Source organism: Zonotrichia leucophrys, chromosome 3 (genome assembly GCF_028769735.1).
Source record: "Zonotrichia leucophrys gambelii isolate GWCS_2022_RI chromosome 3, RI_Zleu_2.0, whole genome shotgun sequence".
Lineage (NCBI taxonomy): Eukaryota > Metazoa > Chordata > Aves > Passeriformes > Passerellidae > Zonotrichia > Zonotrichia leucophrys.
This window is the reverse complement of record NC_088172.1, coordinates 75,687,539-75,974,831: the sequence shown is the minus strand read 5'-3', so window position 1 is coordinate 75,974,831 and position 287,293 is coordinate 75,687,539. Positions and strand designations below refer to the sequence as shown.

Below are 287,293 nucleotides of genomic sequence, written 5' to 3'. Positions count from 1 at the left end.
TGTCTAAAAAGAGATGCTGCTTGAGGAGACAGAGAAATGTGTTTCTTCAACCCATTCAGCAAAGTTACTAAGGAAATCACTCAAGGCTTTGATGTTACTGCTATGGCCTGAGGTGCATGTGGCAGTTTCTGGGCTCCTGGTACCACTGATATTTCATGAAAGAAAATGAAATCTTGCTAATTCAATGAGTATTATTTTGGTCAGGTTTGGTCCACTTCACTGCACATCATGTCATCCTATTCCATTAACTTTTTTTCACTTCATTTTAGAATTTTTTTTTAAATTTTGATTGCCATTTATTTCATCATAATTCCTCTCCTGTGTGTTCTGTTCACTTCATTCCCTGATTTCAAGACTTTATTTCCTTTTATGAAATGAAGAATTTTCATTTCATGAAAGGAAGTGAAATCTTGCTATTTCTATAAGTATTATTTCTGCAAGTTTCAGTATATTTCACTGCACTTCATGTCATCCCAGTCCATTTAATTATTTTAATTACATGCAATATTTTTCTTTTTAATTTTTTAATTGCATTTCATTTCATTTCATCATAACCTTCTCCTCTGTCTGTTCATTTAGTTTTGTTCCCCAGTTCTGAGATTTCAGTGAACATAATTTCAGCAATATTTAGGACTTTTAACTGCACTTCATGACAGTCCATTCCATTTAAATGTTTTCACTTCATTTCAAAATTTTCTTTTTTTCTTTTTGATTGCATTTCATTGTAATTTCTGTCCTATGTGTTTGGTTCAATTTGTTCCCTGATTTTGAGATGTCATTTTGACTTCCTTTCATGAAATGAAGGCTCTTCATTTCATGAAAGGAAATCAAATCTCAAACTCAGGGAACAAACTGAAATGAACAGACTGGACAGGACATATGTTAGAAGGAAATGCAACTAACAAAGGAAATGAAATCTTGTAAATTCAATGAGTATCACTGTGGCCAGTTTTGGTCTGTTTCACTGCACTTCATGTCATCATCATTTAATTGTTTTAATTTAATTTCAGAATTTTTGGGTGTTTTTCAACTGCAATTTCTTTCATCATAATACATCTCCTGTGTGTTCATTTCACTTTGTTCCCTGATTTCGAGATTTCATTGAGTATCATTTGGGTAATTTATGGTCCTTTCATTTCAACTCATGTCATCCCATTCCATTTAAATATTTTTACTTAATTTCTTTTTTTTTAATTGGAATTTATTTCATCATAATCCCTCCTCTGTCTGTTCATCTCACTTCATTCCCTGATTTCGAGACTTCAATTTTTTTCATGAATCATAACTGGGGCGGGGAACTACCCCTCTTTTCATGGTTCTGGGGGCTGTGGCATTAAGCTGCAATGTTTCATCTGACTCTCTGAGATCACCACCAGCCTCTGACCTGCCCTGCCTCTCCTGCAGCCTATCTCCTACCTGAGCACACCAGGCTCACTGGTCCTCACCAGCCCATGTCGTGCCACCCGAAGCAGGGACATGCTTGTTGTGCCCTGCTCTCTCTTCTGCAGCAGCAGTCTTTCCACTGCTGCTGGCTGAGCGGTTTTTAATTATCCTCCTTGGACTTTTGTACACCATAATCAACAGTTAATTGCAAACAATCAGACAAATTGGTGATCTAGGGAAATAGGGAAGACAGAGGGGAGCAGGGACTAAAGCAGGAACTGACTCCAGCGATGGGCATGGCTGATGGCAAACAGCTGTTTGGAGTAGAGGGGGCTCAGTGGAAGAGGAGCTGCCATGAAAGCCAAAGCATCTCTTCTTTCCTCCGTCCCTGAAGCATCTTCACTTCACAATTCACTTCTGGCACATCACCTCCCTTGTAAGACAATACAGCTTGGTTCTGCTGGCAGCATTGTTAGGTCTCACTAGTCTGTGGAAAAAAACAACACACTGGAGGATGGCAAACAAGGAGACTTAAAAGTCACAGCACCAAACCTTATAGAGTTTGAGAAGTGTTTGGACAATGCTTTCAGGCACATGGTGTGACTCTTGGGGCTGTCCTGTGCGGGGCCCGGAGCTGGACTTCAGTAACACTTGTGGGTCCCTTCCCACTCAGGATAGTCTGTGATTGTATTACAAGCCAGCAGCAAGGCCCCTATTTTCCCTGTAGTTATCCAGAGGTTCCCTACATCTCGGAAGAGTCCTGCGGGCTGAGGTGAGCTCCAGGAAGGTGAAGGCCTTGAAGAGGAGGCCCCAACAAGCAGCACAATCCCAGCCACAGAACACGAGAGACGAGCACACCAATGAGCCAAGCACAGGAAAGAGCTCCTGGGCCTAAAGATGGTATTTTACCCTCCGTGCACAAGGGTTGCCATGTTTTATGTTATTTACAGTTCCACACCACCATTAGCAGCAAAAGGCGACCGAGGGGTTTGCGTCCATTCAATTTGCAGCACTTTCCGGTTGCCATATTCTTGGGCGGGGTGGGTTATTTCTTCTTTTAATTAGTGAGGGAGCGCTCTCTTACTGTAAAAGAACGGCGGCTTTTTCGGAGGACGGCGGCTCGGTGCCCTGAGGGCGGCCTGCGGGCCCGGCGCTGTCCCGCCCTTGGCCCGGCGGGCAGGGCGGCGGCGGGAGGGGAGCGGCGCCGGCCGGCCGGCAGGGGGCAGCACTGCCCGTCCCCGGCCGCGCTCCGGGCGCTCCCGAATGCCGGCCCCGCTCCCGCTCCCTGCCCTTGCGCTGCTCTCCCTGAAATATTAATTAAGGGAAGGGGAAAGGGGGGAAAAAAAAAAAACAAACCAAACCCAACCTTTTACAATGCGCCACTATATTAAACTTACAGCGCTATAAATCGGCGCCGTAAAACTGTAACTCAGGGGCTGGGTGTTAGACAAACCTGACACGGTGCTGGGGGAACGGCAGAGATCTTAACAAACTGCACCATATACAAGTTTCTGCAATGTACATAAAACTTACTATTTTGTACCTCTATTAGCTGGTTTTTACAATGTTTTCAGGGACCAAAAAATAAAAATGGCAAGCAATGGCAACAAGCAAATCAATTCAGAGAAATAAAGTTGACGTGAGCTTGCATCCAAGAAGTGAGTGACGGCTCAGCCTGTTTTATTTGTTTGTTTGTCTATCTTAGGTGGTTTGAGAAATCTGGGTTAATTTAAAAATATTTTCCTTCCAGTTTCTTTCATTGCTTTGTTTCCCGCAGGTCAGGATAGACACTGCTAGATAATGAAGGCACGGTAAAATTGGTTATTCTTGAATATATTTACAGTCTGATCTCCAGATTTCGTCACCTCAAATGAAAATCAGCTGATTTGATCCCTGCTGCTTTTTTATGGTCAAAGATGATCTCAAGGGGTGTATTCTCCTCATCTCTCACCCACTCCCCCAGTGGAAAAAAAGTTCTCCTGGTTTGTCCATTTGTTTTGACCTTCAAAGTCTTCTCTCCTGTCTTTCTCCTCTTCACTAGAGGAACCCTGACAAGAACTTTTGAGACCATAAATAGTCATGTCATTGTAAAGCAGTAACATGGGCCATGGCTCTCCTTCCCTGGGAAAGGTGAGTGAGGGTGTGCAGCTTGTTAGCCTCCTTTTTGAGAGAGGGAAGGGAGAGCTGCACTTCATTTTGAAGTTTCATGCAACATCACAAATCAGGTTCCTTGGCAAAGAGGGGAAGCAAGCACCAAATATGCTGAAGTAAGTACCTTGAGTGAAGAGAATCCTTTAATGTGAGCACAGTGTAGGTAATGCAGTATGTATTTACCGCAGAAAAACTGTAAAGAGCACAGCATTGATTTCTTGGTTTTTCTTTTTCAGGTTGATTTCACGAGGCTTGGTCTGTTGGGAGGATTTTCTGAGATGCATCTGAATAGCTCATAGCTGGATGGCTCCAGCTCTGACCCCCCGACCTGAGTGAGGTTTGCCACTCACCAGATTCCTGGAATGACACAGGGCTCTGGCTGGAGTCAGGCCAGGACATTAGATGAAACTGCTTTTGTGGCACTTCTGCATTTAATACCTAGAGGACAGATTTCCCGCTGTATCTCTCTGCAGAATTTGACTCTGTTGACCATAAAACTCTTCATGTCCCTGCTGAGGAGGGGCTTTGCAGTCTGGTTCAGTGGAACATACTCAGTTATTAGAGATGAAAACATATGCCACTACTACTAATGTCTGGATGTGGTGCTGTCCCACTAAGACCTATGCTTTTCCGCTTTTTTGCTGACCCAGTTGAACACAAAGTCATTGTGGTGTGGGAGACATTGCTGAAGCCCAGAACACTTCAATAGTTCATGCTGGTTGTGCCATTCCTTTCTCTCGTGTTTTAAGATAATACATAGTCAAGTTCAAAGTCTCAATCCTTGAGAACCTTAGTAGTCTGGATCAAAGTATCTAAAAAAGTAACCTTATTAGCACCATCTGATTTATATGAAAGTCTTGCCCTTTTCCATTGCAGCAAAAGGAAAGAAGTGGCCCTCTGATACCCTCCTCCAGTAGTTTTAAGCATTGCCCAGTGTCTCTCTGAAATGTGGGAAAAAAATAATCTCAGCTGAGACTAGCACTTCTCTTACTGAGATTACCAGCATGTGCAGATTCCCTTGCACTTCACATGAACGGGGAATGAATGTTCACTGCCTCTGGAACCTGTGTCCCTCCAGATAAGCACGGGGCAGCACAGTGTTTCACCAAGAGAATGCCGACTGGCTCCTCAGAACGATGCCAGGAGCACCTGACTATCTGTGCAGTCTGTAATGTCCCTCCCTCAGCCTTTCCATGCACACACATTCCCCACATACATAATGCTTATCTTTAATTTTCTGTCTGCCCAAACCATACAATTTCTAAAGAGGGTTAAAAATATCGAATTAATTCAGAAGACAGAGGTGAAAAGGATAATTCTGAGATATTCACAGGGTTGGTAGTAGTAACAAGAAAGACAGTTTCTGTCTTTTTTTGATACTGAAGTTAATTGCAGGCATCTAGGGTTTAAAGACCTTGTGTTATTGATGGGGGTGTGTTAGCAAAAGGAGGGACTCTAACATTAAACTGAAATTTAGCATGTACAGTAGGTTGTCAGGAGAAAAAATAAGAACAAAGGAGACTGCAATTATCTTTTATTATTATCTTTTAATTCCCCCCCATTTTCCTTCTGCATGCTCTCTCTCTGTCAGCCTTCTCTCTTTCAATAATTACAATAATCAACTTACAATGATAACAGAAATAATCTCCTGCAAGATAACTAAACAAACCACATGTTATCTGTACTGAACTGTGCTTACTTACAGTAGGTACATCACTTATGGAAAAGCCAATAAAATTTTAATTAAAAAAGCGTGTATGTTGTCAGTTAAGATGCAAAGAAGGTGTGCAAACACATTCGAAGTGGTCCATAAATTTCTTGGTATTTGATAGAACAGGGAGGAGGGCAAACCCACCCCAAAGGGAACAAAACAAAACTGAAGCCCACCAGGTTTGAGGAGCTCTATTTATGTTGTTCTATACAGAGCACTGATTGCTTGGGAATTCAAAAGCAGGGGGAGGGGAGAATCCTCCCTTGAGCAACGATCACATCCACCCACCTCCACCAGCGCTGGGAGCAAGTGAGCAAAAGTTAATTAAAGATTTTGCATCTCCCCACTGCAGCTGTATTGATAGCTCTGGATCCTGAGATAAACTGCAGCTCTCCCACACTGTATTGCTGATGTGCCTCCTACCTTGCCCTGGAGCAGCACCTCAGGGGATCAGATGTTTGGTTTCCCTGGTGTGCTTGGGGCTTGGCCTTTCTGCTAGGACTGGAACTAGGAGCACTGATGAAGGCCAGCCCATAGGTAGGTGCAGGTCTCAGAGGAGCAGGGCTGTAGGTAATTACCCACTCATGAGTCACCGTGGCCTCAGAGGATTCCAGTCCTCTGTTAGTTGTTTGCTCTAAGCATAGGAAGACTGTTTCACATAAAGGCTACTTGGCATAGAAGAATTCTGCACAGGTACTGTGAATGGGAAACAGTTCTCAGGTGACTAAAGCAGAAGGTTTGCTGAAGCCAATTATGACATGAAGAAAGTCCTCAACACCACTCAATGCCCTGAGTTTGTCCTGCTCCTCGGAGTCTTTCTTTTTGTGGGTCTGGTGTGAATGCTGGCGTGGTCTTTTCATGACCTGTGTGCTCCTATGGCAAACTGGGAATGGTGGCTTCAGGGGTCCCTTTGAAGACAGAAGTGCATGTCCTTCACCCAGATTTTTTCTCTGAGCTCTTGCTGCAGGGCATGTCCAGGAGGAAATCTCAGCAGTGATATCATCAGCATGGATCAGCAGTTGTGCTTTGCACTGTTCTCACCAGGTGAGTGAGCAACCACTCCTGGGATTGCATTTAGGGCAGAGAAGGCCTATTTCATATAGCATGATATGTGAGGATGCCCCAAGGGAGTGTCTCAAATTTCTTCCTCTTGGTTCAACCCTCAGCCTCAGCTGGAATGGGCAGATATTGCTTGCACAGGCTGCCCAGGAGAGTCCTTGCATTTAGAGAAAAGCAAGGCTAGGAGGTGGAACCTCCTGGACCTATTTCCTCGGGGAGCACATTGCTGTGGTACACCCACTCTTGCAGGACACTGAGTTTTGAGGCTGTTACAGAGAGACAGTGCTTACATTTAAAGAGATCTATGGGCTGTACCTAATTACAGAACCACAGCAGCCTGGCAAGTCAGGACAGCTAGAACCCACCTCCTTTTAGGCTGGAGAATAAGACAAAGGTACTAAAAATGCATGACCAGGGTTAGAGAGATAAGGTCAGTATGAAGGCCAAGGTTAAAACATCAGACTTACATATTCCCAGAGCTGTGCTTAACATGAGTCTCAGCCAAAGAAATTGATGTTAATGACATACTAACCCCTTTCATCTGAAGATCTCAAAATGTTTTATGTCCCGATTTGCTTTCTCTATGCAGCTCTATTGAAGGCAATTGGTCTTTCTCAGGGGAAAAGTGCAGGCTGTTCCATGCTGCACTGTCTGTATTACCTTCAGGGCCCCACAGAGTGGAGATGGTGGGGTTACTACCACACTCACTGGGGATGAGCTGGGTGATTGTGCTGCAGGAAAGCAGATGCCATTGAGGGAAGGTGTAGGAAGATGGCTGGGTATGGATTGAAATTATTTAGTGTAAGAGGTGACTCATGTGACAGGATGGAAGTTGCACCTGGTTTAAGGGGTATCAGGATGCAGTGGGATCCATACAGGGAAGGGACAGCAGGAAATGAGGCTGATGGATTTGCCCTCTTTGGGGAGGGCTGGACAGACAAGCTGGTCAAGAGGAAAACCAAAGCTCTCCCTTGTTGATTTCCTTCAAAGAGAACATTTTTCAAATCACAGCTCTGTGCAAGGCAATGAAGCAGACGCAGAGGCAGGATGGGCAGGATGAGGACAGCCCAGGGTCCCACAGAGCAGCCCATGAGAGGTCTGTGGGCTGGTGTGCCACACTGCATATGGCCAGGTGCTGAGCAGGCTGAGCAGAGCTCCCTGGCACCAGCATGGGTAAGGGTCCCCGGAGAGCTGACAAAAGCAAAGTGGGTTTGGCTTTCTTAAATCTTGTGTCTAGGGGCTTAAATACTGTGGAGGAGCTAAACCATGGCAGAGACTGAGGGAGAGGATTAAAAATGACACATGAACTATAACATCTGTGGCATCACAGAGCCTGGAGGGGAGACTGAGGGGTCATGACTAGTACCCTAATGAGCCACAACCATGGGCCAGAAGGTCTCTGTCTCATTAGTGTTTCTCTAATGATGAAGCAAGGCACCCTCTGGCATCCAGAAAGTCATGGCTGTTAGCCACAAGTAGACAATTGTAAACTGCTCAGAACAATCTCCCAAAATCAAAATGGAGAGACGTACAAGACTGAAGCAACTGCTGAGTGGCAAAGCAGGGAGGAGGATGGTGCTGCCAGGTGCCACTGGGAATTGCCATGGGCTCACTCTGAGTCCCATACAGGAGGTTTGCTTTGGGCTTTCTCAGGGAAACCTCTGGAACCCATGACCTTCCTGCAAGCTCTTGCATGAGGACACCATACAAAGTGGGGACAGTTTCCCCTACAGCAGCCAGTGACTGGCAGTTCTGGCTTTTTTTTTTTCCCTCTCTCCATTTTTGATTACAGAACTGCTCTGTTATTCTAGCAGGTCTGAAATTAGATACAGGTGCAAATTAACTAAGTCACAAGTGCATAACATTTGGTAATTTTTCTGTCAAGAGTCATGCTGAAAGGTTGCAGAGAATAATAAGAGCAGCCAGCGCTAAGTGGCTGGTCCAGGTGTGCCCGGCTGCTGAGTGTGCTTCCCTGGCAGTGGTTTGAGGCACGGGGTCTGTTTCACAACATAGGCTGCAAAATCACCTGCTTCCTGATAGTTTTCCACCTCTGATTTTTGTCTGCTATTCCTCTCCTCTGGTTGCAACTGTCTTTGAGTACTCAGCCCCCTGATTTCAGAGCTGCAGTTGTCATGGCTATGTCATCTTCCTGGGATTTCAGAAAGACAGTAGAGCAAAAGCCAGGATCCTCCTCCTCCTCTTTTTTCTTACAGTGTAGGCCCTGTGTATTTTCCAGAATAAGGGAGAAAGTCTGTCAGTCTGCCCAGCTGTGACAGGCAGGTGAAGGAATCCAGCTCCATCTGCCACCAAAGAGGTGCACAAGCATCTGCTGCTCCTCCTCAACACCATGGCCTCCTCTCTGCAGCTTGCAAGAGAGCAATGGTTGTGGGGGCAGCTTCCAAGCAGCAGAGCTAATCCAACCAGTTGTCATAAAGCAACCATCAGACACAGTCGGAGGAGGTGTGAGTGTCTTGTGCAGAGCACATCATAACTGACTGAAGTGAGGTGGTTGGCAGAGGACAATAAAACAGTGAGAGAACGTGTGAAAGTGTTATTCTGCTCACAGATGCAGAGTGCTCATTTTGTGGAGGGGCCATTTCTGGCTCCCTGTGACAACTTGCTAGTCATTTCAATTCCAAAGATGCTGAGATTTGAGCACAGGAGCTGAGACGAGTCTCAGTACCAGCTGCACTCTGTGAGAACTTTCTGCCCTGATGTGCAATAAAGGTCCAAGAGAGATTATGAGGTGCCTGAGCCAGGGAGCTGAGCTCCTTTCTACAACTCCTCAGATGAAGCTGTGCATTTATCTGTTAAATCGAGGTTGCAGTGTGCTGGCAGGTCAGCATGTGGCTAAAGCTAGTCCTGCTGCTGTCTCACAGATAAGTGGAAAGCTTCATTTGCCAAGCAGTTAATCTGGAGGGTTTTCACTGGTGCAAAATCCATACTATTTATTTAAAGATTAAATGAATGGTTCTATGCAAATTTGCAAATTAGTTAATGACATAATTGCATCAAATGATAACATACTGCTGCACAAAGCTGGCATGAAACCATTTCAGGCCTGGATTTCCGTTTGTTGTGGCATTCAGACAACTCCTCACCCAAGTGGAGCCGAGCTCTTTGCCTGTGCTGGGGACATGCATGTGGCTGAGACAGGGCTTCACCTCCCTCTCCCTTCCCTGAGGGCTGCTGCATTACAAGGAATATTGCTTATGCAGGGCATACTGTAAATGCCTTCCCCATTGGGCCCCTTATTTTGATATGTGGGGAAATTGGCTTCAATTTTGATCACTTTTTCTTCAAAAATCATATGTTTTGTAACTAAAAAAATAGGTCAGCAGTTGCAGACCTAATTTCAGAAAGGTTTTCTTGGAAGTATAAAAAGTAAACATGTGCTCTTATTGCACGGTGACTGTGAACTGCCTATACTGCTTCCTTCTGTATTAAGATCTTCCCTTTCCAGCTTATGTGTAGTCAAAGCTGCCTTCCAGGAACGGCTCAGGACACAACCATCCAAGCAGCTGCTCTGGGTGAGACCCAAGAGCTATTTTACTCAGAATGCAGTGTCTGGCAGCAGCAATGGCCTAGAGAAGAGCACCAGAAATAAGCCACTAGACAATGAAGCCTCCCTGGTGTGCTCCCCTTGGCTGCCTGTGGGCTGTGACAGGAGGTCCTGTGACCTCCTGAGCCAGAGGTGGCACTGAGGGGCTGTGACAAACTAGTTCTCATGCATATCCTATGTTATACCCCGTTTGTTTTTTGAAATAACTTTAGTTTCTCCCTTTGTCCTTCCTAAAGCCTTCCTAATCCCAGCAGATTTTAGTGGATTTATGAAATATTTCTGCTTCTTTCTTCTTGGTGTTAAATTGCTCTCTAAAACATTTTAGTTGTAGCATATGTGGGATATGGAAACTTTTGAGGATTAGAGAACATTATAGGCAGCAGCTAGGCACCATTAACGCTGGGATCCACCCATAACTCCATGATGCAAAAAGAAATCACAATTCTCATGTGTCTTTTAGAAACTAGAACAGTAGCCATAATCTTTCATGGGCTGAAGGGGTATGCTTCATAGACACAGGAAAACAGAGGAAGTTTGGCAAACAGTCACTGAACTTGATTAGTCCATTACAGCTCCACGTGGACATCCCAGTCAGGGCTCAGCTCTCCTGAGCTGTAAAACTGCAAAGTTTTCTCACGTCACCCCACTTTTGTTTGGAAAAGTGGTTGTGTATGTCAGGATGAAAGGGAGCAGGGGCAAGTGATACAGAGAGTGGTAAATGTGTGTAGTAAGGAAATAATAGCTACAAGCTTTTGCATGGGTACACCCTAGGCTTGCTAATGCCTCTGGAGTTGATCCTTTTCCCACCATAATTCTGCTTTCTGAATCAGCCTTACAGGGCCCCTCCCTCCCCCAGAGTCCCTTGGCCCCTGTTCATTAGCACAGAAACGCCTCTGAGCAAACTAAACTCATTGTCTACCCAACTTCCTGGTTCCTGTCTTCAAAGCTGCAGCACTTCTAATCTGTTTTCTCTTCTGTCACTGATTCCACTGGGGCTCTTGGCTGATCACCCAAACTGTTTTGTAACCTTGCCAGCTCTGTCCATGCTGATAGCCTTGCAGCTCTCACTGACTCGCACCCACTTCTCACAGCCCTGGCTCAAAATTGAAAGGTTAATCCTCCAAACCCTTCAGTGGTCACACCTCCTCTTGAGAAAAACCTTTTCAGGCCATTCTCCACTGCACTATCACAGTGCTAGGAAGAATGTAGAGAGATGCCCTTTTAAGATAGTGGCATTAAACCTTAGGTCTAAATTCATTTTACATGACACAGATTTTGTTACTGCTCTAGCAGAATTTTCCTATTGATTTCTCTGAAGCATCTCAAGGCATTCTTACAAAAAGATTTACGAAGGTGAAAGAGTGGAAAGTTTTCTTGACCTTTCTGACCATTGCTCTCCTCTGAGCGTGCTCTCTCTAGGTAACTAGTCACTAGGACACACTCATCTGGCCAAAAGGTCACTTAAATTGTGTACAGCACTTACACCATTCTAAATGATTGTGTTTTACCTGGGGACATGATCTACTGGAGCAGGAGTTTGGGTCACTGGCCTTTGTTGCAAACTGACAGTCTCAATGGCCTTGTTCCCAGTAAAGAGTGTCTTGGTGCTAAAGTGAATGGATTATAGCCCTGTGACACTGCAATTACACAAATATTTAAACTACCTCTTATTCTAGAAAGAGAAACATTTACTACCTATCCATTCCCTTTTTATGACAATGTTTCCACAATTTTAATATAGCACCGATTACATAAAACTGTTCCTTGGCTGTAGGCCAGTAATGAACTGGGCATGTCTATGGAAGAGTATTATAATACCTAAACCATGTGTGTCAGAGACCCCCACAGCACAGCATCTTTTATCTGTCAGGAGTAAAAAAATGGACCTTTCAGAAAATATATAAGACCAATGTAAGTAGATAGTGGTAGTTCCCCATGTCTTCTCCAGCCTCCAACCTCCTGTGGCTCAGCCTTTCTAGTGCCAGATGTGTTTTATATATATTTGTTAGTTTTGGCAAACTGAAATTAATAGTACTGTCATTTCAAAAAGAGCCATAAGACATTTCATAAAGGACTTTATTACTGTTTTGGGGACTCTCTCAACTGTCCACAGTGTCTGATTGACCTCAGTGGTAGCGAACTGAGTTTTTCTATGCAGGGCAGAGAAGACAGTGCTGGGATTTGAACCTGCTGCTGTGGGTAGTGCTGATGCTCAGCTGAGCAGGTCACCTCCTTGACAGTGAATTAAAAAGCAGAACTGCAAATTAGCTATTCATCCTTGCTGTTAGGAGAATCATATTCATCTATGCAATGCAAGAAGATCTGGCAGGATCTTTACAGGTCACGTACAAAGTAAAGCTAGGATTGACTTTTCCTGTTTCTGAAGGTGTTTCAGGACAGAAACCAGAGGTCTGGAGGGGATAAAAGCCCTGTGTTTAACCTGTCCTCTGAAAAGACAAACCCAGCAAGTGCTCTTCTTAGACATACCCTCTTTCTGTTCACTTGATTTTGGGAATATAATGTGGCTTTCAATGGACTAAGGGAGTGACCCACTATCCTGAAAAGCTGAATCTCTGTGCATGTGTGACCTAAGCATTTTGAGAATACGCATTTTCCTTTGAAATGAGCATATGCCCCGAGTCTGGGCCACAGGTCTGCACTGATACAGCAATTTCCATGTTTCCCTTCCTGCTGTTTCCCCATGTTCTTTTGGATTTTCACAAGGACCAAAGCAAGCTGTGTTTAAAGTCTCTGTAGTTAGCAGTTCTCCCCAGCATCACAAATTTAACTCTGTATATAGGAATGCAGGTTGCCTCTTCAAACAGGGTAAAGCCTCTGCATCTTTAATCTCATGTTACGCAAATGCCCAGATCAAAATAAATATGTGTTTCCCCCTATTACTTCTCTTTCAAATTAGAGCACTAGGGGCCAGCAACAAGGTTAGGTCTTGGAGAACTTTAAAAGCCCCCATTTCCTTGGAGAGGGCCCTTGATTTTACAAACTACAGGATTCACACAGCAGCTGTTTAATTTCTAAAGTGTTAACTGAAATTTACTACAAATGCAATTTTATGCCAACACATTTTTTGTTGTTGTTGTTACTAAGGCAGCTATTCCATAGTTACTATTTTGGTTCCCATGACGACTGCACTGCTATCCGAGTTGGAGATGATAAAATTGGTATGTTGACAGACTCTGATTGACTGTTGATACCAGTTGGCAGAAGAAACTAAGGCTTTCCAATAGGTTAATATGTGTATTTTCAGGAAAAAAGAAAAAAGGCATGTATGATTTTTTGGTACAATTATGTTTTACTAGCAGAAAAAAATTCAAGTTCATATTAAAAAAGCCCTGGCAGCCCAGGGCCTGGGGTTGGGGGTGGGGGGAAGAAGAAAAGGAAGAAGGGAGGGAAGGGTGAGATAGCTGAATTTCCAGAGACCTCTATGCCTTATTGCCTGCAGCCCACCAGAAAGGTGGAAGAATGGATTGAGCTGAATAGTGCAGAAAACCCCAGAACACTGGAGGATCATCTCCTACCAACTTACTGGGAAAGTGCTGAACACCAGCCTTTTATACATGAGGAAGGCACAACCAGAATATCACAGGGATCTGAATACTGGCTGGTAGCCACAGCAGTGGCTGGTGTAAGGGACTGTGGAAATAGCAAGAGAAAGAAACAAATCCTGGGTGGGAGGCCGAAGAGAAGCCACTGTGGGATGGTGACACTTGCTATGTGGCCTCTTTTTGGCTGCACCGCCACTATGGGCCAAGCTGGTCTTTACTATGCTGGTCTCTTGAAGGGATGCAGACAAGAGGCAAATCTGTTGAGGGAGTCTTTTGTGTCTGGAAGCTGTGGTGAAGAAATGCTGGCAGTTTTCTGTTTTGGGAGCCCTGAGGAGGTTTGCAGTGTACAGCTGCAGTCCCCAGTAGATAGGAACAGTCCTATAGAAGAGACCACTCTGGCAGTCTCAAAAAGCTCTCTAGGCACAATTTTATTGCACTTAGACGTTGCTGTGACTGAAATCACTGTTCAGTAATTCTGGGATTGCCTGGATTGTGGCATTTCCCCCTTCTTTCCTCTCGAGTATGATTATGGAAATGTACTTATTCCCACATCAGAGTGGCCAAGCACATGAGAGGGATCTGGGCTATAAAGTGAGCCAGGAGAAAGGAGGCAAAGCATGCTCTGTGAGATGTGACATGCAGAGGGAACTTGTCTACAAACTTCATGCTTACAACTAGCTGGTCTTCATCAGGGAGGTGCATCCAGAGAGCTTGCCCCTGAGCAGGAGCACACACAGTGCACTGGCAAATATTTGGGTTATGAAAGAGCCCAGGTCCTCACAGGAACACCAGTGGCAGGGCTGATGACAAGGTCAATGCCATTGTATTAACAGTCAAATGGGAAAGGATGGAAGGATGGTGAGGGGAAGGGGAAGGTGGGAAAGGTTGTCATCTCCCTGAAAAACATCTTTCCGTGCACACAGTGCCTGGTGCAGCCAAGTTTTTGGCTCTTGCCCAACATTCCTGTGTTCTACCACATTAAAAAACAGTTGGGAAAAGGGCAGTCTCTTTATGCCTGTTCTTCATGCTTCCTATGTATGGTAACACAGACTACTGCTGATCTGTCACTCAGAAAACTTGCTCAGTGTTGATGCCAGTGTTCACCAGCATTTGTCAGAGTTTTGAAATGACTATTCCAACATGCATTCACTGCCTGGACTCCTTGTTCCTTACAATCCTTGATTATTGTTCTATTTTCTGGTTTTGGTAAATGCTACAGTGCTTTGCTGCCTGCCGCTTCCAATCTCTTCCTAACCTCCCTGCAATCTCCTTGGCAGTGCCTGTAATTTACTGTGAATTAACCTAGTCACCAGGGAGCTCCTAATGGCCATTCTGCAGGTTCACAGATTATCTTAAGCAACTGATATTTAGTGAAGAAAGAAGGAAAACTTCTAAAAGATTTAGTAAATGAAAAGTCTATTACAGATCTTGGAGCTTTTTTGTTTTTCCTTTACCCCCTCAGTGCTTCTTGGCTTTTCCTGCTTCAGGTAGAGGCCAGCCTAGGCACATAATGATTCCTGTGGAGAAAGGAGCATGAAGAAAAAATGAAGGGAAACAAGTGTGCCAGTGCAAAGGAAAGATGCCAGTTCTTCTCTTGAACAGCAGCAGCACAAAGGGGAGGTATCTGTTGCCTGCTGAGGCTTCCCCTGCACAAAGATGCCTTGTTGTTCTTTATCTTCCTCATGTTACTTAACAGCAGGGCTGGTTTGTACAAACCTAGATTAGAACAGATAAGAAAATGAAGCTCTGAATTATTCAGCAGAGGAGGGAGGAGAGGATGTGGCTGGGGTTACTGGATAAAGCTGTGGCCTCCAACAGAGCTTCCTGTCCCTTGGGTTTTGTATCTAAATCTATTTGCTCTGCTTAAGCCTGGTTGTGGAAGAATTAAAACGATGATTTCTTTTATTTACAAAGAGGCACCTTTGTCAGGAACTAAGGCAGAAAAGGGGAATAAAAAGAAAGTCATTAGATCTGCTGGCCCATTCTCCTACCCCTGCAGGGTTGGTTAGAGCTGGTCTCTCCCAGGAGACATGTGCCCATCCCAGACACTCCCCAGGCAAGGTTAGCTGTGCCAACATGTCCCTCTGATGTTTCCCCTTCAGAAGCTTGTGGCCCTGAACCCGCTGTCAAAGCCTCCTTAAAGTCTTTTCTCTTGGACCTCCCAGGCCTGCCAACCCCTGGTTTGGGAGCTCCTCTAGTTCAGGGAAAGCACTTGCTGTGCATCCCTTGGTTTATTTATGTTGGAGAGTGTTTGTTCAGTACCTCTCGGAGGTCAGTTAGGCAGGCAGCAGCAAGGATGATGTTTGGATACTGCTTGCCCAAGAAGGGACCTTTCATCTGTTGTATGTCTCTGCTGGTGCTCTGCAAAGAGAGGTAGCAATGTAGAATAGACTGGGGGTGTCTCCTCTTTGCTTTGCTGGCTTTGCTCCCCTCCCAGCCATTGAAGGATAATCGCTGTTGTGGTGCTGAGCCACAGTGCTCTCTGCAATAGCTCCACACAACAGCTGCACCACCTCTGATGCTCTCTCTGAGGGCTGCTGCTCCACAAGTCTTCCCAAAGACTAACCACAACTTCTTCCATCTCCACAGCTGTTAGACAACACACTGATTTTAGTTGTCCTGGTCCCGCAGAGAAGCCTCTCCTGTTTTAGAACTGGGAACATCATTTATAAGGCCCATATGGCCAAGGCAGACAAAGCTTTAAATTATTTTCTTCACTGCTGCTATTTTATGTGGGATAGCTTGGACTGGCTGGATTGCTTCTACTATAACTACACCCTTGTAGGGAGGAACAGAGACATCCAGAGACAACAGAACCTGCTGCTGCTGCACTGGTGGCTGGTAGGGTGTAATTACATCATAAGTTTCCTTTACTCAGAAAGCCGACTTAAGGAATTTCTGCTCTCGTAACACATTTTGCAGCCCCCTCAGTTGTCCTGACACTGATGATTATAGGGCTGTGTTCTGTGTTTTGATAAGAAGATCGAAGTTAGCTTCTCCAATCCTTTTCTGGAAGTCTTATTTTTAACCTGTGTCTTTTTGTTTGTTGCTGAACATGCCACATTGTGCAACTCCCACTTGAATGGCACGGGAGTCTGTTCTGCTCCCATTCAGAAGAAAGGACATTCTGTGCTTTGATGCTTCATCAGATGCTAGATGCTGGGCTGGCACCCCTGTTCAGAAATGCTGCACCAGGGAAAGAAAGGGAGAATCCTGACAGCCCATTCCTCAGCTGTGCTTTCCTTAGCTGGTGCACAAAGTCATGTCAGGCTACCACCTTATCTGCCCTCCCCAGCTGCACAATGACTGACATAGCAGAGACCTGACCAAGAAACCCAGCTATGGAAATTTGAGGCTTTTTGCCAGGCAGCCATAATGCTCATGCAGCTTAGGATGTTCTCTTAGGGATGTGGTTAAACATTACTTTTACAGTCATTCAATGCTTTTGGATTCTCAATGAGCCCTTTAAGTAGGAGGATCAGTCCCTCTTTCCTGGCATGCAGCGTTGTCTTATTCCACTGTGCTTGTTTCCCTCCAGGACCAGCCGCCCTTCCCTTCTCAGCAGAGTGAAGCATTCCTGAACCCAGTTTTGTTGAAGTCTCTTCAGGATCAGAGACAGTTACAATGTCTGAAACTCTTGTTATTACAGAGGCAGCCCCCAGCAAAGCCTGATATTCCTCACACTTCTTCCCGTTCAAAGTTTACTGTACAGCCTCCAAACTCCTGTGCAAAGAAACTGCTCTCAGCACCATCATCCATCTCCTTTTTGACATTGAAAGTCAGGCCAGGGCTTAATGGGTTGAAACACAACTCCTGCTCTCCAGCATCAGCTCTTCAGGGCCTGTTAGAGCCCTCAATCCACACATTGGAAAAGCATTGGCTTTCACTGCTTTTTTTTCTCCCTCGTCAGACACAAATTAATGACCTTCAAGCAGTGCAGTGATACTCCTTGAGCCGCTACTCAGCTGAACCGCTCTGCTCCCAGCTGCAGAGTGCATTGGATACAAACATTTTCAAATTTCCTGGGGGGGGTATCACATTTGCCAGGAGCAGGGCTCTGAGCTCTCTCACCACACCCCTGCTGAATTACCCTGTTGATTAATAGTACAACTTGCAGTCCTCTTGCTTCTTGTAAACAGGAGCTTGAGCCCCTGCCATTTAACAGGGGCGTGGGATATGCGAAACGCTGAAATGTCACCACATCACAGCAGCCATTAATCATAAAGCTGCTCTAACCAAAAAAAAAAAAAAAAAAAAAAAAAAAAAAAAGAAAGAAAAAAGATATGAAAAGGAAAGAAGAAAAAGGAATTATCAGAAATATCAAGGAGCCAATTTAATTGAGGCAAAGATATGCGTGGCAGCTGCTTTTTAACTTTACCTACATCTCAATTAGACAGGGTTGGAGTTCTCTTTGTTTCTGCTTTTGAAAAGTCTAAAACTCTGCAGGTTTGATCAATGGCAAGGGACAGAGAGGAAATGAGCAGGAGACGAAAGGGCCGAGTTTCCCTAGAAGCTGTCATGATAATTTATGGCCCTGGCTGATAAAACTTTTAACTAGTCAAATATGAGCTAGGAAGTAGCAAAAGCAAAATGAGCCTTGGAGAAACAATGCCAGCCAGGTAAGTCTTCTGGGAAACACCACCTGGGATGAACAGTCTCTTTCCTGGGAGCTTGGGAAAACCGCTCTTGTCTCATGCTCATCTCTTGGCTTGCTGTGAACAAGCCTTGCTCTGCGAGAGCCAGCGACTGTGATTTTTTCTTGGTCAGGTCGGATTCAGCTGGTGACAGAAATCTCTCTGCTTGAGATATGTTGGCCAAGGGGGCTGGAGGGTGATATGACCACTGTCAGCAAGAAAAAGTTACAGGAAGAAGACACGATGTCCCTCAGGGCTCTGCTTCTGACCTGTCCTGCAAAGTAAGCAGCACCAGGATGTGTCAGTGCCCCACTGCGAGAAACTTAACTGCTGTGGGAAATGGCTCTGGTGTTTTGCTGTGTCTGTGCTTGCAGGAAACAGCGACTCTCTGCTATTTGAATCCATAAAAGAGTTAGCAAGACCTGGATGAACTGTACAGCTAGTGATGTCCTTAATCCCTGGCAAATGCCGCAGCATTTTTTCCTAGGACTGAGTACCAGCACCCTGCACACATTCTAACCCACTCAATTCATTTAGCTGTTTTCAGACTTTTTGGCTGGGAAATGTGCAGTGCTTTCATAGCTGCTGTACTGTGCCTGACCTCTGTGTTTGATGGTGAGGAGCAATGGATGTTTGCAGAATGAGAAGACCACCAACTGGACACCTGCTTTCTCTATGGGGAGCCTCAAGCCAACCTGTCCTTTTGTTTTGAAGCAGAAATCCATGAGAGGAGCAAGTTAATGGGGTCTCCTGGTCTGTTACCCACAGCACTGACATTCATGGAGCACTGTCACCCCAAATGCTGTGTCACATAAAGACACTGTTAACTCCATGGTGCAAAGCATTGGCCAGTGTGTTTGCACTTTACACATCTTTTTCACCTATCTGAGACTTCAGATAAAGCCTCTTTTATGGCTGAAGGCTGCCTTCTACAAACTTAATGACCTTTCATCTTTGCTAGGTTGGAAAAATCCCTTCTTCCTTCCTTCTTTTCTCTTTCAACATCCCATAATCCTGTACCTGACTTTTTCATGATACTTCGAGGAGAGAGGCAGTCAGGTTTCAGAGTCCCTCAGGGAACTAGAAGGGCAGAAGGTACCAGAGGCAGAGGAAGGCAGAAGGGTCAGAGAGGTTGTCCTTCCAGTCCTCAAAGCAGCTCTGTGGGGGAAACCTTGGGACATGCCAACATTCATCCACCAGCGTAGTCCAGGTCCCAGGGTTCCACTCAGCACAATTTATTTAAGCAAGAAAGTTTCTCTGGAGTTCAATGAGGATCCAAGGGATGGGAGGATGGGACTCAGTCACTCTCCTCTCTCCATATCATTTTTTTTAAGAAGATGAATGCACAAAGTGACTTGGGAACCTCTGTAGATCTTGGTCATAAAATCAAAATGCCTCCTAGCTGTGCTGGCCTACCCATCAGCAGTGAGAGGAGAGACTGCACAGACACCCTGACAGAAAAAGATGGGCTTTGTGGAGGTGAGAGTTGTTAGAGAAACCTCTTGCTGGGCAGCTGTTGTTCTCTGACTCTTGACCTCTGCCTTCTCCTCCTCCTCCAAGCTCAGGAGTCCCAAGTTTGCACCCACAGGCACAGGGGAGGTGGTCAGAGGGGAGTGCTGCCCATGGCAGGGGCTACCTGCACCTAAGCTGTGCATACACCAAACCCACAGTCCTCCCAGTTTTAAGAGTGGAGGTGATTAGCCTTGCTGCCTGTGGCATTTTTCAGGGGTTAAAAAAGTACAACTATTCCATTGCTCACAGTCCTGTCCATCTTCCAGCATGTTCTCTTTTCAGTTGGAAAAACACTGGCCTCTCTCACCAAATTATCCAACATTTGAGCCAACATTTGATCCAACGCAGTTAATACATAAATCCCAGCGTGACTGGCAGCTACAGATGGGTGAACCAAGAAATTGCTTGACATATTTACTTACACTGCATATGAAACTGCTTATCTCGTACAGGAAGAATAAGTCTAAATTATCAGTAATCCACTGGATCTTGGTGGTAGTTGAAACAAATTTGAAAATATTTGCCAGAACTCCGGGATATCCATGTGTATAAATATATAGATTTATACATACACATACACACTGTGTCACTGAAGGTGTCACTTCCATGGTCTCTATTTCTCTCACAAGCCTGGACTCACATTAATTCACCCATGTGTGAACAGCTTGAGCACTCTCATCCCTGAGGGCTATCCACAGCCATAAGCTGGTAGAGGGTTATTTCTCAAATGTGCCTATCAAGGTCACATATGCCATCCTGCCCTTTTACTTCCCTCCCTTTTTGACCATGGAATTTCTCCTTCTCTCCCCCTTTCCAGGTGCCTTGCTCAAAGACTGGGACCAGTGCTATTCTGTGCTGTAGGGGAACATTTTGGACCTGATTCTCATTTACACTACAGCAGGTTTTACAGCACTATGGCAGTGGAAAGAAACCATGAGATGAATATAGATCACTCCAATTTAAAGCTCCTTTATGTTATAAGGGAACACCATGAAAATGGAAATTGGGTCCCCTATTTTTAAAGCCTGTTGGCAGGTGCCTATAAAACGAGGAAAGATACTTGCATTGCCTGGGCAATGGGAAATTACATCCTTCTCTGCATTCCTCTTGGTTGTGCTGTGGGCCAAGTAAGGAGCAGAGTGCCTCAGAAGAGACCTCTGAGTGACAGATTTTAGGGCAAGCCTGGATAGTACCTACCTGTCAGAGGATGGGATCCATGTGAAGGAGGATGTTAGTGGGCTCACTCCCAATGCAAAAGGCAGGTGCAGTAGCCATGATTTGCATCCACTGTCCACTCTCTGTTCCATGTGGGCAAGGCCAGGCCAGGGAAAATGCTACAGCTACAGCTGTACACAGCTGATCACACCTTGGCTTTTCTGATCACCACCATCACCACCTCCCACCTTTGCTGACTAACACATGGTGCCAGAGGCCATGGCTACCCAGAACTGAGGAATCTCCACTGAGCAATTCCCTCACTGGCAGCAATCCCCAGGGACCAGTGCACTAATGCTCTGCACTATGGTGCTGAGGATGGAGCTGGAGGATGTGAAGTGCAGTGCTCTAAGGCTCTGCAGTGTGGCGCTGAGGATGGTGGAGCTGGCTCTGCTTTGCAGGACAGACCCCTCCACTTTGCCTTGCTGTCCTTACTCTCCCTCTGAAACACGACTTCTGCTGTCCCTGCTTGGTCAGTGGCCCTTCCTCAATGCCCTCTGGATTTAATAAACCCAAGCACTGGAATGAACCTGGGAAAGCTGTGTGGCATCTGGGGCTTCCTGACTACCTTGCTGCTCCCCACAGGAACTTGATGTCACCCATGAGTACTGCTTCCCTCTTGGGCAAATGAAGACTTATTTTGTTCTTCATGTCTCTGGTAGTGGAAAGTCTGGGCTTGGAGGCTGATTTCCTGTAGCTCCTCAGCTGAAGATTTCAGGGCAAACTGCAGGAGGAAGGATGGCATTCATCTTCATCTACACTGCTCGCAGCAGCTGGTGTGGGTCTGCGTACGTGGGGCTGACTGAGGGACTGGTGGGCAATTCATGCTGCCCACAAACAGAGGGAGCTGACAGAAGATGTGACAGGTGGACAGAAATGCAGGGGATGGAAAACTGCTAACCCAAACAAAGCCAAAAATCTGTTTCCTAAAGATGTGGGTGCCATCATGGGCGAAGAGCAAGGCGAGGTAATTTAAGCTGTTCAGTGACATTGCTGTGTCTTCACTTTAGGGAAGGAAAAATGAGATTTCCAGTGCAGAGAACTCTATGAAACCCCTCCAGTATGCAGGAAGGTGGTGAAGCAAGGCAGAGAACAGCTGGAAATGTGAGAGGAGATCAACTATGTGGTAATGCCATGATATTGTTAGATGACTTGCTTTTACCTGCAATATTATCCTCTGCCCTGGAGATCTGTCCACAAAAGGTGTAGGAGAAGTAAAAGGAACTGGAAGTCAGGCAGAAAAAGGGTGGAAAATACTGGATTTTTAAAAATCAAACACAGGAGGTAAATAACAAAGACATGGTAGACCAGAGTAAAACAATAGATGTGTTATACAAAGTATACTGGAAGCTCATAATTATTTTCTTTCTCAGACATGATTCATTATATTGAAAAGCTGCTCATAAAAAGCTAGGAAATTATTTTTGTGTAATACATAGCTCCAGGTCTGTAGGAACTCCTTGCTCTCAAAAATTAATGTGTCCAAAAAACAGAAGGGGACAAAAAAAAAAAAAAAAGAAATATGCATGAATATGTATTATGGAAATACCCTTAATTCTCTGGATTTTCTCCTTCCCAGTTGGATGCAGGACTCTACACACTGGCTGTGCAAGCAGAAGGTGCCTCCCAGTCATGCTGATCTGTAGCCACAGGTCCAATCATTTGGCAACTCCAAGGTCATCCCTCTGCCATTAACGAGGTAGTTACTCATCACCCAGGACGTAACTGGCGGGCAGCACAAAGCAGGACTTGGCCTGGCTAATGTAACATTTATTCCACAGGCTTTCAGCTCCTGCAGCCCTTGTGGGGGCTACTGTAGGTGAATGTGGTGCCCTTTCTGTTATGCTGAGGCTGTCAAGAATCCACTCAAGCGATGTAGCCAAGTTTATTGGAAAATCATTGGAGGAAATCAGCTTGCAGGTTGTCTTTAAAGGCAGACGAGCCTCGTTCCCCTTCTCCCTCTTCTGCTGTTGGAAATGGGAACTGGCAATGCCAGAGGCTGGGACAAGGGCCCATTTCCCAGTCCAGCTGCTGACTGCAGGCAAGTCTGTGCTCCTGCCTCCCCCCAGGCTCACTGTCTGTGGAGCAGAGATATTTACTTAGCAGTGAGCAAGCTCTCTCGAAAAAAGCCATTGAGCTGCAGTGCTCATGTCCGTGATTCTGGGGGAGCAGGCAGGGGGCAGATGGCAGTAAACTTGCAGAGAGACCCTTTGAAGTGGCCTCACGGACTGCAGGCTGAAGTGTTCACAGCCTTTGGCTAGAGATAAGGGGAGCCAAATTACAACAGCCAGGACCAGCTTCAAGTGCAGTGCCTCAAAAACCTCTGCTTCTTCTTCTGGGAAGCTGCATGGGCAGAGTTGCAGATTCCTTGCAAAGCCATGGGTGGTGCAGCACTTTGAGCTGGGGTTCACATCCATGGCCGGGGCCTGACTTTCCAGCCCTGAGCCAGGGAGGAACCTCTCTGGCCAAAGGCAGTGGCTGTGGCTTGCCCCTGCTCCTGCAGCAGCCTGGCATCATTGCTCAGAGCTGCTCCTGATGTTCCCCATCAGCACTGAGGGGGTCAGTGGGGCTGTTGGGGCACTGCTCTCATCTGAGGGATCGAGGCAAGCAGGCAGGAGGCTTTCAGAGTGCTGTGCCTGACCTGAGCGGTGTCACTGCGCAGCGTGGGCGGCTGTTGTTCCATCACCTGGGCAGCTCCAGCTCGGTGGCTCATTAGCAGGTAGGATATATTAGTAACTGTCAAAGAACTGGAGAGCTACCTTGTTGGGTGAATGGATGAAAACATTTTAACTCCCACAAAAGAGGGAGAGGTGGTGATTAGCTGTGAAATGACAATACGAAATGTCGGAGGCACAGACAGTAAGCACAACTGTTCATTATTATATTAACAGCTTTAATTTTCTGCCTTTAAACACCAGTTTCCTGTCAGTGCAATTAGATTGTGTCTGTGTGTTTAATTTAGATCAATATACTCCTGTGTTTGGAGCTTTCCTCACACACCCTCTGCGAGGCAAGAGGCAGACCAGCCAGCAGGAGCATCTTTTCTTATGTCCTTGAGGTGAAAGCCAGTTTGTGAAGAGGATATTTAGGTGATGCATGTCCCCACGGCAGGTGAGAGTAACCTGCAGTGATTTATGAAATTTCCATAGATTCGAGTGGGGAAGAGATGATGACATAGGAACACCTTGAGAAGGCAGGCAGTACAAACAGCACACAGTAATATTTTTAGTGAATTATCTTATAGACCACAGGAAATAATGGGAGGAACAGGGGGAGGGGAACAGACTCTCATGTCAAAAATTATTGAAGGCCTGATTCTGATTGTGGTTACACACTCCAAGTCTGAAGTTTCTCAGATGATGTTAATGCTGCCTTGATGCCTGTAAAAGTGAGATCAGCATTGGGCTAGATGCTAAGTGCCAGCAAACAGTGCATTTGGGAATGGGATTTCCCTGATTTCTTCTGTTTGAACAAGGAGCAATATTTTTACCTGCTAGGCACAGAGCTTCCTGCAGATTTCAACCTAGATTTTCTCAGTGTCAGGGAATTTTCAGTGTTGGTTGGACTGGGTGCCACATCCCTGTCTCTTCCTGCAGACACAAGGGTGCCCTTTGTGCTCACCAGGGCAGGATGATGTGCAGCTTTCATTGACATTTGTGCCTTGGGTGAGTGCTTGTGACAGAGTGACACTAAAACAGAGACTCCTGTGCACTTTCCCCCCCTCTCAGCTTTGGCCCAGGATTTCTGAATGTAATTTCTCTGTGCATTACACAGGGTATTTTTCTCCTGCATGGGCTAATGCAATATGACTCAAGGAGCTTTGAGTAGCTAGTCACGTTCTTTTGCTTTATTGCTCTTATATCACTGATCTCTGCAAGATCTTCCCTCATTCCACTGATACTCCTGGATCATCAAGTTTTCTCTGTCAGCTCAAAGCTTTACTTTGGTTTCTCATCTCCTTTAATCTGGCCTCCAGAAGCTCTGTTGCTCCATCCTCATCTCCTGGACAGGGAGGAAGCTTACTGCTGTGGGGAGACTGACCTCCAAGCTCTCTGTGTTCAACCCAGCCTGCTGTCCCCATCGTGGGGAGAGAGATAAACCTCAGAGGATGGGTTGCTTTCCCATCCTTCCTGGAAGAGGTTTCCAGGCATAAGGGGAGATGGTGTCTGTCACTTTTGCACCGAGAATGACATTGAACAGTCAGGAGGCAGTATTGTAGAAAGAGCAAAAGAAGGCTTTATTCAAGAGAACTGTGCAGTTTTTAAAGAGTGATACAATAGATTCTATTTGATTGGCTAATTAACGAAAACACTTTCTTTTTACACTGTCCTTGAGAAGAACAAAGATGAAGTAGAAAAACACCACCTGCAGATTGTTTATATTTAACAAGTTATTACATCTTTACAACTCCCTAAAAATTCTCACAAGCCATGGTGAGAAACGCTTGCTGTTTCTCTCTCTCTGTCCCATGGCATCACAGGTGTCCTTTCAGTCTTGCATCTCCAAGAAGTGCAGCGTGGGAATAACTGAACAAGGGATCCCAGACCTGAAGGGGTGAGAGCAGGTGATCCACTCACCTTGACAAGAGACATGAGCAGCCCTGCTGCAGCACCCTACCCAGCACACACCACATTCTGAGGGGATGCCAAGAAAGACTTTGCCTGACATGGAGACAGGGAAAAATGGCAGTGCTGGGTCCGGCACCCACCCAGCAACTCCAGGCAAATGTGGCAAGGAATACAAGCAGGAGCCCCAGCACTTCAGCCTGGGTACCAAAACCTGGCTGTTGGGCTTAAGATGAAAGCCTGGGGTCCCTGGAAATGCATCATGAATTACAGAACACAGGACCTGTCATGTTAGATTAAACAAATGGTTCGTCTGTCTGAGAGCTAGACTGCCTGGCAATGGTCAGTAGCACAAATTCAGCCTGCAGAAATGGCCAAAACAAAGCACTGGGCCAGGATCCAGACCTGGGCAGGGATCTGATTTCCAGTTTCTGAATATTTGGTTGATATTCTGATGTCATATATATCATCTAAAAAGCTCTTCCTTATTCCCATCTCTAGTATCTACTGTTCCTCCTCCATTTTGCTGAGACATCAGCAATTATAAGAAAATGACGACACCTGAACTGAAGGCTGCATCAGAAGAAAGAGCCAAGTGGCTGATAACCCTTTCTGCCTAGGGAGTGGTGTTTGGTCCCAGCTTTTACCTGATATATGGTGTCTGACCTTCCTTACTATCCAATTTAGGGAAATTTAGAGACTGGCTTTAATCTCTGATCTCTTCCTCCTGTAACACACAAGATCACGGGTAAAACATTTCCCTGGATATCTAGGCATCCCTCCTGCCCTGCCCTGAACCTCTGGCTGGACAGTAATTCTTACAAGGAGCTGCTCTCAGCATTTCTTCAATGGCAGACTCCTCCCTTCCCTTTCAAAGTTAACAAAGTACTTGAGCCTGCACCTGTTAATTTCCATCAGGAGCATGACCCTTTCCACTTTACAGGATGGAGCATAAACATTACAAATGAAATCTGCAATGGGTAAAGAAGGAACAATCACTTTCTTAATTTTTTTTTAAAGGCACTTTAGGGCTTTTATCAGCAAAGCATTGTGTCCATTAAGAAACAAATTAAGTAATTCTGCAGGCAAGCTAAGTACTGTTCCCATGCCAGAATTAATACTGCCTCTTTCCACCAGGAATGTTTAAGGGTCCCTCCCCCATGCCATGGGATTACAGCTGCTTTTAGTTCATAGATGGAGGATTAATCAATGGAGCTCCTTTGCAGAGCTCCTGAAATAGAAATCACAAATCAGGGAGACTGGGAAGGAGTCTGGGAAGTGAAAAATGTGAAATTATGTGGCACTTTGTTTGGCATCTGTGCAGGGGAGATGACTGTGGTGGCTTAGAGGTGCTTACCTGATGTGGGATGGCTCTGGTTGCTTTGGAAGGAGACCTAGAGTTTGGGAGATGGAAAAGCAGGGTATGGAGGTTGGAGGGGTGGCTGCAAACTCCACTATCCAAACAAGTTTTGAGACTTGACAGAACCATGAGTAGGAGAAGATAGTGAGAGGCAGTAATTGAAACCAGCACGTTGTTCTCTGCCATCAGGAGTGGAGATCCTGATTCAGAAGCTGTAAGTTCCCCATTCTTTTTCTTTTGGGACTTTCTTGGCAGAGTATCCCAATTCAGACTCTTCTAGATTCCTTTTCCTCAAACCCACAGATGCTGAGTCTCAGTCTGTCCCACTAAGTGCAAGACCAGAGTGTGAGGTGGTCTGCCTTGTTAGCATCACCTGCCTATGCCTGAACACATTTTAATTTGTCAGAAAGGTTTCAGTATTTCATGCCCAGTTCATCCCCTTGTGATGTTGCAGCTGTTTGCATGTGATACAGGTGTGCAGAGAAGGAAAAATTAATGCAGTTAATTTTCATGTAAACAGTACCATTATAAGTCCCTTTATGCCAGTTAAAGTGTGACTGTGGAGGAGGAGGGAATACTACTTTAATTACATTGGCTTTGAAGCTAATATCATTAAGTCAGAATGAAAAATTATGCACAGGCTATTCCTGAGGGTCTAAATTGAAACAATTCCTATTGAAGAGAAATTCTAATAGAGAAGATCATTGACAGAATGGTGTAAAGGGATAAACCTTCTCTCAGCTTCACACTCAGTACATTTTGCCCAACTAAAACTGCTGTACGTGGCTGTGTTGTGGAGCTGAACTCTGATAGCTTAGCTGAAGGGAATACAACTTGACAGAGCCTATCTTGGACATTCACTTTGATTTTATTTTGACATTTATTTTTATTTTATTTTTGATTCCCCTGAGCTATTACTTATGGAAGGATGAGGTGAAAGCCTGACCCTTCATAGAAAAGATGCACTGCTACAAAGATGCCTGAGGTTGCTAATTAGGACTCATGATAGTGTCAAGAAAGGCAAACAACTGCTGCTCTTGATCTTTACCTGACCCTGTGTTGGGCCCCAGCATCTGTCCTATTAGAGCATCATTTTGCATTACCTCTTGGGTTTCCCCACAAAATTTGTAGAATCATAGTGTGATTGTGGTTGGAAGGGACCTTAAAGATCATCTAGTTCCAGCATCCCCTGCCATGGGCAGGGCCACCTCCCATGAGACCAGCTTGCTCAAAGCCCCATCCAGTCTGGCCTTGAGCACTGCCAGGGATGAAACATCCAGAACTTGTTCTAGTGCCTCACCAACTTATGAACATCTCCCAGAAAATTAATTAATGAAAATTCTCCAGAATTATTCTCAGTCCTCAGGGTTTTATCAGTGCAAAGAAGAAAAAGGAAAATTGGTGGGAGTTGCCCTCAGTTTCTAACAGTCTAAACTGCTTAGGTAAATAAATGCATTAATATGCATCTAAAACCCCTTGTCTGGGGCAAGAAGGTATATTTGAAACATCTCCCTACCCCCAGGGATGGTTTAGGCACAGAAAAGGCACCTCAATGTGTGTACTGATGGCTGGGTACAATTCCACCCTGGGTGTTGGTGCAGCTGCCCCACCTAGCCTTGCCTGCCCAGGAGCTGGAGGCACTGTGATGTGCTCTGTCAGCTGCATGGCACACGAGCCCATGCTGGGGCACAATGGGAGGCTGCAGCAGTCCCCATCATCCCCCTTTCCCTGCAAAGGACAGTGGACTCCAGCTAACAATATCCAGTTTTCCATAGGGGAAGATGGCCTGCCTCTTCCTTCTCCCCAGAACCCCCCCTTTTAAGAGCAGGTACAAGACAGGGGCACATGTGACCCCCAAAAGTGACTCTCTAGCACAAAAGTCATGGCACAAATGCAAAAGTTTTACTATTTTCCATGAGCTGAGCCTCTTTAAGGCAGCTGAGAGGTTTATTTAAACTGTGCACATTCAGGCCAGTAACTTCAGCATGTCACTTCAGGGAGGGAGACCTGAGTGCACCATGCCCCAGAGCTGCCTTGCTTTTGACCGTGTTTTCCTTGCTGTGAGAGATGCTTTACTGCAAGAGGAGCTTCAAAAAACACTTTCCCCTGTCTCTAAAGCAGTCAGATATAGGGACAGGAGGGAGAGCTTTCTTTCTAGCCTGTATGTGAAGATATTAAGCAGAGGGCTGCTCCCCTGCTGCCAGACCCACATGACTGTCCTCTTAGACTTTTTTCAATCTGTTAGACAGCTGCCATCCAACTCAGACCCCAAACATTTATCTTACTTCTGAGGTGTCATCCTCAAAGCAATCTCTCTTACTGACATGAGCTCTAGGGAAAACAGCCCCACACTGACATGAGACACCAAACTCTCCCACCCCAGCAAGCCAGCAACAGCATTTGACCTTTGAAGATTTGTTGCTTTTCTTCTTTGTAGCTGGAGACTTGGAGAAAGGTGTGAGAAGTGAAAGGGGGGCAGGGGAGTGGAGCTAGAGCTCAGCTCAGCTGGCTGCTCTGTGGAGCTGCTTTTATTTAGAAGGCTGAAGTACAGTTTTCACTTCTTCCTGCCCTCTCTGGTGTGGGAATGTCCACCTGCCTTTGTGAATAGCTGAAGGAACAGTAAATATTTTTATTGCTTTTTGTGATGTCTAAGAGTAGGAAAAAATCTAGATTGTTGTTACCTTCTTAAGAAGGTGTTGGGGAACGGTCCCTGTGGAAGTCAAACACAAAAGACATGAATTTCCACATGGAAACTGAACTTGAACATCAGATTGTGCAGACAAGAGGTGTCTTGTATGGTATGGAAGAGAGGTAGAGGGGCAAAGGAGGTGAAGCTGTCTCACACAGATCACTAAGATCCCCATTATCTCCAGGAGAGCACCTGACACTCTGTGCAGAGAAGGAAATGACCATACAGAGAGGAGAAGGGGGCATCTCTGAAACACACAGCTGATTTGAGAGCGTGGGCAGTGTCCACCCCAATGGCTGGCACTGCCCAGAGGTGAATAGCCACAGAGCATGTTGCTTTTGTACAGCAGAGATACCAAGCAGGGCACTGCCCAGCTCTTTCCAGAACACTCCCCAAACTTTATCACAGAACTGCAGTTTCCAAACCAGCCTGACCATTTTGAGTATTGAATTTCAGGTGAAGGTTTAGTAATGCTTTTAAGTATTTCTGACTCAGTTTCCTGATAAGTTTATGTTGCCTCTTCTTCCTTCTCCTTTCCTTCCCCACCTCCCTGTTTTCAGCGTTGGGAGGGTGCTACTGTGGGTGGAGAGCTTTTGAAAGCTCCTTGGTGTTGCTATTCCTGCCTGCTGAAGGAGAGAGGAAAATCCCAAGAGAGAATTATTTCTGAGGCCACAAGAAGCAGCATGTCCTTGTTGGCTCTCCAGCCACAGCAATGAAGCATACCTGAGAGCACACGACATGTTTATTACCCACTCTATGCACCATCTGGGAGATTTGTTCATGCCAAAACAAAAAGTGGGGTCAGGGCCGAGAAAATGGGAGCTGTGATCTATGGATGCATGCCCAGCTTCTGGGATTAAAGGATTCTTGTCCTCAGCAACTCTGAGAAAAGATTTCAAAGGCAGAGACAGGTGAGGTTCTGAAGCAGCCACCCTCTACAGCAACTGGCTTCATTTTGGCTGACCCTGCAGGGAGTTTAAGGTGTTTCCTATCCAAATGTGCCAGGACAAAGGACCTGGGTTGGCTTGACCCTTGATTGGAGTGGACTGGTTGTTGTAAAAAGACTATTTTAATTCTTATAATGCTATAAATGTACGTGGTGTAATGCTATTAAAAAACATGGGTGAAATTTCACAGTTTGAAGCAAAGGTTTCCAGGAACAGACACCTGTTGTACAAGTGCTGATCCTCAAGGCCCAAAGTGAGTATGGCATGGGCTGTCCTTGACAGCTTCCCAGGAGGGAAGGTTACATGTTGTAAGCCATACCTGTGATTTTTAAAGGAGCATTTGTTTGAAGACCAGCTGTACTGTGAATTAAAGTTGGAAAGAAGCAACATGGCATCTGCAGTCTTGTGAAAGCAGTGTGGGCAAACACAGAGTTAAACAAGGTTATAGACCCAAGTTCTGGCTTGGTGGTTCAGTGGTGACCCCCTGGAGGTGTGAGGAGCTCAGGCACCCAGCAAGCCCCGCAGTCCTACATGTCCTTGGCCAGATAAAGGGGCCTCATCAGCTCGTTTTACTGCTGTTTTTTTTCACATTTCAAGAGCACCAAAGACTATGATAAATAGTAAAATCCCCTGGTACTAAAACTTACTGTATCTCACTAATGGTGTTTAACCATAATGAAAATTGGTCATTTGTTCCTCTTGATTTTCTTTTGCTTTGCAGTTTTGCTCTAGTTTATGATGTTTCTTTGCCTCTAGCGACTTAATTTATGCAATTGTCTTAAGAAAGACTTTGTCAAAAGTTCTGTAGGAATCCAGTAGCCTGTAGCAACCAGCTCTCCATTGCCTTTTTATCCAAAATCCAATCAAACAATGAAACATGATTTTCCTGTGTCGAAAATTTGCTTGTTAGACCTTAACGTATCTCAATCAGTGGCACTGTAATTATGTTTTAAATTTTCATTACAAAACTTGTTTATCAGAGTAAGACGTATTGATTTGCATGGAATGAGTAATCCTAGTGTTTCTGAAAATGGCAGACTTGGTGTTTGCTGTCTTCCAGCTAAGTAATTTTATTGAGAGACTATGTATTTTCCTCCAAAATTTCTTTCTTAGGTGCCTTCAGAATTTTTTAATCTGGGCCATCAGAGAGCGGTGATTTACAGCTCTTTAATGTAGTGCATTTATTCTAACAATTTTTCTTTTGACACATCAGTTCCTGACAGTGCCTCATCTTTACGTGCAGGTTGTTAGACTCACATATAATTAAGCTTGTCCAGCACTTCCCATCACAAGGTTTTACTTTTCGATATGTAAGACCATTTCTGGGCAGAGATTTTTCATGGTTACTCAGTCTTCCTTTTTAGGATACATATATTTGTTCAATCCAAAATGATGTAACAGTTTTCAAGAATGAAGCCAGAAAATAATGTGCCTTTGTGCACATTAAGGAATAAAGGTGACCTTTTCCTTTAAAAGTTCTGTGTCCAGCATGCTGTGGAAATAAGACTTGAAACTGAGCACTGGGATAGCCTCTGAGTCAGGAATGCACCTTTTGTGTCTCTGTGAGCCTGCCCCAAATGTGGTCCCCCAAAAACTGTGATTTGCACATGCCTACTGGGAATTACTTGGATTGTAGTGGCATAATTTCCTCAACAGTCCTTGTGTCCTGGGCATGTTTGATGCCTCAGGCTATGCAGAATTTGCTGTTCAAGGTCTGTAGGCAAGTGGAGCCAGCTTTTAGCAGCTGCTGGACCAGCAGAGTTTCGCAGGAGCCTGGTGAGGTTTGGAACGTCACCTGGGTAAGAGCAAGAGGGAGAGAGGGAAGCCAGGCTGGGATCTGGAGAAGGGTGAAAGACTGACACACAACGAGCAAAGGGCCTGGAAAATTATCTGTGTGAGGGAGTCAGGCTGGGACTGAGATGACAGGGGCTGAGACCGTGTCTAGGGGCCTGTGTGATCTCCCCCTCCTGGCCTCCAGCGTGGCATTTGACTTGCACAGCTTTGCAGGCTCTCTTTCTGTTTACAGCCAGTGGCACTCCTAGGGAACATTTCGACTGACCTATATTAAGTGCCTGTTTAGGATGAATCATGCCCAAGGACTGCTGTGTTTTCTCTGCCTTGACAACAAAAGGCTCACCAGATGATGAGCTCAGAGGGACACCTCTGTGTCTGGTCAGATGGGGCCCAGGCTCACAGCCTGCAGGAGGGACATCAGCTGCTGAGCCCTCCAGGTGATTGAAACCTTCCCAGGCTGATGAGAACTGGGGATCTGCCTGTGTTGCAGAGCCCTGGTCCCAGGCTGGCACGAAAACCCTCTGCAGGGTGTCTCTCCATGTCACAGTCCAACCCCTGCAGGCCCTGGATGCAGTGCTGGCTCCTTGGTCCTTCCCTGGGGCTGATGGGGACAGGATGGGTGAGGGTTGTGTGGGAGGCCAGTCCTCAGTGACCAAGGTTGTGTGGTTGGGGAGATAATGGGGGGACTCTGCACAGACAGCAACAACCCTTGGAAAGGAGTTGAAGAGGATGGAGGGGAGCAGAGACAAATGTGGCAGGAGGTCTTGGGGGCACTGATGGGAAAGAGCAGCAAGATTTAGTGTTGTGCCTGTGGAGGGGTTCTGGACTGGAACAGCAGCAAGGGAGGGGAACATGACTGGGAGCACAGGGACCGAGAAAGCAGAAAGGGGCACAGGAGATGAGGAACCCAACCGTGAAGGCAGCAGAGCAAGCACCAAGGAGAAAGGAAATACTGAAATGCTATTTATTAAGTTTGTGCTGCCTACCTTGTGCAGTGAATGAAACAGGACCCTGCAGGGAAAACACTGTGTAGCCACATAGTTAATGCATAAGGGAGCAAACTAATGGTTGCCTGAAGATCTCTGCCTTTTCCTAATTTTTTAGTGTTTGACTTTGTACTGTCATTTTAATAAGTTTTGTTATGTGTCAGATGTACATACTCTGCTATAATGTTTCTGGAATGAGTGATGTGCATCCTCATTCTCACCCTGTTGCATCTCACAATGTTTCTCTGTTTAATGCTTGGTCCAAAAAGCAGCTTATCCCTCCAGCCTTTTCCTGCTTTCCTACTAGCAGGTATGAGCTTGAAGGAAAATACAGACCTTCAATGCTGCTGCCTAAAGGCAGGAACATTGCCCACTGAATTTCACTGTCATTTAATGCCTTATCCTGGATGCAAATGCTCACGTGGTTTACAGAGCACAAGCTAGAGCAATAAAAACCAGAAAGAAATCAAAGACGTATTTCTGTTCTGTTTTTGTGTTACTGGTTGTGTTTAATGCAGTGCACTTAAAGAGCCTCTAGAATACATTAGAGTGGTTTTGATGGTAAATTTAACTGCCAAACTATTGCCTGCCTCACTGGGATTCCTTCCCATCTTCAAATCCATATACTCCATGTCTCACTTCACTAATGGGAGAAGGGTGACATGTGCTGCCAGCCAAGCAAGAGCAAAGCCTGAGGAGCTTGGAATTGTTCCTGGGCTGTTCAATATCACCCAGGAGACAAGGCTCATGCCTGTGCAACAACCATCACCAGGTTAACGCAGAAGGACTGATGCTGACCTGTTATTTTCTTCCTTGGCAGATCTCTCTGAATCACACAGCACAGAGGTTGGTGACACACCTGGTGATCTGAGAATTAGCGGCCGTGATACCAAGCATGGCTGACCAGAAAAGGAGATAAGAGGCCATCGATATCTCTGCTTCCCCTCATGCACTTAGAAAGCCTGTGATGAATGTTTTAGGTTCAGTAACTCTGCCCCAGGGGCCACCATTTTGAGGGAAGCTCCAAGGCTAGGGCTTAACCCTCAGTCCAGGTTTTTCTTGCCCCATAAATACTACAGACCAATAAAAACATAACACAGCAATTTATTAAAAACTTCCAATGAAACAAATGTTCTTAAAAACAAGGAAAAATCCCCTTTTGGAACTTGCAACACAAACGTTACTCTGTTAGTGCACAAAACTCAGAGTATACCTGACCAGAAACTGAAGTGCAAGCCAGATGTCTGTTTCCATTGTCCATCAGAGAGAAATGCCAAGGAACAAGGAAACAGCAGAATGTGAAAAGCAAATTGGATTATTAAAAGCCTTGCAAGGATAAGCTTTTGAGGGATCCTCTATAAATCTGCATACATCATGTTTAGCATGCCAGGATCCATTCAGGTAAATTAGACTGGAATGCTGTGCCACAAGCCGTGCGAATAACCTAAAACACAACAAATGAGTAAGTAGTACCCAGATGTCATAGGAGAAAAAATACAAATGTGAGTGCAATGGGGCTGGTAGGGCTTGCACCTTCACAGAAAATAAGGATGACACTTGCATGCAGTGGTCACTTGATTGTGGAGGAAATGTTTCTCACATGCACAGCACTTTTAGGAGTCCCAGAGACCAACCTTTCAGGCTGTACTGGTAACTTTTTGCCTTTGTTATTAACAGATGCATTAGGAATTGCAAAGGAGAACTGTTCTGCCTGGGTAAAATGTATCTGTGAATGGCAATGCAGAAAGGAGGGTGTAATGCAATGCAGCTCTGAGTGCCAGAGGGAGCTGAGCAGTGGCAGGACTGGACACCAGGTCTTGAGGACTCTGCCAGGCTGCCCAGTGATCTGAGGTGGCAGAGTACCCCAAGAGAGGGGGAAGTCACATAGCCCAGGGATCTTCAGAAGCAATCATATTTTGGTTAGCACTGAGGAAAGGAATAACATTTAAAGTTACTGCCTTCCCTCTAAATAGAGTTTTAATCATTGTGGAAGTAAGGTGGACTGAAGGACTGGATAGCTCAAGGAAATGGTCTGAACTGAGTCAAGCTCAGCAATGATTAAAAGCTGCTACCACTTACAGCAGTTCAGGGGATATTTGAGATGAGCCGATAGATTTCACACCACAGGCATTCACATCTTTGCAGCACCACCTAATTGGCTCCCATGTTGGCAGTCTCAGCAGTGATGCCGTAGTTTAAAGGGGTTGTGGGGAGTAAATCCACTGCTCTGGGTGGGGAACAACCTGGGATGCTCTGGCAAAACAGGGGATGGAGGCATAGGTAAGCTTGTCATGCCGGTGACTTTTTTTATTGCTTTGAGGAGAAATAAAAGCTCCCAGCAATTCCAGCCATCAGCCTAGTATTGCTCAGAGAACTGAGATCTTTCCAATAAAGCAAGCCAACAGCAAGGCAAGAATTTGTAGCCCTGCTCCTCTAATTGCAAGGCTCTTCCCCAGCCCCATTAATTTCCTGTGAAACTGAGAAGTTTAGTCAGCATTAAATCTGGGAATGTTGCCTTCCACTGGGGCTCTCTGTTACACAGCAGACAGGCTTACATTTTTGCTGTGACAAATATTTTATTGACATTGATACAATATATACATTGCAAAAGAACATTCAGGATAAAGTATTTCTCTGTTTCAGTGGGGAGACATGTTTCGTATACAGATGACTGGAGTAAATCTGGCCTCACAATTAAAATCTGTTTAGAGTTTGTAGCAAAGTGACTGATGGATTGGGCTCAGTGCTCCATCAATTCCCCCTCCCCACGTCTCTCCTAGAACAACATTGATGGCAGGTCATAAATAGCCGTTTGTACAAAGTGCAGGAACTCTTTAAGTATCATTTTATAGCTAGTATATATATTCCAAGTGGCTGGCAAAATGCAAAATGCTTGGGGTCTTTAAGTAGCAAAGGCAACAGACTGTGGGTGGACAGCAGTACCTTTCTATTTGTACCAAGGGTGCCTATTTGAACCTTATATTTGTGCCTAATATGGAAATGGGAAAATTGTTGATATTCTGGTAAATTCTTTATTTGCTACATACACAAAATTCAGGTCCTTTTCTAAAGAGAGAAACCACTGAACAGGGGTTTCCTGTCCACATTGATGCCTGTATAATTATATGATTGTTAAATCTCTCCAATACTTCAGATTTGTGCAGATTTTCACTTTGCTTTTTGTCCTATATCCTTGCAGCATTTTAGTGAACACCACAAACAGCCACTTCTTCTCTTCTCCACAAGTTTTTCATCTCAAGGCTGGAGGAAAATCAGGCTCTGTTGGAAGATTCTGCCAATTATGAATTATTTCACTGGTACTTAACACCTTGATGGAAGGGTCCAGTTGATCATCAAGCAATGTTAGAATTAAAAGCTGTATAAAAAGGTAAAATACTAAGGTAAGAGCTCTCTGCAGTGGCAGTAGCCACATGTCATGGACAGGGGGGTAGCAGAGGCATGGAGCAGAACTGTGATGCAGCCCCTTGTCTCACCAAGCAGAGGAACATCTTGAGCAGCCCTGGGCAGGGAGAGATGGCCTGGGCACCTCCCATGCTGCAGCAGGACAGCTGTGTGTCCTCACAGGTGCCCCTCTCATTAACCTGTTCCTAAGGGAATCTTAGCCAAGAAGGCATCTTGGCAGTGCCACCACAGCATGGCAGCTTCAAGCACAGCACCAGGGGCTACTGCTGTGCTACAGATGGGTGTCAGCAGTGCCTGTGTCTCCCCTGGGGGGACACAAGCCAGGTTCCTGAGCTGCACATCTCCTGTCCTGCTGACAGAGACCATGGAGAGTGCCCTCAGCTGCCAGAGAGGAACCGGCAGCAGAGGACGCTGAGCGCTGTGGAAACCTTTCCTTCCAGGGTTTGCTGTGCAGAGACAATGCTCATATGGCCAGGAAATGTCCTTGTGCTCACCTGAGATGTAAGGCCAAGAGTAAACAGCTGGTGATCAGAGCCTGGACAACAAGGTAGGGAGCTTTTCAAAAGTACCAATGAAGGAAGAGGGCTGTGGGTACCAGCAGCTCCTGTTGCCAGCATGACAGAGGAAAGGAGAGCTTCAGAAGGAGGTTGTGGTTTGGATCTCATGGCTTTGGTGAGGCAATGATCTTCTGTAGAGCACCCCTTCTCTCACTAACTCCTCCATGGGTTAGTGGAGTTAGTGAACTTACAGGTTCAGCTCAGTTCTTTCAGGCACATTGTCCCTGCATTTGCCTCAAAAGCCAACAATGAACCTTAACAGGTGAGAGAAAACCTCAGTGAAGTTATGAAGATTTTCATGTTTTTTGAAGTAGTAATGATATTCCAACCACTTGTAGTTTCTGTCTCTTAACCACTTGTAGTTAAGAGACAGAAATTAAAAAATACTAAATTAAAAAGAGGGGGGCACATCCTTTTCGTGGAGGAAAAGGAGTTCTGCCATTTATTAATTTTCTGTAACAATGAGTAGTATTTTCTTTGAGGCAGAGAGAGAAATTGTCCTCCTTGACCTGTTATGGCCTGACAACAGCAGCAAACCTTAGCTGAGGAATAAACAAGGAATTACTTATTTGTTCTTGGTTCAATTAATTTCTGGCTTGGAATCTCAGTGCAGAAATCAGGCTATTTTCACATGTCCAGTGTAGTAAAATGGTGTCAGGCTGAGCCATTCCTGGCAGTACCTCCTGCCTGAGAATTAGGAGGGAACCACTATATTTGGAAATAGACAGAATCCTGTTATGGCACTGCAAAATACATTCCCCTTACACCAGGATGCAGAAGACTCCAACAGTGAAAAGCCTAGGAAACCTGATGCCAGGAAAACCCATCTGCTTTCCTAGGATTCCAGTCCAAGGCATAATCATGGTTGAGGTTAAAAACATATCTGCAGAAAAACATGGAAACTGAATTTTAGGTCCTGTCACTTTTAATCATTTTAGCCAAGCTCAGCTGCTCAGAAACACCCTGAAATCTGTCTCCAACAAATGCATCTCTTTTTAATTTGAATATTTTTCTTTTTAAAGGATCATTGTTTTGTTGGTAGATGAACAATTCAAACACAGGTGTGGGTGACCTCCTCCTTACACACTTTGTTACAGAGAAGGCTTTAGAGATGACACCCATGTGTGCAAATTTCTACTGGCAAATACCTGTCTTGCATGGAGGAGGTGGAGGATGGGGAGCAGAAGGCTCCATTGCTCCAGTGATGGCTTTCAATTACAGGTGCTTTTGCACCAAGAATCTGGATTTTCTGCTTTTCCTTGATGTGAGAATGAAAATCAAATTGCTGTGCTTTCATCCTGCCAGAGTCAGCTACATTGTAGTGAAAGGAAGTAGGGAAAAGAAGGCAGGTCATGAAGGGACCAAGTTTGAGGAAAGACTTGTACAAGGACAGGTTGGGAAGCCTTCCAAGCAAAAGTACAGATGTATGGATGCACACTCTCCTGCTGCTTTGGTTAACAGGCAGAAAGCACCTAGTCAGATGCTGGTCAACTTTAATTCTGCTCCCAAACCATACAGCAAAGTAAAGGCTGTGTGACACTGACCTGAACACTTCCAGCTATTGTGGAGATGGGGCCTGGTAGCAAGATGGTCTCAAACACTGGAAGTTTTGGAAGTTCACATAAAAAACAAGCATCCTAAACAGCCCTTTAGGTTCTTTGCTAAAAAAACCCCAAAACAAACAAACAAACACCATATGAAAAATGCTGGCAACTCTCTGGATCTGTGCATTCTGGATGGGTCACCTGTCCATTGCTATCACTGAGGTAGCCAAACCTGTCTTAGAAACAGTGGCAAATTTGGGCCAAAAAGTCTTTGGACAGTATTTGCTACTAGGTATGTTGCCTCATTTTTTTCAGCTGATAGACACTGAAGGCGCCAGGGCAAGGCTCACAATGTTGCTGCTGCTGATGTTCATTTCAGGCTATTAGCATGAACAGCAACAGCCATTTCATGCTGATGCCACAAGATTTTCAGCCATCTGTAACATTTAAGTCTTTCTCAATCCACTATGAAAAATAGCTCAGGGAAGACAGGTAGGGGAACAAATCCTTCGGCTCATCGTAACAGCCAAGAAAAGGTGATAAGGCTTGGAAGGAAGGATTGCAAATGCTCTTCTCTCCTGTGATGCTTCACTTCTACCAACCCACTGGGGCTTGAATCCAACTGAAAACCCCTCTAACATCCACAGTTGTTAAAAGATCATCTCTCCAGCTAGCCAATTCCCAAGAGACAGAGCTCCAAGGGATGAAGGACCCTTTATTCTGTCAACTTGGTAGAGGAGGAAATTATTCTGACTATTTCCATTTTTATGATTCCCTTCTCATAGTGCTCTTTGTGACAGGGCAATAAACCACTATTACCTGGGATTATAGATCTGTAAGATAAAAAATATTGATTTTCAGTTGCAGAAAACGTTTGTGTTTGGGGGTAACAATTAACTGCCCACTCACCATGTCTCCCTGGGTGCAGGTAACAGGATAGAACTGCTTCTAACTTGGAGCACATCGTGTTTACTCATGTCTTGCTCCTCACCTGGGAGTACCAAACCCTTGATTTCATCGATCTCAGTCCTTGCTTGGCTAAGCACTTTTAGCTTTCATCCTCTAAGTTTTTGCTGCAGAAGATATAAATCAAGGAATTCAGAGAGCCAACAGAGATGGAAAGCTTGACAATGACAGCTGTTACAGACTGTAAGGTGAGAGTTGATGGTCAGGGCATTGTTAAAGCAGAAAAGACTCAGGCAAATCTTCTCTGTATGAATGCTAATTGGGGTGAATAATTAGCTGGATTAGCTTTCAGACAGCAAAGGCAGGTTATTCTGTGGGAACCTGGCTGGTATGCCTAGCCATGAGTGGAGTTTGGGAGATGGGTGTCCAGAAACCCTAAGGACATCCTCATCAGTGTACAAAAAACTAATTTGATGAGTTGACTCTGTCATTAGGGATCCTGGAAAACTGGGGGTTTAAGTCTCTGCTGGCACTGGATTTTCCTCCGTACTCTGGATTTTCCTCAGATTGTGTGTGTGTTCTTTCTCTAAATAAGATTTTTGCCCTTGAAGAGCTAATGTCAAGGGCCAGCACCTTTAGCTTTATGATCACCAGGATTGCAATGAAAAACTGGCTTCCTTTGGAGGTGCAGATCCACCACCAGAAGGAGGAGGAGGGCCTGGTGCCAGGCAAGCACTGGCCGGCAGCAATGGTTTCCTCCTTTTAGCAAAAGATCCCAGAAGGTGTGACGTGAGGAGGTTTTGTCTGGCCTCCAGGGCTGAAATTCTGGCCAGTCTCTCAACACTTGGTATTACACATGGTCAGAAAACATCACTGAAAATCTAGGAAATCTTGCTTCTTATTACCCTGCTGTTTTCAGTAACAGCTGTGCAGTACCCTGGACAGAGACATATGGTTTACAGTAGAATATCCATCTACATAGATTTTCCCATGATTATTTATCCTATTTGTCCTTTTTTTAGCAGCACAACCATCAGTTATAAGCAATGTAAAGAAGCAGGTAGTGAAGTGCCAAGTGCTATGCCCTTGTCTTGCCAGCATCAGGACTGCTAATGGGACCATCTGGCTCCAGGGCCCTGTTTATTGCACTAGACACCAAGGGACACCTCGGGATGAAAGTTAAAATCCCCAGTAATGGACAAGTGTGAAACAGCAGGGCCGAGGTAGGATGGTGGCATCCCTGCCCCAAGCCCTCCAGGCTCAGGGGTGTGATGTTACAGAAGATGTTACTGACCTGCTCTCCCCTTCTGCCCTTCAAAACTTCAACACAGCATCTCTAAAGGTTGATATCAACCACAATTCGGGTAGTTTATCATTCAGACACTGCACATTGCCCTAGAAATCCCAAGGCAAGGTATCTCAAAACAAGCCCATTTTTTCCATCTTCTACTGCTCATCCAGTAGTTCTTCTATCCCAATTTTAAAAGGTCATGTGACCTTTCTGCTTCTTCTCCACCATTGTCCAATGCTACACCAAGGAGCTCTCTTCCATTCATCCCACACTCTACTGGTCAGCAGACAAGCTTCATGGCTCCCAAGTTACAGGCAAACATCCCTGCTGCTCTCATAGCTGTCTCCTTCCTCCAGGAAACTAACAGCATTTCTAGGAGTCTGTTTTTTATGCATGAAGAAGAAAGAAAGAAAGAAAGAAAGAAAAAGAAGAAAAGAAAAGAAAGAAAGAAAGAAAGAAAGAAAGAAAGAAAAAGAAAGAAAGAAAGAAAAAGAAAGAAAGAAGAAAGAAAGAAAGAAAGAAAGAAAGAAAGAAAGAAAGAAAGAAAGAAAGAAAGAAAGAAAGAAAGAAAGAAAGAAAGAAAGAAAGAAAGAAAGAAAGAAAGAAAGAAAGAAAAAGAAAGAACCTCAGTCTGTGTGTGACAGAGAAAGGCTAGTGGTACTTTTCAGGGCTATGATACCAAAAACAAAACAAGAAAGTTATATCCATATTTAGTTTGTTCTTTATTTTTTCCAGAGTTTTTCCCAACTTTCTTGGGAGACTGCCTGTAGGTATGCCATTATCCTGGTGACCTCTGGATTTTGGTCCCTTTTACATCCATTGTTCTTAGAGCTCTTCTGCTGTCCTTTCTTGTGTGTCCTGTCCTACTCATCCTCCAGTCAGACCAGTCTTACTGCCACAGTTCTCTATCCTGCAATCACCACACAATTTTCCCTCCAGCACCACTGGGGCCATGTCCTGTTATTGATGTCCTGGGGCAACCTCAGCCAGTGGCACAGCACTTTCTACTGCTTCAGTCTGTGGATTCCAGGCTTTCCTGCAGATGCATCCTTGCTACTGACTGTCCTCATTCTCTGCTGTCCAGCCCTGAATTTTTCTGAAGTAGAGATTGGCACCACGATGGTTTATCTGGTGTCCATTGGCAGTGGTCAAGATGAGGCCTGGCTCTGGCCAGGACCCACATACGCAGAAGGAAAAGGCATTAACCTCTCCTGGCCACGAGCTGACTCTCATTTCAGGCTTGGTTAGAGTTGCTACAATGTCAGTAGGTGAACTGTCAGTTTGCTTCCCAGCTTCCTCTTGATTCCCAGCTGCAATTTGCTGTTTATTCAGAAGGACAGAAGGAACCAATAAACAGATTGATATGAGAAGAGGCAAAAGCCCAAAACACTATGCAGCCTGCCTGAAAATAAAATTGTGGGTAATTAAATTGGACTCTCGGAGAAACACTGAGACACAAGATGAAAAAAAGAGAAACCAACTGAAAACGAAGGTAGAAGACTGCAGGAAACATTTAGATAATAGGGGAAAAAAACTCCACACACACCAAAATGAGTCCTGGGAGCTGGAAAGAAAGGGAGAGTGCAAACTCTTTGATTCTGAAGATGCTTCTGAAGATAAGGCTTATATTTGCTGTGCTTGTAAGGTCACTTCCTAACTTACTTTCTAAGCATTCAGTTTTGTCCATTGATGTTTCTCTGTGGAACATCAGTTGCGAGACCAAGAGGAACATTTGATCATAGTTGTGGTGTTGGTAGTGCAAGCACAAGAGACAGGGTATCTCCAGGAAATTTGGGAGAATTGCTCTGGCTTTACATCCTTACAAGCAAGAGTAAAATCTTGCAGATGGAGACTTCGTACAACAAATGGTTCCATCTGTGAGTCAGATGCTAGGCAGCAGGCAGGTGTGACATACATCTGAGCAGTGGCAGACAGCCAGTCTTAGGGGGAGAGGGTTTATCTGCCAGCAAGGGAATAGAGAAGACCAGAGTTCATTTTAGAGATCTAAGAAATTCTGGGAATGGAGATGAGCTGGGGTAAGCCCCAAAACAGAGTCTGAGAAAGAGGAGGAAGAGAAAAAAGTCAGTCCAGCAAGTCTGGGTGGGAGAATACTGAGAGAAACTGATTCTAGAAAAACATCATTTTATGATATTTTATTTACCCCCTATCCACAGTTAAAAAATCAATTGGAAAGTACCTTGTTGTGACAGCTCTCATGCAGTATCACATGAATGCACTTTTGAGTCAAAACTGGGCTGAGTCATACATAGGTCTAGACTTGCACCAAAGAAAGATATTTAGCTGATTTAGCTGCAGATGGAGGTAGGGGAGGAACACAGCCACCACTGTACCTATTGCTCCTTGAAGAAATGAATGAAGTCCTGGAGGCTTGGCTGCTATAAGACCTGTGTCCTTTTTTTTGTGTAAAGAAACCTTATTGGACAGCGCTGGTGGGAGGAAACCACTCTTGACTAGAAACAGGCTTTCTCTCAGGGTTGTAAAGTGAGATGTTAGTTAGCTAGAACTTCTGTTTTCCTCCTCCTGAGAGTCTCCTCTCCTCCATGCAACGCTGGTATGGAAGGAAGCTGTTTTGTCATTTAAAAGAAGGAAACAGATGGAATATGTGGCAGTGTTAAAAAGCTCCAGCTTGTTGCCACGGTAACTGAAGAGGATATATTTTATAATTATTATTTAAAATTCTTCATTGTCTTCATTAAAGGTAACAACGATAGCAGAGAATAAACAAAGTGATGCCCTGCTGTGCAAATCAGTCCCTCAATAAATAAAATTAAAGGAGTGCTTTGCATTGCAAATGCTGATACAGTCACCAGAAGGGTGGAAGGACTGCAGGTTATCTGAGGATGATGAATTATGCATGCTGGCACATTAAGGACGCAGCAGGGTCATTTGGTACCTCTACCCTTTAACTTCTGCTGTGTGGGTTTGGACAAGTCTTCTGGAGCACGGGACAAAGACTCAGCCAGCTTGCACCATGGAATTGACTGATCAGCTTCAGGAACCCCCAGACATTTATCACATTGCCCCAGCAAGCAGATGCAGTAGCTGCAAGGTCCTTGTGAGCCCTTAAGCACTGGCACTGTGGGATGGAGGATGTCTGACATCCTGAACTGATTGTCTAAGGAGTTCTGTCTCAGTGAATGATGAGTGAATATCTTCCACCCAAGCTGTCTCATGAACTTCACCAACTTATTACCTACCTTGAGGTAGCATTCTGCCCTGCATTGCGGTCTAGTCACAGTCTTGCTGTGAACTGCAGCAGCTGCCTTTCTGTTCTTAGGTACACACCAGATAAGTGTATGAAGGAAAGAGCTACTCTTGGCCATCTAAGACAATGGGATAAATCCAGAATGGACTGCAACTCTTCTGACTTGGTATCTGGTTCAGGCACAGAAGTAACAAGATAGTGATCAGACTCAACGGCGGTTTTTATGGGACATCTTGTTTTAAAAGACAGCATCTCATGTTGCTTTGACCTTACTTGTTGACTCAGAGGGAATAAGGCATCGACAGATTAAAGAGGTAGTTACAAGGGCAAAGTGTTTAGGTGGCTGATTAAAGGACACAGCTGTGACAGGCCAACTTTGAAAGAAAATGTTTTTCTCTTGATGAGCCCAAGGTCAGTAAAGAGAATGTGTGAACACAGCTCTAATTTGATCGAGAGATTACATTTCACGATAACAAGTTCATACACAGAAAAATCCCTGTTATTACTTCTTCTGACCGTGTTTGTTATTGCTGATGGAACAGATTAAAAATACATCCAAGCCTGAAGAGATTCTCCCTGGGGATGAGATTGCACAGAGGTCCTCCAGCTTTCCTGCCTTTGCCCCCAGTTCTTTCCCAGACTTTCTGTGTGCCCAAGCATCCAAGCGTGAGAGAGACAGCTCAGATGTGGAATCCGGGGCACAGGCAGCTGCTCACTCTTCCTTCAGACAGCAGAAATGAACGTCGTCTAAATTTAACACTGCTTCTGCTCCCTGTGTTTGCAGTGAAGTCTGAGTCTCCTGGGGCTGTGGAGTTGCCACCAGCAGGGACAGCACAGCAGCCCCAGCTCTCCCCAGTCTGGGTTTGCCCGGCAGCTTGAGGCAGAAATTCCCTTAGTTAAATAAATGGACAAGGGAGGCCATGACCTTTTGTATTTGCATCCCCACTGGGATGAGAGTGAGTAAACATCAGTGGATTATCATCTTTTCTCCTCTGCAGATATCTGTATACTGGCAGGACCAGGTCAATTATAAAGGCATAAACAGTCTTTGGAAGATGATAGCTGTTTCTGAAACAAAGAAAACAAGAGCAAATCTCATGGTTTTTACTGGTTTTACCAGTGAGTGACCTAGCTCTTTCAAGGACAGGACTGAGACAGAGATGTCCAAGGGTCCCCTTCAGTCCCCACTGTGAGGGTCCTACTGTATTCACCCCTATAAGTGGCCACTACCCATTAAGCAGACAGAAAGAAGCTCTAAGCTGCTCTCCTTTCTCCAGAGACAGAAGTGAGAAGGGATCTGTCTGCTCAGTTTCTCATGACTACAAATGCATCAGCCAGCCAGACCATATCACTCTGGGAGTCTTCCTGTCGCAAGGGGAATAGTATTATCCATTTTGATAGCTGTTCACATGTCATTTAATCCTGACTCTTTAAGTAAGTCTAAGTATAGTATTAAGCATAAGAGAAAGTAGGAAATATGATACAATAATCATTAGGAAAGGAATATGATAGGAGTATAGGTAGTAGTTTTGCACGTATGAGTACCCATTACCAAGACAGCTTTTGTCGGCTCAGCATTAGGCAGGCTAAGTGGAAGTTAAATGTCCAGGAAACATTGGAGGTGCAAGACAAATGATTTGAGGCTTTCCACAAGCAAAAGGTCAGAAGGAATGGCCTCATTGCCAAGAAGCAATTTTTCACTAAAGTTGCAACATAACTGAGGACATAGTTTAGATAAAGATAAGATAGTCTGATTGTAATTCTATTGCATTGCTCCAGATTTACTTGCAGTATCACATTGTAAGATTGATAAATATGTTTCTTTACACAAATTACAGGAAATCGTGGTTTCATAGAGGAATTTCTTTCACCCCTTTGCTGCTGATGTCTGTGGGGTCACACAATGTAGCTGGGTCCAGCTCTTCTGAATGATGCCGTGTCTGTCCTCACATACAATCTGCTGCTCTTCTCTTATCTAAAAACTCATTTGACCTCATACCTTGTGCGTTTTTGAGAACTGGCTGAAGGAGGGGATTCAACTCGTATCTGTGACAATCAAGTCATGGCTGCCAATGGGCTCTTCCCACAGCTACTGATGTGTCCATTGCAGCTTCTGGAAGCAGGGGGTCCAACTGTCAGGAAATGTTATTTCATCCTCCCAGCACCTTCAGGATTTTGGAAATACCCCTGCTTCATGGGAGAAAAAGAACAAAAAGGAAAACTTCCAATCCATCAAGCTTTTTTGGTAAGAGGTGACAGACTGGGAGTGGATACTCAAAATAGAGCTCGTGTGCAAGAGACTGATCAGCACTGATCATGGATGAGTAAAAAAAATGGATCAGGTTCAGGTTTTCAGAGCCAATTGGAAAAGCCATGGTTTTGACAGCTGGGTCCTTCCCATTGAGCACTATCTTGTGCTGAGCATTCTGAGCATTGCATGTATTCACTTGTACTGTTCTTCTCACAGAAGTCTTCCTCTTAGAAATGTCCAATTTATAAATCTCACCCAGGAGCCAAGAGACTGCTTCTGAGTCTGGGATGTTCTTCTGGAGATATTCAGTTTTTCAGAATTAATAATTTGTTACAAAATTTTTGCAGTTGCATTATGCATCCCTCCAAAGGCTGATTTGAACTTCAATACTGCTTTAGGAATTGGTCTAACTCCTGCAGGGTGGAAAAGATCACATCTTTTTCTTTCTCTGAAGCTAGATTTATTGTTTATCTTATGTATGCATGTTTTACATGTCTAAGACATATGAAACACACATTATACAAAAATATATATATATCTAAAAAACCCTATTTATATACATGTACTGTAAATATGTGTAAACACACAGAGTCTACCCTGAGATTGCCCTTCCCTGAGATCAGCATATGGTCCTCTGTTTCAGCATTCCCCTGGAGCAGTGGAATAAGCTCTAGAGACAGAGATGGATTAGTCTTGGTATAAATGTTTTTTCCTGGTCTTTATTTCCTGGAAGGCCCATCCTGTGCCTCCATCTGCCCTGTGAGCTTGAAATTTTCCATGTGGATTCATTCCCCATGTTCCTCCAGAATGGTGCTTACAGGGAAGTGCAAATGAGTGAGCTGAGAGAAGAGAATGCATTTTTGATCTCCTTTTTCCCCTGGCCAATTTAAATGAAAGAGCAGTTTTTGGAGGGTGGAGCATCTGACCTGTCTAATTTTATCTGTAGGGATGCAGATCCATCTTTTCAAAGCTGTTTTCAAAGTGACTCTGATAACAGGACTGCCTACAGATAGGACTTCAATGATTATTCAGAACATTAATCAGGGAAAAAAATTATGCCAGTTACTGATTAACTAATTACTGCAATCAAATATTCTCTTCTCTCTTTGGAACGTTGGGCACGGCACTGGGAAAAAGCAACAACAACAACAAAACCCCTCAACACAGAAAATAGTTTCTTTATTCTTTTGTGAGCTGGGGGAGAGTTCCAGCTGCAGGAGACAAGGAGGGTCCCAGAAGACCCCAGAGGGCTCAGCTGGGGCCTCTCTTTCCCTGTTTCCATTCCAGTGCATCTTTGCCTGCTCCAGCTTGTGATTTAATGAAACACCAGGAAGGAACAGCCAGCGTTTCATTAAGGGAGAAGCATTTGAAAGTGACCTCTGATAATGGCCATGAATTTAGATTCAACAACACCGCTCAGCTCCCTGCTTCTGCCCCCTGGAAACCACAGCAGAGGCTGCATCCTCCTCCTGCACTTGCAGGGAGAAAACTTTCCAGGAATCTTCTTTTGTCCAGATTTCCCGCTGTGCCCTCTGGAGGGTATAAAGCAGGAATAGAGGGTAAAGGACAACTGACTGGAGCCTGTGCCACACTCTGAAGGCATTGCCAACACCCCAGGTGGCTTCAGAGGAGGTTTGGAAAGTACACTTGGAGGTTATACGTGGAAGAGGGGCAGACTGTGGTTTCCTTCGAGCAGGCAGTAGCTGGTCCTGGTCTATTTGCATCCCTTGCTTGGTGAGGTTAATGCATTTTGGGATCAAGTGGGCTGTGGTACTGCTTCCTCTTCAGGAGCAAAACTCCCATCAGTCCTCCAGCAACAGCACTTTCTATTAAACAGAGGTTAATAGTGGAGTGTTTTGTCTATTCCAAAGCTTTCATATCTGGCTGAATACAGGTCCAACAGCTGCTCTGCAGGCGGTGTTCCGTTCCACATACATCACTGCAATCGTTTTCAGTCTGAGCTCTGCAGATTCCTGGAAGTTCACAGACTGTTCCCACAGGATGTTCAGATGATAACAAAGAAACATGAATGCAGTCTTACATTTGTTCTACAGGAAATAAATAACACTTACACTGGATTTTTATTTAAGGAGCTCATAAACTGAAAAGAATGGTTTAAGTCATTGATGTGGATGTTTCATCTCATGTTCAACGCTTTTTTTCTAATTGTAGATGTTAGACATACTGACTGAAGACATTAAGGGAAGAAGATGGGTCAGAAAGGATTTTCTAGTGAAAGAAAAATATACCACCTGAGAATTAGGATTTTTTTCTTTGATAACCACATTTTCACTGTTTTTCTGTGGTTGTGTCTCCTACATCACTATCACAGATCAGGAAGGGTAACCTGAAGCTCCAGCTCTCCATACTTCATCTCCACACTGCCTTTTCCCACTTTCCAGTCTTGGTGGGAGCATCCCACATCTTCTGCTTCAGGCACAATTTGGAGAATTAGCATGTGCTCTAGTATCACTGTCAGTGAACCACAGAAAGTAGAGTTGTTCAGGTACCACTGGCAGTAGAACATGGTCTGCAAAACTTTGCTATGGGTCTTATTGTACAAACAAGGGGATAAAAAAGTCTAAACTTGACAGCGAGGCACTGGAATGAGAAGCTAAAATACAAATCAGCTGCAAAGTCAGTATGAGATTTGCAGGCATTTGACACTACAATAAATGACAACCCAGAAGTGGTCAGTGCTTGTCAGTCCAGGAAGATAAAGCAAAATCTCAAAGCTGGATAATGTGCTTTGGATTTTTTTTTCATTAGTGGTGATGTAGAGATCTTGACATTCTCTTCAGAGGTATTTGAATTTCAGAATGGTTGAAGTTTGTCAGTTATCCAGAAGTTGGGAGGCAAGAAAAAGAAATTAAAAGAAATAGAAAAGCCTTAGATGTTAATTGCTATTTATTCAAAATGTAATAGCTGCAGAGTCTGAAATTCATACCAGATTCAGAAATGAGAACATGCTTCATAGTAATTGCTATTTCATACTGCCTGATCCTTAATGTTTTTTATTTTAAAAAGGAGTAAGAATTCCTTTCTAGTGTTACTGACACCCACTCAGCTACCTACTCACATCCCACAAGCATATACACACAATTGGCCCTTAAATTTTACTGGACATTTGAAACCTCTTCCTTTTTTGTAGCTTTCAAACATTAATTATTTCAAGTGTTTTAATTTTTTGTATTAAAGGAAATTTTGTCTGACACTCAGCAGTAAGTTTTTCCTTTTCTAACATGTATGCAGTGCATAGAGCAGAGCTGCAGAGAACACATCCATGGTGTGCTTGTTTATTAGAGGCAGATCTGAGCTGAGCTGACTGTCAAGCTGAAGGAAGGGATTAGTCCCTCCATTTGGCACTCATGAGGACATACCTAGTGTCCAGTGTCCAGTGTGAGATTGCTCTGTGAAAGAAGGAGCTTGGCTGACTGCAGGGAGTCCAGTGCAGGGCTGCCAAGGTGCTTGGAAGCTGCAGCACAGAGTGCAGAGAGAGAGGCTGAGGGAAACTCAGCTTAGGCTTAGGCAAGGAAGAGAAAAAGGAGATGCAATTGCTGCCTTCTACTGCCTAAAGGCATTGACAGTGAAAATGCTCTTCCCAGAGGTCAAAAGGCACAAGGCAGTCATCACACATGAATTGCAGCACACAGCATTCCAGTTGAACAACATAAGGAAGAAATTTTTCACCAGGAGGATGATCATGAGAGAGGTGCCCAGCAAGGCTGTGGGAGCCCCATCCTTGAAGATGTTCGAAATTCACTTGCACAAGACCTTGTATAACCAACTCAGCTTTGAAGTTAGCAAGAATTAGAAGGTCACTTCAACCTGGATTGTTCAGCAATTCTTCATTTTGCTCCTTTCTCCATCCAAGGTTGCCATTACACAGTGCTGCATTCGTGGTTGCCCAGAAGCTACTGAAAAGATGCCTGTCTGAAATGCCATCCTGTCTTCATCCTGGGAGGCAGGACCTGAGACTGAGTTGTATAAAATCACCTTGAGACCACCTTACAAAGCGGGAGCTTTCTCCATACGCATGGTTGATTTTGCAGAAAATTGAAAAGGGTTATGTAATCCAGAGAACTTGTGAAGAGAATGTGGTTGCTTTGTCAAGTTGCTGGAAGCTAACACAATCCCCAATAAGCCTATCAGATCCCAGAGTGAGATTTATCTGAATCCATCCTTGGCAATTGGGATTTCTTTTTTCCCAAATACACTCAAGTACTCTCAGAAGCAGAGATGCAGCATGTTGGTAACTTCTTCCCTCTCCTGCCTGTTGCTTGCATCTAGCCTTTGACTACTGAGAAGGAAAATAGACCAAGTTTGCTTATAGAGAGTGGAGAAGGCTGCAGATGCTCTGCAGGTGGCCCATTCCCATATATATATATATATATATATATATTTATGTGAGATATATAAATGTGTGTGTGTGTGTGTGTGTGTGTGACCTTTTGTTCACAGATATTACCTGCCTAGAAGGAGCATGGCCTGTTAATTTTGATTATAATCACAACTGTTCATCAGACAAAGGGAAAAAGGTTTGAAAATCAGACTGTTGAAATCAGACTGGGGAAATCCTCCCCTTTCTCCACACTCAAAGTAAAATGTTCCCACTCCAAAATATCCAGCACATATCCCAGGTGCATATCCAGCATCCTCCATTAGGAACACACTAATGCCTCTGCCTGTCCTTCCCTCTCTCTGGCCACTCCAATTCACCAGCAATCTGTCTGTCCTTTCCCGCTGTCCTCAATTCCCCCTGACCCAGCCTGGACATCAGTATTTTTCAGACCAGCACTGGTATGTGCTGGGAATTCCTGAGTGGAGCCTGACACTTGAAAATGCCTGGGCAAGAGGAGGACAGAGAAATTGTCTGTGTAATGCAGAGGTTTCTTGAAGGGAAGCTGTGGTCAGTGCACCCTGTCCCCTCAAGAAGAGTAACTTGCTGAGCCCCCAAACAGACAAGGACATGGACTCTGTTGCAAAAAGTGTGAACTGTTTTTTTCCAATTTTAAACAAAGCATTACTGTATTCTAAATCCATAATCTCTGCATGATCCTGCCTGTGCATTCAAGGGGAGTAAGAATATGAAATGGCACAGCTACAGCTTAAGCAGAATATATCCTTCAACAGAGCTCCATGGGGGTACAGCTGTGGCTGCCCCTGACAGGACACCCTCATGTCCTGGGTATTGCAGCACACTTGCCATCCCACTGGGGAGGAGGGAGGATCTTGGCCTGTTGGAGCCACATTTGGCATCTGCCCTTTCTGCACTGCTCCCTTTTGAAAGGCGCTGTAGAAACATTAGGGATTATTAGAGAGGATGAAACTGCATGAGGGAGTATTAAATATTTATTCCCTTGTATTCTTCATTCGGATTATTTGAGAATTCTTTCCTTAATTGTCTCATTCTGCTCTCAAAAGTAGGGCTGTGCTGCTGGCTGTGGCCCCCTCTTTACTGCTCTTCTTCCTGATCTCTCCTGTGGAGCAAGGCCTTGGTCAGAGCTGGGGCAGATTGCACAGGAGACCCTGTAGATACAAATAAGAAGACACTGCCCTTTTGCTGCTGCTACAATTCAGACTATAAAAACAAACAGATGGAGCATGGCAAAAGGGGTATGTACTGTATTGTAATGTACAATCAAAGTGATCAGAGCTGTTGATGGCAGCCACAGGGACAGCATAATCATAGACTCATTTTGCCTTCTTTTTCCCCTAAAGAGACATTTCCATTGCCCACCATTTGGAGTGTTTGCCTGTATTGGTCAGAGACAGAGAAGGATGTGCAGGGACACTTGGAAGGAAACAGCAGAGAGAGGAGATGGCAGGAGCAGGGAGCAATGGTCAGGATCAGGTAACCAGCAAATGGACAGAGCTAAGGAGAAATAAGGCCATGTTCCAGCTGCCAAGGTGAGTAAGGCAGCTGAGGGAGTGGGCCTGCAAAAGGCTGAGAAAAGCTGCCGGGTTCAGTACAGCTCATTCTAATGGACTTCAGAGTCCTGGAGCCTCCATGTCATGGTCCAAAGCTGCTTTTGGCCAGAAACAAGCATGGATGTGTAAGTGTTCTATAGGACATCTACCTGCATACAGGTTCTGCCTTGACCCCTGGCCCAGGATTATCAAGCACAGTGATAAAAGCCCGTGAGACTCCCTCCAGCTGTGTTGGAATGTGCAAGAGCACCAAAGTCTTCAGGCACAGTGCTGTGCATGGGACCAACATGGACCCTGGGGGATGAAACAGAAGGGAGTAAGGAAGGAATAAACTGGGCATTAACTCAGGTGAAAGGGAACATCTGATGGAAGGAGGTAAAAGGACATGGGGAAATATCACACTGAGGTGAATGGGAAGTCTCTGCACTCTCACCCCAGCTGGGAAAGACTGGCAAAGTCCAGCGGCCAGGAGCTGAAAGGGACAGTGAGTGGAAAGCATGGAAAAAGCTGGAGAGGCAGAAGCTTACTGCAGTAATAAAGAGGAAAATGACAGATGAAAAATAAAGCCCTAGAGAGGGATGAACAAGTTCTTTAACTAATCAGCTTGTCCAGATGAGCAGGAGGGTTAATCCAGCTATGATGGAGTGAAAAGGCTAAATACATGGGGCAGGGCCAGCCTGGCTGGAGAGGCCCTGTTTAATTCCCCGCCAAGGGAGAAGATAGTGGGGAAGGCAGAGCCAAGGCAGGGCTGTGAACAACTCAAAGACCCAGAAAATGGGGATCTTCTTCTGCTCTCTGAGGAGCATGTGGCTGCACCATCACAATGTGGCTATGGCCCTCCCTGCCTGAGCAGCAGGCAAGGCAGAACTTTTCTGCACAGCTGGGAGAAGATGTTCCTCTTCTGGAGTCTCTTGTAGCTGCTTTTCTGGGTTTGTTCCTGGGCAAAACAGAAGTTACACCTTGTAAAATCCACCTCATGCATTATAGGGTAAATGATGTATTTGCCCAGTGTATCTGGGCAGTGCAGCTGACAGGGAATAATAATTCTTCCCTGTCCTTAATTCTCTGTGGTAGCTGCAGGTAGCTGCCCATGGGCTGAGCTACCACCCCAGCTGCTTGTACAGACATGGCAGTGCTCAGGTAACTCAAGGACATCTCAGTTTGGGGTGGTTTCTCATTTCAAGCACCTATGACACGAAACCTGGCAGATGGGAGAAAGGAGGGATATGTTAGAGTAGTTCACAGTGGATATAATAATAATTGTTCTCACACATAATAATGGGTTTGGTTTGGTCATTCTCCTTTACAGAGTTCCCCTTCATTTCCCCAGAGAAAAGCTCAAGGACATAGCCTCAAGCTGCACCAGGGGAGGTTCAGACTGGACATCTGAAGGAATTTCTTCACAGAAAAGGTTGTTAAGCATTGGAATGGACTGCCCAGGGCCCTGGTGGAATCACCATCTCTGGGGTGTTTAAGAAAAGTCTGGACATGGAATGCAGTGTCATAGTCTAGTTGACAAGGTGGTATTTGATTGTTGGTTGGACTCAATGATCTCTGAGGTATTTTCCAACCGAAATGATTCTGTGATTCTGTGAAGCTAAAGGGGTCCTATATCAGTCACCCTGATATCACTCCAGATTGACTTCAGATTGGCATGAGGACTTGGCTGCTTCTGCCAAGCAGGACAAAAACCAAAGGTGAGGGCACAGGAAGGAGCAGTCTCACAAGACCAAAAGGAGAAGGGAAAAGGCACTGCCTTTGGAAGGACAGTTGCCAAAGAAGAAATCTGACAGCCAGTCAGTCTGCTATTTCTCTGGCTCTGCAACAGCCAAAGGGAAGAAATCTTCCAGCAGAGAATAGGGAAAGAATGGTTATCATTTTGTTGCTCTTTTGTTTTTTTCATTTTTCTCTGATACCTATTATCAGCTGTGTTGAAAAGGCAAAATTTACAATCCTGACTCAGGATATGGGCTGCATCCAGGTCCATAACTATTCCTAATGCTGAAAGGTAAGATGTAGGAGATATAATTATTTTGTGTTATGGTATTTTTTTGCATGTGCTGCAGGAGATGTGTCAGAGAACTGGAAGGCTGAATTCTGCATTCTTCCCCCCTGGAATATATCCATCAATTGCCAGCAAGCCTGCTGCCCGTCTGCACCATGGTTAGCAGGAGCAGCTCCGTGGTACAGAGCATTATGGCAGCAATGAGATGGGCAGAACAACAAAGTGAAGGAGAGGAAACACTATCTGCAGCAGCTTAAAACAAAGAGCTGGATCTCAGTGACCCAAGGCTGCAGCCCCTGTGTGCACAGGGGACAGGGCCCCATGGGTGACTTTTAACACACGAGTCACTCACCAGTAGATAATGCACAATTTTCTAATAATGGAGCCAGAAGCCATCCACAGAAATGTTTCTGAGCACAATGGCATGCTTCTGTAGTTGCAGCCCAGGAGGCATGAAGCAGTGAATTAGGATGAGAATTTCAGCAAGAAATTCTCTCTCTGGAAGGCAGGCTGCAAGAGAGACAGATCCTCTTATTGCTGTTATTACAGCCTCTGAAAGCCTCTGTCATTTTATCAGACCTTCTGCATCCTGTTGTCCTGCCAGAGGGGATGGGTACCTGACTGCTGAGGAGTTCCCCATACCCAGCTGGCACAAGTCTCATGTATTAAGTCATCCTCAGTCCGTCCCTGGCACTGAGCATATGAGGGATATGGGAAAAGGTTTCACTATCCTCTGCAGGTGGATAATCCCTAAGGGATTACATAAATTTTCCATTGTTAGTGATCCCCAGGGTTTCTTTTCTCTGCTCCAGGACTACAAGCAGTGAAAACTTGGTTAGAGAATTACTATGGTTTAGCCTCTCCTTCACTGTCTGAGGTATCAGAGCTCATCTGCAAACCTGAGTCAATACATTATCTGCCCTCCCTCCAAAGTCTCTGTGGAGATAATACAAGCGATGCCATCCTTTTCTTACAGAAGGAAAAACAAAGGGCACACTCTGTGGTTTTGTCTGATGTCATCTGGGAAGTTGGTGACAGGAATGGGAAACAAATTTTGCAGTCTGGATACAACTTCACCATCCTCATGACATGGTCCTTGCACTTCAATTAGACTTGGCAGGCAGCAGGTAAAAGGAATGAAAGCCACAGGGATTTCAAAGGAAAAGCTCCTTGTCTTTACATTTGGTCTTCAAGATTTTTGTGACAGTTAGGAAAAACACGGAGGTAAAAATGCCTGGACCAGCAAGGCTGTGCTGCTCATGGACCTCTGTCCATTCTGTAGGCATGAAGAAGTTTAAAAGAGTACAAGTATGACACAGCAGGAGATGGGTCACAGGTTGGCAGTGAAGCTGCATGGCTGTAAACCACTCAGCAACAGCCAGTTAAGAAATGCAGCTGGACAGCTGTTCTGGAGCTGCCCAAAACCAGTGATCTTGGGTGACTAAAAGAACAAGGAAGTATCTATCCATGCATAATACATTTGGATGTAATGTGGGGGGCAGACCAATGAAAAAAGAGCAAGGTATAAAAAAAGATGTGTAAAATAGACCCCAACAGGACCCTAGAGTGAGGAAGAAGGAACCATGAACATTCACATCGCATTTTTCTGGTTAAGCACTCCAGATGTTGAAGACACACCATGACAAACCCCGTCACTTTCTACCAATCAAGAGCAAGCACCACCATCAAGACCTGGAAAAACAATGGAAAGGGGAGCGCAGGAGTAGGAAAAGGGGTGCCAACTCAGAAGTTTTGAAGTGCATTATTACTATTATTGAGGGCTTTTTCTGTACAGAAGTATGCTTCCTTTTTGTGTTGCAGTCAGATCTGGAGTGTTATTCTTGGATTACACTGTTAAGACTTTGATTATACCAGCAACGGATTCTTGGGTTTAAACACATCTACAAAAATACATGTACATGTGCTTGCATTTCCGTAGTGCCTATAAACAAGAACTAGCATGTAATATTTGATTTAAATTTCCTGCAGATGGAATATTTTTCTGGAATTTAAATTTAGTCTGTTTGCTACAGTCTAACTAATGCATTCAGCCCACAAGAAAATCCAAAGAGGCATTACATCACTAAAAGAGGAAAACTGGAAACTGGAAAGAACTTGAAAGGTAAACTTTACCTGCTCCCTTTTTAAAAGAGAATTGAATAGAAAGTGTGTTTCAGAGTGACCTTTGCACTTTCTCTGAAAAAACATGGCGAGATATAGGTGAAAAAGAGCAAAAATCATCTGCATATAATCTTAAATGGAATAGTCCCCAGCCTTGTGCAAATTGAAACATATGCCATTTAGCCAAAATAAATTCCCTAATACTTCTTAGTTATTTTGACATTTAAATCCTCTACCACATGCTTCTGAAAGTTCTTCTGTCTGGTGCTGAGAGGAGCCCATCTACATTTGAACAAGGTACGCCAGAGTCTGCAGTGGGCTTCCCAGGACAAAAGTGACTTAAATAAAGAGTTTGCTCTGTTGCATTTCAGTCACTGAGTAAGGGTCCATTTCTGAATAAAGGAGGCATAACTACAAACACCTCCAAACACCAGTGCTTCATTTAAGATTGCTCTTCTAGATTATCTCATGAGTGGGGCATCCTTACTGCCTTGCAGGAAGCTGCTCCCTGACTCTAACAGCTCTCATCACAAATCTCCCTGGTTGGATTTCAGTGCTGTGTAAACTGACTTCAGTGAAGGCAGGGACTCAGGGCTGGGGCACTTTGATTTCTCCAAACACCCTCTCTCCTTGAGCTGACTGCCGAGGAGGCAAGTGGCTTGTGGGGGTAATTAGACCTGTTTGCTCTCCATCCTTTGCTCTGCTCCTCCTTGCTCTTTCCCAGGCTGTCGGGATGCTGAGCGGGGCAGGTGCCCGGGGATCGCTGTCGGTGCTGGGTGCCCGGGATCTCTGTTGGTGCTGGATACCCGGGATCGTTGTTGGTGCTGGGTACCCGGGGATCTCTGTTGGTGCTGGGTGCCCGGGATCGCTGTCGGTGCTGGGTACCCGGGGATCTCTGTTGGTGCTGGGTGCCCGGGATCGCTGTCGGTGCTGGGTGCCCGGGATCTCTGTTGGTGCTGGGTGCCCACCCTGCGGCTCCCGTGTCCCTTCTGGAAGCAGCCAGGCAGATGGCCCAGCCTCTCCCGCCTCCGAGCATCCACCCGAGCGCTCGAAGCGTGCCCGCTGTCACTGTAGCTGTGTGTGGGAGTGGGGGAAGGCAGGAAACATAATGTTTGGGCTTATCAGAGAGGCTAGGTGTGATAGCAGCTGAAAGGGACGACGTTTGTACACAGAGCGAGCACGCACATGTTGCGCTGCATGCATTAACCATGAGGTGGGGAGCAGGGGCATCCCAGGGGCTGATGGATGGATACCGGCTCGCTCGGATGGAGAGCTGCCCTGGCTCTTCCTTTTGAAGTGTATGATAAGAGGCTGCGGTGCTTGGTGGTCCACAGAGGCAGGCAGCAGGTGAGAGAGTCAGACTCTTCCCTTAGCCTTTCTGCTGAGTGACCTCGCACACACCTGGTCAATACCACCCCTCAGTCATCCAACTGCATCATTTTTGGGGGGCTGGCTGCATGGAACCCCGATGCTTGCTGGGTGTCCTTCCTTTCGTACTGGACAGCCACTGCATCAGAACCTGGGCTTTTAAAATAAGCTTTTCTCTGTGTGCCACAGTGTACCACTTGTCAGCCAGCTTGAGAAGGAATGAGCACTTTTCAGCACAAAGTGCCTTCCTGGCAGCTTGAATGTGTGTGTACATGAGCACAGGAAGAGCTGCTAGGCAGTGGCTTATACTTCTCAAAAGAGAAGCCATGAGCTATCTCAGAAAGGTCTCCTTAAATCTCTAGGTAAATAAAGACTCTAATGTCTGTTATCTGACTTCACAGCCTTTCAGTTTCATTAAGTTAATAGCCTCCACCAAGGGGCCAGCCCGGATGCTTGCAGTTGATTTAAAATGTGTGAAATCATCAATCTTAAATTGCACTTCAAGCAAAGTCAGTGTACTGCACCCTGGGGACACATGGAAGCCCTAATGCTCAGTGCAGGACTTTGATACCAGCACAACAGGGACCAGATAACCAGGGTCCTTTGTGCAATCTTTATCTGGGCTTTTTCAGCTGAGAACTTCCCTTGCTGTGCTGGTTGGCCACGTTTCCCTGGTAGACAGTGGGATGTTTTGTCTTTGCAGGCAACATGCTAGACAGTCTGGGGAGGCTGTTCTTGGAGACAACTACTTCAGGAAGCATGAACAGAGGTGGACAGGTCTGGAAGATGGGTCAGATAAGCATTTTCTGAGTCAGCTTTTTGGTTTAGATCAGTCCAAATTAGCTTTGACTCTGACAAAGATAATGTTCTCTTCTCACCACATAAAGAAGGCTAAGGCACCTTTGTACTCTGTACAGGCTTTGAGAAATTATTTTTGTACAGATAGCAGTGTGACTCCTTGTCACAGAATTTCTACGGGGATGCAATTGCTGGGACCTTGGACAAGGGACAACAAGGATCCAAGAGAAACCTTGGAAACACTATTATTCCTGGTTTAGCTAGGCATACCAACAACACAAACTACATGCCCTTTGGATAAAGCACTGTACTTTTAGATCTGCACCAGCAGGTGAGGCCACAGCTGGATTGTGGCAACCCACAGATACCAATGTCTTGTCAGTCAGGACATTACAAAGACAATTGGCATTACAAATCCCTTTCTTAGCACATGGCAAGGACTTTTAGAAGAGAAGCCAAGTTTATATATGGATACATAGGGTAAAATATTAATTATAACTGACCCTACTTAGTTCAATGAGGAGGATAGATTTCTGCTGACAAACCTTGTCCTAACTTGACTGAGACTTAACATTTTTCACCCCTTCCCTTCTGTATGTGTGCACGTCCTTCTGACCAACTGGATGATTGAGACCCAGAAGAGAGATCACTGCAATCTAGCAGAGGTCCCCCTTGTTGACACTGAAGCATTTTGGTACTTGTACATGAAGCTCATACTGCCACTATGAATACTAGGGCTACAAAAGTAATCATTGTCTTGTACAGATCCTTTCAGGATCTACCTCTTTTGCAGAAATTCTCCACCTTCAGTCCCACTTCACTGATGGATTCAGAGGCTCAATCTAGGTTTTTGGGTGCACTGCAGAAAAAGAGTCAAACTGCAGACGGAGTAGAAGCTCTGGAGTGACTTCAGTCCTGGGTCCCTTGGGCTATTGGTATTGCATCTTTCAACAAGAACAGTGAAACAAAATCTGAATTGGAAGAAGAAAGAGATAGAGAAAGGGAGGGAAGGGGTGAGAGGCAGCAAATTCCATATCAATCCATGTGCAAAACTCATTATGCGAGCTCCAGACAGTTCTGAAAATGTCCAGGCAGAGAAAAAAGAAGGAGTGGTATGTGCCTATGGTTTTACCCCAGGTCTTTCTAACTTGTCATTTGTAATGGCATATTTTTTATTCTTGGATGCTTTCCCTCCTTGTGGAGTCCTTGGTATTGCCTGCATTTCATAGCAAGGTCCTCATCACATCAAGAATTCATAATCATCTAAAAATATTCAATAGGAATATAAAATATTTACATGTGAAAGACTGTAACACAGAATGAGTCACTTGTGTTACTCCTTTGGAAATTGTTCACTTAGAGAGGGCATGAACTTTGCTAGGGCACAAGGCAGTGTGACTCTGGATGAGCACTGTGGCTGTGGTGTGGATGAGACCCCAGGGTGGTCCTCGTGGCTCCAGTCCCTGGCTGCTCTGTGGTGCGTGAGGGTGGCTGGGAGCCAGGCCCAGAATCTCTTCCAGGATGGGGCAGCTCCAGGTGTCTTCGCACAGCGAGCCAGACCTTGTTCTGCCGAGTGCAAAGTAACAATATAAGACAGAAGGAGGCCAGGTGGCCAGGCTTGAGTCAGATATCTGACACAACCCGTATTTGCCACCCAGATTCTCACCTTCTTTAAAGTACCTGGCTGATTCTTTTGCAGCATAGGTTCACTTCATTTCTTTGCTGAATCTGGCCCATGCACATACCTTTCTCCTGCAGAGTGAAATCCCAACAGAGGCTGTCCCCAGTCTTAGTCTCTTTTCTAAGCTCTATTTATGCTCTGACTCTCTTGAGCCAGCCCTTCTCCTGTAAAGGCTCCTCAAGACTGTTGCATCCTCTTGTAATCATCCTCTTTTTTGATAACCACATCTGGATGCTGCACTGTTGTCATGGCACGAGCTGGGAGGAATAAAATGACTTTGGCAAGTGACCTGAGGGCACGTCCACACTGCAGAGTGCACTGCTGTGTTGAAGCGCTGAGGGAGCCCAACAGCAGGGAGTGGCATGGAAACATTAGGTCAGGTCATGGAAGTGGCACAGCAATGCCAGCACACTGCTCCCAGCAGGACCAGCTCCCTGGAGCCAGCACCACACAGTGAAGCTCCAGTGCCTTTGAAACCAAAGCGAAATCATGGCGTGCAAGCCTGGAAATTTCCGCATGAGATGCACTGCGTGATGGACATATTCTCTGTAGTGTGAGAGCAGAAGATGCCCTCTGTTTTTGGGCACGCAGTCTAGGATCCATCCATGTGCACTATCACAGCAATAAATAAATCTGTTGTAATTCCCTGACTGAACACACTTGGTTACTGCTTGACACGGGCCAGCTGAGATCCTTTTATAAACCAGATGTATACAATTAAATGGCAGGAACCCAAATGCTAATCAAACTGGATCATGTCTGGGACAGTAGTCTTGGCCATTTTATATACTGGTAATGGTCTTTTGAAGCTAAGGGTGTTCAGAGTGCCTCTCTGGAGGAAGCTACCAGCACAGATGTGTTTCAGTACAATAACTGGTAGTCTGATAAGAAAGGGTGCATGGTAATTGCTGCTGACTATTGGAATTATTTGTAAATACATGATTTCAAAACAGAACAAAAATGCATCTCTATAACTGGTCATCTCTAGTGTAGTTCCTGCTCCCACTCCCATTCATATATTAAATAGTGTGAGGGTGGTGGGGCAGCAGAACAGGTTGTCCAGGAAAGCTGTCGATGCCCCAGCCCTGGAAGTGTTCAAGGCCAGGTTGGATGGGGCTCTGAGCAATCTGTTCTAGTGGAAGGTTGCCTATGGCAGGGAGGCTGGAACTACATGGTCCTTAAGGTCCCTTCCAACCCAAGCCATTCTGTGCGTCTATGAATGTACAAAGAGAAACAGCTGTCACAATTCTCTTCATGAGGCTGTGCAGGCTCCTGTTTTCATCTGTAGGTTTGACTTTGACAGAGAGAAGGATGCATTCTGGAATAAAAACCCTCATGGTACAATATGGAGGCAATGAATCCCATAAACATGTAAGGGGAGAAGGGGCTAAGAGGAGATCAGAATTCCCAGATATCCATGCTGTGTAGGATTTGAAGGACTCCTCTGTTCCTACTGCGCTGGTATGGGACCAGTATCCTGTCATGGACAAAGATTCATCGATAGTTGAATTTTACTCAACCAGTCCCCAGAGAGGATTTAAGGGTTTGGTCCCGAAGGCAGGAGACTCATTTCACCCACTGTAAGCTTGGCCAAGTCCCTCAATCCCTCTGTGCCTCAATTCTCACTGTTTAAACAGATCCAAAGTTGCTGTGGTAAGGTCTAAAGGCGCTCTGCTGGTAAAAAGGTGGTGATCATTCAGACACTACCTATAGTGCATTAGTATCAGAGCAAGTTAAAGAATGGGTTTTTTCAGGATGCTTCTAGGGGGAAAATCATTGTCCCACAGAAATTGGTATCTGATATTTTCTCAGCATCTTCCCTGAAGATTTCAAACTTTCTTTTGCCCTTTCTCTAATGAAGTCTGGGAGCCTGGAAGATGCACATGCATATCTTCATACTCACACACATGGGGGGGGGATTTTGCTACAATGTCAGTAAAAAAGAGACTGTGCAGCAAAATGGAAAAGACCTAGGGATTTATATTTAAGAGCAGAAGAAGAATAGGGGCGGTGGAAATCACTCAAGAATATATTATAACGAACAATCCTGTGTTGACAGAGGGATGAACTAGTTGACCTAATAAAATCTGTTGTTAGAGATTTTTTCACTTCTGTCACATAATAGAGGACTTCAGCCTCCACAGCTGTCAATCCAACAGCTTTCACTGGCAGAAGTATTCACTCAAAAATAATCCCGGTGAAAGGAGAGAACCTCAGTTAACTGCTTGCCTGGGGCAAATAGAGCGCAGCCAGGAGGCTTGTTCGGCAAGTAATTATAAATGCACTTTTGCTGCCCAGGTGCAGAAAGCACAGCTTAAGCTTTTACTCATTAACATCATTAAAATTTCCATTTCAGCTGTTGCTCTGGCATTGACAGTGTTTGCAAAATTGTGACCAAGTCAAGTCAAAATTGGCAGTGAGGCTGATGCTGGGCACCATGAGTTCAATTGCTTAAAAGAGCCAAAAAGCCACCGATAGAAATGTTAAATGATTCAACCGTACCTCCATGCACTTTAGATGACAGGAAGGTTGGCCTTGATGACAGAAAGAAATAGAGGAAAAGAAGGTTCAAGAACACAGGAAATGCCACGTCTGATCTGGGCAATTATTCATTTTTTTTGGTATTTTGTCTTTGATATTGATGTGTACCAGATATTACAAAGGAAGGCTCACAGAATCTCATGCTGAGCAGTTAAGGATAACCATGGCTTAGGGAAATAGCTTCCCTAGCACCCTCATTAGTGGTTGTCTGACATGCTGTAGTGTGAAGCCGTGAAGCTTTTATATTAATCATTTGTATCTTAACTTCCATTGTAAATCTGGAAAATTTCAATATCCACAAATATCTCTTTCTTACTTGAATCCTTCCACACCCTGCACCTCAGAGATATCTTATAGAAGAGATTTCCACAGGTGAATGAGGACGCCTGAGGAAAAGTATTCCCTTTGATGGAATACTTTCCCTATCTCTCAGTTTAATGAGATGTGCCTTTGGTGCTAGAGTGTGAAAGACAAGGTAAATAGGAACATTGAATTTTCTTTTCTACATAATTTATTCTAACTATTTTGAATGCCTATTTTATTAATAAGGTTTCTAAAATAAATACACCTGCGATTTAATTTGCTTGGCACATAGAAGTCATGCTATTCCTTGAAACAATTGTGTTGACTATTTCTGGACCCTGTTGATTTCTGCTATAATTTTCTTTGAATGCAGAACTGAACACAGCATACGAGACATAATGCTCTTTCATACTGATCTCACACCATTTTTAGTAGGAAACTCCACACTATTCTCTATGCACGCCCCAACAAATGGAGAGCAGTGTTTGACCCCAGAGTAGCATGGTGCTACAATGATGTAAACTGCAGCATCAGAGGACTTTGGAGCCTTCTGATTTTGAACCTAGGAACAGATATGGATACTTCAAATGAATCCTCCCAATGTGCATTTGTTACCAGGAAGCTCTGCATCTCACATTACTCACATCTGCATTACTCACATCTTTCTCTAGGTTTGACAAAGAATCTTTACCATTTGCAAATATCTCCACCTTACTGACTTTGCCATTACCACATTGTCCATTAATCTACAAACCAACAGAGATATTTCTCAGAGATAAATGCATGCTGCTACTAGTATTTTTCTGCATTGAAAATGGCAAACTTGATGCTAAATGACGTAGTTGTTTTCCTGGATGCTTAGCCAGCTTGTCTGTTTGCCACCGCATGATGTTCTCATTAATAGAGTACCTGATTGCCTACTCTCTTGTTTGGATCCTGTCGAGAATGCTTTGAAAATCCAAGTGAAAACAGGCAGACAATTTTCATTTGTGCCATGTTTGCTGACACGCTCAAAGAGTGCTAATAGATTGAAGTGGTTTTGCAAATGCCCTTCCAGAGTCCCTGTTATATCTGCAACTTTCTGATATTTTGTCATTCCAGTCTTGTTTTCATCACAGGTAACTAACACTTCCCGCTCTGCTTTCCTTAACACCTATTGCAGAGGGCTGCTGCAACATCTGCCAGCCCCTGATTCTCCTCAGAGCTGCTATCAGACACGCTGCATACTTTCTTTTTAGCAGCTCCCTTCTTAAATTCATTCAGACCATTGGGTGTACTGCTTGACTTTCATCAAATTGTTTAACTATTCTGTCTTGTTCTTTCCTCTCCTTCCCCTTTGTATAACAAGGGACAAGCAGTTATCTCCCTCACAGTGGGTTGGAGAAAGTTCCTTCATTCATTTCTGTAAAGTTCTTTGAGTTCTTCACAAGGAAGTTGCTACAATAGTGCAAAGTACTATTATTCGAGGACTTACACTGTATTCCTAAAAATATGTATTTATGTATATATATATTGGAAAATTTCAGTCCACCTTTAAAAATGTGAGTGAGTTCTATATGAAATGATTCTGTGATCAGCTCTGTTTCCAATGCATTCGCATAATACTATGCTTAGGAAAGAATTGCCTCTATTTGGATGGATGCTCTAGATTAATTGTTTTATCCTAGTCTTTCCCTGCAAACATCCCTTACATACTAATATGTAATAACAAAGGGATTATGATCCCAGGCCAACAGCAACCTCTGGTTTCAATTTTTTTTTTTTACATAATCTTTTCCTGTTGTTTTGGGGTTTTTTGTTTGTTTTTTTAATTCCATTTTTAACGTCTTTCCTTTCCTTTTCTGTTATTTTCTGCTGCTGGGTAGATTATTTGTTTTCCCCCCTGAATTTCCAGTGAAGATGAAACAAGAATATGATTTTTGCATTTGCTTGTGCCTGCAGTCTCACAGCAGCATCCATGACAGTGTTCAGGGAAGAGGGTTTACTCTGCCACTGTACACACTGGTTCCTGAAAGTTACTCTAGCCCAAATCAACATCCCTCCTGCAGAACCTCCTCACATTATTCTTCTGTTGCTAATGGCATGTTCCAATAATCCCTCCTTTGTATTTACACATTGCCCAACAACTACTTTTTAACCCCAAGAGAAATTTCTTTTCTGTTGTCATCTCTACTTCTCTGATAATTGCTGTGGTAATTTTTCCTGAGACATCCTCTTGCTATGTAGTAGAGACCCTGATGACCATCAGGTCAGATCCCTGAAAACTCACACCTCATTAATCAGATGAATAGGCCTATTGCCATTCTCTGAGTCTCAGACAGATGTCCAGTCGGTATAGACGATCTTCCATCCAGCTACACCCATCTCTGGAGCTTTTTCCAGAAGCCATTTCTCAGCTGAAGGCTCTTAAAACTGGAAAATATCAGGCTTGTGTGCCCTGCAGTCCTCTCTGCCTGGGCTATTGCCCCTGGCAGCCAGGATTAACTGTGATTAACAAATCATACTGGCACTGTTCCATCACACAGCACTGCCCAAGACCAGGCTGCAATTTGAGGAGTTTGTTCCACCCTCAAGGCTTAGCTTGGGCCTTGCTCCACAACAGCTTAGCACTTTGATTTCCCTTCAGTGCTCTGCAGCAGCTTTCCAGACCACATGTTTTCTTCCTGTTGCTTGAGAGGGGAAGTTCCAGTTGTTGAACTGAGGGCTTACTGATGTGCTCAGACCCTCTGGGCTGGCTGCAGGGACACCCTCTGCTCCTGAGTCCCTCTGCCACATGCTCTCCTTCTCACACCCAGCCAAGCCACACAATCCTCAGGGACTGGCCAGCACCAGCTTAGCAGTTGCCTTTTATGGCTTTTTTGTGGTAATTCAGTTAATGATATCTTCATGCAAGCTCCTTGAAGAAATGTTTCCTGATCCATCCATCCCTCTCACAAGTGGGATAGATGGAAGCAGGAAAAGCCAGGTGCATGTGCCACCACGAGGCAATCTGTGAACTGTATTTTGTCTGTTTACTTGAAAGCACAAAATTTGTCACTTGTGTGAGTAATTTACTGCTAATTATGAGCTTACAATCTGCAGATAGAAAAATCAGAGCCAATGAGCATTTTCAGAGGAAAAGGAAAATTACTCCAAGTACTATGTAATTATGCACTTAGCTGGGACCTGCTCCTGAGCCTTTGTAGAACATTGGTTTTCAACTGGAGCAAGCCTACATATAATTGCAGTAACATGTATGTGGGAAGGGAGGGTAGCATATGCCAGAGAGAGCAAAAACCCAGAAAACTAATGGCAGAAACCCCAGGAAGATGAAACCCAAGGTGGTAAGCAGCTAAAATTTCCTTCTCAAAGCCCAGCAGAGCAGTAATTCTTGGCTGAGACTGAGCACCACTGTGCGCCACTGCTGTACATCCTGCAACCCATTCACCTTTTGCTATTTCAGCCCTTAACTCCTCATTGCACAAGTCTTCCCCCTCCCCTGGCCCATGCCACAACCTGCTTCTTCCCATCCCAAGCCCATGAATGCACTCTGCTAAACTCTGCCCCATTTGTTGTACCTAGCCTGTGAACACCAACAATGGAAAGTGAAACCTCATTTTCATTGCTGCATTCATTTAATGCAGCATTGAACTGGGGTCATCAGAGCTGACAGAGCAGCAGGGTTAATCTCCTGCAGCACACAGCTGGGCAGTCAGCAGATGAGCTTTGTTGATGCCCTACACTGCAGCTGCATTTTGTGTCTCCTATGCAAGAAAGAGAGAACCCAAAATATTTCAGTGGATTGAGTCACACACCTACTGAGTCTAAGGGCAAAAAAGTGGGAGCCAGAGAGGTAAGAGATGTTGTCAGCTGAGATTTGAAATGGAATGAAGAGTCAGTGAGGCAGGGAGCTACAGGAAGGAAAATGTTAAATACTTAATTGAATTTGTGTGAGTGATTCCTTAATGATAAACTAGGGAAAACAGAGATAGGTAAAGCAGAGAAATTAGAGATGGAAAAGACTTACTAGGTCCTCTACCCTCATAAAACAGTTCAGATAAAATAGCAGATAAAATTTCCTGCTCACATATACCCCCACTGTGATTCATTATTGCTCATTGTCCAGTTTGCCTACATATATGAATCCCCTAGATTTCATTTGTGTTTCAAATCTAATGGAAATATTTTCAGAAGTTTTTATTATTTATCATTTTTCTTTAAAAGAAGAGACTGTTGTGCAGAATTAATCAGCATCCTCAGAGATGGGTGTTCTTTGCTTATTCCTGCTACCAGAGCAGAAGTAACATTATTTGTGCCTCCTTGGCTGTCTGTCCCTTCCACTGCAAAACAGCTTTCCCTGGATGTGGAGTGGAGACTGAAGTGAGCAGGAGCCTCAGGGCTCGTGCCTGTTGAGATCCCTGGCTTGCCAAACAGGGCTTCTGCTTTTGCTACACAGACATTTATCTACCTGGAAACGGGCAGACAACCCAGACAAAAAACATTAGGCACAGGCCTCTAAGAGCCATAAAATAATCAGGATTAAGGCTTCCTGCTGAGTCAGTCACAGGGATGGTTTCTGGGCACTGGAGCTCTGTTGTTACGCAGGGATCATCATCCCTAGACCCTTGCCAACAGCTCCAGCCACTCGGAGAAATCTGGTTAACTTTTGCAGAGGTTTTATCTGGGAGCCTGTGGGAAGGGCTGTGCCAATTCTCCTGGGCATCTTTCATGAGCCAGAGTCTCTCTGGGAGGCTCTGGGTCTGCACAGCAGAGCACATATGTTTCGGCACTTAGCAGAGTCTACAGGGATATTTTTGTTTTTCCCAAGACAATAATCAGCGTCTGGATAAAGCATCATCTGTCAGGTTTCACTGCAGAAATATGAATGACTTAAACAGTTCTTCTTCTTCCCACTCATCAGAAGGGCAGTTTGGAACAATGCCAGCTTCACTGGGGACAAGCTAACACAATAAACTAATTTTTCATTAACAATGGTCTGAAATTTTTAATGAATCTCTTTCATTCATGTTCACTCCAGTTTTGCCTTCTACTTTGTACCCATGCTGGGTAAGTGGGGTGAGCTTCCAGGTCTACCTGGGCAAGAAGAAATTTTAAGCAATTACTGCAGAAGAATGATGAGATGTTAAATTTAGATTCATAGAAAAAGTACTTGAGGAAGTAGTCTGATATCAGAAGCCCACTGGGAGATGACCTCCCCATCCGAACCTGTTCCCATTTTGTGCAGTGTCTCCTTTCAAAAAACTGCCCATGTACAGGGAACCATGGACCAGATTTATTCCAGTAACTTCAAACTGTAAGTGCATTTGCAAAAAGAACAATCTGCCCATTAATGGCCTGAAAGAAAGGACAAATTAATTGAATGAATGATTGATTATGAATTATTCTCCCAGTCCTTCAAATCTCCAAATGCAGTGTGAGTCCTTTCTAACCCAATCTCCTCATCAAATCCTCTCCCCTTTAAAAAGCTGTTGTATTATTTGCCTAAATTATTCATGTGCTGAAATAAACGTGCCGGTTATGGAGTTGCCCCATCTCCCTTTCCTTCTGCTGAAAATATTATTTAACTTTAAGGCGACAGTTATATAATTTAACCCTTGCCTTTCATTATTAATGAATTTTAACATGAAATATGTAGGCTTTTTCCCTGTTCTGCCATATAGAACACTGGCCGTAATTATGTCAGACGGAATTTTTTCTCTTTTTTTTTTGACGAAGTACCTATTAGAAACTGTCCTCCATGGTGCTGACAGAGGAAGTTTAAATGCATGAGTTATTCTGCCTTCTTATTTTTAGCCTTCTGGTTGGCCATTTTCAATAACAGACCTTTCCGCTGCCTTATGGCTTGTTGGCTTGAGTCCTACTGATCTTTCTGTTGTGATGGATCTCTGCCCCTGCAAGAAATTCTTATCAAATCAACACATACAGTAGTGAAGGCGAGTTTGGCCGGACCCTTTCCTGAGTTCCTTGTTAATTTTCTTGCTTGATACAAGGATATGGTCCAAATTTTATGTGTCTGAAATGGAGCATGGGAAAGTGATATGCCCACTCACAGTGCTGGCAACAGCACCTAGGATTTCTTGTGACCCATCTCCCTCTTCTCATGAGACCACCCTCCTTTTCCCAGCTATCAGTTCAGTCCTCCCAGGACCTGGAACTTTCCCCACTGATCATCCCTTTCACTCCTGGTGCCTCTGTGCTGCCACAGTCTTTTCCTCTGCTTTCTAATCTGATTATTCTCACTCCTGTTTGCACACATAGATGGAGCTCAATGGATCCCTAATAGCGTCATTTACTTAATTAACATGCAATTAGCTTAATGAATATTTTAACCTCATTATGTAGTTACTAATTTTTATCTGTTGTGGATAAGTCTAGTGCCCAGCTCTGGACTGTTTATAAGGACAAACCAAATTAGTCCAGTTCTCCAATTATGTTCAAGGGGCCTCTTCATACAGTCCTTTCTCCCTCCCTTTACACATCACATGGATCAATGGAAGGGCTGGTGTTTATGGAAGCAGAACATGTCTTTTTCTTCATCTTCCCCTGAAGAAACTTCTTTAGAGACGAGAGAGAAGCTGAGAGTGGTGATATTGAATCCTTTAGGGTGGGTACATGGCCTGACTTGGTCTGGATGAAAGCTCCACCTACGGGACAGGTTTTCCTGGCAGAGACATTTCCCAACTGTGTGTCTTTCCTGTTTTCAGGCTTCTGCATGGTGTAGTGCTGCGGTGCTCACTTCACAGTTGGCAAATGCCCTTCCCCATCACGTTCCCCACACTCAGGAATTGTACCTTGGCAGAAGCATTATCTATGCCATGCAGTTGTGGGATTGGTGCCTAGAGAGGCTGACCCAGAACAGATGCTAGAGAGAGTTAAAGAATAAAGTAGGTATTTATTAAAAAGCCTTCAAAGGATACACCTTGGGCAGTAAAAAAACCCTGGCCAGGGCTACATCCAGGATGGACACAAGATGCACGACTGGTCACTGGGTCTCACACTTTTCTAAATTTTGGTCTATGTACATATTGGAGTTAATAGTCCAATTACAGCTTCAGCTTATGAAGTCCCATCCTCCCAAATTGCTCTCCTCAATTTGCCATTGGTTACACTTTTTGGGCCCAAAGATGTGACAGTGTCCTTGGTTCTCAGGCTGGAAAAGGATGGTTTTGTCTAACTAAACTGTGAAGAGAACTTGCTAACACCTCACATGAAGTTCAGAGTTACACACCAAGGCAGTACAGAATCTGAAAAATATGAAAGCTAAAACTTAAGGCATCAGGATGGTTGTCTGTGAAGCCACTGACCAGCATGTGGAAGCACACCTAAGGCTGGCAAGGAAAACACAGTCCTTGGGCTTAGACAAGGGAGGAGATAGACTCTTGTCCAGAATTCTGTAGCAGAAATGGAGCAAGGAAGGGTGTCTGCCTTACCTCAAGTGATCTTGTTGGCACGCTTCATCCTATTCTTCCAGGCAGGTATCTTGGCAGAGCTTGACAGGAGCCTGCCTTAATGTCAAGTTCCTATCGCTTCCTTCTCCAGGCAATCAGTTTCTAACTGCAGTTAGGGGTGAGGGGAAACAAGTGTGTGTGGGGAAAGAAAATTTCCTTGAGTCAAGAGTGATCTTTTGACTTGCTCAGTCTTACTGGATGGGCAGAGCAATATCCTAATAGATGATGTCATCATTTTCTAACTGGGACACGTGAGGGAAGACCTCATTCCCACCATCTTCTGGGAAGAAAGCAAAACATATCTCCATGCTCACTTGTTTACTGCTGTCAGCTCAGCAGCCCCCTCACTGACTCTTCCTTCTTGTTATCACCTGGGGAAGGCAGCCATGCTTCCCACGCCATGGAGGCCTGGGGAAGCAGGCTAGGAAGCTATTTGGTCTCAGTGGGAATCCACACAGAAAGAGAGGAATGGACTTCAAAGGTCTGAGCAAAAAGAAAATATCTCTGGGAAAATGCCATTGGAAAGTTAAGAAAGCACTCGGTGCTGTTTCCTTCAGGCTATGCTTTTTGTTGTTTTGAGTCAGCAAGGTTAACCAGAGAAATAGAGCAGAAAGTTGAGATTATTGGGAACGGCTTCAGTTGAGTTTTCAAAGCCTTTCCATGTACTTTAAAGAAAAACAACAAGCTTCATTTACACAATGCATTCTCCTTCCTTCTTAACCCAAAACTGGCTGTGCAGAGCAGAAGAGAAGTGAAATACTAAGGGGGTGATGTCAAAGAACAAGAATAGAAATAATGAGGAATGTCTTAATGAGCTCCTCCACAATGCCAAGGGTCCTGTCCATCAGGGCTGTCATGTTCTTCTTGAGGCTGCATCTTTTGACAGGATGTACCTTCCTGCCAAGGCAGGCCCTGAGCTCTCAGTCAGCTCTTTCCATCTCTGACTTGGCATGTCATGTTCGAATTCTGTCGAGGTATCACCAGGCTCCTGTCCTCACAGAGCAGCAGCCGTGTTCAATGAGGTAATGAGCTGAGAAGATTTGTGGGTGTGCATATTGCAGCAGGGTCAGCCCCTGCAATCCATGTAAAGAGCACTAAGTCTGCATTATTTGTCTTAATCTGGTGCTCTTACAGAAGCAGCTGTTGCTGGACCTGAATATTTTATCAAAAGGACAAACACAGCTAGAACAGGCATCCATCCCCAAGTCAAGTGGACAGACTCCTATTGCTCAGTGCTGTGATTGCTGAAGCCTGAGAATCCAGTTAACATTCGTTTGTCCTCATCCTTTGGCTTGACTGAAGCAGCCTTGTGTTGCAGGATTAATTCAGTCCCCACTTCATCCTGTAGCTACTGTGAATAGTCGCCTGTTCTTCCCCAGAATTTGGGAGGGAAAGGCACTCTGTGCCCTCACTCAAGGTGAAAGAAAAGTATCTTTCCAGAGACAGAAGAGCTAAGTGATAAGATCCACGTGTTGCAAAACTTGAAGACCATGATCTCTCCTTGTCATTGATTCCTACATGGGGCTTCCCAAAATGTTCCTGCTAATGTGGTGTGCCTGAAACAAACTCTCAGTGAGGCAAACTGAAGTAGAACAGTCAAGTCGCTGACTCCAGTGGACTTGAGACACTTTAGTTCCACGCAAATATTTTTAACTTAAGACACAAGGCAAGACACCCTGCTACAGTCAGGAAAAGGACTGAGTGTATTGCTGCTGGAGACAGGGCTGTATCCAGCTGGCAATATTTGTGCACATGCTGAAGGGAGCAAATACCCCCACTCTTCTAAGTCAAGAGAGTAAAGGCCTTCATTTTGGGTGTGAAGATCCCACCATGCAAACTGTTTCATGGACCTTGGGTGGGACTCCAGAACCAGCTAGGTGCTGCAGCCCTTTGTGTGTGAATGTGACCCAACAGAATTTCTGCCTTTTAAAGTGATTTTAGGTTGTCTTTGTAGAAAGTTCACAGGGATTCCATATTCATAGCTCCTCTATACATCAGCTGGCAGGCTCAGAAGATGATGAGGGCTGGCATCCTCACTGCTGGCCCTGGCTGGGGAATAATGGCAGAGCCCTGTGTGAGAAGCTGTTCTTCTCCTACCCTCTTGATAGAGAGAGGATGAGATTATTTTATTCACCAGGGTTGTCAATCTAACACCTTTCAGCAGCAGGAATTCTGTTTAGAATAAAACAATAGACTCAAAGTTGATAATCAGATGCAAATTATGTACCAGTATGCAGAAGATAAAGATAAGATTTGCATAAAATGTTTGTGTGACAGCAGCTAAGTACCCCTAATTTTTTCCCAGAAGGTATCAAAGAACAGAAAATAATAATTTCTCACCCAGCTCATCTCCCCTCCTTTACCACAGCCCTCAGCCTGCAGTCCTGTATTTGAAGGCAGACACCTTTATCAGAGAGGTGCCCCCTTTCCTTCCCACCTGCTGAAGGGAGCAGCCTGCTGCAAGGAAGCTCAGGTCAGGCTTGGTAGCAGAGATTGTTTCTTTCTTTCCTCAGGAATCTCTTTCCAGAAGGGGAAGCCATTAGCTAGGAAGGCGAAATGAATTTGCTACTGCTCTTCTGTATTTACAGAGCTTGTTCAACAACTGCTCTCTGTGGAGCAGCTTAAAATAGTCTTTTGAGGATAGGAAACATCTCAGCTTCAATCCAACATCTATGTCTTCTGTAAAAAAAAGCAATCCAGGGTGCCAGTGCTGGCATAGTTTCTCTTTTGCAAGCAGGCAAGAGCTTCTCACACTGTGGATGCTCTTTGGATGCTCTCACTCTGTGGATGCCGTGGATGCTGTTTGGCCAGGCTCCAGCTCAAAACACTCTCCTTCTGCTTCCACTGCTTTGTTCAAGTTTTGGGCCAGTGTAGCTCAGCGGCTGCAGTGTCTCCCAGAGCCAAGGGGGACTATTCACCAGTGCTAATAGGTAACACAGGTTTCAGTGTGTTGACCAAATCCTGAGGCTCTGCACTGTGGATCCTTGGGTGCAGGTGTTCCCAAGGAGCACAAGCACGATGGCTCCAACGTGGGTGTCCTCAGCGGCTCCTTCTCTGCATCTGGGCATCAGCTGAGGACTTTTGGTGCACCACTTGGAGGATGCCAATATCAGCCTTGCTTGGAGACAGTAGAGATCCCTCCTGCCCTCCCTGCTGTGCTGGTCAGGGCTGGCCACACCTCAGACACTGGGAAAAGTAAGTGCAAAGGGAAAGGGTGCTCTTAGGATGTGGGGGCTGTGTGATTCTTTTCAAACCCTGAAGCAGTGTCACACAAACGAAAAGGAAAAGCTGGGGTTCTCCAGAGATGCCTGCACACACACACGAGTCTGACTCATCTGTGGCTGCCCAGGGGCCCCTCTGTCAGATGGAGCAGAGCTGAGCTGTGGCAGTTGCAGCAGCGGCTGCAGCAGCAGCAGTGCCCTGCTCTCGTAATTCATCGCCATCTGCTTCTCCCAGTCAGAATCTATAGCTATTTTCCCCCCACCAGACGGCTAAAAACATGCCCTGATTTTTGTCTTCTGTGCAGTATTTTGTTCATGATCGTTCTGGACCTATCTTAATTATGGTTCACCAAGGGAATTGTAGAGCAGTCCCACCTTCTCCAGGTCTACCTCCACATATTAGCTATTTTTTTCCAACAATAATAGATATGTGCAGACGTAGCCTCTCTCTTCCCCTCCCTTTCTTTTTTTTCCTTTCCCTCTCTCCCACTGGATGTGTGTATTTATGTGAACCAGAGAAAGAAACAAAAAAACTATGCTTGAAACAGATTAGTTTGCATTACACAGCTGACCGGCTGTCTTAGAGAAGGCTGGATGCTGGGAATTCAGCATTTCCCCTTTGATTGATTGCCTCTGTGTCTTGGGAGATTAGAATTTGGCATTTTGAGTCAGTCATGACAAGTCTAAAAGTAACAAAAATGCACCCGTGACATAAAATCAGACCTAAGATAACTTATCCTTTCCTTCACTGGCTTCATAAATGTGCCTCCTTCATTTGCATTGCTGTTTACTTATGTAAGGCAGACAGGGATTGTGGCATTTCTCATCACAGAGCATTTGATAAAGTACTTTACAAGAGGTAATGCAGCGGTTGTCCAGGATGGACAGTGTGCCCAGGACTACAAAACTTCCATTAACAGACACTGCCTTCCAATGACTCCACTGACAATGATTTTGTATTCTTTCTGCCACACAAAATATTTTTAGATTGGTATTAACCTCTCTGTGCTTGTGTGGGTGGATGCATGTGTGTGTGTATATTATTACCCTTGGTATTAACAACTGCAAAATGTACCTGCTCATTTTGCTTTATAAACAAGCAGAATGCACTGAACATCAGTGAGCTCTGTGCTGAACACAGGACAGGCTCTGTACCTATGAGGAAAGAGGAATCCCAGCTATGAGGAATGTGTAGTCATGCATTCATGTTACTGCTTTTAAAATGTAAGAATGAGGTTACAGTCTGTTTCTCTTTTAAAGGCCATTTCAGTTCCTCTACAATTTTGTCTTGTGAAATGTGTTTGGCTTGAAAAAGACCAGGCTGGCTCTGAAAGCAAGCGAGAATATTTGTGCAAAATCTGAAGGAGAGCTTATCAAACAATATTGGAACAGTATTTTATTAAAGATTTAACCCCTTTGACATTTTCATTTTTGTTTACTGTTTGTTCACATCCTGCTAGCTCAAGGATATACTGTTTATTGTCCTTCAGATTTTCCGTATCATTAATTCTGGCTGGAGGCTCCAGCAACCGCTGTATTTGAAGAAACTGGATTATAATTGAGAGAAATTATTAATGATTGTGTTGATGCCCTCTTACTTTCTTATTGATTTCACTGGAAATCATCATCTTGATAGTATTCCCATGGATTTCAAATGGAAAGGGGTTGTATGTGTGGCTGTCATGGTCTCCTGGAGTTTGGCTGTGTGTGCCAAGGGCACAGAGGTCCTCTCCTGCTCGGGGTGAGCAAGCCACCCCCAATTCCCAAGACTCCCCTTTCCACCCTGGCACACTGAGATCCCATCATGCGTACTGACTGCAGTTTATAGGGCAGAAGAATTTGTTTTCTACCGGATAGCCCAATTATCTGCATCCTTCCTTTGAAGTGGGAGGCTACATTTGAGCTACAAGATAATGATTCCAGACTCAACTCTGCAGATACGAGTTTCTCTACCTTATTACAGACAGGGCTGGTTTACAAGCTTGGGCAGAGCTCTTGGCTGCCAAAGGCAGGAGCCTGCCAGGGGCTACCAGCAGCCTCGTTTGCTTGGCTGGAAGAGCTGGGGATGGCTGTGGCTGCAGCAGGCATGACCACACTGTCCAGCCTTCCCCTCCAAGCTGCGTGCTATAAAGACGATAGAAAAGAAGAAGCACATCTAGGGAGGCACCCACTCTGCTGCTGCCACAGAGCTGACTTGCTTGCCCAAGGGTGAAGTGAAAATCCTTGGGCTGCAAAATTAAATTTTACCTACCCTGCTGATAAGCCTTCGGCCAACTCTGACTAGAGGTGTCTTCACCTTCTTCTGTTTTGACTACAATGAGAGGCTTATTGAAAGCTTGATTTTGATCCCTGTTAAGAAAAAAAGTAAAGGAGAAAGACAACAAAATTCTTGCCCCAAGATTTTAGAGTTAAGTCTTACTGATAATACAATACATTTTGAAAGTGTTACTTGAGGAGAAATATTTTGAATCTAAAATAATTTATATTACCTCCACTGCAATATGTTCACCACTTTTTTGTGAGCCTCTCTGAGTCCAACATAAACACATTATCCTGCAAAATCTTAAATAAAGGTAGGTTAGACATTGTTTCTGCAAGAGGCAATTTGCTAAATCAGGGATGATAAATGTAGAACTGCGGTTTGAAAATGAAATGTGATCCTCTAGCCAGACAAACAAGGGGGGGAAAAGTGCTCATAAGAGAAATTTTTATTGGTAATTCCTTGATTAACCAATGCTTATTTTCCAGAGAGAAAGGCATCTATTGGTTCCTGTAAAATATTTTTTCTCAGGCATCTTTTATCAATATGTCTGCTATTTTCAGGGACTCAGAGGTACATGGGGAATGCAGAAGAGTATTTAAGATGAGACATCTCACACAGGATGTTTGGAGCAGGGATGAGCTCATTCCCTGTCAGCTGCAATGACCCAACTCCATGTTACTCCCAAGACTAGGTGTGCCCAGGACACCTGGACTGGATCTTAAGGCACAAGGAAACACTTTTTACCTTATTCTTTCCTGACTCCCTCTTCATATCAGCCCTCCCTACCCCACTGGCTTCATTGCAAAGTCAGGACTGTAAGGGAATTAAGGCAGGGTGTGAGGGAAGTGAGGGGGTGCACAAAGCTGGAAGGGAGAGAAATAAGGGCTAGGTGGGTAGAAAGGAGGGGCAGAGCTGCCAGGTCCTGGGGACCCTGCCCATCTTCCCCCCAACAAGCCTCTCCTCGCCATACCCATGGCCCAGGACCACATTTCAGCCCAACCAGTCTCTGCCCTAGGAAGCAGTGCCTTCTTCATTCCAGCTTTTCCTGAGCTTCAGTCATCTACTTGCTCCCAGAATCTCTCCAGCAGTCCTTGTTTCCCCTTCCATGCTTCAAGCTGCACCAGCACCCCTCTTTCACCTCTCCCCCAGGCCATGTTCCAGCCCCTCCTTTGTCTTTCCTCACCATTAACTCCCGAGTCAGTGCTGCCTGACTTCCCACCAGCTCCTCCCTCTCACCTGGGCTTTGCTGGTTCCTCCAGTCCTCCCTGAAGCTGGGTGGAGTGTGGCACCTGTCTCCCTCATTCTTCACACCAAAGGTCAGGAAAAATCAGAGTGGGAAAGTCAGAGACATCAATTCCTCAGTGCCAGCTTCACATGCCATGAAACCTTCCAGCGAGTCAGATATGGTGGTCTTCCTGCAAATCTGAGGGCTGCTGAAGAGCTGTAAATCTGATTCCAAATGGGTTTTGTTCCTTCAGAATACTGGTTTGTGCACCCTGATATAATATGGCACTGCTCTGTGTGAAATAGAAATGAATGGTTTATTATTGGCTTATCAGAAATCAGTACTGGAGGTTGTTCCTCACAATGCACTTTGATTAGAACAGGAGATCAGACCAGCAGTGTTTCCTTCTGTCTGTAATCGAAATGATTTGGTCCATCTGAAAATTATGCAATTTCCCGCTAATTTTACTGATTGACACAGCTAACGGGGAAGTTTTTTGCTGCTGCTCAAAGCCCTCGACTGCTCTGCCTGGGGAAGTTGGGATGCAGGGCTTGGTTCAGCAGGGAGGAGCTCCTCACCCTTCAGTGGAGAGCAGCATCCTGGGGAGCTGCATGGACAGGCTTCTTTGGAAACCCACAGGGTGAGTGTGCAACACTTCAGACATGAACTGATATGCCCTAAAACACTGCAGTGACTGGTGAGCCCCTAGAGGGAGGTTGCAGCAGAGGTGATTACGTTTTTAAGCTTTAGGAAAAGGTCACCTAAACAATAGGTAAACCAAGCCCTGTCTTGGCTCCAGTGGCCCTGTATTTGGCATTACCTCAGGCTGACACTCCATACCATAGTCCTCCCCATCTGTGAGGTTCCAAACAGTGGTGTGTGGTAAGGCTGGTTGCTCCCAACATCTTCGAGGCTCAGTACAAGATCACCCATGTGCCCAGCACATCACTCTGGAAGCAGCAGTAGCAACAGCCATCAAGTGTCAGGCTAGCATGATTAGCTCTTTTTCTCTTTCTTCTGAGAACTAGATGTAACTGAGAAATCAATTAAACTTCAACCTCTGACAGCCTATGAAGGGTGGAGAAGGTGGAGGTTTCCAGCAGGTTGTATGATCCAGCATTTCTCTGGTCTGAAAGGCAGGAAGAGGAGAAATGTCTTTGTTCCACATTCCTGATAACTTTCTTGGCACATAATGAGCCAGCCAGCTAATAGGCAAGTAATTATACATTGGAATACACAGTTCAGTGGCAATGCTGTCTGTCTGCAGCCATGCTGAGACATGAGGCAAGCAAGCACTCTGCTCCAGCTCTGCTCATCTCTCTGCCTGGCTGTCTGAGCTTGGTGAGTCACACCTCAACTCTGTCTCATCCCCTCCTCACACAGGCCAGTGCTCCTTCATGCTTGCCTTTGATCAGAGTTGCAGCTCCTGGCAGAGACAGCCATGCCAGCAGAAGCCCTCTGTGGGAGCGCAAGTTGTGCTGATTGGAAGCAGGGAGGAGATGGAGATGGGTGATCCTGGCAAGAGCAGCTCTGCTGGTAAGCTGCCTCCCCAGGAGCAGTGTTTCAATGCTGCACACAGCTCACACACCTGTCTGGTGTCCCCAGGTAGCTCCAGCCCCAGCTCCTCTAAAATGATCAGAGCAACTCCAATGAAAAATATGTTGGTAAATGGGGTTGGTTTTTTCTGTAATTTGCTCTCAGTAGGGTTTTTCTCTTAATTTCTTGCATGTAGCATCTAGTGTTACTTAGTTTTACAGTAATGGTTCTTCTAACTCTGAATCGCTGTACAATTGTATTATAAACATGTGAAGTTTAAAGAGGGTATTTCACCATGGATCTACTAAAATGGATCCATTTACATAGGGAAAACAAGGATGCTGCTGCGCCTTAAGGATGTGAGAATATTTATGCATAGAGGCAACATGGAATTTTGTTTCAGACTCATCCCAAAGATAAAGAGAGAGCAGCAATCCTTGGTGCATGTGTGTGTGTGTGTGTGTGTGTGTTTGTGTGTGTGTTGTGTTTTACATCCTTTCAACAGTTCTGAATATTTTCTCTTCTTTCAACATTTCTTTTGCAACTTCTGGATTTGTGCAATGAATTTTAAAGATATTTTCACTTCAACAGGCAGTTTGTTAAAAATGTAGCTGTAGTGTATCACTGGACAGAAGGGGAAAGGGTGCGCGCGCGTGTGTGTACATAGAAGTCACCACAAAAAAAAAGACAAAAAAAGACTGGATCCTTGAGTTAAGTACTGCAGCAGTGGCAAACAACACCTGAAAATGAAGAGGCAATAGCAACATTTAAGGGTAGCTCATGGACTGTATGTAATATGCAACAAGGAAACTACTGCACAAGTTAACTGTGGGGGCTTTATTCTCAAACTCCCTTAAAGCAGCTGAGCCTTGTGTGCTGCTTTTGCACCATGAGCTAGATTTGGGTCATGAGAAGGAAGTGGCTTTTAGATTAAGTCAGAGGGGCCAACTAGCCATGACTTTCTTTGTGTTCTCAAAGCACTTGGACTTCAGGCATCCAAGTTTTCTTAATGTAATACAGGATTAAAACACTGAGATGAAATAATGTTTTCATACAAGTGGTGTATGTGCAGAGACTGCTGAGGAGCACAAATGAAAGCTGGGAGACCCTGTCCTCGCAGATGAGCTCAGAGCATCCTCCCTGATGGAAGTAAGATTTGCAGCCCTCTGTCCCTCCAGACCTCATCAGCTCACAGAGCCAAAGCAAGGAAGTTCAGTGGCACTGGGACATGCACTGCCCACTAAGGCAGCTCTTTGCATTCTCTCCTTAAGCCTGGAAACCCTCTGATGTATTCACCTGCCACCCTGAGCTACGGGTACGAGCAGAGGAAGGAATGACAGAGAAACAGGCTATATAAGTCATTTTGAATTAAAACATAAGTGTCCACATTCATCTTTGGGTGCCTCTGGAAGAGATAAGTACACAGAGACCATTATATTTCCTACAAAAACTCTGGCCTCAGGATTTCCAAAACTCAGGTCAAAGCCGTGTTTATTGATAGCACTCCTGGAAGGAGTTTGGGCAGAGGGAAGATGGGTCAGCCTTGGAGAGTGGATTTGTGGTAGTGAAGGAAAATAGCAATGGGCTGGAGAGCTGCCAAGAAAAGAGCAGGAGGAAGCCTCCACCAGGCATTGGGCTGACTCAGGTGTCTCCAGTCAAAACAGCCAGGTGAGCTGGGGACTGCACAGCCACTCTCCTGGGTGGAACAAAGCCCATCCCAGCCTAGGTCTGACTGCCCAGGCTGTTCAGGTTCTGACAGTGCACATTGGCTTTGACAGCTATGGATTTCCATTTTATTTCATCATTGTGTTGCAGTGAGAAGCTGGTGGAGAGCTGCACCTCTGAACAGCAGGGTGTGGTCCCCCAGGAAGCAGTGGGGCTCCTTCAGGCATTGAATGGGAAGTTCTTCTCTGCAGCCAGCCTGGCACACTGTTGGATCTTCCTGCAACCAGCTCTGCCAGCTCTTGTGGTCTGGGATGGATAGCGAAGAGAGATTCTGGCAGAAAAATAGTTTACTCTGCATCTACCTTTTAATATCCAAAACACAAATGCTCAATTCTTGAAGTGAGGATAGGTCTCTCTAAGGACAAAAAGGGACTGAGGAACTTCTTGTGTGTTATTGTAAGTCACTGTGTGCTGATAGTATCATCTTCCCAAAAATGAGTGTGGCCACTGGGCAACTGAAGTGAGAACACCAGCTGGAGTGTTTTCTCACCAACTGGAGGTGTCAGGACATGCGAGCCACAGCCTCACCTGAGTGCTTCCACAGAAGTGACTCTGCAGGATGGCTTCCTCCTCTCACCAGGGAGACATGATGTGCTGTCTATGGCCAAAGGCTGCCTCCACCAAAGCCTGGACAGGAAGGTCCCATGTGTTTATTGGTTCATATTGTATGACCAATATACCCTCCCTGTGCCGTGAGTGGTGTTTAAAACCTCTCAAGGGAAATTCAAGCAGCACCTTCTCCTGGGAGTGCTGACAACTGGCTCAAACACAGCCCTCTGAATGGAGGCATCTACTTCAGGAGTAGCTCCTTTGCTGTCACCTGCCCCACCACCTCCACCTCAGGGCAGGGATCACATGTTTTGGATCAGCTGCCTGGCCCTGACAAAAGCTGCAATCGATGCACCTTTTGCCTGTAGTGGCAGAGGGCAGAAACAGGGGAGAATCATGCTTGAACCCTTTGTCTCTGCTCTTTGTGGAAAAGTATCCCACTCCAGCACAGTCTGGGAGATGTGGACGAGGAGAGGGCACCGAGGCAATAAAAGGAAGTGGAAGAAAGGAAGAACAGGTTCCTTTGACCAGCACCAGCTTGACATTTTCTCAACTTGCTTTTTACACATGAAAGGGAGGGTGGGAAAGAAGAAGAAAGTATGAATGTAGAAGGAGAAGCAGGCAGAAGAGAAAAAAGATCAAAGAAAAAGTGAAACAAGAAAAGATGTTCCCAGTGATGCTGAGACACTTGTCTGTGCCCTCATACCAGCCCAAATCTGTCCTAAAGCATAAGAGAAAAAAACCCCAACCCAGCAGGATCTCTGTCAAACTAGATATATAGGCTAAAAAGCATAGAGATTGTCAGGAAATGTTGAGTTAAAAGCCTCTGGGTTTAGTGCACAAGCAGGGAAGGGGGAAGCGGGAAGGGCGCGGGGTGAGCACTTGAGCTAGGGAGAGCGGCCACACATTGAGATCACAGGGGCAAGGGATTGCAATGGCTTTCAAATAAGCTTTAACCAGGAAACAGAACTGTGTCAAAGTATAGCTGGGTGAAGGCAGGAGGCAGGAATCTGATACAATAGCACCCAGCTGTCAGAAATCCCAGCACAGCCCCATGACTAACAGTGTCTGCGAAGTGCAGGGAGGAAGGGTTGTGAAGCTCAGGTAGGATGAATACCTTGGGTGAAGAACAGAGATGGACTCCCCTCTCCATCATTCCTTTCAGTACCAAACACTATCTGTGATGAGAAGAGATAATCAAAAATGTAGAGAATACACAAGAGGCTCAGAGGCACCACTAGTGGTGTAAAATGCATCTGGGAAGAAAGTGAGCACAGCATAGGTCTATTCCCTGGAGTGCAGATGAGGAGAACTGAGGACAGCAAAGCAGAACCCTTGGGATTTATAGCCCTATCTTGGCATGCTTCATGCTGAAAGCAGGAGATACCCAGGAGAATCTAGGACTGCAACAACACCAGCTTGGTGTTTATGAATAATGGGAAACACTGCCCTAGGCCAGGAAAATTTTTTTGCACAGAGATTCTGATTCCAGCACTTCAGAATGAAAACTAGGATTTTTTAATGTATTTTTTTACAGTTTTCCTGGGAAGACCAATTAAACAGAAGGAAAAGGGACAGCAGACTGTTCAGCTGCATCCTGTCAGTGTAGCTTTGCCCAGCTTCTCATCTTCCATGAGTTTATGTGTTGCAGAGTACCTGGTGCTGTTGTGGCTGGTTTGTTTGCAGCAGTTTGAGAGGCTCCCCTTCCTCACACACACTGGCTTTCCCTTGCCTTTCCCAGTTCCCCCTCTTTGGGTCCTTTGCTGCCCAATTTCTCTACCTCATGTCAGCCAGGTGCCCTGTTCCACACTGCTGCAGAACCCGCTCCAGCTCAGAAGCAGCACAGGAACAACTCTGTGTGCTCAGCTCCTTCATGCAGCCGTATGATGCAGTTAGAATTCCCTTGTTTTCCCCTCTCCCTGCTAACATCTCTGCTGCAGTGCTACAGAGTCCTCCAGCTTTCCCCTTCCCAACTCTCATCTCTCCTGCAGCATTTGGAGTCACCCTGGCTTTGCCCATTGCCTCTAAGGTGCTCCATTATGTTCCCTTTCTATTCCTGCTTTCTATTTCTACTCCCTTTCAGTAGGCACAGCAAGAGAAATGTTGCAGTAAAGCTTCCATATATGTGTGGAAGGAGGGAGGGGAGGAAGAGATCAAACTTCATAGATCCTGGAGGCATTCTTGGATGGGTTGCTGAGAAGAAAATGAACAGGAAAGAGGTGATAGAAATGTCAGGCCACAAGCTGAAGAGATCACCGGGGCCCAGAGACAGTTGCATCATCCCAGGAAAGAATGAAATGACAGACTGCAGCAGAGTACAGCATGAAAACATTGACACAGAGATAATTAATGTTCGTGCAACTGGACCTTGGCCTCACACAGCTCCTCAATCGCTTCCTGCCTGGTGTCATGCTTTGGATGATTTGCTCTCTTTGAACACAGCAGCTGTCTCAGAGACTGTCTACCTCTTAACAGAGCTGTGAAATATAGGTGATGGAGTATGTATAAATATTTCAGAGACAGGACTCATTTGACAAGTGGGGTCTTGAGAAGTGACCGGAGACACTGACTCCCAGATGGAAAGATGGGACAAATACGTTCTGTGGAAACAGTCAGGGAAAGGCATCCTTCATTTTTGCCTTCTGACAAGTAGAATCACTACAGGGTATGGTTTCCCTACAATAAGTAGCTTGCTTAGCAAGTGTGAATGGGAGTGCTGCCTTGCTGTCACCCACTGGAAACTCCATAATTATGAATGCTATGATTTATTAGGCCTCAAGCAATAATTATTAATTACCTTACTTAGCAAATGCAGTTATGTTCTTGTGTTTTGGCAGTATCTTTTCCTACTCGGAATATACTTTGGCAGTTTACTTTGAAATTCATCTTTCATAAGCATTTGTGCCAGTGAAACATGAGTGTGTGCATTGAATACTAACACAAAAAAGGGGTGTGAAGCATACATTTTTTGAAAATTTTTTTTACTCATTAGCCAGATACGTAATTCATACTCATTCAAACACCGAGGCACTAGTCCATAATTTAATGAGAATCCCTGGAAGAAAATCATGGAAGGGCTACAAAATGCCACATAAATATCCTTATTTCAAAATTATGCATAGAAAAGAACAAGACTCATGTCTCCACGTTTTTTTTTTCAACACCACGAAGCTTCCTGGATCTGCAAACATCTCTTCATCTTGTTTTCCTTGGGTTGCCTTTAGCCTGCTTTGTGGAGATGTAGACAATTTTATTCTGTCTCATTATCATCAGCTCCTGCTTCTCTTCACGCTGTGGCAAAGAAGTTGATCCACCTGTCCTCTTGGTGCTGGCTGCCTCCTTCTACCTGTGCACCCTTTATTAACATTGCAACCACCCAGTGCAGGAAGGATTAAATACTTCTCAGATAAGGGTTTATTGTATTAAAGAATAAATTTGCTCATATCAGGTGCTTTCACAGGTGCCCTGCTCTATGCTATCAGCTTTGGAAAAGGTATCTTAAGAGTGTGAAAAACAGTTTCTTGGCAAATTTTCCCTTAGTTATAGAAAAAAAAAAAAGAATAGCAAAAAAAAGAAATACAAAGGAAAAAAACCCTAAATGACCACAAAAACAAACAGGGCAGTTTTATACGGGTGGTATCCTGATAAGTGATAGAATAGAGCCCAGTGGAAAATTGCCTCCCACGTGCATGGATGCCGGGCGCTGCGGGGACCCAGGGCTCTGGGTTATGCTGTCCTGTCTGTGTCGCTGCTCTCTTCCTGGGGCAAGCTTCTGCTTCTCTTTCTGACTGAGCGCCGTTTACAACAGGAATAACTACTTGCTAATTACGGGCTATATCTATTAATTGCTTGTTTGTTAGAGCATGACTGAGCAGCCAGCCAGCCGCTCTTTGGGCCATAGTTTTTGATTATTTTTTTTAAATTACATTTTTATCCAGGGAGTGACCTGTTCACAGGACAGCTCGGTGCCTGCCGGGTCCCGCACCCCTGGCCAGCTGCGGCGGGCAGCGGGCGTAGATGGGAGCCCGCGGGGCAGCGCGCCGAGCCCACGCGTGGCCGAGGCGGGGGCGCGCAGGGACCGGCCCCGAGGAAAGCCGGAGAGGAGTCGCTGTCGCTAAGGGGCACCTGCACCAGCCCTGCCCGGGAGCCCCAGCTGAGCCAGCGCTGGGCTAGAGGCGAGCCGGAGCCCGGCTGCCGGCAGCAGAACGCGCCGCTAAGAGGGGTTTCCACGGCGCTGGCTCATTGCTACGGACCCGGGACAGGCACGGGGGGGCTCGCCAGCTCGGGGGCGAGCAGGTCTGGGCATCCCAGAAGCAGCGTTTTATATCCCTAGCAAAGCAGCCGGAGATAGAGATGCTAAAGCAGGGCCCCGCGTAGCCCGCGCTGCCGGTGGTGATGCTCGGGGTCGCTCAGCATCCTCCTCCTCCTCCTCCTTCCTCTCTCCCGGGCCCTACGCGGGGGCACAGGAGCGGGGCATGCACAGCTTCCCGGCTCCGGGTCTCACGGAGCAGCATCGCCACGGCCCGGGCCGGCAGCCACGCACCGGGCTGGCCCCGCACAGCCCCCGCTCCCCAGCAGCATGCACCAGGCAGCCCCGCCAGCTGCAACCTACCTGGGGGGCCCAAAAACTCTGCTGGCACCAGCGAGCACCAGCACGGGAGGCACCCCGGAAACCTGCGCTGCCCCCCAGCCCTCGCCACCTCACTCAGGTGCCAGCCGGGAGAAGCCGACCTTGCCGCGAGGGTCCTGAGGATGAGAGAGAGCACCCCGGACTGGCAATCGCGCTCCCGCCCGAAGCAAGTCCCTCTCTCTCCCATCCTTGCGGGCTTGTCCATAATTGGGCCGGGGCGAGGCGCGGGGAAGCTCGCGGAATTGGGCAGGAGGCAGGACTCTCCCAGCACGCCCGCTTTAATTGGCTCTTTTTTTTTTTTTTTTTTTTTTTTTTTAAGCGAAGGATAATGAAATGGTGAAGAGGGTAGGGGGAAAACCTGGAAAGCCAACAGAGTAGAAAATCAGGCGCGGCTGGCAGAGCCACAGGCAGGAGGGAGGGAGGGAGGGAGGCGGCCTCGGGCCAGCCCCGCCGGCGGGCGCGGGAAGCCGGGGACGCCCCGTCGGGGCCGCCTGGGGAGCGGCGGCGATCCCGGCAACTTCTGCGGGAGATTCTGGCGCTTCAGGAAACAGCGGCGGGGCAGAGACCTCCCAGGCGGTTTCCAGCAGGCGTCTGGCAGGAGTAGCTCAGCTTTGTCCGTCTTCTTGTCCCTCATTGCCGGCTACGTTCCAGTTGCAGCCCGTTAGTTCCCACTAGGAGCTCCGGCAGCCGTCGGGGGAGAGAGACACGGGCCCCTGTGCAGCTGCAAATCCTCTGCGAGGCGGACGGAGCAGGCAAGCACGGAGGCGACGCACCCACACGAGGCTGGCACACAACATCAGGGAAAGTTTTGAAGGGCGAAGGACCTGGCAGGCTGGGGAGGAGGCGAGGAGAGCCGGGCTGAGCTGCAGGCGCTGCGAGGGTGCGTGGTCTGTCTGCTCCTCGGCTGCTTCTCCCTTCAGGCTGGTTGGGGCGGTGCAGTACAGCTGGGGGAGCTCTTGGGAGCCGCTTTAAAAAAAAAAAAAAAAGAAATCCTTCCTGGATTTGATTAATTACAACAATCCCCTCCTCAGAAGATCTGGAAAAGAGGAGCGAGAATCACCTATCCCTTCCTCCGCCTTTCAGCAGCTGGCTCCTACCCCCCACCCTCGCTTCCCCCCTTTTTCTCCACCTCCTTCTCCTTCTCCCCGTCCGCTCCGGGGGCTGCGGCCAGAGCCTCGTCAGGAGGAGGGAGGGTGAGGACTCACTCAAGTTGGCCCCAGTTGGCAGCACTTGGGGCAGCGCGGGACCGGGGCAGCGCTCGGCAGCTCCCGCGGAACAAAGGAGCCCGGGCTGGCCCGGGTCCCGCTCCCGCCCTGCCCGGTGCCGGCCCGGTGCCCCCGGGCTGGCCTTTCCCCGTACCCCGAGTGCGGGTGCGGCCGCCTGTTCGCCTGGAGATCCTCGAGCAACCTGGAGAGGGGAAGCGGGAAGCGGTACTCCGCGTTTCTGCCCTCCTGCCTCCTTCTCTCGCTCTCTCCCTCCTTTCTTTATTTCTTTTTTTTTTTTTTCTTGTCTCCTAAATTTCAAATTTTACCCCCAGGTGGCCCCTGTGTGGGGGGGCCCTTGCTCCGCCCGAGGGGCGCCGGTGCCCGGCGCGGAGCGGGGCGCATGGGGCGGCGTTTCGGGAGGCTTTCGGCTGCTCCTCGCTCCCCCGCCGGATGCTGCCTGAGCTGTTTTGGCTGTTTTTCTTCGCCGGCGATGAAGGCTCTGCCTTGAAGATGGACATGATCTGTTTTTTATTCCTGTCTCTGGTGCCGGTGTACAGCAGGGGACAAGGGGTGTACGGTAAGAGACGCTGTCGCTGTTTGCGAGGGAGGGGTGGGGGGCGAGGGCGCAGACGGCGGCGGTGGGATCAAAGTTAAAAAGCACCTGCAGGAGAAAGTAAATGATGCCGCCGAACCTCGCCTCAGCCTGAGCGGAGAGACTGACGCAGCAATAGGGCTTCCAGCGCCTGTAGCTACTTCATAATTTCTCGCCGTAACCTCTGGCCGCCTCCCATGTACGAGCGGCCGCGATGGCACGGAGGGAGCGCCGGCGGGACCGCCGCGGGGAGCGGCTGCCGGAGCCCCGGCCCTGCCTCCCCGTCCCTCCCGCCGCGCCGGGGGACGCCGCGCTGCTCCGGCGGGGGCGGCCCTGGGAGCGCCTCGAGTTGCCTTGTCTTTGGGGCAGGGGAAGCACGGAGGGTCCCTTCTCGGCGATGCGCTCGCGGGTTCCTTTCTCTCAGGAGCACGGGAAGCAGGGAGAAGGGCGTGCGGGCTGCCCGCTCTCGTTCCCGGCGTGCCGGGGGTTGCCCGCTCTCGTTCCCGGCGTACCGGGGGCTGCCCGCTCCCGCCGCCGGCACGGCTCCGCCCGGCTCGGCTCGCCACGGCCGGGCTGCCCGGGGGGGCGAGGCGAGGCCGGTTTTGCACCCTGTGGAACTTCGCGGCTGATTTTCTTCTGAAGGTGATGGAGATGGGTGGGTTGTGGTCTGTGGCAGGGATGATGCCGAGATGCTTGATTTCCCCCCCCCCCCTTTTTTACTATTATTATTTTTGCATTTACGGAGCTTACTTCCTCTCCTTGTTTGCAGGCAGGGTGGCGAATGGCGAGCTCGGGAGAGGTTTGGCTCCCGCAGCCCCTCAGTGCGAGGGCAGAGGCGGGGGATGACGCCCGCGCCGCCGAGCACAAGCCCCGCGCTGAGGGAACACCCCGGGTTTACTTTAGCCAGACGTGCAGCCCCCCTTTCCCTCTCCCAGCCCCCTCTGAATTCTTGCTTTACAAGATCTGCATTTCCAATACACTGGGAAAAAATAAATAAAAGCAACCCACAAGACTTGTCTCTCATAACAAGCCGGCTTTATCTTGGCTTACAACTCAGTTGTGCGTTGCTGTTAAGTCCTTCTGGAAGGCATGCCACTGCCTCTAACAAGCCAAGCTCTCTGAGCTCTGAAGAGAGACCCCAGTGAGAGAGTCCAGCCCCCCCGCTCCCTCTTTTTTAACAGCATGCAGCCAGTCTCTTGTGTGAGCTCTGGCAAAGATCAGTTCAGTCTCACTGACTATGGGTAAGTCTTTGTAGGTCACTTTTTAATGATGTATTTCTTTAATGGAAACAATTCCTCCTTTCTCCTTGAAGACTGGGATGTTAATTTGAGTTTGGGTCTGTTTTGTAAAATAACCATTTTAAATAGAGAGGGTTCAGCTTCCTTTATTTTTTTCTTTCTTCTTCTCAGTATTTGTGTTTTGTTCTCCCAGTCTGTATATCCAGACAGAAATTCTATGACCCTTGAAACGCTGGAAAGAGGAGGAATAGAATGAGTTTGTGGAACAGAAACCTGGTCAGGGCATATAATTTTATCTTTTAAAACAGGTAATCTGCTTCTAGCTAAACTTTTATTATTTCACATCTGTGTTTTTGCTGTCAGTTGCTGTAGAATGGACTTACTGCCTAGGATTGTAGCAAAAGGGATAGAGCTTAAAACCAGGTTTGCTTGAATGTGCTTTAGAGGGTTGCCTGTTGTATTTTTTCATACACTTCAGTGAACTTGCATTTGACAGAGTTGCTGCTATTAGATCTCCAGAATAACTTACTGATTTTTTTTCTCTCAGAGAGAGATTGAAGAAGCTGTGTACAAAAGAAAGCACAGATGCACACATACACTAAAATGAAGGCATCCTTTTAAGCCAAAATGGTCCACTATTTCTATCTGTTCTCTTACTTAACTACACAAAGGGGAAATCTAGTGTCTCCCTTCCTCTTCCCACCCCTACCTCTTCAAACTATGGAACAACAGGAGCGTTAATGCGCAGTTGTCACTGAGTGCAGCCCAGAGCAGTGTCTCGTGGAATCAGCACGCTGCAAACTTGGACGGTGACTAATAGTTCTCATATTGTCACCAATTCTGCCTTCAGTCCACTACCCTGGGCCTTCTGCAGCCAGCACTGTTTCTTTGGATGTGAGGTTGCTGTTGCTGATGGCTCAAGCAGAGCTGGATTAATATTGTTATGTGTGCAAGGATAAATAAAAAGCAGGATTAGAAATTAGTCCCACGGACCCCCCTCTACTTGGGTTTTTCCTCTGTATTGGTCTCTTGCCATCATTTTAAGCTGTACTTTGGCATTCTGAGTTGTGAATGTCAATCTCATGTGGCACCTAATGTAAAAATTATGGGAACTCATGTGTCACGGTTCAGATCTCTTTTCTTGCCTTTGCCTATTGGCAGTGGAGACTGGGGGAGGCATCTGTATGGTCTATAAATGTATTTTACTTTAGCAAATCTCCTGAGATTAAATCAGATTAAACAAGATAAAGTATCCATGTGATGTACCCTTTAAATAATACACCCACATGGATGCACACAAAAGACCTCTGTCTGGGAAAGCAGAGTCGTTGGAGAGGTTTATTGAGATGAATGGTATAAATAAAATGTGGATAAGGGGGGTTCTGGGAAAGAAGCATTTGCAATTGAGGTGCAATTTAATTAGGAGTCAAGGTGCTTTTTGCCTGCTACCTGAAGAGGCTTGTTATATAAATTGGCATTTGTTGTAATGACTGAAGTGTGTCTGAAACCCTCTTCTCATTAGCTGATCCCATTCTTTCAGCCTTGTTTGTTGCAGTGAGACAAGGCTGGCCTGATGGGGAAGGCAATTCAGCAGGCTGCCAAGAGGCAACTTTTATCAGCCTTTTGTGGTAGCCTATTTCCCAGACTGCATGCGCTTTTCAGTCCTGGTGTGTTAATGCTGCTGGTCAGGATGAGAAGCCAACTGTAATAGATCTCTAGAAAATGTCAAAATTGAGGAGGAGGAAGGAAGAGGTAAAGAGACAGGAGACTTGCCCTTCAAGGCTTGTAGTTAACAACACTTAAAGCCTGTAAGACTGAGAGGGGAGGATTGGGGCGTGGTGGTGGCAGTCAGAGGGAAAGGCATGCCTCTTGCCTCCCACTCTGCTTTCTAGGTTCCAGGACTTGGGTAGCTCTGGTTTGGTGTGCAGTGCTGCTGCTGTGCTTGCTCCATGTGCTGTGTATAATTAACATTTCTGGGTTGTCTTGCAATTAGCACCGTCCCACTGATCAGCAGCAGCCTTTCAGGCAGAATAAGAAAGTGGGGTGTTTTGTCCCCTGCCTCTCCTAATTCACCTGCAGAAAAGACATTGCAGGAATGGGCATCACTGTGTGTGGTGAGGGGCTACATACAGCAAGGTGATGGAAAGGGAATGAAAGGAAATGTTTAGGTTGGGCAGCAAGGAAAGCTGCCTGGCACCATGATCACAGGGGCTGGAGGGGCTGCACTTGAAACTGGTGGGGTGAAGCACTTGGAGTGTCAGATAGTCCTGCCCTTGCATTTGGAGATGGGGAATAAATGACCTGTTAAGGCTCTTTGTTTTAACAGACACCATCACATTGAATCATCCCTGAGATGCCACTTCAGACAGCAAAAAAACCCCCAAACTAGTGGAAGACTGTTTTCTTGTGTCTATGATCGAGGAGTGTCATAGTAAAACATATATGGTGTTTAGGCTATAAACATCCACACTTTTTCATTTAATGTACACATGACATTATTTGTTTCCTGCTCCTTTTACCTGTTGTTTTGTTTGTTGTTGTTTTTTTTTTTTAAGTAAAAACACTTTTCCTAGAGTTTTTTTAACGTAGACTGCCTCACATCCTCTTGCAACCTATATGCATCCATATCTTCTGCTGACAGTGGCACAGGCACTCTAATGTCACCTGGAGCCTGCTGATCTGAATCCATCCCTCTCAGGTTCCTATGCCTAGAGCTATTTTGCCAGCAGTAACAGGGGGCCAAGAAATGGAGCTCTTCAAGTACCTTGCTGTCATCTCAGTGCACCCTGTGTCTTCAGAAATGGCTGAAGAGATTGCTGGCTAAAGGGATGATGGAGCTGGATCCTGTGAGCCACTTCTTGGCTGATTGTCTTGGGAAAATGCAATGCTTGAGCACAGGGGCCCTCCAAACTAAATATATGTGTGTGTGTGTGTACACACATATATATAAGGATGTACACACATTCTTTGTGCTCAGTCATTTCTCTTTGCTGTCCAGCTCTTAAATCTGTGTTGGCCTAGGCTGTACAGTCTTTTGAAGAATGAGTTCTCCAACTGCAGTGCCATAGGACTAGTTTCACCAATGGACTGGGTTGGTCCAAGATTTGCATAGTTCTTGATCAGCTCTTATAGGTCAAGGCGTTAAATCTGTCCAGCCTCAGAATACCTTGCTGTTCTTTAGTTGTAATGTGTCAGATTTACTCTTCTGTGACACTAGAGCCTCTGGTTTTAGGTCAGGTCAGTAGCTTCGCACACCAGATAAGCCCTCAATTGACTGTAATATGCAGTTCTAGAAAACTGACATTATCCTCTTGACAGGTTGTTTGCAACTTGCGGGATGAAGTCAAAATATTTCACTATAGGTGTCATCAGAAACCACCATCCTATGCTAATTTTTGTGGGAACATGAAGACAGATGTTGAATAATTTGACATGAGCAGCACAGCTTTTAAAATTATCACCGTGTCAGGTTCACACTGGAGTTTCTGATATATATATATATGATTTCAGATGAGTTTGAAAGAGGGGGGGAGGTGGGTGTAGTAAGTGACTCCCAGTAAGTGGAAGATGCAGCAGAAGATGGCCCTGGAGGTTCAAGACAGTAATTCAGCAGTGGCAGTAAGGGGTGCTGTGCTGCTGAGGCTGCTGTTCTTATTCTGAAGTAAAGATAAAAATGATTTCCATGCTGGTAACTCAGGGATCTTGTGACACTTCCCATCAACCAGAAGCCCTACAGTTTTGCCTGTGTTTTGATGAGTTACTGCCATTCTGCTTGCTTGAATAGTGTGGTTTCAGGCTTCCAGTCCCTCCCTCCATACACACTGTGCTCTCTTGGTTCATTAAGCATAGTCTATTAGCATTAAGCTAAGAACCATGCCTGCATGGCTATGGCTTCTTATCAGGAGGGCAGAGGGGGGTGGGGGAAAATTGCCTTCTGCCCAGTGCCAGTGTGCTGATAAAAGCAATAGAGAGAGATGCATTTCTACTTGTGAAAGACAGCTTGGGGTGGAGGATGCTTCTCACTCTGTTCATGGAAATGTCCCAAACCCTACTGCAAAAGACTTCTTTAGGTGGCATAAGGTAAGCCCACAGGCAACTGGTTTGTGTGTGAGCTCTGCAGAGACAGTTCATAGGTAAAATTCTCATCAGGTGAGATGTTGGTGGTTTTTGTGCAGAGGAGTTGCTGTGTTGTGTTGTCAGAAGGGGCTGTGCTTTGCTGTGGGGAAGATGAGCCCTCTAGACAAGAGACAGTGGATAATGATGGTTTGTTCTTGGAAAGACTGTGGGTGCCCACATCTGGTGATACAGTGTGTGTTTCTTTAGGCCATCCCTAGTAGTCCAGAATTTAGGTATGCTGAAACTGTTAAGAGAACTTTGAGACCATTTCTGCTTTCAAGCAGTCAAGGTGAACACGCCACGTGCCTGTGTCCCAGACACTTTCTGCTGATCATCATCCCCTGGTATGGGACAGGTTTAAATTCAAAAGGGTAAAATGTGCCAGTGTCCTCTGAGCTTGTGGAGGAAAGGGGAGAGCCATGGCATTGACACCACCCAGCAGAATGCTGATCTGGGGAGGCCTTCAGGATCTACCAGAGAGAGTGATGTGTTGAGAAGTGGAAAAGGAGAATTTGTGTATTTTATTTCTCTATGCCCATGTTTAACTGGTGAGATCTCTACTCTGGTAGAATCCAAAGTACTTCAATTTGAAAAGAAAAAGGGCTCTCATCTGTCCCTCATTTGGGGAAGATGACTGAAGAAACAACAAAAGTTTGTTTCTTATAGCTAAGCACTTGCCTACTGTTTAAAAGAAGAAATTAAATGTGTGACAGTCCATGCAGCTGAGACTCAGAAGTGCTGCATTAAAGAGCTAGGAAAGAGCTCGAGAAGTGGAGGAGAAACGGAGATCCTGGGCTACAGCTGATGTGGTCCCAACGAAATTCAGGCGTGAGAAGGCTGCTACCAGCAGGTTAGCTGGGAGCGCACATGGTGGGAGGCCGAGAGCCTTTGTGCCCGGTGTCAGGCGTTTCTCGGAACGAAGGTTTAGACTCCCGCTTGTTTTCTGTGACTTCTGCCCACGCAGAAAGCGCCGCCGCAGGCGGTTCCCGCTTCCCCTCCCACCGAGGAAGAGGCTGCCCGTCCTTCCCCGCGCTGCCGGCGCTCCTCTCCAGCTGTGGCTGCGGAGCACATCTGGCGGCGGGACGCGCCTCCAACGCTGCCCGGCAGAGGGAGGCGGAGCGCGGCCCCGCCGGGGTGCCGGCCCAGCGCCCCTTTCCCGGGAGAGCGGCCGGGATTGCCCGGGACACGCTCCCCGTGGGGCGGCACCGGGGCCGGGGGGCGCCCGCAGGCGGCTCTGCTTCGCGGGGCCGTTCCCTCCGGGCGGGACCCCGCTGTCCTTCTGTCCTTCTGTCCTGCTTCCCGGCGCCTTCCCGGAGCCTGTGGGGAGCGAGCGCCCGGGATGGAGCTGCCGCGTCCAGGTTTGGCGCGGGCTGCCTGCGTGCGGCCTTGCGTCTGTCCCGGGTTTGTTTGGGATCTGGAGACCTGTCTAACTGTACCCAAGCACTACATAACCACCTCACTCCCCGGGTATTTTTTTACCATTTCCTCTTTTTTGTTTATTTTCCTCTCTCTCGTTCCATTTTCTCCTGGATTGTGAATGTGCTATTCTTCCACTCCTTGCCCATTTCCAAACAAAGATTTTTCAAAAAAGTGAGTACAGGCCTCTTAAATCCCTCATTAGGTTTTCCCTAATTTTTTTATTTTCTATTCTTTTTTTTTTTTTTTTTCCTTAATATATCTGTGTAGTTGTGGTTTGGGGACTTATGTTTTGTTGGTTTTTTGGGGTTTTTTTTTTGGTTTTTTTTTTGTTTTTTGTTTTTTTTTTTTTTTTTTTTTTTTGGTTTTGTTTAGGCTTTTGTTTGGTTGGTTTTTGTTCTCAAAAAGACAGGATTAAAGCAATCTGAATGGATATGAGGGAAGAGAGATACACAAGTAAGGCCTTGCTTTGGGAGAGGAAGAAAAGACAGCAAGGTGATGTCTGACTGTTGGGCTTTATAAACCTCTGTTGAGATCATTAGTGCTGTGATATATCTATAGCCCTGGTTGTGTGATGCAGCAGAGCTGAGTGGCCCACAGCAGAGGTGTAGGATTGATGCTGGTTCTTTGGCCCTTGGAAAACATGGCTTACAGGGGCCCTAGCCTAGAGCAACATTGTCTTCTGAGCATTGTGGCTGCCTGCAGGGAGTTCTTTGCACCACTGTATTTGCCACGCTCTATCCAAGGTCAGCTTCTGACTACTAAAGTTTTCATTTTAATGCCCAAATACTATGGCCCATGGCTGGCAAAAGGAGACACCCAAAGTTAACCAGGGAAGTAGAGAGGCGGCTGAAAAGAAATAATCAGATCTTTACATTTTCCGTTTGTTCTTCTAGACTAGGTGATGTGGTTACTCCAGTGTGTTCTTGTGACTGTATTCCCAAAGTGAAGAGAGAGCTTTATGGTTCTAGTAATGCTTGAACTCCTCTGAGAAGGATGCTCCTTCTGCAGAGCACTCAGTGTTCTCAGCATTGTGCTAGCAAGGAACAGCTGTGTAGACACAGTTCTGCATTTCGGTGGTTGTGAACAGAGCAGGACAGCCCACTGGGGGCAGCTGTGGTGCTGGAGTGGCCTGGTGATGTGAAGTCACCAGCTCTGCTGTGTGAGCAGGTCACGGCTCTGTGCTGGGCTGCAGGCCTCCAGGGAGAGGGTGCATCGAGGCGGCAAGCAGGGACCTCGAGCAGCTTTCATTGCTCCAGCCTCCTGCTTCCTTGTGGCTCCTCTTCCACTCCTGCTGCAAATCACTCATGGCTGTTACCCTTTGCTTTAGCTTGCATAAGGGAGACACCACCAGTGTAACTAAAAATCCTCCTGGCTGTGATCTGCTGGCTTGTGGTTTGTCTCCACTGTGAGCTGTAACACAGGACAAATGGCATCCAGATACTTTTGCTGGGTTCCTGTAAATGGAAATGGCAGGGTGAGGATAGCAATTGACAGAGGTGCAGTAAGGACGGCAGTTTCTGAAGACAAATAAGCAAATGTTGCCTAAAGAAGAACTGACAAAACATTGAAAGCTGAAGTCAAGCTGTGAGAAAAGCTTTAGGATGTCTGCAGGTGGACATTTAATACAAGAGTAACTGCTTGCTATTGCTGCTCCTGTTTCAGAAGGAAATGGTCCTTCACTAATTAGCGTAAATTGTTTTAAAATAAATGTGGTGGGGAATCTTGTGCCTCTCTTGTGTGCCTTTGTGATGATATAAAAAGGAAAAACAAAGACGTGATTCAGACAGATGTTTGAGAAGCGTGTCAAAATGGGTTTTGCTTACAAATACTGTTTCACCTTCTGGTGCTTGTTGCATGCCTTGCATAGCAGAAAAAGACATCTGTAGATTTAGAGTGAAGAATGAGTGTCTTTTCCTAAGTTTAATAAATGGATTATTCTGACTTGGAGCATTCCTCAAAATAGCAGAGCAGTGAGAACTTGAGGCTCATAAAAGTAACCTGAGCAGCAAGAGCCAGCTGGTGATGGGATGCTGAATTCCCCTGCCAGTCATGTGAATACAGCTGGGGTGTTAAGAATATTTAACTGGTAGGGGCATCTGCTGTTGATAGACCTGAAAATCCCTCTCACAGTGTACATGTAGGATTCCTTGTGGGCTTATGTGTCTCCCATCCCTTTAATATCTATGACCTTCCACCTTTACAATGCTTCTGCTGCCTGGTTATTCCACCCTGCGTGTGGGGAAATGTGATGGAGATAAAGTGATTTGCCGATGGCAGAATGGAGAATCGAACATCAGCAAAGATTTAACCACCCTTTTCTCTCTGGTAAAGTGCAGTTGGTATTAAGTGCAACCCCTGTGCCTGATAGATCCAAGGTAAATACATCCTAAAAAAGAGGGCATAAGCCATTGAAAATAGGCTCTGATCCAGTTATCACTAAATCAAGCTTTTTTGGTGAGAAAACAAAACCATGTTTTGTCATTCACTACCAATTTAGCTCATCTTTGGCATGGGTTAGTATTTATTATAGGACACCCTCTGGAGGTCTTCTAGAAGTTGAACACCAGAGAGACAGAAATGTTTCATTTGTGGGTGCACACATGGCTTTGCCGTGCTTGGATCTGCAGAAGGATCAGTTTTGGAAACTGTTGACTCACTGCAACAATTTAAGTTATTTTGCACTTGATCAAAGAAGCACTGTTTCTTGCTATGAAAAACTTCTGTCATGGATGGAGGTTAAATGACTATTGATGATATCTAGTGGAAAGACAGAAAGGCTGTGTTTGCCAGGAAGGAGCAAAGATTTGGGATGGGAAGAAAAGCAGGTACATGATTAGGGACAGTGCCTAGGACGTAGGAGGAGTTGTGATATCAAGTGTTACGACTCTAAAATATGGCTGGGTGCCAGAGCAGAGCACAGCTTTTGAAGAAGCAAAAGGGAAATATGAATATTTCAACACATTTTGTCATTTTAGGTATGTGCTAAACCATACTGTTAGTTTTCTTACAAGTATGAAGACAGAGAGAAATTTCTAGTGTTTGTTTCCCAAATGGTAATGAAGACCAAAAGGACTTGGTGTCAGTGGTATTTGTTTGACAATTTGACTTAAAGTGCACACACAGTAATGCCCACGGAGAAGTAGGGCTGTGGCTTGTGGGTGCACTCTTGAGCTAGCTTTAAATTCACAGTTTTGGTTGCTGATGGCAGTGCAGCAGTAGCAGCGTGCAGCTCAGCCTGGCCTGTGCTCCAGCCCCTCCTGCAGCATCCTGAGTGAGCCCCAAGGTGTGTGCTGAGCCCCTGTGCCTGGGGCAGCGACGTGCTGTGCTTGACCCTTGATAAATAAATCTGGGCACCTGCACCAGGTCCATGCTTCCTTTGGGTTGCAGTGAGAACAAGAAGAGTCAATTCAACTCCTGCTTGTGCCGCTGCATGAGAATGCTGTAAATCCAACTAGCTGGCGTGTTGTGGGGTGCAGTTGGAAGTTTGATGGCTGCAGCGGTTTAGCTGCTGCAATCCCACAGCTGCAAACTCCAGCAAGACAAATGCCAGGGTTCTTCTTGATCTGGGGTGTCTTTCAAGCAAGCACAGATGCAGGAGTGTAAACTGGCTTAATGCAGTTTGCCGCATTAAGTGGTGAAAGAGAACCTCTGAACAGCAGGTCTGGAATTAATCTTTAATTTTGAAAAGCTATTTCTGAGTAACTCCTTGCATAGACAAGCCCTGCATTTAGCTGTGATTAAGTTTCTAAATTGTTTTTTCAAAATAGGATAGTCAGGCTCCTGTACTGTGTCGCTGCATATGAAGATGTTACCCATAGAAACTAAGCCCCAGCTTTGGTTAAAATAGCACAATAATAGTTTGTGTTCTGGCTGGTCAAACGATAAGCAGCTCAGCACTTTCATCCTTATTTCAGCAGAAAAATGCAATTGACAGTAGAGAATGACTGTTTACCATGATGTGCATGATTAATACCATAAATCTTTCATGTTGGGATGTTGGGTGAGAGGCATGAATATCACCACAACAAATTGAAAGAAGCAATTTGTTATGTATTTGTGGTTGGTAATCAGGCTTGGAACTCCATGTAGAAGAAGAAATTAGCCAGAGTGGATGTTAGTTACTGAAACCAGAAACCACTCTGGCATTTGCTAAGCCTTGGCAAAGATGCCATGCTGATTTTTGCAGATCACAATGAGCATATGTACCTACTTGTGGCTGATGGTTATTCCAAGTGGCCAGCAGTAGTGTGTGTGCTACTTGACAAACAGTTCTGCTTCTTGGATTATCATGGAGACATTTCAGAGTATGTTTGCAGCATATGGCTTGCTGAAGGAGATGGTTTTAGATAGGAGACGTTGGGTAAAAGACGGTAGATCAGCTGCTTCTCACTCAGCTTCACTTGGGTCAGCAGGGCATTTTGTGCAGACACTTAAAAGAGCAGCAGAGAAATATGAGGAAGCAGCCCCACGTCACAGCATTGCAAACTTTGTTTCCTTGCACAGAACAGTGTGCTGTAAAGCTCCAGCAGAACTGATACTAAGAGACAGAGGTTAATTCAAGAATTACATTTGATTGTCTCAAAGCAAGTCTAGAGGAAGCAGAGAGTGAGAATGTTGGGGGAAGGAAACCATGCTTATGAGATTTCTGCCTGCTCTAAATCAAAACTTTGCAGAAGGAGGAAACAGGGTAAAATGCCAAAAAGTGATCTGTGATGTGCTTGGTGAGGTGGACAGGGAAATTAGAAGGAAATGTTTCTAGCTATTGCTGGATGTAAAAAAAAAAAAAAAAGAAGAAGAAAGAAAGAAAAGAGAAAACAATATAAATGGATGCTGTTGATGGTGTGTAAGTTTGAGGAATGAGAATATTTCTTTCTTTCATTGATCTCACGATAATACCCATGGCATAGTTGCTGTTGAAAATTAAGGATTGGAAGAGCAAGTGAGAACTGCCATGCCCATCAGGCAGAAGCCTTCCCTGAACAGGATTGCACATCTGCCAGAAAGCAATAGCTGTAAGTTCAGGGTCATGTAAAAGGGGTTTTATCTTAGCACATCCATTGCAAGATAAAGGAGGATAAATGCAGCATTTGTGTATGTACTTCTAGACATGTTTTTTAGGGTCCCAGGTGCTCTGGGAGCAGTGCTGCTGTCTGTGGGTAAGCACACGTAGGTGACACCAAGGCTGGAGCCCAAATCCCAGGGTGGTGTCAAATGGTTGATAGTTTGTAATTAAGGGGATCAGTTGCTGAGCTAACTGATTTTTCCTGCAGTGTTTTTCTCCCTCTTTGTCTGATCCAGTGAGTCATTGTAGTTAGTTTTGGAGGCATGTTTGGCTGATTGGGTTTTTGTTGATATCTTAGCTCTCATATGTGCTTTGTCACACCTGCTCACCTTGATGACACGGATGACTTTTTGTTTGTTAGCCCAGAAGTGATGCTGCTGTGGGGGTGTGAGCAGGCAGCCCTTGTCCTGTGGTCTGCCAGCAAAAGCTGCTGGCCAAACTCTGACTCAAGCCTCTGCTACTGCCTGACCAGGAGAAATGCTTGAGTTTCCTCAGATTCTCTGGGAAAAAAGAAGTTAGAAAAAAGAAGCAGGGTGGAGGAAATCTTAGAGGATTCGCTTTCCTGGATATGATTTTTGGCTTTGCTGTGCTACTCCTGTAGATATAGCATTTTAACTCTAAGACAAGGGAGTTAAATCCAACTGAGCTGTTGCTCTCATAAAAATGCTGGCCTGAAATGCTGCACATAATGACTTAGATCCTGTTGCTGTCAGTCTTTCTTTATGACATTTTTATTTTAAAGGCTTCAGTGTAAGCCAAGTAGAAGAAAACCCCAAAACATAACAAGCAGAAACAAATAAACTCACTTAAAATCACAAAAAAAAGTTAAAATCTGTTTGTTTCTTCTGCCCTTCTGCTTGTGTGAATGGAAGGTGATGTGCCATTTGTCTGCCTCAGAGGTTTTGGAGATGAAGTTGGTGATTTCAGTGAGATGATTTCATCAGGATGTGAAGGGAGAGGGCATAGACAGGGCAGCCACAGTTTTTGTGTGGCGTCCTGCCTTAGTAGTTTACAGTTTTCATGGACATCCGATTTTTTTTTTCCCCCACCCAATCATCATTAAATTTTCACTGAAGACATTTTTAAACTTCAGTACATTTTCCACTTGGCTGATGTTTCCATTGGTGAGCATCTTTTGATCACTGCCTGGTTGCTGTGGTCGCTGCTGTGCTGTCACGCAGGCACTCCCTGAGCTGCTGCTGGAGAGCCTGACCACAGATCTGCACATCCTGCAGTGTGATCCCCCTTCAGAGAGTGCTCTGCCTTTGGCTAACCAGAGTGCAGTGCCTCGAGGCTTGGCCTGCCAGGAGCATGCTGCCAGAGAGCCCAAGCACTGGAATCACCAGTTTTTGGATCTGCTTTCTGAGATGGTCATTTCTGCAGGGGGATTTCTAGTTTCTCTTGGCTTGAAAAGTGTCTGGGCACTTGGATTTCAACAACCGCTACTTGGATTGTGCTTGTGATTATTCCAGAATAGGATATATCTTATACTTGAACTACAGAGGTTAACTCTCTGCAAGTCATGCCCCCACTGCCATTGGCCAGTGTGGAATAATGGGAAAAGCAGTCTTTCCTACCCCAAGAGTTTTTTGGCTCTTTTATCTGATATGTGATGCCACTCAAATATCCTTTTCTAGTTACTGCAAGCCTGTCTCTCCTTGATGTTTTGAAGTGAATTGGAAGTTGCTGGCAAGAGTTATTTTGGATTTCTTTTTTATTTTCTCCATCCTTTGCTTTCCCACTGGATTTTTATGCCAGAATAAGAGGAAATTTTCCTTTCTGTTGCTTAATTGCACCACAGTTGTTGAAGTTTTTTCTCCTTGTCTTTGTCACCTATGTTTGTTCCCTAACTTTTCTGGTGTCCTAAAACAGTGTAGCTAGAAGGAAGGGACATAAATAGAGCTGGTGTTCAGGATCTCACTTTGTTTTGGAGATAAGGGCCTGCAGGGGGGGAATCTTTGTCCTATTGTCAGTGCTGTCTTCCCATCTGCCTTCTCTCTTTCCTCAGTTCCTGTTGCTTCACCTTTGGAATTCTTCCTGAATTCACTGTGCTTAAAATAATACTTGTTTGAACAATAAAAACTGTATTAAAGGGGTACATTATTTTAAATACACATATTGGCTTTGTGAGAGAGGGGTTTGCAAAGGAGGGGACTGTATGCTTTTGCACATAAAATGAGTATGTCAACAAAATCGTGTAAGAGATCTGGAACAGAAGAAAACCCTTTTCCCCTGCTTCCTGCAAGCTAATTCCAGATACAATGGAAACTCCTACAGCTGAAGCAGCAGCAAAGAAAACCCAAGTGATGCCTTTATATTGAGTTGCAACACTGAAGGCAAACAGCAGCTGGAAGCTTGGTTTGATCTTTCTGTATGAATAAGATTAAATAGCAGGCACGGTGCTCATGAGGGGTATTTTCCTGACCCTCTTCCACAAAGCTTTTGAACACTTGTGGAGAAGCACAGAGTGTCTTCAGCACCTGCTAAAGGAATGGTGACTGGAAAGCTCAGCACAGCAGAGGAACGGCCGAGAAAGACCCAGGAATAATGTGTTTAGATTGCCCTGCTGACCAGAGTGGATGGACTTCTCTGCTGTGTCCATGTCTCTCCTTTCCTTTCTGTTAATGTTTTTGTATTTATTTGAACACTTTTGACATTAAATGTCTCATCTCACTGGGATGAGAACCTGGCCTGGTGGTTGTGAGGGAGCTGGGGGTCTGGGCTTAAGGGCTCTGGGTCTCTTGGGGACTGTGGGTGAGATCAGATGTGATCTGGGGCAGGGCTGAATTCTTCCAGGGCTGCTTCTGTAGCCACAGCAGCAATATCTGTTGTAGTGTTCGCTGGTGTGAGCTTTTGTCACTGCTTCCATTTTAGAGCAAGAGTGAGAGAGCAAACTTACTGTCAGCTGCTTTGGTTTGTTTTTTTTTTTTTCTGTCAAATAGCTTTTCAGATTCCCAGCGCTCCCTTATTCCGCCTTCCTTCCTAGAGACTTCTTCTCAGCTTCACCTCCTTCCTTGTCCAACTAAATGTGTTGATTTACATGCACAAATTCATGTGAAGTCTATGATATTCCTAACACAGGCATTATTGCTGCTGTTGCCTTTATTTTATTTTAAAAAAATGCTTTTGTTTGCTTCACTTGTCCATCATCTCATCACCCTCCAAGAGGAGGTGTGGGCTCTAGGTCTGTGAGTGCTCCTGGAGCTGGTGTGTCTCCTGTAGCCCTGCCCTGCCTGGAGGGGCTCAGCTGGGCCAGGATCCCTCTCAGCCCAGTGCTGATGCTGGAACAAAGCCAAAACTCAACTTCCAATGTTCCAGGACAGCTAATGTTCACTGCAGCTGGATCAGTGTGCAGTTGTTTCTTGGGTAACCAGTGAGCAATCCATCCAGATCTGCAGTTCTGCTGCAGCAGCTGGGGCTGCTTGGGTTGGGTAGCGATAACCGCAGTCCTTTTCGCTGGAGAAAAGAGTTGCATGAGGCTCTCACCTACTTAAATCACAGAGTGACCTTCCTTTTTTATCGTCCAGGAGCCTCAGGAATGTGACTTTTCCCCTTTCCTAGCTGCTCTGTTCTTCCTCCCCAGTGTTTGGAGGCTCTCCCCGGGAGCATGCAGCCCCTTGGATAGGAGCAGCCAGGTGCCGTGGATGAGCAGTGCAGCTGTAGGCAAAGGCATCACTCATCCATTTGGGAATAACTGCTTTTGTCTCTGATAATCTGCTAGATTTCTCTGGAATCCCTGCCTGGGGAAAGCTGTGACATTTTGTGTTGTGTTGGGAGCTCTGTGGCCACCTTCCCAGAAGCTCTTTCTGTGTTTTATGGTCCTCAAGGAGGGATATGGTAGAGTAACTTCCTACTGGGGAAAATCAACACTGTAAACAGAGCAGGGAGGGAAATATGTGTTTGTTTTTAAAGGAAAAAAAGTTCTGTTTCTTTGTGACTCAGCTTGCAGCTAGTTAATGGTAATTTTCCATTCCTCTTCAGTTTTTCTGGGAGATAGCAAGGTCCAGAGATTTAAATTTGTGGAGATTTAAATCTCCACCAAAGTAATGATAATTGAGGCCTCAGCCTGGATCTCAGTGAAAGGACTTAGAAAAATTCTTACTGCCTGGATTGCAGCCTGGTATAGAGGCCCTAAACCATAAAAACCCTTGTTAATTTCTGATAGCATCTGCAATAATGGAACAAATCTTAAAAATCAACCAAACCAAACCAAGTAAGTCAGAAGAAAAATATGTGCTAACAAGTCTGATGTCCATGGTAATCGTCTTCTGTGGTTTTGGTGTTTACCTTTTTTGATACCTCACCAGGTTTACAGCTATTTTGTGTGTGGTTACTTCATGGAATGATTGGCATTGGAAAGGACCTCTGAAAGTCACCTGGTCCAGCCCTCTGCTCAAAGCTGATCTATTTTGATGTTTGAAGCTAAGACAGGATGTTAAATACCTCATCCAGATGAACTTGATCTTCCCCGAGGAGGGAGGGTCCGCACGCTTTCTGGGCCCCCTGCTGGTGTGTGACCAACTGCATGGTGAAATAGATTCTGTCTTTAGAAATGCAGATTTCCTGTGTTGTGTCTGGTGGGTTTTGCCCTTCTTTTACCATGCACCGATGAGGAGAGTCTGTCTCTGTGTCCATCTTCCTTCCAGCCAACCCTTCCCAGTTAAGCAATACCTGTAAGTTTTGCCTTGTCTTATTTTAAGGCTTAGGAAAAAACCAAACCAGCCAACCACAGAAACCCACCCACATTTTTCTCAGCTTTTCTTCATATACTATATGCTCCACCTGCCCGACCATTTTGGTGGTCCTTCACTGGACTTGATCCAGTATCACATATTGTAAGTGCTGCTTTCTGAAAAAATATCTTTTCTATTTTCTTTCATTGAGATTGTCTTTGCTGCTTGGTATTTATGGCCTATCTTCCGCTTTAGAGTTCCTTGATTAACATGCTGTAATTAGCAAACTCCTGCTGTAGTCTGCTACAGACAAAGAGGGAAACTGAAGATGTAGACATTTGTACATATTCCATTATGTGCAGCATAATGTGTGGTGACGGTTACACTTAGTAGTCTTTTGTGAGCATAACATAAAGATTAAACAAAATATGGGGTTAGAGACAGTGGGGAGGGGTATTAAACCCCTTGACCACATATCACAGGGAGTAAAATAGCTGTGTGTGTATGTATCAATGTACTTACATACGTATTTGCATGTATATATAATATGTATATATTTACTTATTTGATACACCAGTGATTTTGCTGTTTTGCCCTTGGGATACCCAGTCTGTTTCCTTGAACGGAAAGCAGGGAGTGTCCAGCAGGTGCTCTGTGCTGTGTGCCAAGTGAAAAGGAGAGGGTCCAGTCCCCAGTGGGTAGCAGTAAGTGGCTGGGTAGGAAGAAAGACATGCAGTTTCTCAGGGAAGCATTATAAAGAGGACGATGTGAGGTCTCAAACTGTTTAGTTGGAAGCCCCTTGTGGTGTGTTAATGTAACAGGGGGACCTCAGCTCACGTTGAATGCTCCGGGGTTTCTTTGCACTTGGAGTTCTCCATGGGTGCCCGGCTGGTGGCTTTGCTTCACAGCGTGATGTGCAGGAGCAGGAAGCTGAAGATTGAGTCATGCTTTCTCTCTTCATTTGACACAATTGTAGGTGGCATTGAGAGTGGGATGCTGGGGTAGGAAGTAGAAGGAATTATTTTACTCCCACTGAATTTTATCTGGGCAGCATGCCCTATCTGAACAGTTGGTTTGGCTGCTTTTTTTCTTTAATATGCTTAGTATCTGTGATCTATTTCTCTGTCTCTGTCTCTCCCCTTTTCGTAGGGCCATTCCCAGATTAAAATGAAATAGGCTCTAAACCAGCAAGAAAGGATTAGGAAGTTGGGGTGGTTCATGTGTTCAGCTGTCAGAAGCACAGCACTGAATCTCTGTGAAAGGCAGCATTTTGCTTGTCTCTTTGCTGGTGAAGTCTTTCAAAGAACAGGATGACTTCTGGTGTCTGTGTAGCTCTCTCTGCATCTGAAATATTGCCCAGGTGTGGTTATACATCCCTGTTGCTACCAACACTGAATGAAAAGACTGAGCTGTTGTTGTTGTTGTTGTTACTATTATTATGTTACATTCCTGGCACTGAAACCTTGCTACTGACCTCTTGAGTTTTCTGAGAGGGAGTATGCAGCTGAGTCTCCATCCTACTTTGAAGATTTTTTTTTAATTGTTTGCATATGGCTTTTTTGAGGGGGATGTATAGAAATCTCGCTGTTGCTCCTGAACTGTTCTCCTCTGAGGGAGCAGTAGCGCCGCAGTGTCACTAGAAAATATTAATGCATGTAAACATTCTTCAAAAGGCATTACATCTTCCTGCACGTACTTTATTATATTCCCACAAATCTGACTAGATTTGATAGATAGGTAACCAGGGAGCAAGGATGGGGGAGGCATGCTAGAGAGGGAAGGAGGGAAGAGGGAATGAAATAAACACAAACCTGCTGTAATTCAAAACAAGGTAAAATCAGATTGTGTGCTTTGGCTAATTTTCTTATTCAGGTATCGATCCAGTGGCTGCTCCAGAGTCTATTAGCAGTCAGCCAGTGAAAATATTTCCCATCGGGGGCTCTGACCTGAGACGGGGGTGAATCTATAGCAATTTGTTCAAACAGAGGAAAGCTTTTTCCTCTGATTTGTATTCCAATTTGCACAGCCTACAGAGGGGGGCCCCATCGTGGGGGTGTGCTGGGTGGTGTTTCTCAAGTGGGAATCAAGCTTGAGCCAGGTAACTGGCTGAAAAAAAAGCCTGGATAAACTCTGGGCTGGGCACCCCCCGTGTGCCTCCCTGGCTGTCTGGGTGCTGTGCAGGCTTGGCTGGGAGGGCAGGGGGGCAGCTTGCTGCATCCCCTCTGCATGGGGGACACAGGCCTGGGAGGGCAGGGGGGCAGCTTGCTGCATCCCCTCTGCATGGGGCACACAGGCCTGGGAGGGCAGGGGGGCAGCTTGCTGCATCCCCTCTGCATGGGGGCACAGGCCTGGCACGTCCAAGCTGCCCTGGGAAGGAGAAGGCTGCCCTTCCTGCAGCCTTTTAAAGAGTGGGGAGGGAGGGCAGAAGTGGTTTCTGCCTCGTGCCCATCCTTCCCTCCACGTGTGGCCAGGAACAGGTTTCCTGTGAGGGGCCTGGATGGCTCTCTCCACGGCTGGGTTTCAGCCTGGTTCAGCCCTGCTCTGTAACTGGTTTGACCCCAGTTTGCTCCTGCTGGAGAGGGCCAGTGTGGATGGTGCTTCTCAAGTTAAGAGCCTGCTGCAGGGGTTGCTGGATCCCCAATGCTTTCTTGGGGTCTGACAGAAGCTCCCTTATAACAAGAAGCTTGAGGTCCCAGCTTTCATCCAAAGCTGTGCTGAAGGTGCCATAGAGTCATGGAGCTCCCCTTCTGACTCCTCCCTGTTGGCTGCCTGTTCCATGGTTGCTTTGGGAGTAATCCAGACAAGGAAACACAGTCTCAGTGTCCCTTAAATTCCAGAAATCTCGGTGGTGAAAAAAGCTGATGAGGTTAGCAAGACTGATGGCTTCCAGTGCCTTTTGGGTCTGATGCCACCTGCTTCCTGCCAGCCCCATGCCAGCTTGGATATCTCCAGGCTTGGTTTAGCCTGTCTGTTGTGGCATCGAGGCAGTTGTAGAGCTGTGGTTGGAGGGATGTACAAATGTTTTGGAAAGACCTTTATGTGCATACAGGCATCCGCTCTGCCTCTGAGAAGGCCTGAAGCAACAGGGTTGTGTCTTGAAATATGTAAGGAGTGTTTTTCACTTCTAAACTTCGCTCCCTGACCAAGCTCCTGGTCCTTAAGTCTGTATTGGGCTTCCACATTAATGTGTGACACCATGCTGCCTGTTTTCCATTAATTGCCCAAATGTGGGAGCATGAGTTGGAAAATCTGTTTAGTAAAGGTGGGAAGAGGGGGAAACCATCCTTTGTACAAAACACAAGGATTAGAGTAGGAGGGAGTAACGGGGTAGGAGAGATGTTGCTTTTAGCTTTCCAAATTAGCTGGAATTCTCCTCAGCCTTGTTTATACTTGCTTTAATTTAGTGTTGGTCACAGAAACACTTAGAGGGAGGAAGGAGGCAGGAAGGCAGAAATAAATAATGACTTTAAATCTTAAATCTGTGCGATTTTTAAGCCGCAAATTTATTTTTGACTTGGCCATAACTTTCAGGGAACCAGCCTGAGTACCAGGGAGAGCAGTAACTCCAGCTTTGAGAAAGTGTGGGAAAGTTTATGAGATTTTAAAGCAGTCAAGAAGAGATCCCTGCAGTTGATGGCATGAGGGGAATGTGCATGGGGACAATGACAGCAGCATTTTGTAATATTTAGGAGAGTATTTAACAGTGCTGGGGCTGTGGAATGAGCTGATGCTGCTTAGCAGAAGGCTTGTTATGGTGCTGGAGGGGAGGGTTGGCAGAGAACAGGCTCCTCTGCCCAGCTGGCAGGGGTGCTGGCTGCTGCAGGAGGGCTGCCAGTCACATTCCCAGGGGAAGGAGAGCCCCATTCCTCCAGCTTGTACCATGGCTTTCTGGACAACAGGCAGAGCAACTGCTGTGCCAGGCTTTCTGAGCAGGCTACAGGGAGACAATTAAAATCCAAGGTACCACTTGCTTGACATGCACCAGTGATTGGCTCCCATTAGGTGCTGGATTTTAAGCCTTTCATGCCAGCTAATTGGTCCAGTGCCTGCCCTAAGCATGACCAGTGCCCGGGGCTTCAGCAGAAAGGGGAATGACTCATGAAACAGAGCTGTCAAGCTGCAGGTCCTTGGCCTTGCTTTCAGTGTGCTGCCCTTTCATTCCAGTGTCTCCTTCCTCCTGGGCTGTGGCACAGGCTGTAGGAGGCAGCTGAACTGTCTCTGTTAATTTTGCAGTTTTGGTTCCTGCAGCAAAGCAAGCAAGCAAGCTGTGCTTTGGCAGTGTGCTGAGGAGATGGAACTCAGCTGGTATCAGGTTATCTGTTGCTTCCATGGGGGAATGTGGCAGCATCCCAAGCACCAAGCAGCAGCCTGGCAGGAGAGGACTGCTGGGATAACACCAGGCAGGAAGGTGCTTGGGGACTGCTTTGGTTGTAGGGAGAAAATGCTGGGAGTGATCCTTGCTGAAGGAAGGGGGATGGGGAGGGATAGTGCTCACAAGTTATCATAATGACTTAGGGAAACTGTTTTCTCCAATTAACATTTAAAGTTTTGTAGCATATATTGTGGAGTATGGCTTGGAATGACTACTGGGAAAGTAATATGGGGTGTGTACAGGAGCCGTGTGTGTCCCTGGGATGCACAGCAGTTTGTGACAGGCCCCCAGAGGAACACCCTCATGGTGTTCCTGCTGTGCAAGACAGATTCATCATATTTCTCCTAGAAAGGGCATCAAGCTCTGTCTGGTTCAGGACTACAGCAAACAGCACCTGCTTCCTCCACCACCCCTGCAGATGTCTATTCATGTGTCCCTTTTAATGTCTTGCACGGTGTATTTCTTTTTTACGAGGTGACACCACTGGCAGGGTTATTTCCCCAGGAATATGAGAGGAAGTCTTCCTTGCAGGCTCCACTCACATCTGCCTATTTATGTGCTTGCCTGCCCAAATTGCTGGCAGTGTGGTGTGACTCAGGAGGAGGGCACTGCTCCACTCAAAGTCTCTTCCATTTCTGAGTCTCATGCTGCCCAATGTGTGTATGCACATGTGGGGCTGTCTCTCCTCCTTGCCTGGGTCTGATGCCATGGCACCAGAGTGATCAACTCCCTTCAATGGCCCTTGCTCCTGACCCTGTGCCATGGTTTAACCCAGCCAGCAGCTAAGCACCACAAAGCCACTCACTCACTCTCACTGTATAGGGAGGTGGGGAGAACTGGAAGAACAAAGAGGAGGAAACTCATGGATTGAGTTAAAGGCAGTTTAATAGGGACAGTAAAAACTGTGCATGCAAGCCAAGGAAAACAAGGAATTCATTCACTGCTTCCCATGGGCAGGCAGGTGCTCAGACATGCCCAGGATAGCAGGCTCCATTGTGCATAATGGTGCCTTGGGAAGGTAAAACACAGCAACTCCAAATATCCTCAATTCCTCCTTCTTCCCCCAGCTTTACACACTGAGCACGATGCTGGATGGTGGGGAATGTCCCTTTGGTCACTTGGGGTCAGCTGTCCTGGCTGTGTCCCTGTCCAGCCCCCTTGCTGGTGATGAACAGGAAGGACCTTGATGTTGTGCACTGATAAGCAATGAAGAAAACATCCCTGTGTTACCAACACTGTTTCCAGCACAAACCCAAACCAGGTCATACCAGCTATTATGAAGATAATGAACTCTATCCCAGCCAAACCCAGCACATTCTTCATCCCTTAAAGATACTGTTTGTCATGCTCAGGTCCCATACCATCCATTGCACCCTCCTCCCTACCCTTTGGTATAATTCACAATTACCATTCCCATAGCTGATGGACCAGCCCCATGAAAGGTCTGCAGAATGTCCATAAATGTCTACACAATGTCCATTGAGTTCGTTCAGTCCATGACTCCTGGCTCCAGCTGTTACAGCTTGGGACAGGAGATGTGCTGTGTTGCGTGGACTTACTGGGCACCAAAGCCAGCTCAGGTCATGGCACTGCTTCATTTGCCCTGTTTCTTGAAAGGCTTGTCTTCCATTGGTTCAGGTAGTAATTCCTGCTGTAGTGATTCCTCTGACATGCAGCTAGAATCATGTTCCCTTTAAATCGTTGTAGCCCATTGTATTTCCATTAGAATCTCTATCAGAGCTTTTTGCTCCCAGCTTGGATGCTTGCTGCTTCTTCCCCAGCCTTGTATCTGCAGAAGAGGCATGGTTTAGTTGTGGAAGGGATTGTGGGCATGGAGGGAAGAAAAAGGTTTGAGAAATGTAATCCAAAGAAATTTAAGGCAATTAGGCAATTCTCATGCTACAGGATGAAACTTGCTCTTTATACTACATTTATTCTTGTCTTAGATACAGAGCACAGAACTGAGTTTTAACTATTCTCTTGTCTTTCAACAAAATATCATCCCCCTGGTGAGCAGAGACCTGCTTTTCCCCAGGCAGGTCTGATGCTGCTCCCTGTTGTTCTCTCTCTGAGTAACCTTAATTCTCTCCAAACAACTGAAGCAGGCTATTCCTTTTTTTTTTTTTTTTTTTCACTACTCTTTGCTGAAACTACCCACTCATTTTCCAGCCTCATTTGGGCTTGGCAGCCAGCAGCATTAGGCAGGAAGGTATTGGAAGGAAAGCAGCATGTTTGCCTTCAGCCAGATGAACCTGGAATTTCTACTTGTCATGGTGCCCTGAGAGATCTGTTTACAGACCTGGCTGCTTCCAGTGGCCTCTTGAGGTGAGTCCTTCCCAGAGCACTCACACACCCCAGGAGAATGAACAGCTTAGGATGGGCTGTGTCTGGGCTGAAATTCCCCACTGCTTCCCACCCTCCTCAACCCCTGGCACCAGCCATCCCTTAAAGCTACTGAAATGTGCCTTCCCTGGGTCTCTGACTCATGCCTTTATGAAGGAACTGGTGTCAGGTACCTGCCCAGCAGCAGCACTGCCGTGGGTGCGTAGGTGAGGGCACTCCAAGCCTTGAGCCATTGGTTGTTAGGTTGGTTTTTCCACCCTTTCTTTTTTAGCTGTAAGAAACCCATTGTTGAAGAAGTTGTGTGGGAGACCTTGTGCTTTCTCTGGTGAAGAATCCAGCCTACTGTAAGGAGTGTTACTAGGTTACTGGGAGGGCAGTGCTCGTGTTTGCTGTGGGCATGGCAGTCCCAGCAAGTTCTCATGGCTGGGCTGACCACATGTCATGTAGGGTAGGGTAGGTAGCTCCTGCATCTCCAGCTGCCCTTTCCCCTTGAGTCCTTCCTCCCTGCCCCTGGGTGTTTCAGGCAGTGCAGCCCTTCCTGGCAGGCAGCATGGCCTGCAGAGCTGTGGGGATGTGAGACAGGGCTCAAGGAGACTGAGGGGCTCCATGTGTTTGGGCAATTTGGAAGTGAAAGACCTGCAGCCATGTGGGCTCCCACCTGGCATTCCTGTGGGAATCAGGTGTTTGCACCAAGAGAGCTGGCTTCTGCCTCAAGGCAGTGCTTTGCTGCTTAAATGCCACCACTGCTGGGGAGGTGACTAGCAGACACTATTTTAATAAACACCAAGAAGGCTTTCTGTCTCAGTCTCCTACTGCCTGCTCATCACTTCTCTCCCTTGTGTTATTCCTCAGGGGCTGAATTTCTCCAGCAGCAAATCAGGTTGCTTATGAGTGGAGTAACCCCCCCCTAATCTCGTAGCACCTCTTTTTCTAGGCCCTTGGGGTGTTGTGGGGTGTGAGCTGTTACCATAGGAATGCACCAGGCAGCCTTTGCTAACCTGTGCTGGATAGCAAACAGAAAACAGACCCTGAGGGCCCTGTTGTTTCCTATACTGTGAATCCCTTTGTGGAAGGCTGGTAAACGTGTGACTGGGCTGTTGGACTGGAAATTGCAAGGATGAGCTCCAAAGTGTCTGTTCCACGCTGTTTGCTGCTGAAGACTGCCATAGCCATGGGAGCAAATGAATACAGTGAGCTCCTGGACTGAACAGCTGACTCCCTGAATATCCCATCACAATCCTTAATCTCTCTGTGCCCAGTTCCTTTACTCATACAGCTGCTGACCAGCCTGCTAGGGGGGCATGAGCATCTGTCCCTTTCCAAAGCCTATAAAAGGCTGAGAGGAAAGGCAGTGATCTGAATCCCTCCAGTCTAAGCACTTGCCCTCCAGAGAGGAGAGGTGATGTGTTTGTTTCCCTTTTCTCCCACCTCCCTTTCTCCAGGTGTGATGCAGGCTCCCCCGAGGTGCCACATACCTCTTTCAGCTGTCTGCCTTTGGAGAGGAGCAGTAGGTTCGGAGCAGGATTTCCTCCCTGGAAGCTGCATCCACTCTTGTCCCAGTGGACCACCATCACTGTGGCCCAGAGCCAACAAAATAATGCACAGTGACACAGTTGTGGCCAGTGTGCTGCTAAACAGTGTCATTTCTGTGCAGCAGGAACAATGTGGAGTTACTGCAACAAGGTGGAGTTACTGCAAATGGACATGGGATGCTGAACTGAACAGAGTTAAAACTCTCTGAATGCTCTGAAGGGAGGAGGAGAGCAGAGGCTGTGTTCTTTGAGGGAACAGGGATTGCCAGCCAAAGTCTTGCTTGAACACTCTTAATTCATCTTTAGGACTCTAGGAGAGCCTTTGGGTCTGGAACAGGCATTGCCATGGGATTGCACTGCTAAGTGAGCCCCACTGAGCTCCCAGGCTGTTGGCCAGTGTGGCTCCAGTTTCAGCTCCCCACTGGTGCTGTGGGGATGCCTCATGCTCTTCCAGCATGTTGAGTCTTTCCATGACACAGAAAAGAGTAAGTATTTCAGGAGAAAATGTGTACATGCTTGTCCTCATGCCTCAGGTTTTTTCTGCTCTCTCTGTTGAACTCCCTCAGCTGCCAGGCACCCGCTGGCTCCAGCAGCAGCAGCCTCTTGCCTTTGACTCGTGCTCAGAGGCTCAGCAAGGGGAGTGTGAAGAGAACACAAAGGGGAGCAAAGCTGAGGAGTCTTCCCATTTCCCAAGAGTACTTTGATCAAGGTGCCAGGACCAAGTAGTGAAGTGTATCTCTATGACCTTTTGCAGCCCCTGTCAGGCTCTTCACAGCCCTCAGTGTGGCGCTGGCTAAGCTGCCGAGCCATGTCTCAGCAGGTGACAGCTGCTCCTGCTGCCTGCCTCACTCCTTCTGTCTGTCTGTAACGGGATCTCCTTCTACACATCGGTGCCTTTTCACTGTGACGAGCAGAGCTTGCAGTGTAAAGTCAAGCAGCTTGATGTGAAGCTTGGGCTCAGTGCTTAGGTGGAAATTGTAGCTCTGTGTACACATAATGCCTTTTGCATTCTGCCCAGGAGCAATACAGTAGCGATAAAACATCCCTTAGGTGGCAATTCTCATGACGTTAGTCCCTAACCTGCCTGGAAACATCCTGATCTGCAATGCTTCTGGCCCAAGGTAATTTAGCAGAAGCTTGTGATTGCACTGAGCTCCAAGCACATCCAAGCTTTGCTCAGTGAAGCAGTGTTTGTGGAATCTGAAACTTCATTATCTTGGGGCTTGCTGGATTTTTATCTGAAGTTATGTGGGCAGGAAATCTTGCAGGTCCGGGCATGTGGGATCACAAAATCAATTTGTCCGTCTATTAAATAGGTGTAATTCCCATCAACTGCAGTGACAGTTGCCATTTTCCAGCAGAAGGTGGAATTGTATCCATGCGTATTTGACACAGAAAACCCATCCTGGGCTTCCACTGGGCCTTTTTCCAAGGTCAGTGCACTTTCCAAGTGTCTGTGACTCAGTCTGCCGTGGGCAGTGTCTCCCACCACCCTGCTTTACCATTAAGTGTGACAGGATGGAGACTAAAGACTATTGCCAATTTCTTTTGTTCCTTTGTTTGTACATGGGTTTTAAGTGTTAAGTGTTTTGGTTTCTGACAGTTTCCATTCTGTGAAGGCTTTTTTGAGGTTTTATGGATTTTTTAAAAATTATATTAAGCATTGAAACTGTTGAAATTATTTCCTCCTGGCAGACCTCACTATCCCCCCCAAGCTAGCTCCAATCCCACTAGCAATGTTATCAAAGCTTTGTGACTGCTACTGAATAGCAGAGATGGTGGTGGTGTCCTGCCTGTCCCCTTGTAATCCTCCTAGTAGAGGACTAATCTTCAAGCCCACGTTGGCATGGCCCTTGCAGTGCCTGTAGCTTGTGATATCCACTTATTTCCATGGGCTTAAACACTTGGTGCTGGTTTGTCTGTGTGTGCACACCTTGCTGTAGTAAAGCATGGGCATGAATTTCTTTGCAGATCAATCAGCCTAAATGCTCAATCAGCCCAGCATTAGCTCTGTCCTTGCTCTTTAAGAGTGGGACAAGGCTGACATTAAAGGAGTGAGTGAGACAGGCACTTGGCCAGGACAGGGAGGGGATGGTGAGGGCTGTGGCCTTGCTGCTCTCTTTGTGCCTGTCAAAGCTCTCAAAGTTAGGGCTGGCAGTGGGAAGAACCTCTTCAGGGGAACAGGAGAAGTGAGCTTTGCCCTCCATGGTCTTCTGTGCTCTCCAGCTTGTTCCTGCCATGTCTGCAACAGGAACAGCGAAGGCTTCGTCAGAGCTGCATTTCTGGGTAGGCTGAAGCAGAAGGGGACCAGCCTTGTTTTTACTTGTTCACAGATACTTGTAATGTTGGAGGTGGAAAAGGAGCAGTCTGGCACTGCTGACAGCTTTTCCCAAGCACTGTTTTAGCTATGACCTGTCCCATCTGTGGACTTCATGTGAGCTGCAGGCAGCTGTGCAATGTTTCAGACCTGTGTGGGAGTCTGCTCTTTAAAACAGGCCGGGTTTGGCTTGGGTCCTTCTCACAATTTGTAACATACCAGGAAAGCTTCAAAGTAGCCATGTGCCAGAGCTAACGAGAGTGAAATCTTTCCTGCTTGGTAATGCACACTTTTCTGGTCTCCTCTGACTGTGCCTCAGGACTGCTAGGACCTGTACCAACATTGCTTTGGGGATTTGGGCTTTGAGCAAGCCTTTTGCCACCAAGACCTCAGCCGGGGCACAAGCCCGGGCCAGTGCCACTGTCCTGTGCCAGGGATCCAGAGCTGTGCAGCTGGCACCTGGCCTTAGGAAACCTGCTGTTCTTGCATGGGTGCTTTGTGAAAAGTCTTGTGGTGGCACATACAGAATATTCTGAAAAGCGTTTGGCTGCAGTTGGTTGTTAGTGTGTATTTGATTTATTGAAGATTTGGTGGAGGATTTCAGAAATAGTGAAGTTCAAGGACTGAAAATCTGCCCATTCCCAAAGCTGAGGTCAGCTGTGCAATGTGAGACATGGTGTCCTTTGTAGCATAGTGTCACAATGTAATCAACAGCTACTTTTGGTGTAAAGCCAGTGCATTTTTCCTAACCTCAAAACTGCTTCTTAAAGAGCATTGCTAGTGTGAACAAAATCAAATGTATGCCTGCACCACTCTGGAAAGGAATAGAACACCAAGTTGCAATTTGTTTGTGTTCATGAAAAACCAGAATCACTTTTTTTTTCCTATTTCCCATGAGTCATGGCCAAATTCCAACTTAGGTTATTATATTCTGTTCCCTAATTCCCTCTGAAGCTTCAAATCAGTTTAGATTGCTTTTCCCTTTCTAGCCTGAGCAATTAGATAATGTTCCTGAGCCCTGTTAACCAGCTGTGCTCCACCTCAGAGGAAGCTGTGCTTTGTTTCTCATGAGAGCAGCCCCTCTTCCCCAACCTGTGTACATATGAAGTCCTTTTGATATGACAAATTATAGGAAAATACGAGGCAAAGTGACCACTTCTCACAGCTGGGGTGTCAGGCATCTCCACAAGCTGCAGAAGGTGCTGAATTCTCTCACGGCTCTGCAGCATGCACCAGCTGCCCTGGATGGTTTTGATCAGAGTAACTGATGGGGAAGTGGGGGATGTTTCTGGGGTGGAAATGGTAATTTGGGGTGACAGGTGCAGAGGAGACAAGAGTTAAAAGCAGCATTGAAGGGGAGTGCAGTGCTCATGACATGGGGAATGATGAGCTGCAATATGGGAAGGGGGAGGTGCTTGAGGCAGTTCTTCCTAATGGCTCCACACTGCATATATGCATCTAATTTTCCTTGTTGCACGTTCCAGCAGAGCAGCTGGTGATGCTAATCCTTTGCCCTTATTGCTCATGTGTAGCAAGGATTAGGAGAGCTTCCTGCAATGAAGCACACCCCCTCCAACTTCTCCCCTGTAAAACCAAAGATGGTGAAGGGACATTTGGCTGGATCCTTTGCACGGGGCAGGGAGAGGAGGTGTGTTGCACTGCTCTGAAGCACCACATGCTTTGGATTCCTTTTGAGCTCAAGTGAGTCAGTGCAAGTGGCTTCTCAGGATTTAGAAGGGAGTAATGAGGGAAGTCCCACAGGTGAGGAGGGGTGTTTGTTCAGTTTCTCATGCTCCCACCCCATCCCAGGGACTCCTGTGTGGCCGTTGTCATTCTTGCTGTGGTGCAGTTTGCTTCCCATCACCACTTGGTGGGAAGAGAAGGGATGTGTGTCTTGCTTGCTGTGGTGGTGTATCAGGCACTACCAAGGTTATTACTTGGTATTGCACCTATTGCTCTAATACCTGATGTGAGCTCAGATCCCTTGCTGTGTGCCTTCAGGAGATAAGCTGAAAAGGTGTCACGTCTCCTATAGACAGGGCTTTGGATGCTGTTGTTCCAGCCTCTCTCAATCCTCCCTCTGTAGGGACAAACTGGGGCTGAATGCAAGAACAAGTTCCTGATGCAAACATAAAAGCAGCTGTGGAGATGCTTCTCTGGGGACATTTTAGAGCTTGGTCAGGCTGATCACTGTGGAGCAGACTGTAGGGAAGGCTTGCAGATGACCTGGCAGTATGGTGGGGCTCTGTCTGAGATATGTGTGGTTCCTTGAACTCTTTCTGTAGCTCCTCTGAGTTTTACTGTTTGCTGTGGAAAGCGTTGACATATCTCTATACACATATTCAGGGGAAAACCAGTATTGCTTTTATTCCTTTGGCATTAACCAAAGAGAATTGGCACCAGAAGCCCGTGGCATGTGGGCAAATGCAGTAAATAAGACTGAAGCCTGATGAACAGTTGCACAAAAAAAGTCTGCAGTGCTTGGACATCCTGTTGATTTTGGAGTCTGCCAGGGAGCTACTGTTGCAAGCTGTGTGTGTAAAGGCAGGGTAGCCCATATAATTTTATACAGTATACAAATAGTACACGTACAGGATATAAATAGTACCTATCTCCTCCCAAATACAGGGATGTGTGGTGTGAGCTCAGTCGCATGAAACATCTGGAGGGCTGTTTGCATGTATGGACGCTGGAGTGAGGTGCTCTGGCTGCATCTGCTGTGCTGGGGAGAAAGCTGGTACTTAAGGGGTTAAAGCAATTGCCAGCAGTTTTCCTTCTCTGGTGGTAATTGTTCTTCAAGAGACTTTCCAGATGCTTCTCCATCTATGTGCACTTGGGAGTAGCTGTACTGCAAAGCACTTCAGCAGCCACCTTTCTCATGCTGAAGAAATTTGAAGCTGGTATGTATTTTTGCAGAGCCATTGAGCTGGTGGCACTTGATGCATAGGACTGTTAGCTGCTGGTGCTGCACAGCCTCAGGAGGGAAATTTCTCTACACCTCCAAGCTAGTGACTGGAGACGAGAATTTTGGGTGTATGGGAGGGGGACCCTGTGGCTTTACAGCTTTCTTTCAGCTTTCTCCTAGGTCTCTGAGCATATCTCTGAGCATATCTCACCTGGTTGCTGTCTACCCCAGCAGCAGTTCCTCTGTAAAAGTTGTAGGGTCAGATGCTGCTTTAGATGTGTTTGGTATTTCTCACTGCATTGAAAGTGTTTCTGCGGTGCTCAAGAGTTCTGGTTACCCAAACTCAGCCTGAAGTTGAATGGTTATCACCAGACGCAAGAAAATACTTGGCAGTGTCTTGGAGACGGATGATTTTGGGCTTAATTAATGGAGAGCATTCTGTCCCCACATGCATCTGTCTCTGCTTCCTCATCTTTCCTATCGGTATCAGCTTAGGTTTGTTTTTAATTATTTTTTTTAAGTGTTGCACAGAGCAGTAAAACCCACATCAGATTACTGAGGATATTAATCCTTCACACTTCTCTAGCACATTACATTTCATCCGATAACAGAGATTTGCTTTACAAACATTAATTACAAAGCTTCATAACCCCCTTGTGAGGAAGGTAATAACCACAATAAGACTTAGCATTTATATGATTTTTGCATCTTCAAAAAGTTGCATAAACACTAAGCCTTAAAGTACCCTGCATTACACGGTAGTGCAATCATTCAAATAATGCGTGGTGAGACAAAGATGCACCAAAAAGGGGAGAACCTGCTTGCCCAGGGTCACACATCAAGGCAATTACTAAGTACTCATTGTGGATTATTCTTGGTTTGGGGGTTGTTTTCTCTCTGTCTTCCTTGGTGTCATGGCTGAGCAGGGATATATGAAGGTGGTAGACGGTGAAGACCATAATCTGAAGACCATTAGGTCCGTGGAAATGAGCAAAAATACAGGATGCCATGTCTCCGGGATGGAGTTGGGGTAGTTTGAGATTAATAGGGTCCTGAAGAGTTCATATCAGTGCTTGATGGTGACTGCTGGTTTGGAACATTGCTGCTGCAAATGAAATCTTTGAAGGGCATTGAGCAGCTCCCCAGCTACCTCAGATGACTTTGTGCCTCCTCTGTGGCAAGCATTAACACAGAAAGCACATAGCTGATAACAGCCTGTTGTTCCCCACGTGTTCTAGGATATGATCAAAGAGGGAGTGAAGTCTGGAGGCGTGGTGGTTGTAAGAGACGACAACAAGCCACAAGAGTGGCTCATTTTTGGGTGTTCGGCAGCATGCATGCTTGTTGGCCTGTGGAAGGAGCAGAAGTCCTGGTTGTACCCTCTGCAGGAGCAAGACATGACTTGTTTTTTTTTCTGTCCCAGTCAGTTTCCTAAGTTTGTCCAGGTTAACTTCTGTCCCTCCAGATGAGGATTAGCAAAAGTGGTTTGCAAGACTCAAAATGGTTCTTGGTCGTTTCCCCAAAATTTATACCAAGCAAACTTTCATCACGTGGGGCTTTGAAGTGCCCCAAGACAGGTGTGCTGCCCATCCCAGTGATACCAGCTGGTGGTGCCTTGCTGGTTGGTGACATGTCCTGTGGGACAAACTCTGGGATTTAGCTTCACAGTCCCTGTCAGCCATGTGGACTGCTGGAGAGCTGTGCTCCTCTGGGGCACAACCACATCCAGAGTCTTTACCCTCAGTGCAAAATTGGAGTAGACTGATACTGGGGCCAAAACTAGAGTTTAGAAACTAAACCAATTCTTTGCCTGATGGGCAGCACCCAAAAAAGGATTTGCTCATCTAGAGGATGGAAATTCTAGTAAATTCACATTGTCAGAAGCTGTGCATCCTTCCCTCTGCAGACATTTAGTCTTTTAAATGGGAAGCCCACTCCCTAGTTTTTTGTTCATTTGTCCCAGGGTGTTCTGCAGTAGGCTGGGTTGGTTGAGGTCTTCTAAGAAAGGAGGCTGGTTGCAAGACTTTGTTCTCTGTGTGGGTTTGCTTTTCTCCTTCAGAGACCAAGGGGTCCATTTCGTTCTCCAAGGGATGGACTGCTCTCTGTCCACATGCAGCTGAAGGACCAGGAGTGTTTTAAATAAGGTGAAATTTCTTACTAATATCAAGAGAACATCAAGTGGAGCTGAAGATGTGTGATTTCAAAATATACTGAGGTCTTAGCCTGCCCTTGGCCTCACCTAAATAGGCCAAAGCTTTTTCCCTTGCAGAAGAGAGCTTGAGAACAGAAGTCTTTAAAGAGCTTTCCTCTTCAGAGATGCTTCAGCTTTGAGGCTGGTGCCTGTCAGCATTTTAGTCTCTCATAGCTTTATTTCCTTCGTGTCAAAGATCATCTTACTTCTCTTGCAAAGCTGTCAGCCAGACCCTGCCTGCTTTGATACGGCTGCATTAGTCCCCGAGTCCCCTGTTGAACAAGCTGCTCGACAATGTTTGCACAAATGCATGATCTTGGGTAGAGAATTAATCCCTGTTCTTACCCCCTGTGCAGTCAGCCAGCTGAGAAATTATTTTAAACACTATCCCATGTGGATTAGTGCTTTCCCAATTTCCTCTGCAAGTTGCTGGTGTTTCAGACGATCTTTTGACTCTGCACAGATGCCGAGTAATAAATTCATAACCTTGCTTTGTGGAACTTTTGCTCCTAAGTTCATTGCTGTTGGTCTCTCACTGGGGAACAGCCAAGCCTTCAACAGCCTGCCTGTATTTCAGTTGTAATCAGATTTTTTTTTTTCTTTTGCAAAACACTTTGCTAATCTGTTTTCATTTTTCCTTTTTTCCCCCTCTTCTTCCCCCAGTCTGATTGTCTGAGCTGCTGCAGCTGTTTGTCAGAATGAACTCCATCAGTATAGCCAGGATGTGGCATTGCCAGAGTTACCCTTATTTTGCAGGGTTTGGGGGATGTTCCTGAGGCCAACATCTGGCACTTGTGCTTGAAGAGAGCTCTTTATAGTCACAACCCAAAGTTCATCCCATTTGAGATTAACTTCCAGTAGTGTGTTAGTTAATCACAGTAGTTCCAGTTAATTAATCACATGTACATCCAGAGTGTGGCCCCATCTCACTGGGAATAGCTGCAGGTGGAAGGGAGACTACTGTTATGATCCCACTTCTCACATGGAAATAGTGCTATGATACACCAAAATAATGTTAACTTCTGATTATTAAAAGATGCCTCTGCCCAAATTAAGTTGCAAACGAGACTATATGCCAAAGTCAATAGTACAGATTTTATTTAACAGTGAATGTGAGGTAGAAAGAGATACAGGAAGGGGCAGGGGGAGGGAGGGTGTTAGAGAGATATCGACACAGTGTAGTCACCACCACATGAGTTCCTGCTGGTCTTTTCTGTGCTGGGAGTCCCCAGGTTGTAGATGTACCACTTCTGTGCAGTCCAGGTCACAGATATCCAAGAGATGTATGTGCCACTCCCACAACTTGGGATGGCATGTCTGTAAGCAGCTGCTTCCTTTCCTCACAGTTTGCCATGATGGGAATTTTTGTCTGGACAGGCTACCCAGATCCACCTTACCAGGCCTGGCATCTTCCTGTGTTGGCATCTGCACTCTCACCCCAGTATGCATGGTGGAATTTCGTTCATTGTGCCAATTCCAAACCTTTCACATCCATGGGGGCCTGAAATTACCACCCTCCTGTTTCCTGTTAGCCAGTTGTGGTGGTTTATCCTCAGGAAACTTCCTTCTTTGACAGTGCTCTGAGTCAAGTTAACTGCATTCTTTGAGTCCTGGCAAGTACACAGGGCCAGAAGTGGCAGCTCAGAACTGAAGAGGCTGCAAGTGAACTTGTGTTTTATCACCTCTGAAAACACCTGGAAATGCCACTTGTCCACTGGGTATTTGCTCCCTTATCACCTCCTAAGCCTCCTGAGCAACAATAAATGGAAAATTGGAGTAAGGAGTGCCTGCCCAGGAGAGGCAGTGAGCCAGATGTGCTGCACAGCTGGAGAGGAGTAGATGGATATTCTGTTAAAGGGAAACAATGCAAACTGTTGTTACCGTGTCAAGAGTATTTCAGTGCACGAGCTGCATGTGGTGGATGTGGAGTGACGGAAAATGCTCCCTGTGCAGAGCCTTACCGAACCAAGGGGTGGCTCCCCATGTTCTGCCAAAGCGATGGGCAGGGGGTAACCAGAGCCTAAGAGGGCTGTAAAAGACCTTCTTCTAGATTTTGTGTGCAGTTCCTGCAGCTGAATTTCACCACCTCAAAGTCAATGCTAAAAGTATGACGGGGTGGGTCTCAGATGTGCAGCGCTGCCCTCTCCTGTGTGCAGGGGGATGCTGGGTGTGAACAAGGCTCTGTGTGTCTTGCACACCCCTGTCACTTCTGGACAGAAGGACCAGTGCTCTTCCCTCTCCCATGGTCCTGAAGTCCTTGGGTGCCTTTGTATGTCAGGACACCATTTGACATGATGTCCTGCCTGGCAGCTTCAGAACAGTGGCTCCGTGTTTTGTGGAAATGCCCCTAGCAGATGTGGTAGTAAGGATAAACTCAATTTTGCACATAAACTGTGAATTTGATATTTTTGTTATGTGTGAAAATGCAGCTTTCCCTCTACAGATTTTCAATGCGTAGTCCTCTGTCAAAGAATGAGTTTGCACAGAATTTGCAAGTCAATATATTAATTGACTTGAATTAAGATTAATTTTTTTTAAGTATCCTCAGTAAGGAATTTAGTGTTTGTCAGTCTGTTTCTTTGTCTGGAATTAATAATGTAATAACACAGGCTCTTCAAACATGGCATATAATTAGAATTCATTGAAATCTTATGTCTAGGCTAAATTTGAAGAAAATAGGTTTTAATTAAGCTAAGTTATTAACAGTTTCTATATCTAATTATTGTGACTATGTGGTTCTCCTCTGGGTTAGGTGGGAAATCATTATCCCAAACTCAAACCAATTGAGGACTTCAAGTGAGCACTAATTCAGAGAGGAGGTATGCACAGTTAAAACATTCCAAATAATAACAAGTCTTTTCAGTGATGGTGATTCACACCAGCAACATTATGACTAAGATGTATTACTGCCATCGGCTCCAGCTGAGATGGCACTGAGGTTTAAAGATACCATGTATTTTCCCTCTTATTCTGAACCTTTGGCATAATGAGCAGAAGAGAAATGAGTGCTCCCTTACCCTGCTATATATGGGATTTTTTTTTTACCAGACTAATATTCAATTAATTTTTTGAATAAGCTATTCCTGCCCCAGGGAATAATTGCAAGATTTCTCTGCTGTTTGTAACTCTTCAAATAGCTTTGTGCACTGCTACCTTTTAGCTCTGTTTTCACCTGGACACAGGTCTTGCAATAATGTATCAGAAGGCTTCTGCATCCACATCTACAACATTTCACATGGGTCCTGGCGCTTCTTATGGGGAAGGATTTTCATTCTACCCTCTGCCCCTCCTTCCACTCCCCTCTGTCTTTACTGGGAGAAGAGGAGAAGGCAGAGAAAACAAGGAGTTGACAGAGATGAATATGCCCTATGAAGCAAAGCTTCTGGAAATGGTTCTGTGGGTTAGTTACCTTCCTGGTGAGAGTAGGAGACTTGTACAAAATTTCTGTTGAACTATTCTTTTCCATCCCTAGAAAAATGCCAAGGAACTTGGACAAGAGTATTTTAAATGGTGTCTATCTAGCACTCCTTTGTTGCCTATTTTGTTACAGCTAATTAAAAGAGAAAAGCCTTTTAATATTTAAGCACCATTAACTCAGCTGAATTATTAAATGTCAATTTGCATTATGTGCATAAAAGGATCAATAAACAAAGAGAATAAAGCAATGGAGGTGGCTGGGGCTAGAGAGATGTCAGCTCCTCTTATCGGAACCAGAGGGAATTGCTCGCCTGTCTGCCAGTTTGTGGTTGTTAATTATTGGTTCTCCAGAGGGGAAGTACCGGGGACTTTCTAGGACTCTGCTCACCAAAGGCACTGCAGGGACGTAAAAGATGCTGTCAAGATAAAACATTACTTGGCTTGATTTCCAGGGGTGTCACTCAGCCTCTGTTCCCTCGGTTCTGTTGACAATTTGCTGGCATTTGCTTTTGATGCTCTCTCCCTTTCTTTCGGGTGGAGCTTGGCCTTTGCATTGTAGACTGGAATTAGGTATGGATTGATCCCTGGCTGTGCTTAGGCTCCTGCCCAAGGATGGCAGAGGGCAATAGCAGCCCTTCCCCGCTTAACAGCACTGCCTGGGGGATAAAAGCTTGGGTGTGTTGTGAGAGCCTGCACTGGAACTCATTCAAGCACACAGGCTTCTCCCCAGTGAGGGGCTGTGTCACAAGCAGCCTCCATGCATCATCAGCAGCCTCTCCAATCCTTGATCTTGCTGGGAGCAGATGGGTACCCAGCAGAGGGGTGCCAAGTCTCTGTGGTGCCTGTGGTGCTGGGCATCTTTGCCAGTGAGTGGCTGTGCCGGGGTCGGTGCCATGGCTGCCTGTCCTGTCCCACCGAGTGGCTTGGAGCCGAGAGCAGACCTTGTGATTTGATCCCCTGGGAGGTGACTTTGCTGCAGGGGACCTGGGGTGTGTGTGGGATGGGCACCACTGTTCCTAGAGCTTTGGAGAGAGACAAGTCCCTGCTTCCCACCAATTTTCAGTAGTAAAATTGGGCTTTAGGCAGCGGAATTAAGGGGGTAGCGTTTGTACTTCCATCTCTTTCTATATTTTGTTCTAAAATGGCTTTCAGTGGAATTTTATTCCAGTGGCTTTTTCTTGTGCCTCTTGCCACTCTCTCCTACTCTCATTCCCCTGTCCCCCCCTCCTGCCCTCTGTTTCACAGTTGAAATAGCCTTTTCCTTTCCATGGAAGATGGGGATAGCAGAAGGTAAACATGGACATTTGTTGAATCTTTCCTCTCCTATGTGAAGGGAATGTTTGCACTGCCATCATGGCATGATTGCCCTCACATCCCCAGCTCTCTCTGAGCTGTGTGGATGGGGCTCTGGAAGCAGTGGAGCTGTGACAGGTGAGGATTTAACATTGATTCAGTGCTTGAGTATTTACCCAGCTTCACAAACCTGGGATTTGTGGTCTGCACAGAGCTCTGTGCCTCTGCAGAAACTTTCCTGGCAGTGGTGGGTCTGCTTTGGTCACGTACAAAGAGAGGTCTTTGGGAGAGTTGGGGCACCAGGTAGTCAGTGCCTTGCTTTGCTGCCCGTGTCTGCTCCTCTCTGGGGTGAGCAGCCCTGAGTGTACATCATCCCCTTTGCTCTCCACATAGAGAGAAGTCCTCTCCTCTGAGAACTCTCCTCTGCCAGTCTTCCTCCTGCCCACCCACCTCCAGTTTCCACTTCAGCCCCGAAGAATTTGCACCTCAGGGTTTAGCATTTTGAACAGCATCAGCTGGTGTTGGGTGGAAATGATCCTATTCTTACACAATTTCTGATAGTGTACTTTGATTGCATACTGGTTTGGTTTTTCTTCTATTTCTTCTGTTATGTTTGGGGTCTTTCTAGTATACCTGGAGCTTGAATTTGTTTCTCTTCCTGTGTTTCCAGAGTGGGTTTTAGGATGAGGGTGTGACTCTGGCAGAGTCATCGCCAGCAGAGTCTGGAGCATTCTCCCTGTGTCCCACTAGATGGGGAATGCAGTTTGAAGCCACTACCTCTGCTTTGCCTTATTTTTCATGCTTCAGAACCAACAGCTGTCATCTGATTTTTTTTCTGGTTTTGATATGAAAGGGATCCTGTAGTTATTCATTGATTTGAGTTCATGCACCTTTGCTTCTAATCTAGTTGACAGATGATTAGCAAATTGACTTTTTTTTCCCTGTTTTGAAGGACTGTCTGTGTTGTGCTCTCCTTTTATGTCCTATGTCAAATGATCCAGCTATGAAACAACAGATGAGTTTCAAAGTACTCTGGTTTAAAGATCTGTGCACATGGACCTCTTTGTTGAAGAGTTTTGTTGTACCAAAGGAGTTCAAAGTATAAAAAGGGAGAAAACGCAGAAGAAGCAGCACCAGTGGTGCTTCAGAAATGAGCTGATCTTGAATTCAGGGGAGAGAGGGTAAAGCCCTTGGGACCATTCAAACAAAGCCCATTTGCCTGCACAAGTTATTAGCAGCAGATGGTGGGGACATCATCTGTTGGACATTGCTACCAGTGCTGGCAAGCTGCAGCCTGGCTCTGAAAGGCATTTTTCCTGTCTGAGTGGGGATATGCAGCTTCAGTGGCTCTTGCCTGCTGTGACAGAGAGGCAGAAAAGGGGGAGCAGAAGTGTGAGTTGCATCTCTATCTGAGCTAGCCTTGGCTCTCTGGTGAGCCAGCTACTTGGGTATGGGTGCCGTGAAAGCTAAAACCAAAGGCCAGAGGGTCTGCATTCCTTCTGGATGCCTGTAGTGTTCATTGCCCATCAGAGAGTGATGGGTACGTGGAGCAGCTGGAGATTGGCTCAGGGAACTGGAGATCTAGTGTGAGCTCACATAAAGGAGACAAATGATCAACCTACCAAGGAGCCTGGTGCTCAGCTGTCCTGCAGTACTCACCTGTTCCTGCAGCACAGGTGTCAGATAAACAAGTGTCTGTGCTACCCATGTCCAGCTGAGTTCCCCTCTTTGTAGCCCTTTTTTCTCTGACTGGACTGTTTCATTTTTGGGCATTTTACCAGCTGACAAACAAGTCATTCTGTTAGTGGTCTACATCTCCAAAATTAGAGGATTTCTCCCCCAGGCTGCTTGCCTGAGTTGTGTTTTTCCCTAAAATGAATGCTCAGGAGATTTAAGTGGCAACCAGAAATGAAATGTGCAATATTTTGAGCAATCAGCTTGGCAGCATCACCTTACCCAGTGTGGCTCTGTGGCTCATTGGGTTTTGCACCAGGATTTAGAGATACACGTCAGGCTCTGTAGCTGGCACAGCAGGAACTGGGTTGGGAGAGATGATAAACTCTCTTTTAGGGCCATTATGAGACAGGCATGCTTTTTTCATTTCCCAACCAAAGCTGGAATCTTCCAGGACAGTGTTGCTGAGGTGCAGGCTCTGACTGCCGCTCTATCTGGAGCCCCTAAAGATTGAAGACAAGCTACTTCATATTGCTGGCATTGAATTGTCCACAGAAATTCCACTCAGGCATAAGAGTTGGGCAGCAATGTAGAGTTTATGCAGCCGTAATGCTCTGTGTGTGTAACCTCTGTCACTTGGTTCTTATCAAACAAAGCTGCTGATCAGTTTTGCTCTTCTACTTAGCACTCTTGCAGTTAGGTGGACCTATTTTTTAGAACATAAGGAAAATAAGAATATTTTGGGAACATGTAGGAAAGCTAGTGAGCTGCTGCAGGCAGTGGAGTTGGGGATTGAGGTGATCAGTGATGATCTGGTAACTGATACTTTAGTAAAGCCCATAATCCTGTTTAAAGTTGAACAATGGTCTCAGGAGCAGGTGTTGCAGTCACTGGGGGGTGTACCTGCTATTCATGACATCTCACATGATTTTGTTGCTGGCATTTTTCTAAAATAAAATTACAGAGATGCTTCAAGGAAGTGACATTGATTAAGCAAAAAGTTATTTTAAGGCTGTGGAAATCATCTAGCTGAGCTTTACAAAAAGAAACTTGGTTTCTGGAGATGCAATCAGACAGAGATGTGAAGACATAGTCTTGGTCTCTTCCAAGTGAAAAAAATCCCATGCTATTTCAAGTAGCCAAGTTTTGTGTTCTGTGATTACTTTCCACACTTCTGTCATTTCTCTGTGCACTTCTCATTGAATTTTTTTTTTTCTTCTTGCTCAAGAGTAGCTGTGAAGTGTTGTGTGGGGTTAGACATGGTTCTTTGCATATCTTGTGAGTGGATGTGGGTTTTTTGTGGGTGAATTTATGTTTTTTATCATGATCAGTGTACAAACACCAAAGGAGTCAGTCACATTTTGCTACTGAAATATGGTGTGTTTCCTGTGGCAAGTTTAGGCTGGGTGTACAGTAAGCAGATTTTTCTTCTTTTTTTGAGCATATTGTGGTTTGGGCTGCGGTGAAAACACTGGGGTGTGAGAGGCAAGGAGCTTCAGTGGAGATCTGCCTTGTCTGGGGTTGTACCCCTTACTTTCAGTAGGCAGGGAGGGCTTCCTGATGTCTTTTGGTTTTGTGCTGTGGTAGCACAGAGCTGCCCAGGCAGCACATGACATTGGAAGAGTCAACAGGAGGAGCTTGGACACGACAGAAGTCCAAGGAGTGTGAGGAGACCCAAGACTGTGGATGTGCTTTGATCCTCTGCTGTCCCTGGGCCTTCTGCATTGCCTCTCTCTGTGCTCGGGACCAGCCTGGCCTTGTGTTAAAAGCTGGCGTTTAATCAGACTGAACTGTACAAAGCTTCCCCTGGGGAAAGTTCCCTCAGGGACTGGGCTCCCTTGCACTTCACTGGGCAAAGAGGCTGTGAGGGGCTGGGGTGAGGAGAAGGAGGCCCCTGAGGAAGTGCCAGGGAATGTGTTTGGAAGATGGTGGTGGCCCTTGGTTTGGAAAGTGGGCTCTCCTGGCCAGGCTGCACAAAGACATCCAACGCTGAGCTCGATTACACCCACCCACTGCTGCCTCCTCTGCCTCTGCTCTTGTGCTGGTCCTGACTGCTGACTGATGGCCATGGCTGGTTTTTCTTCAGCCATTAATACAATATTGATCCACAGCCCTGCTGACAGTGTTAATGGACACTGATTGTGTATTATTATTTCCATAATTGTCCTCAAGCTGGAGTGAATTCTCCTTTTCAAATGGCCCATCAATATCATGCCCGTCATTGTGGGCTGGATCTGGCCTGGTTAATTTGTTTTGTCTAAAGTTTCAGCAAAGCCTGTGGTCTTCATCCCTAGTGGAGCAATCAATGAGACCAACGAAGCAGTGCTGGGGCACACATCAAGGCAGTTTCCATCCCTTCCCGGAGCAGGGTGTTTGGTTTGGCTGTCAGGATGCTGCCCCTGCAGACCTTTCCCATTGTATGAGACCTTCCTTGCTGCTGCCAAGTGTTGCCAGCTCATCTCTTCCCTTTAGGCATGTGCTGGCTTTGCTTTGTGCTCTGCTGAGAGGACATGACCCCTTGCTCATAGCTCTCCATGTCTGTGTGCCCCTGCTCTCCAGGCAGATCCGCCATTGCTGAGCAGAAGGGATAAAACATTACCTCCAGCAGTGACTTCCAGGCCTGAGCTGCCCCCTGGGTGCTGTGCCATGGTCTGGGACTAACAGTGCTGCAGGGCAGTTCCTGGAGAGGCAGTCACTGACAGTGTCTCTTCAGCAAGAAATTCCACATGTGGATTTCCTTAGCGAAATGCTTATTCAACCCCACTGTGGTCTATAAACACCGTGTGTTTTCCCATTTCTGGGAACTCCCTTCAGGATGCATCTGTTACATGCCACTTGCTCGGGATGGGAAAGGTGAGGAAAGGAGACAGACAGGCTCTTGAGTGGTTTGAGGTGCAGATTAGCAACTGATGCTCTCCTCTTTTCAGGGTAACTAAGCAGTGTGATTCTGGGCAGCTTGTGAACAGGAATGGGAAGGACCTGGCTTCTTTGCCTAGGCTATGTGCAGGAGAGGCTGAATGATATCTGCACCAGATGCATGGAAGATCATTTCTTGTCTTGCAAAGCAGAGTGGTAGGTTCAGGCTGAGGAAGAGGAAAGCTCTAGGTGCAGCTTCCCTCTCTCCCCAGTCTGGAGAAGGATGGTAGCAGAGGTGGGTGGATTCAGTGCCCCTGTGCATTCAGCTGCAGGTATTGGCCCAGCAGCTTTGGAGATAAATGCTCTCCCTCCTTGAGGCAGTCACAGGACGTGCAGATGGCAGGGGTAGTGGTGGGACAGAGTCAAGCATGGTGGCTGCTGTTGGAGTGCTGGGAAGGCAGCAGGGAAATGCAGTAGGTGCTGTGCTGGAAAACAGGGGAGGAGCTGCCCCTGTGGGTGCTGACAGTGACTGAGGGAGTGTCAGTGCAGTGTCTGTCACTCACCATCCTTTCTCTGAAGGAGCTCTCATCATTGTCATTTTACTGATGAGATCTGAGGTTCAATAAGATGGATGGATAGACCTGTAAACCAAATACAGATGACTCAGTCCTCTCCAAAAGACCATTTCTCTCTCCTTTTCTACATTTTCATGGTATTTGCAACCTCTAAGCACCAAGAGTCTCATAAAATTTCGAGGTTATGGTAATAATAACATTGTACAGTACACTGCACTGGGAATAAAGTTATTTTATCCACTTCAATTTCCTTTTGTTTTAATGTGTAAATATATCAAGTGAAAGCATAGTAGGAAATCTAGATGCAGAGGCCAAATGCATTACAGGTCAGCCATTCTCTGAGCAAGGGCCTAATGCTGCATGTTCACAGTCTGATTTTTTTCTCCCTTCTAAAGCATCTGACACTCAATATGTGGCTGGCCTAGTTTCTCTAGAGGTCTTTGTATTGAGAACCTTCTCTAAGTTGATCTCTTACCTGAAGGCTGAATAAAAGTGATGATACCTCTGTCCCACAAAATTTCTGGGAACAATCTGTCCCTTCTTCCCCCATAGAGGCCATCAGAGCTCTTCCTTGGACCTCTTCTTTGGAATTGACTGGCCTGAGGTGAAGGATTCTGCCCCAGAAGGACTCAGCAGGGGAGGTTGACTCTGTTCAAGAGAATGGCTGTGGTTACTCCTTCATCTCCAGCCTTTCTTTGTCTTCCTAAGGGCCTTCTGTGGAACTGTTCCTCTGACAGGCATGGTCCTGCCATCCTGTTGTGCTGGCAGTGGGCAAGCTGTCTGCATACTGGAATCCTCCAGGAGACATGGGATGATGTCAAACAATAATGTATTCTTTCTGTTCAAGCACATTGAAAGTGCAATTAATCCTTGCATTCTCTATGCCCCTCTGTAAGACAGCATAAGGTGACTTTCCCAGCCTTTGTGTGCTGTGGCAGGCTGAGCTTGGAACAGAGACCTTCCTGAGTCCATCTTAATGCAGTCCCCAAAGAGCTGGGTTCATTCATTGCTCAGCCCCCACCTACTAATGTCAATTTATAACCAAACCAGAGGCAGTGTCTCAGGCTCCTGTGCCATCTACCTGAGTGCTTTTCTTTCCAAGACAGCCCCAAGCTTTCTCAGTTCCCTTTTGAGAGATGTGGGTTCACATGGGGTTTAAGACATTACAAAATGGTGATTGTTCTGCTGAGGACCTGGTGCTGTTATTGCCAGAGAAATGTTACAGCTGAAGCAGTGGAGGTTCCCTTGATGTCCCTTTCCAATGATTTAGCTGAAAGGTGTTAGGGATGGTGAAACAAGGAAGTTCAGACACCTGCAAACAAAGCCAGGTGTGTGTAGCCTTGCTTGTCAGCTTCATTACAGCTCAGTGTATCCAGGGAGAATTTGGGAGAAGAGGACCAAATGACAAAATAACGACCCATGGCTTATCCCCAGGGCTGTTGTTTTATTGCAGTCTAGTGCCTTACAAGGATTAGTTTAAATAATGTTCCTCTCAAACTCAGGGATATGCCAGCAAATCACACCAAGGTATATTGGCAGAGGATAGTTGCACAAAAGCCTTCTAATCCTGTTCCACTCTACCTAATGATTTTGCTGTGGAAGTTCCCCATGTGGAAGTGCCTCTGGACAAGTGGTAGAAAAGGGTTACACAACACAGTGAAATAGTAAAAGTGGAATAGACAAAGGGAAGAGTGAAAGTTGCAATGCTTACTTTGTATACCATGTGGGATACAGCAGAGCAACTTAAGAGCAACATTTAAATGGGAGATAGAACTGCAGATAAATATTCCGATTGTCCATGGGGTGTCTGGAAATTAGTTTTTACAGCAAAGTCATGTTTGCAAAGGGAGAATAGAGCCACCAGCTGGCAAATGCAGCCCAGAGACTGTCAAGAGAGGCTACCAGAGCTTTGCTGCTTCAGGGTGCCAGGACCCTGCTGAAATGCAGACAGCACAGTTTGAGGATTGGGGGAATATGCCATAGGATGGGAAGGGACCCCATTAAAAGAGTCTCTCTTTTAATCAGCAGAGATCAGTCAGCATCACAGCCTGTGTCTCAGCCCTCTAAGGAGTGCTCTGCAGTAAACTGGGGCTAAAGGTGTTATGGCAGATCTGCAGAAAACTGATCTGAGGGCTGAAGCAGCACAAGAGGCTGTCATTTGGATTAAGGTGTATTAGCAAAGGTTATGTAGGCTTCTGAATTTCTCCCCTGTGACTGTTGGCTTGAGAAGCATTCATGACGTCTTTTCCTGATAAACCCCTATTTTAATTAATGTATTTACATATCTGCATGGATGTCCACACATGTTTGAGTGTAAGCACATATACAGGTTTGTGCTTTCCTCTGGGTTCAACAGGACTCTCTGCCATCCAGGCAGGGGAAGGTCACTCATCTGCTCAGTTGTATCAGTGTAGTTTTATCAGTCAGTTTTGGCATTCCATGATGCCTCAGTGATGACAGGCATCTTGGGAGGCCTGCAGAAGGAGAAGACAGTAGAGGCTGAGGGATTTGTCCATGTTTGTGCCATTGTATTCTTCAAATGGACATGTTGCTTCTGTTTGTCAGCAATTTGGAGAGTAATAATAATTTTTAAAAAGTGCCACCATGCTGGAAAGATGGAAGAGATGGAAAATGAGGGATGAGCTTGTTGTATGTGCAGTGCTGCTGCCTGGATGTTGGGTGGCCATGGCAGGCAGTAAAGCCCCAGCAGCAAGGGCAGTTTCCCACTAGCCCTGTGTCCACTCTTGTGTCCCTGCAGCTTGGTCAGTGCATTTGGTGACACCAGTTTATAAAGGCTGATCTCAAAGGCGGATCTTTTCCACTGCCTGAGCCCAGCCTGTCCTGCTGCCTGTACTGCTGGTGGATTAAACCAGCAAAAACCTGAGCACTTCTCTTGCCCAGGTGATTTGGTCTAGAGCATTCTGGTCATGCCAAGGGAATGAAAATACTTTTTAAAAAGGCAGTCTTTGAAGCTCAACTAACCTTCAGGAAAAAGTGGGTGCTTGGTTTGGCTTTAACAGGTTGTGCAAAATTCATTCTTGCTTAGGAAGGCTCTCTAAGGCTCATTGCTTTAAGCACTTTGATCATCTCCTCTGTGGTTTGTTCGTTTTTGTTGTATTTCACTAATGGGTGCTAGAGCTGTGACTCCAGAGTCACCTGAAAGCATTCTTGCGAGCTGGGTAAGTATCCCAGGGGACTGTCAGTGAGACACCAGCTCTTAGACATGTTTGTGGGTTTCTCTGTATCTTGAAGTGCAACTGGAGTTTCCCCTTCAAACAAGCGCAGGTGTGCAGCTGGGCTGTGCAGTCACCTTCAGTGCAGCTCAGCCACTTCTCTGATCACACAAATGCTTTGGAGTAGGGAGCCAAAGGCTGTTTGCACAGAATTTCAGAGCTGAGGCTTTTTTCTTTATAAAATCCTGTTCTACTAGAGCTCATCTCTTTCTGCTTCTCATCAGGGCTGTTGGGGGATGTAGATGCTGTTTGGAGTCGTTGGGCATTTTATAACTTTGTTTTGGGAACTTTCTGTCTGTGTACTTTTCCATTGCACTGGTCTTCACCCATTTTCCTGCCTGGACTGGCAGTAATTGGTCTCCATTAGCAGTTGTAGGTGGAGAAATCTCTACAGATTATGGGGTCCTCTGGTCCTGCAGAGGCTGTTTCCTCTGGCTCAGGGCTGAGACAGGCTGCTATTTAATATGGGAAAGACTTGTTTTTCCTGCAGTGCTTGCTATGCCTGTTCTAGGGATATTTGCTAATAGCTATACAGAGCTTCAGGGCCCTTTCTTACTCTGCTCAGTAGTTATCCCAGCCCCCTGCAAGGTAAATCATAGTAATCAGCCTTATTTTAGACAGACATGGAGCAGTTGTGATTTGACCAGGTCCCTGCTATAGCTGCTTGCACATCCTCCTTTCCAGGAGAGACGACAGCAGGAAATTTTTAGTCCTCAACCTATACAGGAGGGTCCGCCCCAAAAAAGTGCCATATTCTGCTTTTCAGTGTCTAGAGCTGCTCATCCCTACAGAACCAATGGTTTTAAAATAGTAGTTGATATCAGTTACTCAGGAAATGGGGAAAATTGCTTAATAGTATATCTCCTAAGAGCTCCATGATTCATTCCCAGAACTTCCTGGCTCTTCCCCTCTGTGACTTATGAGGTGGGGGCAGCCACCCTGGGCAGTGGGCATCAGGAAATGGGCTCTGCTCATTTCCATCTTTACCTCTTCTTTCCTTTCTACAGCCCCTGCTCAGGCCCAAATCATCCATGCTGGGCAAGCATGCGTGGTGAAGGAAGACAACATCAGTGAACGCGTTTACACAATTCGTGAGGGGGACACGCTGGTCCTGCAGTGCCTGGTCACAGGACACCCCCGGCCACAGGTAAGTCTTCAGTCTTGCCTCTCAGCCATGCCGCCCCATGGTAATTGTTTGTAGTCTCCACAGAGAGGAGAACTGTGGGCAGTGAGGTGTCCAGCTTCCTCCGACACATTGGACTTGGGAAGGGATGCCCCATTTTGCAAGCACTTAGCTTGTTAAGCTGTGAAGCATTTAAGCTTGCTTTCATGAAAACAGTCCACAAAGCTTGGCAGAAGCTTACAAAAACCTTCTACTTGTCTTCAGTATGTGAAGTCTCTCCAAAAACCTGAAGCCCAAACTGAAATCTCAAATCTTTAACCCTCTTATACAAAGTAGGAACATCTTGGAAGGTGCTTCCCATATGTGCTAACCTTAGGAGTGGGTCCTTCATGGTCTGTCCATTTCTCAGCTTCCCTGGATGTACAGCCAAGGGGATGCTGCTTCAGGAAGCTGTTGGTAGTGCACCTCATTGAGCCCCACACAGAACCTGCTGTTCATTGCTTTGAGACCACCAAGCAGAGGCAGAGCCAGAGCTGCAGCACAGGACACATCCATGCTGTGATCAGAGACACAGCCCAGTGGGGAGGCACAAAGCTGAGCTTGGCTGATGATTGCAGTCCTTGCTTGGGTGCCCAGAGGTTTGCACAGCCTCAGGCCCATGCAGCCACCTCAGCACCCTTCAGATCCTCAAGCTGGGCAGTTCAGAGTTGGTGTAGAGGTGTCTGTAGAGGTGCTGGCCTAGAGCATGGCTCTGCCAGCTCTGGGACAGAGTGCTGGGAGTGGCAGCTGGTGCACACTGCGAGGCTGGATGTGCCAGAATACCCTCAGGGGAGCCACGTGTGATATCTGCCTTGGCCCCATTCAAAGTCCTGCCAAAGACATTTGTGGCAAGAAGCCACGCATCTTCTCATGCCAGTTAATGCCTCCGTGGGCCTGCTTGTGAGGAGCTACTTGGCAAAGAGGTGATGACAAAGGCAAGGATTTGAAATGGTTTTTCCATCAGAATATCCTGGAAACAATAAAAAGAAAATTACCTGAGCCAAATCAGCAAAAACAACCAGCCTAGGCTTGTGACACTGATGGGCAAATGATACCTGTGTGCATCAGAAATGGGGAATTTGGTAGCAGTGGCCCTGCCTAAGGTTGTTGAATGCATGGAAATGGTTGTTGGGATTTTAGCCTGAGTATCTAGAGAGATTTCTGAAGCAGAGCCTGTTGCAGACAGCGTGATAGTGAGCAACACTCTGGCTTGTCATTGCCAGACCTGCACAGGGGACACCCGAGCCTAGAACCAGGCATGACCAAGGAGACTGGAACCTGTACACATAAAATGTGGCATGCATCCCATTTCTGCCCTCCCTCCTAATGGATTGATTTCTTCCCTAGCTAAGCTCTTGTCCTAACCTGTGTTTAATCTTCTCTTTCCTTTTCTATCAACCAATCATTAAAGCATAAAAATGTGGCCAAAATACTAAAATGAGATTGTGATTGATAATATTAAAGAGCTGGCTGAAGTGTCCTTCAAGGCAGGAGACTCCAAGAGTCTTGGAGCCCTCAGACAATTTCATAAGCCTACAAAGGCAGAATAAATCCATGGTCAATAGCTCCAAAAATCTGCTCAGCCTGGTGCTCTGGGATGGGATGTAGACAGTCCTGTTCATTCCAGAGCATCAGCACAAATCAGGTGATGGCAGTGAGCTTTAGTCAAAGTCTGGAAGAGTGGTGAAGGTATTTGGTCTGTGGTCATTGCTGAATGAAAGTCTCTCTTCTTTCTGCTGGATGATCTTGCTGGATCTCAGTTCCGGAGTCCAAATTATCCCAGAGTAGGAGGCCAGCAGTCCCCAGCCTTTAGAAGGGAGGTTGCAGATATAGAAAACCAATGGACTGAGAAAAACTCTCTCTTTCATTGTGTGGAGTGCACAAAACAAGGAGGAAGCTTGTATTGTTACTGCAAGGGCTGTACCTCATTCCAGACAAAAGAGAAACCCTTCAGTCCTCAGGATTGCTGTCTTCTTGCCACCACTCACCATGAAATATCATGCAGCTCTGTTGCCCCTTCAAGCCAGGATCTTGAAATATGTAACATATAGACAAACAAATAAAAAGGTGGCTTGAAATCTGAAGGGATTTTTTTTCTTTTTTTTCCTGTATCTTTAAAAATGGAGGAAAATTGTGTGTGCTGTGAAAGGATGACTTAGAAAAATAAAGTACACAGGGTTTCCCAGTGGGAAAGGGGAAAGAGTCAGATAGCAACTGCCTTTTCTCACTCATGGAAAAGCAAAAAGTAGAAATAGCCTTGCTGTCCAGAAAAAGATGAGTGTGGACTGCAGTAAAAGCTCTGTAGCTATGAGCTGATGTCTGCTGTAGTGTCCTGGCCTACCAGCCACATGGGGTCTCAAGGCTGAACACTGAAAGTCCTGTGCTGTGCAAATGGTGGCATAAAACTGAGCAAGCTGCTGGGTTTGCAGGATCAGAGCAGGAGTGGCAAACATGCAGTGTGTGTCTGGGTGAATTGAGGGGTTCCCCTGGACACTTGGATATGGGGATTGGCAGTGGACCAGAATCAGCGGCTGGGCTACTGAGGCAATGTGAGATCAGTAGTGAGCTTTGGCAAGTCTGGCGGTGCTGTAGGACCTCTTTATGGAAGTAGCTAGGGAAGAGCAAGAAAGGGAGCTGTGCTGAATCTTGGGATCTCTGTTTTCTGTCCCTGATTTAATTTCTCTTGTTCTTCCCACGCAGGTGAGATGGACCAAAACTGCTGGCAGCGCGTCGGACAAATTCCAAGAGACGTCAGTGCTTAACGAGACCCTTCGGATTGAGAAGATCCAAAGGCTGCAGGGGGGCCGCTATTACTGTAAAGCAGAAAATGGGGTTGGGGTCCCTGCCATCAAGTCCATTCGAGTAGATGTGCAGTGTAAGTCGTTTAGCGGCAACCCACACCTTCCCACAGTTCTACTGCGTGTCTCTGCCTCGCTGCGGGGCCAGCAGGGAGCTGCATTGCCCTAGGACCACCGGCACCTGACTCAGGAGCAGAGGGACTGCTGTGCTCTCCAAAGGGTCTTTCTTGCCTAGGAGGTTAGATCCATGCCTGCAAAATACAGCTCCGCTGTTCCTGTGATTCATTCTTACTTGGGTGTTGTGATGTCCGTCACTGACAGGGTTCCCTAGCACGTGTCCAGGATGTAGCATTGTGCGTGGCTTCTGCTTTCCTTGTCTTCCTTTTGAAGCTGGCAGAGCTTGAAGCAAGCAATGTTTCTTGAAGCTGGTAGTGCCCTGCATACTGGAGGCATTCCTGAAACCGGTGTCCTGTGCCCAGCATTGCTGCTTCTGTAGCATGCTGGAAACAGAGCTGAAAACTCTTGAATGCAGCCGAGGAGGCTGAGCTGTGATAGAGTGAATGTGAAGGTGACTTAACATTGCCCTAGTTGCTCGTAGTGCCCATAATGTGAAGGTGATTCAACATTTCTCTGGCTGGTACCCATCCTTCTTGAGTCCTGGAGAAGCTAGTGGTTTTCCACCTTGGGCTTCAAGTTTTAAGGGTTTCTCTTAATGTTTGCTTCTTGGACTTAGTATTTATTCTTGGGTTGCTGTGATCAAAAGGGGGGGAAACTAAACTTACTCTGTAAGGCCCAAATGGGAGAAATTCAAGATTTAATATATAGGCAATTTGTTTTGCTCTCTTGGAGAAGGCATTACATTGTCCTTGACTATCCACTATTCCAATTTTCTCCAGCCCAAATAACACCAAATCCCTCTCCTCACTCATTTTTTGAGAAGGCAAGAGGTTGATGCTAAAAAGTTGTAAAGTATGATAAAGCAGCTGAACATGTCATGAGCTGTTCTGCATTCCTTCTAGCTGTTCTCCTTCCTTCTGAGCTGAATCGCACTGTAGTCATCTGTCAGTGGAACAACCTCCAAGATTCAAAACCTCAGTACACACCTGGAGTCTGGGCAGACCTTTTTGCTGCCAGCAGCTGCTGCCTGACTGCTTCCTTTCAGACCTGCTGTCCAGCCCAGGTGTGAAGTGACTCTCACAAAATGTGCCACAGACTTGGGCATCCTTAGCTTTTGGCAGGTTCATGATCCACTGTCCTACTGTATGGCTGGAGTAGCTCCCATCTGTTCCTGCCTTGCCCTACCCTTTACTGGAGTGGTGTAATGTGGGCACTATCCTGTCTAGGCTGTGGAAGTGGATTGCTTCAACAGCAGTCACTGTGGATAGGATGAGTGTGTCCTCATTGGCATTGCATCACTTTGTTTAGACAAGTTCTGGCACCCTCCCTAGATCTGCTTGGCTTCTCTGCCTGTTTCTTCTCTTCCATGTAGTGGAGGCATGTGATAAATCTCCATTGCAAAGGATACTTGGTTTTCTCAAGGCTTAGTGTGATACCTTGCCAGGACCTGGGTCTCTAGGAACAGGACTGTGCCATGAATCTCTTCATGCCCTGAGGGTGCTCCCACGGTGCAGGCTGGAGCTAGAGTGATGTAGCATCCCGTGGTCCCTCATGCAGCTCTGACCTGTAGAACTGTGGGGCTAATGGGGTGGCCAAGGGCTTTCTCATACTAACATCTACTCTGCAGATGGACTTGGTACTGCACCTCTGTTCTGCTCACTTGGTTTTTGGGGAGGAGAGACTATTTTCTGCTAGTATTTGCAGTAGGTACAAGGGAACACATGGGAAAAGCCACGGTTTTTGTTGAACGCTCACCCAGGCAACCCTCAGCTGAATGAACCAGAATTTGAAAACAAACCCCTTCTTTTCCTGCATCCCATTTTGTAGTTAGAGGTAAGTAATCACTCTCATGTGTACCTTGGTGTCCTTGACAGCTGCTGCTAGTCCTCAGTCATACTTTTAGTGTTTGGCAGTGAGGTTGCGCAGAGAGCACCGTTGGTGCCAAGAGGATATTAAACTGGGAACACTAGCCCATGTAGCATAATATTCCTCTGCCCCAAGTGGGCATCAGTGAGGCTTAAAAGTGTTGGTTGGATACTGGCAGAGAGGCGGCTGCTCTTCTGAGTATTTCCATGTGGGAGAGAGAGAAGGTAAGGAAAAGAAAAGAATGAATGTTTACAAGCTTTTATTGTGCATGAAACGTCCCATGTGATCATCTCCATGAACAGCCTTGGGCCAAATTTATCATTGGAGCAGCTCACTGACATCAGTGGCATTACTTGTACATCAAGGACATACCCATTGTTGTAGGACTTATTTTAGCTTTTCTCAGAAGGGCTAGACCTAGAGCTGACTTCTGCAAAAGAGCGCTGAAGAATTCAAAGGAGGAAAGTTTTAGCAACCAAAAAGAAGATGTTTTTTTCTGTGTGGGGAGTAGATGGGAGCCAGGAGACTGGAATGGTGAGCTGCTTCTTCAGTTAGTAAGGCAAGTGTTTACCGAGAAACAATCTCAGAAGGATGACAACTACAGAGTCACTCCTGAAGTTTGAACAAATAAAGTAAGGTTAAAGACAAGGAAGGAGGAAAAGAGGAGAGATTGTGCTCAAGGTCCTGGTCCAAAAGAATTTGATGTTCGGTTATCCTGTGGCCACATGAAGACAGCACTGTATGGAGAGGAGGTTTTTTTTTCCCATCTGCATATGTTTTTCTTCAGCCGTGGGTGTTTTTTGGTTGGTGGAGTTTTTTATGGGATATATTTTGTGTCTGGTCATTATTCTATTAATGGCTCTACTCATATCTCTGCACTATGGTCAAGCAGACAAATTTCAGGTCGCATAACAATTGCTGTCTGCCGAGCATACTGCTCATTAAAAGATGCAAACCCACAAGTTGACACTTGTGATTCAGCAGAGAGCATACGTTGTTTGGATGACATGTTAGCAGAAACTCATCCCTGCTTCCCTCTTCCTTTCTGGAAGTCAGATCTCCAAACTTACAAATCTGTAAAATAAAATATTGTGAAAATTAGGTGGCATGGGAGGGCAGGAGGCGATGAGCCTGTGAAGCATGTGCAGAGAGGATTGTGCTGGCAGCACAGGAGGATACAGGGTACAAGTGCCTCAGTTTCCTTGCAGCTGAAGATGGCGTCATAATGCTCCTGAAAATGTAGAATTGCTTCAACTTGAGCTCAAAAGGTGCCTTATAGACATATTTAAAGACACGGGGACTGATTCCCATTTTAGAGGGCCAATTCTTGTCAAAAGGGATATTTACATTTAACCTCAGTCTCAAAGTGCGTTTGTGAGGAGAAAGATCCACTGCCTCTGAAGTGTCCCCCATGCTACCTTGATGTTCAAACATTGGTATCTGCTGCAACTTCTGAGAAAAGAATCCCTTTTTAGCAGGTGGGCAACTGTAGTGGGGCAGTATGCTCTGTATGGATGGAGAAAATCCTCTTCCTGCAGGGTTATTGTTTCTGTCCTTGAAAATATAGCCACTGATAACCATTGATGCAGTCATGGTGGCTGTGTGTCTGGTGCAAGTACAGTAAGGGAATTGAAAGGAACATCTTCTGTAAAGAAAGAGAACAAAGGAATCTGATCAGTTTAAGGAGAGATAATAGTGTTGCCGTGACTAGAAGTTGCCAAAGGACAGTTGATACAGACTTTGAAGAAAATACACAGAGGATATTTAATAGGAAGAGAGAAAAATTATGCATACCTATTACAGTGTTTTGCATCGCATATTACCATGACTCCTCACAAGATATGCTCTGTCTAGATGACTTTCCAACTCAGCTCCTTGATTTTGTCCTGATTTTTTTACTTTCATTCCTTGTCTTGGAGGTTTGTCATGTCATTTGTATGGACATCTTACAGCCCTGGGCTTAGCCCCATGATTTCAGGAGAGATTTGGGAGCTAGAAGATGGAGAAATGATGGAACAGAGTTTCCTGGGATCCTCTCACTGAAGCAGAAAGTAGTGATTTTCTGTAGGGGGGTACCATTGAGGAATATGAGGCAGCCCACTGCTCTGAGACACATGTGGCAGGCAGGTGGGTTTTTCTGAGGACTGCATGCGGCTCTGCAAACCAGAGACTGCTTTCTATTCCCTGAAGGTTTGTGTGGTGAGCGGGAGAATTCTGGCTTCTCCTGTGTGTTCCCTTTATATATTGGTTGTACTACCTGCCCTCAGGTAGTAAAACTGCTCTTAAATCAGCAGTTGTCATCAGCCAGGTGTGTGAGACCTTCCCCTCTCCTCAGTGGTACCTGGAGCAGCATCTGCCCTGCAGGCTGTGCCCGCAGACCAGGCTTTGCTAACAGCGACTGCGACCCTCCTTGCCTCCCCTGCAGATCTGGATGAGCCTGTTCTCACCGTTCACCAGACCATCAGTGATGTGCGGGGCAGCTTCTACCAGGAGAAGACCGTCTTCCTGCGCTGCACGGTCAACTCCAACCCGCCCGCTCGCTTCATCTGGAAACGGGGAGCTGAGACGCTTTCTCACAGTCAGGACAATGGGGTGGACATCTACGAGCCCCTTTACACACAGGTGAAAATAAGCAAACCTCTGCCAGCTTGTCTTGAGTGTCTTGCTGATGCAGGGCACTGTGGTGGGTGGTGTTTCCTTCCCTGCATGGATTGTGATACTGGGGAGAAGGTGCAGGCTGCCTCCAGAAGGGCAGGTAGACCTTCCTTCTGCATGCAAATTCCCAGGGTGCAAGAGGAGCAGAGCAGTAGGAGGGAGTGTGGCCTAGGAGGACCTTTCCCTTTTTATCACTGTCCCTGAGAGCAGTGACACAGTTCCTCTACTAAGGCTATGCAGCTGTTGGATGGCTGAGACTAAAATCCAAAAAATCCGAAGATAGGATTTTCTCTATCTCCCATTGCTAATTTTTTTTCCTTAATTGAGGGCCCAGGCTCCATATATCAGGGAAGGGCTTCCTGTTTAGCAGTGTGAGCAAATGGCAGGCATTGCTGTGGGATCCATGAGTTTTTCTAATGGCCACAATAATGGGGAGCCCAATGCCTGGGCACTTCCTGATTTGTCCTGGGACAAGGTGTCCATGTCTTTTCTCCTTCTCCTGCCTGCCTGTGTTGGACATCCAGGTTTCCCCTGTAAACACCACTTTCTTCACAGTAATTAGTCAGCCAATGCAATGGGAGATGGAAGGGAACTTTTCTTTTGCCAGGGCACTCTGAGCACGTTACCCTGAGCTGAGCTCAGGAGCTGAACGTACTTTAGACACTAATCAGCCCCAGTACTGCCAGCAAGGCTGCTAGGGAGCACATGGCAGGGATGAGTGGGAAGGGAGGGCTGAAAGGGCAGCTCTCCAGGGCTCCTGTTTCATCCCAAGCACCTTCCTGCATTCCCAAAGCTGGGCCCAGAGCATATTCTGGCTGAGTTTGATTTCTGAGCAATGCTCCAGGCAACCTTTAAGTTAATGTAGTCATGTTCATATTTTATTGAAACACGCCATCTCTGTAGGTCGTGGAAATGGGCATCCAAATGGAAATATTCAGGGGGATGAGGAGGGAGGAGAGAGCTGCAGGTTAGTGGCAGATTTGCAGAAACACTGTAGGTCAAAGCTGCTGTTTGGCCCTGAAGACAGCTTTGTCTCTGTGCTGTGTGCCTCCCAACTAGGACGTCCCTGGCCTTGGAGGAAGCCACCATGGGCTCTTCCAGTTTTCACTAGGCTCAGTGTTATTAACAGGAGATGTTGCCTAATGAGAGGATATCTTAGGACTTGGGATATTTTCTCTAGCTAAATAAGGCATCTGGCAAAAATTCACCATGTTGCAGCATTAATGTTTAAATGGCGCAGCGTGCTGCAGCTCCTGTCAGGCAGTGCTCCTGACATGATGGGTCATTCCCAGCTCTGAAGGAGGGTGTTGGGACTGCTGTGCTCAGACAGGCATGCCCTTGCGGTCCTCTCCTTAACACCAGCATAGGCCTGTACGTTTGGGTTGGTAAGAGTTGAAGTTAACAAAAACACACCTCTGCAGCACTGTTGGAAGGGGAAATCTGGCTGGAATGTTTAACAATGTACCCTTCAGTGGAGTTTGCAGTGTTGTCTTAAAGATGAACCTCTATCAGTGTCATGTTTGAATAGGATTTTACATTAAAAATGAGGTGAAGATTTCAATATTTAAGCTTTTTAAAACTTACTGACACTGAGGGCTTATACCCATGTACCTAAATTCACTAATCAATAAACAGGAGATACATATGACCCTGTCAGTATGTAGATGACACACATATTGTAAATGCCATCATTTGTGTGGCATAGCAACAATTCTCAGGGGACAGGACTCTCTTGGGTTACTGGTACCCTGGGTTTTTTCATTCTAATTTACTCACTCCACGTCCTTGTTCTCTGCATATTAGCATTCCTGAGCTCATTGTCCAGTCCCTTGAGGTTGTTCTCTTGAGGATTTGTCATGCTGACACCTCCTCACACTTGCGGGCGGTTATGGAATGGTTTCTCCAAAAGAGATTTAGACAAACTCAAGGAGAACAACAGCAACAAGCTGTCAGCAGAAGACATATGAGTTGCAGGGTGTGCAGACCATAGGATGATTCTCAGAGCTTTCTGCATTCCATAAATAAAAGTCTACAGAACACGTCTGTCGTTAATGTAACAACTTGGTTCTGTTTCTATAACAAGCCAGTAACTAATGGAGTGCAGGCAGTGATTTTATTTGTTACCTTAGAATGAGAAAAGGCTATCAAACTCTCTGCAGTCACTCTGGATTTACATCAGCATAAATGAGATTAGAATCTGGAGAGGAGGCATCAGAAAGTTTTGGAAGTTCTTTGAGTATTTCTCTGAATTTTTTTTTCTCCTGTACTGCAGATTTCTAGAGCACAACTGTTAATTTGTCATATTTAGGCCAGTATTTGTGCCTCAGTCTGCTCTGATTTACTTTGGTATGGCAATGTTGAGTCCCCAGTGACTTCCTTTGGGTTCCTACTGACATATCGGAGTTAGATCTCAGGGTCTGTTCTGGGGTGGTTAAGGTTTGTCATGTTCTACAAGATGTTTCTGGCAGTAATTAAAGAGAAATTATGCCCAGACCTGTTTGGCAGTGCTCTCAGGTCATGTCAGTCAGTTGCTGGGTGTTTTGTGAAACCCTGGAGGTGAAATGACCACTGCAAATGTTTTGTGTCTCCTTTACATAGAGCTATGGGGTGCTTGAAATCTGCACAGTTCCCTAAGGTTTTCATGGGAGCTGCTGGTAATCGGTAAATTTTGGGACAGGATATGGGCTTGGACTGATGATCTGTGCTTTGGACACCTGTGTCTTTTTTTCCCTATTTTTTTCCCCTATTTTTCCCAAATCCCAGGGTGAAACCAAAGTCCTGAAGCTGAAGAACCTTCGACCTCAGGATTATGCCAGCTACACGTGCCAGGTGTCTGTCCGCAATGTCTGCAGTATTCCTGACAAATCCATCACCTTCCAGCTCACAAACACCACAGGTAAGAGGGGACAGGAAGGGTCCCTGCAGCCCTCTGACCCTTGACTTCCTCAACAGCCATTACCCCTCCAGCAGGATAACCCAGCACTGTCCAGGGCCTGCAGCACCCTGACCTCATTGACATGGCTGCTGGGATTACAGATCCTTCCCATGGAAGTCTTGTGGCCAGGGCTGCTCTAGTTTCTTGTAGCACTGCATGTGGCCAGGCCTGCCATGAGATCATTAAAACAGACTATGTGTAGGTGTTGAGGCACTATGTAGCTTCTAATTCATACACTGTTTTATTTATTTATAATTCTAAGTGACTTTAAAAATAGATTTGATACAGCCTAGAGTGGGGCAGTGCTGCAGGAGTTCTTACAAATAATTCATCCATGTGTGACTCCAGCCTGGTTTGCCAGGCTGTGCTCTAGGCACCTCCCAGGTAACTAGCTCTGCTGGTGCCAGTGTTTGTGGAAAGAATACATCTCCAGTGCCTTCCCAATAAACACATTTTACACTCATATTTGTACTGGCAGTGCTTGAGGGCATCTCCAGTTGTGAGCAGATTCACTTTGGTGCCTCTTGCTTGACGTGCAATAAGTGAACGAAAACTGAGTGTCATATACAAATACTGGCAATGACTGGATTGCAACCTGTCCATTAAAAAAACCCAAACCAAAACTACACACACGATAAAAAAATCCCCACCCATAAAGCCCTCATGTGTGTTGAATATTTGCAAATAATAAGTAAATGTCAGGAAATTGCTTCCAGCCCTGGCGTATTCCATGATCAGAGAGAAAGGCATTGTAACTGTTTGAATTATTCACCTCTCTAATGTAACACAAAGCAGTTTGCATCCCCTGTGTCATCTTTGTGCAGTGGAAACAGAACTTTTTTTGATGTTGTTAACTGTTGACAGGATACTGTGGATATTTTTTAAATTATGTTTATTGATCTGAGTTGAGTTCCAAGGTGCTGAACAATAGTTTCTCATTTTATGTAGGAAGAAGAAAAATAATGAGCTTAAGAAAGCGAATTATAGCTAATGTCAGAAAAAAAGTATTCTCTTTGTAGTAAGATTTCTAAACATGTCTCGAACAACTCACCTTATTATCTGAATTTCTCTCAGGATGAGAGTGTAAAAAAATGTTGAAATATTCCCTCTAAAAACTTATCTTCTGTTCATGATGAAGGAAGGGATCTTATACAGCTCTTCTTCCCTGTGTACCTTTACCTTTGAAGAGTTAGAAAATCAAATTTCTCTTTATGTCCGCTCCCCCTGCCAGCCCAAGCACAGGGAAACTGCTCCTTATTTCAGTCCATCCCCTGTCATGGGGAAAATGTCTTTTCAGGTTGTACTTGATAGTACAACTTGATAGTATTTGTCAGCGATATGGCTCAATTGACACCAGTTTCTTAAGCACATCTATCTAGGGTTTTTTTCTCCTGTTTTTAATTATAAATGCATATTTATACATAGTTACTGTGGAGCCTGGCACTACAAGCTCAAAGGGGCCATGGAAAATGTGTTCTTAGCAAATTGTATTAAAAGTTGGCAGTGAAAATGAAGCTGGCATTGCGGTGGGAGCAGGGTTTATGTTAAATAGCATGGCTATATTTAACATGAAATATTATATGGGTTACTTGCCCTGTAGGTAGTATTGTGCATAGGTGAGGAAATATTTAAATGAAATTCTTTAATTCTCTCCTATTTTGCCTAGGTCTTTTCTCTTCCCCTTGTGCTTGTGCTTTCACAGTTTCTCTAGACCTGGCTGTGCCCAGAATCCTGAGCAGCTTCACTCAGGATTCCTTTGCCTTTATAACTGAGAAGGGTCCAAAGGATGCTGAAATGCTTGGAAATTTCTCTCTCTTAAATATTTATAGTCCAGGCACTACAGGCCGTGAGGTGAATTGGTGGGTCAGGTCAGGTCAGGCCAGGGGAATCTCCTCAGCTCATTTGCTGTTCCTCAGCTGGCTCCTCAATGTCCTTTGGGCAGATCATAGTCTCTGGTAAGGAGATGGACTTCTCCTAAGCTCTGCCTAGCAACTTGGCCTCGCAGCAGGGAATGGGTTGTTTGTCTGCAGCGTTGGTGGGAAGGAGATGTCCCTGCTCCCTCTCTGTTCTGCTGCTGTTGCCTGGCTCCAGAGCAGCAGGTTGGGTCCACAGAGCCACAGGACCAGCTCAGCACCAGGCTGCCATCACCCGCTACAGCAGGGGCAGCCTGACTTTTCCCTCTTCCTCAATTTCTGCAATATTAACCAGCCCAGCTGGTTAATTCTCCTGCAGTTTTACTGCAGCAAATTGGACTTCAAAGGGAATTGAAAGCGATTCTTTGTTTTTAATGGTCCCTCGCTGCTCGGCAGACTCCGCCAGCAGGTTTTCTGAGCCAAGAACAAAAGGAATTGCCACAGGTTACAAATAAATGAGAATCATCTCCTGCATAACAATGTCTGCAGTCTGTTAACCTCTGTCGGGAGTGGGAGTGGGGAGTGGCAGCCCACGCAGGCTGCCACAGCCAAGGCTCCATCCTGGGGCATGTCGTGGGAGCTCGCCTCCTGCAGCTGTGGCAGGTGGCGGATTTGCAGTGTCCCTGCCTCGTTCATGCATGCACACACAGCCTGCCCTCATGCAGTGCTTGCATGTTACCTTTTTAACATGTTGCCTTGCCCAGAGCTGGGCAAGATGAGTGTGGGTCAGATATTTGCATATCCAATCCCAAACCTGCAAGAGCCCTAAATCTTAACCAGAGCCTGCAGGACCTCTGGTTTGTGCTCCCCAACTCTGACACCTTCTCTCTGGACATGGGCTGGTCTCAGGCTTTCTCTGTCTCTGACAAGGATGGATGGAGATTCCCAGGCAAGATGCTGCATCTGCCAGTTTGTCTGTGCACTGTGAACCTGAGACCAATTCAATGTCCAAGGGCAGAAACAGCTATTTGGTGTCAGCCACACTGAGTTAGTGACAGGAATGTGTCCTGCCCAACCACGGTGAGTTGAGCTATTGTGTTTATGGGCTTCATACTATCTCATGAAACCATCTGGAGCTTGGTGAGGAAGTACAAATCCTTCCTTTGCTATTTAATAAGCATTAACCCTTGCACACTATTTACAAGACTCCTGCAAAGAGACCTGACAAAGTCTGTTTGAATTTCGGGAGGCCACAGCCTGCACTCAAAGTCCCCAACCACTGGCCTCAAAATGGCCAGTGGAGGTAGCAGAAGAGCCACCTTCTTCCTTAGGCATGGCTGGCCACCTCTGACACAAATAGTATGTGCAATGGCCAGGGAGGACATTATATTCAGTTCACCAAAGCAATATCCCAGCATGGCAGTAGTTGTGCCACTAAATTATGGCACCGGTGCTGAGGAGAGGAGAGTCCTCCTTGCCTTGTTTGTATGGGCTGTAATTCAGAGATCCAACACAAATCCAGCACAGCTCATTAACACAGGGTCCAGGGAGAGAAGAGGCAGAAATAATGATGCTGTTAAATCAGGCTTCATGAATATGGAACAATGTCTTATTTTGCATTATTATGGCCGTTACTTAAAACATACTCCCAGCTTTTTTGCTGGGGACTGCTACTTTCTCAGCTCCGTCTGGATGGAGCCAGTGATAGTGCTCATAGAGGCTTTGAAAGACTTTTCATGGAATGAAATGGAGAATACAAAGGGAAGGATTTTTGGATCAGTTCCTAGAGGAGGCTGTAGTGAGAAATAAAATAAAACCTAACAAACAGGCGCCAAGGCATTCAAAGGAGAGGTTGTGTAGACACTTTGAATCAGTCTCAACTCATCTGAATGTGAAGGAGAATTGCTCTGGTTGTGATGGCCCCCAGGTGTACAGAAAAGCATATTAAACACCTGAGGAGGTGAAGGAGATTAAGAGCCAGGTCAGAGCTGCTGTTAATGGTCTGTTAAGGTGCAGACAGGTCCTGGTCCTCCATATCAGTCTCCAAGCTGCAAGGACTATCTGCTTGGCAAAGCCTTTGCCTCTCAAAGATGTCCAGTTGGGTGTGAGAGATAGAGAGTTGTGTCATGGGATAGCTGAAGAAAGCTTTTTTTAATGATAGACCTTCCCTAAAGCTCACTCCTTGGGATGGAAACTCTGAATCAGAGGAGTGGTTTAGTGCCAGCTGTCCTTGAGCACAAGCAGTGGTTGGGTTCAAGCAGGCTCCTTTGAGGCTGTACTTTCTCCTTCTCCTCTCCATCAAGGCTACAAAGGTTTCCATTGCCCTTAGGCCTGGCTGCAGTTGTTCAGTGGCCTGAAACTTCAGGCCTTGGGTTTTCACTGCCAAATGTTGACTGTTTGCTACCCCTTTATGTGTAGAGTGGGTTTATTGGGCTTTTCTTCTGACTTGCATCCTAAAGCCATAGAGAACCTGCACTGAGCGCTGATAAAATGTCATAGCTGCTTTGGGCCCCAGTCCTAAGCACTACTGGTAGAGTGTTTTGTGGGGCAGTGTGAGGTCCTGCCTGCTCTGTTTCCTAGCCATAAAAGAGCAGAGTGCTCTTATTCAAAGATGTGATAATGATCATACTTTAGATTGATTATATTTGTAATCAATTCATAGATCTTTCCAGCTGTCCCTACTCAAACCAGCCATCAACAAGAACAAATCATTAAAAGTATGAAGCTGTGCACAGGCAGGTGGATGGGTCATTCTCAAGCTCTGAAGTGTCCCTCTTTGTGCTTTTCCAGCCCCACCTGCTCTGAAGCTGTCTGTCAATGAGACACTGGTGGTCAACCCTGGTGACAACATCACCATGCAGTGCTCTCTGACAGGCGGTGACCCACAGCCAGAAGTGCTTTGGTCCCACTCTCCTGGCCCCATGCCTCCCAACAGCCTCGTGCAAGGAGGCAACCTCACCATCTGGAGGATCCGTGTGGAGGACTCGGGCTACTACAACTGCACGGCCATCAACAACGTGGGCAACCCGGCAAAGAAGATTGTGAACCTGCTGGTGCGGTGTAAGCTGCTGCTTCTCTCTGAGCGTGTGTTTTCAGGGATGGGGGAATTGCATTCCTCCTGGCTGTTCTTGTACAGCTCAGGGCGAATGTGATATTTAGTAGTAATTAATATTCTGGAGAAGCGCCTGTGCAAGTTTCTCTGCTCCCAGACCAACGGCTGTGCAAGCGCTGCTTGCAGCTTCATCCTGGGCTGTAGCATTATCCTGAATTGGATGAGCCCAGAGTGCCAGATGGGAGGCCCTTGGGACATTTTGTGGGAACGTAAGTGGGAGAGGTCTTTGGGCAGATTTTGCATGGAAATATTGCCTTTCTGAGGAGCAAAGAACAGTTTTCCTGTCCCATGCAGGATACTTTGATATCCCTAACCAGTTTTGCACTTCTGTTCATCTCAGCCATGAAGAATGCCACATTCCAAATCACTCCTGATGTGATCAAAGAGAGCGAGACCATCCAGTTAGGCCAGGACTTGAAGCTCTCATGCCATGTAGATGCTGTGCCCCAGGAGAAGGTTGTCTACTCATGGTACAAGAATGGAAAACCAGCCAGGTTCTCAGACCGGCTGCTCATCACCCGCAACGACCCCGAGCTCCCACCTGTGACGTGCAGCTTGGAGATTATTGACCTGAGATTCAGTGACTATGGCACCTACCTGTGCGTGGCTACCTTCCAGGGAGCACCCATTCCTGACCTCAGTGTGGAGGTGAACATCTCCTCAGAGACAGGTGAGCCTCTCTCTGGCAGGGAGGACCCCAGAGGAGCGTTTGGCATCACTGGCTGCCCCACAGCCTCTGCCTCTGGCTTTTTTGAAGAACTTCACATGCATGTCTTGAATGCTAGTGGAGAAAGGTCTTACATCCTCAGGAAAGCACTTGGCTCAGATTGGAGATGGGTAATAGTTACAACTTCTTTGTCAGATGTATTATGTACCAAGTAGATCTTCCTTTATGTTTTCTCCCTATGAAAAGTCCAAAGTGCACTCCAGCTACAGAGGCAGCTTTACAGTGTGATTGTTCAAACAAACCTCCACACTGTGAAGGAAGGAAGAAGTGGTGGTATTTCAGCAATTTTAGAGTGTCCCTTTGCTTAGAAGTGAGTAAAAGAGAAAAAAACCTGCTCTTTCTTTTCTTTGGCATTGTTTCCAGGATACAGTTTCTGTGAAAACTTTTAATGTTTGCTGGATGGCAAATGCAGTCTGCCTTGGGCCCTCTCTGGAGGAGTGTCAGTGTCATAAATGCCACCCCCCTAAAATCAGGGTCAGAGCTTCACCCCATGGCCCAGTGAGGACTGGACAAATATGTCAGTGTTTGTCAGTCATGCTGGGGACTAAAATATAGAGTCTCAGGGCTGTCTTTCTCTTTCTGTAGAAGTGGTGGGTCCACCTGTACTCTCCATTTCATCCATGTCATTGTGCTGCCTTTCCAGGACCATGAGGGTGCAGCACAAAGAAACATTGTGTTAGTGATCTGATGGAAGACTCCTCAGGGGAGTCAGCTGCCCACAGATTTTGACCTGCACCTTCACAGAATGTTACTTCTCAGTCCCTGGTTATGCTGGATCCACAGGCCAGGCTGATCTCACTCTTTATTCTGGATGCTGCTCACTTCAACTCCCCAGAAAAAAGTGCTGCAACTACTCTTGGTGCTTTGGGAAGCCCTTGTCTCCCATTAGAAATTCTGGGGGCAACCTGCTCCTGATAGGATTGCATCCAGCTCTGGTTGGCAGCCTGGGGACTGAGCCCTGGCTGTGCCATGGATCCACTCAACACTGAAGAATGATCCTTCCTTTGTGGACAGCCATGGAAGGCAGGACCTCTCCATGCCAGCCAACACCAACCCTGTTACACCAACAGGGAACAAAACTGGGGGAACTCGCCAATCCTGGTGCAAAATTGGCTTTCCCAAACTTGTATGGCTGATACCACCTGGAACAATTATTTTTGCCCAAGATCACTAGATGGCAGAGTGCAGTTGTGTTTAACACTGCAAGGGTGGGAGGCTGTGAAGAGCTGGGACACCTGGGATGATTCCACCAAGAGGCTTGGCAGTGTCTGACAGTGCAGGTATTGGTCCAAGCACCAGCCAGTTGCTGTCTTAAAGGAGGTGTCTGTGGTGACAGGTTGCCCTGTGACTGTCTGGAGGAGAGTGAGTCTCATATGCCCATGTGGATGCTGCCAGTGATGAAGGGAAGGAGGGCGGCCTGGGGCATTTTGGAGCCTCTCTGTGACAGCCTGGGCCAGCAGGACTGCTTTGTGTCCCAGGGAATGAAAACAGCCATCCCTGCTGGAGCAGTCCTCTATGCAGCAGCTGGGGCTGTCCCACATGCAACATCCCCATAATCAGCAACAAGCCACCTCCAGCATGTGATTCCCAACATGTGATTCCCAATATGTGATTCCCACATAAAACACCTTGCTCCACAAGATGAGCAAGAGGACAGCAGCAGTGACTCCATGTTTCCCCACTGAGCAAAGCCTGAGCTCATCAAAGTGGCTGCCTCCACTGAGCAGCTCCAAGGTGATAGCTTTAATTAAAAAAAAAAATCTTCAAATGCAATTTACAACTTTACCTGTGGAGAAAATTGCCACTCACCAGGTGAGCAGCTGCTGGCAGCGTTAGCTCTGAGAGTGCTGCCGTCCTTTCACACCGTGCAGGACAGGGTGTGATGAGATTCCCCAGCCCACGGGAGACCTGCAAATTGAAAATGTGCCCTCCGTGTTGCATAGGGAGGTCATTGCAGAGGGAGATTAGGCTGGATCCATCCTAAATTTGTTCATAAAGAGCTGCAGGCTGTAACACGTACAATTACCATAGCATACTCTCCTTTGCTGGAGCTGAATTGAGCTAATGTTGGTCAGACCAGCTTGTTACAGCTTCTGTAGTCCTGTACTTTGATTTAAATGGAAACGAAGTACATGGCCCTTGCAGTTATGGAAGTGTCAATCCAAATGTTGCCACTGTCAGCAGGAAGGGCTGAAAAAGGAGCTTTCAGAAAAGATTGTGACCATATTTACCTCAGCTGAACTGTTGACTCTGAAGTCTAGCTCAAATAAATTGTCAATATTATGTGTGGTTTAGCACAAAAATCCCCTTCCTGGGTTCTTGGTGGAATTGGGGATGTGAACAGCCAACCTCTTCCCACTGACATCTCTGTACCCTGTATTCAATGGATTTCTTTTAAGCTTTGTTTATCAGCAAAGTTTTGGTTGTCAGTTGATGGCTGGATATTTCTTTTGAGTGTTACTGTGCCTCCAGCTCTAGCCTCAGCTAGGCAGCAATTCTGGTGGATGAGCTCTTCCCAGCCTCGAAGGGATGCCAGGAGTGATTGTTGCTGGGACACATCTCTCACTCAAATGAACCAGAGGTCTGTTGGTGTGAGAATTTCACAGTGCATTCACCAATAAAAACAAAATAAATAATAAAAGTAAAATATGCAATAAAAGTAAAATAAGCAAAGACGCTTGAAAAGAGCTGATTCCTTGCTGTGGTTTAGGAACAAACAGGGATCTTGGACCTCTGAGAAGGCTGGAGAGGAGATCTGCAAGCACTTATCCTTTAAGTCTTGATTTTGGTCTGACCTGGATAAGGTGTCTAGATACCTCGGCAAATATGACTTCTATTTTTGGCCAAAAGACTGCAGTTCCACTTGAGAAATTCACTGACCAGAAATTGAGAAATGGATCAAAGAGGCTTTTGCCTTTGTGTTCCTTAATGCTATCCCTGCAGCTGGATAGCATTTTGCAAACAGAGGGATGGGAGCCTGGAGTCTGCCCCAATACGCCTGGCCCTTGGCAGTGATATTGGGGGACACTGCTGGAAAGGCTGAATCCTCCTTGGTGCCCTGAAGCTCCAGACCCTGCAGGATAACTTGCATGGACACTGTGTTCATAGAAGGGCTGCAGTGTGTCGAGCGGAAACCTTTGGGATTCAAGGCTGTTGCTGTGATTTCATCAGAAGCATCTCGAGACTATTCCTTCCTTGCTGAAGATGCAGTGTAAAATGATTCCTTTCTTGTCTCTCTTTCAGTGCCACCAACAATAAGTGTCCCCAAGGGTCAGTCTGCCGTCACTGTGCGGGAAGGCTCCAGGGCTGAGCTGCAGTGCGAGGTTCGAGGAAAGCCCAAGCCACCCATCCTCTGGTCCCGGGTGGACAAGGAAACCCCCATGCCTTCAGGGACAATGACAATGGAGACCTACGATGGGAAGCTGCACTTGGAGAGCGTGAGCCGAGAAATGAGTGGGACCTATAAGTGTCAGACAGCCAGGTACAATGGATTTAACATCAGACCCCGGGAAGCCCTGGTGCAGCTCAACGTGCAGTGTGAGTACAGCCATGCAGCGCTGGAGTGCCTGCCTGAATGCCTGTGTACACAAAAGCCTGGGGGCTAGACAGGGTTGACCTTTCTTACTGGGCTGAGCAGACACATCTCTTTTGTCTGGGGACCTTTGAACAGTTTATATTTAATTGGTCTAAGGGCAGGGTACCATAAGGCAAGCAAGTGGAAGGGAGAGGTGTTGTGTGTATTTGTGTACAAGGGTTTCTATTTCCATGTCAGGGGATGAGTGCATCTTTACCAGGTGTGTTTATGTGCATTACATGTGTGTAAAATACCTTCAGGGTATGTTAGTAAGTTTGTAAAGTCAAGAACTCAAAAGGTGGAAAATGAATGTTATTTAGATCATTTCCACACCACAACGCTTTCTTCAACTTAGTTACCCCTGGATATGTCTGAATCATTTTGCCTGAAAAGCAGGGATAGGTGACAGGGAATCTGTACTCCCAAATGGTTTTCATACAGCCAGGCTGTGAGTAACAGGAAGCTGATACTTAGCAGGTGTGTGGGGTGATTTTGGCTATGGTTCTCCCAGCCCCACTTAAAGGCAGTATCTGTACACAGAGGTGAACATGGAGGGTGGCACGCTGCATTGGGTGACATCTCCATCCTTTCCCTGCAGTGGATTCTCCCTCCAGAGAAGTGAGAGCCTGCTCAGCTCCCTCAGCTGTTGAGGTGTGTTTTGACAGGCAGCAGTCTGTGCTCTCTCTCTTACAAGGCTTGAAATCAGATTGGGGGAAGGCAGCCAGATAAAATGCCTTGGCTCTCCCTGCAGATCCTGTCCCATTAGTGCAGTGTGATTGCTGAGCACTGGCAGAGTGCTGTGAGCAGCACAGATCTGGCAGGTGTGGGGCGGGCAGGGAACAGGTTAATTTACACCTGGGCATGCTGCCTGTGAGGTGTGAGTGACAAGCCTCCAGACACAGCACAGCAGCACTCATTAGACATGCTGCCACACTTCTCCCAGCCTCGCTCCCCAGGAATAGGAGAAGTGAGACCGGAGCAGACAACCTGGCTGAAGCCAACCAGACAAACTGCTCACAGATGTGAGCTGCTGGGAGCACAGCAATATCAGAGGTGTGTGAAATCCTGCAGGCACTTAGGGTATTTGAAGAGCCCCTTTCAAAATTATCTCTGTCTATTCAGGAGCCTTGCAGGTTTAGATTACAGGATGAGATAGGGAAATGTGTGAAGATTTCCATGCTGGTAAGTACATGTGGAGAAGCTTCCCTTAAGCAGGGTGAAAATGGGAGTCCTGATTTGAGCTGTTGAGGAAGACAGCCTGGTTCAATCATACTGGACTTGGAAGGACATGGCAGGGAAGGTGATTCTTAGTCACACCAAGAGACAATGACAGATATAGCAAAATTTCACTTGGGAGCCAAGAACCATCATACTGGCTGGTGTCCCCAGTTTGGTGTGGGTGTTTGAAAGCTGTAGAGCTGTGTGGACCTCGCTTGACCCTCCCTGCCCCTGCAGAGGGAGCAGCAGTGCTGAGCTTGGGATGAATTCACTCATACTGGGTGGTCTGGAGGGGGATCACAGACCCGAATCTTGGGCTGAAGGGATAGGACATGATTCCCCACACGAGAAAGATGGTAGGTGCAAGCCAGAAGCTATCTGGGGTGGGGACTATGATGTGACCCTCAAGAAAGCAAAGATGCAATGAATGTGTGTGTAAAGGGTAGTTGAACACACTTTTCCTACACCTCATCCCATGGCCAAGCAACACTTTATTGTGATTTTGTCCAAGTAATGGTCATATAGTCCACATGCCAGCCCACCCAAACAGCCCCCTTCCCTTGTCAATCTGTTATGTGTACCTTAGTGGAAGCTGGGTGCATACTGAGTGTTTGTACACCTGAGCTGTCTCCTCCTGCCTGGACAACATGGAAAGACTTCATGGTGGCACTGCCTGTTCTGTGCCTCAGCAGGCAGCTGGGGTTTCAGTGCTGTCGATTGCTCCTTGCATTAGTATGAAAATGGAAGAAACCAAGAAAATAGAACAAGAATTGCCCTCATCCCTTTTACACCTCCTCCCTTTCCCTTCATGCATAAAGCAGACCCAGAAACAACACAGTCCCTGTTTATCCCTGTCCTCCTTGTCCATGCTGCTGGGAGGATGTGGGTGCAGCAGGGGCTGCTGTGCTTAATTGAAACACAGCTTTCCAGCGTGGGCAGCTCATTAGTTCGGCGGCTCGCTCTGGAATTCTCATCTTGCTGGAAATGCGGATCGTGTGGCTCCTGCCGCCTCGGTGATGAGCGCTTCTCCCGCTTGGCGCAGGCGGCGCATCCCTGCGGAGGGGCGCGCCCCGCGGGGCCGCGCGTGTGCACGCATCAGCCGGCGCGTGTGCGCGGCCGCGGGAGCGCGCCGGGAGCCGCGCGGGAATCGGGCTGCTCCTCTGATCTGCTCCAGAGCCAAAGTCGCGAAATCAATACAGCAGATCTGATTGGATGTCAGAACCGGTTTCTGTGTTTCCCTTCACCCTTGGTTTTCTCCCTTCATCCTCATGCATATGGTGCTCTGTTGTAACAAGCTAGTCCAGAAATAGGCTTTTCCAACCGCACTGCAATTGTGGAAGGAGAATAAGAAGACAAAAAGAACAAGTCAGCTGTCAAAAAAAGGTGTTTGGACTTTTTAGTATTTTGTTTTGTATTTAGAAAGCAGAAAAAGTTGCTTTTATTTTTGTATTTAGAAAGCAGAAGAAATTGCTTTTCTGTTAGCTTATGAGCTGAAATTGTCTATCATCAGCTCTCTGACAGGATGGATGATCTGTTCCCTGGACTTCTTGGTCTGTAGTGTAGAGCTTTGAAAGATTAATAAGTTTATGAAAGTCTGCGCAGCCGTATATGTCTGTGTTTAAGATGAAGAAATGTTGTATAATGGTTATAGTGAGAGACTGGGCTTGTCAGAACTCCTGGGAATCTACACTTGGATTGGCAATGTCTTGTCATTTTTTCCTGTACCTTCAAAACAGGAATAAAACTGACCCATCTAATCGAAGATTTGTGGAACAAATAATAACCATAGCACTTCTAAGTCTTGAAATAAAAATATTAATGGAGTGGGGGAGTGCTGTTAATAATATCAATGCTATCATTGATACTGTTATCAAGGGGTTTTTCCAGGACCAGGTACTTGCAGAGAATCCCATCAGAAAAATGAATCCTCTGCAGAGGTGTGTTTAAAATCAGAGCTGGGCCACCCTTTGTGGGGTAACTAGTCCAAGGCTGTGAAACACACACTGGGCTTGAAAATGTGCAGCAGTCTGGGTTTTGGAACTCAGTAGTGTCATTTGAGCTGCTGTGTATGAGAAGAGGAAAGAAAGCAGGCATGTGTGGATCAGTGTAAAGGATGCTACTTAGATATTAATTTAGCAAATATGTAACGAAAAACTGAAAGACGTGTATTAGCCATGTAACCTAAAAGGCTGCTCAAAGCAGTATTTGCAGGAATTACACAGGTTGGTAGTGACTTGAAGCTCTGGCTGTTGCTAGAGGCAGCCCTTGAGATGATTGTCTTACAAATGGTGAATATGACATTTGCTCTGTTAGAGCCTCATAAAACAGTGTGGTGAAAATTGCAGTCTTACTACATTTTCCTGCTCAAGTAATATCATGTCATCTCTGATGCTTTGCCAGTCCTGGACAACATCTCATAAACCACTGCACAGCTCCATCCAAGTCCAGCTCAGCCCTCCACTCCTCATCCCACCTGATCCTCGATACATCTATTCCCCTATTTTTCTGCAGATGAGTTTATTTTCCTTCACAGCACTCGCTACGTGCTGTCTCAGGCCCACACCTGACCATCTGAATGGCTTCTCCCTCTTTAGATAACCATCAAAACCTGGTAGAAGAGCACCTGTGTCCTCTGTTGAGTTGTTAATTACTTCACCAAGTTCTGAAGATGAGATGAGCAGATTTTTGCTGCTGCCATTTTTGTCTTTTGCAGAGGTTTTGGTGTCTCTGAGTGCCGAAGAAGAGTAGGAGGAAAGGGCAATAGTTATATGGGGCTGACTTTGTTTTCACTATTCAAGCCTGAAAGTTGGCCCTGTTTCCCATGTTGGGATCACACAGCAGGTGAAATCTTTGCAGGAAGAAAGACTAGGAAAGGAATTCACCTTCTTCTCTGCAATAACATGGCCTGTGAATTTACCTCTTCTGGATCTAAAGTAATAGCCCACAATCATCTGTGACTGATCTCCAAAGGATTACGCTTACTGCCCTTAGATAAAGTTCTGCCACATTAGGCAGCAGGTGGGTTATTGTGCTTTATCTTCAAAGCATAGTGAATGTTAGGTGTAATCAGGAGAGCAGATTGGCATTCCCTTTGGAGGGATGGGTATCAGGACTTCAGGAGCCATTTACAGTCTTAGACACAGGCACTGCTATAGGGCTGGTGGCTGGCAGGTCTGGCTCTGCCCTGACCTGGAGGGCTGCCAGAACACGTCCTGCTGGGGCATCTGTTGCCAGTGTCACTTTAACTAATGTTCAGGTGGGCACAGATATGTTTTCCTATTCAAGCTCACACACTGGCAAATGTTATTCCTGGTCACACATTGTTGACTCATTCCTCTTTAAAATCCTGCTGAAGCCATCGGCAGTACATCAGGCAGGCGATAGTCAGCATCAATTCCCCGTGTTATCTGTGTAGCAAACACAAGAGCGGGGAGCAGGGGAGGAGGGATACTGTAAATAAGTAAGAAACATTGCTGGCTCCATGCAACTGGAAATGGAAATGCATTAAACTGTTTCGATCAGCTGTTGGAGCCATAGCTCAATGTCAGTGCTTCTTGCTGGGGCCTTGCCCCCTCCTGAAATATAAGCTTGGATATTAACTGCTCTCTTAAAAGTGCTCTTGAGACGTGTTTTGGGCATGGAGATGTTTTTGCAGAGTGGCTAAGACGGGGCTTTTGGCTGCTAAGAGCTCCCTGCAGCTCTCCCTGCTATGAAGGGAGTCTAAGAGAAATGAGGCTGTCAGGGGCCAGAGCTGACCCCTCCATCTGTGGCTGAGCTGGCTTATCTGTCCTGCTGCTCGGCCATGTGAGCTGCACTGTGGAGCCATCTGCTAAGAATTTTAGACCTGGTTGGTTTAATTTCTGAGTGTATATATTTATAGTGATGGCTTTGTTTTTCTTTATTGTCTTCATTGGTGAAATTCATCCTGATACCCTCCCCCAAGATGAGGAGCACAGTTCAGGAGCTAACTTGGGGGGCAGAAGATGCTTTTTCTGCTCTTGTAGAGAGTGGAGCTTTCCTACTCTTTCATTCATGTTTCATTATTGCTGTTCTCCATGGTACACGTGTTGCTGGCAAGAGAGGGGAACCTCAGGCTCTCCTGCCAGCTACAACTCTGGTGTGTTCTGGATCATTTTACACCATCAAAGGTTTAAGAATGAACTGATGCTCTGGGGCAAGTGTGTCTGTATCCAAAGCCAAAGGAAAGCTGTGCCTTCTGCAAGTTCAGGGTTTGCAACCTTAGAGACTTTAATTGGTAGAAAGAATAAAATAACTCCTAGCAATGGGCATGATATTGAACCACCAGTCTAAACAAAGCCTGACCTGGTAGTTAGGTTTCACTTTGATGGAAATCTTCCCTGCTTCTCCCCACATAAGAGGTTTATGTGACTGAACTGAAAGTATACATGTGATTTCTGCATTTCTCTCAATACACAGCACCCCTCTGCTTCCTTTTTAAGAGCAGAGGGTTTCATTCCTGATTGTCAACACACTTTTTTCCTGCAGTATCTTGTTTGGGATTAAGCTCCTTAGAGCTCGTGTTTGTGCACGCAGCCCTGTCCTGGGTGATATGGCATTAGGATTGCTCTCTCTGCTTCCCAGTGCCCAGGCTGCTAACAACTAATTAGAGTTGTCAGTCTCAGGACAGGCTGAAGTTTTACTCTGTCATGACTGTAAACCCAAATGGCCACAGTTCAGAACAAAGTAATAATCACAGACACTTACAGCTGGCCTCAGATTTGTCATAACAATTACCATGTATTGGTCCTGGGGCCTGATAGATGGAGTCTGTGACAGTGCTCACATCAGTTAAGAATTGGGTCCTCACATGGGCTTGTACCAAAAGTTACTGTGTAGGACTCATTGGTCCTGCCCTCCTGCCAGCCTCAAGCCTTTAAGTCTGGCTGGCTAAGGATGCTTAGCTAAAGCCTTCTTCTTTGGAACACCTTTATGTTCATACAGCAGAGCCCCAGTGCTGGGGCTTTTTTGTAGCATTTGTTATATCCAGTTTTAAAAAAACAAACAAACAAACAAACAACCCATATTTCACAGGGTAAAGCAGTTGTATGAGTTTGGGCTGGTCTGAATTTTTGTCATCAGTGTTTAACAGTTGGGTCTTACCCTGCAAGAGCTGTGGTCTTTTCTCTGCTTGCTACCTTGTGGGGATGGTTCCCATGTGCTGCCACTCACTCAGATTTCTTGGGAAGGGAAGCCTCTCTTGTGCCCTGAGAGCTTTCCTGATTCACCTCTTTGATTGAAATTGGTCTGACAGGGCATGTCTGCACCCTGTGGTGGCCAGGAGATACAAGAGACTTCAGACATAAAGCAAAAGGCCCAGATGGCAGGGGGATTTCGGAGGCCGTGGAGCAGATTTTGCAAAGCTGGCATGTCCAGTCTGTGGCACCACACGTCAGATGCAAAGTGCAGTGAGGCCTCCTCGCTGTGCCCTGCGTAAAAGACCATGAAAGGAGAGAGGAAAATCCCCAGATATGCATGTCAGGAAGGTGGGAACCTGCCTTAAAGCTGGAACCTGGGTCTGCTGTGTGAGACTGCAGCCCACCTGCGCTGCCATTCAGCTTCTGTGCAGCTCATTGCTCATTTCTCAGCACCTCTGTGGTTGCAATAATAGGCTGAGTAAAAGCTTGTGTGAGAGCTCGTCGCCTAGAGAGATGAATTTGTTTGTTCAGAAGAGAACTGGTTTAAATCGGTTAATCCATTTCTCAGATATTGTTGGGAGAAACAAATACAGTTCCATAATCTGCCATTATCCTGGGTTTTGGCCAGACTCTGCAGGAAGAGCAACTTTATTGAGAGAGACACATTCACGCTGTACAGTTTTGTCAGGAAGGGAGAGCCAAGAGCTGTATAGACGCAGTGGATGGCAGACAGTCTTGGTCATCTCTCTGTAAGTGTTTGCTCACCTGTGGCCCTCTCAGGGCTGGATACCAAATCTCATACTGTTCTAATGCAGACATTCCTTCTAAGGTTTTCCTGCCATGGCAGCTATTTTCCCTGTAGGACTTGGGTATATATCAACTTGTTGGGATAAGAAACAACTCCAGAATCCACTCAAATGCTTTGTGCTGAGCATCCTGCAAAGCTGTGCATGTTTGGGTCTCACCCACACATGTGATTCTCTTTAAGTCACAGGAGCATACTGCTGCCAGAGGACTGTCAGACACTTTCCCAGTGCCTCCCATCTTGCCATTCTGAGGAAACTGCTTTGCTTTTGAGTCCTGCTGTTGTCTAGGCTTAGACCATGGGTAAAACCACCTGTATCAAAGTTCTCCGAAGTGCAATAGAGCTGGTGATTCCCAGATTGCATCAAGACAGCCTAGCTGGAGGGAGAGGTTGTCCTGGCTCTGCTTCTGTTTGCACAGGGATGTAACAAACACTGTGAATACTTTTGCCATATGCTTATCTCCAGTCACTAGGTCAGACACAGTGAGTCTGGCCCTGCAGCTCTGTTGTTTTCTCTTTGGGCCCATGCAGCACCACTAAAGGTCCAGGAGACATGGGAACTTGGCTAAGGCAGAGAAAGCTTTGTGGATCCTGAAATGTGAGGTTATGGGATGTTCTCTGCTAAGGGTGATAAATAGGACTGGTATCTGAGTTCATGGGGAATCTCTTATGGATGGAGGAAAATCCAAAAAAAAAGGTAGAACTTGTGGATTGAGGTAGGAATGATTTAGTGATTGAAATAAAGTATTATATTAGTAGTAATGATAGTAATGTAAAGGGGAGAGAGATGGGGGGAAAAAAAAGTAGTAAAGCTCAAGAAAAATAAGTGAAACACAGTACAGTTACTTACAGCTCACTGACCAAAGCCCAGCCCATTCCCAAGCAACAATTGCTGCCTCTCAGCCATCTCCCCCCCAGTTTATATACTGGCCATGACATTCCTTTGGAACATTCCTTTGGTTTGTTCAGGTCAGCTGTCCTGGCCACATTCCCTCCCAGCTCCTGGTGCACCTGCTCACTGGCAGAGCATGAGACAATGAAAAGTAAATGAGTTAAAGCACTGCTTACCAACAACCAAGACATCAGTGCATTTTCAAAATTATTCTCATCCTAAGTACATCACTGTACCTTAATCAAAAACAGAGCACCATACCAGCTACTGTGAAGAAAATGAACTCTGTGCCAGCTAAAACAAGGATGCACTGGCTTCAGCAGTCATGGGGCAAGGGAAGTGGAAGATGGAGCAAATTAGAAACCTGCTGTCAGCTCTCATGTTTTGAGCCAGGGGTCACAGGACAGGAAAAGAGGGAATGGCTTGTCCCTATCAAATTCTGCCTCTTGGTGGTGGAAAGAGAAAGAAGTCATGGACCAGAACTCATTAGGAGAACCAGGAAGTCACCAAGCAAACAAAAATTGTGATTCATTTTCTCATGTTAGCTCTCAGCCTCTGCACAAGGGCCTGAGGCACAGAGAAGGGAAAACAGCTGTCCACACCTGCATAGCAGCATGGGCCATCAGACCTGACACAGGAGCTGTGCCAGGGGAGCAGAGGTCCTTTTCCCTTAGCCTCTTTTCCAGAGAGAATTATGTGGTGCTATGGCATTGTGCCTGTGCCTTTGCTTTCCTATCAGGATTTTTGGGCTGTAAATGTAGCCTGTAGCACCCATGACTGTGCAGGAGCAGAATCCCATGCTACTTTTCACCTGCTCTCTGGGTTCTGGCATTGGAGCAGAGCTATTTCCTCAAGCCCAGGAGGACTGGAAGATTGTGGCAGGCATGTGGAAGTAATGAACAGAATAATGGTGCCACTTTTGAGGAGAGGATTTATGCAGGGAAGCCCCTGAGACATTCCTGATATAAACAAAAGCCCCAGTAGAAATCTGAGCATCCTGGATGTGTTCTGATTTAGCTGTGACCATCCTGACCCCAAGCTCTGAAACAGCACTAATTACATTCACCCCATAGGGAAACTGTTTAAATGAGAATTAAATTTCAGAGGTGCTCAGGCTTCTCTACATCCCAGTGAGTCTCCCTTTTTCCAGTTCTGTGCTAGGATGCTTTACAGGGAGGCTGAGGGCTCTGTTTCTAGCAAGGTCATAGAACTTTTTGGAGCTTTCTGTGGAGCTGCTCAGTCACCACTTTTGGGCTTTTCTACTTGGACCAGTTTCTGAGCAAGAAACTGTTTTTTCTTTGAAGCCAGGAAATAGTGTTTTCTCAATGAGCAGAAGTAATATTTCCAACATTCACCCCTTTCACCCTATTTCACTTCATATAGTTCCTGATTTCCATTCTCCTTTGCATCTCTATTGCAAACACAAATAAGCACAAGTGTGCACACACTCCTTCCCTTTGTCAGCTATTACTTCTGATTCAAATATAATTGGCCTCCATTACTCGAGGTAGAACAGTTGGTTTTCTTTCATGACCCCAGTAATGAACCTGCAAATCCATCATTAGTCCCAGAAATTGACAGGCATGCCTACATTTCCTATTTGAATGCCTACCTGTTGCATTTTGTTTCATTTTGTAGTCCTTGTTTCTAGGGTCACATGTGGTCACAGGAAACCGTGGAAATGTTGATTGGGAGGAAGCTGACTTCTGAGACTGCTCATTTAGAATCATAAGATTGGAAAAGACCTTCAAGATCACCTCTGGGCTAATACCATCATGGCCACTAAACCATATCACAAAGTGCCACATCCACTTATTTCTGGACTACTTTTAAGGATTGTGAATCCCCCACTTCTTTGGGTAGCCTATTCCAATCTTGACCACCCTTTAGGTGAAAAAATTTTTCCTAATACACAACCCAAACCTCCCCTGACACAACTTGAGGCTGTTTCATCTTCTTGCTGTTTGTATCACTTCATGCCTGGAGAAGAGACTGGCCCTCATCTTGCCACAGCCTCCTTTCAGATAATTGTAGGGCAATAGGATCTCCCCTGAGCCTTCTTTTATTCAGATTGGACAACTGTCGGTTTTTCGGCTGTTTGAAGGGCCTGGAAAGGCCCGGAGTGGCCTTGGGACAGCCCGCGTATCGAAGGACGAGAAGAGGCTTCAGTTCTTCTTTCGGTTTTTATGTTTATTAATTGTTTATCTAAAAGATTTTCTTTCAGCCCGACAGAGGTCTGCTCAGCAGTCAGCCATGAGCACACTGTGCTGCCCTCCGGGCAGCCACCTATCTTTATACCCATTGTTACGTGTACAATATTTATCATTTTTCCCCAATACCATTTATTCTTATTGCCCGGTGCACTTTTAGTAATAACCAATCCAAAAGTGCCACCATCACCAAAGAAGATGGAGGAGAAGAAGAAGAAGAAGAAGGACAGGACACGCCCCAGTTCCTCCATCTTACTTCTCTAAACCCCCCTGTACATAAATCCTAAACCCTCTGTCTCACCCTCTAATTAACTAATCCCTTCACCATTCACCCCGGTGAAGTCCTCCTATCCTCATACAGGTGTCTCCTGTGTAGGACCAAAGTCCTGCCACCAGACACTTCTGGCAACATTCCAGGACTCCCGGGCCCCCCAAGGGTGGTCTCGGTGGCTCGGCATCTCAGGACTCAGATCCTGAGATCCCACAGACAACCACAGCTCCCTCAGTCACTCCTTGTGGGATTTATGTTCTGGACCCTTTACCAGCTCTTTTTGGGCACACTCAATGTCTTTCCTGTACTGAGGGGCCCAGACCTGAGGACTGGATTCAAGGTGAGGCCTCACCAGTGCCGAGTTCAGGGGGAAAATCCCTGCCCTGGTCCTGCTGGCCACACCACTGCTGGTACAGGCCAGGATGCCATCGGCCTCCTTGGCCCCCTGGGCACACTCTGGCCCATGTTCAGCTGCTGTAAACCAGCACTCCCAGGTCCTTTTCTGCTGGGCAGCTTCCCAGCCACTCTGCCCCAGCCTGCAGTGCTGCAAGGGCTTGTTGTGACCCAAGGGCAGGACCCGGAATTCACTTTGTTGACCCTCCTACAGCTGGTCTCAGCCCATTGATCCAGGCTGTCCACATCCCTCTGCAGAGCTTTCCTATGCTCCAGCAGATTGACACTCCAACCCAAACTGGTGTGTCTGCAAACTGACTGCAATCTGACAATTTCAGATAATTGATAAAGATTAAACAGAGCTGTCTTTGACGCTGAGCACTGGGGAACAGCACTTGTGACTGGGATTTTTTGATTCCTGAAAATGCAGGCTTTCCAGCCCCAGTATCCCTGGACCTGTAGGCATTTTTTTTCTCTGAACCCTACCACTAATTGCAGCTTTGGACAGAGCCTGAGGCCCCCAGTACCATGGGTGGCACAGATTAAGAAATATGTGGAGAGATCAATGTTGGTGCAGTGTTGTGCTCTACTTGGCATGCCTTTTCCAGTCCCAGAACCCCTGCAGGTATAACCTTCACAGTTCCCTGTACTCTAAACCCACTGCTAGACTGAAATGGCAATTTGGGATTGAGACTGAGATCTCAAATTCTACAGGTAGTCCAGATTGAAAGGTGGTGGAAAGAAAAATAAGATCCTTGATCTATTGTGACCTGCTCTCACAGGCGATGAAACCAGTGCTGCAGATCTCATGCAAATATGCTACAACTTTGGGGCAAATTCAGCCAAGCATTTCACAGGAGGAATTGTTGGGAGTGCCAGAACCAATAGAGGTTCCCAGCAGTGGCTGTGCTTGAGGTCAAGAGAACAATGAGTGACAGTAGCATTTGCACTGATCAGGGATTTTCCTTAGGAAGTGCTGATTGCAAGGAGATGCTCTGCTGTCCTAATCGCAAGCTAGAACACAGTATCTAATAACTCAATGCAATATAGATGAGCTTAATAGCACTGAGTCTGCTGGGATTTTCTGAGCGGTTCATTATTTATGCATAATACAGGCCCTTCAGCCAACATTCTGGCATGCTGTAAAACAGAGAAATGGGGCTTGAGGGAAAGTGAGCAGCCCTCCATCTAAGGTGGTTGCTGGAGAGACTGTAGTAGATCTAAAGGGACAAGAAAATGGCAGCAGTTGGCTCAACCAGAGGAAAACACAGCAACTCAAAATAGGGTTCTGTGATTTGGAAATCTTTCTTTTCCCCTTTGGCTGCTAGTAACGAGGCTCTGCAAAAGTCCAAACTTATGCATGGAAGTGGGTAAGTTTTCATACTGATTCACTTTCTAGGAACCATCTTACACATATAATGAAAAAATGCAAATGAAACTATTTTAAAGAAAGGAAGAAAGAGTTGGGTTTTGTGTTGGGATTTTTTGCCTTTTTTTTTTTTAAACCCTTTAGGGAAGCTTATGTTCTCCAATCTGCTTATCCAAAATGCCATGACTCCAGCTTCCCAATCACTATAAGAAAACAAGAGCTCTTTGAATCTCTTTCTTACCATTTTGTGCTGTTTGTCTGGACGAGAGACTTATTTATATGCCAAGCATACTCCCTATCACTGGTGGAGCTGAGGAACAAGGAGAGTTTACCTTTGTGCATCTAAACTTGGATTATTTGTACATTTTCAGTGCAGCATCTCCTCACACCCTGAAGTGACAGAGAATTCAGTGTGTTGCTCAGTAAGTTGTTCTAATGTTTTTTTACTCTTGTGGTTCTGTTGTCATCACTTAATCTAAGCCTGTCTCATTTCAGTTTCCAGCTACAAGATCTTTTTATGCCTTTGTCTTCTCACATAACGAGCTATTTGTTATCAGTGGTCTCTTCCTCATGTAGTCTCAGACACCAGAACAAGTAATCTCTTAGCCTTTTCAGTATGCAATCCAAAAAGAGTCTCTTTAGCTATTCATCACAAGGCATGTTTTCCAACCCTATATTTATTTTTATAGCCCTCTTCTCATTTTTTCTCAACATCATTCTGTCAGCATGGCCACATGTATTAAACAGGCTTTCAGAAATTATCTCACCAGTGCAGATGTGATGCCCATCTCACAATATGTTTAGTGAGCTTTGGCTTAATCATCCAAGGATTTGGACATCTTTGGACCACAGAATTAAGCTGAAAGCTGATGTTAATGGGTTACGTTAACTCAGGCTCCTCTTGGAGTCATTGTCTCTTTCCTTGCAAGAGTGACACATTCTTTCCTCAACAGTTTTCTTTCAAGAACCATTACATTATGACCTTTAAAAGTCCCTACCACCCCAAATATTCTATGGTTCTGCCAATATCCAGGACAAATCGAATGAAGTTCCCAAAAGACTATTCCATCAGGCAAGCCAAATTGTCCTGTAAGAGGTACTTCTTTATCATTTACTGCTACGTGTTTTGTATCTTCTAGAAATGTTGGTTCTTGTATTGACACAGGAGCTTGGGGATGGTGATTGTCACTTATCGCTGCCTTTGTGTGGGAGGGAAGGAAGCACAGCCCATGCCAGATGTGCCAAAGTGTGCACCCAGCCACACCAGCTGCAAACAGATGTGAGGTCATTCAAAAACTAAAGGTGGTCATGTGTGATGTTGGCTACACAGCCTGAACAGGGCGCTTTATAATTGATAATACTTTAGCTTTGCCAAGCTGCTCTCTGGGTCTCTGACCTTGATGGAGATGTGAAACAGCATCAGTTTAAGAGGTTCATGTGGGTTCTTTCTAGAGATGTCTTCCTAGAATAGGTGTTCCCTCTCACTAGAGAGATCCCAATGGTGCATGTAGCCATTTAAAATTTCTTTTTGAACTCTTCCAGTTAATGTGTTTTTAATCTGCTTAATGTGGGCTGCATTTGAGTAGTATTACATCTTCAATTAGTCTGTCGTGTGGAAGCAAGCCAGGTTCTTTCCAAAGCCTGAGGATGTTATGACAAGATAGTTACTTTTCTTGTTGCTTTCTCAAACACTACCCGGTTTGTCTGCCAAGGACCCATAAAACTATATTAATCATCATTCATTTTTAGCTTGGAAGGTTGCATCCCACATTCATCTTCCATGAGTTTTTTTATGGAATCAGTGAGGAATAAAAAGGTTTATTGCTGTTTGTTCTGAGGTTTCATCTGCTCAGGTTGTCCCAATGATTTGATTTCTACCTCCATAGGCAGTGCTTGCATGGAGGGTACAGAATAATTTTATCTCCTCTGGTGTTCACAAGGTGCTATCACAAACTTTCCCTCAATGGTCCAGCTGGACAAAATTTTCCCTTTTATACAGAAAAGATCCCTTTTCTACAGAAAGTAGATATTTTACTACTTTCTGTGTCAGTTTTAAGATTTTTATGATCAGTTGATAGTCTACCATTTTTGTACTGGTGAATTCAGATCAGGGTACATAGACCTAGCCAGAGTCTTACAAACAGACATAGTCTGTCTTTCCTGCTTCTCTGGCTTGTATCACAGATTTAGCCACAAGTATTTCCAGATTTAAGTCCACGCATGTTCTTTCCAAAACTGTGTGCAGAATTATATTTAATTCCTGCCTACTACAGTGGTATGTCTCAGCAAATGTTGCTGAAGCTGGTTTAAAATGTCCTTTTTACCTGGGATAGCTGATTCTGGGAAGCATTATTATTTATTACAGAGAAGGCAGAAGGAGCAGGATGCTGTGCTGCAGTGTGTGCTGGTGCAAACCCTCAGAATGATGATTGCTGGTGGATTGACTCAGGCCAGGATCCACTTTCAGATCTTGATGCAGTGAGTCAGAATGAGGAAGGAAACAGCCTTAACTTTTGTGTCCCAGGAGAGTTGAGAATGAGAATAATGAAAACGAATGGAACCAATTTCAGATCTTTATGTATTGGACCAAAATCCAAGAATTGGAAGAAGAAATAGGTTGTCCTTCCCACTCGTCCTGTGTTTCACCTTGGCTGGAGCTGAAGCTCTCCTTGGCCAACACAAAGAAGTGAATGTAGGAGATAGGCCTACATTGCAGGGATGCTGCTCATCCAAAGAGTTCTGCTGTACTGGCCCAGTTTGAGGTCAGCCATGGAAAATCGAATGTCAGATCAGATTTATCCTGTGAATGAGACTGTTAATAAACTTTGCTCTCCTGATCCAAGTCCAGATGAGATGGGACAGAGTCGATAGCCAGATGGGGAGTTTGAGGAGCAGGCTGCTGTCCTTGAATGGTTGCCAGCTCTCTCACTGGCCTCCTTTCTGTGCCTTCTGCTGCAGAAGAGACCCCAAGCCCTGAAAAGTGATTTCTGGGAGCCCACAGCACCTGTCAGTTCAGAAGTGAAAGTGGTCTCCCTCATGCAGGAAAGACAGGGGCTGCAGGGCTGCACCTGCTTCAGCAGCAGGGCTGGTGTGCCTTGGGAAACACAGAGCCAGTGTCAAGAGAAGACAGGGGGTTTCCAATGCAGGAGTAAGTCCATATCATTCTCTGAGGTGGGTGATATTGCCCATTCCTGAAGAAATGGGACTGCCAGATCCTCTGCTGCCTCCAAAGGCAGGCAGCATCTTTTGGAATAAAGTACAGGGAGATGATTCTCCCAATGTAACCAACAATCTGTTGAAGGTACGTTCATGAAAAACTATGACAGTACTAATAGGACAGATAAAGTATTTTTTAAGTAATTAATTAATAGAGGGGGAGTTGGACAAAGGTCCTTGTGGATGTCACACCTTTTAAATGTGTGCAGGCGATAGTGTGAAGGATGGAGGGGAAAAACAGGATGTACAGATGGCAGAGATTGTGGCTGTTTGGCAGCTGGCTTTTTGAAGTCAGTCACTGTTCTGAAAGACCTCAGCCATTTCATCTGAAGACCTCCTGAACCCATCCTCATTTTTCCATCCTTTGCCCGTGATTGATTTTATCTACCTTGATTCATCCAAAAATGATGATGACAATGATGAAGCAGTAACCATCCAGGGAATGACAGTAGAAATGCTTACAGTAAAAAATGTTCTTGCCTCTCCTTTCTCTTTGCTATATATACTGATCCCATGTTTTTAAATTGCATGCATTTCTTGAGTTCCTGTATGCACTGCCCCCCTTGTTACATTAATTCTTATGGGAAAAATGGCTTTGATATCTGTTGACCTCAGCTGTTTCATCTATGAGCCTGAGCGTTTGCCATAAATCTTTTAGTCTGAGCATCCTTTCAGCCTCTTTCTGAACAGTTACGTTTTCATTGTCGTCATCTTCCTCAGATGAATCAAGACCAATCAAGGGTGAAGGATGGAAAGATGGGGTAATGATGGCAGTTTGTAGAGCAGGATATTAAACAACTGGCAGCAGAACTCTGAGGTAGCAGATAGAGAAGTGATTGAGAACTGAGCATTGCTTTACACAGAATTCTTCATCCTTGATCCAAATTCCCCACTAGGTCTGTAGGAGAAGCTGAGGAACAGCCTGTTTTGTGTGGGGAAGCTTGTCTTCTTTCCACTCTGTAGATAAATGGTGAACCCCTGTATTAAGTCTTCCTGGTCCTTTTTGTTTATTACTGTGAACAATGATTTCAAAGTAAACATATTAAGGAGTGCTGGTTAGTATTTGATTATATTAATTGCTTTGGATGGCCTTCCTTCCCCTACTGGGCTCTTTCTGACTTGGATCTCTTCCCTTTCCAGCTCTGGTCCCACCTCACCAACATTAAAGCAGGTCTGATTTCTTAATCAATGTTTCTGATTCTGACTGTGCTGCCTCTCACTTTGCCTGCCTGTTTGGAAAGCAGCTGTGGAGGGATTGTCTTGTGGTCTCAATTTAGTTTTCAAACTGAAAACAGAAGGTGAGGTAATGCTGTGGTCCAGCTGTGAGCAGAAGACGCTGATGCCCTGCAGCCCTGACAATAACTGCATTTCTAAGGCAGGGGCTCTTCTCTGTTTTGACGGGATTGCAGTCCTCAGAGGTACTTTTCTCCTGCAGCCTCCCTGCTTTTAAATTTCAGTTCTTTTATTAAAGGGGTGTAAATATATGGAAGTAATTGAATTGTTGTGGCAGCTGGCAATGGAACAGGAGCTATTGGATTGATGCTTGGAGGCAGCAGTCACCTCTGCCCAGTTGCTCCTCTGGTTGGGGGTGCTCTCACCTCCAGGAGACAAGGGGGAATTCAACCAATTCCTTGTAGGAGACAGCTGCATTCTCTGGACAGGAGCCCTGGTGGTGGCACTAATTGGACATTTCCTGGAGTCCAGAGCTTTCTCAGTGTGTCTGCTATGGGGAATGTGCAGGCTGGTGCCTGTTTTGCTGCCCAGGTGAGCTCTGCTGTGGCACGCAGCACTTGGAGCACAGGAGGTGTCTCCTGTCCAAGAGCAGGATACGCTTCCCGGGTTTCAGGTGTGTGTTAGACTCAGCTTACTGATCAGCTCATCAAACAAGGGGCACTTGGAGGTTCATGGGGAAGGGGGGCACTGGCCACATCAATGCATTTCCTTCACTCTGCATTCATCCCACCTAGCAGAGCTGGGAGGGCTGGCATCACCTTAAGGTCTCTGTGCACATGCAGGACAGAGGCTCGTATGCCAGCTGGGAATTCCTGCCATCTGAATCATCCTCTGGAGATGTCCCTCTCACTTAACAGCCTTGGAAGAAGGTAGCATTCCTAAGATGAGTGTTTCAATGAATTAAAATGTGATAAATTTGAGCTTTAAAGTCCTGCTTCAGCTAGCACCAGCTTTACTGTCAAACTTGGGGAGGGGAGGTTATCAGTCCTTTCCCAGTTGTTCCAAATCTTTCTCAGGAGTGTGGAGGGCCTGTACTAGGATGATGAACTTCATAGATTAGCTGTTTTCCCTCTATTTTCCCTTCTTTACACCCTGAAAATAGTACAGAGTTGATTACTAGGACATGAAAACATCTATGGAGAGGACTTGCAGTAGGCTTAAACTGCAGCAAGGGAATTAGGTTAGATGGTAAGAAAAATTACTGAAAAACTCTGAAGTAAGAGGAAAGATGTGGATTCTTTGCTTTGGAAAAATCTCATTTATTCTTTTTTGTGGGGCTGGTTTTGGGTTTTTAATTCTTTTCCTTAGTTTGCACTGGCAATGAGTTGCTTTATTCCCAGAACTGCCCAACTGAGTAGCTCACCTATGAATTATTGAATAGTAAGATAACTGTTTCTCTGCCAAAAGTTAATGCATATAGGATGCTTTTGGGCAAAGAATATCATTGGTTGGCTGTTAGTGAATATTTGCATCTAAACTATTTATATGCTGTTGGGAGTGGCGTGTCACTGCCAGCCCGATTTGTTAAACAGAGGTATTTAATAACAGATGCATGGATATGAGGTGACACCTTGTTATCTTGTGGAAGACTTTCAGAACCTGAGTGAAGCATTGGTGGTCCGGCACTGCTACACATGGGAGGGCTCTCCTCTTGTGGGTATGTGTGTGGGCAGGAGAATGAAGGCTGGGCAGAACCACCCTGGCTGCCATGTTGCTTCACCATGTTATAATTAGCAAACTTGGTTGCGAGCTAGAGAAAATATTTTCATGTTAATCTGTTTGGGGTTATGCCATTGGTCTGGCAGTACTTGAAGGTATTAGTTTTGAAATGTCCACTCTCATCCTCTGTATTTCTCCAGTGAACAGCTTGGCTGGTTGGGTGGTGTATGGGTGGGGGAAGGCTTTGCAGCATGCAGTTCACATATAAATGTGCATGTGTTTTCTGTCCATGCAGCATTTTTTTCTACTTATCTTTTTCAGTTAGGGGAGTGCACTGTTTTAAAATGAGACACTGGAAGTTAAGTGAGGCATGGGAATGGGGTGGCTTTACACTGCAGAAGAATACTTGTCTTTGTAGCATCTTGTTTGTGTGAATTAATTGGGCAGTGAGTCTGAGTGGCATTCCAGCATGTCTGGGACAGATCTTTTTTTGAGGCCTATCTGTGAGGCTAAATGTCTGGAAATTCCCACCCAGGATGGACTTTCTTCAAAGCACTCTGTAAAGCAAGCAAGGGATCTCATGTATTAATCAGCACAGTTCATCATGCAGAAGAGGAAATCCTTTAGTAAATCCCTCTTTATTAATAGGTGAAGACTGGTTGAGCTAATTGGCTTGGAAAGTTCAGGGAAGAGGAAAGCAGAAAAGCTGGTAGTGAATACATTTCATTTGCTCTTCTTTTAAAAGCAGTCAACTAGCACAGAACTAAGCATTCTCTGAGCCCTGCCTCTTCAGACCCTGCACTCACTTGTCTAGCAGAAAATTCACTCAAACAAATTTGTTTTCTTTGAGATAACAATATTTGCAACTTGGCTTTCAAGCACTATGCAAAACCCACATGTTTTATCTCTTCATGCATGGAGAGACTGAAGTGCAAAGGCAAAAGCCGTATAAGATAAAAGAATGAGATTTGGCTTTTAGCTGAAACAGGTTGAGCTAGCCTTCCTGTATCTCCCTTCTTCTAACTACTCAATTATATATTAAACAAGCATATGAGACTGGGCTTGTAAATTTGGGTTGGATATTTGTCTCCACATGGAAAACTGCTGGTGCCTAATGTGTGTTCCTAGGGTATGGGGGGTAGGTGCAGTTGCAAGGAACAGAATTGCTCAGTTGTGATTTCCCAGCCCTGTGACAATAAAAGAGCTTCCCTTTTGTTCAGGTACAGAGTTCTGGTCTCTCCTGGAGGTGAAACCATGGAATTTTCTTCCTGCTATGAGAAAAGGGTTGCAGCATCTTTGCTGTCTGTGATATGTTTCTTGCCCCAGGTTATGGATTGGGGGTTGGAAAAGGGAGGCATCCTTTGCTGAGGTTGCTTTGGTTGTCTAGAGATTAGGGAAGACTGCATCCAGCAGTCTGCAAAAGGATACCTATAAGAAATTAAATGGATGCTGGATGGACTCATATAGGTCTCAAAAGGTCCAAATAGCTGCCTGTGCTGATTTGCTTTCTAGAGAAAAATGACTCCCTGTTGTCATTAGCTTCTTCAGCTAAGAACTGTAACTAACCACTCTGTGCAGTCCTTCATGCCAGGTTATCTGTGTGTTGTTTGCAATGCTAGTCCTACAAATGGGTGGTCAGTTGGGTCTCACCAAGTGACATGGTGCAGAACAAAGTCAGGAGTCCCACTGGTGCTGTGATGCACGGCTAAGCTTTGAGGCAGTCGGTCAAATGAGAGGATGAGAGCTGCTGAAATTAAGCAGCTTTCTAATCCAGCACAGCTTGCTATTTTCATCACTCGTGTCACATACTGCACTGTCTAGATTTAAATTAAAAAATTAAAGACTGGTTCTGGAGGATAGAGGAGAGGGTGTTTCCCACAGACAGGGAGTTCTGGGCTAAGAGTGGAAGGACCAGGATATGGGTCCCAATATGCAAGGGATAGTGAAAGTAAGGATGAACGACTCCTGCGCTGCTTTTGTCTGATCTGTGTGTGTGACCTTGTTTAGGGCATCTTTCTCTTCATGCCTCTCCTTTTCCCCATGACATTGCTGTGCTGTGGGGGTCTCTGCAGCAGAGGAGGTGTTGTGGGAAGTAAATTCCTGTAGCAAAATAAGAATGTAGCAGCCCATGGCAGCTGCAGACGCTGGTGGTGCAATGCTGGCTGCTCACCACCCACAGAGATGGCTGTTGTCAGCTGTACGTGGCTACATGGGGGACACGGCTGCTTGTGAGTCAGGAAGCAGATTATGAGAGAGCTCCCTAGCTCTGACAACCTTTCCAAAACAAGCCAGCATTTGAGATTTGGTCAGATTATACTATTCACTGTTACCAAATTGCAGTGGGAAAGCAGAATTTGCGTGTGTCTTGCATAGTAGTGCTGTCCTGTGATGTCTAGGATGTTCAACCTTTTCAACTATTGCCTGAACAGTTTGTATGACGTCCGTTCACTCAATGCTCCCCTGTTCTGCAGATCCTGGTTTGTCTTTAAGCTTGTCACTGATTTCTATGCATAAGTCCACTTCAACAGAAGCCTTTCTTTGCCTTTCATCCATACTGGATTGAGCAGCCTCATGACAACATTGCCAGTTTCTAATTTAAGGGAATTTTTTTTCTCTCTATTAACCCCACAAGTAAAAAGCTTCAAAGTGCATCTCTGCTATCCTGGGATACTCTGACTTCATCACTGGTGAAAGAAACATCCCTGCCTTCTGGGGGGTATCTGAATTTGATGGGAACCTGCAGCAATCTGATAGCATTGCAAAGGCCAAGTATCCCTTGCTGAGCTATGCCCAAGCAGGACAGCACAGTGACAGTGAAAGCAGAGGCTGTGGTCTCTCCATTGAGCTGTTGTAAGGAAAAGCCCTAGTTTAGTTTTACCTTTTCTCAAGGCTAAAACTAAAACAGACTTGAACCAAGCAGCTATAACTATAAACTGTGAGAAGACACTTCTGACACACCTAGCCGGATCAGCATTTCTGTTCTGGTTATTTCCAGTAAAACTAAGAAAATAAGAGGCTATTGGGACACAAAGCAGCACTCCTTGGTGCTTGACATCTCGCTGTTGTGCTTCCCTCTCCACTGCCCTTCCTCACTGTGAGCCGCGTTAGCTCACCAGCCCTTTGGTGCAGAGCATCTGCTCTGGCTCACAGGAGGAGCTGCCTGCAGCCCAGCTTTGCTTTAGGGTGCCTGGAGTAGGCTGCCTATGTTTGGCTCACTGGAATTGCTCCTAACCAGCTAATTCTGCTGCAAAGACAGAGCATCCTGCCTTGTGTTCTGCAGCAGCAGCATCTCAACAAGGCTGGTGAAGGACCCTCACTTCAACACTGCCTCTTTACCCCTTTCATCACTGCTGTTGCCAGCAAGCTCTTCTAGAGTTAAGCTGTGTGCTGAGAGAGAACAGTAATTGTCTATAATTGTTTGCTGTGTTTCTTGCCAAGCTATCCTGAAGTTCTCTATGTGCACAGAGGGTTTTTTTACCTTCTGGAAGCCTAGCAACTTGCTGCCTGCCATGTGGAAGCTACTTAAAAGTGCACTTCTGATACCGGTGCTGGATTTCAAAGGAGATACAGGAAGGCATTTGAGGAGCCTCTGGATGAGGACTCACCTTTGGAACTGGGCTAAAAACTTAAAGAGCATCATAGCAGCTTAGCAAGCCAGAACAGCCAAATACAACTTCCTTATAGTCAGCAGAAATGCTGCTTCCCTGTGAGTGTAAGAAGCACCTTGAAAATCATTATCCTCTTTGCAGCTCCCTAAAGGTGTCTGTGCAGGGCTGATGTCACAGGTCTCTTCTCCAAGACAGCCCCCCATGTCAGGGGTACTGGAGCTGTTCAGTTCCCAGTTCTGGGGAGTAGCAGCACCAGCTCATTTAAACAAGCTTTCCTTTGCCTTTAAGCCAGAGGAAAAGAGCAGAAACAGAAAAGGCTGTGTTGTTAGCAGTCAGGTTTTATGGACTGAATCCCTGCCTTTGTGGTGAATCTGCCTTTTGTGTTTAACCTCCTTGAACAAGTGTGAGCTCCCCAGTAGGCATTGGAGGCCAGAGCTGATGTCTGGCTCTGCAATTGCTGTTGACCTTCCTTTGTTTTCATATCCATTGGGAACCTTGGGGAATAACTGACCCCTGGTGTAGTTCTCTATACTTTGTAGTGATGGGATAACCTGCTTCAGTTCTCTCTCCAGAAAACCCAGGAACTCCAGGACTACCTGGAGAGTTAATATTCATTGTGTGTTTTCTAGTGCAAGAGACAAGAGGAGAAAATATAATCAATTTTTAATTGATAGACACTCTTTGCAAGATGGTAACATAGTCCTGGAGCCTGTCCCAGTGCAAATCAAGTAAATCCCATTTTCCAGCTGAAGAAGATTAAATATCTTCTGCATCCTTGGCTGTCCTGGTGTTCCAGTGACCTAATGAAGCCTCTGGAGCATCCCAGCCCTGTTCCTCTGTGACCCTTTGCCAGCCCAGACACTCCCACATTGAGGCCCAGGAGGGCACTTTCCTTGCAGCATGTCTTTGCAGGGACTTTGTCCAGTTTCAGACCTTGTCCTCTGTCCCAGCCCCAGACCTGGCACAGTTAGATTCAGTGAGGGAAGCTGCTTTCCAACCCCTCTCTCTCCTCAGGAGATAGACTGTTCTGAGTACATCTGAAGTGGCTGTGCCATTTTTTGAGCCTTCTTTTTTCTCTTCTCTCCCCTTTTTCTCTTTCTTTTCCCTATATCACCAGCTGGCCTAGATTATAATGTGAGACCCCACTGGCTTCAATTAAGGATCAGATGTGACTGAAGAAATGGGATAGCAGCTAGGGATGGAGATGATACATGCACGGCACTAGGTCTAATCAAACAACTTCTCACATTATTCTCACTGTGAGGTGGGAGACGTGCGAGCCAAAGGCAAGTCAGCACTCGAAGCACTGGCAGAGACACATCCCCAGGAAAGCCATCCCTAATGAGCTGACCGTGCCGCTCGGCACGGCAGCCCCAGCTCAGGCAGGGCTGCTTTTAATCCACCTAAGCACAGCAAAGGGCCCAAAGACAGAGCTGAGAACAGGGTACCTGGAAGGCAATCAGCCACGTCAAACAAAGGCTGACAGGTGGAGGGCATGGTGGGGATGGTTGTACACAGGATACCCACCGGTGCATTTGTGCCCCCTGGAGATGGGACACTGCGTGCCCACGTGTGGGACAGTGCATGCAGCACCTTCATCTGTGGTGAAGATAGAGATGTCACTGGTGTCACAGAGCTGCTGGGACTTGCTGGGGTCAGACTATGGGAGGAGGCTGGTGTGTGGTGAAGCCCTTCTCAGCACAGCTCTGTTCAGGGCAGCAGGGATGCAGAGGGACCTATGGTTGTTGGTGCACCTGTGTCTGGGGCACTGCAGATGCTGGGTGTTGCATGTTTTTGGGCCGGGCTGTGCTTGGCAAGTCTGTGGACCTTTAGAGGAGGCAGATGCTCTGTGGATCTCTAGGGCATAGAAAGTGTGGAAGAGCACTTGCTTTGAACCTGGAGGTCAGCTGTGATTGTGCTGAAACTGCTATAAATCAGTTCTCCCTCTTACATTCAGGCTAACAGCTGTTTTGTGTTCAGGAGGCTTTTCTCATTTTAGATGGGGAGCTTCTGTTTATTCCCACACTTTAATGTTTTAATTAAGAGTTTATTGCAAGTGAAACATGTCTATCAGAGACAGTGGGGATTTATGTCCTCTCTCATTGCGTTAAATAAGGAATAACCCAAACAGTACCAATCCGACTTTCTCCTTGCTGTACCTCAACCATGCCCAAATCATGAGGTTCCCATAAATTTTTACAAGTGCTAAAAAACTGCAAAAGACATAGTAGTCTCCCTTTGCTGAGGAGGTGAGCACACATCACCATTCTCATTCTCACACTACTGGCAGAGAAGCTGACATGGATAGATGTGACTTACCTCCCAACATCAGGGAATTGTTGCTAGAGATAAAAATAGGACCCAGAGTCCCTGTAGCCAGTCTGTGATGTGTTGTATTGATGTATTTGGGAGGGGCCCTCCAAAACCTTTTCAGGTCCGTGGGGAGAGCCGGTGCAGATCCCTCCATCTAAACACAGTGTCCTTGATAACCCTGCCAAATATTGACAAGAAGAAATGACTGCTTGGGAACTTACCTGCCTGCTCAGGGAGCGCATTTTGTGCTGTATTACAGGACCAGTCGTTCTGATTAGGTCTGAGGATTGAATCCAAGCTGTGATACAGCTGCTGGTGCAACACTTCTCACATGAGAGAGCAGAGCTTGGTAGCTCCTCCAAGCAGCGCTCAGTGTGGGATGAGTGCTTGCTGCTAAAGGTTACCCTGCCTCATAAGTGGGAGAGAGGTAGAATGTGGCCCTAGCCCAGTCAGAAGGGAATGTCAGACAACTATTGCTTTTGGTGTGATGGATCCTGGCTCCAACCCCTTGTAAATCACGGGTACCTATCTTGTCAGAGGTGCTCAGGGTGACGGTGCTGGGTGAGGCAGCTGCTCCCTGATGCATCCCTGTGTGTTGCTCTGTTGGGTCTCCAGTCCCGCCTGTGGTGGAGCCGGCCTTCCAGGACGTGCGGCAGGGCATGGGGCACGGCGTCACGCTGCGCTGCACCATGCTCAAGGGCAGCCCCATGAAGGTGGCCACCTCCGTCTGGCGCTTCAACGGGAGCCTCCTGGCGCAGCCCCTGGCAGAGCAGCAGGACTACTCAGAGCTCAGGGTGGACAGCGTCAGCCGGGAGACCAGCGGGAACTACGAGTGCAGCATCTCCAACGACGTGGGGGTCTCCACCTGCCTCTTCCAGGTGTCTGGTAAGTCACAGGATGCACATCAGAGCAAGCTGTTGGATGGGGTCAGGTATCGATGCAGGGAACCCCCAGCCAGGGAATAATGTGCTCTGGCTCCATGATTCAGGAGGCTGAACAGTTGCTTTATTAAGCTATATTATATTACATTAATACTATACTATAACTATGCTAAAGAGATTCTCAAGAAAACCCCGTGACTGTCTAGAGACAGCCATGACACAGCTTTGACCTAACTTGGCCAATCAATCCAAACCATCACCTTCAGTAAACAATCTCCTTAACACATTCTACATGCCAAACAACAGGAGCAGCAAGTAGAGAAAAGAATTGTTTTCTTCTCTGAGCTTCTCACTGCCTTTCCCAGGAAAAATCCTGGGAGAGAGAATTATGTCTCCCTCTGTTCAGAGAATGTGAATACCACAGTCATGGGAAGCTTGCTCCTCATAAACTGGTGCCACTACAATGCCTCTATTGCTTCCTGTGTGCCCAGCATTCTGTTCAAGAGGAATAATTTTCCAGAAGCCAGCAGGGAGATCTGTCTTCATCATTCAGGCAGATGCACCTGGAACAACTAAGTGCTCACCCCTGTTAGATTTTAGCAGTGTTTGACCACTTACAGGACTTAAACTCAAGGCCACAATCAACTTTGAAGCTTGGACAACCTCTATCATTGATAAGTATTGATGAAGGGGAAGTGAAAAGCTCTGTACATCCCTCCAAGAGGCTTCAAACCATGTGATTTCCTCTTTAAAAGCAAGGAAAGAAACGAAAAGAAAGAAACAAAACCTGTATTATGTATTCCCGTGCCTTCCCTATGACTCCTGTCTATTTGTGTCATACAGTGCTTTCTAGAAAAAACATGAGCTGGGAATGGTCAGTAGTACACAGTAGATTTGCTGCTCACAGTTTTCTTTGAATCCATCATCCCCTGTAACAGGGCTCCTCTGCAGCACCTGCAACTGCACAGAGGGATGGCAGACTTATAGCATCTAAAACTGCACATCTGACCCGGCCTCTCCAGCTGATCATTAAATCTGCTTTTCCCATGACCCCACAACTGACTTGGGCACAATTTTCTAGAAGAGCTCTCCCATGAAGTTGCCTTAATAAGCAATAAATTCAGTCCAAATACTCAGGTTTGAGTCCAGGGCCAATTTATAGTACTTTTCAAGCCTGGGTTGAAAAAATTGAGAATGAGTGACATCCAAAGAGGCCTGATTTTGAAGCAGGCCTTTCCTAGGGTTTGGGAAAGCTCAGGTATGCTGTAATTTTGGGATGCTTACAGAAATGGGGGAACCCAAACTACTTCTACTATTGGGTCCCTTTTCAGGACCTTGCTCTCACCCCTTAAGATTTCCTGGCATTTGTCTTGCAGTGAGTTTTGCTTGAAAGCTTTGGCCCCTTCCCTCTCTACCCTTTTCATATGCTTGTAACTCTCACATCACTAAGTGATAGCAAACCAAATCCCTCTATGAGCCATCACAGAAAACTGCATCCCTGTCAAGCCTGGGAACGCTCCCAGGAATTTCTTGCTGGTGGCAGCAACACACACTCATTGGCACCCCGTGTGCCATGCTGTGCCTCAGATAAGATCCCCTCAGCAGAAAGCAGGATTCACGCATAGAGACACTGATCAGGAAAGCAGCAAGCCTTTATTTTTCCTGCATCCCTTCTCCTTTTCCAAGGCATTGATATCTGATTGTAGCTGTTCAACTCCAGACATCTCTGCCTGTGTCCTGGACAGTTACAAATTAATTAGGGCTTCTGAGCCTGTAGAGCAACCTGAAAAATATTCCAGTGACTAGACTGCTATACTTGGACTCAGGATTGCTGGAGTTTTAATTCCCATCAGCCACAGCCTTCCTATTTGAGCAGAGAAAGTGGCATGGTCTCTTTTTGGTTTTATTTCTTCTCTGTGGAAAAAAATACTAAAAACCTTCCTATGTGACAGAAAGTGACTAATTTTTGACTGTGGGGTGTTCAGGTGCACTGAAAATACAGTACATGTATGACCAGGATAGGATTATTTTATTCTATGGATGAGTTATTAGCTTTCCAAAATGTTTTGGAAGGATAGTGAAACATCCAACCCATTCCTCTTGAGGAAGTTATCAGGGCAACCCCTGCTGTTCATCATGTGCTCCCTCACTGGCCAGAAGCACAGAAGAGCCTCAAAGAGAGACATGGATAATCTTCAGCTTTTCCCATCAGCTGTAAGCAAAAGACAAAAGTTTCCAGCAGTAGTAAAAGCTTCCAGAAGGAAGTTCTGTAAGTATTTTGATATGCAGCAATTCTATCAAAAAACACCTGTTTTTTCTAACTTCTATTTCTATCTTGTAATCAATTAATAATGAATTAATATCATGCAAGATGATCATTATCATCAGTTCTGATTTTATTCCGAAATCCATTATAAAGCTTGACTTCCATAGTCAATACAAGTTGAATAAGCAGCAATTAGTCTCTGAGGTGGTTCTGAACTTCTTGCTTGTGCAAAAATTCAAGTCAATAAAAATAATAAGAGAAAAAGGACTCGGAAATAAATATCAATATTATACATCTGAGTTCATAAAAAATAAACATTGAATCCTGTCGAGCCTAATTATAACCACACAGAATGGCAGGGCCGGTGATTCAAGTGGAAGGGTGCAGCAGACCTCCTGAGGAGATGGTGTTTATTCCTGTTCTGCTCTCCAGCATCCCTTGTTACCCAGACATCTTTCTGGTCTCTGCTGGTTCACACTGGACCCAAACCCAGACACTTGAGCTTTCGTTCAGGTCCAACTCCTGCCTGGCTCAGGACAGGACCTGGCAAAAACTGAAGTTCATTGGGTGAAATGATCGTGATTTCAAATAGGGCAAAACCAGTTGTGGGTAAGACCTGTGCTCCCTGTGCATTAGTCCTCCAGCTGCTGGGCTGCATGGCAGGAGCCTTCACATTCTGTTTGGTCGTGATTCAGGACAGAAACTGCTGAGCAAATGACAGGTACTCCCTTCTTCTCTGAACTGCTCGTTTTCTCTCTGGTACTTCTTTCCTTCTGTGTTTCCCTTCTCCAGCTGCACTTTGTTTTTAAGGAGAGACGTGGGTTTGAAAAAGACATCTCCGCCCCTGCCAAAGCTCCCACTGCTTTTACCCAGGCTGAGGTCAGTGTCCTCTTTGCTGCCGAGTTGACTGTTGTGTTACAAAGAGGCTGGAGCGCTGTGTTGCCAAGGCAGGGGAGATGCAGAAGGAGCAAGGTCTCCTTTTTAATGCCATGGTCTCTGTGTGATAAATAACACTTTTCCTATGACCTACTGGCCAAATGATCTTTCCTCAGGGTTTGTTAGCAGGAGTCTCTGTAAAGCAGCAGATGAAACGGGAGAAATGCCAGTTTAAAGCTGTTACTTCAATCTAAACTACAAAGCAAGAGAGAAAAGATTAGAGCTGGTTCCAGCTGGAGAACTGGAGTTGTTCCCACCTTCTCAGGTGCTGGTCATGTCCCACTGGTGTGGCAGGGCTGCTAATCCTCCCAGCAGTTTAGGCTCTGAAAGCAGTAGTGATTCACAGAAAACGGTGGCACATTTGTGCAAAGTGAAGGTGTCCATTGTGTTAGAGGCAGGTCGATAAGCTGGGTGCGTGGAGCTCTTCCACTCTCACCACGTCTCTTTGTAATTTCTGTTCCCCTTGACCCACTCTTTTACTTTCCTCCCTCTTTTTTCTTTTTTCCCCTCCAGCAAAAGCTTATAGTCCAGAGTTTTACTATGACACTCCCAACCCCACCTTGAGCCAGAGGCAATCCAAGAATTACTCTTACGTCTTGCAGTGGACCCAGAAGGAGCCTGATGCTGTGGATCCCATCCTCAAGTACCGCCTGGAAGTCCGGCAGGTAAGGTCTGCTCTCCTGCAGCCCCAGCATATGGCCTTTCAGGAGGCAATTACACCAATGTTTTCTTGCTGATTAAGAGCTGAAAGTGATGAAATTGGCAGATCCTGGTGGTCTTGCACCTTCCCCACTGAATGGAAGAGACAGGCCAAGTGCACAACTCAGTGTTCACTTTTACCTCTGGGGCTGGGTACAGTTGAGGTCTTTCAAAGCCCAGTGGCCCCAGTTGGGCTGTTCATGCTCAGTGTTTTGAATGGGGTTTCAGTGGGAACAATGCCTTATAGTCATTAGTTGGTGGTGTAGATTTTATAGGCCAAAGATTCAAACGAGTGGAATTCCATCCTCCTCACTCGTATGGAAAAAAGGGAATAAGCTGAAGAGCTCTCCAGGCAGGAACTGCAGGAAAAAGTCAATGGCTGTTTGTGTTGCAGAAGGGCTTTCATCCTGTCACACTAACTAAGCTATTTGGACTGTATGAACTCTGCAGGGGAAGAGAAGTGGGTTTCAAGGTTTCTGAGTTTGAAGGAAAATCATACTGGGGGTTGGGGGCTGGGGTAGAGAACTGAGTGAAATCTGAAGACATCACTGGTTGGAGAAGGTTATGGAAAAGAGTTTGATGTTTTTAAAGAGCACATTATCTTAGCAGGCTTGCCAGGTGCTTTCATCCACGCCCAGCAAAGCGCCCACATTCAACATTTTTGAGAAATGGGGACACGTGAAATTGGTAGTTCATACCATTCACTGGTAGCTGAGAAGCAAATGCATTTTGCAAGGAAAATTTTGTTTACTGTAGATAGAAAACAAAATAATTAAAAAGATTCAAGTGTCTCTTTCCTCTAGTTCTGCACAGTAGGCTCCAGTTTTATGTCTCCATTTGATTGTGAGCTCTCTGGGGTGGGACAGCCTTTGTTTGTTACTCACACCGTATGGAGCACGTTGTCAGTACTTAATAATAATACAGGACCCGGGGGAGCCTCTAATAATGAAGGCAGTTTGTCATAGCAGATCTTCCCTCTGAGCCAAGTTTTGCTATTATCAGCACTGCAACTCAATGAACATATTTGTGGGTTTTATCCTTCTCCAGTAAGTTGAGGTTTTTTTCCTTTTTGCACAGTGTCTAAAAGTAATCTTGGTTCTGTCCTTCTTTGAGCTCCTACTAAAAGGGATCAAGAGAAGGGAAAATCACTTTTCTGATTTGAGTTACGACATGGAGGGAGCTGAGCGCCATGCAAATCTAAACACACACCCAGTTTGGTTCATACCCCACTGGTTACTGCTGTTCCTGCTTTGCAGCATCACGATGTAGCTGTGACTGCTGAGTGTTGTGTTTTAGAGGAGCATGATATTGAGGCTCAGCTGTAGCCCAGTCATGTGTATGGGAAAGCTCTTAGAAATGGCTACAGGTGTCATCCTGGTGTTCTGGGACTGAATAAGGAAAGGCAGAGAGAGGAGGAGAGAGGGAAGCTTTGATCCCACTTCCGCCAAGCACAAGAAGGAAACACTTTGTTGTGATACTGCTGTAAAAAATGAACCCTTCCCTGGCTGAAACTAAGACACATTGGAAAAGGTTTTCATGGTATTGCCTCCTCCTGGCTTTTCTCCAATGAAAACACTTGCATTTCGTGGTGAGGTCTCCACCTCCATGAGCCATACTGAGGTCTTATGGAGTCCTTTTCATCTCCTTGTCCCAGAGGATCACATCCCCTCTCACATCCAGCCTGCTGCTTCCCTCTGTTCATGTGCTGACTTCCTGGTGTTTTCATTGTGACATCTCACTTGGGCTCCAAGCAGCCTTGTGCCACCTTCTGACCTTTCACTCCTTCCCTTGCTCCATCACCCTCTCCCATGTCCTGCAGATTCTGCTGCTTTATCACATCTTATTCTGTGCTGGGGCCCCTGGACTAAGTAATCCACCCTTCTGTTCCATTGTTGGACTGCAAAACGTCTTAGTGAATATAACTGAAAAGTCCAAAAGCCTAAAAGTGTTACTGACTGGAGAGCTCTTAAGAAAAGGGATTTATCTGCCTGAGTGTGGAGCTGCTGTTTGCCCGTGCACACTTCTCACTGGACATGCTGGCTTTCCAGGCACCAGCTGTGGTGGCACAAAATCCTCCTAGAGAGCTCGGATTGGAGTGGAATATTCTCCTTAGGTGAAACAGGCCTTACACGTGGCCAGACACAAGTCATTTATTGCCAGCATCAAGCTGGGGAAAGCTCACTCAGCCAGCCCAGCCCACTTTCTCCCCCAGTCCCTGGAGTTCTGCAGCCCCAGTGGTCATGGCAAGGGCTCTTCAGGATGAATGAACGTGGCAGCCTGCAATCTTGGGTTAGTAAGGGGCTGTCAGGGGGAAGAGGGGATGAAAAGAGGAGAATTAACTCTTTCTGAGCTGGAATCCAAAAGGCAACCTGCTGGGATGCCCACTGGTTGCAATTTAGTTTGCTGGTTTTCATTTCACACTCCCTGGCTTGCTCAATGAGCTCTTGGCATATGTAATGTGAAGATGCCCAAGTAGCAGGATGCTTTGCAAGGCACCTGGGAACGCTTGAATTAAATTTGCTTGCTGCAGCTGCTGAAATTGGGGCTGGGTGAGAGTCAGAGTGCTGCTTATTAATTGGCTGGCGCCATGCCTCCTCCAATTCTTCCTGTTCAGAAGCTTCCTAGGGCATTACCGGGGGGATTGAAAGCAGTCTGGGGGAATTTGGTTTCCTAAGCAATGTGTGGGGCCTCCCAGCAAGATGGGCAGATGCCCTTCCACCAGAGCTCATTGTTCCCAGGGCTGCACAGCAGGCTGAGTGGCACAACAGACGCCCCAGTGCCAGCAGAATAAGAATTTACTTTTGATTAAAACCATATAAGCAGCCTGACAGCTTGGCGCCACTGACCCAGGAAAGTGCATATGATAGCAACTTGGAGAAAGCTTCTTGTGAAGCCTCTACTCTATGTCCCAGCAGAGAGACTGTAATTTACTGGAGGGTACAGTTCAGGTGGGCTTAGGCAGTGGCATTGCTGATGACAATTCAGAGGGGAAAACGTACCCAGTGAAGAACAGCAGGAGCCTCACAGTCATCTGTCCTGACAGCTTGGGTGTTTTTTCCTTCTTGCTGCAAGGCAACTGATCCAAATGCCAACCACCTTGCTCCACCTTACCCAGGGACCCCGATGAGGTCACAGCCTTGAGTGGTTTGGTTGTGGGCAGATGCCACAAGGCTTTAGGGCTATTTGTTTGGTCAACTTTTTTTTCTTCCATGTATTCTTGCAGTGTAAAAAAGGCTCTGAAGTACTGCCTTCCAACTGAAAATTATTTTCGTTGCTTGGGGATTCAAAGCAGCCTCCCCAAACCAGATCTTTGCTTAAAAAATAAAAAGCCTTTTAAGTTGCTTGTTTCTCTCTATGTATTTTATACCCGTCCCAGGGCTCTGCTCTAACATTAAAGAGAAATGAAAAGCCATCTAATACTGCAAGCAGGTTGCATCATGGAGGAAAGATCTAAGTTGGGCTGGTGGTTATGGTTTTGGGGGATTTTTGTGGCAGAAAAACTGTGCACTTAATGAGCTGGAACCCATCTGTGACCTGAGGCTGCAAGAGAAAGAGGAAGGAGAAGCTCTTGGTGCAGCAGGAAAGTTTAATCTTCATTGTTCCCCTCAAGGCGACCTGAGGCTGCTGTCTCCTCCGAACCTTCTCATGCACAGGCTCAGGCCAGAACTGGGCCAGCTTTATATATTCCTGGCTTTCCCCTCCTCAGAGCAGGCTGAGTCTACATGCCAGACAAATTTCAGGGGTCTCCCTGAAATTTGCACTGGGCCAGGCCCCAGACCTATTTGCTAAATTGCTCCCTGGGTTGTCACTTCAGATTAATTCCTGTCAGGGAGACCATCTAATGAGACTGGCCCTGTGCAATGCCTGAGTAATTGTGTGGTCCCTCTTTGTTTGTACTTACATCCCTTCCATGTTGGATAAACATTCCCTGCTGTCTACAAAACTCATCTGGGCTTGGGAGCTGGCTGCCACTTGCCTCATCAGCCAGCCAGAGCAGCATTAATGAGAGCTGCGGCCGTGGGGAGCCTGCATACCATGTGGGGAGGTGACAGATAACAGAGCTGTTGGGACAGACACCGGACAGGGGCATTAGCAGGAATTTAATGACTGTGATTAGAGTGGAAGGTTAACTCTGCTGACCGCCATCCCAACACAGCGGGAGAGGTTTTATGCCGAGGTCTGAGGACTGTGGATCTGTATCTCTTAATTTCTGCCTCTGAGTTGCTCTTTTTCTCTCCCCTGAGCCCATTTGGGCAGTATCTGTCTGCTGCAGCCTGTCTTTGGCTTCATGGGCTCCTGGAAGCGGCCGGCCCTCGGAGGGCAGGGGGGTCTCTCCCTCAGAGCACTGAGCAGGGGTGGCACAACAGGGAGCGTGAACAGCAGTGCACCTGCCCACACTTTCCCCTGAATGTCTGCTTAGAATGCCTTTGGGTCCCAGGTTAGAAATGCTGTGGCTGCAGAAAGGTGATGTACTTGAGCAGTGGTGGCTCTTGCAGCAGCCCAGCTGTGTATCCTGGGAGGTGAACAAAATTCCTTTTCTTGAACAAGATTCCTTTTCTCTGCACATGCAGCCATGGCTTCAGGCAAGGATGGGAAAACGAGCAGCTGGTGCCTTAGGGGGTGCCTGGGGGCTGCACTTCGGAGTGAGGGAGGGGAGGACGGGACACCAAAGGCTCGGTGAGGAGGCAGCTCTGCACAAGGCAGAGTCCAGTGTGGCAGAACTCGCTTTACAGAGGCTCTGACATTTTGCTGGCTCCACAGCACAGCGCTGCCATTGCCAAGGCAACCGCTGCAGACCGGGTTGGGTCCACAGCCCTCATCCCAAGCTCTCTGGTGCATTGTGACCCCACTGGCCCCATCCTGTGCATTCCCACAGTACTGTTGCAGGGACGTTTTCAGCTGGGGCATGCTGCAAGCACTAAGGAGGTGATATCTGCTTTAGGACTTAACTAAAAAGCAGTCAGGGCTATCCTGGTTTTCATACTAGAAGATGAAAAGCTTAAAGAAGGGTTGCAGCTTGTGAGCTAGGGAGGTATCCATCCTGCTCTGGATAAAATATGCTGTGTGATGCACTGGCCTGGTGTTACCTGGAAAAAGGGAATGTCGTGCCACATCCACCAAAAAATCCTCCAGCCGGCAGGCTGCTTAATTGGACAGACCAGTTTGATGTCCATGGTAGGACACAGACTGGGCACATGGAACAGGGATGTGTGAGTCCCTTTACCCAGAGCATCACAGTCACAGCTGGCTGCAACTAGGAAGGGACTGTGGCTTTTCCTGAAGCTGCACATGGTGCTCATCATTGCACTTGATACAGGCTCTGCTGGTCCTCTCTCACTGGTGTTAGGACTGGGGACTCCAGTGACTTGGCTTCACAGTGTTTGCCCAGCAACAAATTTCAATGCAGACCTTCTGTTACAGGATGGCTCAAAAGTCAAATCTGTCAGAAAGCTTCTCTGGTCCTCTCTTCTTCTTTTGCCTCCCTTGTCTGCCAGTTTGATGTTTGATCACAGGCTGCTGTCATATTGGATATCAAATCAACACAATTCCATCTACCTGCAGAACCATCCTCTGTAGTGGAAAAGGTATTTTATCCTATCTCCCTACTGATGCTCTTTTTTTTATTTCGACTTTTGTTCAGGCAGTGAGAATAGGCAGATTATATCTGTGCTCTCAAGACAATTGCATTCAGTTGTGCTAGTGGCCTACGTGATGCTGGGCAGGATTCATCCCTTAGGAAGAGGTGGAAAAGGATGCAGAACTAAGCCAGTGCCAGTGGGAGGTGTGCTTGGTGGATGGTTTGAACAGTCATCATGATGCAAAGCCAGGGAAAGCAAGAGGGGGGAGAGGAGGCTCTGCCTTTCTGGGCTGCAGAGGAGGAGGGGTTTGGGACTGAGTGTCAGCTGCATACCCCTGGAAGGAGAGCGGGCTGGTCAATAACAAATGGTGGACAAGCAGTCCTTGAAGCTTAATAAGATTGCTGTGCAGGACCTGGAAGTGAAGCAGTGACTTTGCCACAGGCATGTGGGAGTGAAGACAGCAGGATCTTACCTCAGCTGTGCTCTCTCTGCCTGGAAATGGGACACACCATCAGTCACTGCAGCTGATAGCACATTGAGCCATCTCGCTTTTCATCCCTAGCAATCTGTCACAGAAGGGGCTGCTAGAACAAAGTCTTCTCCACCTCTGTTATAAGGGAAGATCCCAGGATAGCTGAATGTTTGGTAGGGGTGGAAACAAGGAGCTTTTTCCATGTTTCATGTTTGTACTCTACGTTGGCTAAGTTGACAGCAGCAGAGCCTCCACCAGCACAAAGGAAGGGAGTTTTCCCCTGGCCATTCCCACTCACTGCAGGAGGAGATGTCTGCCTGGCCGTGGCTGCTGTTGGCCCTGTCAGCCAGAGGATCAGAGTGCTTTCTACAAGGGTGGCCAGGAAAGCTTGGCACAGGCCTGACCAGCACTGATGGGTCAGGTGTGATCTCACTGGAAATGACTGGTAGCCATGGGATAAGGGTTCCCCCTTTGGTAGTCTGACAGTTTCCAATGCCACAATTGGGACTTCTTCCCTTTGCCCATGAGAGCTTAGCAAATGATGCTTAACTACTGAATTAGTTTGATTAATTCTGTCTTTTTGCATTCACAAATTACTCTTCAGTATGATATGTGGTTTTTCTGAGCTGGTTTTCCCTAGTCCACAGGTCATTTGTAATCAGTTAGTTGGAAAAATTAGTAATATGAGCAGGGGCAGATCAATTATGCTTCAGTCTTAAGGTATCATTTCCCTTCTGTGATTATCCACAGTAAGTGAAGTGTAGTTGGTTGACCTTGGCTGGATGCCAGTTGCCCACCAAACTGCTCTATCATTCTCCCCTCTTCAGCAGGACAGGGGGAGAGAAAATAAGATTGAAAAAGCCACATGAATCAAGATAAAGTCAGTTTAATAACCAACTTCTGAGGCCATGTGCAGAATCAAAGGAAAACAATTGATTCTCTACTTCCCAACAGCAAGCAATGTCCAATCCCTTCCTGGGAAGCAGGTCCTCAGTACATGCAGCAGTTGCTCTGGAAGACAAGCATCACAGTCATACTTTCATATCCCTTTGGCCAATTTGAATCAGCAGTCCTGGATATGATCCCTCCCAAGATCTTGCCCACCCCCAGCCTGCTGGGGAGGGGAGAGTGTGGAGAGGCAGCACTGGTGCTGTGGGACCTCTGCTTAGCAGGAGCCAAACCACTGGTGTGTTATCAAGTTCTTTCTGGGTGCCCACACAAAGCACAGCATTGTGAGGGCTCCTGTTGGGAAAATTACCTCTGTCCCAGCCAGATCCAAAGCCTAAGGTAACCTGCCCAAAACAGGGTAGGTGACAGTGTTCAAGGTGTCTGGCCATTCATCAGGTGCCTGGCAGAGAGATTTTGTCTTTGCATTAATTTTTTTAAGGACTGCTCCTAATGCCATTCAAGAACTTAACTGGGCAAGAGGGAAAGCAGGATATTGTTTAGCTTTCCTAGTACAAGGGAATATTTCAAGCAAATGTCCCAGTTTTAGCTGTGTTCAGAACAGTTACAGCGACTGAGAAGAGCAATTCCAATAATCTTGCTGGAAAGGCTCATATGACCTTAAAACACATCTGGAAGGGAAATCTCATGTCTTTCTAGCTCCTAACACCACTGTTCAGTGTTCATTTTGGGTAAGAAATATGTGAGAGAGGAGGTAATCAGATTCCCCAAACCAATAGACTCCTCATAGCAGCTTTGCAGGGTACAGAAGTTTTTTCCACATCACTGTGCTTGTTTGTATCCAGCAGGCTCTTGGCTTGTGTTTTACAGAGCTGAGTACAGAATGAAAGATGCTTGCCCAGTATCAAAGTCAGTCCTTTTTGTGCATTTCTTATCCACACTCCTTCGGTGGCTTCAAGGGGTACATGCTTGAGTATTGAGTCTTTCTGAAAGTCCCTGTTGATAGGCTGTGATGTGGCTTCCTCCTGTTTGCTCATCTGCTCTTTTCAGTAGTCAGTCCGTGTTCCTCCTGCTGCTTCACCATCTTTTCTTTGTGGACCTTTGTGCTTTCTCCTGTTCCCCTTCCTATATTCTACCTCTTCTTTCTTTTGTTTCTGTTTCCTTTTTCTGGGTTTGTTCTGGTTTTTGTTTTTTTTTTTTTCCCCTGGCTCTCACTTCCTAGAACACATTGGAGATAAGAACTAAGAGTGTGTGAAGGGGAAGGGTTTGGAAGAGAGATGTAGTCTCTCCCATAGCTAGTCACAAATGGAAGGAGTAGGCACTAGATGGATGTTTTGGCTGTGTATCATAAAGAAATGAAGTGGGCAGCATGGAGCAATGTGAAGGGCTTTATGGGTCTCCCTGCATGTCCTGTGCTGCCTCTGCCTCTTCTTTATAGACAGCCTAGAGGCTCTGGAATGATACTTACCTACAAACCTTCATTACAGGTACCAGGCTGGAAAGTTCAGTCACACAAAAAGGTTGTTTCTGCTCCAGGAAGCATCAGCCCCATCCTTTATTAGTTGTTTTCAAGGGTGAAGGGGCCCTAACACAGGGCTCTGCCAGGGTCTGTGGGGAAGAAATGAAGCTTTTGTTGGTGGAGCATGTCCTGCTTGCAAGTAACACCCATATTATAGGCAAAGTGACTCAGAGCTCAGCCTAACTGCAGCTGGGCAGACTTGGGCTGTGCAGAGCCAAAATTGCTTTTTTTTTCTTGGAGTCAGAAGTGCTGACAGCACAGTGCACAGACACATGCATGGGTCTGGCTGCAAGTAGCCAGTGTGTCCAGTGCAAGGAAATTGGTGGAAGAGGAGGCTGTGCTTACTGATGTAGGGATGAGTATAAAGTTGGATCAGTAAGGCACCAAGCAGTGCTGATTTTCAGCTGTGAGGCTCAAAAGAGTCTGGCACCATTGCTCTCTGCAAGAGGGGGATGTGGAGGAGCATGAGAGATGGTGTCTCTCATCCAGCTCGTGCCCATACAACAGACAGAGAGGTGATCTCTGGCTCTGCCGTGCACAGTCAAGAGTCAGTACAGGCAGGAACTTGCAGAAAGAGTAGAGAGCTTCCAGTCTGAAGCAGAAGGACTGCACATGTCCTCAGGGTTGAAAATAAGGCTGTGAGACAGTAGGAGCAAGCCTCAGCTAAGGCTTGTGCTTGACTGCCTGTCTGACAGAGTGAAGGCTAGGTCTGTTCTTCCTTAGACCAGGGAACATACGCTAATAAAATACATATTGCTTTCTGATCAGATCCTAATGAAAGACATTATTGAAGAGTGTGGAACAAGCACTTACAGTAATTCATGACAGCACCAATTTGGCTTCTCTAGAAAGCCATAAACTGCTGCTCTTGGCACCTAATGAGGATGGGCAGCTGATTGCCTGTGCAAGAGGAAGAGAGAGAAAGACTGCTTCCCAGCCTTGATGGCTCCAGCTGTCCTCAGAAGCCACTGAAGGTTGCAGTTGCTTCTCTCTCTGGAGTTGGGAATGTTTCAGCCAAGAAACTGGGCCTCCTGATAAAGGACAATTCAGTACAAAAAGCTTCCAGGACTCCTCATTTAGACTGAATAATGGGTTTGGTTTGGGCATCCATCCTTGCTTAATCCCAGGATCTGAACCTGTGTGCTTGGCTGATGAAAAACATAGGCATGAATTTCAGTTCACTGATGTGCTTGTCTGGGAAATGCCAGCTTTGTGCTTGCAATGTGGTTATTTGTTCTGGAAACCCCTTAGGAGTTATGGCTATCAAGCAAGGAAAATGCAATAAATCCAGGTTTAAACTTACCTTAACCCTTTAATTGATGAGGTTAATGCTTGACATCATTTCTATCCAAGATAGTGATTAAGTACTAACCAAAGAAAATATTTTAATTCAATGTGACAGGCAGAGAAAGTTTGATGAGAGATTATAAAGAAGCATCACAATGACTATCTTCATATCCAAACCAAATGTCTTCCCTACCTAAAACTTACCCAAATAGTTTTTCCAGAGTAGGCAGGCATCCTCCCTGCAGCTGATACCAGCCAATCCCCTATTAGGGTTGTGCTCTTGAAATTTTATGCAGCTGACAGCAGGCTGGAAGACAATGCCACCTTGGTGAAGGGTTAGGAAAGATTGGAAGAAAGATCTGAAAGATGGAAAACCATTCGAGTGGTTCTGGTGGGATGAAATGCAGTGGTACAAAGGCAGGGTCATTCATGCAGAAGGTGCTGCAGGCTGGAAGCTCATCTTTGGAAAATGAGTGCAGTGCTCAACTGAGTTGACTTCAAGGAGCTGCTGATGAGATGCAGGTGTGAGAAAGGGCAAATGTACTCCTAGATGAAACTAGAGGTACTTCTGGGCAAGGTGGAGAAGTGCCACTACATCCTGTATGCAGGCTGGGCACTGATCCAGCAAATGGGATTGTGCAGAAAAACACTGTAGAGTCAATCCTGGAAAGTGAGAGTCTGTGTTACAAGAGCAGTCACAGAGTCTTAGCCCAGCAAAGCAGAGGCTGAGAGGTGGTGAGATTCCTGTCTGTAAAACATCAGGGGGTCAAGCAGCAGCGAGGGAAAAGAGCCACTGAAGCTACAGGACACTGCTGGCACAAGATAACCGGGTGCAAGCTGCATGTGAATAAATTCAGTCTGGAAATGAGAACATTAGGGCAGTCAGGCTCTGGAACAGATGTCCAGGGGGAGGAGCAGGCCCAAAAGGAACAAACCACTTTTAAGATAAGACGTGATACATACATAAAATTAATAAGCAGAGGCAGCCCCTCTGGTGACAGGGGACTAGCCCCTGTCAGGCAGCAGTGTGCAACCCTTGCTGTGTCCCAGATTGTAGCCATGTTTTGCTCTTCTCTGAACTCTGGGATTTTATCCCTCTGCCAAAATACAGAGATCAAGCATCCAATTCATAGTGTTCAAAAGGAATGTCAAAGACATCTTCCTCTGCTTTGCCCTGTGGTGCCAAGGTGACATCAAGGATCACAATCTCAATCCACTGCTGTGTGTCAGAGTGAATAGAAAGAAGGGGAAAGGAAGGGCCAGATTTATGGCACATTTTTCCAGCTGTGTGGAACATATTGGAGCCTCATGTTCAACAGAGTTTCCTAAAATTTCCTATCCCCACCTTCCTCCTGACCCTGTTTCTGAGCATTTTCATTCTACTTTCCCAAAAAATTCCTTCTACCCATGGAACTTACATGCTGAGCTCTCATTGTCCAGCAATGGAGAACTGGATCATTTTCTTTCAAACTTTGGTACTATAAACTCCAACACACATAAATTCTGTAATCATATTTCCTTTTTTTTTTTTTTAACTTTAAAAAGTCCATGGCTTCTAAACTCTTTGAGGTTGCCTCTCTGCCACATATCCTGTAGCTTTGGAGGCAGAGTTGGGGCAGGAAGTGAGGACAGGGAATGTCTGATGAAGTGGCAGGAGGTTTGGCATTGCAGAGCCCCATGTTTATCCCAGGAGCTGTTACCAGTGCCATAAGCAAACTCAGCACCTTGAGAGATCTGTCCTGGCTGTTTCATTGTGGTGAGGGCAGTGGTGTGATTGTTTCTGGTGCTTGTGAGCAACACTCCCTCAGGAAGGGAGCAGCTGTATCTTAGCTGGGCTTTGCTGGGATGAGGTCATTGCAGCCACAGCCACTGGGGAAATCTGATAAGAGCCTGCAGCACTCTGGGACAAAGCTGTGTAAGCAAGCCAAGATTCTGTGCAAACAGGCTGAAATGGTACAAGTGGGAGGCTCTGTCACACCCTGGGTGGTATTGCCTGTCAGAAGAGATGTGCCCTTCTGCTACACTCACTCCTCCTGACCCCCTGCTAAACAGGGATATCCATGTGTGCTGAGAAACTGGGCAGCTTGGCACTGAGCTTTGAAGACCACCTTGATTGCTGGTTGCTTGAAGAGTACAGCCCACCAGCTGCACAGGCAGTTGAAGATTATTTTGTCCAGATTATTGCCCCATGCTTCTTTTCAGACCTTTGGGAGATACCTGTGCTTCCTGCACCACCAGGCTCTCCCCAGCACCTACTCTGGTGGATGTCTGATCTCCAGAGTGTCCTGACACTCACAGATGAGGGGGGAGAGATTGGGGGAGGTTAGAACACCCCACCTGCACACAAGCCAGAGACAGCATTTGTCTGGTGTGCAGAGCTGCACAGGGAGCAAGGAAGAGCCTGTCAGAGGGATGGAGCCTGCGTGCAAGGCTGCTGTGCCACACCAGCCTGCCTTTATCTGCTGCCTCCTCTGCCTGCAGAGGCTGGAGAGGCTGCAGAAGGAGCTGGGAGCTGTCCCTGCAGCCCATATCTGCAGTTAGGGAGGTTGGAGAGGGAATGCAGACAGCCATCCCTGTCTCTTTTGTGCTGCAGCAAGGAGCAGCCAGGGGAATTTGAATGAGGCTGAGAAAAAAGAGTGAAAGAGCGAGCGTGTGTGGAAAGGATTTGAATGGAGATATTGGAAAGCAGAGCTGGTGCTTGTGCCCTGAGCTGAGAAGTCGCTGAAGAAGCAGGACAAGTAAAGAGAGAGCATCAGGAGTGAATTGCAATGCTGGGAAGCTGGATGCCTGCAAAACAGTCACAGAGTCTTTGCTCCATTCAGCTTGTTGGGGGGTCTACCTGATTTTAATGTTCACTTTTCTAGCTGTTGTTTGTTAGAAGTACCTGGGGGCTTGGGGATGAAACAGATTTTCTTTCTAATTTCTCCTTTCAAACAAGCATTAACATGCAGTTGTGAGACCGCGTGCATGGCTTCACAAGCCACACCAGTCTCAGCACAGGTATATTGTTGTGGTGGTGTAGAGCAGAACCACAACAGTAACTCTTGACAGATGTGTTTATTAATATCCTTTAGCTTTGTTTAGGCTTCTAGCTGGTACACATCTGGCATAAACATCATTCGGTCTGAAAACATCATCCTGGTTTTTTCCTTCAATAGCCTGTATAAACAGAAAATGAAGGTGTGGCAGTGTCATACCTAGGGCCCTGTGCTATGACAATGCCCCAGCTGGGAATGGAAGCAGGGGCAGGGGTACTGTGGCATCCTGCTTTTGTCTCTGAGACTCTTGGTGTGTGTTCCTGGTCCGTGGGCCAGCTTGGCTGGCTACAGTGGGACAAGCACCTGCAAGCATCACAAGCTGGCTCAAGTGACATGACAGAGGAAAGGGGAGACAGTGCCCACCAACAGGGCAGGTGAGGGTGAGGAATGATGAAGGGCAGCCCCAGTTTGCAACTCCCAGAGGTTTGGTGGCTGAGTGCATGTGAGTGAGTTCTCCCCTGGTGGCTAACACTGTTTACAGTGACAGGGAAAGCGACAGGGACAGGGAAAGGGACAGGTTGCTTACCCTGCACGTGAATACACACAAACCACACGGGGCTGACTTTGCCCTTTGTAAGGTGTTTCTAGAGAACCCATTCTACAAGAACATTCTCACCTCTGCCTCCTGTGTAACGTTCACAGCCAGCTGGTAGGAACTGTGGATTTGTTTGTGTTTTTTCCTTTCCCATCCTTTGCTCAGAGTGCTGGGAATGGAAGGAGGGAAAGGCAGAGGCGAGTGTGTGCTTTGCACAGTGCTCTTGTTCTGGCCCCTGGGCCAGCCTGCTGAGCCTGGTGATGAATGAGCTTGTAGCATGAGCTCCTCCACTGAGGCTTCAGCGTCTCTAATAAGGTGGCCAGTGTTTCCCTGTCCTCTGAGCCAGCCTCTGCTTTATTAACTGCACTGCAGCAATATTAAACTGGAGCACGGGGTCAGCGTGATCCGAGGAGAGATGCTGAGAAGGGGGTGGAAGGGAGAAGATACCAGGATAGCACAGAACACATGGAGCAGGAGACAGGGAAACAGCTGGCAATTGAAGTGGATTGAAAAATGGGTTCCTGCTGGACTGATGCACACAGCTCTGCACAGACCTGCTGCTGGCAGCCAGGGACACAGAGCGTGTTCAAGGAGGGGGATGCAGAGGCAGACTTTGGCCTTTGTGTCTGTGTCTGCTGGACCTGTGCTAGTGACCGTAAGCCAGCACCTGCTCCACATGCACACAGCAAGCAGCTGGCTGGAGCTGCCCCCTTCTCTCCCTGGCACTAATTTCATGCCCTTTAAGCTGTGCTGGCAGCGCACCTGGCTCTTTCTACTGACAGCTGCAGCTAGCTCAGGGCCCATGCTGCTTTTCACAGAGAAGCCAGTCTTTCAAAGACATCCAGGGCCAGTTCTGTTGTGATGCCAGGACTGTAGAGAGTGTAGTAAAGATGTGCAGAGGGCAGTCTTGCTGGCAGCCAGTTTCTGTGTCAGTCCAAGCTGCATATTGGATAGAGACAGGACATACGCTGGGAGAAGATAGAGCTACAAAATATTTGGTGGAGGGAAAAGACCTCTTAAAACTTTACCTCTGAGCACCAGGAGGAGATACATGCTGAGCCTTGGCTGTGCCTTTCCCATTACCTAGTGATCCAGGTCTCTTCTAGAAAGCAGGGAGGTTGCAACCCATAGGAAGCATATGTGCCTTTAATTATTTCTGTTTTGCAGCCAAACCTGGGTGGCAGCCAGTTATTTATTTGGTTACACAAGTCCCTGAGGATAGATTCAACTAAGGGATCCAGAGCTTTGCAGTGCAGACTGGAGGCTGATCTCTCATTTTGTCCTGGATTAGATGATGTGGGAGAGTATGTGATTTGACCTTGCTCCCAGAAGCTTTAGATACCCAAATTCCACCTAACTCCCAGCTGAGGTGGAATTTGCACTGGCTGAGTCTCACCCTCAAGCTTCTGTCTCACTCTCCATTTTCTTTCTTTTCTAAAGGTTATGTCTAGACAAGGGAAATGGCTCCTGACCTCCTCCTATTTGCTGGCTGCCTTCCTAACACCCCAGCAAATGGCAGCCTGTGGGGAGGAGCTGCTGCCAGCCCTCCCAGTCACACTCTGCTCCCCAAAAGGTCCCATGCTAGGAGTTGTACCACTCCAGCCTTCTGCTTCTGGCTTCTGACGGCTCCTCTTCTCCCAGATAATTGGAGGGCTGGTGCTAATGAGCCCAGCTTAAGTCTCTGTCCCAGGGAACCATCTCTGCCACTGCTTGTCCAGAGCAATGGTGTGGAGGGCTGGCAGATGGGAGGACTGAGCAATAGGAACACCAGCTGGGTCAGAACCCAGCTGGCATGTGTGCAGGTAGGGCCTTGTTGATATGAACAGATCCTGGCAGCATCCTGGTGCCTCTGGGAGCCTCTGCCCTAGTCCTGCCCACTAGGACTGCTCCTTAGGGCAGCACCAAGCTGGGGGAAGGCACCAGGGCAGCTCCCAGCTCTCTGCTCCAGCTTGCCAGGGGAGGAGGAGGAGAGTGCAGCAAGCAGTTCCTCGAGCAACTTACACCCTGATGTGTGCAGGTACAAAAAGTCTGGTCTCCTTTAGGTGCAATCTGTAAGGCAGGTGCAGAATTGTTTTTCACTGGGAGAACCACAGGCAGCCACAGATTCTCAGGGACCAGTCCCTGCCCCCTCACTTGGGACCAGCATCCAAACTGTGGGCAGATCAAGGAGGTGAGTCAGTGAGTCCTGGCTGTGTTGGAAATGAATGGGGCTTTGGCACAAAAAGCTCTACAGTGGCAGCCATTGCTTCTGGGTTTGAACTTAGAGTTACATATGTGAGAGCTGGAGGCAGGCAGAGCAGGGATTGCATGCACTTGTTTTTGAAAGCACCACATCAGCATTGCCCCTGCCCTGCTTTGATAGTGGCCTTCACTTCTGCTGTGCCCTCACTCCATCTTCTTGCCCCACTGACACATTTGCTGTAAACCTTCCTCCATGCATCCCAATTCCAGTAATCCTGCAACTTCAGAGTTAATGGTGAACTGAGACTGCCTGGCAGGAGAACTGCCTTTGCTATGGAAACTTCAGCCTAGAGACATATCAGAGGCAAGGGAGAGCTTAGTTAACACTGGACTATGGAAAGTGCTGCCAATGGTCTTTTTCCCATCCCCAGCATCCCCAGTAATGTGTCTTGCCACAAGGATCCAGGCACTGCCCAGCGACAGGCAGGAAATTGTATCTTCACAATGCAATCCTCGTTCTTGTTCTTTCCCAGCCAAGCAAGCATGACCATGGCAGGGAAGCCTCGCTGACATGTAATTCATCATTTTTAGTGGTGGTGATTTTGATAACGATATTTTCCCTGTTGTTTTCTTGAAACTTCCCTGCTGTCTTAGCAAACTGAATAGTGTTTAGCTGGTATGGTTCAGCTAACATAATTCAGCCCCTTCCAATGGGAAACAGAGGCGGGGGAAGCCCATGAGTGACCCCAGAGAACCATCAACTTGAAATAGACCCCTTGCTCTGGTCTGTAGAGTTTGTCCAAGGATGGACCCTGTGGAAGGTTTCTGAGGCAGTGTGGTAGTAGATTGCTTGGCAGTAGTGCCAAATGAAGTGCCACATGGCTCAGGCAGCAAATGAATGAATTCTGCAGCAGTGATTGTGAACTGAAAGGTATCTTGGTGCAATGCCATGCTGTGTTTGCACAGAACCTGGGTGCACTAACAGGGGTGAATTGGGTTCATTTTCTCCTTCCTGAAACCATTGCTTCTGACACGAAGTTGCTTCAGGACCTGTAGTTCAAATTGTCCCTACAGTCCCTCCCTTGGAGGACACCAAGGCTTCCCTTCAGGGAGAACTCAGGCTCCTGATCACTGTTCTGTACCAGGGATGGCAATTTTCAAACCAATACTACATGAAGATCTCATGGAACAACTGGGTGTATATCTGTGTAGAAAGAGGAGGAATAGGGTGTTAGATGATGGACATGATTGCTCAGGTTTTCAGTTTCAGGATTTTCATAACACTATATTTCTTTTTCTGTGCAGCTGTCTCAGAGAAACACCATCCAGACCTTCATTCCTGTGAAGAAAATGGAGAAAGGCCTGCTGCTGGAGCACATCTTGCCCAACCTGAAAGTGCCTCAGAGCTATGAAGTTCGCCTGACGCCCATCACCAGCTTTGGGGCCGGAGACATGGCCGCCCGCATCATCCGGTACATGGAACGTAGGTGTCTCCTCCTCCGTCCTGCCTACGAGGCAGGTGCCAGCCTCAGGGGATGTGGGCATGCAGAGAGGGGCTCTTCTGTCACCCTTGGGTGGGGCTCTGTGCTCTGAGGAGTTCTGATGGCACAGAGCGGTCGCATTCAATTTGTATTTTGGATGCTGCCATCAATGCAGAGCACTAGAGATTTCTGAAGGTCAGTCTCCACACATCCTTCACTCAGCAACTCTGACTCACACTGCACCCTGTGGGCAGGAGATGCCCAAAACCCCAGTCAGGCCATGCTGCAGCTCCCTGTGGTACAGTGGCTTATAATGCAAGATAGCCACTGGATGCTGTGTATTAGCCACACTCCCATAAAAGTAAAAGAATTTCGGAAGACTTGTTATTTCCAGAGCTGGATGCATGATTCCTGTCCTAACTAGTCACTCATAAAGCTGTAGCTCTGTCCAGTACCTTGAATCCCAGATTATCTCATTGGTATGCATTGACCATACTTCTCTTCCCATCATCCCAACAGCTCACAGCTCTCTCTATTCCCACAACTCTATGACTCCTTTACTCTCCAACAGGAGTTTGGACCCTCTATTTCAGCAGAAAGTACAGATCCTTCTGTTATGTTTGCTTGATTTCACACATCCCTCCTGTCCCGTGGACTGACAGCATGTCCGGTGTCCCCAGCATACCTGTCCTGTCACTCTTCCACAGTGCATCAAAGTGCTTTGATGTCACCCTTAGATACCAAGCTTTGGTATCTAAGTGGGTGCTATTCCACTGGGTGCTTCAGAAGGAAACTGGGTTGCAGAAGGGTTTTCCTATGATCCCAAGATCACCCCTTAGGTGGGATTGTCTCAAGGTCTCTTGCTGCTTGAATCAGAGCGTCCACATCTTTTTCCATCACCAAAACAGGCATCAGGCATTGCTTTCTCACAGGGATGCTGCCACGAGACTTGTGCATTTGTGACCTTTCTTGATGTGTTTATTTTATTTTCAGACTTTGATTATGATTTGTACTTTTGTTTTGACTTGTTTTTCTATTTCTTTTTCCAGCAATCAACTATCCCAACCCAACAGGTAAGCAACAAGACCTTTGTGTTGATGCTTTGAATGTAATGTACTTTAGTCGAGTGCTCCAGCAGATCAGGCAAGACAAGCAGCTGGAATACATAGCTGACTTTGTCAAATCTTTTTTCCCCAAAAGAGGATGAAATTGTATACACTAAAGCTTCCAGTAAATATTGCCATTTGTTGTACCTTGAGTTATTGCCAGGAGATTTATGCGAGGGATATGGCTCTTACTCACTCCTGATATCTTTGTGATGAGGCAGACTGTGATCTTGAGCACTCACTCCCATGCCCCAGTACAAGCAATCTACTTCCAGTAAGCAGATATTCACAAAATATCTGTGTTTAGGGATATTCCCCATCCTCTTCTGACCAGGAATGATACCACTTGGTATCTCTGCAGGCTTTTATGGAGCAGTCTCCAGCTCAGATCTATCTCTTCTTGAAAACTCTTTGAGCACAGTCCCTTTCTTCCTCCCCTTCATTGTCATCACTGTTAACTTGCTTTTTTACCTTCTGGTTATTCCTGGCAAGATGCAGGCCCCTCTCTATTGAGCATCCAGAGTTCCCATTTATTTTAAGAGCTGAATACACAATGTCTAAGAACGATGTTCTTTAACACCAAGATGACAGTGCCCATTGAGCATAAAAGAGGAATTCTACCTTGCTCTAAGACCCCCAAAGTCTTCACTTTGATTAGAGAATGTAAGCCCAGGCAAAGCTCTTGGGCAGAGATGGGCAGACTACTTGCTAGTGCTCCATGGAGAGCGTGGGGCTGTTTCTCCATTTCCAGCTGCTGAGTCAGTATTCAGTGGTTTTATGTGTTACTCTGTGTGTAGGTAAGTACTGCTACAGCACTGCAGGGTACCAGCAGAGAGGAGAAACCAGGATTAGTGATGGCAGAATAGGGAGTTCTCTTGTTAAGGCAGCCACGAGGAGTTAATTCTTGCACGTTCACACTCTGAGGATAGTTTGATGAACCATACTCTGCCTGAGAGCTGGAGTTTCTTACAGAGTCAGAGGGATTTTGTGCCTCTAATTCCTGATTCCATTTGTTTTCTTTTCCTCACTTCCCGATTTACTTTAAATATTCTCCATAAAAGACTCACTGGGATACACGAAGCATATTGCCAGGAACCTACTCTAGAATGTTTCTCTCAGTACTTGCTGGAGGAGGCAAGCATCCCAGCCCACAGGTGGAAGTGACAAAGTCTGGCCTTTTGCCACTTGCTTTTACACTGCATAAATCACTGGGAAACCCAGAGCAACTTCAGTCCTAATTGTGTCAGTCTCTTGGGGTCTTTGTAAATTGAGCCTTCAGATTGCCTGCCTGGGGTACCTTTGGCAGCCTTATTGAGTCCAGAACAGCTGCAGGAAATTTGCCTGTGGTGGAACACAACTCAGCCACTCGTGGTTTTCATGCAGTAAACCCAACACTTAGGATTTCTTCTTGATACAGATTGCCCAGCCTCTGGTGGCTGTTGGGACCTCTGGGCCACCTCTTGCCCGTGTGTTCACACCTCGAGACTGACTGCCTAAAATCAGACCTACCACACTTGCTCTCAGATATGCCCTTTCCTTTCCGACCTGCTGCCAGTGAAATATGAGCTCAAAAGATTTTGCTCTTTCTTTGGACCACAGCTGAGTTCCCCAGCTCTCATCCCAAAACACAGAAATCCCTCCTGCTACCTCTTCTTTTCATACTTCCCCTGCTACAGTCACCCTCAGGGAAAAGTTCACAGTAGGCTGCTGAGCCAAATTCTGGGAGCAAACATTGAAAGCTCTGGAGTGAAAGGCAAAGATTAGATGATTAATGCCTCTGGCAGCCTGATCCAAGGGCATGCACAATGGTGATTAATTTACAAACTCTGAGAGTCACTTAATACAATTACTTCTTCATGCATTTTCTCTCTCAGCCTAATAAGATGTTAATAACATTGGGGCAGGCATGCATGTGGCATGGTTACAGAGCCAGGCATTGGGTTAGAAAGGAAAAGCAAAGGAAGAACAGAGGAAGTGACAAAAGACATAGGGAATTTCAAATATTTAGAGGTTACCAGTAAGACTGGCTCTTAAAAATCAGTAAATCTGGTTCTAAAAAGCAGAATTTGTGTTTTAAAAACTGCCTAAGAATTATCTGAATTCTAAGATATTACCTTAAGGTTATCTTAGAATAAATGATTGGTTTAATGTCATGACCACATTCCAGTGCTGGGGAATCTGCTCTGTCCTTACCTCCTCTGTAATTTTTTTGGATATAGCGTTTGCTTTCTTTGGAGTGCCATTCCAGCTTTGGAGAGCCATTCCAGCTCCTCCTCCCTGGAGTGTTTTGGTTTCCCTTGTTTTGTCAGATGCAACCTTATAACCTTGGTGATGATGTCGTTAAGAAATATATGGGATTGCTGGTTTAATATTTGGTTGGCCAACCTGTCTTGCCCTTTCAGAGCAGCAACACTGTTTCTCACATACCTGCAGTCAGGCTGTGTGTGGTGCTAAACCCATGATTTTGGGACCATGGGCAGGTACAGTGGGTGGTGATCCATGGCAGATGTTGGTTGTTGCAGATTAGCCGGGCTTGTTGCTTGCCATCTATTGCTGGTGTCTGGTCTCTGGTAATGCTCAGAGTCCAGAGGAATCCAAGTTTGTTCAGGTGAGAACATGTGGGAATGAGATGTCAGACTGTGTTTAGAGTTGACTACTTGAGTTTGTGCCCATTCTTCAAGAATGTTTTGTAATGCAAAGGTTTAAAGAGGTGACAGTTCCTTGTATCTTGGTGGCAAATAGGATGACAACCAGTTACAGCATTGTGAAGCTTTCTCCCATTATTGGTTATAGAATCCCTAGAAAATTGCAATGGGAGAGACTGTTAAATATTCTTTCTTAGATCATGACATACTTTGAGGTCTCAATATAGTTCTCATTGTCTGCAATTTCTAGATGGGGAAACTGATGTCCAAAAAATGATAGCCTGTGGGTCAGTCAGCAGGTCTGCAACAGAGCTGAGGCTCAGAGCATGGTCCTTTATGCCCCAAGCCAGTGCCAGTTGTCACACCACAGCTAAATGATGAAGGCAATTTTATTCAAGTGCACTCCAACTGCTATTCACCCATAGTCTGCTGCTAGAATAGGAGTTTTATTTTTTGCATTCGTCTGGCAGACAGAATTTCAGAACCAGGGATGGTTTTTCCCCTAAGGACTTGAAAGGAAAACCTTCATTATGTTTCTCAAGAAGGCAAAGCAACAAGAAATGCTAATAGCCACAGCAGAGGGTCTCCCCCCCCGGGAATGCATGAAGTGTCTGCAACTGAGAGCAAACATCTCTGCACTCTGAGCTGCCACCACTGCAAAGCCTGCCAAGGAAATCTGTGTGGTGAAGACAGCACTAAATCCAGATTTTGAGGAGCCAGCTCCCCTGCCACCTCCACCTTAGTTGTTACAATCCAGATAGCAACTTTAGTGTTCAGTATTTAAATCCACTGCTTAAATTTTAAACAGGAAGCTTCATTTACTCCTTGAGGATGAACCAGGATCCCTGGCAAATGGCAAAAGTCTTCAAGAAGGCTTGCATCACACAGTCAAGGTCAAAAGTCAGATCACCTCTGTGGTCTCGGAGGTACAGCAAGTGATATAAAGATTTTTTTCTTGGCTGGATCTGCCAGGTTTGTCCTGGTGAACCTTGTTGATAACCATCCAGAGGTGACATGCTGGCAGTGTCACAAACCACACTGAACACTTCCTAGTTATTCATGGCACCTCCATTGTAGCTCAGAGAAACCACAGAGCTTTGCTTTCCTGTGGCTTGTTTTATACCAAAGGACCAGGAGTCAGAGCACTTGGATTCTGTTTCCAGCTTAGGCACTGCCTGCTGTGGCCTTAAATGTGTCTCTGTATACTTTGTGCATCTATTTCCTCCATGTAATGCAGAAGTTACGTAGAAAGAGGCATTACTATGCCACAGAGAAATTAAGAAGCCTTGTTCATTAGTTGTTCAAAGTGCCTTGAGCTCCCAAGCTAAGCAGAGGCGATGTGCTGGAGGTTCAAACTCCTGCACAGCAAGTGGTGTTGCACATAAGATGGATCATGTTGTTGATTAAGCATTGCTTGATCTGTGGTGCACGGGACCCTTCTCTATTTTATGTGCTCTGCTGGAAGCATTGCCTTCTGGAAGGAGCTGCATTGGAGTGAGAAGATAAAATGCACTCAGGGCCCTATTTGGATGTTAAAAGAGCTGTCTATAGACTTTTGAGTCAAAAGTCTATAGACAGCTCCTCTCTGAACAGTCTCATCCCACGTGTGTGGCTTCTTAATAATGAAGGCACAGTAGTCCACCACAGTCCACAGGCTGGCACAACCAGGCCTTGGGGCTAAGTTTGGAATGCTGTCCTCAGGTCCTCTTGTCTTGCACAACTCTCTCTGATACCCACCTGAGCCTGTGCTTTCTCCTTAATCTGCCTTTCCTTTGATTTCTGTGCCTCCTCATTTGGAGTTTGTTCCCTCTCAATCTGTTGCCTGGCTGACCTCTGTGTTACAGCTTCCAACTCTGCTTTCCACCTGATATTCCCTGTTAAGGTAATTCTGTGTTGGAGAACGATGTCATCTTTCTTTGGAAGTCTGTGTTCTCAGCAGGGTCAGAGGTGCAAACCGCCCTGGAGCTTTTGCAAAAGGACAGTCATTGTGGATCCTGCTGTGTGAGATAATGCCATTCTGACAGAAAATGTGTCTCTTGTAACTGCAGCTGGCAACCCACGAGCTGGAGTCATGCAGATGTTTTTGGTGCAGTGGAGACGAACCGGGGGCATTACACCACACAGCAGCATCAGCAAGCTTGTGGGCTCCAGCGTCTCAGCCAAGAGAGCTAAGGAAGACCCCTAGGAGCTGCCTTCTGACTCTTTTCTCCTTCTGTCTCTTTGTTCTGGGAATAAAGGAGGCTCCCACATAGTTAGCCTGTCTCAGACCCAGCAAGCATCTGCCCTGTCCTCTGCTCCCTTTCCTTCAGCTCCAGATGCCATTTGGCCCCCTGTGTTAGGCACTGCAGAGCAGTGGCTAATTTGGATTTGGATGCTAATTAGAAATGAGCAGATTGAGTGGAAAGCACTTAGCCAGGGTTAATCAGCAGTTAAGTGGCCAGCCCAGACAAGCTCCCGATGGCTGTGCTCATCCCAGAGGAGTGGGCATGCAGCGTTTCCTGCTGAGTTTACTGAAAACCCAGCTGCCCTGGTCTGTGAAACAGGCCCTTGACTTGCCTCGCATTGTCCAGCCTGTGCTGGCAAAGACATTTTTGCAGGTCACCTCAGGGGGCTGCATCCTCTTTTCTCACTGCTTTGATGGGATGCTGGAAAGAGACAGGCAGAAAAGGGGAACCCAGTTCCCTACCCCAGGGGTGTGCAGACCTTTGATGTCCATTTGGATTACAGTCATTTTCATTTCCAAATGGGAGGGGATAGGGAGGATGCTAGCCACCAGAAGGTAGGGTAGCCTCCAGAAGGTGCAGCATCTCAGAGTCAAGATTCTGTTCATTTCATGGGTAGTCTCTTCTCTGGTACAAGAGAACAGATTTTGTTGTATATGGTAGATATATGAAGCTCCTGCCATCACATTGTGCTGCTTCTGGAGCTTTTGGCCCTGGCATTGCAGAAAACTTCCCTTGTGTGTCCCATCCTTGGCACCCAGCCCATAGGTTAAGGACCCTGCTCTGTCCCACATGTCCTGCCAGAGTCATGCATGCTAGGAGAAAAAGCCTTCTGCCCAGGAACCAGAGCAAGGCATCACTGAAGATACAAGAATGAAGGAGCCCCCGGAGGCATTTGGGCTTCTCTTCATCTAGGCATGATAAATAATAGTGGGAGGTAAACCCCCAGAAGTTGAGTCTTGCACCAGCCTGCCACGGATGATGTTCCTAGCACATTCCAAGGCGTCATGGAAAGCCTTCTTTTCCTTTGTATATGTGTTCTTTCATGGCTTTATCTTTGGGTTTCATAGCACACCTCCTTGCTCTTACTTAAAAGCAGCAATTAAAGATATCTGTGCTTGCCGTATCTACATCACTCACAAGGTCCAAGATCCCACTTTCAGTTCATTCTCCAGCTTTGGTTTCTGCCCAGGGACCTTTCAAAACACACAGCAGTTTTCACATTGGTTCTTGGACCTGTTTTCTCTTTCTTTTTTGCCTGTTTTATCCATCCCTCTCCTATTGTGTCAGCAGTGTAAAGCAGGTTCTTGACCTTTGCTTTTGTGACACAAAACTACCTTTTTAACACAAAGGTTACAATCTTCAGCCTGGTCATGTCCAATTCATTCCAATCTCCGCAAGTCCATATTGAGTTATGTCTATGCACGAGATTTTTCATCTGTCTTACAATATTGCTGTAGGGTGTAAAAGTCTTGTGGCAGCAATAAAAGTGAGCCCTATTGCACATATGGTTGATCCTACATAAAAATCTTTTACCTACGTGTTTTATTTTGTTAGGGGAACCAGCATAAGCTGCAAAATCAAATGTGCTTTTTAGCTGGTATAAATTAGATGTACTCTGGCTAAATGACACGTTTGTCATGCTGAGCTGACCTCTTCTCCACAGCTGATTTTTTTTCATGTGTGTCATAGTTTAGTTAAATATATAGCCTAAAGGGGGGTCATCTGCTGCTACTTTTTCCTCTCTCCTGGGGAAATTATTCTACCATCAAGTTGTTCTGATATAAAAGCCCTTGTAGCCAGTTTGCCTTTGGTGATCTTTTTACCTTCCTCTACATTTGCCCCTTCAGATCTCTCAGAGAATCTCTTTAGCCATAATAGCTTTTTTCCATTTTGTCAGACCATCACATTTATCAGGCTGGATTAACACTTTTGTAGTAACACTGATCACTGGTGTATTATGGGTAGTGATAGGAAAAGGGGGAACATTTTTAAATAAAAGAGGGGACATTTAGAGTAGATTTTAAGAGTAAATTCCTTACTTAGAGAATGGTGAGGCACTGGAACAGGCTGCCCAGAGATATTATGGGTGCCCCATCTGTAGAAGTGTTCTAGGTCAGGTTGAATGGGGCCCTGGGCAACCTGATCTAGTGAATGGTATTCCTGCCCATGGCAATGGGTTGGGAACTGAATGGACTTTGAGGCTGCTTGCAACTCAACCCATTCTGTGATTTCTACGATTTCTATGATTTCTATGATGCCTTACTTTTCAGCTTCCTCCGGAGGCCAGGGGCTGCCCATCTGCCCCTGGCTTGACACGGAGCCTCAGTGGTGGCACAGCGCTGCTGTGAGCGCCCAGGCAGCCTGGGGAGGGTGTTGGAAAAGCAGCAGCTGAGCAGCCCTTCCCTTCCCATCCCCGCAGATAACACGTGCCGCTTTGAGGACGAGAAGATCTGCGGCTTCGTGCAGGACAAGATGGACAACTTTGACTGGACGCGGCAGAACGCGCTGACGCAGAACCCCAAGCGCACCGTCAACACGGGGCCCCCCACGGACATCAGTGGCACGCCCGAGGGTCGGCACACGGCTGGGCTTCCTTCGGCTTGGCAGGGAGGGGAGGTGCACACCATCTCCTGACTGGAGCCTCCCAGCTCAGGGAGAAAGCTGATCTGCTTTCTGCTTCACATGGGGTGCAGGGAGCAGGCAGTTAATTTGCATGTTGCTGATTGGAATTAAACACCCAATTAAAACACCCACAACTTTGTTGAAGGGAATAGTGTGAGCATTAGTTCTTGTTGTCAGCTAATTGCCTGATGCCTAATGCTCTTGCACTGTTTGATGCTTGTTTTGAAGAAAAACATGGATAAACAACGAGGAGAATATCTCTAACACCTAGAAATGGCCCTGTCAGTTTTAGCGAGCTGTTTCCTTGAAGGAATTTTCAAGGATGCAAACAGATCTCCTTAGTACCAAGTACAGAAGCATTGAGAGCCCAGACAGGAGCTGCCTATGGGGCAGGAGGAAGCTTCACCTATAGCTGGAGGAGACTGGTGTTATGTATTACCTTAGCTGTGTGTGGAGCATATGCTCCCTGTTTAAGTGGATACTATGTCCCTCTTTCTGTAATAAGAAAAGTAAATTTGTATGCAAACACCTATCTTTGAACTCAGAAAAAAATGGGAAACATCCAATGGCCCGCTAAGGAAATGGTTTCTCCCATTAGTGTTCAGTACACCCAACCTGACTGAGCATTGAAAATGCTGTTAACAAATTAAATGGCTAATCTCTTCCTCCCTGGGCTGTTAACAATTGCTTTGGTATTGTTCTCTTTAGACAACAATATTGTTCAGGCTAGACGTACCAAACCCTCTCTCCCTCTACTTGAGGCAGAGAAATTAGTCTGGAATGGTTTCTCTTTCTGGTGTTCTCCTTGCACAGTGCAGCCAGCTCTGGGGCTCTTTGTCCACCCAGACAGGTGTGCAGGGATTCACCTGCTACGTGTGCCCACAGCAGGTCTGCAGATGCCTGTCTCTCCCATGCTTCCCTAAATACTGTCAGGGCAGGGAGGCACTGGTGGTATCCTGCAAGTGTCCCTGGCTGGGACCACAGTGGGTGCAGAGCAGGTGGGCAGAGCAAGGCCGTGTCTCCCAGAGGAGGGGTGGTGTCCCAGCCACATTGGCATCCCATCATTTGGAGGAAGGGACACCCGGTGCATGCTGCCTTTGCCCATCTTTCCCTCTCGTTCTGCAGGTTATTACATGTTCATTGAGGCGTCTCGGCCCCGGGTGACAGGAGACAAAGCCCGGCTCATCAGCCCCCTGTACAACATCACTGCCAAGTATTACTGCGTCTCCTTCTACTACCACATGTACGGGAAGCACATTGGTGAGTCCCCTCTGGGCAAGGGTCAGCTCAGCCTCATGTGGGCTCTTGGGGAACATCTCCAGCCTCTTGCTCCAGCAGCTGTGCCTGTGACTAGCAATTCCAGAGGGTGGGAGTCCTACTCCAGTATTCCAAGCAGCAGGGTGGGCTGCTGCACTCAGATATTGTCCCATAGCCCAGCAGTGTCAGAGTTGTGAGGCTGTCACAGCCTGTCCTTGGGGCAGCACTTACAGTCAGTCTGTCCATTGGACAGGAGAAGAGGGTGAAGGGGCTTTGTGAACCAGAGAGCTCTGGGGTGGCCACAGCTACCCCAGGGTGTGCAGGATGTGTGTTCCCCCAGCCAGGCCAGGGACTGCCTGCTCTGCCTGGCTCCTGTAGGCCTCAAGTGCAGCGAGCACCACAGAAACGCCTGGCACACTAATGAGTTTCCATATCCAGTCAAGGAGCAACTGCTAATTCATCACCTCTTGATTATAATTTCATTAATTTGAATAATAGATGCACTCTTCGCACAGCACACAGGGTTATTAATCACCTGCTGGACTAGAGCCTGACTGCAAAATCAGGGCCCAGGCAGGAATGTGTCCGCCCTTCAATAAGCGGGGTTAATTAACCTCTCTCTGTTCAGCACTGCAGATGTCTTTGGGAGGGAACATGCTCCTGAGTCTGGCCACATCTCTGTGCACATGTGGCACGGCTGAGAGGTTAAACTGCAAAATCTGGGCAAGGCTGAAACCCTGACACCATGAGTGTCGGGGCTAGGAGCTGGGCTGCAGTTCACTGAGCAGGTCTCCATCTATGTCTGTGTTTTGAGGGCTCATATCTGCTCTCTGCACTTGGAATTGGGCTAGGTCAGAGGTGTTTTCACACACCTGGATTCCCCCTGGAGACAGGCTGCTCCATGTTGTAGTCATGCCATCAGTGGCAGCTTGCTCCGGCAGAGCACTGTCAGTGTTGGCTCACACCATATTTTCCTGGAGCTGCTGGTCCTGCTTGGCTGACAGAGTCCAGCTGCTAATGCTGGCTGGCAAACTCAAGTGTTCCCTGCCTTATGGTAAGTCAGCTCTGCTGCCTAATTCCTGCTTGTCTTCTCCTGGAGCCTGGGAAAGGGGTCTCATTCTTTGATGAAGAATGGCCCAGACTGGTGGGATATTGGCAAAAAAAAAGATGTGGGGAGAGGAGGCCTCTCTTGCTTTTTTTCTTGTGTCAGATTTCCACGTTCATTTCACAGGTGAAGTAAAGGCTCATCAACATTTTCTTGATTTTGGAAAAGAGCTCGATTTAACAGTTCTTTTGTTAAATGGTCTGTCTGGAGATGGAGTGGACTGGACATGCCAGAGAATCAATTCATTACAGGGTTTGTTTTTTTCTTTTAGCATTTTAACTCCTTACTAATTTTCTCTACCCACAAATTACCCAAAAGTGATGGTGACTCCTGAGACCTCAGAAAGCCTCTAAGTGCCATTTTCTGTGCCTCAGCTTCAGACACCTTTTATATCTTTTGGTTTTTCCCTTCATACCCAATGGTATAGGCCCTGTTTGATCCCTGTTTTTCCTCTTGTTGTACAAAGGCTGATAAATTTCTGTGAGGTGGATAGACTCCTTAATGCCATGTGATTTCCATGGTGGGTGCTGCTGAGCTGAGAGCAAATTTTAAAATCATACTGATTAGACAGAGATTGAAAGAGAATGAAATGAGAAAAAAGTTCTTTTTCTCTGTGAAATATATGACTTGGTCCAGCAAACCCACCATCTATCTGCCTGCCAATTGTGCCTTGACACCAGGCTTGATGCCCTTATTGGCTGATGCCTTATTGGCTGAGAGAACTCTTAGGGCAAAACAAGTTTATTCAGCTCTTCTTCTTCAGCCCTGGGTTAGAGGGGGCTAGAGGACTCAGTAGGACCTCCCCTGTCCTAGGAGGGGGAAAGGAGGAGACAGACCCTGCCCTCCCATCCATCTCACATGTGCAACAATGTGAAGGCACAGGTGGGGTTGCTGCAGTCCTGAGCCATGCCTTGCTTCCCATAGACCCGGCTGTCCCTTGTGCAGTCACAGCCACAGCCCCTGGCTCACTAGTGCCAGCAGAGTCCTGCCAAGCCAGGTGCCAGCAAGAGTGTATCAGATTGCTCCTGTCAGCAGAAAATGCCAGCAAGAGGGTGTCTCCCATCCCAAGCCTCTTCCAGCAGCTCCAGCTCCATCGTGGAGCAAACTGAAGCTCTGTTGCTACAAAAAGTAGCCGTATAAAATCCCGACATTTATTTATTTTTTAATAACTCTTTTATTACCTTTTTTCCCCCCCACTACAGAACTTGAAAGCTGCTTTACTCTCACAATTTGACTATAAAATATCCGTAGCCATCCAGGCAAATCTTCCCTGGGAGAGTTCCCAGACACTACTCGTTTATAATAGATATGACGAAAGAGAGAAACAGAATACAAATGCACCGGTTGTAGCCATGATATAAAATATTCAGTGACTAGCAGAGTAGGATGCTGTTGAATATCTCTCCGCTGATGAGAGAGCAGGATGAAGGGGAGCTCCCTGGAGGCAGTCCCCGTTATTCTAAAGTTATTTGGCCATCTGTTTTTCTTCCTCTGGCCCCCTCTGTAGCAAGCATTCACATTGCCCTATGATCCTGCCAGCCCCAACACAAAAATCAGGGACAGGAGAAGAAAAGAAATCCTATTTCCACCAGGCATTCAAGAGCAAGAGTGTCTTACTTGCAGCTGGTGTGGAAGTGTCAAATGAGGCTCAGTTGGTTGGAGCCTGGTGCTAATGATGCCATAGTCATGGCATCAATCCCTGTGTGGGCCATTCACTTAGGAGTTGGGCCTAATGATCCTTGTGGGTCTCTTCCCACTCAGAATGTTCTGTGTTCTGTGTTTCTGAGGAATTGCTTGCTTTCTTCGGGGGAGGAAATTAGCCATGGCAGCTAGCAAGTATTTGCCAAGTTCAAAAAGCCTCTTTGTCGGGTTGTCTGGGAGCAAATCCTCAAGTCCTTGCTTCAGCCATCAGACTCCTCTTCCTCCCTTCCTGGGGGCTGCCTCAGAGGGGGATGCTTTAAGAGGACAGTTTTCCTGACAGACTAGTTCCACCACAGTCCCCTGCCACCTTTCTTTCATGCCTCCTAACTCAGTGGTAGCCAGGTTATGATCTGTGCAGCCTCCTGCTCACTTATGGATGCTGCTGCAAGCAAGAGATGTCTTCATGGTCAGCTCACAGTGTGAAGGTTGCTGAGAGAGACATGGAAATTTCAGCCACTGAATGGAGAGTTAAGGGTGTGATTGTTCCAGTGCTGACACAGACCTTACCTAACCACCCCAGCTAAGTCTGGTCTGTGTATAATCTGAATGGGAAGCTTCCAATAAAATTATAAAGTTCTCATTGCTTTCTACAGCTTCTTGAGGAAGGAAAGGGAGTGAAAAGTGCCAATCCATGAATGCCATGACAGGATGCATGGGAATGGTTCAAAGCTGCATCAGGGGAGGATCAAATTTATTTTTTGAAAGGGTCGTGAGACACTGTAATGGGCTTCCTAGAGAGGTGATCCAAGTGGTCAGGTGGTTGTAGGTCCTTTTCAATTTTTTTTTCTTTTCATTTCCCTTTTCTTTTTTTTCTCTTCTACTCTATTCTATTCCATGAGGAACAGTGCTGGGGACTGATTGAGAAGGATTTTGAATCTGAATCACTGGAAACAATGAGACCTGATCAGATTGCTTGCTGCAGCATCTGAGCTCAAGAAAGCCGTGGCTGTTTCACAGAGGGAATTGTGTTGTGGGCACGCCACTTACACAGGCAGTGCCACCACTGAAGCCCTCCTGCTGAGGAGGAATCACAGGTCTGGAAGGCCTGCCAAACTGAATTGCTTCTTTACTTCTTCAGCTCAGATCAGACAATCAGTGCAGAGTGTGTCCAATAGGCCGTGGTGGATGATCACACATAGGAGCCAGTGGGTGCCATGTGGCTTGTTTCTGACAAGTCATGTTAGCCAGATCTGTCAGGTCACACAGATTGAGAGGTACCAGTTCTGTCATTGAAAAAGCAGCTTGAACCACAAAGCCATCATTTTTGTGAGATTCACCACCATAGGTCCCTCGTTCCTACCCAAACTTTGTTTATAAACATAGCACCCTGCCACTGCACAGTAATGCAGGTGGCACTCTGGAGGTAGCTGTGTTCTTTTGGATACATGAAGTTTGCCTTACATAGAAATATAGAAGTTTGCCTTATATAGAAATGTGTCATTCATTAAATCCATGCCATTATCTCAATACAATTACTCTACACAATAGGGATTACATCACTGGATTGATTGAGGAGAGGCTGATTTTCCTCATGAGTATGATTCACTTCCCTCTAGGCTCTTGAAAACAAGTTGCAGTTAGAGTTAAGTGAAGAGTTTATAATGAAAAAGTGCATTCAGTTTTTTTAATGCTCATCCTTTTTCCACTTACTCAGATGTGGTTTTGGCCATTGATAAATTCCTATTTGACTAATGATTTATAAGAGATCCAGCACCTTCCTGTGGGCTGTGCTGTGGACCCTTTGGAAGGATTGTGGTCTTTTTTAGTAGTATCTGCATGGGTTTTTTGGGAGGTTAGTCAAATACCATGATCATGAGCAAGGATTGTAAATACCCAGCAAGAAGACCATGTATTTGTAAAGTGTCATTCAGCCTCTGTAAGTTCAATACAGTGACTCTGAAGCAAAGACAGATTAAGTCATTGTTTCTCTAAAGAATTCTGTGAACTTTGGATTAGAGGCATGGATTTAAAGATTATTAAGACCCAATAGCACTGATACATCATCTAATCAAACTTCCTGCATAACCAAGGCCAGAGAATTCTCTTCACTTACTTTTGCTGGAGCCCAGTAAATACTATGTGTCTATACCTTCATTAGATATTTACTTACAAAGACCACCAATATTTGATATGTAGGATTGGATCATTCCTAAGCCAAAGAGTTTAACATCTAAAGAAGAAGATGTGGAGGTGAAGGAAAGGTGTTCAGATGTGGATTGGCTACATGTAATTTTCATTCCACAAACATTGTGTCTTCATGTTGATGCAGGCATTCTGTTTAGTACCTTGAATGTGGGTTCACTGATCCCTGCCTTTCCTTGTCCCTCACTAAAAGGGTATCACTGAATCAAGTTCCCAGCGCAGAGAGGCACTGAAATGTTACTTTCTTCAAAAACCCTCCTCTGTCTTACCAGTTGAATGTCTGACTACTTTCCTGCTGCAGACTTTGTTGGGAAGGTTGCTGGAGCACAGATTGCTGTCACCTATTCATTTGTAGCTGCCCCGAATCCCCACAGATTTTCTTTGCTCCTGATCACCTGATTGGAGACAGTTATTCCTCTGATGGACACTTGCTGTGATCCCCCCTCCCTTCGCTCAGCAGAACATCTTACCATTCAGACTTCAATCATAGCAGCAGCCTTCTGCAAAGCTGAGGAGCTGTAAGGATACACTGCAACCTGATCATCTCCTGAGACATCAGGTGTTGCGTCAATTATTCAGACTGTGAAATTGATATATACAAAACTTAACACACCCTGAAGAGGAAACAGGAGCTCTCAGAGCATATCCAGCTACTTCTTCAGCACTCCTTTGTCACTCTTCTATTCTCTCCACAGACCATTAATTATTTCACTGTTGGTCATTGCAGGTGCACATCTGGACACTCCCCTGAGTGTTCTGACAGGAGAAAGGCTATGGGGACAGAGTGCAAACCATGATATCCTACTTGTGCATCTATCCCTATCTGTACTTGAACTTCAACCAGACATGATTTTGTAATGTATGGAAATGCATCCCAGAAAATCAAAGAAATGCTCAACAAGTGTCAGTCACCACCATCAATTCTAGGAGTGACTTTGTCTCCCAAAGAGAGCTCTGCAAGGATGACAGGCACCCCAACACTTGAAGGAGTTTGCAGTTGCAGGTTTGGAGTCTCACTGTCTCAGCTAGTTGCGTTGGAGTTTTGCGGTGCAAAACCACAGAGCATGAAGTGGGAAAAGTCTCTTGCCACAATGCATCCTGTAATGCATCCCAGCTATAAGGAGCTCAAAGCTGGGAGCGCAGCCTGTTCTAACAGCCTTCCTGCAGCAAATCACTTTCAAGGCCTGAACCATTCATCCACTCACATCTCCCTGGGTCAGGCAGAAGATGAGACCAGAGAACAGCTTTTGAGTGGTATCCTCAGTTCAGCAGGAAGAAATGTGATCTCAGCTCCTTTGCTGTCTCACTGGCTTCAGCATTGCAGGAAAACAGCCCATCTGCTCCAAGCCCTGCAGCTGCTGTGCTTGACTCCCAGGACTGAGACACCACAGACAGGGTGATGATGGGGATATAGGGAAATTGTTAATAGGGATAGAGAGGAGACAGGCAAAATTTTCCTCAGCATAAGTACATCAGTGTCTGCAGGGGTTTTGTCAGCAGGCCTTTCACACACATCTTTTGTATTTTGGGTGTTTGGGAGGCTCCCTCCTTTCTTGCTGAGGTCTTTGCAAAGCCTGTCCTCAGAAGGGAGACAGGCAGAGTCCCCTGTCTGGCTGTTGTGCTCTTTTAAACCTGGCAGTGTCTATGAAGCAGACTTTGTTTCAGCTCGTCGGAGAGTGCTGAGCACAGTGCGTGTTCTCAGCCTGAGAGCTGAGCGCATGAATTCCGCAAAGGACCCAGCTGTCTCTGGTGCCAAAGATCAAAGGGCCCCTTATCAAAGCTGGGAGGAGAGAGAGCATTGCCTGAAGGCATCTGGGCATGTCATGAAACAGAGGGTGAACAAGGAGCAAACAGACCTCACAAATGCACTACGGTTCACTCTGCTTCTTGAGTCTACAATATTGGTGGGAAAAGTTGCCTATACATGAGCTCCTTCTTGCTAGGTTTATCTGTCTTGGTTTGAAAAGGCAGATGTCTGCTAAGGAAGGCAGGAGCTCTCTTGAATTGGAAAATGTAAACCCCCTCCCTCCGAATTATTACAGTTTTGAACTTAAGGAGCTGTCAGGCAAAGATATGGGAGTAGGAATAACAGTTCTTTGTTAGGAAAAATAACAAATGAGAAAACAAATAAAATTGCAGTAATGCCGAACAACACTGACAGAGCCAGAATATGACCTGACACTGTTGGTCAGGATGTTGGTAGCAGTCCGATTAAATGGTGGCTGCAGTCCTCCTGGAGTGGCAGATGTAGTTCTGTTGGAGCAGTGATCCTGTGGAAGGGTGGAGTTTTCCTCTGAAGGTCCAATGGTGGTGCAGAGGGGCCTGGTCTTTCTCTGGGAATCCAGGGGGAAAAGGCTGCTCTCATGTTCCAAATCTCAGATTATATCTGGGTAGTAATGCTTGGCTCCTCCCCCTGGGTGGAGCATCTCACAAGGGGATGATATAATTTTATCAGTCATGCAGTGAAACTCAGTGGCCCATTAAAAGAAAATATCTCCCCAGAGGGAGGATTGGTCTGGAAGAGATAAAGAAAACTGCCCTACCTGTTTTTAACAGCTGGCCCAATTAACAGAAGATAACTGCCCCACCTCCAACAGACGGCAATAGAATACACCCCCCCCAGCCACATCATGCATTTGTAACCTAAGACATTATCAAACTCTTAATTTTAATTGTTGGACTTGATATTGAGGGTCTTTTCCAATGTAAACAATTCTATGATTTTCCCCCAGGCTGGCCTCTCCTCTGTAAGGCAGCACTTCTGGGGACCTGCAGCTACAGTAGGAAAGAGGGAAGGAGCTGCCCCCATCAGCATCTTCCCATCCTGCTTGCCAGCAGCTGCACAGAGAAATGATGAGAGCATCCATTTCCCTGCCCAGCACCTGGGTCAGCAGCAGCACTGGGCTCCTACACAGCCCCAACAAGTGACCAGCTCTGAACTTACCGCTGAGGCACCCTCCCTGTGCCCTCCCTCTGCTTTGTTCTAGCTGCATATCAGATGGGCCTTTGTTCTTCTGAGATAGCATAAATTTAACATGATGGAGTGTATGGAGTGTGGAGATCTTTTTTCTCCCTCTTTTGAATTTCTTAAACCACATCCTGTTGCCCACACATAGAAAGCCTGTTACTGGTCACAGTTTCTCAGGGAATTTTCCATGAAAAGGGGTGCCGGGATTTTGTTCTATAAACACAGTATCAAAGATGGAAGTCTTGTATCATTCATCTCTCTATGCTAACAGTTTCTCTAATTAGACTGGTGGATCAAATGAGCAAAGGAGCTCAAGCATAGCTCCATTGTGAGTCTGCTCCTGCCATATCACCATCTGCTCTCTGTGTACACAGACAGGTGGGGATATGCTGGAGAGAAGGAGCTATAGCTGTAGCTTCCCTGCCTTCCTCCCATTATTCCCCATCATGAGACAGCCACGACAATACCACTGCACTTACCCCACTGTCTGCAGGGCCCAGATCCCCCCTGCCCAGTGTGTCTCCCCAGGAGCCCAGCCATATGTCTGCTTTGCCTTTTTAGAGTGTTGTTGCTTCTCTGCTGGCACATTCCCTCCATCCCGAAGTTCCCGTACATGCCAGACTGGTCAAATAGATAGTGATGGATCATAGATCAATCTGTGCAATTGGCTTTGCCATGTCAGGGAATATTGCTTCAAGCCCAGCCTCATTTGATGATGGTTTAGGAGGTCAGAGGTGGAAATGTGTTCGTTTCTTTGGGTTTTTGAAATCCACAGTTAACTCCAAAGAAAATTCCCTGTAGCTATATATAAGTAATTTTCGCAGGTTTGCTGTAGGGGAAACATTGCCAATCAGAACTTACTTTATTGCTGTTTATATCCCCAGAAAGTCCTAGATACAACAGGAAACAGGAGGCTTTGATTCCCCTGATTCCTTTCTCCACAGCCTCCCTACTGTACCAGAGCACTGAGTGTCCCAGAGCAATCAGCAGGCAGCACAGGCTGAATGTTCTCCATGCCCCAATGCAGATGCCTTGGGAGTACAGGTGGGATCATGGAGCTTTCCAAACTCTGAGCAGGATGAGCTCTCTGAACCCTCCTGCTCTGAAGTTAGCTAAGCAGTGGCTGCAGAAACAGGTCTGTGTAGTGACCCTAGGACTGGACAGAGGGGACCCTGCACACCAAGCTGAGAACAGTGACAGGCATGTAGAAATAGAAGTTCTCTGCAGTCAGAAGTGGAAAGCAGCCTAGAGGCTTTAATTGTCTTACTCCTCATATGTTAATGTGTGAAGCATCCTGAGAGACTGTGAATGAGTAAATACATCCTACCATGGCACAAAGACAGCTTACATTCCTAGAAATTATGAGTCAGTACCACCTGGTATTATTTCTGCATCTCTATCTGTGCTACAATTGTTTTTCTACCCTCTGCTCTCTAGCTCTCAGAGCAATAACTTTCCCCCCAGCTCTGTAACCACCCTGATGCTGACTGCTATTCATTAGCATCCATTTAAATGAGAGGGAGAGAGACCTGTGTTTGTTGTGGAGATTATAAACAGTAATGTTCTTTCTGGAGACTGTCACTGACTCCTGGTATTTGCCTGCACTGAGCTTTGGGCTTTTGGTTTCTGATCAGTGGCATTAACATTAAACACTCAAAGAAGTGCTCAGAGCCCCTGTTAGAAAATGTAAGAGCTCTTTTCTCCCTGGATTGGTTTTAACCCTCATTTTGGGTCTACAGATGACTCTGCTAAGCTGTGCAAGGTCTAAGTCCTCTCCACACCGTGAATCTCTTTCTAGCGACTGGATATCTCTTGCAATCAGTCAGCTTCTTGCCTCAATTTGTCTGGCCTGGACTGGAAATGCCATGGGAATTTCCATGGGGGCTTTCAGCCCTGAATTCCCAGTTGGGTGCCAAATCTAAAGTGGAGCTGCAGCTAGGAATTCTCATCCATAGCTGATCTCCTGAGACTGCCCCATACTGGAGCAAGGATCTTACAGGAGTGCAGCAGGCAGATGCAGTGAAACCATCCCGTGTGCCAGCTCGAGGCTGTGGATCCAACAGCCTTCCCTACCCATCCCACGGAGCTCTGCTGCACTTGGCATGGCACCCCATCTCTCAGTGCCTAGTGTCATCCTCCCTTTGCTTCCTGACTGCTCCAGCTGGCTGCCTTCCATCTGAGCCATGTAAACTGAGCTGTACCTTAGCCTTTTCCCCACCCCATCCCCTGCATTAACTCCCCAAGAGAGCTCCTGAGGAACCCTCTACCTTCTCTGCCATCCCACACCAACTGTGCTGATGGCCCTGCCCCTGCAGGCCCTGCATCCCTCCCAGATCTCCCTGCACCAGCTCTTCTGGAGCTACTCTGCAATTCAGCATGACAGTCAAGTCCCCCTCCTGTGGAAACTGAGTGAATACTTTTTTTTTTTGTTGTGTGAAGGTAACATTTAAAGGCATCCCTTGGGTTATTCTATCTGGCAGCACAGCTGGTCTTTTGTGTGAGTGCCAGTCTTTTGAAATGCCAGCTCTGGTCTTCAAGGCAGCCAGCAGAAGGTACAGCTGGCTTTGCCTGTAATTAATTCCTCATCACTCATCACTTGCCTTTATTCTCCCTTTTGACTGGGAAGAAAGAATAATACAGATTACAAGACAAATGCAAAGATTGCCGTGTATGGGAAGAGGTAACAACAGGATTCTTGGTGTCCTGGGATTTCCCTTTTGTTTGTCTTTCTCTGGTTGGCTGAAGAGATATAGCAGTAGATAGATGATCTAACTTTTTGTGTGCCTCACCAGCAGGTGCCCTTAGAAAGTGCCAGGCAGGGGAGATGGGGAAGGGGCAACAAGGAGAGAAATAGGGAACAAAACTGTCCAGCTGGCTTTGGACTCTGATAGAGGAAACCAGGCATGGCTGCAGTGTGAAACCAGGCAAAAAAGGTGACTGCAGCAACTGGCACTGATGGGTCTTTCTCATCTCCACTGATGAGGCGTTAGAGAGCAGGTCACAGTTCGGTTCTTCTTCAGATTGTAGGCACTGGAAAGGAAGATGACTTGGAGATTCCCATAGTCCAAGTCTGCAGTGTTTCATGGCTCTGCCTAGAGTGCAGATCTGAAGGTTCATTTACAGGTACCTCCATCACAGGCTATGTGCCCTTAAATTTACTGGCCACTTGTGGCAGACAGACAGGCGGTAGAAGGGTGTAAAGTAGAAGAGCTGCACAAATTTAACATTTACAACACTGTGGACTCAGTTCAGATGGGATAGAGGTTTCATCACTGTTTCACGTCCAGGAGCCACTTCCATCCCTCCCAGAAGCATATTCCTAGTGACAGTGTTACTGGAAAATGTAGGTATTGTAGTTCCTTCTCAGTCTCAGGAAACCTCTGTAACTTAGCAGGGATTGCAGGTAGGGCTGTGAGAGCTGGCTGCCCTTCACAACTCTGACTGACTTCTAAGATAGCCATGGGATTGCTGCTCCTCTGTTTTGACCTTCAGTTTTCCATGTGTAGACAGTAGTGAAACACTGCATGTTGTGAGTAGATAAGGGAGATTCCTTTCCAATTGTAAACCATTTGAAGAATGCCTGCTCATATTCAGTATTGTTGTATTAGGGAATTCAGGGGCCAAAAGGTTGTTTTTCCTGATGCTGCAAGAACACGGAGCTGTCAGCCAGGATGTGCTCAGGCTTGGTTTGGGTTTAGGCCAGGCATTCACAGCCAGTGCTTTGGAGGCACTAATTTGCATTCCAGATGCTTCTCTGGGTTTCTTTCTATCTCGCCTTTGCTTTTTTCCTAGGGCATCAAAGTTCGTTTGCTGCGTGATTTGTCCCAGTGCTGACTACTCAGCCAGGCTATTGTGCAGCAAATCCTAGCTACAAGTCCCCAAATGAGGATAGAATAGACAATGGTTGTTTTTAATCCTTGCTTGCTAGCAGCTCCATATTAATTCTTCATTTGCTCTCAATCCCTCACCTCACGGGCCCTGGTGTCTGTAATTAGCTGCTCTGAACACACTCCTGTTGACATTGATCTGTGGGGTTATGCAGTTCCTGCCTGAGCTGTCAGTTTGGACAAGGGGCTCCATGAGGGCTGGGCATCCTTAGAGAGACTTTCCTTCATAGGAAGCTGCTGAGGGCAGGGAAGTTGCCAAGAAATCAGCAGCTCAAAGCTGGTTTTGCCAGAGATTCCTATAGTGACTTTTCTTATCTGTGGCACTGGGTTTCCAGGAGGGAGGTCTCACTGGCTTGGATCTCCCGAGGTTGTGCAGTGCCAGCTGGTCAAGAGAGAGAGAGAAAGAAGCGATTTTTATCCTTGCCCTAGGGTATGGTGTGCATCCCAAACTGAGTACCACCAGGGAAGGGGATTGGATATGCTGTCTATGTCCTGTCAGGACTTCATCTAGTCTTCTCAGCTTGCCTTTCAGTTAGTGCTTTTAAATATTTCCAGAAAATAATGTGTTTTCTATCCTCATTTCACTAAATTATATACATATTTCATTTTTTTAACCTTTCCTTGCAAGTCATTCACTAAGAATCTAAACATTTCATCATCTTTATCATGATCTGAACTCCCTGCAATGTATCTCTCAGTTTTTGACAGCCAGGTGCTTGATGGGAGTGTTTCCAGGTGCCTGTCCTTCACCCAGTGCCCCTAGGGTGGATGTGCCAAGAAAGAAGGATTTGGGGGGATTGTGTAGGAGGGAGGTTATACAGGAAAGTCTGTTTCCCCATCTCTTCCTCTGACCTCATTCTGCTGCTTTTCCAAAGGGCAGAACCATGTGGGAAGGCAGCATCCCAAGTGCAGATAGACTACAGATGGATAAGTAAGGGTTACTATTTCCTCCATACTCTCAGGTGTAATATAGCTGTGTATGGAGACCAGAAACCCTGATGAGCAACAGCATGACTAGACTTGTGATTGATTGATTTCTTGAGAAAAAAAAAAAAAAGTGTTTCAGGTCAACCCTGACTGAATGTTTAACTCTGAATGTTTTTCACTGAAGCAAAAAAGGAAAATAAGTAATCTGAGGGCATGCTAACAAAATGTTTCAGTAAGACAAACTGAGATGGTTTTGTGAGTGGGTGTAGGGTAGGAAGCTGTGACACTGTTTTCAAAGTGAGAACTGGAAATGCTTTGAGATTTGTTGGCTTTGAATTTGGTTTAATGATAGACAAAACCTTTTGGGAATTGTTGTTTTTGAAAGAACTTGAAGTCAGCATTGATTTGCAGTATCTTTGTGAACCTCTGAAAACATTGGGCTGGGATGGTACCAGGTGGTGTGGAACAGGCAACACTGGTGCTTCAAAGAACAGCTGCTCACTCCAAGGCTGCTCCCAGGGCAAGTGGTGAATGGGGACACTGGTTATATTTCCACAGCTGATGGCCAGGCAAAGAGCAGGGAGAGCCCTGTTAGCTGCACTGCATATTTCAGGTGTCAGTGGTGAACAGGGGGAGGCAAATACGTGTTCTGGGCTCCCCATTTCAAGTGGAATGTGGAGAAATTGGTGAGGCCCAGCAGAAGGGCAGCAGGATGGTCAAGGGCCAGGAGCAGAAGTCCTTAGGAAGAGAAGTTAAGGGAGCTGGACTTGCTCAGTCTGGCAAAGAGAAGGTTGCTGTCGGCCGTTGGCCCCCAGCTGTTTCAAGGGCAAATTCAAAGATAATGGAACCAAAATCTTTTCATAGTATTAGATTATATGACGAGGAACAGTGTCCACAACTGGTAGTGCTGGATGTTCATACTGGACAGTAGAAGAACTTGCTTTCCTCAGGGAAGTTCAAGATTGGCCAGGCAAAACCATGCTGCCTTCATGGACAGCAGGAGACAGCTTCAAGCAGGAGGTCCCTGGCAGCTAGCATTTCTGCCAGCCCCTTCTCATGCCACCCCAGCCATGCTGCACACTGCTTCTTCCTCATCCTGCCCCTCTTTATCTGGGTCCGTGCTTCCCTAGGAAAGGCCAGGTGGATGAAACATTGCCAGTGGCACTTACCCATGGACATGGGAGGAAGCTGGCTCCCCTCAGAGATGGCCACTGCAGCTCTGCAGGATGTCCCTGTGCCAGCTGGGGCTTACTGCCATGGATTGGGGCTGAGCCCAGAGCTGTGCCAGGAGCCAGCCCAGCAGGCTGGCCAAGAGGGCTGTTTCTCTCCTACAGGCTCCCTGAACCTGCTGGTTCGCGTGCGGAACAAGCGAGCCATCGACACCCAGGTCTGGTCCCTCAGTGGCAATCGGGGCAACGTGTGGCAGCAAGCACATGTGCCCATCAACCCCCCCGGGCCCTTCCAGGTAAGCCAAGCCCACCGTCAAGGAGCCACCTGCCCTGTCCATAGGCCATGGATGTAGATTTCCTGGCTAACATCTTCCTCTGAAGCACAGGGGCTGGTGGGGCACAATGGAGGGCATTGGGAGCTCTTGTGAAAATGAGCTGGGCACTCTGCATGTTCTCATCGAATTGTTCATGTGTACCCAGACAGTGGGCTGCTTTTATGGCTGAGGTTTTTACTCAACAGGCTACTTTGCTGTTGTAGAGTTGCTTGTGAGAGCTGCCCTGTACAGGCTGGTTAAGTTGTGGCACTGTGGCAAAATGCCCAGTGTGTTTTTGGACACTTCAAAATAGTAAATAAGAATGTAGTTACTCTTGAAAGTTCTGTTCAGTATTGGCTGGCTTGTTAGAGCAGGACATGTAATAAAGCAGAGCTCTAATGCTCATTTATTACTGCACAGATGCTCAGTACAAAGAGGTTGGTCCCATAAACAGTGGGATCTGGCTTTCCAGAGCCTATGAATGTTGGAGAAACAGGAAGGAAATAATTCTCTTAGGGGCCTGATAAGATCTGCTCTGTGTCCTGCTGACTTCTGCAAAGCCCTGCAGTGCAGGAGGGGCCCTCCACATAACAGCCTCATGCTGGGCTCTCTCCCATGCTCTGCTTGTAGATCATCTTTGAAGGTGTTCGAGGCACCAGCTACGAGGGGGACATTGCCATCGATGACGTCACTCTGAAAAAGGGAGACTGCCCAAGGAAGCCAATTGGACCGAATAAGGGTGAGACTGTGCCTGCCTCAGAGGCAAACAAGCTGGTAGGAGTGCATTCACACACTGCACAGCTGATTTCAGAGCACGCTGATGTGTTGGTGGGACTCAACGGAGTGGTTGACCCCACCAGCAGGAGTCACCAGAGGGGCTGTCAGACTCTTGGGCTTGTTCTATGCAGTCGAGAGTTAGCAAGAGTCAAAAGAACAACCACAACCAGGAGGTGTCATCCCCAATAAGATAAGGACTTCTGCAATACTTCATTTCCTGGAAACTCTAGTTATGGAAAGGAGAGGGACCTTCTGCAGTCTTTAATGGTCTTTGTAGTGTTAAGTCAGTCCTACTCTAAGAAAAAAAACAATCTGCTCTTTGGAACATGGGAGGACTCTGCTGCTTTCCTATCTGAGCAGAGTGGCACAGCCAGGCTAAATCCCACCAGCCCCTTTCTAGTCCACCACATAAAGTGATGCCAGCACTGCAGTGATGGAGACAACTCCACTGTTGGGTGCACCATGCATTGCAGCCACGGCAAGGTGTGTGTAAACAGTACGTAGGCATGGGGTGGGAATTCCTGGTGTGCCTTCTGCCCTAGTCCTGCCTGTGCCCTTGATAGTATGCCCCAGCTGGGTCAGAGAGCAGATGTTCAGGGTATGCAAACCAGAGCCAGACAGGCACCTGAGAACAAGCATCAGTTTGTTTTATTTATTTTTGAAGCAAGAAAAACTTCAAAGAGTCACTTCTAGCAATTTTCTTAACTCCAGAGGTGAAGAGGGAAACAAAAGTCAGAACACTGTAAAATTTTCAAAATTTTAGGTGCAATTAAAGGTTTATTTTAGCCTGGGATATAACCATAACACAATGAGAGTCTTTTGTTTGACTCAGATTGAAAGTTCTGGGGAAGAACGGATTGGATTGCAAAAGAGTCTAAGACTCAACCTTTTATCCAAAGTTAGTTTTGGGGAACCTTGAAAATGTCCAGGAAAGTCTCAAAGCGTCTTCCAAAAGATCAGGGAACTCTCTGTCCTTCAGGCTTGTAGAACACCTAGATGTGTGCTGACTTGTGTGATGAGGTCTGTATCTGTCCCATCACTAATTCTCTTTCTCCCTTCTCGGCTGGCAGCTGTTGCTCTTCCAGGAAGCAGTGTCCCAGCCCTGCACAGCCCTTGGCTTTGTGGCCCATTGACTTTCTTCCTTTACGTGCTGCTCAGATGATGGCAAGCGAGCGCTCCTGTCTTCGGACCAAGACATTCCTGCTCCTTTCCTACTCAGCCACCTCTGCTCCTTCCTCCCCTCCTCACTGGCACACCAAAGTGTCCATATGTTACCAAAGACTGACAGGCATGACCATGCAAAGGGATCTGGTTCAGAACTGGAGCACTCCTTGAGAAAGTTATAATGTCTAGAACAAAATTTAAAAATAAAGACAAAACTTTTTTTAAAAAGCACGTGCACGAGAGAGAGTGAGAGAGAGAGAGAGAGGAAGGAAAGAAACACACATGGAGAAAAGAAGGAACGAAACACAAAAAAATGGGAATGAAGAAATGTGAAGAGCAAATGAAAGAAGAAAAAAAACACACCCATGTTTCCTTGGGAATGTCGGACAGGGCTTCCTCAGGGAAGTGAGAACTTGTTTTAAACAAACAAACAAAAATATATTAAAGCACAAATTTCTACCAGAACAGTTACCTTCTTTGCTGCAGAGCCCACAGCTTAGTGGATGATATCCTGCAGTACTCCCCTTGTCTCCTCATGCTTTCCCACTGGCTGGGGCTGCCCCGCTCCGGCTGCAGCACCGGCCCCGTCTGTGGGGCAGCAGCCGCCCCACGTGCCGGCAGCCGGAGCGCCTTTCCTCGCACCGCATGTGCTTCAGTGTCTCCATCCATCCACACCTCCCAGGCTCTCATGTACTTAATTGCCCCCAGTGTGGTTTGCTTTGGCCCTTTCCCACCGCTCTCTGCTTCTCCTCATCCCCCAGCCTGAAGAAGATGGAGCAAGCAAGGGACCGATGGCATGGACCACGCTGAGTGGGGAAGTCCTGTCTGGATCCAGCTGCAGCACAGGCCTCCAAGAGCCTCTGTCTGTCTCTCAGCACTCTTGCTGGATAGGGATCAGGTCTGAGCTGCAGACAGAAAATCTGGTCTCTCTGGGGCTGAGGGATGGGATGTGACTGGATGGGACTGGAAGGGTGGAGCAGTTGCACATTGGCTTCCCCCTGTGAATATTGGGATGGCAACTGCCTCAGCCCCAAACCCACAATTGCTTCTCTGCCTGTATTTTGTTACCTATTTATTTTGGTTTTTATTCCATTACTTCCTCCACCTCAAGTTTTCTGGATTATGGGAAGATTCAGGCATTTAAATGTTCTTTAGCCAGGCAGCAAGTCCTGTGCTCATGACCCAACCCCTGGGCTGGCAGTTCAGGCAGCTCCAGTGCTGCCCTCTCACCTCCCAAGGCCTTTTACATGCACAGTGCATTTGCTGCAGTGTGGGCAAATGGTGGCAACAGCATCACTGCTCAGGGTTGAGGTTGCTGAATTTTGTCAGCACATGCAGCCACACAGGCACTCAGCTTCCACTGCCAGGGCAGTGGGCAGAGGAGCTGAAGTGTGGAACAGGCAAGAAACTGCTCCAAGAACGATTCATGCAGGAAATTGGCCCTTGTGCACAAGAAGCTTGTGCTGAGCTGTGGTGCTGTTTGCCACTGAGGAACAAGGGAGCAGGGATGGGGGAAATTCACCTTTTTCTTGATGGTATCATGAGTGGGTAAAGGTGGTGTTTCTCTTTGCTGCAGACCTGCAGCAGATTTGGCCCAACAGCCTCAAGGTGGAGGCAGATGAACCTCCAGGAGAAGGATTTGCCCTGCACCAGCCACACAGGAGCTGTGATAGCCTTGTTGCATCTGGAGGCAGCTCTGGGCATGACTTACCTCCCTGCACAGGGCAGAGTTAGCCCCACAAGGCTGTGAATTGGGGTTTACTAGCCCACACTTGCAATTAATTAAGTGTGACTTTTCCTCCTAAGGGATATCCCATCCAAAATCCCTATCTGGAGTACCACAGATAAGATAGTTGTTTCACTGCAGTACTCATGGCACCTTAGCCATTTCTGATTAAATATCAGCTTCTCTAAGACAGCCATGTTTGTCTGAAATCACCTGAATGTATTAACTGCCTCCTGCATTGCTCAGTTTCCAGCCATGGCTGGGGCCTCATTGCCTTCACTGATGGAGGGGGAAAGCTCTTCCTTAACTCCCAGGAGATCCAGCCACCATCAGAGAGAGAAAGGACATCAGCTCTGAGGGACAAGGGGACCTTCTTCACAGGAGGCCTTGCAAGACAGTAGAGGACATGATACAAGTCTCCCCAGCTCATTCTGCTTTTCTCCATTTCCAAGAATTGGGACTGTGTCTTTTCTGTCTCCATCCCTCCCTCCAGAGCCCAGACCTCAATCACAGTGCACATTTGACCAGGAAAGCCGTGGCTGTTGCCCAGGGCCAGGCAGTGTCATGGAGTGCAGTGGGTGCCAACAGCAATTCTGTGTCTTGCTGCCTGTTGCCATTTTCATGGGCAGCCAGCGCTGCCTTTTTAGGCTGAGCTCTTTCAGCCCTGTGCTCTTCTTTTCGTCTGTGCTTCATCACCCCACTCCTGGTAAGAGTCCACTTTCACTCCTAGGAGAGAGACCGTGCTTTCCAGTGGCGCTTGGGAGCTTCCCAATGGCTCCTGATCTGCCAGCAGCAGAACATTTGTGTTGCATTGCTGGTTGCAGGAGGCTTCTTCTGGGCAGAAGGTGGAGACAGTGCTTCCCCATCAGTAAGAGATAGCCCAGGGCAACCATCTCACCTTCTGAGCTCTGAGGCAGGGGCCTTGTGAGTTGGCTTCCTCAGACTGCTCAGCCCAGCTTGCACAAGCACCCAGGTTTTGGTGGTGTTTAGTGAGCATCAGAGGTGCTGTGGGGCTGGAGAGGTGCAGCCTGAAGGTTCAGGATGATGGACAAAGCATTACCTGTGAGGCAAGTGTCAGCAAAAGGGCACCACACAGGGGTGCCTGCAGGGAGGGAGTCCATGCCCTGTTGCCAGCCCCTGTGAGGAAGGCTGTAAGAGCCTCACCACACCAAGCCATGGCACAGGGGGCAAGAAGCCCTTTGGTGGCTGTAGGTGCAGGGCAGAGCAAGGAGGCTGTCCCAGCCAGAGATGAAGCCTTCTGCTGTCAGGTGTCCTTCAGCTTCAGTAAAAGTCTCAGGAAGCCCCATCCCACTTTAACCTCTGCTCTTTTATCTCTGGCTAGAAAGCAGCTGGCAGTGAGTTTGGGGTAAAGTCATTAACACAAGTGCCCCTGCTTCTCAAAAGTACTGAGGACAACAGGAGAGACTTCATTTCCCTGGCAGATGTGCTGAGAGATGGCATCAGGGGAAAGAGGCACTTCAGCAGCAGGGATGGGAAGATGTGCATTGATGAGATGGAGGGGAGGCAGGGTCCCTCTTCTTTGAGGGTAGTGGTTCTTGTGGTTTTCTACCCCATGCTTGAGAGGCAAGTCTCCTTGTGGAGGTAATGCATCCCAGGTGAGATGTAAAGCCATGCTCCTTACCCCTTCCAATTAAAGATCCCTTCACATTTTTCACACTGTTCTGGCTAAATTACAGTCCTTAAACTTAATTACTGTCTGTCTTCTTAAATATCTGCTGCAGTCCCAATGTTATGTTTCTCTTCCTGATGTTTTATGTTGCTCTGTGCCTATGAAGTAGCTGCTTTATTCCACTCCAGAAGTGGCTGCATTTCAGCAACGGTGGATATTATTCCTGTATATAGTATGAAAGTCCCTGCAGAAGAAAAGTGCAATATAAATTTAAGAGACTGCTTTTATTTACAAGGAGACCTCTGCTTGGTAGTTGTAGAAATACATTAGGAAGAATGCTGTGTGGGTGTTAGCCAATATATACTCAATTTCATTTTTTTCAGGGTGTAGAACAGAAAATATGTGAGTGTGCAGGCTCCTGGGTATAAGTTGTAGATATTAGAAGTAGTGAATGCTACTGTGTAGTTACAAGTGGGGCTTACAAAGAAACTTTACATTTGAAATCTCTTTTTGTAGTTGTTCATTGTATTCTGAAAAATATACTTTTTAATTTTAATTTTCTACAGTTCCGTGCAAGTCCAAATAGCAGGTCATCAACAGAACTTTAATCCATGGCTTTTAACAATCTGAACATCAATTCCTGCTGCTTGCCCTGAAATGCAGTTCCTGGCTGGTAATAATAATAGACTATTTTTCTTCCACAAAGATCAGCCACTGGAAAGTGATGGACATAATATGTTCCATTTGATCTGGAGTTAAGTGATTAGAAGCACCTGAGTGCAACTCTTCCCAGCTGTATGAGAGTGAAAAATTGTTTCATGTATATGAAAAACTTTGCATAGCGCACAAATGGTTTGGGAAGTGCTCGTGGGTCCCTTTCAGCTCAGCAAATTCTGGGATTCTGTGATTGGCAGGCACACAGAGATGCTCCAGCAGAGCTGCACAGTGTGCTGCCTGGAGAACAGCTGTAGCAACAGTGATAGGGAGCCCTTCTTCTGGGAACTGGTTTTCTTCTGGAAAGAAATATGGGAGCAATCAGGGAAAAATTGGTGAGTGGGAGGGCTTCAGATATTTAGGCTGGTAATTTTTTTGCAAAAATAATTTAGAGATATGAGAATGAGTTTAGTAAACATGCTACAAATCGTATTTTATTCCCTATTGCTATCCAAAGTATTGAAATTTAATTTCTATCTATACAAAATCCTGTGGGTGCACTACTCCAGAATTACAAAAACATTGCTTTACTACCAAAGGGAGAGCAAAGTCTGGATTCCTCCTCCTGAGCCTGTCCCTATCAGGAAGGGCCCAGCTTTTGGCTTGGTGCTGGGTGCTGCTCAGCCTGGGGGGACTGTCAGTGGTGCTGTGGAGAAGCTTCTCTCCACCACTGCCCTGAGCCCTGTCTCCAGCATGAAGGGGTCCCCTCAAGGCACTGTCAGGAGCAAGGCCTGCTCCCCATTAGCTCTCAGCAAGGCTGAGGCAGGGAATTTTATCAATGGGAATTGCCAAGGGGTCCTCATGCTGCCCCGGGCAGGGACAGGCAAAGGAACCGGGGCATTTTCCCTCCTCCATGGAGTAAATGGTGTTAGTTCACCCCACTTGGAGACAAACCTTTTTGTTAAAGCAGAGAGCTCAGGAAGCTGCTGCTTCAGGATGTTGCTGTTTTAGTCACCTTTGTCAGTCAGCACCACATAGATATCCAATTTTCTCTGGAAATGCTGCAGCACCCATTTGCCTCCTGGGTGCAAGAGAGAGAGAGACCTCCAGAGACAGACAGCAAGTCAGCAGGACATACTGTGTCCCTGTGCTCTGTGGCTGCAGGGAATGGGGGGCTGGGTCCAGATCACCTAGATCTGCTCTGGCACCTTCTCCATCTTGCTCCCTGCAGCCCTGGCAAAGCCTGAGGGGCTGCCTGGGTGGTGGTGGTGGAGCAGGAGCACTTCAGGACATGTGTTGGCTCCATCAGGGACCTGGTGTGGGTCATGTCCTGGCTCCATCAGAGGCAAAGGAGGGCTCACAAACAGCCCCATGCATGGCTGAAAGGATGGAACAGAACTTCTCTGTGTTCTTTGGAAAAGGAGAGAGGAAAGATGAGCTCCACAGTGCATTGTCCTTTGTTTCACTGATGGCAGGCAGCAAGCTCTGACCTGAGGCTTCTCAGATGCTGGGCAAGGAGACTAAAGAAAATCCTGAGACCAGATTTCCCAGTAAAATGCACCAGTCCAGCTCCAGATCCTCAGCACATGAAGAAGCCAGGCAAGCCACTGTCCTCCCACGGGTGATCCCTGAGGAAAGCTGCAAAGGGCTGGTCCCAGCTCGTGACCACTGTCCTTCTCTCTGCTGCCTTTCATGGTGAGGGTTTTCCAGCATGGGACAGAGAACAAGGGAAAGGGAGAGATGCTGTCTTTACTGTTGCAAAGGTAGAGCTGGGTGATTAGAGATTTTTGTAGAGAGCTGTGCAAGTCTGTGGTAAATCCAGGTTTTGCTGGCATTTGCAACAGCCTGTAAACAATGCGCTCCTGTGGAATGAGACAATATTTTGTGCTTCCATTAACTATTTTTCTAAAACAAAGTGGGCTGTGAATATTTGACTTAGAGTAGGATTTTTTACCCCCAGGATGGCCTAAATCAGCAGAAGACAGGGCCAACTGCACAGCTGTCATACAGTGCCAGTCCCCAGGCAGTGCCAGTGCCCAAAGCCCATAGTGATGGATGTGCCTTATGCTGTAATGGCTGGGCCCTTGCCTGAAGCTTGGAACCAAGTGAAGGGTACCTGTCTGCTCTGCCAGCCATGTGCATCTGTCCTGTCTGCCAGCCAAGTCTGTGGGAAGATGAAAGCCCCTGGTGCTGCTGCTGCTGCTGCTGTGAGCCAGTGGGGATCTGCTTTGCCTGGGGGAGATGGGCTCTGGTCTCCTGCCATTTCGGCAGTGAAGTGGCTTCCAGTTGTGTAAAGCCCAGCTGTTACAATTGAGAGATGCTCCAGGATCTTCAGAAGTTGCATAACTACAGCAAGCCTCAATTGATCAGCAAAGGCAGGCCCTGGGTAGGGGCTGGAACGTCCCAGATGTCAGCAGTGCTGTGCTGCCACTCAGTGAGCTGCACCTCCTTTGTTCTCAGCATTCCAGCAGCTCAAGGCTGAGCCCAAACCAGCCAAGAGCAAGTGCAGCTCCACTTCCTTCTCTGCATTGCAGCCTCTGCAGGCAGGCACCAACAGGTTTTCTTTTGGTGACCCTGACAAGCAATGTGGTGCAGAGATGAAACTGTTTCCAGGCGCTGCTTGCACTTAGGTCCGGCCCTGGTAAGGGGTTTATCTTAGCAGCCTGTAGAGGGATCAAAGCCAAAAGCTGAGCTGTGGGTGTGTTGCAGCTGCCAGAAATGCAGCAGGCAGGGGATAAGGCCCCTTTTACTGGTGGAGTCCCCACCTTTCCCTTCCCCACAGTCCATGCTCCAACTCAGAGTACCTTCAAAGCTGGGGCATTTGGTATTTAATGTCTCACTGGGCCTTGTTCTCAAGAACCAGTTGTGGGTATCAGTGAACAGAGTGACAGCCAGGCTGTAGCAGCATCGTCAGCTCAGGCAGCACCTAGACTGTGCTGAGAGGAGAATATAGATACCATTCTGTCTATAAAATGCCACAGGCATTGACTGGACTAGTGTTTGGGTCTTTTGTGTGGGTGGCAGCACGAACCACACAGAGACTGAGCAAGGGACTGGTGAACACTAGACATTTCCCTGGAAAAATTCAGATGCTGATGAGGAAACATATTTACAGACTTGGAGCAAACCTTTCCTATGCATGTAGCATCCTGAGACAAGAAGACTCTCTGAGAGTTTGCTGGAGGTGACCTTTTCCTCTCGTCAAACTTTGTTCTTCTCTGCTGCCCATCCCCAGCTTCTCAGCACATTAATGTAATTGTTGGTGTTAAAGCTGGGTAAAGTGTCAGTGCTTTCAAAGTTTGGCCTGCTTTCCACTTTTCGGGATCTTCTAGTTGTATCATCTCATTCCACAGCAGGGAGTTCCACAGCATGCATTCATCTCAAGACATTCCCTAAAAGCTGAGAATGCTGCAGATACGTGGTTCTTCTTCGTGGTTTTTAGTTGCAGCCCTTGCCTGACAGCGTGGAGACAATTTCTCATCTCTGGATGGACTGGAAACTTTGGTTTGGTCAGCATGGTTTTGCTTGGGTCCTTTTCCCCAGTCAGAACCATCCTGCCTGTATCACAATACATGCAGCAGAGGAAAGGGGCCATCATCCAAGATACAACTGGCTCATGGGGAAACAACTGTGGCATCTGCCTTTGGCCAGAAGTGAGCATCAGACAGTGATTTCCACACTCCTTCTCACTCCATCCCCCTTATTTACCCTCACTGAGTGTTTCATTTGCAGCCTGGAGAGACAGCAGCAGACTTCATCCCTGGATCCCATAGAAGGGGATCACACCAAAATCCCATCCTCAGTTTCTGGGGTGCAGGGAGAACCAGCTCAGGCCCAACAGTGAGCCACTTCAGTGGGATCTAGTTCCAGTGGGACTGCATCACCTCACACGTCCATGTCACCAAGGCCAGTAAGAGAGTGTTGGTTGACCTGACAGAAGTGTGGAAACAGCCCCCACAAAGTCTGTGTGTGTGGGGATACTGTGGAAGAGGGAGGGGGGTCCTCTGGTGTCTCTTGGGTTTTTTGCTATCAGTGTCCTAGGTGGGGATCCTGGGACAGAGCCTCATCTCCACCCAGCCCCTCATTGCCACCATGTCGTGTCCCATCCCCACCCCACATCTCACAGCGTGCCATCGCCACACTGAGTGGAGCTGGGGCCCTCTTGCCACCATGATGCCAAGCTGTCCACAACGTTAAAAGCACAAAACACAAAGGGACTGAACTGAACCTTTCAAACAGGGTGAGATGTTTTATAAGCATTGCCTCATCCACCACCTCCCCCAGCCCAGTGCACCCGCTATGTAACCTACAGACTCTCAGCGTGGATTGTTTCATTCAAATAAAGCTGCAGTACTCCAGTGGGTGAGCCTGTGTGTCCCTCTCTCTGGGGTTGGGGTGACAAGGTGCAGCCTGCAATTGGTGCTCACAGTGGCTGGGCAGGGAGGAACTTGTATTGCTGCCCAGCACTGAGGCATGTGCCAGTGTTTGACCCTGAGCCTTTCCCAAAATATCTGATTAGAGGTCCCTGGGGAAGGCTTCTCAGATTTGCTCAAACCCCAGCACAGGAGCTGGGCCTAGGACATGGCACAGGCAGGTTTGGGACAGTGAGTGCTGGGGAACCCTTGTGAAGGGAGTGCCTCAGAGCCCTCCCCTTCCCTTACCCAGCACTCCTGCCTTTTCTAAACCTCTCCTCCCATCCCAGACCTGCAGCTCTTGAGGCTGCTGGCTTCTTGTGACACACTCAAAACTGATTCTTTTGTCCTTTGCTCTTGACTTCTCCCTCAAGAAAATGGGCCAAGGCAGCAGTTCCAAAACTGGTAGGTGTGAAACAAGCCAACAGCCCTGGGCTGTCAGCGGGGTGCCAGGGCCCCTTTTCCTGGCACTCCTCTCCACCTCAGGGTCTCCAGCATGGGTCCAGCTGCTCCATGGATCCATCAGAGAATGGGCAATGCCAGCCATATGATGCCTAAGATGTTCTTGGGTGAACGTGTCTTCTCTACCATGAGATCTGCAGAGCTACTCAGCTCAGATCCTAAGTTAGCTTTGCCTCACCTGAGCCCTTAAGAGCAACACTTAAAGAGAACTGTGGGTGAAAACCAAATATAATTTTGTTTTACATGGCACAAGCTGCTGTTGGCTGAACCTCACCAGACTCTAAAACAAAACTCAGGTGCCTACCTTGAGTGTGGGGCAGTGGATCACATCAGCTACTGCCATACCCCTGCCATTAACACCACTTCATCTGGTGTAAATGGTGATGACTCCATGGCATTTGAGCTGCCTGGACAAAGTTTGGGATAGGGCTCAAAGCAATGCAGAAGGGTCTTCCAAACTAACCCAACATTTCTGCCTCCTCTGCTTCCCTCACAGCAAGCAGTTGTGAAACCCACTGGCAAAGAGGATGTTTGGTTTTATCATTCTATGAAAGTAATCACCCCTAGCAAATGCTTCCTTTTTCCCTCTCATAATGAAAAATAACTGTTCCAGATGGGAGTCTGAAGGGAGCTGGATACTGGAGTTGCTGTGGTGATTCAGGTCAAAGTACTGGAAAGCGCTATTAAACAAATACATGTGTGTGTGTGTGTGTATGTGTCTATATATATGTAACATACATATATATTCTATATTTGCATATATATGCATGCACATAGCACTCATCTCTGTCATTCCTGCCCAAGTTCAGCGCATCCTTGTCATGCACATGTTGAGACAGAGTCCCACTCTGCCACGACTCCTCCTCAGAGTCCCTCTCCCTTCCCACACAGGCCAGAGCAGCTCTGAGGCTGCACAGGGACTGGGCAGGAAAGCAGGCTGCATTTTGAAAGAACAGGCACAGGCTGGGAAGGAAATGAGGTAGAGGGGAGCAGCCAAAGAAGGAAAATGTAAGATTGTTTCAAATCACCCAGAGAGCTGGAGTCTCCTTCAGCTGCTTACCTTTTATCCTGGAACATTGCATTTTGTCATTAATTGTTAATTCTTGCTGTTCTAGTTGTCCCCACACTAGGTCTGCTTTACAGAAGCACTCAAATTTTTTAGTGTGTTGTCAGCTGTAAAATGACGCATACTGTAAAAGCCTGGACTCTGGCTCTCTCAGACAAGGCACCACCATTGGGGTTTGCCTCTGATAACCCAGAATTTACTGTTTAGTTTGTGTTTGCCTGACACCCCATCTGTGGTCACTCTGGCTACCTACACACTAATACATTCCCAAGCTTTCTGTTGCAATTCTTCCCTAAGGGAGATGAGGATGTGCTGGCAGATTAGGAGCCAGGCTGAGGTTCAGGCTGTTCCTGCAAGGTCTGTACTATTGATTGTACAGCTGCTACAGCTCAGTCCCTCCTGTGTGCACTGCAGACAGCAAAATCACCTCCAAAGGTAGAAGCAATGCTAATTTTGTTAAAGCTGGATCACTGGGAATGCCCACCAAAAGGGCCACAAGGGAGCAAGCCACTTGTCTTTGGCTTGGTGAATTGATGCTGTGCAATAAATAAAGCCTGAAGCCAGACAGTGAGTGATGAAGATGGAAAGGAGTATTGACTGCATGCTCAAGTGAGTGGAGTCCTTTGTGTGAAACCTGCAGAAACAGGAGCTGTACAGTCATTAAGAAAAGAACTGTAATGCAGACACAAGGATGCTTCACTGCATATCTGTGGGCTCCAGGCTAGCTGGGCATGGAGTGCTGGCCTTGCACCATCACACACGACTTTTTGGCAGGCTCCTGATCCCATGCAGGGCTGTCCTGGTGCTTGGCAGAGGACGTTTACTGCTGTGCCAGCACAGGAACCCAAGTCTCACAGTCTCTCCCCTGCCTGGGCAGGCAGCAGAGGAGAGATGCTGCTTCTGCCAGGGGAACACCCACCAGCACCTTGCAGGAAGGGGTGAGGAGCACAGCTGGGTATGGAGGTTGCTGAGAAGTAGCTCCTGACATTGGGGAGAGTGTCAAGGCTCAAAGCACCAATCTGGGATGGCAGAGACCAGATTTGTGTGGATGGCCATGCTTGGCTAGGGAGAGGATGGGAACCACTTTTTCCCTGCCAGATGCCTGGGATTGGATGAGGGTTAGAGGTGGAGGGACAAGGTGTAGCTCTGATCTGTGCAAGGCTGTGCCTCAGTGAAGAGAGGAGGCAGGTGCCAGCAAGGGTGTGTGTGTGAAAGCAGGAGAGGTAAGGATGCCTGCACATGGGTGCATCAGCTGTGCCAAGCACATGCATGGAATTGTACATACATGCAAGGGCTGTGTCGGTGGCAGATTATTTCAGCATGTCCTTTGGAACCCCTTTTCCCTATTCCTCTCTTCCTACAAATTCCTAAGCAAGACTGTCTGGCCACAGGTCTTTTTCCTTGGCATTTTCCCAGAATGAAAGAGAATACTTGTTATGAGCAAAACCCACAGAAAATGCTACAATCTGGATTTTAAATATTCTGACCCTGTTATTTAAGACCAGAGGAAAAAATAAATGGTGCTGACTGTAGAGGAAGATTTATAAGACCAGGATTTATAAGCAGAACAAAGTGACCTAAAAAGCAGAGAAGATTTAGAGATACAGGCTGCAGCTGTAGCCCACCACATTAGCATCCTGCCAGCCCATGTGAGCCCCAGAGCAGAGCTGGGTCCTGGGTCTGGCTGGGAAAGCCTTGTCCATCAGCTCAGTGGGGACAGCGAGGAGGAGACCTGTTGGATTAGCATATGCTTAGATATCTGGAGATGGAGGGGGCACCTCCCTCCATCTGCATTTCTCCGCACTGTCACACTCTTCCATCAATGTGTGGCCCCATGTACATGCCACATATTCATCCCCATGAGGGCTCTGACTGAACCTGACTCCCCACCCCAGCCCTTTTCTGTCAGCAATAGCCCTGTGCTGATGTCAGCTACAGATTGTTCCTGGATTTCTGCTACCGCTGGATCTCTGATCTCTGGGAAACTCTCCTCCCTCTATGGGAGCACTGTCCCACCTTGTGTGAGGACAGCCCCTTTTCTCCCTTCAGCCTCCCTTGGCTGCATCTTGATCCTCCTTGCTGCACTCAGGATTTTTAGTGGAGGGAGGTCGATGGTGCAGTCTGGTCCCCTGGGCTCGCTGCCCTGTGAGTGCTGCACCCAGGGCTGGGGATGCTGTGCCCTCCTCCTGCATGGCTCCACTCCTGTAGCATAAGGCAAGAGCACTGCCTGCTCCTGTTTGCCTGCTCCTGTAGCTCTGCTTTGGCACTGAGTCAATGCTGCTCCCTGCCATGCAGAGGGAATGGGGATTAATTAGCTAATTATTTCACATTGCCTTGAGAGGAGACAGGCTAGCTCAGAGTCTGGCGGCTTGCAGCTGGTGGCTATGATGGGAGATGCCAGGGCAGGCCAAAGGGTTTGGCAGCTGGAGCTCAGAGATGACCTATCCATCCCTGCAGGGCTTTTCCACATCCCATGTGAGGCCCTGGGCAGGAGGGAAGGCAGATGCATCACAGATTGCTCCATGCAAAAGCCAGACTGACATGCCCCTGAAGGCCTTTCTTGAGAGCAGACAAGGAGGAAGGGCCAGGGCTGCTCCTGCAGGGTGCTGGGCTGCAAGTGAAGCCTGCCAGCAGACCACAAAGCAGGTCAAAGGTATCACCTCCTGCCTGTGCAAGCATCAGAAAATGCTCCACACCACTGAGAACGAAGGGGGCCCCATCCCATGCCTGAACACTGAGCTGCAGCCTCTGGACAGGCTCCTGCCCTGTTTCAGCCTGGTTGGCATCTCACCTGTTCAAAGCACCAGGACCAGTTTTTATGTTCTCATGGGCAGCCCTGGATGATTTCAACTTCATCTGCCTCTGAAAAGAGCTACACTGCAGAGTAAAACCTCTGAGGTATCCTTCATCCAATAGATTTACACTCACAAGACTCAGCCTCTTCTAACCCAGTGTCCTGAATGGGCTTTGCAGCGAGCCAGAGCCCTGCTGTCAGAACATGAGTAGTGCCTAAAGCTCACTGTACATCCCTGTGCAGCTCCAGCTGTGTCTGATGTTCTGGGTGAGAGCCAAAACCAAAGTCAGAGCTAAGCCAGAGCCAGGCAGTTTCCTTCAGCCCCACAGCAAAGTGCAGTCACCAGGCACACTGTGGGGGACTGCCTCTCCTTGCCCCAGATATTGTTGAGAGACCTCAGCATATAACCAGAAAGAGCTGAAGGTTCCTGAGGAGATATGGGAGGCTTGGACAGCTGCAAGTGGACAAGGATCTGCCTGCTGTACCCTTCAGGTAGTTGTGCATCACACCTACAGCACAGCACAGAGATACCAGAGCTGAGCACCAGCAGCAGGGCTCGGGCAGCAGAGAAGCCATCGGTGCCACACGGGCTGCCCAAGGGAAAGGGCTGCAGCACACCTGGCTGTGCAGAGCCTCCCTCCCAGCTGCCTCAAACAGCCCCACCTTCCCCTGCAGACAGTGCTGTGCATTGACCTCCCCACCTCACCTAAACCTGCCTTCTGCTTTTGACAGGGAAAATACCCCAGTCCCAAATCCTGGCTGGCCTCTGCCTCAAAAATTCCTGGTATTTTGGTGCCTCACTCCAGCCCTGTCCTTGCCTTTCACTTTTGCCCTGCAGCCCTTGCCCATGCTGTTTCAGCCCCAACTCCACAGTCTTTGCTCTTATCAGGAGCAACCTGGAATTCATGCCTGGGTCTTCAGGAAATGGGAACTTAAAATCATTTTGTCCCTTCTTCTGATAAAAATGACAGCACTGCCATAAAAAAGAAAAATTCTTAAAATAACAGAATGTGTAGAAGCTCTGTGCCTCTGATGCCCACCGTCTCCCTCCTGGCATTCCTGGCTGCACATACTCTTCTCATCAGCCTTTCCCATGACTGTCTCCATGATTTATGGTCTTAATAACTGAGCCTGAATCCTGCTGCCCTCCCCACTGGGGCTCATAACCAGCCGCCATTCACACTCGTTGCATGGCGGATTCTGTTGCAGTCCAGAGCATCTTTTCAGAGAGGCTCTGGACTCATCCCTTTCTGCTCTCCCCAGGAGGAAACACCTTTCCTGCAGGAGACCTCTGGGCAGTCATTTCCCTTTCCTTTTCACAGGACGCTTCTGTTACTGTTTCATGTAAGCCACCATGAGCCTGCAGCAGGAGGGAGAAGGGGGGGCCTCTCCACGTGGATGTACATGTTCCTGCTCTGCAGCACATTGGCAAAACAGCAGCTGCCCCCACATGCATAAAGGTCTCTCCACACGTTTCCATGGAGGAGAAGTGTCTGGTTCAGCTGTTTGTCTCTGCCCGGACACACGTAGGATGGCTCTGGGACAGCCCGCGCTGCAAAGGACGAGTCTGGACTCTTCAGATTTTCAGTCTTTGAATTGTTTATTATTTCTTATCTATAGAATTTTCTTTCTGCCTGACAGAGGTCTGTCCAGCAAAGCAGCCAAGGGCACTCTGACCTCCCACTGGGCGGTCATCTCTTTTTATACTAAAAACTACGTACATCACATTTACCTTTATTTCCCAATAACTTTCACCCATATTAGCAAGTGCACCTTCACTAAGGACCAATCCCAAAGTGCCAACATCACCACAGAAAATGGAAGACAAGAAGAAGAAAGAAGAAGGACAAGACACGCCCTGATCCCTCCATCTTTTCTCCATAACCCCCCTGTACCAAAATCCTAAAATCTATATTTCACCCTGTAAATACATCATTCTTACACCACTCATTCTCAAGTGACTCTCATGCCCTCAAACAGGTGGCACATCCCTCAAAGGATCAAAGTCAAGCCACCAGGTACTTTTGGCAACATTCCAGGATTTCTGAGCCCCCCAAGGGTTGTCTCGGTAACTCTGGACATCCGGAGTGATGTGCCAAGTTCCCGCAGAGAAGGTACAGAGGAAGGCAGGTGGTCTCTTACAGGTTGGATGAGCACCAGCCCAAGGAACCTGGGCACAGAGATGGACATGAGCAGGGAGCAGGGAGTCTCATGCAGGGTCGGAAGGCTGGGGATGGGGAGCCTCCCTGCTGGCTGCCACTGCAGGTACCACCCTGCCATGCAAGGGTCTCTCTCCTGCCACAAAGCACTTTATTGAAACACAGAATCATTGAGGCTGGAAAAGACCTTTATGACCCCTGAGTCAGACTATTAACCCAACATTGCCAAGTCCAGCATTAAACCCTGTCCCTCAGTGCCACATCTACATGTCTTTTAAGCACCTCCAGAAATGGTGACCTCACCACTTCTCTGGACAGCCTGTTCTTCCAATGCTTGACTACCCCATTCAGTAAATTTTTTCCCATTACCCAATCTAAAGCTCCATGGGCAGAACTCATCACCATTTCTTCTTTTTCTATCACTTGTTGTTTGGGAGAAGGGACCAGCCCCTACCTCACTACAACCTTCTCTCAGGCAGTTGTAGAGAGCAGGAAAGTGTCCCCTGAGTCTCCTTTTCTCCAGACTAAACACCATAGGTCCTTTTCTCCAAGGCAGCTTTCCAGATTCCCTTTCCCCAGCCTGTAGCACTGCATGGGTTGTTGTCAGCCTTGGTCTTGTTGAACCTCATACAATTGGCCTTGGCCCATCGATCAGCCTGTCCAGATCCCTCTGCAGGGCTTTCCTATGCTCCAGCAGATCAACACTTCCATCCATCTTGGTGTCACCTGCAGATTGACTGAGGGTGCACTCAATGCCCTCATCCAGGCCATCAATAAAGATTAAACAGAACTGGCTCTGACACTGAGCCCTGGGGAGCAGCACTTGTGACCAGTCACCAGCTGGTGTGGCTCCATTCACCACTCTCTGGGCTTGGCCATCCTGACAGTTTTTTGCCCAAAAGAGTGCACCTGCCCAAACAATGAGCAGCCAGTTTCTCCTGGAGGAAATAGTGTCAGAGGCTTTTCAGCAGCCAAGGCAGATACATCCACAGCCTTTCCATTGTCCTCCAAGCAGTCACCTTGTCACAGAAGTAGATCAGGTTTGTTAAGCAGCACCTACCTTTAATAAACCTATGGTGGCTCTGAGTGTCCCATACACACTGCATGGTGGCATTCGGGATGACATGCTCCATGACCTTCCCTGGTACTCCCATCAGGATTATAGGCATGTATTTTCCTGGATCATGCCTCTAGCTTTTATAGATGGGTGTCACATTTGCCAGCCTTCAGTCGTCTGGGACCTCCCCAGTTTGCCAGGACTACTGGTAAATGATTGAAAGTGGTTTGCTGATTTCAGGACCGAGTCTCCCAGGTCAATTTCTATCATCCCTCAGACTCCAGGGAATTGGTAAAGCCCTGCTGACTCCCTGGCAAAATAAGCATTTGTTCTCCTGTTTGCACTCCAGACTGCATTGCTGGAAGCAGCTAAAAGGAGGTGAAAGACCCCAATTAGTCTCCAAAGAGTCTGCTTGCAGCTTTGAGAGCTGCTCCTGAGGTCTCTGGCTACTTGGAGGTAAAGCTAACCTCTTGTACTAATTGACAACAAGGGAGAGGCACAAGACAGTTCTCCCATCTCTGATCCAAGCTGCACTCCCACCTGCCCCTGGGAAACCACACTTCAGCTGTGCAACAGCAGTTCAGCAGCTGCTGCTCCTCCTGCCCTCCCTTCTTGCAGATTAATGACTGTCTAATTGTTCTTTATTTTGCCCTGGCAAAGGTGGAGTCCTTTGCTCCTCACAGGGGAGAGAGAGCAGAGGAAAGGCACAGGGGCGTCCCCAGAGAAGCAGGAGCTAATGAGCCATCTGACTACAAGAATTTGCTTTGCTTGTAATACCTGGTAATAGGTATTGCCTTGGAGGCTGGCTCAGGAGAATGAGGCATGAAGAGGGCTGAGGATATTATAATCTTCTGATTTTGAACAAGTGCTGTTTTTACAAAAGCCAAGTCACCACCCAGATGAGCGTGATGCTTTGCTGAGCAAAAGAAACAAAAAAGCCCCAGCCACAACATGGAGGGTGACAGGTTCAGCCAGAAATCCACCCCTGAGATAAGAGGCTGCATGTCTGTGATACAAACCATGAGCTCCTGCACAGGCAGGAAACATGCTGGGGGGAGTCTGCCTGTCCTCTGCAAGGAGAACCGTGGGTGCAAAGGGGAAAGAAATCTCCTCAGAGCTGGGAGTGAAACAGAAGCAGTTGCCTTACAAACGGATTCTCTCTGTTCCCCAAACACTGAGTCATGGTGGGGCTCTCCTGTCCTCCTCACTGTCCCCCTGCTCAGGAGGGGTTCTCCCCAGACCCATACACTGCTTCCCCAGGGATGCTGCAGGTCCTGAGCTCCCAGTGGGAGCAGCCTCAGCTGCAGCAGCACAGGAGGCAGGCAGCCAGCTCGAAAGAGTTAACAGCTCTCCTCAGTCACCACATCATGATGGATGAGCCCTGCCCCACGGAAATGTCAGTGTCTGAGCAGAGCGTGAGCTCACTGCTGTCTGCCTCCCATCTCAGCATGGAGCCAGCTGGACAAACAGCCCCCTGTCCTCCAGAGTGGGCAGCTGGCCTGGCCTCCCACCTTCTATGACAGCGTTCCAGCGTAAGAGACAAAAGGAGTTTTCAGGGTGTAGTCCCACTCACCCCAAGGTCTGCTGATTAATAGGAGAGGGGCTCCCCTCCACTGCAAAGGAAAGGAGGAAATGCAAATGGATGAAGAATGATCTGGTCAAGCATTGAACCTTGTTATCTAATTTGAAAAACGGGCAAATGAGGTAATTATGGTGAGATATCGATTCATATCAACATGCTCCATAAATGCCACAGCAATAACTCTCAGTGCTGCCACACTTCTCCCCCAGCCCCTCCTCAGCTGCAGAAGGCAAGTTCAGGCTTTTCACTTTAGCCTGTATTGATTTGAGAGACAGAGCCAGCCAGTGTAAGCAAGGTTAGGGCACCTTCCACCCCAGGGTGAGCTGGTCTGCTGGCCCCCACTGGAAAAACTTCTTCAGGAGCTTGGCTGTGATGGTCTACTTTCCTTGTGTGTGTTTTCAGCCAGATCCAGTAAAAGCAGTAAGTGAAGAAAGGAGGAGTCATGTTGATGGAAAGGGTCAGGAGGTAAGACAGAAGCAAGACAAAGGCTTCACCAACACAGAGGTTTTCACTAGCCTCCTACTAGGCCAGTAGGTTGTGGCCAAGCAACTTAACTGTATCCTTATAGTTAGGGTCTGAGTTTTTTCCCACTGCAACAGAAATGTTTTACACTTCTGTTCTGCATCTGGAGACAACCTTCTCCACAACTGTGGAAAGCTGCCTTTTGGGGAGTTGTCTATTTCATTGATAGCTCCCAGATAAGTTCCTAGTAGGCTTCTAAAGATATACACAGAGATAGGAAATTCCCTATCAAATTTCCATTTAATTCTGTGCATACTGCATACAGTACAGCAAATAGAGGACAAACACTGTGTCACCCATAGATGTGTGGACCTGTGCCCCTTTTCTTTGGTCTGGTAGCTTAAAAGCCAGCCTGAACATCAATTATAGCCAGAGAGACATAGCAGACCCTAGATATTCTCCACACTATCGGATCACACCAAACACCCTTGTTGACTTCTGAGTTGTCCTCTGTGAGTGGGTGAGAAACTAGCCTGGTATCTGGGAGTGAGGGGAGAGAGAGCTGAGGTTCACCCATGTAAATCAATTTTTCAAAAACAGGTCTTCAGCTTGAGCACTTCCAAATGGTGCTGGGATCCAGGCCACAGGAGCCAGGGCACCAGAGAATCTGCCTGGCACAAGACTGAGCCTGCTTGGCTCTGCCCTCATGGTGTCCAAATATCTGTCTTCACATCACAGTCATATCAGGAAGGTTCAACAGGTGCCTCTCAGCATGCTCCTTGGGATGCCAGGGGCCTTTCCTGGCACTTGCTGTAACTTTTTCCTTCCCAACCACTGGCTTGGGAACTTGATGCTGAGAGATAACAGTCATGGCTCTATTCACAGCTCAGCTACTTGCCCTTCGTTTCACCACCTGCAAAGTGGGTGAATATGATAATCCCCTCTTTCCCTGAGGACACAAAGAGTCAATGAATAAATCACGAAAAGGAATGCTTTGAGATCTTTGGATAGAAAATATTCCAGAGCTGTTATTGTTATTGGTAATGGCACATATTTATTCCACTTATCGGTACTTCAAGCTACATCAAAGTAATTCCCTACACACAGGAGAAAATAAAATGTATGACCTTCTGTTCCACAAGTACAGGCACGTGTCAGTTGTGCTGAAGCAAGTATTACTTTCACAGGCACTGTCTTGTGCGCCCATTTTTCAGCAGCTCCTGGGCTCCATCCTGCCCCTCCAAAGTGTCCTAACCCCATTTTCATGACCAAATCTGAAAGTCTTTACCCCTTTCACATCTTGCCAGTTTTCTTCACTGTAACAAATCCTCCATAGCACTCTCTTTCAAAGAGCATACCCCCTGTCTTTGCCCTGTGCATGTGCCTCCTGACTTCTCTGTTTGTTTCCTCAGTTGGTCCTTTAACAAATATTCCTTTACTCTCCTCCCCTGCTCTTTCTTCTTCTGCAGAGAATGTGGAAATTTCTGAGCTATTTCATCATGGGAAGATAGCATGCCTGGTTCCTGGAGGCAGTTTAGGATGCTGCAGAGACACAATATGCTGATTATGCTTCGGAGCTCTAGCATCATGCCCCTCCTTCCAGAGGAAAACACAAACTATTTGTGTTTTATGATTCAAAACAGTTGTCCTGCTGCACAGAAAACTTCCTGAGAGGGCAAGTCCTAAAGGATCTAAACTTGTCTGATCCCACTGAAACAGCTACAGAAAAGCAGATGGATGCACTCCTCCATTGCAGACCCTACTCCTCAGCCAGGGAAGTCTGTCCTAATGATCTCAGGTGACCTCTTTCCCTGGACTCAGACCTGTCAGCCACAGACAGCTCTGTGCACTTGTGCTGTCCATCTGTGTACTTGCCTGGCCACTGCAATGTCTTTTCTCTCTTGCTGTCAATTGAACCTCAACACAGCCATGGCAAACTGCCTAGGATGGACTGCCAGCCTTCCTACTCACAGCCTCTGGTCACTGAGAGATGTGTCCATTTCCCTATCCCATACAGGCACAGCACATGGATACAGCTCTGCCCCCAGTCCCTCTGTCCTCATCATCCAGGTCCCAGTTCCCCAGCCTTGTCCCTCCCTCCTGACGAAAGGGGCACAGTTCTTTACATGGCTAGCACAAGCTGTCCCCACTGGATTCCTGTAACCCCATTGCCACCAGGAGATGTCTTCTCCTCCCCAATAGCTCTCCTGTGGGCCATGCTCTGATTTCTGTGCTGGGACATGTCTGCAAACTCACAACTCCATCTCATACTAGCAGGGCTTTCCTGGGCAGCAGGACAGGGACAGGCCTCTTATCTCTCTTCAGATGTCTAAAATTCAGACATTTAATCTGGGAGGGCCACTAAGGTGCTCTGTCTTGATGGAGAAAGAGGGGAATCTTCGGCAGGAGGCTGGCCTCACCTCTCTTAAACACTGTTTGGGTGGGAATGAGCCTGCTTTTCCTCCAGTGACTACAGCAGGAGTGCTGGTCTGGCCTCTGGACAGCTGCTGCAAGGGGGAAGGAACCCTCACTTGCCACCCAGCAGGTACCCACATCCACTCCATAGCCTAGAAAACCTTGTGCAAATACAGCGTCTAGAGTAATTCTCCCCACAAAAATTAAACTACCAAAGGGAAAAAGCTGGAAACTGGTTCCCTCAACATTACAGGGGTGAGCACAGCAGTTACTCAAATGGTTATGCTCAAATGCCTCTTCAAGCTCTTTAGACACTGGCTGATGTCTGTTATCTGAAATTTTAAACCTCTAAACACTGATTAAAAACTACCCACTGGCAGAGAAAATATTTGTTAGTTTACTCCAAGTTTATTAGATGTTAGACCTAATTAAAAGTTCCAATGCATGGTAAATGCTTCTTTAATTACAGCGAGACAGGAACATTAGAATTGTGGTTTTGTGGAGAAAGTACATCTAATTAGCCCAGTTATTTAGGGCATTATTTCTATCTATTTGAAATACATTGCACTACAAGCTGCTTATTCCAGCCAGAGCTTTACGGAAATGTGTTCCAATCAAAAAAACACTTTTAAAAATTTTTGTTCTGTAATTTTTTTTGCTGTTATTAATACTTCATTTATTCTTAATGAAAGAAACTAGACTCAGAGCCCCTGGAGGATGAATTCTTTTGTTTATGCACAGAATAAATAACAGGCACTGCATGGATCACTACTGGGATCTTTGTTACGAGCAATTTGGGAGCTACAAATCCATCATTCAGTCCTCCACATCGGTGTGTGCATCAGCAGCATTGGAGGCAAGGTTTTTGGACACAGGCACATATTGTGTAACACTGAGATGGTCTTATTCTATTCAGCTAAACACATTTCTACATGGTTGTATTGCCAGAGGCACAATTATGCCCTTCTCCCATCTCTACCTTTTCTGACTTCCTGAGTATCCAAGCTCAAAATCCAAGGTTTTATTCCCAACTCATTTCATAGAAACAACCTTCACTCCCCTGGCATTCCTGCCCTGCTGCAAACCTTGGAGAGCAGCAGTGCAGAGCTGGCTGGGGCAGTCCCTGAGCTGTGGAACTGCATTGTGTGGATAGTGGGGTTACCCTAGATCCAAACTGGGCTTTTACTTTGGAGAAGGCAAGGGAGGGAGGGGTAGTTATAATCTATGTGAAGGGGAGGATATTTTGTGGAGATTCTTTTAACTGTATAAGGAATACCTCATGAATCTGTGCTCTGTATTAATAGCAGACACTGCACTTGTAAGGAGGGGTGGTGAAGTCCAGGGTGCTTCAGTAACCTCTGTCAGCACATAGCTGCCTTTGCATCATTTGTGGGTTTTCCCAGCCTGATTAAAGGCACTTTTTTGTTTGTTTGTTTGGGAAGCAGCTTAGAAATAAGCATTGCTACCTCTAAAAAACAAACCAAACCAACACAAAAACTAGAAAATAAACAAACAAACCCTAAACCAACCAACAAACCAACAATGAGTATTGAAGAACAAATTACATTAAAGTGGGGATAAAGTCCCTGAACCTCTGTGGACTGGAAAGCTCCATGTTGACACTGTGAAAGTGTTAATTTAAAGGGAAAGAAAGTGCAAGCATTCATGTGGTCTCTGAGCCAGCTTTGCTCCCTGCTCTTTGTTGGGCATTGTAAGCCACACTACAAACCAAGTACCAGAAACCACAAAGTTCACGTGAACCGAACCAGGAGCCATTAGCAGCTCAAGAAGTATTACCTATTGCTGTCACCTTGAACTTCAAAGAGCAGTGTGCAGAGCTGCCGCTGCTCCCAAGGAAGGGCAGTGTTAACCCCTGGAGAGCAGTGCTTTGTGTGATGAACACTGTTGCACTAAAGAAACTGTGACAGTACAAGTGTGGTGTCCCAGTAGCGAATAAAAAAGAACCTTAAAAAATCAGGCAGCATAGGCCTACAAGTGTAAATCATAGATTTCAAGTGTCCTTATTTACCTCTCTGTGATGCTGAGAGTTCACCAAAAAGGCCAGGAGAAAAAAGAGGGAAGGGGCCAGTACATGGAGAGATCCTCCCTGGAGAGTCATTGATTTATCTGCCCATGGATTTTAAGGCAGCTGGAGGAGCCAGCCAAGTCCCACATGCTGGCACTCCTGTGAATGACCTGCTGTGCTCAGCTGGTCCCACATGGCATGCAGCGACAGGGCACAGCCAGCACAGCCGTGACCCCGCGATGCAGCCAGCCAGGGAGGGAGAGCCGCCTCCTCTGGGGGCTGCAGCGGGACAGGGAGGGCAGAGGGACATGGGGACAGGCATCCAGAGAGGTGGCAGCAGTGAGCAGCCAAGCACCCACCTCCCTGGGGCTCCTCCAAGAGCGGGCACAGCAAGGACAGTGAGATGCAGCCCCTGCCCCTTGACCGTGATCCATGGTCAAGGACGTCACAGTGGGGACATCAATGAGTAGCAATGAATCGGTGCAGTGTGTTCCCCAAAATCAGTTATTTGGGGGAGGGCATGGGGAATAGAACAAAACCACTTCTGCTGGCAGGGTGTGTAATCCTGCAGCTGGGGGAAATCACAGATTCAAGCACCTGGAAACCACTGGCACTTGAGCACATGTATGCACGTGTGCACATGCAAGGGACAGGAGGGCTGAAAACAAAGCCCCACACCTCCCAGTGCCACCAACAGTCTGTCAGGGGAACTGAACTAGCTGAGAGCCAGGAGGTCCCCTGTGGTTTATGCTCCAACTTCCCAGGCAGTGCTGAGGAGAGGGAAGGTCTTTCTGAAGGCAGTCCCAGGCTCACATCTAATCACATCCATGGGGAGGACTTAGCCCAGAAAATCTATTAGATCAGAGTTTTATCACCTGTGATTTTGTGACCACCCAAGCTGATGAGAAATTCTCCAGAAGAGCATCATGTGCAGAGAGCCAGGAGCAACTCTCATTTACAGCCAAGCAAAATTTTAAAGCTCTTTTATTCCATTTTTATTTCTCTCTCTTTGTTTGGTCTCCTTGTACTTTGAGTATGAACAGATAGTGTGGGTTTTCCATTAGGAGATCTATGTACAATAGGTCTGTAGATTATACTCTGGTATCTTATGGAATGTCATCTTAGGGCCTGTCAAAGATCTCTTGTGACAATGCTGCACTCCATCAACTTGCTCAGCAATTGCCAATAAATCCCAGATAGCAATTGTCAGTAAATCCCAGATGCTTGTCCTGTGTTCCTGGGATCCTTCCTCAAATTTATTTCCTCTATTCATCAGTCCTGCCAAGTGCAGAATGAAGGCAGCAGACTTAATGCCTCAAGCACCTGGAAATGTTGGCATACACCCTCCAGTTGGGCCATGCAGCATTGTTGGACCTTCCATTACTTCCATGGCAGTGGTATGTGGATCACCTGGTTTGTTCTTCACACTCCTGCAAACCCATCCTTCAGGAATGGCCCTCCACAGAAGGAAAGAGTGGTGGCATGCTGCTGCAAGGTGTTTAAAACAGCAGGATGCAGAATGGGTGAGCCCCCCGCCCATGGCAATTAGATGGAGCTAGAGAGGGTATAGTTCACCTTGGGCTGTGCTTGTCTGCAGGAACGTGGGGACAGGGACATAGCTCATGGGTCTGTACTTGCCACAAGGGCTGAGGGGCCCAGACCACACACAGAATAGAGCAAGTGGGCAAGGAAACCAGCTGGGCTAGCAGGCTATGTTAGTGAAAGTCCTTCTGGCTGCAACATCAGCCAGAGAAAAACTGACAAGAGCTCTCAGTCTTCTGATTTCCATGTGCAGGCTGATCAGCAAATGGGGTCTGGCAGGAAGAGCCCCTGTGGGGATGCTATCACACAGATGCCCAGATGTGTTGTGAAGATAGTTTTTGCAGCTTTCGCTGGAGCATCTGATATCAGCCATTGTCAGGGTTGAGATAAGGGCCTAAAGGGACATTCATCTTCTCCAGTGTGGCATCTCCTGTGCTCACAGTGGCCCCCTGTTCTCCCTTCCCTCACCCCTTTTGTTTACTGCTTGGATTCATGGCTCATGTGATTTTCTCTGCAGTAGCTGTCTGTTTGTGTGTCTGAGCAGGGCTGGGCACACAGAGAGCTTTGCTGCTGTGTGGGTGATGCTCCCTGCCCCACACACCTCCTGCAGGAGGAAGCTCTGCCCTCTCCCACTGCTGTCCCCCTCCCTCCCAGGGCTCTTGAGTCCCACTGCTCCCTGCAGATCTCTGCAAATCTTCCTATACCCCATTACCTGTCCCCCACACCTACAGCTCCATTTTACCCACAACATCTTCACCCAGTGTAAATTCCCTAAGAGCACAGCTCCTTCCTCACATTCCTCAGGCCCATGTTGCCTTCCCTTGCATGCCAGTGCCTATGGCATTGCATTCCCAATTCAGCACAGTCCTTTTGATTTCCTCTTTCTTTCCCAAGACATCTGTGCTATGCTAACCCTCTCTTCTGGGGAGTGTTGGTTTCAAAATTCTCCAATTGAACACAAAAATATTGTTTGCTGGGAAATTTGCGTTGGATGATGCCATGATCTGAGGGATGCCTACACTCTGTGAGCTCGTTTTCCATCTCTTCTGCCCTTCAGGTGAGAATGCTCAGCCTTCTTGGTATAGTTTCTCTTCCCATATCAGACATACAACCTCTCTTCTTCACTTGTCAGGAGCTCATCCTGAAAGGGTTATCATTTCTTTTGAAGACAAGGCTCTAAATGGATAATGTCCAGCTTTGAGAGTAGTCTGAGTACTTGAATGCACTATAAAACATTCAGCAGACTCAATAGCTGCCTTTCTGCTCAGCTGCATCAGGGCCTGTGGGCTTCCCACAGCTCAGGCGTGCTCTGCTTTAATCCCTCTCTCCCAGGACTCCAGAGGCCTGAATGGTTCAGCAGAGACAGCTTCAGCCCAGAGCAGAGAGCTCTCTGGAGGAGCACTGGGATTGGGATGGTCAGTGGAACCTCAGCACCACGGTCTGAAGAGACATCAGTAAAGCCCTCTCCTCCTGCTTCAGTTGCTTCTGCCCGAGAGACCACTTGGCAATCCCAGCTTCCATCCCACATCACAGGAGTGAAAGGATTTTGTGTCCATCTTCTTGATGCTGAACAGTATCGTAACTCCTAGGCCCCACCCTCTGCCGAAGACACTGAGGATATGGATCTCACATCCACAGACTGCTCTGTCCATCCAGCTCCTGCTCCTGTCCCACTCCTGTCCCAAAGCCTCCAGCCACTGAACTGACTGCAAGCTGCAGAGAGCAGAAAGAGACCAGGAGAAAAATCCAGCTGTCAGAAGTGTCATGTGGAAACAATGGGATCAGAAGGCAGAGAGTTAGAAGAGAATGAGAGGATTTGGAAGCTCTCCTGGAGCTGAGCTAATTAGCTCAGCTAAGTGGCTGAGCATCCTCAGATCCTCATCAGCCAGCCTATACAATTGAGAGGCAGGAAGCTGTGTCCTGGCTAGAGATGTCCAGGCTCACAGAGCAGCCACATGAGCCAGCCAGCACCCAGCCTTCAGGAAGAAACCTGGGCCTGGGGAAGGAGGTATAGGCAATGCCTCAACTGCTCAGTTTGCAGCCATCCTCTGCTTCAAACACAGTCCAGCTAAGGCAAAGCCTGCACAGAGCCCAACAGGCTGTCCTTCTTCCAACATGGAAGTGTCAGCAGCCTGATAGCAACCTTTCTGCAAACTGGCAGTGTTTGAGCCATGGCAGCTGGGGTGCCAGCCAAGCTGAGGGTGCTGGCCCATGCTGGCGTCAGCTAGAGTTCATTTTTTTCCCCGTAGCTGGTATGAGGCTCTGTTTTGGATTTGTGCTGAACACAGGGCTGATAACAGAGATGTTTTTGTTATTGTTGAGCAGGGCTTGCACAGAGCTGAGGCCTTTTCTGCTTTCCATGCTGCCATGACTGGCAAGGAATTTGGGTGTGCATGGGATGTTGGGAGCAGACACAGCTGGGACTGGGGCCTCAGCTGACCAAAGGGATATTCCAGCCCATAGGAGATCCTCCTCGGGATATAAACTGGGGGAAGGAGGAGGACAGTGGGGGGACATTTGCAGTGAAGGCATTTGTCTCCCCAAGTCCCTGGCACCTATGATGGGCCCTGCTCTCCTGCGGATGACTGAACACCTGCCTGCCCATGGGAAATGGTGAATGAGTGCCCAGTCTTGCTTTGCCTGTGTGTTTGTCTTTTGCTTTCCCTGTTAAACTCTCTTTATCTCAATCCATGAGTTCTTCAGCTTTTACCCTTCCCATTCTCTCCCTGGCCCTGCTGATGGGGCAGTGAGTGAGCAGCTTGGGGGGCCTGGCTCCTGGCTGGGGTTAACTCGTAACATGGTCCATGCAAACCCATTGCAGGATTTGCCAGAGATTCTGCTGTAACTTTGCAAGACAGAAAAGATAGAGGGAGACCTGGGTAGCAGCACAAAAGGTGAAGGCACAGTTCTTCCACCTATATGGATGCACAGAATAATCTCTTTGCAAAGCTGTGGATACAAACCAGCCCCCAGGACTTACAGCCGTTTTCTCCCCACTCATTTTTGCATCTCAGCTCAATCCTGTTTCTAGGCTACTGGTGAATGAGGAGAGCCACAAAACCCCCTCATACAGCACAGGGCAGGTACAGCGATGTGAGGAATTCACCCATGCAGAGGGCAAAGGGGAAAGGATTAAATATGTTCAGCTGTGGGCAAAACAGGCTTTTCCAGTGTCTTGGGAGAAAACTGCTCACCCTATGCTATGAGAGGAAACAATGCATAACATCTGAAAAAATTCTGGCAGTTTATTCACCATAATCGTGGCTAAAATTTATAATCTACTGCATAGTTAAACAGTGTCTATTAAATCTGCAGACAAAGCATTTGCTGAGATTGTGGAAAATTCATAAAATCACCTATCCTCAGAGTCATGGGAGATGATAGAGGAGCTCTGTTTTTATAAAGAGAATCTGAAAGAAAATGAACATTTCTGAAAACGTGGCTGGAATAGAGAAATGGCAGGAGCTTTGCCAGGGTGCAGGGAATATAAATGATACATGAAGGAACTGGGTACTCTGTGTTCAGGGAAATAAAACAACCCCCAACCAGTGATTATAGAGTGAGGCTGATTTGACCCCAAACCTGCTCAAGAAATTGGAATATCCCCAGAAACAAGCACTAAAGATGCCAGGGATTAGTGATAGTATCATATGATCTGTGCAGTGCATTAAGCAAGAGTCCTGCAAAAAGCTTAGAGTGGACAACTGTCAAAAGCAAAGTGCTCTCAGTGCAAGAAATGATGCTGGTAGCAATGGCTGGGAACTGTGTCCAGGTGAGTGCTGAAAGCATCCAGTAATGGAAGCAATCGGCTCTGATTGCAGATCCCTGAACTCCACTCTTAAGTTTCAACCAGTCAAATGAAGGCTCTCAATGGCAACAGCCTCACTGTACAGAAGGGAAATATCCCTGGCTTCTCGCTGCTTTAATCCCAAACCTGAAAGTATTGTGAGGAGAAAACAGGTTTTTTTGTGGTGCTGGCTGCAGGGAGCAGCAGTTAAGTGCAATGAAGAGGAATCAGACAGATGAGCTATCCTCTTGTCATGGTGGAAAGGCTGCCATGAGGAACGCCGAGGAAGCCAGAGTGGGTTCTGCTAGGATGGATGAGATAATGTCTGTGCACTAATGACTGCCTTTGTCTTTGTTTGGAAACAACAGTTAAGTGTATGTCAAGGTTGCCTAATGCACATCGCTCTGTAATGCTCCAGCACTGGGTGTCTGCGGGAAGAGCACAGCCAGGAGTTTTGTGTGGTGGCCACAGACTGACATGGGAGTGAAGAAAATGCCCTGCTGGAGTCTGGTTATCCCTCAAAGTCACCATAGAGGTGTCCCAGCCCATAAGGCCACCACCAGGATGCGTCCCTTGCAGCTGCCTGTGCTTCAGCTGGTTCAGCACACTGTGTGTACTGTGGGGATCAGGACTCCAGGAGGAGAGATTCCCTAGTGGGCTGCAGCAAAGGGACAGGCACCCTCTCACAGCAGCTGACACTGAGAGGATGAAGGAGAGGACAGGTTCAGCAGGATGTTGTGTAGCAAGGTCACTATGGAAAGGAAGCTGAAAGGAACACAAGGCATGCACAAGACTCATGATGTTCCTGCAAGTGATCATAACAATACAGAGTGGAAAATTGCTTCTGTAGCAACAGTTGGAGAAGGGGAATCTCTTCCACAGGCTGGTGCCATGCCTTTAAGATGTTGTTGAGGGCGATACTGTACATCTCCTCTCTGAGTGCTTTCATCTTCTTGAACAATTGCTCTATCCATCCTTTTCCTAGGATGGCAGCTTTGGAGGTGAAGTATCTCCCACTATAGCCAGCACAGTTTCAATGCTCTGAAGCAGTGGCAGGGAGCACCAGGAGAGCAGAAGTGCTAGGACAAAACACCCTTTCTCCTGCTCTCAGAGACCAAGGCCTGTTCTCTGGTGAGGAGAGCACACAGCATGGTGTGGTGCTGACATCCATGAGGCTAAACCAACACCTCCTAAAGAAGGATGGCCTCATGGATGCATCCTGCTGGCAGCAGTCCTGAGGCCATGGTGTTCCTTGAACTGAGCACAGAAATACTTTAAACCTGTGAGCCCTGCCAATTGAAAATGCAGAAGAGGTAATATCTGAGAGATGTTTGGACTTCAGAGGGTAAAAGTCAAAGAAAAAAGGAAAGCAGTGCCTGGAGCTGGCATTGCTTTTGGAGTCCTACCAGCTTTGGAAATTTCATTGAATTAAAGGCGTTTTTATTTAATAAAATGTGTTTGCACTCAGGCTGCAAACAGAAACAGACATATAGCAGAGAGGGAGAGCAGCTGGTCCCCCACAACAGCCCCTCTTGTGCCACCATCAACACACTGCTGTGGCATCTCCCCTCTCCAGGGACTCCCAAAAGTAACGGGGTCCCTTTGTGCTGCAGTGCAGCTGCCCCTGGGGTGGGCTGTGAGGCAGCACTTGCAGAAACCAAGCAAGCAGCAATGAAAGCCCCAATGGGAACTATGGTGCACAAAGCAGTTTCACAAGCTTTGTGGTATGGTCATAAAATCAGGGCTAAGAATTGTCAAGGCATCACTGCAGTTGGCATTTCAGGATTTAACTACAAGAGTGGCCATCCTGCCACCATATCTAAGCCTCCCTTCATGTCACACCATGCCAGTGATGCTGAAAGCCACTGCTGTTTGGTTTAGCTCTTTGCATGTGCCCTGCACGCTTCCCACAGGGACACTGACCAGGCAAAATCCTACTCATTTTAGGAAATCTGGTGAAATCCTGGATTTGGTAAGACCTTCTGGTGAATTCAGAAGGCTAGAAAGACCTAGTCAGCCTCCCAAAGACAGAGAACGGAGCAAGCATAAGTAGATTCCACATCTATTGCCTAAGCCTGAGATATGCAGTCTCTGAAAAGTGGCAGGAAAACAAGCACTCAGCACACAGAGATGCCTTGATGGGTGAGGCAGGACTGGCAACAGGCACCCACAGGAATTCAGAGCTGGGATTCAGCTGGCCTGCTCTGAGGCAAGGGGGCAGGGATGGGAGAGCCTGTGCTCCACACCCTCTGCACCCGTGGCAGGAAAATGGGCTGTGGGTCAGCTGCAGGCACACACAAACCACAGCAGGGTGGGATCCCTCAAATGAACTGAGCCACTGAGAAGCTCTTGGAAGACACTTTGAAACCACCTTTGCTTCCAGGAGAAGCTGTAAGCTCCCAAGTGTAAACAGGGACTCACTGGTTGTGTCTGTTCAGGAAAACACCACTTTGGTTCCTGCTTTACAAGGCAGCAAGTAGAAGAGCTGGGTGACAGCTCTCATCTTTGTGATCTGCTTCTGTAACCAGGGGCCAAATCTGCCCCCTCCTGCTCTCCCTCTGCATGTCTGCTGTACAAATGCCTCCATGTGAAATATTCACCCCAGGATCCTCTTATTGGAGAAGAGGAATTTTAAGGACAAGAAAAATCTTATCTATTCCAGATGAAGAGAACAGATGAAGCATCCACTGAAAATTCTCTTTAGTTCAATGAATAACACATTGTGCTATTGAGACCTTGTTTGGTTGTAACCTATTTCTTTGTTCTAACCCATTTCTTTTTTTCCTTTTTCTTGATGCTATGTGGGGTCTCAGATAATCCTGCTAAACCCAAGAAACAGTGCTCCTTCAGATGAAAGAAACCCAAACAGGACCTATATGGAGGAAAAAAAAGAAGTTTTGGAACCAGATACAAGTTTTGAAGGAGGCTGCAGGAGTTTGAGGTTCCCAGCAGGGAATACCCTGATGTTCCTTCTGGACCCCAAACTTTTGTTCTGAGTGGCTTTTGTTCAACTGGGAGCTCAGCTGAGGAAAAGGTCTGAAGGAAACTAACACCATTGGGACACATGGCACAGGTGGCTCTGTAATTGTGGAATAATACAATGAATAATGAAGTTTTCTTTTTTTTTTTAATTGCTGCTTGGGTTTTGTGATGAAGATTCATAGCTAGCAAATATAACTCAGGTGATTAATAAGCCAGCACACAGGTATCCAGAGGGACACACAGCTAACAGTCAGTGCATGTGAATAAAGAAGCACAGTCTGAGAGTTTTCAACTCATTTGACCCATAGAAAGAAGGGAAGCAGACAAAAAGATATCTGTGATCTCCAGTGACCCAAAGATAGCTCTGCCACCTGGCAAGGGGGGATGCTAATAGGTACAGGAATCATTTGGAAAACTGTAGTTGAAAATCCAAATCCTACATGAAACTGCTAGTTAAAAATCTGAATTTCCAGGTCCTGAGCTGGTGTCTTCAATCCATGCAGCAGTCAGCAGCTGAGCTGTGAGGTAAGTCTCACACTCTCTGGTGAGAGGCAGGTACTTGGGATTGCCATAGATCCACTCCAGCAGGAGAAATGGCCTCCAATTCCAGCCACAGAACACAAAGAGGTCCGTGCACACCAGGCATTTATTAACTTGTTCTAACATCAGGCTCTGGTTTCTGAGCTCCACCAACACTATTTTCTGTGCTTTTTCAACATGATGTAAAATTTTCTGGTTTTGCTTATGCACCCTTCATTCCCTAGGCTATCTCAAGGCAATCTCTCCTCCTTGCTCCTGGTCTTAAGGCTTTTAAAACCTTAATGTAAAATCAGAAGAAGATTTCTCTCCTGTCTGCTGTGGTATTCACTCCCCGTTGTTCCCTGTTGACCTTGAAAAACGATTCAGGCCCACTGTGCACTCCCAATCCCTGAGCAGACTTTGTGAGCTCTCTTTCAGCATACCTATTTAAAACTAAAAGCAAAACAAACACACAAGAGTCCACAGAAGCTCCATGTGTACCTTGTTACCTAGAAAGCAATTAAATCCATTATATTTTCTGCATTACTTTTAACGTGCTGTGTCTCAGGGGTTAGTGCAATGAGCATTAGTCATAAGCTAATCAGAAACAGAGGTGCTTAAATAATTCATGGGCTGCCTTTCTTCTGGAAGAACCTCAATACACAGCCCTGTCACACCATGAGTGCAGTGTTTCCAAAAGGCAGCTCACTTCACGGAGGGTGTCAGTCAGCCCAGAGACAGAGGCAGTTCCTGTGAAAAGCCATACTCACAGAGATGTACAATGACCCAGGAATGCCTGCTTAGGAAAGCACATCTTTCTCCCAGAGGAGCCAGGGGAGACCTCTGCTGCACTCTGCTCTCCCCAGCACTTAAATGCCTCTCTGAAACACAAAAACAGAATAAAAACCTTTGGGCAAGGACCCAGGCAAGTCTGCAGGGATCACCTACACCTTGGGAACTGGGAAGAAAAGGAGGGAGCTGCTGCCAGCGGCAGCACTTAGATGGCATTAGTCCAGGTCTGTGTGGAATTTCTTGGGAGGCACAGTCATAGAGCAGTGCCAGGCAGGAAAGGGACAACCCTGTGCTGCCCAGGGCAGGGCTGGGGAGGGACCCCCAGCTGTTGTGTGAGAGCTTTTCCATGCCAGCCCAGCCTAATGACCCTACATCCCTAATGCCTAAGAAAGGCTGCTTGCTTCTGAGAGGCCTGGCTTTATGATGACAAAATATCTGCTTGCTGCCAAGAGAATAATGTCTCTGACAGGGCAGGGACACTTCTGACCTCATGGGAAGAGTTGCTGTAAGGAAAAGTAATGCTAAAATTAGACTCTAAGCCCAAAAGGAGTGGGTCTGCCTGTGACTTGCAAGGAGGGGAAGTCTCATGCTAATGGGCGTTCCTTGGACTGTGTCAAGGGAAGGGATGGCTGGAAGTGGCATCTAATGAGGAGGGACCAGAGAGAAGGCATCATGGCATCAGAGAGGTGACAAGGACACAAATGATGTGCAGTGGAGGGGAAGGAGAAGATGAGAGTCCAGCTCCCACCAGGGATCACTGCCTTGAGTCTGGTGTGCAACCACAGTGACAGGGCTATGAAGGAGGCAGCCAAGCAGGCAGCAAACAGCCTCTGTTTGTTCCAAGTTGATGGGCAATGTCTGACAAGTTCAAAGCTTGGGATGAGGGAGCTGGGGTGTAGACAAAAAAGGACAAGGAAATTCTCCCAGCAGAAGGGTAGAGCATACTTTTGACTGTCAGAACTGAAGAAGGTCACAAATTCTCCCAAAACACAGCCAGGCTGGTTAAGGGGCTTGACCTGTAGGATGGTGTTGTTGGATTTACTGACAGCTCTGGGAAGGAAAGAAATCACACAGACTCCTATGAGCTGCATTTCTGATTCAGGGTACATCAGCCAAGCAGCATCCTGCAGATTGAAAACATTTGTTACCTCTCTGATCCCCTGCTAAAAAATTAGTGCAAATAGAAGCATGCATATAGCATGCATATAGCAAAGATGTATGTGTTCAGCAGGCTGAAAAAACAGCTGGGAAAACCCCCTAGACCTAACAGCTAGAACAGAAACTCCATCTTATGCCATGGACCAAAATATTGTATTACTACATGTACTGGTTTGCCTATCTATGTGTGTCATCAAGCTTGGTGAAGTTATTCTCACCATTAATTTCTTGTGTCAAGGAGTTCCACAGCTTAGCATGTGCTGAGTGCATCAGCACAGTTTGATTTGGGGTAGTGCTTTGCCTAAAGGAGCTGAACTCGCTCTTATTTACACAGTGCATTCTCCTAATTCTACACATGCCAAGAATAAAGGTGAATGTGAGACATTAGCCCATGAACCCTGTTGGGCATCACAGTGTAATGCCCTCAGACCTGCTTGCTTCCCAGCACTTGCAGAGCAAGGCCAGCAAGGAGTTTCAGCATTACATGAGGATGTTACATGCAGCTGGATAAAAGCCTCCATATGGCATTCCCACTAATCACAGCAGACAGTCAGTGCTTTCCCCAAGAAGCACCTTTCAGTGGTCTCCTCCATAAATACTGCTATTTTATCAAGCACCAGAGCCATCCAGCACTCAGGGACAGGCTGCGTTCAGTCCCCAAGCTTCTCTCGTGAAGGAGCTGTGTTAGTGCCATTCTCAGCGCTGGCACATGGGCAGAGAGTGCCTGAGGAGCCAGGGCATCCCATCCCTGTGTGCTCATGGTGGGGTCTGAGGCTTCACACACCCCATGGCTACACCATCCATGGCTCTCTAGGTGGAAGAGGATGGGCTGGGAGGTTGCTTGTGAACACATCATGACTACCTGCAGCCTCTGAGGACAGCCTGTTTTGGCACCTGGGGACGCTGTTCGTCCTCCTCTTGCTGAGCCCACCAAAAAACCCAAAGCTGTGCCTTCTCATTACAGCATCCTCTCTGAGTCCAGCTTCCTCTCTGCCTAATGTCAGAGTCAGATTGATATTTCAATCCACACAACCTACAATGGACCTTGGTAAAATCAATCAATACACATTCCCTCATTTCCCCAAGTCCGCTTGCTTAATGGAGGAAATAGCTGCTGCCCGAGACCTTGAAATTCAATGGGTCTTTTGTCCCCTACAAATGTACTTGACTGTGAATTTAGAAAAAAGTAAAAGCAGATCCTCATCATGATGTTTTTTTTCTTTATGTTTTTCAAAGGGAGAATGGAACAGGCAAAGTAATTGGTAGAGCATGACTACAGATCTTCATTGGGGTAAACCCAGCAGGACTGCTCAAGGATTTTCCCTGCAGCCATCAGCCTGAAATCCCTCAGAATTAAGGAACTGGGAAGGCACCAGAAGTCCAGCAGTTCAAAGGGGTTTGCAGTTTGCCTTATCAGCTGTCACCTGTTTCAGAAGGGTGAGTGGCAAGAAGTTCTTCACTTTCTTTTTCTGTAGTGTGGAAGAAGTGTGCTTATAGGGACAGAGGCAAAGATAGATTTGCAGCCCTGTCACTTTGGTGTTTCTTATCCTCTGCAACTTAATTGCTAGGACCGTGATAGAAATCCCTTTCCTCCTTTGCAGAAACACAGCTTGATGACAAATCAATGGCAGGAGTGAATATACAAGAACAAACCACAAGCCATGGACATTAGTCTGTGCTTTGCTGGGAAAGTCTTACCCTGAACAGTGGGATGAGCAGAAGGATAGGATAGGATAGGATAGGATAGGATAGGATAGGATAGGATAGGATAGGATAGGATAGGATAGGATAGGATAGGATAGGATAGGATAGGATAGGATAGGATAGGAGCAAAGCTCTCAGATCATGTCAAGCAATAGAGTTAACTCCTGAAATGTTTGGAAAATTCAAAGGAAATCTATGCTGGCTCACGCTGGACCTCATAGCAGGCAATACAGCAGACAATACAAAATCAGCATCTATGAATTAATAAAACAGCAGAAGAAAAATAAAAGAAATGTAATAAAAAGACTTGGTGAGCAGCTGGGACTAACAGAGGGAGCCACATCAGAAGAATATGTAGTGCCCTGCAGGGCTAAGAGGATGATGGGACCACCAATGTCAGCTCAGGCAGTTGCCTGCTGAGCCTACGTGTGCAGCCATGGCAGCAGCATTGTGCAGATGCTGTACACTGAAGGCAATGGCCCCAGAGTTTTCTATTTGCACAGCTCCCACTTTTCCCGTGCCTTTTCATCTCCACCCACAGGGTGACCTCTCTTACCATCCCCTTTCTAGGCCAAGAAATGCTTTATTTATCCAGGGCCATTTGATGCCTCTATCCACATAAATTCAGCTTCCCTTTATTCTCTTGCACTTCTTCATATTCCCATTAGCACAGGTTTGAAGCAGAACATCAGCTCTTATAGCTCTTTACCAGGTTGTTTACTGCAGAATCTCTCTGAAGTCAGAGAAAAGGCAGCCCTGGTGCCAAATTCCATTTTAACTACACAATCAGTTATCAGCCCATTACCATAATAAGGAGATTAAAAACGCTGAGAAATGCACAGTTTACTCATGGCTGGGGACTTTGCTGCTGTCTTCCAGAGTCCCACAGGTTTCATTTTGTTCTGCTTGTCACTTTCCTCTAGGATCCCTGGGGAGGGAAGCAGGGCTGCAGGTAATGAGCAACACCATGTCCCAACCAAGGCTGGGGCAGGGGATTCCTTACACCCAGAGCCACTCAGGTGAACTAAATCAGGCCAGGACACCTATCTTGGGCCCTTGAACATTTCATTTCTTCCTTGAGTGTCTAACTGGAAACATTTCTCCACTGGCAAGGTTTCAGACATCTGTTCCCCCTGCATTCATTTTTCTGCCCATCATTCTTCTGGGACCAGACTGGGGATGGTTTCAGCCATCCAGAGTAATCCTGTCTGGATCCAACCCCATTTCTGCCTCCTATCTGCGGAGGGCAGAAGATAGGGTTTCAACAGCACACACTAATTCCCTAGTATTTCTATTTCTAAGAGGCTCAAAGGATATTTCTGAAGTAACAGATGTGCTCCATCACAACAGCAGGAAGGCAGGCAGAGACCAGGATGCTGATGGATGCCTCCTGTGAGCACTTCCCAGGAGTCTGCAAGTCAGACCTGCTCCAGACTGCAGCAGCTGAGTGCAAGCACAGAACAGAGCATTAGTTGCAATTTTGAGTCACCTGCCACCAAAAGCAAACATCTCATCAAGATGAAAGCAGTACCTGCATTGACTCCAAATTTATTCATGTGGCAACACCAGGAAACCTTCAACCATTACATTCAAATCCAAGCATTTTACAAAAGCAATTATCCAACTACAAGGTTGCTGCTATTTTGTATAAGATCAGTAAAAGCCAGATTTAGTTCCTCTCCCCAGAGTCTCTGGTTTTATTTTCTTTTCAGCTGCTGTCTTTCATTCCCACTGCCCAGACCAATTGCTAATGACTTCAGCTTCTCGCTCCAGGAGGCAGGGAGGCCTCTCTTCAGGGATGGGAGGCTGTATCAGGGCAGGAAGGATGGACACTTTTCCCTGCCTGGGGGCTAGTAAAGCTGCTCAGCTCCTTGCCCAGGTTACTGACACAAGCCAGCCAGGTGTGCTGGCAGCAAAGGCTCTGTGAGTTTCTGCCCCTGAGGTGTCTGAGCTTGGGAGTAGAGGCTGGGGGTAGCAGGGATAAGGGGAGGCAAGGGCATTTATGAAGCAAATACACAGATGCTGTAACTATAGCAATGGGAACAGAACTGGGAACATAGGAAGGCAGAGCCTCTCAATATTGACCTTGTGTGTTGAATGTTTTGTGGCCTGCAGACCCAGAATACATTTGTTGCTACAGCATGAGAAAGAGCAGCATCACCTCAGGATCCAGATCCTGAGCCAGGATAGGAATTCACATTATATTGCATGGAAAAAAGGAAGCATTGTAACACTGCTGTACTACAGAGAAGGCACAAAACGCCAGCTATTGATGACCATTAAGTAGCCCTCCCCAGTTTTACAGTATTCTGCTTCACTCCTGCCCTGCTACCTCTGTCCTGTCCTTCCAAATCAGATGCTGTGCTCCAGGCTGCAGTCAGCTGCATTTCAAGAGTCAGAATAGCAGCCCATAAACACACTCACACACGCGATTGTTGTGCTGACCCAGAAACTTCTGGCTTTTCCTGCTGGCAGAGTTTGAACCTGCCAGCACTAGTCACACAGTGCATTTCTATCACTCCCAGAGGTGGTGGGAGTAGGAGACTCCCACACTAATGAGAGATCCAGGAGAGGTTATGCTGGAAAGTGAAGCTGCAAGCAGGTGCCCTGAGCCAGGGGCTTCACCAGCCTCTGCTACACTACCCTTACACACACACACCCAAGTTTTGACTCTAAACTCACCCCCAGCAGGGTTTGCTGTGAATGCAGTTTCATTCCCCAAATGTCCTGCAATGGCTTGGGGCTTGGAGCATTCCTATGAGACTGCAGATACCCTCTGAAAGCACTGTGACAGGGTATCACCCCAGTGAGAAGAGTCTCTGGGTGAGAGACACTTGGAATAAGCACTGGGTATGGGTGAGCTGTTTATGGCTGTCCATGTAATTGATATGAGACAGCAACAAGTCAGGGGGAGGGGAAAATATTTACAGGGTCCCTAAAGAACATGGTATCTGCTGCATGTCTCCCTCTGCATTAACTGCTGCCTGGTCCCAGTAAGGGCTCAGAGCTGGGGGTGGGGTGTTGGTGCTCCCTGGAGAGATTTTCCTCCTGCACCTCTCTAGTTAAGATATCAGAAGTGAGATTTGTCACTTAACCATCTGGAATAGGAGATCACAGGAGGCTGCTGCTCCTCAGTCTGTCACACTCCTTAACTGTGCTAATGTCATTCAGATGTTTCACAGAGCAGCCCTGACAAGCAGGCATGAAATTAAGATGTTTGTGGAGCCGGCCAACTGGGAAATGACAATGGCAGACTGGGGAAAGGCAGAGGAGGGGGCGCATCCAGAAAGAAGAAACTGTGCTGGAAACTATTTGCTTCCTCTTTCTCCCATGGATCTGCAGCAGCTTGGACAAGCTCAGACAGAATGGCTGATGCAGTGGCATCTCCATGCCAGGGAAAGCCTGGGAGCAACTCCCCTGCTTGCCCCTTGATGCTCACCTGTTGTCCAGCCTCAAGACTGAGCCCAAGACAATCACTCGTGTCCTCACTGACCTGGAATTTCTAGTAGGAGAATTTCTATGCCGGGGAAGGACACATATCCTGTGGGACAGTTCAGTTTGGAAACAGGCTGAGGGAAGATGAGTTAGCCAGAAGCAGAGGCCACCCTTGAACCTCACAACACCACAGCCCTGGGGGCAGCCTGGGCTCCTGCCTCTGTCCTAGCAATGCTGCAAGGTGCTGGAGCAGCTGGATCTCATTTCACACTGCAAAGCAGTTTTATCAGCAGGGAGTTGACATGGGGCTTTAAAACACTTTCTAATTAAGGAGCAGGCCAGCCTGGAGAGCAATTAGGTTTGACGCATCCCGTATTTGAAGAAGTCTGTGTTGCAAGCTCTGGAAAACATACTGAGTTTCAGCAATTAAATCTTCTTCCCATTCCTCCCCAGCCTCCTCATTTGCAGAAACATCCTTGCTGGACAGCTCTCAGCCAGTGTGCCCACATGGCAAGGCTGCAGCTGAACTGGGGGTGATGCAGCTGGAGCAGGTGAGGTGAAATGCACTGAGGTGGTGGGGAGACAGCACGGTGCAATCCAGCCTGGGAGGAGGTAACTCTTTGTATGGCAAGTAGGCACAGCTGCTTAGTTTAATCCAGCCCCTCTCCCATTCCCCCATCCTCAGGGCAGCAAAACTGTGGCTCCCTCTACCTCCTGGGCTTCACAGAGATGTTGAGCTGCTGAGCTGAACGGGATTCATGGCCAGCAGGGAAGTCATTTCAAGTGTGGCACTGCCTGCAAGCCAGGAATGATGTTTCACTTTCCTACAGACTCACAGCTTGCCTTTGAGTCAGCCCATGAGGCTGGCCATGTCTCAGTTTCCCCTGCTAAAAGACAGCAGTGAAACAGCTACAGTGAGGTTATTTTGCTTTGTCTATTCAGAATGCCAGCAGAATTTGTTAAAACTATCTTTCTTTATATTTTGCTCTACAACTACAAAAAAAGATTACTTTCTTCAAAAGAATCCATGAAAATACTTCACTTTTTCAGGCATGTCATTTTTCCCTGAGTGGAAATAGAGGAAGAGAGTAGATATTTGTTATACAAATTTGTGATTTTCCTCCATCTACAAAACATGATATCTAATAGAAAAAACAATCTGCCCCCCCTCAAAAAAAAAGTGCATAGGAAAGAGAGTTGCTTTTATTTTTTTTATAAGAAAGTATTTCCAAAGAAAACAAGTGAATTATTTCCAATTAGAACTTCATGAGAGTACAGACTGTGATGCTAAGCTCACTCCACTGCTGGTCAGCTCCTCCTTTCCTTGCTCTGCAAGCAGCTGCCTGCTTCCCACCTTTGAGGGTAGGGAAGCAGGGGATGGAAAAGACTTTAGGATTTCAAAAGCAGGGAGAGACATAGAGAAGGGGAAAGAAGGAAAGAAAAATGGAAGGAAGAAAAACTAAAAGAAAAAAAAAGGAAAAGAGGATGAAAGGGAGTAACAAGAAAATAAAGAAAGAAGGAAAGCAGAGAGTGAGTGAAAGAGACCATGCTGCTCTCACTGCTGTAAGAAATTAAAATAAAAACCTCCAAGGTGAAAAATCTGCCAATGCAGGGGAGGGAGATGGGTGCAGAGCACTAACTGAGGAGAGAAACACTGGGAAGGTGACACAAAGAGCAGGGTAAAAGAGAGGGAAGAGGGGTGGAAGAAGCAGGTGGCCACAGGACCTGAGCACACACCAGGGGAAAAATTTGCAGTGCTCCTGTGCCTTACTTTGGTAAGTACCAGGGTTTTTTCCTGGGGGAAGACATGGGGGTGTTCTTCCTTCACGACATCCCCCCACCTCCCTTGCCCACTCTTCTCTCTCTGATCTTTCTTCTTTTTCTACTTTCCAGATACTTCACCATATTTCCATCATGTTTTGCCCACACCTTCCTTCATTCCTTCCTTTTCTCCTCTTCTCCTGCCTCTCCCTGTCTCTCCCCACCACACTTCTCACATTGTCTTCCCTCCAGCTCCCTGAGGAATTCTCTAATGACTTAAATGAAACACCAGCCTTCACTATCTCCAATAACCCTCCTTGATCCCCAAGAGGACCCTGCCGTGCACAGCAATTAGAAAACCCGTGCCTGGGGCTGCTGCATTTGCAGTGTCAGCATGGCAATCCTCTCTGCCCTCTTCAGGAACAGAAGGAGGTCTCCATAAAGTTGGGAGCACTGTCAGCACAGGGACAGACGCTACTGCAGAGTCTCAGGAAGGCTTTCCTGAGCCATCCAGGTCCCTTTCCCTCTGTTCCTGCCCTCCCTCAGCATGTCTCAGCCCAGCAGCAGTGCAGCATTTTTTGTGTTCCTCACACCCAAAGAGCCCCAGCAGCCATTAACCCATGAGGGCATCCAAAGTCTCTGGTCCACTTGGGATGGAAGCAGGGAGTAAGACAATGTTGTTCTTCCGCCCTTAGAGATGTGGGTGGCTTGAACAGAAGTCCCTAGGGCCTTCCCAGACATGCACAAGGTTTCTCCCTAAAGCCTCTGGTTCCCTTAAAACTCCTCCTTTCAACCAAGCTATCAAAACCACCACCAATGAATGTTCTGAATTTCCAGAGAACTCGGCTCCAGTGTGACCCTTTCAGCTGTGGTTCTCTCCAAAATCTCATCTCTTTGTGGCCTCATTCCTCTTAGTGAAGTATCCCAGACAAAGGCAGACAAAGGCAATGCCTCTCTTGTGCGCTGATGAAAAGCATCTTTCAAAAAGCCTCTTGGGAAACGCTTCCCATCGGAGTTAATTCTGCTGCTCTTTGAGCCTATCTGCCCCTCTCCTCTGCTTTGTCTTGGTTAGCCCCTGTTTGTGGGAAAACAGCATCTCAGAACAGGATTCATTTCACTGTTGTTTTTCTTATCTCAGCAAGTAACCCTGTGGTCTCTGCTTGGTCAGGTGAGGAAAACAGACTCTTCCATGACATCATTTGTCTCATACTAAGGTCAGTGTTTAAACGTAGTTAGACAAAGCAGGTCCTAAAAGCACCTTTGCCCTAGGGAGAAGGGGAGCAAGGGGCTCAGAGACAAGCAGGCTGGGGCAGGCAGTGCCCTGAGGACCAGCCTCAGGGACTGTCCCCCATCCACCCTGCCCCTGGGAGCCTGAGGATGCTTGTGGGGGCAGAATGGATCTGCAAGGAAGGGGCCAGAGTGAGACAGGGGTGCACATAGGCACAAGACGCAGAGATCACCGGGAGTAAAAAACCTCAGGAGGAGAAAATGAGCTACACACATTCCCAAACCTCGGGTCCCCAGCAGTCCCTCTCCACAGGCTCAACCTGTGCAGGGCTGGGGGAGGCAGCCTTGGTCTCACTGTAGCAACAAGACTGTCTTTCACAACGCACCATCTGGTGGGGATATTTTGGGGGGATTTTTGTGTGTTTGTTTGGGTTTTTGTTTGTTTTTTTGTTTTGGGTGTTTGTTGTTGTTGTTGTACTGTTTTAGGTTTTTTTGTTGTTGTGCTGTTTTGTTTTGGTTTTTTTCCCTGCCACTAAAGGGTCATTTGTGGGGGATTTAAGACTTTAAAGCTGGTTTTTATCTCTCCTGCATGCCTTGGTGAACGGAGGCAGCAGGCTCACTGCACGCAGGCACTCCCCGAGCAGCCCCAGGATAAGCAATTAAGCAGCCACACGCCAGATCGGGATTAACTGCTTCCCTCTTTGTCTTGAGACCTTTCTGATTGCTCTTCCCCAAGCCTCTCTTCAGTCTCCCTTCATCCAAGCCCTCCCATCCCATCACTCTTCTCACCTCAGGCAAGCCCTCGGTGTCTGGACAAGGAGTTGAGGAGCACAGGTGACACCCGAGTGCCTGCCTTGCCAAAACTGCCCCATGTCACAGGGGTGGCTCTGCTGGCAGGTGTCACTCACTTGTCCCCAGCTCAGCAAAGCGAGGGATTTCATGGATGGCTCTGGCATGTAACCCTGGGGTATTCACCAACAGAAAGGTGCTGGTTTCGTCTGGAGGAGAGCAGAAAGGAGGAATGAAATCCCTATTTCAGAAGCTCATTGTAGGGTAATTATCAAACAGCAGCAGTAGGCTGGGATGCTTGCTAATTAGGCCACATTCTTTATGACTAGTTATTCTAAGCTGTAATTTGACAGACTTGGGGAGGGGGGGAGGGAACGTGCACATAAATTTGTTTTTAATTACATTTGGTATGCTAATTTCTGATATAAAATAAATATTTACCAGAAGCAATATTTCTTCATTTCACGCTGGCTGCACTCTGGCATTTATCGAGGGTTACAAACAGACTGCTATAACCCAGCCCTCCTTGCTGCCAGATCTTCCCCTTGCCTCCCCTCAGCCTGAGAGGGAGAGGGATGGATCCAGCTGTGGCTTGAGAGGGGAAAGCAGCAGGGAGAGAGAGTCACAGTGTCTTTCCCTTTGTCCAGTGGAAATGTGTCCTTTTTCTGCCGAGTGCCCCTTTGGACTGGGAGCTCTCAGCCAGCTGCTGGCCACCCCTCCAGGGCTGAGAGCCTGCCCAGGCACTCCCCTGAGGAGATGGTAGATATTGTTCTCCTGACAGGCAGGGAGATATTGTTCTCCTGCCTGGCTCTTGTGTGGCAAAAGTGCCTCTCCAGCAGCTCCAAGGCTACAGACCTCTATTCATGCAGCCTCTTCAACCTTTACTGCTTTCAAGGCTTTTTTTTTCTTCTTCTATGTATGAATTAAATAACATTTCAAGAATGGAAAGCTGCTGCAAACTGAAAGCCACAAATATTTCACTGTGGTTTTGACAGTCTAGGAACTTTTCCTTCCCTACAAATGTATGCTCTTGCACATATTTTTTTTTCTTCCCATCACTGAAGTCAGCTCTTATTGCTGCACACTCTAGATTTCAATAAACTGGACCTTTCCAGTGGAAAACGCCATTGTTGTGGCACTTCTTGATCAAATATTAGCTCAAACTGCTCAGGTTATTGCAAAGTGTACTTCTATCCCAATCAGGTAACTCCTGACCTGGTGCAAAGTATGATCTCACCGCTTGACCTGACCTAGGCTGTCCACCTGGGGCCCAGACAGTCAAGAGACACTCGCAGACCCATGTCCTGATGTTCTGGTGATACACCATGGAAGAAGTTGGAGTGACCAGGGTTTCAGATACTTGGGTCACCTGGGGATGTGTATTACCTTTACCAATCCTCCAGATGGATTATTCTCATCACTTAGGTCATTTTGATTTTTTTTTTATAAGGTATGGACTTCTGTGACATAAAGGAAGTTCATACTACCACTGTGCCATGTCAGATGCTTTGAATTACCCAGCAACTGAAGAACCACCCCATTATAACCAAAAAACTCAAATTTTTTTGGTTTTGTATATGTGAGCCACCTCTCAGAAAACTCTTGTCCTTTTGTAGTGCAGATATTTGAAATTAAACCCTTCAATACCTTAGCACCTCGAGGCACTAAGGGAAAAGACACAGAGTTTGGGTGTTGAGAAAATTGTATATGTGAGGTCAGAAACAGCAGGAGGAAGCCCATCAGAGGAGCAGAGCTCTGGGGGTGGTTTTGCCTTGCACAAGCATTTAATCCACTCTGTCGACACAAACTACCACTGGGGAGATCATCCACTGATTCGCAGTTATGTGAGTTTGTACACCCGAGCTGGAATTTTTCAGAAGTGCTTAATGGCCATGCACTATTTAATACTTAACACATGTTCTTCCTTCCCTTGCAGGTTAGTTGCATTTGGGCTGATGGCACAAGCTGCCTGCTCCCAGCCCAATGCCTGGTTGCACGGTGGCCAGGAGCAGGAGTCATGACAGCCAGCAGCATGGAGAAGGGTAAGCCAGCTGACACTGTCCTGCCTTGTACCTTGGCACACAGAGTACAGCCAGGGCTTGGTGGAGTTCCTCTTTTAGTACCATATTCCCACAAGGACAGCCATTTGTCTCTTCAGCTTGGTGCTTCTTTATAGATGGGAATTGCATGATGGAGTGCTGTAACAGAGATGACCCACTTATCCCATCTGGGGATCCCATTCCTGACTATCAGGGCATGGTTATTCCTCAGCACTTCCAGTCTTATCACCAAGCACCTCCAGACAAATATCCTCATGTCTTCTCCCCTCAGAGGAACCAGGGAGAAGGTTTCCAGGCTGAGGGATCACAATGACAGTCATTTTTCTTTGCTCACGGTGACTCCCACTGCTCCAACCCCCCCAGTTTCCCCTCTGCCTTTCTGGCTCCAGCTCATTCACAGCCTTTAGCAGAGTCAAGGTCTTCCTCAAAGCCTTTCCCAAGTTCTGCTCATGACAGCATTTGAGTGCCACAGGTACTAATGAATTATTCAGTGCTTCCCCTGTTGAATCTGGTGGCTTTATTATCTTCACACCTGATGAACTGAGGGACAGAAAAAAAGCCAAATTCATTCAAAATTATCATTAATTTGGGATGCTAGATTTGCAAAGATCTTGAAGTCTGATTTTTCATGGTTTACATGGGATTTTATGTGTTTGAAGCTTGAATCCATCTGGTTATAATAAGGAACAGCACAAATCAGGCTCATTATTCAGGAAAGGAGAAATGAGTTGCTCTCCATGAATGTCTTACCTTATGCCACCTTTCCCTGACAGCAAGGAGCAGAGTGACAGAGGAAGTAAAAAAACCACTCTCTTGGGGTGGGCAGCATGAGATCATTCTTCTGCATCTTGCATTTCCCTCATTTAGTCCTTCCTAATATTCACCATGAGCTGTAGCTAAGGCAGCACTTGGAGGGGGAGCCTCCTACAGCCTTACCCTCACCTGCATCCCAGGGAATACTCCTCTAGAAAATGGGGAGTTGGGAAACAGCTTTCAGCAGTAGTGCTGTAGGATGCTTTGTCGACTGAAAACTTTACCATGATACAGCAAAGTAGCAGCTGCACCAGAAAAATCACCCTCTGGAAGTGCTGTCAAATTGGGCTGCAGGAGCTACAGGAAGGCAGAGCAAGCTCAGCAAACACAAGTGCTTCTGAGGACAGAGCAGTCCAGATACAGCCAGTCTCTACAGAAAATAGATGGGCCATGGAGTTTGCAAAGATGCATGGCTTTTCACTGGGGCAGTTCTAGATAGGTTGAGTGGAATTTTACAAACATTGATTCCTGTCTCCGACATGTAGGCTTGCACTTCCCAACCACCCATCTGTCAGAATTTTGCTCAGCGTGGTCAGAGCAGTGGTGTTTGTTTTTTCCCTAATCTTCTCTTCAGAAATGAATGACCCAATTTGGATGAAACATTAAAACAGCCCAAGGCATATTTTCAGCTTTGAAAACCCCAGCTTGCACAGTTAACATATGGATCAACTTTGGAGCAGGCACGGAGGAATCAAGGTTTTGAAACTAGTGGTTCCAGTGTAGCAATGAGTCTGGATATAAGGAAAAGATACCAGAGCCAAGCTAGTCATCAAGACACAGGATTTCTAGCTTCTCTTTTTGTTTTGAGTGCCATCATGCTGCTTTTGGAAATTGCAGTAATGACACAAGACCTGAACTGCACCTGAAGATTTCACTGGCAAACTGTGGAGATCGCTAAACACTCTTCCCTTCTTCCCTTCCTCTCCCAAGGCCAAAGAAAGCTCCAGCTCTCTCGTGCGCCAAACATGGACTAATTTTCATCTCTTTTCTCATTTTTCAATATGTAGGAGAGATTACCATACAGATTCTCATACTCATCCCTATCTTCAAATTTCATCCCTTACTCCTTTTAGAACCCCTTTAATCAGAGTCAGAAAGCAAGCCCTTATCAGAAAGCACCCACTTTCTCCAGACACGAATCTTTCACAGCAAAACTGTGAGGCCCCTGGAAGCCTCTAACACATCAGCCCTGGCTCTACCAATCTTAACACTTTAAGCACATTCTGAGGGTCCACACCAAGCTGTTTGTGATTGTAGGGTAGCAAATGTGTGACCAAACCTGTGACTCAGTGATGAACTGGACAACTGTGTGTCAGCTTCAGGGAGGGAAATCTGAGTCTTCCTTCATTGTTTGGGAGGAGGAAAGAGATCTAATCCTGCTGACAAGCTTTCTCCATGCTCCTGGAATTATTTCCCTTGGTTTGGAGATTCTCCATCCCCCACATTTTTCTTCCACTTCAAACTCTGCAAAGTCTCACTCCATTTGAATTAATTTTAAAGGCACTTTTTAAAGCCTCTCACAAAGGATTTCATAATGTGTTCCAACAGGAGCCATTGGAAAAAAAGAATCCCCTCCTTTATTATCCCAGCTGGAAAATGCTGTTTCAGTGCTCTATAAAACGGTTGTGTATCATGCCCAGAGGGTCTTTGCTGCAATTTAAAGCCCAGGGTGGGTGAAATGTCAGCTACAGTTCAGCCAAGATGGGATCCCTTAGGCTTTGAAATGCGGTCTGTGGCTCCCTTAATGTCACCCTGTCCTCCTAATGGGTATGTAAAGGACACAGGGGGCACCAAATGATGAGAAATTAACATCAGAAACTGTGCTCACTCTTCCTCAGTCTGGAACATCATCACTCCTAAAACATTACAAACTGGCAGACAAGAGAGGGATGGGGGCCAGCTCTGTTGGTAGAAGCATGAAAGGACATGGAGAGGACACATATCATTGCCCCATGTATGCTGGAGGCTAATTTTTTAGCAAATCTCATAGAATTTTACAGGTACTGGCTGGTGAAACCAAAAGGATGATGACTGGGATCAATCCCACTCCAACTCTTCTATCCACAGACCTCAGCCACTCTTCTCCCTAAACAGGATTGTTCCAGACCAACAATGTGGAGAGCACAAAGCACTTTGAGGAGAGGTAAGTTGCCTGTAACAGCCAAGAGGCAGGCAAGAGAAGGCAGGAGTGATGAGAGCTGAGCTCCTGTCCTCAGCACTCGACTGTGGCCAAATGAGAGCCCAGGCACTCACTCCCTTGAGTCCGGCTGTGACGTTTTCCTGTCTGACACCTTGCCCGATGCATTGCCTTGGATGTGTGCCTGGCTAATGAGATGACAGGAGACAGACATGAGGAATGAACCTCACATGGCTAATCCTCTACCTTTCAAGTGAACAAAAAGCTCTGTCAACAGCCCTCAAACAAAAAAGAAAAAAATAAAAGGATGGTTTATATTTAGCTGATGCTGTGGAACCTGCAGGCTGCATTCTAATTAGCTGGGGAGAGTAATGAGCTCAACCTGAGGCATGGGGAAAAAGAGAAGGTCTAAATACAAACATTTTATCCTAACTGTTGAGATGGCAGAAAATTATTTCTTCTAGGTTGTTTGTTTCCTTGTTTTTATGAGAAAAAAAAATCATAGGAGGGACTTCAATGGATAGTGACAGCCTGGTAAATACCTGGTCTCCAAAGAGCTGTTCCACTTGACAATTACTGTTCCTGATTGGGATTGCTGCTGGATACCTGTTGAGTGGACAGCAGCAAGGCCATGGGTTGGTGCTGCTGACTGTGATCATGTGGCACAGGCACAAGGACAGGCACAAAGCTTCCTAATCCCTTCATTCCGATCACAGCTGTGTGTCACCTCCAGGCAGGAGGAAATCCAGGTTAGCTCTGGTGTTAACCACAGCAGAAAAGTCATAGTAGGTGCTGTGACAGCAAGACAGCATTTCCTATGTTCTTTCCAGAGATTCCTAAGGAAGTATATACTGGGTAAGGACGATTCCCTGCTTTTATTTGGCTTTTTATATGGATAGAAAAAACATCCCTGCTGAAATACTGTGGCCTTGTGGCAAGTTATTATCAGGGAAAAGGAGAGCAGAGCTTTTCCTGGAGTCAGTAGATGCAGCAAAGAAAATGCCTTTCTGCCCAAGAACCTTTCTATTCCCCTTAACTCAAATACTAATTCAATTAGGTTTGGTCAAGTTAAAGTAGGTCTCTGGTTTGCTTTGGTTGAGGCTGATCTGATGGGTCTTTTTGAATCTGGTCTGGTTTGGTCATGGCTTAGAGTTTTTGGATTTCACATGGCTTGGTTTAGTTTGATTTGCTTCAGCAGCTCTCAGCAACTCATTATCAAAGGTTTTTTGCCAGGTTGGCAGGTTCTGCCACATGAAATCCCAATGAACACAAAATGAAAAAGAAGTTTTTGTTCCAAGCAGACTCAAAATTGTAAGAAGGAAAAACCAAAAACCCTTAGGATAAATTCAGATCATTGCAACCAGCCAAACTAACAGTGGGCTCAGCGGCAGCCTGGGAAAACTCAGGCTGATCTGCTAGGAATGACAATAAGATCAGCTATGCTTTAATCAACAGATTGAACACAGTAGGGGGGCTCTTCCAATTTGCTTTAGGCTGACAGCTTCCAGAGACTTTTCCTCAGGGCACAGTGAAGCCTAACCCCTCTGTTGCCTGGCAGAGGATGACGGACACACGATGAGGGCGCCAGTGTGGTATTGTGCACATCTCAGGGGGAGAAACCCCTCGTCACAAAGGCTGTGGTGAGACCATGGAGAGCAACATAAAGGGCTGAAAAACCCAGCCTGGTTTGGCCATACAATGGGCCACATCAGAGTGCAGCAGGGAAGAAGATCACCATGTATCTGTGATCTACCATACATCAAGCGTTATATCACCAGTCACCCTTATCAATTCCCTGCCTTATCCCAGCTCTCAACCATTTGGGGATTTCTCCTGCCCCTTTTTCTCAGCTGCTATGGAAGCAGGAAGGAGTCTCTCCTCTGGGCATTAGAGAGGAAATAAATGATACAATAATAATAATAATAAAACCAAATCTGCTAAAGAAATGATGCATTGTTTCAATGCACCTATTTAAGGACTCAGACAGCTCTACAGTTTGCAGAGCTGCCTTTTGCACTGTGTGAATGTGGGCCACCTCATATACACACAGGCTTAGGAACTCCTTGGGTTGCAGTGACCTTGCTGTCTGTGAGGCAACAGTCCCAGCTCAATTTGAGATGTTCTGGCACTTTGTACACCGGACCAAGGGAAAGGGAATTGCAGTCTAATGAGATGCTGGTCCCAACTGGCATGCTGCTCAAGGAGGGAGCGGGCAAAGGAAGCTCTGACAGTAAAAGGCAGAGAAATTAATAGGAGGAACAGAAAGGCAAAGTGACAGACCTGTTGCCTCCCCAGATAACAAGGGGGCAAGGAATGGAAATGAGGAATGGAAGGGATGATGTGATCAAGGTTAATGTAGCTGGGATGCTGCACTGAACAGATAGCACAGTTAAAACCAGGTGAGCAGCTGGTGCTCTCTAGAAAACTCCATGACTGATGAAACAAGAGACATTGTAGTGCTGGAGAGGCCACCAGGAACCCCAGGTCATGGGCTAGAAAACAAGAGCCACTGTGGGTGGGAAACTGCAGCTCTGTAACTGGGCACTCTGGGCTACACCCCTGTGGGGCTGATCATCTGCCCAGACACACAATCTCAGCTGGGTGCTCTGCCACAGCTCAGGAGATCTCCACAGGACACAGTGGTGGGTAAAGGGGCCAGGGGAGAGGGGTCAGTGAGTCCAGGATGCAAGTTCCCTGATTCCATCCAGACAGGTGCTGGGAGCAGCGGCTGGGAGCAGGGGCATTGCTCAGGAGCTGGAGTGACTGTCAGGACAGAGTGTGGCCAGTGCAGAGATCACACCACCTGCATAAAGAACAGAGGTTTGGACAGAGAGAGCTGGATGAAGCAAGGAAAAACCATGACTGGGATGAGGGTCACACTCACTGAGCCCAGGATCCACCCCCTGTTGCCATTTCTGGCTCCCAGACCCCAAAGCCTCCTTCCCCAGGATCCTGGGCCAGCAGGGTCCAGAGGAGCCTTTCCCACCTTGCAGACCTTGTCTGCAGCAGTGACTGTGCAGAGCCATATCCAAGCCATGACTCCCCCTGCAACCTTTCTCCTTCCCTCCACACTGTCCCTTCCACTTCACATTTGCTGCCTGGCTCCTTTCCTGCACAAATAATTTTCTTGAGCAAACACAATTTAGAGGGATGGCAAGCAGGGGCTACAGAAAGGAAGGCTATTATTGTTCTCTCTGGGTAAAGTTGGCTCATTATGAGCTCTCTCCACAGCTGGTCAATATTGCTTCCCTAGAGGCTGAGGGACATTTCATTAATCTTCACATTACTTTGTTCATCTCCTCCACTTTTCAGGGGTATTTATTGAACACTTTATATAAGCAGCTTTGGAGCAGAGCAGTACACGTGAAGCATGGATGGAAAATATTCTTGACTCACATGGATTAAGCGAGTGGGGTCTCCCAGCATTGCCCCCCAGGCCAGCAGCTTCCAGAGTCTGCTGTGGGTGGTATCACCGTCCTTTTCCCACACTGCTGGGGAAACCAGGTTCTTCCTCCTGCTCTGCCTCAATGCTGAATGTGGAGACAAAGGCAGCAGTGAGCATGAGGGAGCAGAGTCTCTTTCTGGCTTCAGTTCCAAGCCACAGAAAAAGTATTTTGTCTACATCATAGACACACCACGAGCCCCAAGATGGAGCTGAACACAAACTCTTAAAGCACCTTCTGTTCAGATTACAATAAAATGTGTTCAGCTGCTGCTCACCATGATTATTTTCCAATTACATTTCAGTTTAGCTCAATTACTTTCCCATTACTGCTCAGTGAATCTTCTTCATTTTTTCTTTTAACTGGCTGCTCCATGTTTTTTCCCCCTTGAGGCCAGCTCTGCTGTCTGACCCTCTGACAGAGGAGCAGAGACCAGGTCTCCAGCATCGCATGCATCTTCAGTTCAGCACTTGATCCCAGGGGGCTGTGATGCCACATGGGCTGGCTCTCTGGGGCAGGAGCTTCCTTTATTCATCCCTACTTAGGTCTGCGTGCTTCCTCTTTCCCCCACTCCTGATCCCACATCTCTCCTTTCTCTGGCACTGGATCCAAGGCCCTTGTTGCAGAACTGCCATGTGTCTGGGAGGCCCACAAGATCCCAGGGCTCAGAGCAGCCCTTCCCTTTGCAAGGCAACAGCAGAGCTCAGTGGGCATTTTAATCCCTCTTTCTTTTTGTTCTGTAATCCTCATCTCCCCCTCTCCCTGTCTTTGCTCAGGCTTGGGAGACATAGGGATCTCTCTCTGTTTTGGATACATCCCTATTTAGGAGGTTAATTACAAAAACTGTAATTCTATGGCCCTCCTAATGTTCAATGGAACAAAGGTTAATTGATGTGATTACAGCTCATAAGCTGAATTGCAGTCCTTAGTGGGATGGATGATTTCAGCATATGGGCTGCAATTATTTCTCCCTCTTGGCTCATCGGGGTTCTGCTAAACCCATAGTAGGGACCTAATGATACTAAATGGCATGTAGATAAAGCAGTTAATAGTCACATAACTTTCTGAAGTTGAGTGGTCCTAGAGCTGAACTGACTGCCACGGGGTGTTTTTTGAGCAATGGACATAGAAATGCAATAATGATCATATTGGGTAGTACCAGAGACCCATCTCACGTGACAGCCTGCCTTCAAAGAGCAGCAGGTGAGGGCAGGGCAAGCATGCCACAGGATTTACCCACATTACTCTCCCAGCCACCTTTGGCTTCCAGACATACATGTGTCATTCCTGTCTTTAATACTTCCTGGATTTTTCACCACAGAGTTGTCCACTCACATTTGGGATGCTCCAGATTCCTGCTGCCAGGCATTTCGCAGCTCATCCATGCCCGTCATGGAGTCACATCCTCTGGTCTCTTCTGAAAGACCACCTGCCTGTTCCTTCCTAGCCCCAGCCCAGTCCTGCTGCTGGGAGAACAATTGCTCTTTGTTCTCCTTCTCCGTGGTACTCACAATCCCACACCTCCTCACCAGCCTCTCCCACACAGGAGAGTCCTAGCCCACTTAATAATTTTCCACACCCAGGTCACTTCCCACCTCTGGTCATCTTTGCTGCTCTGAGCTGTTTTTAGCTCTACTATATAAAAGGCATTTGAGCTAGAGAAGCCAGAGCTGTATACCCTACTCAGCACGTGGGCAGTGCCACAATGACATTCTCTGCTTTGCTTTATTTCCCTTCCTGTGGCTGGGCTAGCAGGAGCTTCCCCCACCTCTGAACCATCTTATTGAACTGCCACACAACAGGCTGAAAAGTGTGATACCGAGTTTGCAGCAGATACATGACCTTCTGCAGTGCAAGATTTGGATGAAGAGCTTAAAGAAATGTAAAGGATCCTCTTAGCACTCAGATTCAAAAAGAAACTCCTACACTCAGGTCTTCCAAATCAATTGTGTCCTCACAAACAGCTCTTTCATTGCAGTCAGTTCTCCATTAGAGCTACAGAGCAGGAGAATTAGAGCAAAAGATACCTTACTTATTCTGAGTTATACCCAGGTATAATTCTTACAATGTGTGGAAAGCACACAAACTGATAGCTTTTCCTTGTCCCTTTCCTCTCTGCTTTAAAATCCTCTCTGGGCAAAGACCGAGCGCAGGAGGGACTCTAAGCCTAAAAGAAATCAATATGCAAGGAGTAAGAAAAGCTGAGAAACTGCACTTTCCCTCACAGTGAGCACATTTCAGCATTACAATTGCCATCATTCTGGATATACAAATATTGAAATCCCACACAGTAATTCCATGGGTTGCCGGAAAGACCGTTTCTTCCAAGCATGCAGGAGGATTTCAAATGTGTTCTCTGAATTTCAATGATGACCATGCAGATGAACAAATAATGCACATTTTTGATGGCACATTTGGCAAGAATGACATATTAAATTTACAAGAATAAATTCAATTAGTAGAACCATTCATTCTCCAGCATTTAACTTATTTACACTGAATAAACACATCAGACAAGCCACTCTCTAGAGATTGTGTGCAAATGCCTGGCAATGGCAATGTACTTCTTGGTGCATTTGAGTATAATGGAAAGAAATTAATAATTTTTAAAATAATAATTATTTTGCATTTATATCAAACGTTGCATCCAATGATCTCAAAGCACTTAACAGATGGAGAGTGATACAGTGATGCCTTTTTGGAATCTTAGCATTTGCTTACATGAAATTATATCTATAGCATTCCCATATTTTACTGGCTGCAGTGCACAAGCCCTGAACAAGAACTCTAGCCATCCTGCAGGCACCCTCTCTGTGCCCAAGCAAGGACACTCCATGACCACAAATGCCACGGAAAGAGCAAGTGTCCTGCAGGCACACACTGGCTCTTTGCTGGGGCAGAGCTTTGTGCAGGGAAAGTGCTCAGATGGCGCTGGGGACACAGCCAGGCTTCACTGTTACAGAAAGAACAGTAGCACCCAGAAGATCCTGCCAAGCAGTTCCAACAGAAGCTGTCCCTAAATCCAGACATCATTTTAACCTCAAAGGGCATTAGCACAGAGAGGCAGAACTCCAATCCAATCTCATTTTCCATTCCTATACACAGACCTTCTTTTGTCACTGCCAACAGTGAGGAAGAGGCAAGAGAGCTTCACAGCCAGCCCCTGACAGTCAACAAGGCAATGTGTTGTTGTTGGGACAATGGAGTCATTGTCACCTGTTTCTAACAGCCTAAAAGAGTCAGGAGCTTGCCAGCCTCTGCTGTCACCTCTAGATTTCTCTTGGGTCCCTTCTCATGTTACACACCTTCCTCTCACCTCCTGGTGAGAGCTAGCCTCCTCCAGAGGAGCAGAAACTCCAGCAGGTACCCATGCTTCCCATAATGGAGCTGAAGGGAGTGGGCTGTGATGCAGCTGGGGCTCTGCGAGTCTCTGTCTTCATTAGGGAATGCAGATGGGAATGCTCGAACTCCTCACAAAGGGCTGTCACAGCGTGGCTGAGTGGTGCCTGGCGAGGGGGGTCACTCTGACTCGGCAGTGAGAAGAGCTGGATTGTACAGACCAGCTCTTCCCTCCCCGCCCTCCACCGCAGGCCTCCGCTTTTCCTGCAGCTAATGGCTCCTTCAGCGAGTCCCTTCAATAGGCTGCTTGAAAGGCACAGCTCCACTGCAGAGGGAGGATGAGATCAAACAGGAGGGAGAGACAGGAAGGACGATAAGGAAGGCAGGTAGAAATCAGGAGGGAAAGATGGAAGTATGAGAAAGCAGGGTGCAGAAGGCAGTGAGGGGGAGATAGAAGGAGCAATGGAAGGTTTATTTTCAAGTTTTTAATAGCATGGCCCTGAGCCTACCTTCCTAAGTGTGCCCAGAGACTCTGGACTCTTCAGCCATAAGCAGAGAGGAAAGCAGAGAAGTGGGGCAGATGAGCAAACTGCAGTCCCAGCAGCTGGACAGAGCATACCTCCCAAAGAAATTCTGTTCTTGACCTTGTAAGTGAGTTGCTGATCACTCCGTGCTCTGGTTTCCCAAATGAGAACTCCATTCACTCCTCCCCACCCTGGAAAGCTGTTCCTACTCTCCTAGACCCCCAGCAGGAAAGGTACCCAGGAGGCTCCACTCCTTTGGGTGCCAGCAGCGTTTGGTGGGGAGGACAGCCAAGGCAGAGCAAATTCATGCTATTTTCTGTTCTCTCTCTGAAGGTTCATTTGCTCAACCGAGCCTTGGCCATGGTTTAGCAGAGATGCCCAGGGTCACTTTATCTTCCCTGGTTTTTTTTGGGCAGCCAATCAAGCAGCTAGCAGCAGAAACAACAGGAATTTCTCTTTTGCGCGTGTGGGCAAAATTAAATGAGGTTTGAACTGGCTGCTGGATCTGCACCAAATGAGCCCCCCGGGGCACAAGCTGTCAGGCAGCGAGGCGGGGCCGCCAGCGCAGCGAGAGCTTTCCCTGCCGGAGCAGCGCAGCCAGGAGATCGCCCCCGCTCCTTCAGAGCAGCAGCTGCCAGAACGCACCGCCTGCCACACAACAGGCTGATGAACCCTGTCCTGCTGCCACCTCCAAGTGCTGAGAACGAGAGGCACCTCTGCATGCCTGGGGATACATGTCCAGGCTACCCATTCCCCAGACTTCCAAGGGAACTTGGGTGTCCTCCAAAAAACTCACTGGATTCAGGGCTCGTTCATGACTTCTGCTTTGAGTGAGCTTCAGGACAAAGAGGGTCTCCTTGGTCAGCTCCAGGAGGAATGCTCAGCATTGTTAAGCCACAGTTTGTCTTGCAAATATGCTGGGAAATCCAGCTCCTGGCTGTCTCAGCAAACAACTGATCCCTTTCTCTGCTGTGCCTTGAAATCTGCAGTGAATGAGAGATACTAAAAATGGATCTGCTCTGCAGATGTGACTGACGCTCCAGCAGGGTCATCCTGCTCTCTGTGTGTGCTCAGGACTTGCTTTTCTTAGCCCACTGTTTTCCCCTGCAGCTGCACTTCCAATCCACCCACCCTTCTGCCAGGCCTCCCTTATATGAGCATGAAGGTAATGAAAGCTGTTCCAATTCTTAAAAACACTACTTGCACACAGATTTCCCGTTTGAACCATCTCCAGCAGGTGCCACAACTTGCAGCTCCTGACCTTTCCCAGCCACTCTTGGTCCAGCAGGCAATTGAGCCTTACCTTTCCTCCTGCCCACTCTTCTGGCTCCAGCTGAGGTGTGGAATGCCAGGACTAACACCCACAGTGCTGGACTACCCATGTGCAGGAGAGGAGGAAAGGCAGGAGAAGCCCCCTACAAGTAGGGCTGTTCCCCTAATGTTGTAGCTGGAGCACTTATGGGCATGGGGGTTTAGCAGTGGACTTGGTAGTGCAGCGTTAATGGTTGGACTTGATGATCTTAAAGGTCTTTTCTGAGCTAAATGGTTCTGTGATTCTGGCAGTCTGGACAGGCTGCATCAGCTTCTGCTGAAGATGCTTGCTTCTTAATCCCAGCCTCGTCACAGTCTCCCAGCCATGAGGTTGCTCTGTGGAGCAGCTGGCTGGGAGCAGTCTCCTCCTCCAGTCTCCTGTGCTGGCAGAGGGGCCTGAGATCTCCATCTCTAGGAGTGCTCACACAGGAATCAAAGACTGACCAAGCTGCCAGGCTTGGCTGGAAAAGGAGCACGGTTTGCCAGCATCACTGCCCGGAGAAGCAGTGCCTCGTTCCCCAGGGCCAGAGGAGGAAGGGGCGAGCAACACCTGGCTGAGCCCTCTCTTGCCCCCTGCCCACCTCACGGCACAGTGCCTCACACGGCAGTCAGGCAAGCTAAATAGACCAGGGCTTTTCTAGGGCACATGCCACATTTCCAGGGCAGGAAGGCTGCAAGCCTCTTAGAAAGGGCTACAGTTACATCCTAAGGCAAAGCCGCCTAGGTCACTCTCCGTGGGCTCTGAGGATCCTACCCTATTTCCAGGAGCATCTGGGGAAGAAGTTTTGTTGGAGAGAGCCGCACTTCGGAGAAGGAGAGAGGCAGCGAGAGAACTCGTTAGGGGGAAAAAGTCAAAGCGGTGTGTATGCTAATGGAAGGATGAGGTGAGGAAAGACAGCATTCCAGAGTGGCAGGAAGGTCCCCTCCCTCCTCCTCCCTCGGGGGTTCATTACAGGCTGGTATTTCCGAAAAGGCACAGCCATCCGATCCGATGTCACCCCGCATATCAACAAATCCCTTCCCACGGGATCGTAGTTAATTTGCTTCCCATCTATTGATCCCTGTGGCAAGTTACCATTAGCGGCAGCTCCGCCTGCCTCTTCCTCCTCGCTCCGCTCCGCGCTGGGGAGGGAAGGGAGCGCCGGGCTCATTACTGAGAGAGACATTTAGAGGCGACTGGAGATGAAAGCTGCCAAACTGCTCCCTGGGCCCATTCCCCACCAGAGACACCCTCCTTATTTATAAGGCCGGCAGCAACCCCCTGATTAGCCAATGCTTTCAGGCTCCCTCTCCCCTGCACTCAGCATATTGATTAGCCTTTGTTCGCTGCTTTATGAACCCCTTCGGTAATGGGCTGGGAGCTTGTAAACGGCATTGGATTTCCTTTTACATCTGCCTGAATGAAGGAACCGCTGAGTGTTTGCATGGGGGACAGTTACAGGCCTGCTGCCACTGGCAGCACCCTGCACTGGTGGCTGTGAGTGGGGTCACCCCTTCCGCACATCACATCCCTGTCCCGCTCCACCTTAGCGCCTCTTGGGCAGGGAATGCTCTGCTGAGGGTAAAGAGGTGATGGACCAAGGAGATTTGGGTGGCTGCCCTTGGTGCCTTACCCCACAGCATGGTGTCTCCCAAGCTGCATCAGCCAGGGCTGTGGAGGGGACCAGGGAACACCACAACAGGTGACACCTTTGTGCTCTCCCTGTCTGGTCTTGCTGTGATAAGTCTGCCCATCAGTGCCAGCTCTGTGGTGCCTCCTGCGGGATGTTCTTCCACGTCTTACTGACTCATCCCCATGGCTCTGTGTAGTATCAGCAGCATCCCCCCACTGTGCTCAACCCCTGATACTGGAAGGAAGAAGAAGGCACCAGTCCCCAGTGGAGGGCAGATGGACAGGTTATATAAGGCAGGCAATTTTTTAAGTAGCAAACAGAAGCAAAGCAGATACCACATGTGTCTAAAGGATGGCAGGAAAAGTTTACAGAGCCTTGCCACAAGCCATGGCAGATCAGACCCTCGCAGCTGGTCCTTTTGCTGTCACTTACAAAAAATGTGATCATTTCCCTACTCTGCAAGTCACTCCCATTATTTTGTATGCTAACAGGATCTAGTGAAATGGCAGATGGCTGGCATTCCCCCCAGGAGGAAAAGAGACTGAGTTGCCTGATATGTATTGCATGTTCAGTTCTATTTGCTCAGCTGTAGATTTGCCTGTCCTGGACTGTACCAGGCCATCCATCCTCTAACTATCAGACACAGCCAGGACACTATTGCTTGCCCCTAAACATTTGATAAACCTGACCCTGAGCATTCTGGCTCAAGGTACTCCTTCTATTGTTTATACCCTCCAGACTCAGACTGCAGAACCTGCACTCCTTTCCTCACCACAGTTTGATTTATGAAGCTGTAAGGTTTCTCTTCAATGTCACTGAAGTGGGTATTTTAGGGTCATTTTGATAGCAGATTTTCTGGTTTGGAAGTGTTGGAGTGTCCCTCGCAGAGCTCCCAGCAGGTGCTGGTACAAGGGAACCTCCCTTGGCCACAGATGCATCTCTGCTGTTCGAGCCAGGAGTCATTCTTCCAGCAGAAAGTCAGTGCAAAGCTGTTAGAGCTGCCTGAGCTGGCTATTGCAGCCAAACAGTCACTTGTTCAGAGCTGATGTGTTGCTTTTCTTGCAATGCTCTGATGCACTGCTATTGCTTGCAGTTCACTAGGACTTCCCAGGGAGCCACAAGCCTAAACTAACATTGCAGATGTGTTTTCCAGGCACTCTCTGCTGCTACCTGCATCCCTTTTTCAGAAGGCGGGAATGTAAAAGGAATAGGTTTGATGCAGAGTTCTTGGCACAGTGAAGCAATAATACAACCAGGACTCGCTAGCCTCCATGTTGCTAGGAAAGAGGAAATCTGAATTGTACCATTTAGAGTGAAAAAGGTTCAGGATTTATAGCACTTTTAAATATGTCTTGGGACTCTTGTCTGTGAGACCAGGGAAATATTCCAGGGTGTGAAAGACATGGGAGCAGAATCCCTGCTAGCCAGCACAGTCCCACCTCATAATCTGGAGTATTTTATGGTGCAACGGGCCCCAGTTTGACTGAATTCTGTCTGGTCCAAGTATTCACTGGAAATCTTCTGCCTTCCAGGCATCAAAGACCTTCACCCTCATACATTTTTCTCAAACACTGCAGGACACAGCAAGTGGCAAAGAGCAGAAATCCCACCTGAAGGGACAGGAATATCCACAGTTGTGTCATTCTTTTCTCCACCAGTCGCCATATACCCTGCACACACCAAAAGCAGAGCCATTCTATCCAAGCACTTCTTCCCAGCTTGCACCCACCTTCATTACTGTGGCAAGACACAATTCCAAAGGAGTTTCACAGAGCAGAGCCCATCCTCTGGCTCTTCTGTCTTAAAAATCCTGCTGGGGAAGTAAAGGAGTTGATCTTTTCTCCAGGGCTGCCTCTACTTGCTGTTTTCACTGAAGAAGGAAGCTTGCACTATCCTCTGGAGCATGTGTACACACTGAGGCAATGCACACACCCTCAGCTAAGTCCTTGGCTGGCTCTGGGGCAGGAAACCCTCCAGGAGAATCCAGAAGCCACAGGTATCTGTATTTCTGGGGATCCACTAACAGGTATTTCTAGTCTGCCATGACGTTACCCTTTGGGTCAGTACTGATTTGTGCATCCCAGATCAGCTTCAGAGAGTAATTTTCTTCTGAAGTTACAGCACTGATAGCTGACAATCATCCAGGTTCCCCTGCTGTTTTCTGGACAAAGGGCCTCAGTGTCCTCATCAAGGTACAAGTGAGGTGTTGACCTCCTAGAATCCTGAGGATTGTCACAAAAGCTGCAGTGTTTGCAGGAACCCCCCTCAAATCAATGTCTGATTATTCATGCATGGGAAACAGGGTAGAACTCACATCATCACTAGGACAAACACAAGCCAATGCAGAAATCATTCTGTGGCTGACAGAAGACTAACAAGAAGTGTTTTATCAGATGACATAGCCATTCTGGGCTTACAGATGGTGCTCAAATGCTCAAATTAAGATTCCCAACTCACCCTGGAACCCAAAGAGAAAATCTGGTTAAGAAGAAGCTTTGATGATCAGCTGAAAACAAAATCTTGTGGGAAGCTTTCTATTAGATCAGCAATGTCCAAGGGAATGCCATGAAGACTGATTCTCCAGAGACAGAAATACAGAGCTGGAGACCTCACCTGGGGATTTTTCATTTCCCACCTGTAAACATAATGGAGTAGAGACCCACAATGCCAATTAATTTAAGGTTGGTATAGAAATTTCCATTCATGTGTAGCAGAACTAGCGAAAACTCATCCAAGGACTTGTACCAGGAAGTCAGAGAATGGACTCGTAGCTCTCTTCAATGAAGTTGCCTGTGTTTTTCTGTCTTTCAGAATTTCCAAAAGTCATAAAAAACAGCTGACACCCAAATTTTCCTTTTCAGGGTATATGACACAAGGAAGGGTATGTTTGTGCATGCAATCCATGGATGACCCAAAACCCAAAAGGTACTGAGACATTCCTTAGAGGGGTTTTGGCTGGAAGCCAATATAGCATTTTTATGGAAGGTTTTATCTCCTGAGACTTTAGAAAACTTGCTGCATTCCCTCAAGAGTAACTCCTCTCCTAGAAGCTGCAGCAAGGTCTCTGGAATAAACCACACCAGAGAATCACTGTAATTTGTCAGTGCCTTCATTTCTGTCTGTAGCCTGTTCTGCTGCTGCAGCACCTCAATCCATCTACTCACATATCTAGTCACATTCGGGCAGCAAAATGATTACACAAGTTCAGGGGACCTTCATAGCTGACTTTCTGAGGAAACAAGTTTGTTCTTTATACCCATTTATTTTTCTTTGCAAACATGAGGCGCAGAGGCCCTTCTGGCCACTGCCCTTTCTGCAGCAGCAGCTGACAGCAGCACGTTTTGCCTGAAGCCTTTGTCCTTCCTAAGGGTGCTTCAGAGTTGTCACCATGGGCAAGGCAAAGGTCAAAAACATGCAGGGTGGGGAGGGAGTAAGTAGCTCAGCTGCTGTAAACAGTGAAAAGGGGAGAGAAATACCTTTTCTTCACTGGAAGTGACCCCATTCCTGGCAGTCCCATCTCAGAGGACTCTGGCAGCCTGCTCAGGTGCTCTGAGCGTGGCTGGCACTCTGTCCGCATCATCCCCTTCAAGGGGAAGAGGCTCAGCTCAGGACTCTGCTTGTGGTGTCTGGGGACACAAATCACATGTCCCTGGTCAACCTTGAGCCAAAATTAGGAGTTGCTGGTCCTGAAGTGAAAAGCAGGCAGTACAAGAGCCTGCCCTTGCATTGCCTTGGAAATGTCACACAAATGCTGCCAGTCTCTCGAGGGACTGCTTCCCACCTGTGAGTGATGGAAACACAGCAGGACATGGATCCAGGAAGATCTGAGGAGGTGAGGGATAGCAAAGGAATAGATGAATAGCATAAAACTAGGGCATAAATTGGACTGAGGTAACACAGAGGTATCCTGAGTGCTATAAAATTCCACAAAAGGGGCAGACGGCCACATAAAATGCAGTGGCAGTGTAAAAATCAAAGTCTGGCGCTAACAGTTGTGATCTTTTTTAATCTATTGATTAAACCAGTGATCCTTTGTAGCTCTCAGTGCTACTAATCTGTTGTCCTGGGAATCAACTGGGAGATGGGAAGGAGAAAGTTGTACTCTTAGAAGCATTTTTCAAGGTTTTAGTGGTTTTATCATGTTGAAATAAGCTTTTGAGCTTTTTCATAAAGGAAAAAAACCAAAAGAAAATATCACAGGAAAAGTGACACTCCTCTAATAGCTGGAGGATCAGAGTACATGGAGGGGAACAGAGCACCCCAAGTTTAGTTAGCACCCAGCAGCCAGGTTCGG

General features: G+C 46.8%; 1 protein-coding gene and 1 long non-coding RNA gene across 3 annotated transcripts; one reads left to right on the top strand and one right to left on the bottom strand.

Moving 5' to 3' along the window:
* Window positions 1-87,295: 87,295 nt before the first annotated feature.
* On the top strand, window positions 87,296-233,986 carry MDGA1 (MAM domain containing glycosylphosphatidylinositol anchor 1). 2 transcript variants are annotated; one of them, XM_064708889.1, is made up of 17 exons: window positions 87,296-87,456; window positions 133,695-133,834; window positions 136,550-136,724; window positions 141,056-141,252; window positions 144,049-144,181; window positions 148,864-149,133; window positions 149,526-149,855; window positions 153,156-153,449; window positions 178,445-178,714; window positions 182,426-182,577; window positions 199,434-199,611; window positions 200,659-200,682; window positions 208,005-208,157; window positions 209,333-209,467; window positions 223,529-223,659; window positions 224,308-224,416; window positions 225,525-233,986. In XM_064708889.1, exons 1-17 carry the CDS (start codon window positions 87,330-87,332, stop codon window positions 225,614-225,616), a joined length of 2,910 nt encoding a protein of 969 aa, XP_064564959.1. In that variant the 5' UTR covers window positions 87,296-87,329; the 3' UTR covers window positions 225,617-233,986. The 2 variants fall into 2 exon arrangements, with proteins under 2 accessions (XP_064564959.1, XP_064564960.1); XM_064708890.1 differs by lacking the exon at window positions 87,296-87,456 and adding an exon at window positions 88,698-88,712.
* On the bottom strand, window positions 190,436-192,605 carry LOC135445816 (uncharacterized). The gene is made up of 3 exons (XR_010439606.1): window positions 192,579-192,605; window positions 191,037-191,176; window positions 190,436-190,786 (listed from the first exon to the last, which is right to left on the bottom strand). It is a non-coding gene; the product is annotated as an uncharacterized LOC135445816 (long non-coding RNA).
* Window positions 233,987-287,293: the final 53,307 nt, after the last annotated feature.

What these genes read in the sequence shown, in the direction of transcription:
- MDGA1 (XM_064708889.1), top strand. Translation starts at nt 87,330, where the DNA reads ATGCTGCCTGAGCTGTTTTGGCTGTTTTTCTTCGCCGGCGATGAAGGC. An exon ending in ACGAGCCCCTTTACACACAG is followed by an intron (nt 141,253 to 144,048) that starts GTGAAAATAAGC and finishes CCCAAATCCCAG; the next exon opens with GGTGAAACCAAAGTCCTGAA. An exon ending in CCAGCTCACAAACACCACAG is followed by an intron (nt 144,182 to 148,863) that starts GTAAGAGGGGAC and finishes GTGCTTTTCCAG; the next exon opens with CCCCACCTGCTCTGAAGCTG.